This window comes from Manis javanica, chromosome 12 (genome assembly GCF_040802235.1).
Source record: "Manis javanica isolate MJ-LG chromosome 12, MJ_LKY, whole genome shotgun sequence".
NCBI classification, from domain to species: domain Eukaryota; kingdom Metazoa; phylum Chordata; class Mammalia; order Pholidota; family Manidae; genus Manis; species Manis javanica.
In genome coordinates this window covers 107,480,774-107,769,131 of record NC_133167.1, presented here as the reverse complement: position 1 = coordinate 107,769,131, position 288,358 = coordinate 107,480,774, and the positions used below count along the sequence as shown (strand labels likewise).

The 288,358-nt window shown below is 45.0% G+C and overlaps 2 protein-coding genes and 2 long non-coding RNA genes across 16 annotated transcripts; 1 reads left to right on the top strand and 3 right to left on the bottom strand.

The window, feature by feature from the left end:
* The first annotated feature begins 60,852 nt into the window (after window positions 1-60,852).
* Window positions 60,853-265,064, top strand: MCPH1 (microcephalin 1). Of its 8 annotated transcripts, none has more exons than XM_036995909.2 (15): window positions 60,858-61,217; window positions 61,966-62,057; window positions 64,642-64,760; window positions 78,802-78,889; window positions 80,153-80,267; window positions 84,703-84,846; window positions 86,873-86,962; window positions 89,200-90,363; window positions 92,543-92,653; window positions 99,996-100,105; window positions 118,277-118,314; window positions 120,508-120,670; window positions 142,292-142,369; window positions 238,959-239,193; window positions 247,768-265,064. In XM_036995909.2, the coding sequence occupies exons 1-15, from the start codon at window positions 61,178-61,180 to the stop codon at window positions 247,821-247,823; spliced, it is 2,643 nt and encodes an 880-aa protein (XP_036851804.2). In that variant the 5' UTR covers window positions 60,858-61,177; the 3' UTR covers window positions 247,824-265,064. The 8 variants fall into 8 exon arrangements, with proteins under 8 accessions (XP_073075325.1, XP_073075324.1, XP_036851804.2 ...); XM_073219222.1 differs by lacking the exon at window positions 60,858-61,217 and adding an exon at window positions 61,409-61,676; XM_073219223.1 differs by lacking the exon at window positions 238,959-239,193 and having other exon boundaries at window positions 60,855-61,217.
* On the bottom strand, window positions 92,662-116,158 carry LOC118967935 (uncharacterized). Of its 2 annotated transcripts, XR_012124072.1 has the most exons (5): window positions 115,123-116,158; window positions 113,816-113,990; window positions 98,011-98,033; window positions 97,446-97,648; window positions 92,662-97,183 (listed from the first exon to the last, which is right to left on the bottom strand). It is a non-coding gene; the product is annotated as an uncharacterized lncRNA (long non-coding RNA). The 2 variants fall into 2 exon arrangements; XR_005055264.2 differs by having other exon boundaries at window positions 92,662-97,648.
* ANGPT2 (angiopoietin 2) lies at window positions 144,593-195,320 on the bottom strand. 5 transcript variants are annotated; one of them, XM_017681098.3, is made up of 9 exons: window positions 194,163-195,181; window positions 168,368-168,523; window positions 164,923-165,044; window positions 160,399-160,631; window positions 158,357-158,487; window positions 152,765-152,866; window positions 152,066-152,232; window positions 148,143-148,273; window positions 144,593-145,327 (listed from the first exon to the last, which is right to left on the bottom strand). In XM_017681098.3, exons 1-9 carry the CDS (start codon window positions 194,448-194,450, stop codon window positions 145,167-145,169), a joined length of 1,491 nt encoding a protein of 496 aa, XP_017536587.1. In that variant the 5' UTR covers window positions 194,451-195,181; the 3' UTR covers window positions 144,593-145,166. The 5 variants fall into 5 exon arrangements, with proteins under 5 accessions (XP_017536587.1, XP_017536589.1, XP_036851861.1 ...); XM_017681100.3 differs by having other exon boundaries at window positions 158,357-158,484; window positions 194,163-195,174; XM_036995966.2 differs by lacking the exon at window positions 148,143-148,273 and having other exon boundaries at window positions 145,177-145,327; window positions 194,163-195,274.
* LOC140845261 (uncharacterized) lies at window positions 234,414-238,932 on the bottom strand. Its single transcript, XR_012124071.1, has 4 exons — window positions 237,659-238,932; window positions 236,671-236,763; window positions 235,563-235,663; window positions 234,414-234,531 (listed from the first exon to the last, which is right to left on the bottom strand). It is a non-coding gene; the product is annotated as an uncharacterized lncRNA (long non-coding RNA).
* Window positions 265,065-288,358: the final 23,294 nt, after the last annotated feature.

Here is a 288,358-nt window from a genome sequence, read left to right as displayed (position 1 = left end):
TGAGCAGGTGACTTGATCTCCTTAAGCCTCAATTTCTCCAGCTGTAACATGGGGGTAATAATATTTGCCTCATAAATTCGTTGTGCCCATTAAAGGAGCTGACATGTGTAAGCCACGAAGTCTTGGGAAGCCACTGGGAAGCCACTGGGAAGTCCCTCGTCTGCTAGAGACTTGGATCTAAGTTTCCACGATTCTGCATTCTCCTCTAATGCAGGTGCATCATGGATCTAAACAGGCTCCCACCCCTGGCGGTGGGAGACGGCCCACCGCTGACCGCCCACCAGAGGCTGTGAGGCGAGGCACCGAGTGGATGTCAGATCAGTCCATGGTCCCACACAAAGCCTGGAGCCCCTCCAAGTGGCACCCAGAGGTAGCTGGGAGGGACTGGGAGCCAGCCAGAAGGAGACGCCCAGGCAGCACTTAGCCAAGAAGCAAGAGTTGAGGGCCCTGGGGGTCACCCACGGTGACAAGGAAGAGCTCTAGGATGGTGGGCTGGTCTGTCAGGCAGCGTCTCTTTCCCTGGGGCACTGTCCTCATCGAGGGAGGGCCCCTTGTACAGGCACATCTCAAAGTGCGCCAGGCGAGACTCGCTGACGTACAGGCCACCCTACAGAACCCGGATTCACACACAGACACCCTAAGCCCCAAGCACCCAACCCACAAGCAACCTTTTAGCCCACTGCAAATGGAAGATGATGCCAATATAAAATCCAGTCCACTTAGCTAAGAAGCTAAAGTTGTTTTTTAGAGGTCGGAAACAAATTAAAAGCCGAAATTTTTATAGTCATTTTTCATGTGTAAAGAAGATAAGTGAAATTATTTTAGACAACTTGGCTGTATTCCCCACCAAGGGAAAAACTATGTTCTCTAATATAACAAATTTCTCAAGGTTAAAGAAAATACAAAGAATTGAAAGTAATCCAGGTGATTTCTAAAAATACAGCTTTTGTTTCTTAGCCTCCACCAGGATACAACCTCTGCTTTCTAATATATATTATAATTTAAATTAAATAATCTGGATTGAATGTAATATTACAAATTAATTTTTAATTCACAGCTATTGAATCCCTACTGAGTATAATGAGTTTCACTTCTAAACAGTAATGAAATCAAGATTTTCTTTTGGCTATTTAGCACATTAACTGTAGCTATCACATTTTTCTTTTACTTCACTGGTCCTATACTTGCAAGGCTATCCCAGATTACAGATGCGAAGACGAGCAAAGGTGACCCTCTTCGGGATTTTTCTGTTAAATAAAATTGAAACAGAAGTTGCTTTATGTTCTGAAGGTTGTATGCAGTCTCTGTCTCTCCTCTCAGGTGGTTCCCCATAAACTGTCCCCTGAATACCATGAGACTGTCAATGGGACAAATGTCAAATTTTCTAATATAACGTGTGTGCAGTATTGCTTAGCTCTCACTAGCTTCTGAGTGGGAAATGCTTATAAACAGATTATTAATGGCTGGTATCAAAGAGAGACATTTTAGTTAACTGTGTAACTAGTAAGGGGACCACGATCAATTTGCCTTATGGTACAGAGAAAAGATAGTCCTTCACTGCGTAGGAATGAATGGGACGGCCTGCCTGACATTCTCCTTTGACAACACCTACATGAAGGCAGAATTATCATTTCCTGGCAGGGGTCACATACCTGGCAGTATTACTCCAGGAAAGAACTGTATGTGGAAAAGAAAAACAGTGCTATCTGGATGCAGATTTATGTATGTGCCTTCGTCTGCTCAGGCTGGTGTAACAAAAATGCCATAGACTAGGTGCCTTAGTTATTTGTCAGCTCCAGTGATGCGGAAGTCAGAGAGAGAAGTACTGGCAGATGCTGTGTCTGGTGAGGACCTGCTTTCTGGTTCATAGACGGCGCCTTCTCTCTGCGTCCTCACCTGGGGGAAGGGGAGGGAGGTCTCTGGGGTCCCTTTATAAAGCACTAATCCCTTTCATGGCCTGATCACTCCCAAGGGCCCACCTCCTCCTAATGCTATCACCTTGGGGGAAGAGGTTTCAACACATGAATTTTGGGGAACAAAAGCATTCAGTCCACTGCAGAAAGACTTTCAAAACATTACCGTTTAAACACACCTCTCTATAGATGACTGTTTACTGCTTTTGCAAATAATATATTTACACATCTAGGCAAAAAAAAATGCTACAGGATCAAAGTATGATAACATTAAGAAAAAACAAGAATCTCTTTGTGCAAAATATATTTTTTAGATATTTTAGGACAAACTAGTCTAATAAGATACTCCATCATCTTGAAAAAATGAAATATTATAATTATGAATTATCCACCATCCCTCATTTCTCTCCCCAATATCCCTCCACCTCCATGTATGAAACCATCCCAGCTGATTTTTCAGGCTCATCATTCTGTTTTCCTGCTGCTCCAGGCTGTGGACAGGAAGTAGGTCCCCACATCAGGGATGTTGTCAATGGCAGAATGCTCGGTCAGGAAGATACACATCATAGGCATTAGCACCTGCTGTTCTGAATCAGAATTCCCACAGGCCTCAAGCTCTAACTAGTCCGTAACACGAACCACAGACACTGCTTCTGTCAGTCAGCTCCAACCCTGTTATGATAGACCAAACTGACCATATCCTCATGCCCAGAACTTGTGACTATATTACTTTACAGGGCAAAGGGGACTTTCAGATACGATTAAGTTTAGGACCTTGAGATGGAAGGACGTCCTGGGTTGTCTGGATGGGCCCCAGGTCAGCACACATGTCCTTGGAAGAGGAAAGGGGAGGGTCAGAGTCAGACACAGACATGTGACAGCAGAAGCAGGGCTTGGAGTGAGGTGAGTCCACGAGCTAAGGGGGGTGGTAGCGGCCAGAGGCTGGAGAAGGCAAGGGACAGATTCACCAGCAGAGCCACAGAGGGACCACAGCCGTCCTGACACCTTCGCTTCAGGCCCATTTTAGACTTCTGACTCCAGGAGAATAGTAATAAATCTGTGTTATTTTAAGCCACTAAGGTTATGGCAATCTGCTAGAGCAACCAGAGGAAAACAGTACAATAGCTAAGGGTCCGAGGAAACCAGACTGGACAGGAATCCTTAGGGAAATGCTCTCGGGACAATCAAATTCCACCGTCTACCCTCTATTCCTGAAATGCCACTGGGTAGGAAGAACCCCTGGGTGCCCTCTGCACTTGCTCCGGTGCTGGCCTGTCCCCAGGCCTCATAGGGAGAGACTCAACCCCATGTGTACCAAGGACACTGGTTTCTTTTGTCGAGTGGTCACTGCTGATGCCCACGTGAAGCAACACTCCTGAGGCCCAGCTTCCTTACTTGCTTCAAGAAGCATCTCTTAGTCATCAGGTTCGCACCCAGCCCTGTGCTTGGCAGTGCGGGGGAGACACAGATGATGGACACGGCTGGACACGGGCTGCAGGGACGGAAGTCCCGCAGGAGAGGAGGACCTCACACACCAATAACCAGAGTGCGAGGCAGGCACCGCTAGTTGGCAGCACGAGGGTTTTAAAAGCTTTAGACATTCAGGAAAAGCATGACTGCTGGCGGTTAGCTCACCACTTACTGCGGAATGAATGTTTCTGTCCCCCCCAAAAGTCATATGTTGAAATCCTAACCCCAAGGCGATGGCATCGGAAGGCAGGACGTTTGGGCAGGGTTCAGGCATGAGGTGGAGCCCTCGTGAAGGTGGTGAGGGACCTTACAAAGGAGACCCCGGACAGCTTTCCTTCCGACCCGTGAGCACGCTGGAAAAGACACCGTCTACGAGGAAACGGAGTTCTTACCAGACGCCACACCTGTGGTGCTGAGACCCCGGGCTTCACGGCCTCCAGGACCGTGGGAAACAAACGTCCGCTGTTCGTAAGCCACCCCGTCAATGGTATTGGGTTAAAGCAGCCTAAACAGACTAGACCCACTCTGCCCCAGAGACCCAGGGCAGTGCCTGGGGAAGTAAGGTCTCAAGAAACAGTTATGAAAGGCAGGCAGAGAGGGGAGAGATGGGGAAAGAAGAACCGTATGAGGACAAAAGATAGAAATTGCAAAACCACTCAAGTCTGGAAATACGACACCAGATGCCTGCCCTACGGGAGAGCTTGACGTCAAAGCCGCATGATCCACGAAGCACAACTGCGTGGACCGGCAGACCATGTTTACTGAGGGTTTTCCACGAGGTGGACATGATTCTAGGCCTTACGGATCCGCATCCAATGTGTCCGTCACTGGTCCCTCCCAAATCCTAGGAAGGAGCATTCTTATCCTCCCCCTTTTAGTGATAAACTGAGACGTAAGAAGTAACTTCACCAAGGTCAGTCACACAGGTGCCAGATGCAAAGCCGGGGTCCAGACGCAGCCTTCTGACCTCAGAGCCGGCAGCCAGGACCCCAAAGAAGGTGCCCCTGTCCCTGGCAGCCATCACTCTGTCAGGCACCCTCCAGGTGGCCTGTTTGCAGCTGAGGGCTCCCACTGACTTTATCTCCTCTGTGCTATTTCGCCTTCCCCCTACCACAAAACCTGGGAACCAAGCTCTCCAGGATGCCCGTGCCGCACCCCAATATCGGTCTGGGTCTCGGACTGCCCCCTGCAGTCAGCCCGGGCTGAGAATAACGTAGCACCCGGACAGATGACGTGACTCTCAGGTCACCAAACAAGGTGAACTGAGAGGAGTCCTCTTCATTCGCCTATTGATTAGGCAACTTTGAAGTAGCATTCAATACTGATAAACGTGTAGGACGTTCACTACGTCCTGCACCGCTAGTGGGGCTCTGAATCGGTGGACAATTCCTGACGAAGCACCGGGCAATGTTCAGGTCCTCTGACCCTATCAAATGTCTGAGAATTTGTCCTAAGGAAATAAGCAAAGATGCATATGCCAGAATAACAACATTTCTTATAAGAGCAAAATATTTAAATCCACCTAAATATTCAATAATAAGTAAACAACATGACTGCATATTAATGACATGGAGTCATATCCAGAGCCATACAAACAACTCCTCAGTTTTGAATAAAGAATGTATGTGTATGCACAGACATACTTTTAATAGTTTATATACACATACATATGAAAAGAGAGAGACCGTGGAACAGAGTACTGAGGTTCACCTGTATGGATCTTCAGGGAACACACGGAATGCATGCACCTGATTAGCAGTTATTCTCAGCACTGGCATGTGGTAAATACTCAGTTTTACCTATTGTTTAATATTGGGTGGGGTCCTTTTTCCTCTGTTATCTTCTGCTTCCTCTATAAGTTCTCCTAAGATTATGATGTTTTTATAGTCAGAAATGTACATGATTAATTTAAATGTATGTGGGTAATGCCCATCAATGCATTCACATCCATTTCCGTTTGCTTCTGTCCTGTGCAAAGGTAAGTGCACTGGACACAAGCCTCTGCTAAGGTTGACGTGAGCCTGTCTCCAAGGGCCCCCCAAGGGCTACCCCCACCGTACTGGAGAGCCTGCTCGCATAAAAGGAAAATGCCCGGGCTGGGGTCTGATCTTCCTCCACGCCCTGCCTCCCGGGACGCTGAACGCCCTTGATGGAGGCAGCGGGGCACCGGCCTGGGCGGCCAGGCAAGCAGGGGCCCTGGCCCTTTGTTCTCCCTCCCCCACGGCGGCGCTGGAGGCGGCCGCTCACAGCAGAAGACACAAGCACATTGGGGAGCAGAGAGCTGAGACTGCACAACAGGCGCCAGCAATATGCAAACAGCTTAAAGGTTACCTAGGTCAAGATAATAATCAAATTAGGCTTCCTGGGGTATGTGTTAGCTTCCTCAGTACTAATCATAAAAGCTTTTCTCTTTCCTCATATTGCTGTCCTTCATGTGGGGAAGGCCGACTGAAGGCAGGGAGAATCTTCCTGCCAGACTCTCTGCTTCAACAAAGAGGGGGTAGGATGTATGTGCCCCCTGAACCACACTCCAATTTTAATGTAGTCATTCCAGAAAGGGGGTCTGTGCCCGCACTGTTTCAGGAGAGCGATTCTCTCTCCACCTTCCTCAGTCATTTACCTTCCCAGTGCAATGCACACCAGGGAATGTCCGTGTCAGCAGGCACACTCACACTGCTCCCCCTCGAAAGCTGAAGGAGCCACTCAGGGATGACAGGCTCCATCCTTTGGAACTGTACTATCAAGACCTGTGTGATGGTTGATGCCATGTGTCAATTTGGATGGGGTACAGTGTCCAGTCTGTGCAACATTATTCCGGGTGTTTCTGTGAGGGTGTTTTAGGATGAGACTAATATTTAAATCAGTGGGATTTGAGTAAATCAACATGCCTTGCGTAATGTGAATGGACCTTATTCAGTTGAAGGTCCCACTGCCCCCCGAGTAAGAGAATTCTCCAGCAGACAATTTGGTCTTGAACTGTGAGCCCGGCTCCCCAAGTCTCCAGCCTGCTGGCCCACCCTGCATTTTGCACTTGTCAGCCGATTTCTTACAATGAACCTCTGTATACACATCCCCTATCAGTTCTGTGCCTTCGGAAATTCCTAATTCTCCCTACCACACACCTTCTAGATTCCTGGGCTTTATGATCTTGGCAGCCCCTACAGGCCACAGTCTTGGACTGTTACTCAGCCAACGTCTTTGCAGGCATCCCTGATCAGCTTTTGCTCTGACCCCTGCCCCCAGGTCAGGTGTCAAACCTCGACTGTGCCCTGTTTTCTGCTCAGATGTTTTCTGCCCTTTCATTCCTTGCAAGAAACAGGATGTTGTCATTAGAGATGCCAAAACAAAGACTAAATTCCAAAGAGCAAATTTACATGATGTTGTATATAATTGCCCTGTTGAGTTCACACTTTCCATCTACCATCAGATTATATTCAAATCTGTTACATATGGGATTCCACATACATGGCAGCAGAATCTAGCAGTGGATGGCTCGCTCAGCCCAGAGCCTGCCTGCCCTGCAGGCACAGTGCAGAAAAGCAGCATGTCCTGGAAAAGATGACCTGTTAGTCCTTCTGAGGATGGGCGGTCAGGGGAAAGGACCTCTGTCATAATGTAGAATCTGAGTGCCTCAAGGACCTTCCACTGCTGACATTTTTTTTGTTTTTAGTCTCCACAACAAGGAAAGAATTTTGTGTTTGGTTTGTTTTGTTTCTTGCAAATTGGTAGTTATACTAAGAATTGGATAGATTTTCATTAGGATGAGCGGTTCAATTGTCCTAAAAATTATCTATTGATTATAACAGTGATGGAACACAGCATGAATAACCACACACTCACAAAAAGGATCATTTTCCCAGGGCTTAACACTTAGGAGAAAATGCAGTGTAAATGAAAAATTGTATTTTAGAAGTCATATCTGTGATTTTTGCTCATTCAGTTAACAATTACATACTGGGTATCTTCTGTATGTGACCAAAAATAAACGTGCCTTTCCTAAGTCTGGCTGGATGCACATCCTACATAAAACCTAGTCTTAAATAATGTGATTAGAAAATCCTCATCATCACCTTAATCAATGAAGGGTTACCCAGGCAAAGAAAGGGGAGGGAGAGGGTTTATAAAAAGGACGCTTCACTAACATTCTAAACCTGAAGAATCCTTGCCTTTCACAGAATTGAGCCCCTATAAGAATTGCAATCCTTTATCCAAAGGTATACATCATAACTTGTCCTCAATGGGAACTCTCAGCCAAGTCTTGTAGATACTGCTCTATACTCCTTGGCTGGATCAAACCTAAAAGAAACACTCTCCAGAATCCAGTACCCACTATGGATCTGACGCTGCAGGCACACACACCACGACTGTACTCCTCACATCTCCCAGTCAGTTATCCAAAAGAGCCAGTACAATTCATGTAATAAACTACAGACCTAATGAGATCGTTCAGGTGTAAAATAAAGGATAATAAAAATTCATTATCTGATAGAATAGTTTTCCCTGAGGTGCCTGCAGGTCCGAAAGGGCAGGCTTATACATAATTAAACAGCGAGCAGTCCAGGTGCCTCTGAATGCCCTTCCTCTCTCTCTTCTCCAACTTACCAACACTGTTTGCATAAGACTGTGTCTCACAAACAACCATCCCCTCCACTGGAATTCTTTTCTCTACCGCACAGTGAACAAAGACTAATGTGGGAAGCCAGGGAGTCTGGATTATGCAGGAAGATTCACAGGCAGCAGGGTAACCTTTATGGCCACTGAGCTAGGTGGGCTCAGGGTTCCTGCCATCCACTGCACCTAGTCCTTCCACAGAGCTGCCTGCCCAGCACTGAGCCAGGGCATATTTTCCAGGCTCCTTGCAGTCCTGGCCATGGCTCACCTTTCTCCTTTCACTGGTCTCAGGCATTGCCTAGCTTATTATTAGGAATTGGCCTATGTGGTTACAGAGGCCAACAAGTCCAAAATCTGCAGGGCCAATGTGTCTCAAGATGGAGGAGAGCCAATGATACAGATGAAGTCTCAAGGTTGTCTGCTGGAGAATTACCTCTTGATAGAGGAGACAGATCTTGTTCTATTCAGGCCTTCAACTGATTGGATGAGGCCCACCCATGCAGTGGAGAGCAATCTGCTCTAAGTTCACTGATTTAACAGTTAATCTAACCCAAGAATAAATTAACCATCATGCATCATAATACTGAAGAGCTAAAGTTAAATGGTAAGACAATAGTATTAAAAAAAAAAACACAGAACATGTTCTCTTCTTGCCTTAGGGGCAGGGAAACATTAAACAAGACACACACAAAAAGTGCTGTGCAGAAAGAAGCAAAATGAAAAGCTGTGTCATACTCCTGCACATTCAAGTTAAGAACTTCTATTCCTCAAAGACACCGTTCAAAGAGTGAAAAGGCAAGCCATTCGGTGGCAGACTGTAACTGCGATAAATATCCAATGACATATTCACATCCCAAAGATCTGTTTAAAATGTCCATGAATCAGTAAGAAAAAGGCAGACAGCCCAGTAAGAAAAAAGTAGACAAATTCCTCGAACAGACATGACACAAAGTGGTTATGTAACTGGCAAATAAATACCACAATGTGATCCTACAAGCCTCTACCGGAATGGTTAAAATGAAAAAAAAGCTGACAATTCCAAGTTCAGACAGCATGTCGAACAAAGAAAACTCACTCACAATGGTGGAACTGTAAATTGATAGAACTGGTTTCCGAAAACTGTTTGGTATGTCCAAGAAAAGTAGGTATATTTGTCTATTTGCATACCCTGTAACATAGTAATTCAGCCTCTCTGTATGAATCCAACAGACAGGCAGGCACATCTGTATCCAAAGATTTGTATAAGGATGATGACAGCAGCACTTTTCATAGTAACCAAAAAACTGGAAATAACCCAAATGCACAACAGCAGAAAGGAGAAATAAATGGTGGTATATTTCCACGAGAATAAAATGATCTACAACCATAAGCTGCACATGGACGAATCTCACAAACATAAATCTGACTGAAAGAGGCCAACCCAGAGTAACTGCTGTGTGATTCCATTTACAAAAAGTTCAAAAGCAGGGAAATGGCCTCTGAGGCATTAAAAATGCAAGGCTACCCTCGGGGCAGGTGGTTAGTGACAGCAAGAAGCTCAGGGGGGGGCTTCTGAGGTTCTGGAAGCATTCTTTTCCTGGTCTGATTGCCAGTTCCCTTTTGGTATATTCCCTTGCAGAAAACAAATCTTTTAAAATAAAATGGTATATTGTTGATTTGGGCACTCTTGTGAATATACTTAAATTCTTCACAGAATTATCAATGCAAAAATTATGAAAGTATACAAGGCAATAAACTGTACGTCAGAAGGAGAAAAAAAACAAGGAAAAACCTAAATTCATGATAGAGTACTACTACTGTTACCCTTGAACCCAGGAGTCTGTCACTGTGACATGGAGCAAGGAAAACCTGACCTGATTCGCATCCATGTAGACAATATTGGTGAGGCATCTGTATTGATTCTGCTGATAGATACTGACAGGTGAGCTAAGGTTCTTCTTTGTCATTCTCTTCCTTGTTTTAATAAGACAACAAAACAACTAAATAATATAGGGACAAATTTTCCTGGGGATAATTAAGTCTTTAATGGCCTTCATTTTTAAATGACACTTGTAAATCACCTCCTCATTTCATCCCAGCTGGTGTCAACAGTGAAGATATCTGCGCTTCTACTTATTTCAGTGGGTCTAGTTCACCCTATAGCAGAAGGAGACGGAGTTGGAGACAAGAAGCCAGAGGGAGATAAGGAAACACTCACAGCCCTAGAGGAAATCATCGGGTCCCCTTAGTCCTTTGGAAAAAATCAGACATTAAGGGAGACGCAAAAACCCATTCAGAGACCTGACACAACTTGTTTAATATAATTTCCTTAATTGTACTTTTTGTGGTAAAATGCACATAAAATTTGCAGTGTCAACAACGTTTGGGTGAGCTGTTAAACAGCATTAAGTACATTCACATCGTTGTGTGGCCATCACCACCATCCATTTCTAGAACTTTTCATCCTCCCCAACTGAAACTATGTAATTACCTACCCACTCCCCATTCCCTCCCCTCAAATAAGCCGCTGGCTACAGCCATGCTGCCTTCTGCCTCTGGGAATGTGACCACTCCAGGAACCTCCTGTGAGAGGAATAACGCAGGATTTGTTCTTTTGTGATGGCCTTCTATCACTTTGCACCATGTCTTCAGGGTTCACCCATGTTATCACAGGTATCAGAATTTCCTCCCTATTTATGGATGAGGAATATCCCATTGTAGGGCAAGACCACATTTCGTGTATCCATTCCTTCATGGATGGGCACTTAGGTTGTTTCCACCTTTTTGGCTATTGTGACACATTTTTTCACCTGAGGTTCATTGTGGTGAAATCAAGACAGCCACAGATTCTCGGACACACCTCCTGTGGAAAGGTGGGGTTGATCCTCCCCTGCAATCTAAATGGGCTCTAGGACTTCTTGACCCATATACTAGAGCAGAAATAAAATGTGCCAGTATCCATGCCATTTTTAAATAATACCTAGCTATGTCTTTTTTTTTTCTTTATCTTACTTTAAAAAAATAGGCTAAGTCCCTTGCGGGGAAGAGATGTGATCAACTACACCCAAGTGGACGGGGAGCACCGCAGACTGTCCCTGCCTGCGCTGTCACACTGCGCCTTGAGCATGCCTGCTGGTACTAGACTAAGGAGCCTGCGCTGTCACACCGTGCCTTAAGCATGCCTGCTGGTACTAGAGTAAGGTGCCTGCGCTGTCACACCGCACCTTGAGCATGCCTGCTAGTTCTAGAATAAGGTGCCTGCGCTGTCACACTGCGCCTTGAGCATGCCTGCTGGTACTAGAGTAAGGAGCCTGCGCTGTCACACCGCGCCTTGAGCATACCTGCTGGTACTAGAGTAAGGTGCCTGCGCTGTCACACCGCGCCTTGAGCATGCCTGCTGGTACTAGAGTAAGGGGCCTGCGCTGTCACACCGTGCCTTGAGCATGCCTGCTGGTTCTAGAGTAAGGTGCCTGCGCTGTCACACCGCGCCTTGAGCATGCCTGCTGGTACTAGAGTAAGGGGCCTGCGCTGTCACACCATGCCTTGAGCATGCCTGCTAGTTCTAGAATAAGGAGCCTGCGCTGTCACACCGTGCCTTGAGCATGCCTGCTGGTTCTAGAGTAAGGTGCCTGCACTGTCATACCGCACCTTGAGCATGCCTGCTGGTACTAGAGTAAGGAGCCAGGTGTTGGAGTTTGGAAGGTGGTGAACCTGCAGAAAGAACAGCTGAGGTATGTGGTACTGGCCAGACGTGGAGACAATGATAGTCAGGGCACAGGCTTAAAAGACTGATGCCTTCCTCTCCCTCCTCATTCTGGGATGACCACGCTGCAGAGACCACATGCAGGGGTCCTGTCCACACTGCCGGATGAGCGCGGCTTTCCAGCCATCCCAGCCGAGGCACCCGCCATGAGGAAAGCATGCTGACCCTCCAGACCAGCCCTTCTGCCCGAGGTGAAAGGAGCCCATCAGAGCCACTGCAGTGCCAGAGTCCCAGGGCTGAGCCATGCCCGAATTCCTGCCTCATAAAATCCTCAGACCTAAGGAAATGGTTCTTTCAGGTCATGAGGTTTGGGGGCAGTTCCTTTTTCAGTAGTAACTAGAACAAGCTTGGCTCCAACACATCAGAAAACCCCACAGCCCTGCTCAGCAATCTCCCACTAAAGGAGGGATATCAGGTCTTTAATACCAGGACGGAGAGCAGGACAAAGCCCCCAACCCACCCAGGGCCAGGCCAGATGATGAGATGTCTGGTCAGTCCCAGGCAGGTTGGGGGCATGCGCATCACAAGAAATATTGTGGAATGTGAACTCCCTCATTGAATGCAGGTGTATCAAACACATGGTGTGGACCGACCATCGTACTAAGCACCGGATGATTAAAGGGAGTGAGTCACACATGTGCCCTGACTACCGTTGTCTCCACGTCTGGCCAGTACCACATACCTCAGCTGTTCTTTCTGCAGGTTCACCATCTTCCAAACTCCAACACCTGGCTCCTTACTCTAGTACCAGCAGGCATCCTCAAGGCGCGGTGTGACAGTGCAGGCACCTTACTCTAGTACCAGCAGGCATGCTCAAGGCGTGGTGTGACAGTGCAGGCACCTTACTCTAGTACCAGCAGGCATGCTCAAGGCACGGTGTGACAGTGCAGGCACCTTACTCTAGTACCAGCAGACATGCTCAAGGCGCAGTGTGACAGCGCAGGCACCTTACTCTAGTACCAGCAGGCATGCTGAAGGCACGGTGTGACAGTGCAGGCACCTTACTCTAGTACCAGCAGACATGCTCAAGGCGCGGTGTGACAGTGCAGGCACCTTACTCTAGTACCAGCAGGCATGCTCAAGGCATGGTGTGACAGCGCAGGCAGGGACAGTCTGTGGTGCTCCCCGTCGACTTGGGTGTAGTTGATCACATCTCTCCCCCGCAAGGGACTTAGCCTATTTTTTTAAAGTAAGATAAAGAAAAAAAAAAAGACATAGCTAGGTATTATTTAAAAATGGCATTTTCTATCAACTTTTGTTGGGTACATTTCTAGCAGTTGTACAGACCGCTAGAAGTTACCAATGTGCATTTTAGATTCATGAGAGACACAGAAACGTACTGTTGCTTCAGAGTCTAAGAGAACACAGGGAATTCAAAGGGAAAACTGAGCAGAATATAGATAGCTCTTAGGGAAAAATTTCTAAGTTTGCCCAAGAAGACATACCAAATCAATTTTTTCTAATAAGTTCTGAATGCTTCTCAAGCTTGGTGTGACCAGTTTACCATGTTTACATTTCTTTTCTTTCAGAGAGAAGGCCACTGAAGTCCTGGTAGGTGAGCTAGCTTACCGGACCAGCAGGCACGAGCTCATTATAAAGTCCTGAGTCCGCACCTCCTGGTTTCCTCTTGGGGCTGTCATTCTGCTGTGGGCAGTGATGTCCATGTATAAACCCAGCCCTTTCCTGTTCCAAGACCATGTGGATAAAAGCTGACACATGAGTGTGCCCTTCTCACTAAAGGGTGAGTGTCTATAGGATTAGCCTTGCTGATATTAGCAAGCAATGGGCTGGCAGGAGAAATCCGTGAGTGTTGACGTGCCTACGGACCTGCAGCTTTCTCTTCTCTCCCATCCTATTTGCTCAGCTCTGACATAGGAGTTCTCGATCCTTTCTCTTATTTACAGTGAGTTGGGGTAAGAGCCAGATCATGAATTTGGCTCATTTTAGTCCGCTGCACCACTGATGCATTGACAATACCCAGAATGAGCTAGAGACTCCTTGCCCCAAGCAGTCCAAATTCCAAAAGTGCAGCTAAGTCAGTCCTCTTCCCTGACAAAACTCACACAACTGTGGCAGTAAACCCTTCAGCATTTTATGCTACTGCACCAGGCCAGATCAGACTCCCTTAGACATGGTCGTAAACCCAAATTAAATATAACCCCCATGCCCTTGGAATATAGGTTTGCTCTACTGATTTTGAAGTCATATCACTAACCAAACTGACCGCCCCAGCTCCATTTACACCTGATTCCATCCTCCATCCCCTTACCAGCAGCCTCACACTGAGATCCCAGCATCCTTCCCAACAGAATCTTTGCAAGTTGTGACTGGTAGGTCTTTCCAAATATAGGTTTGTGATGAATGTGCATATTAATCAGAGAAAAATGATCATTGACAATCCCTGGCTTGATTACTACATGGTGATGGTAATAAAAATATTTTTTTAACTGTTTAGTAAGAGTCCCTAGCCAGGTCTCTAAACTTGAAGGTCTGAGGATAAGAAATGACTGGTCCCCACTGGTTAACAAGACTGATGAGAGTCAGGGGTGCCTGAATGTAAATTCTGGGCCCACTGATCACCAGCTACCCAGCCTGGCAGGGCAGCCTCCTGGACAACATCCCTTCCTGTGTGAAAAGCAGCGACATGCTCCCGTTAGAAGGTTGCTCTCAGGGTTACACAGTTAGTGCGAAGCACATGTACAGGATGGAATCACAAAATGTAAGTTCATTATTAGTAATTTTGCTATTATCATTGTCAGCCTGATTTTCCTTAGAGGATTGCTAGTTTATTAACTTCAGCAGTCTGCAACATAAACAGGAGGACCAAAGGGTGACGGGGGTCATTTAGGAAACATCAGGCATTATTTGATCGAATGGTATTGATATTATATGGAAGTCCCATTAGGGTTGCGGCAAAGGAAAGTGTTCTGCAACAAGAACCGAAGTTTTCTACCCAAGTTCTCCAGGCCTCCCCCTGAGTAAAGGTGATTACAGGACTCAAACTTGGCAGCTTTTACCAAATCAGAGGGAAGCACTGGGCTTTCTATCAACTAGACAGGGAGAGCAGAGTCCTGAAAGATCATCTTAAAATACTCTGGCGTAAATAAAAACTCTGTCGGTGGAATAACAGAATCCACAAAGAAAATCTTTGCTCATTTAAGGATATCCCACCTTCAGAAATATTGTCAGGTGATGGCAGAGAATGGGAAAGAAGGTTGGGGAGGGAAAAATCTCAAATTCTAGTATTTTCGTGTTTGCCTGCATATTTCTGCATGTTAACCTCGGTTTGGAAGGAGTCACAATTATCAATAAGCCTCTGAGGCTTCGATCTGGGTGCAACTCCCTTGAGGTATCCATTAGGGGGGTACGATGTGTCCTTTCTCCTTGCTCCCATTTGGTAAACGTCTCTTTTCTTTTTTTTTTTTAAGTCTCCACCCCACGTTTTAAGTAATGGATCCCTTTTATGGAAATGAAAGATACCTAAAAACCTTTTGATAAAGTTCTGTTAACAATCAAACCCGAAATTTCTGTTGCTGCCCAAGCTGCCTGGCACCCGGAGGCAGAGCGGCCAGGACCGAGGCACGCCAAGTGAGGGACTTACCAGGCTTGTCCTGGAGACCCGAGCGCCCTGCACCTGCCCGACTTTCGGTGCGCTCCACCCACTGCCGTCCAGATGTCCCGCGGGCCTCGGGTCCTCACGGGGCTCCACCCACTGCCGTCCGGGTGTCCCGCGGGCCTCGGGTCCTCACGGGGCTCCGCCCACTGCCGCCCGGGTGTTCCGCGGGCCTCGGGTCCTCACGGGGCTCCACCCACGCACCGTCCAGGTGTCCCACAAGCGTCAGGTTCCCACGGGGCTCCGCCCACTGCCGCCCAGGTGTCCCGCGGGCCTCGGGTCCTCAGGGGGCTCTGCCCACTGCCGCCCAGGCATCCCACAGGCGTCAGGTTCCCACAGGGCTCCGCCCACTGCCGCCCAAGTGTCCGGCAGGCGTCAGGTTCCCACGGGGCTACGCCCACTGCCGTCCAGGCGTCCCGCAGGCGTCAGGTCCCCACGGGGCTCCGCCCACTGCCGCCCAGGTGTCCCGCGGGCCTCGGGTTGTCAGGGGGCTCCGCCCACTGCTGTCCAGGTGTCCCGCGGGCCTCGGGTTCTCAGGGGGCTCCACCCACTGCCGTGCAGGTGTCCCGAGGGCCTCGGGTTCCCACGGGCTCCGCCCACGCACCGTCCAGGTGTCCCGCAGGCGTCAGGTTCCGACGGGGCTCCGCCCACTGCCGTCAGGTGACCCGCAGGCGTCAGGCTCCCACGGGGCTCCGCCCAAGTGTCCGGCAGGCGTCAGGTTCCACGGGGCTCCGCCCACTGCCGTCCAAGTGTCCCGCGGGCCTCGGGTCCTCACGGGGCTCCGCCCACTACCGCCCAGGCGTCCCGCAGGCGTCAGATTCCCACGGGGCTCCGCCCACTGCCGTCCAGATGTCCCGCGGGCCTCGGGTTCTCAGGGGGCTCCGCCCACTGCCGCCCAGGCGTCCCGCAGGCGTCAGATTCCCACGGGGCTCCGCCCACTGCCGTCCAAGTGTCCCGCGGGCCTCGGGTCCTCAGGGGGTTCCGCCCACTGCCGCCCAGGCGTCGGATTCCCACGGGGCTCCGCCCACTGCCGTCAGGTGTCCCGCAGGCGTCAGGCTCCCACGGGGCTCCGCCCAAGTGTCCGGCAGGCGTCAGGTTCCCACGGGGCTCCTCCCACTGCCGTCCAGGTGTCCCGCAGGCGTCAGGTACCCACGGGCTCCACCCACGCACCGTCCAGGTGTCCCGCGGGCCTCGGGTCCTCAGGGGGCTCCGCCCACTGCCGCCCAGGCGTCCCGCAGCCGTCAGATTCCCACGGGGCTCCGCCCACTGCCGTCCAGGTGTCCCGCGGGCCTCGGGTCCTCACGGGGCTCCGCCCACTGCCGTCCAGGTGTCCCGCGGGCCTCGGGTCCTCAGGGGTCTCCGCCCACTGCCGCCCAGGCGTCCCGCAGGCGTCAGATTCCCACGGGGCTCCGCCCACTGCCGTCCAGGTGTCCCGCGGGCCTCGGGTGTTCAAGGGCTGGGCCCGCGCGCCGTCCACGTGGGCCATGGGGCTGGGGGGGCGGAGCGCCGTGGGGTGGGACGGGGAGGAGCCTCCCACGGGAGATGCACGTGGACCGGAGGGTCCCTGCCTCCCGGTGACCCCAGCACAGGGCTGCGGCGCGCGATGCCTGGCGCTCTGTGATGAGCCTCGACTGAGGGGCTAAGCCTGTGGTCCTGCTGCTTGTTTCCCCCAGAAGGAGGAGCTCTCGGGGGTCCCCCAAAATTCTAGGGCAAGAAAAATGGAGAAGGGGCAGAAAAAGAGGCTGAGAGCAGGGGACACAACCCAGAGAGGGAGAGGAGACCGGGGTGAAGCCGCAGGCGCTGGCTGGCAGGGAGCCCCTGACCCCGCTTCCCCTGCAGCCCAGGCACCTTCTCGGGCAGGTGGGCCTCCGGCTCCGCAGCCCGACTCCGGCCGGCGCGCACATCCGTCCCTGGCACCGAGCTGGCTGTTGAATCCGCCTGGAAAGATGCAGACGAGGCTCGAAAATACTGACTGCGCTGGGGAAAACCAGGCCTAAGTGGTGTCCCAATGTCACTGTTCAAAAATTCACCGCTAAATGTTTACAAAGATTTCAGACTGCTGGTGACAGATATTCTTTAACAGAACACATTGTAATGAATACTTGAGAATGGTTCCTGTCTCTTTCCCCAAATAAATATTTACCTTGATTCATGCTCATATTAACGCAAAGATTTTTCTCCATCACCATCCAGAACACCCTGAGTTGCCTCAAACAAGAATTCTTGTTTTTATCAACTGAAGCCATTAGGGAAAATGTCTTTTTATTTAGCTTCTCAGGTGCTAATCAATTGCTAATTATCTTTAACCATATCGACCTTCTCCTACGGTTTTTGCCATATAGATTAATGAGTGACATTATAAGGAACACAATTTCATGCATTGAAAGGAATGGATTCATGCATTATTCACTCCACATAAATACATGCACTTTTATTTGGAGCTTTCAAAGATCTCAGAAATTCCAAGGAGAGATACAATCTGACAAAGGCAAGAGTTGGAACAGGGAAATTATATTCGATGGAAATTGAGAAAAATAGACCAATCTATGCAGAAACGAAGCTGCTAGAAAGGACACAAGAACATTAGGAAAGAGAAAACAAATAAATGCCCCAGAGTCTGCGTGAGACTCACGATGTGTGCTGGGTGGGCTCTTGAACCCCTGACTCTTGCCCAGAAGTGCGTCACACGTGCAGTGCCCCCTGCTGGATGGCAGCGGATGTGCACACGAAGACCAAGTCCAGACAAAGGGCACTCTGTCACCTCACACTGGCTTCCTGCCCTGGGAACTGAATCAGTCTATTTTAGGCATCAAAATACTTTTGCCTGAACTAAAGGAAGGGTAAATGGGAGGTACCTGGTCTCCGGTAGTTTTATGTCCCCTAAATTCCCCTGTTTTCTACTTGCCACCTGAGGAAGGCAGAGAAAGTTGATGGCAGCCCTCCACGTCCACAAGTCCTGGCCCCCTATTGTGTCATGCCGAGAGAGGATGAGAGGAAGTCCAAAATAAGAATCCAAAGAGAATACTCCCAAAGGGCTGTGGTATTCGAGAGAATCTGGTCTTGGTCCTGGCATCCTGGGACAGAGCTTCAAAACCCCTTGTAATATCCTGAGTGCATAGTCTTTGCTTTGCTATTGAAGTGACTCATTCTACCCCCTAGATAACCTCAAGATGGAGGCTGCTCCCCAGAGAGACGAACACCTGAGGAAAGCGTCAGAACTTTCAGCTGCTGCCTCTGAGAGGGATAAGGATCTGGAGATTGAGTTCAATCAGTGAAATGCCCATAAAATCTTTGGACAGCAAAGCTCAGTTAACATCCAGGTCTGTGACCACAGAGATGTGCCTAGAGGGTGATGCACTCTGACCCCACGAGGAGGGTCCAAGGGCAGCTGGTCTCTGCTGTAAGGGCAGTATTTTTGAGGACTGAGCCCTTGCAGCCTGGAGTCTGAGGTTCACTCTGGGTGGTTAGTGTTGGAAGTGGGTTGCAGTCCACCCACTTGGGGTGGAAAGAGAACAAGAGCACAATATTCTTTGATGTTCAGCTCTTCCCTCTGACACCAGGACCCCACAGTTTTCTTGACCTTGGCAGGAAATGCTTCAGCTCAGGAGTGCATTGAGATGGCAGGGAGCTCAAGTTCTCTCCAAAGTGGTGAGTACAAACCTTTTATTTAGCAGCAGACCCCTTTTCCAAATAAAGTCCTATAAAAAAAACCTAGCAAATAAAATAGACAGACGCATCTTTTTATTTATCTCATTTTAAAATAATTTCCAGTTTCACATTTTCACATTTATTATTCTAAAGTTAGTCTATCAGTGGTCTCCAATATGATAATACTTGGTACATGTAATGCATTTGACTGCAAGTATCAGAGGTGAAATAGGGTTTTTAAGTGATATTCAGAGTAGGCGTTCCCTGTCTCTAAAGTATACTGGCACATTCAAAATGTTGAACTCCTTTGTGACACACAAGAATGAATACTTTTTAGAATAAACACTAGAAGAAGTAAGCATTGACTTTTTTCAATGAAACTATTTTCAGATGCTTATAGAGCACCTAAAAATACCCTGCATAAATAGTTTGACTACCCAACCCCTGTCCTAATAGGCAATGAGGCCCCTGCATAAAACTGGAAAATCCCCAGGTGGCTGAACCCTCATTGAGGAAGTTACTCATACGAAATCCACTCTTGCCCCAAAAATACAACAATGAAGTTTATCTCTCCCTGAGCTCTGGTTAAGAACTGAGTTGATATCTAACTCCAGATATATAAAGCAAGGATCAGCCAGCTGTGGTCCTCATACCAAATCCAGCCAGCCACTGGTTTTTGTGGATAAAGTCTTATGGAAAAACTACTATGCTCTTTTGTTCACATGTTAACTATAACTGTTTTCACACTAGAAGTGAAAGGTTGAATAATTGCAACAGACACTGTATCACCCAGAAAACCCAAAGTATTTACTATCTAACCCTCCGAAGGTTAAGTTTGGCAACCCCTGAGCTAAACCATGCAGTCCCAATGTACTCTGCCTAGCTTATGCAGGAATACCCAAATAGAGAAATTAATATGACAAAATTGCCCTAAGGATTTTGATGTCACTGAGGTACCGGGCAGATGCAAGCACAAAATCAATCCGCATGGGAAATTCACAGCCCACTCCACATAGGACTTCCCCAGATCCAGCTCTGCAGTGAGCTAACAGCCAAAGCTTACAAAACAGATGAGCAGACAACCCCCAGGAGCAAGAAGAAGCCGCTAATAAAGGCTTAATGTCCCCAGGAACACCAGAAAACAGAATAAATCCTAAAAATACCATAAAATTAAGAGCTAAACATTCTTTAGGAGACTTGAAAAGCATACCAATGTCACCAAAAGAACCAATAGAATTTTTTTAAATATACGGTAAATGACCAAAAAATGAATGAGCTCAGTGGCAGATAGCTGAAGAGCAAAGCAGGGCACTGGAGGGTTGACTTTCTCAACGAGCTCCCCGTGCCCCCCACTTTGTGGTATCAGTGTCGTGGTGCAATAGTTTACTCTTGAGTGTGAGTTGGATATAATGACTTATTTCTAACAAAGAATAAAGCAAAGGTGATGGCATGCTGCTTCCAAGAAGAGACGTAAAGCGCGGGGCTTGCCACTCTATCTGCCTTTTCTTGGCCACCTGGCAAGGAGCTGGCTGTGGCCTTGGGCCACAGCCTGCAGGGAAAAGAGCTCCTCAGTCCAACCTCCCATGAGGGTCTTAGAAGCAGATCTTGTCCCCCACGTTGAGCCCTGGGATGACTGTGACCCCAGCCAGCACCTCAGTTGCAGTCTTAAAAGGGCCCATGAAGCAGAGCCCCTGACCAGACCATGCCTGGATTCCTGACCCCCAGCAACAGTAAGATAATAAATGTGCATTGTTTTAAGCCACTACAATTCGAGGCAGCTTGTTATACAGCAATAGATAAGAATGTGTACCCCACTAAATAAAAATAACCCTTCATTAACCCACTTCACTGTGAAATTTTGGTACAGCAAACCCAAAGAGAATATGTTTAAAAAAAAAAAAACCTGAAAAGGAAGATAGAGCATCTATGAAGAATAAAGATTAACATTTAGGTGCCAGATCAATAAATGCTGAGAAAGAACTTTCCACCTAAAAGTCTCCACCAGCTATGATCACCAAGAGTGAAGGAAAATAAAGAAGAGGGGGAAAAAAATTGCAGAGAAAGAACAAGACAATCTACAGCTCAGCAATGCCTGCTGAATGAACCCCTAAAGGATGTGCCCCAGAGGGAGGAAGGGGTGAGGCTCACGTCAGGGTGAGCTGGGAACCGTAAGCATGTAGGTAAATTTAAACAAACACTAATGATTTAAACTGGCAGTAATAAACCATTTGAGGAAATTTAAAACATGTTGGAACAGAAATAATTGAAGAAAATATATGAAAGAAAGGAAGTTATTAATCAAAGTTAAATGTTATGTTTTTACATGGTGCAGTAGGGTAAAAATATTGAATAACATTAGGCTATTGAAATATAATTGCTGAAAAAATAGAAACAGAATGAATTATAAATCAGTGAAAAGAGGTGAATAAAGAAAATGCAACCCAATAGAAAAGTAAACATAAGAATGATAAATAGGAAGTACAAATAAATCCAAACATATTCATCATAGTAATAGGACTGTATTTAAAAGTTCAATGACAGACATACTTGGAATTCTTAAAAAATCAGCTTTATGCCATTTAGAAGAGATTCACCTTAAATAAAATATAATGACAAAGGAAGTTGAGTAAAGCAACAGGTTGAAACAAAGTGATATCTATTATACTAAGCAGAAGAAATAACTTCTGATGGAAAAGCAATAGTATTGTTAAAGAGAATCATGTACAGAGGAAAGGATCCATTCACCAAAAGATTATCCCAACTTGTGCGCTTGTGTAAGTAAATGATACAGCCTCAAAGCCTATACAAATAAGAAAACCTATACAAAATCTATACTGAAAAAATTACAAAGAAAAATGGTCAAATGTGGAGATTTTAATACACCACTCTTAGCAAATGACAGAACCAGCAGGAAAAAAGAAATTAAAGGATAGAGAAAATATAAACGAAACAATAAACAAGCTTCAGCTCATGAGCAAATATTGAACTCTCCATCCAACCATTAGAAGACACATTTTCTTCTCAAGTACATGGGCAACATTTACAAAAATTGAATATGCACTAAGCTACACAGAAATTCTCAACCAATATAACTGAATCAATATCACCCTGGCCATGTTCTTTGACCAGAAAGCAGTAAAATCAGAAGTAGATATCCAAAAGCACAGCAGAGAGAAAGCCATGTATTTAGAGCTTAAAAGCTTCTGAGTATCAGTGCAAACAAAGCTTTGTGAGTCAGCATTTCTCACCTCCCCTCCTGGAAATCATAAAAAAGCAATAAGGAGAACAAAGCCATTCTGTAAGCTCCATTTTTTTTCCCCCCAGTGAAACTAGGAGACAGATATAACCCACAGACTACGAATTATGTATCAAGGCTGCAAAAGCCACTGATTTAGGGCAAAAGCCGCTCAAGAGGGATGAAGAGAAAAGGACGCAGCAGCAATGAATCCTGAAAAACACCAGCACGAATGCCCCTCCTGAGGCTGAAGGAAACCTAAAGCCACCGGCGTGCGCCTTTGCAAATGGGTGACGCAGAGCAGAGCAGGTGCCCGCAGGGGCTCTCTGTGGTTCCTGGGTGGTTCTGGTAACCACAGAGGCAGGGAGAGCACGGGTGGGACACATGTGGCAGCCAGAATTAGTCTCTCAAGTAGAAGATCTACAACATCCAGAACAACATACTAGAACTCCGGGTGCATGGTTCCCCTGAGACCTCCTGAAGGAATTAATAAAGGTTGCTTCTCAGCCAAACAAGTTAAGGAAATAACAGCAAAAAAAAAAAAAAGTCTCTTGCATTTAAGTATAGAACTAAGGCATAAGAACTAGGGTAGTAGACTGTAATATATACATTATGTGCCACCATAGGAAAAAGATGCAATCAGTAGAAATGTTGGAGAAAAAAGATTGGAAATTAGAGTAAGTTCATTGAAACTTAATCCTCAATAGCTGAGCATTTTAAAATATAGCTTAGAGCTAACAAAGTAATTAAAATCTAAGCATATATAACAGTAGTGAGACAAAACTATGAATAATAATACTAATAAATATAAAATAAGTGGTTGGAGACTGGGGAGAAAAAGGAAACAAGCTAATTTTATCACTGTTCTTGGAAGGGAACTAATAGCTGTTAATTAAGGAAATGGAGTTCTGAGGTAATTATATGCTGGTGTAAAAGGAATCTTCAAATAAAAATACTAACTTTACTAATTATCAAAATAACCAAGCAAAAAATAAAGCAATCAGATCACATAGCTAATAATGTATTTTAATAGACCGTATTTTTTAGAGTAGTTTTACATTCACAGCAAAAAAAAGATCAAAGTACAGAAAGTTCCCATATGACCCCCAGTGCCACACAGTGCCACCCCTTATTATCAAAACCAAATGGTACATTTGTTGCATCTTTGAACTTCTGTAATTCTGGGGTTCTCAGTCTACGTTAGGGTCACTCTTGGTGTTGCACATTTTATAGGTTTGGACAAAAGACATGTATCTAGCATTACAGTGTCATACAGAGCAGTCTCACTGCCCTAAAATCTTCTGGGCCCCCCTGTCCCTCCCTCCCTCCCCCAGCCCCTGCCAACCCCCAATCTTACTGTCCCCATAGTTGTGCCTTTTCCAGGATGTCATATAGTTGTCATCACACAGGCGTGGCCTTTCAGACTGGCTGCTGTCACTCAGTGGTGTGCATTTAAGGCTCCTCCACATCCTTCATGGCCTGACAGCTCATTTCTTTTCAGCTCTGAGTAATATTCCATTGTCTGGATGGGCCACAGTTTATTTATCCATTTATCTACTAAAGGACATCTTGGTTGCTTCTAAGTTTGGGCAACTATGAATAAAACATTAGAACTATAAATATTCATGTGCAAGTGTTTTTTTGTGGACATAAGTGTCAACTCATTTGGGTAAATACCAAGGAGCACAATTGCTAGATCATGTGGGAAGAGAATATTTAGTTTTGTAAGAAACGGTCAAACTCTCTTAATAGTATTTTTAAAACATAAAAACAGAAAGCAAAACATTAGCAATATAATATAACCAAAACCAATCATCACTTTAATATTAATAAATTGAAAAGGGCTTCTTAACTCGCTTATTATAAGAAACAGATTTTCAAAATTGGATCACAAAGAAAAACAAAGAAAAATGTAATACAAAAATTTGGGTAAACTTAGGTCCAGCAAATAAAGGGCAGGGCCTCAATCCAAATGTCCAACGAGGACATTCAAATAATGAGAAACTATTAAAAGAGCATTCAAAGGAGGCGCTTTATAATGGAACAGGGTAAAATGTGCAGTGAAGATGTAGCGGTCATGACTATTTATCAGTAATAAGGAGCAATAGTCCCAAAATACAATTAGAGACGCTAGAAAAAAAAACAAATCACAGTGCGGGATCCTTTATCAGTGATTGTCTATAATTTGGAAATTATCTTCCTGGGCGTAGTTTTTCTAGTATTTTCCTGCAGAGTGTTCTCTGAACTTCCCAGATCTGGAGTTTAGCAGCTGACATTGCTTTGGGGAAATTCTCAATCATTATTATTTCTTTATTCTTCTCACAGTGCCACTGCGCACATGCTACACCTCGTGCAGCTGTCCCATGCTCCTTGGATATTCTCTTCCAGTTGTTTTCCAGGCTTTTTTCTTTCCTGTTTGGAGGTTTCTACTGACATACCCTCAAGCACAGACGTTGTTTCTCAGCCGTGCAGAGGCCACTGAGGCTGTCTCCGTGTCTGTTTCTCTCTAGCAACAGGGAGTTTTGATCTCGGGCATTTCTCCTTGGTCCTTAGGATCTCCGTCTCCCTGCGTGCCTCGTCTGGCTGTTTTTGCATGCCGTCTGCTTTCTTCATTAGAGCTCTCGGCACATTGATTGTGGCTTTTTAAATTCCTGGTCTGATATTACCAAGATCACATGCCTGGAGTTGGGTATCTCTCTCCAGGCTCTGATTAAACAATTTCCCATGAGAGCAGACTTTGTTAGGAAAATAACCAAGAGGGTCTGCCCCACACCTGCAGACAACTACATACACAGTGTGTGTGTGGAGCGCAGGGAACCTGGTCTGCAACCAGTATCTTCTGAAGAGTGATTGGAGGTGGGCGAGGGGTGTCTACCAAGTGACATTCTAAGCTTCCATGTATAGCTGAGACAGTTGCATAAAATTCAGCTCTTTGATATATGAGCTTTGTGTTTCCTCCTGGAGAAATATGCAAAATCTTTTCTCCCTTAAGCCACAAGCGGGGAATCTCATTAATAATAATGTTAGTTGGCTTACTGCAAAATGCACATTAGTGATCTGGAAAGGGCACAGCCCTCACAGCACCGGCTTCCCTCTTGAAGGTGATGAGGCCCTCCTGCGGGTGGGGTTGGGGAGGGCGTGGAGCCAGTTTTCCTTGATGTTTCCGCAGAGGACGAAAGGAGGTTGAAAACGAGCCCAGAGTTCTTACTCCCCTCTTTGACTCAACATTAGCATCCCTGATATCACACGTAGTCCAGGAAGAGGACTATTTTTCTAGATTTTCACTCCAGTACCTTCTGCCACCTGTCACATCATAGAAAGACTTTGTGCTCCCTGCGCGCTGCATGAGCCCTGTGGGCAGAGTTACTGCTGGGACGGTGCTGGTGACCTTGGGGATTCCGAAAGGCCTCTGAATCTCCTTCTCTGGCAGCAGGAATGTCCTGTGTTCTGGGCAATACTCTTTTTTAACAAGTAGGGCCCGCCTTGTTATTTAAACCATTTCACTCAGATACGTCACATCTTCCCTTCCTGGCACCAACTCCCCAGTGCAGATAAGCATCAGAGAGTTGAGTGTTAAACACTTTATATTGCTATTTCCCTGCATGTTAAAATCCACATAAACCTGATAAATCATAGCATTGATAAGTGCTGTCTTTAGCCTGTGGTACCAAGCAGAGGCCTCCACGAAAGGTGCAGATAGCCACAGGGGTGGGGGAGATAAGTAAACTGCACAGTGCCTCATAAAATCTCAGGAGCATTGAAACAAACAGTGACATTTCCAAAAAGCAAAGAAAACCCAACTATCAACAATTGAGGGATGTCATAAATAACCTGGAAAGATTTTTAACCATATTTAAAGAGATGTTTTTCTCCTAAATTGACTAGTAATTTACGTTCAATGTAAAAAAGTAATAATAAACCCAGAAAAACATTCCCATTCAAAATTACTTATCTCAACCTGAAAGAAAATATGATCAGTCTCTCAGTGTATGTCTTTTCAATATTTTAAATATGTTTATAAATACATATGTGCATGTATTTTTATAGATATAGGACCATGTTTTTGCCAGTTGTTTTTTTTACTGAGCAATATATTTTTAACATGTTTCCATGTCAAGAAACAGTACCCTTTAAAATAATTTGAATGAATGCATAATATTCTCTTCCATATATTTGGAAAAACAATCTTATGATTTACTTAATCAAGCCCCTATTGCTAGACATTTACATTATGTAAAAGTGTTTCACTTTCATAAGCAAGGCTATGATAAATGTACTCACATCTTTATACAACTTTATAATTACTTCATTAGGGTAGAGTCATAAAAGTAGAATTACTGAAACTTTTCTCTTTTTCAATTTATTTAGCAAAATGATAAACCTTTAGAAAAGTTGTAAGAATAGCAGAAATATCCTTAGACCCTTCATCCCGCCTCTCTCTTGACATTTTACACCTACATACTTTAGTATCCTTTTCTTAAGAATAAGGATATTCTCCACAACCGCAATAAGTGATTAAACTCAGTAACTAAAATTAACATTAATACCACACTATTGTCTAATTTGTTCATCCAATGTTCAAATTTCCTCAACTGTTCCAAAAATACCCTTAATGTTTTTCTGTCCACAGCCAGTCAGAATTATGCATAATTCTGCATTCCACCTGTCATCTCCATTAACCTAGATCAGTTAGCTATGATTTCCTTTTTCACGAAATTGATCTTTTCCTGGCCAGTTGTTTTTCAGAAGTCTCCCCAATTTAGATTTGTTTGATCATTTGCTCATAATCTGAATCAGGTTAAACCTTTGTGCAGCAAGATTTAATAGGTAATGCTGGGTCCTCAAGACAGCCCATCAGGAACGACACCATGTCAGTTGGTCCCATTATGGTTGATGTTGAATTTGATCATTTAGGTGAGGTGTTGTCTGCCAGTTTTTTCCAATTATAAAGGTATCTTTTTCCCTTTACAACTAAAAGATAACCTACAGGGTGACATGCACTTGTTTCACACTTTGGTTACATATTGCCAACTACGCTGGAAGGGTTGCCCCCATTTCTGAAATAATCAGTAGGCACTAGAAAAGTTATTCATTGGGGAAAAATGTGGAACAATTGGTCAGAAGTCTTGGGTGTTTCTGAAAAGAAATTATTGCATCTGAGGAAATGTATGCACTTCTATTTTCTTACCAAGAAAACCAGGAGCTACAAACGGGCCACGCTTCCTATCTGTTTTGGATATGAGAGGTGAGTGCCAGAGGCAGTCCCCAACGGTGCCTTTCCTTCCTGTAATGCTGGGCATGCACAGGAATCCTGGGCAGCTGTGCTGAGTCCAGGGCTAGTGCCACGAGTGCCCATCTGACACAGCCTCTGCCAACCACATCTGCAATTGTGTCTCATTTTCCCTGGACCTCCTTCACAGCCATCACCCCTTTGAACCATGTCCTCCTCTCTTCTTCTGAATTAGCTTCTCCTCTGATCCCTGACCTTTCGTCTCCGAGTTCCACAGATCCCGTCTTCCAGATTGGCACCGTCTTGCTGGCCTATTGCTTGTTTACTAGGGTGAGAGGTCTCACCCTAGTAAACCTATTTCTCACAGTTGGGGAGCCTAGGAAGTCCAAGATCAAGGTGCCAGCTGATTCTGTGCCTGGTGAGGGATTTCTGGGTCCTAGATGGTGACCTCTCTCTGCGTCCTCACATGGCTGAAAGGACAAGGGAGCTTTCTAGGGCCAGTTTTATAAGGGGCACTAAACCCACACATGAGAGCACCACCCTGATGACTTAAGCACCCCCAAAGGTTCCACCTCCTAACCCATCACCTTGGGGGTTAGGTTTCAATATATGACTTTTGTGGGGTCCAAACATTTAGATCAAAGCATATCTCTTTCTCTAATCCCAGAATCTGACCTCCATGCAGTCTCCTCAAAAGACAGACCTAGGACATCAAGCCTGGGCCGAACTCAGCAAATATGGTCAAAAAGATAAACTCACTAGCTTATTAAATGAATGACACAGAATGGGGATATGGTAGAAAGACACCATATTTCCATATAATGTCTTTTTTTGTTTCTAATCCAAATCTACTATTAATAATTAAATCCTTTTTTGAAGAGCAGGTAACATTGCTCTAATTCCTAATTAGGAATTAAGGTTATTGTTCTCTGTCATCAAAGTCAATCACAAATGTTCATCTCTTAGCATTGATCTGTAGTGAGATTTCATGTAATTCATCTTTGAAAATCTCTTTTCAAGGAACATAAATAACAAGTGTTGCTGAGGAATGTGGAGGAAAGGAAACCTCATGCATTGTTGACCATAGATTGGTGCAGCCGCCATGGAAAACGGCAGGAAGTTCCTCAAAACATTAACAAAATAACTGCCGTGTGATCCAGCAATCCCATTTCTGGGTGTTTATCCAAGGGAAATCAAAACTCTAACTTAAAAAGATATCTGTACTCCTGTGTTAATTGCATCATTATTTACAATAACCAAGATACAGAAACAATATTACAGTGTCATACGGAGCATCTTCACTGCCCTGAACATTCCTCTGTGCTCTGCCCACTCATCTCTCTCTCCCGCCAACCCCTGGCAAACCCTGGTCTTTTTACTGTCTACATAGTTTTGCCTGTTTCGGGATGTCATATAGTCAGAATTATATATGTAGCCTTTTCAGACTGGCTTCTCACTTAGTGACATGCGTTTATGTTTCACCATGTCTTTTCATGACTTGAAAGCACATTTTTTTGTAGTGCTGAGTGATATTGCATTGCCTGGGCGGACCACAGTTTATTTATCCATCACCTACTGAAGGACATCTTGGCTGCTTCCAACTTGTGGCAACTCTGAATAAAGCTGCCGTTAATATCCATGTGCAGGTTTTGTGTGGACATACGTTTTCAACTCCTTCACTTAACGAGCATGATTGCTGGATCATATGGTAAGAGTATGTTTAGTTTTTATTAGATCTACTTTTGAGCCTAGAGATTCCATGCAAAAATTACTGAGACAATAAGGGGCCCAAGAATCAAACGTGTCTGGGGACCTCTGATCAAGATTATGCCTTAAGGACAGGCCAGCTCCTCCCGGAGAGGCAGGCCTCCTGGGGAAGCCCAGCACAGGACCCACAAGCAAGGAGAAGAAAGCACGATCATCCTGCCCGGGACTCTTCTTTCCCAACAACTTGGACGCTAACAGGGGAAACTGGGAAATAGAAATAGCCCAAAGAATACAAATGATAAGAACAGAAGGAAAAGCGAATGGGAAAGGAAGCCGGGTGAGCTGGTGTCCCCGGGCCCTGTGTCTCTCCTCCCTGTGTACCCCAATCACTTCTAATCTCAGGCTTGTTTCCTGATTTGTTTAGCCTCTTACAGCAGAATTTGGCTTTATTGGATTCTCAGCATGAAAATAGTCCTTGCTGAAAGCAAAATTGGGTGTGAAAGTGCCTCTTCCTTCTAGACCAGTGATCTGGGCAGCTTGCAGGAGTGAGCTGCATCCCTTTGCAGTAGGGGGGCTGCCGGGAGGACGGGAAGAAGGGGCACGCCCCTTGGAGCTGTGCATGGGGCCCAGACACTCCCACGGCCACAGAGCAGCAAAGACGGAAGCAGGAAGGGGACCAGTGACTCCTTCCTTCATGCCCCCGCCTGAGCTGGTGCTGGGTGCCTCCCGTCTGTACCAGTCACAGGGAGAGGCAGTGGTCTGCTTGTGATTAGGATTTGACCTTTTTGAAGACAAGCCTCTGTCTCTTCTCTTCGTCTCACTATTGCCCAGAACACTTACTGGCCCTCAAGAGACATTCGACGAATATCTGTTGATTGAATAAACAAAAAATTGAATGCTGTCAGGGGCTTTCAGCCCCCATTCGTACAAGGCGACCCTCTTGCCCACTCCCCAATGACAGGTGGCTGGGTCAGCAGTGGAGGGCCGACCGCACTCTTTCATACACAGGAATCCATTTAGTTTCTCTAACAAACAGGACACACAGTTGCTGATTGGCAGGTGTGGGTCTTGGCCCAGCCTCAGTGAGGCGGGGCCACAGCTCTCCCCTCAGTGATGACCTTTGACCTGTGCCTGGCGGGCATAACGCAGTGTTATGGTGAGGACTCCCTGGTTCTAAGCCATGGAAACTGACTTGGTCTAACTTAAACAAAGGGCATTTTCTATAAGCTTCATGAACCTTCCATCCTTCAGCCCCTCTCTCAAGAGGCACAGCTCTGGGCGGCGGTCCATCCGGTCGACAGGTGCTCTCTCCAGCTGCACCTGGTGTGGACGGAAAGGGCCTGACCCCTCCAGCTTCCGGAGTGGGAGAACGCCACCCAGACTTGCTGTCCCCCTGTGACCGTACGAACCGTGTGAGGATAATCACCCAAAAGGGAACTTCCGCATGCTTGGGAAGGGAGCTAATGCTGCACAGCAACAAATAAATAAATGCAACACTCAACGTTAATATTATTTGGAGCATTTTTCATAGAAAAGAAACAGAAAGGGCAGTATGTTTGCATTGATTGTTTTCCTGAATGGAACTATAATAGTCATAATAACCAACATAGTCATATACGCTTACAAGTCAAATAATGTTACTCCCAACCCACACATAAAAGAGCCAGATATGGAAGATCTGGGGCTGCTGGACCATGGGAGCTTAATGAAATACCTCTCTGCCTTTTCAGTGCGTCTCCTCCCCATTATATGGCACCGTCACCTTAATTAGAGAGCATGTTTCTCTAAAAATCTTTTCTCATTTGACAGTATCTTTTTTTAGAAGTGAAAGTTTCTGGGTTTTATTTGCTTGATGCTGGTATGTCTGCTTTCAGAATAGGGATCTTTTGGAGACTACATTTCTTCTCTGTCCCTTCCCAGAAATCATTGGGCAACCCTAGCTTTGCTACACCCACAATCGACTGCTGACATCACGATTAGGTCTGCAACTCTCATGCATCTGTAACCTGGTTGTGACCTTCCCTAATTTCTAACTTGAAATCATTTTTTCTTTGCTTGAAGCATTATTGGGAAGTCTGGTCAAATGCTCCTTGTCATTTGCTACAGCAAATGAGTCGACTTGGGTATTGCTCAAGTTTCCATTGGTCAGTGAACTTTGGGGGGCAGGAGGAAGAGCCAATAATTAGCACTTTCTTTTTCTTTCCAACATATTGAAGGAAAGAAAGACACAAGATCATTATTTCCTATTCCACTGAGTACATAAGCAGTTCAGAGTTTAACCAACAGTCACTGAATCTTTCTAGCTTTAATGAGGCCCTGGCAGTGGCTTCAGCATCTTGTGTGATGCTGACTGTGAGCTCTGGGACCTGCCAAGCCCTCGCCATAGCTGCTTAGCTACAGGAACTGGAAATGACTCTGCAAATAGCATTAGGACAAGACTGTTGTCTTCTAAATCTAACCCATTCCCAACCCCAGGCACTGCCCTCCTCTTTAAGAAATAGGAACTAGGGCTGGAAGCAGGTTGGCCTTAATTTTAAGAGTTGCTGCAGATACGTCAACATCCATAAAATATGCAGAAAGCACCTACCGTACACAGGAATTTGGTTGAACCATATGAAGTTGTCACTTTTGTAGGTTAGGCCTAGTCAATTAAAGGCAATGTCATATGTTGCAGCCCAAATAAAGCTGTCCAGAGGTTACAGCAAGAGAGCAAAGCAGATGAGGTGTTTGCAGGGATGGCAGGAAAGTAGACATGGGACATTGTTACAGGGTAAACCAAATGTGAAACATTGTTACAGGGTAAAACAGACATGAAACATTGTTACAGGATAAACCAGACACAGAACATTGTTACAAGTATACAGTCATGTCCTGGGCTCTGACATGAGAGCAGGTGACAGAGGAAACTCACCAGACATGGAACATTGTTACAAGTATACAGTCATGTCCTGGGCTCTGACATGAGAGCAGGTGACAGAGGAAACTCACCAGACATGGAACATTGTTACAAGTATACAGTCATGTCCTGGGCTCTGACATGAGAGCAGGTGACAGAGGAAACTCCCCAGACATGGAACATTCTTACAAGTATACAGTCATGTCCTGGGCTCTGACATGAGAGCAGGTGACAGAGGAAACTCCCCAGGACTGAGCAGAGGCAGGAGGTTGTGGGGCATTTCAGGAACCCACCCTGCTGAGGCTGCAGGAGGTGTGCCACAGCTAGAAAAGACATTAGGACAGAGAGAGTTGCATAAGATTAGCTGTGATATGGTAGCCTCCAAGCAAAACAGGTGAGATGTTACAGAATTTCAAATATTTTAATAATGGCATTCATCTCTAGAAGCAAGAAAAATGCCATGGTTGATGAAAAGACCACACAGAATTAGACACGATGTCAATAATTTTTCACGGCACTAAAGTGCCTTACAGAATTAATTTGGAGTTTAAAACCTGGAGATTGAGGTCTCATGTGATTCAGGAGTTTTACCATCTATAGATTAGATTGTGCTGATTATTCAGGTGTAATGAACAGAACAGGAGGAAGCCAAAATCAATCTTTCTAACGAGATTCACTGTGCTGCTTCCAAGCTTTTGTTTTTCGTCAAAGATATGTTTGGGGTTCTTTTTCCCCCAAGTGAATTAATTTGCCATTTTTCTGGTTTAAAATATTTCCTTTCCTGCTCAGCTTTCTGATCTCTAAAATTCTTTTTTTTTATTCTTCATCCACCATTACCAAGGATGTTTACCTAAATGGGCCCTCTAACACAAATTCACATACATGTCTTCCAAAACCCACATTCATTTGACTTTGTACAGATCACTTTACCTCCCTAAGCCATAATTTCTTCATTTATAAAAGGAAGATAATTTTTCAAAAACCTGAAGAATAGAGTATTTATGAACAGTGATTATGACAGCGCCCATATTCGCTTAACAAAAAGCTTGGTGTGTATTGTGGTTAGTAAACGGTGATCATATTTTCTTAAATAGTATATGTCTCTCCTCTTTGTGATTTTTCTGAATAATGTATTAATAATTACCTTTATGGAATATGTACTCTTGGGCTAGACACTACTTTGGAAATTGTACATGTATCATCTCATTTTATACCCCTTCAAAGTTAATCTTATTTTTATCAGTTTTGCAAATGAAGCCACAGAGTACAGTTTGAAGAGTCAAGTGTTTAGAATCAGACAGAGCTGGGTTCCATTATATATTCTAAAATTTACCAGTTATGAGACCTGAGTAACTTGTTTCATCCCTCTGGGTCTTAGTCTCCTTATCTGGAAAATGGGTTCTGCTAATCACAGGCTTCCCCGGACTTGGGGGGAACTGAATGTGACATTCTGTCAGGTACAAAGCACGGCTCCTAGAGCATACTAGGCATCAACAAATGCACCAAGCTTCTTTTCACAAGGAAATCGAGTCTTCAAGAGAGTAAGGCATTTGCTCAACCCAGCAGAGCCTGTGTCAAGGCTGAGATCATTCTAAACACTGAAAAGCTTCTCAACTCGCCTTTTCTGTTAGACACAGGGTGGCTAAGGGAGGGTGGTCAGTCAGCTCCCATATTCACTGAACTTACCAGCTGCCTTGTTTTCTCCTAAGGATGGTCACTCATACCTCACAAAGTCATTTTCTTAACTCCAAGTCTTTACAAGAAACCAGTAAGAGATCAGGGATACTCTAGCCATGAAGATCAATACACGACGACAAAAATTGGCTGACCTCACATGAAGCCCAGCAACTTCACAGGAATCATGCCAGTATGCCGTGAATTGTAAGAGCCCTTTTTCCTCTTAGGACAGATGTTAGCTTCCAAAATACGGCTTGGCTTCCTACTACTGTTTTTACACATTAATTGAAATAAAAGCAGCTCAATGTTAGACATGTTCATATTACCACTAGCTATTTATTTAAAATATGTGTATCTGTAGACAGGTTCCATGGTAAACAGCAAGGTTCCCGCAAATGTGAAGTTGAGGTTAAAAGCTATCTCCCCTAATAAAATTAGAGGGAAGGGCTTGTAATAACTCAGCCCAGTCATCTGTTGAAAGATTTACCTGTCCTGAGGGATCATTTGTAGTCACTGGAAGATGTTACTTATTATTAAAGAAAGCTTACAGCTCATTGTACCTAATTTAAAAAGTAGTGCTATATTATGAGATGAAAAGTTAGGCTGACCTGTGTTCCAGCCACCATGCTAGAATTTCCACATATCCTTTCTCACGAAATCTTCATGACAATTTGGGGAGAGCTCTACTCCACAGGCAAAAAAATTGGAAGTGCATGAAAGCTACATAATTTGTCCAAGAGCAAATGGCTGAAATTTTAATCAATGTCTGACTCTACATTCAATAATCTTTCAATAATAGAAAAATAAGAATTTGAACATCTCCAAAACTGTCCAGAGAAAAGCATGGTCTCAGTAGTGGATTAAGGTACCCCTAGAAGGCAATTCTCCATATCAAAACTGGAGTTTTCAACATAACATAGCTCGGAAGTCACTAGCCAATGGGGTCATCAACTGCCCAAATTCCCTGAGCAAATTTCTGCTAACATAGCTCCCCACATACTTTTCCAGAGGGTAAGATGGCAATCCCCTTAGCACTTTTGTTTTCATGGTTAATTAGTGAATGTCATTCTGATTTGCCAGCACCTTTTTGTCAGCTTAATCACCAAAAGTCATCTCCTGACTCTGTGAGTTTCCAAACTAATATAGTGTCTGGGCCTATGGCAGCCTCTCTTCAGGCGCTCTCACACTGCCCTGCAGACGATTTCTGTCCTTCTACTAAGCAATCCAGCCGAGTTGTCTAGGATGGTCTAGAAGGTCTGTCTAGTCACTGTAAAGTTAGATCCCCTGATGCCTCAGCAACATTCACACTTTCAATGGCTCCATAAAGAATTCAACTAATATTTATCAAGTACCTATGTACCCAGATGCTATACTAGGGCAAAGGGCTATTTAGAATCTGATTCAAAGATTCAAATCTCTGCCCTTACGGAGACCACAGTCTAGTATAGGAACTCACACTTCTTATCACAGGATCAAAACTCATCGGACGAAATCTGGACAGATCGGTTTTGCTGTAGAACACAATACAGAGACAGCAGTTCAATTGTCCTAACACAATCTACGGCTGTTACAGGGACAAATGAAGCCCCATGTCAAGGGGAGGACGATGCCCCTCTGTTACCACCTGGTGGAGGTAGAGGTCTGGGCTCCCCACTCAGTCTGTCGGCACCCCAGATGGGAGTGGGAGGTCCGGCTACCCTCCACCAGGCCTTTACTGATACCCTCTGGTGCCAAGAGGCCCCTGCATCCCCAGGTCCTAGCCAGTCAGCCTTCCTCCTCCCTCAGAGTCCTGTGTGTTTTATAGTTACTGTTCAGTGTTTTCAGCTCACCTAGCAGGAAGAACAGGGGAAACTGCTTCTATTCCCTCTTCCATACACCAGGTATCAATCCAAAAGATGGTCTGCCCCTGGGGACCCTGCTTGGCCAAGGCTGAAGGCCGAGTCAAGCTTCTCTCCCAGCTGCAGTTACGGCCAACCCATAGGTTCTTCCTTCCCTGACCCAGATCTTGGCCTTTAGTCTCACACTGAAGCCACCCAACCATAACCACCCCATTCCTGGAAAGGTTGAAGGGCTGGGAATTGGATGAAGAAACAGTTATTCATCTCAGCATTTATTTCTGTTTTCTCCAGCTACCAGAATAATAAGCCATATGCTCTGCCATATTCCTGGCAAATAACCAGCAAGGAGGAAATGGACATGTTTATGAATTATCCTGTTGAGGTTCTTCAAATTTGCAAATCCAAGTGTTACGTTAAGTAATATCTCTGCCAAGGCAATCATTTCCAACCACTGATAGTTCATTTTGAAAATAACCTAAGGAATTCTCTTCTTTTTATTACATGTACCTCTTTACAATTTTAAATCGTTCAATCTAGGAGTTTAATTTTGCAATGGCTACTGACCTACAAGAATCAATGTGGCGTCAGCAAGCTGAAAATGCATTTGCTTTGCTGTGTGCGGAGAGAACAGAAGGCCGGTTATCACCAAAGTCGACTTGGACAGTCAATGACGTTTTAAATACATCAAATAACAGCTGTGACATAAACTAAAGAACAACATTCGGATATAGTGCTGAAAAATCTGTTTTTGCAGAAGTCAGTGTTAAATCCTCACAAACATGGTAAAATAAAACAGCCTCGTGAATGAGAAATTGAAAACCAGAAGCTACACAGAAAATTTACATTTGCTCTTGACCATCAGCATCTTGAGGCTGTGATGTTTCCTACAACCACGGGTAACTGGCTATGGCAGCTCCTGGTCCATCAGCTCCTGAATTTTGCCATCTCTCTTCTTATATTTCGTTAACGTGCCTACGATAAGAACCTGCTTATTGCTGGTGAGACACCCAACGCTTATTCCTGCCTTTCCATAGAACCTAAAAGCATCCATGAGTAGACAGTAGGAAATGAACGCGAGCCACGGGGGTAGGCAGCCGCCAGCAGAAGAGGAGCAGATGCCCTTGAAGAGGTCCTTTTATCTCCTGTGAAATCTTAACAGGAGCAAGTGTCTAACTTTGAGTCTTATCTGTGGGAAGCAAGCCAAAAATAAAGACTCCGGTGCCCTGCCTCTCACTAAAAACAGCAAGTATACACAAAAAATCTGTAATTTGATTTGCTTGCAGATTAAATTCAAATGCCCTTTCTTATTATTCCTGGTCTTTTGTACAACCGCCGGGCTACCTACCCAGTGATCCACGCGTGGCCTGGTGAGGGGGCGAGCCAGCCGCTCCCCTGGCCCCTCCAACAAGCCACCTCATCCACCATCCGCTCACGAGAGTTCGCTTGGCACGAATACTATGAAGCATTCGCTCTCTGTCAGGTGCCACGCTAAGCGGGAGGGCAGCAGGGAGTGAACTCGGCCCTTGGCCCTGCAGGCCTTTCCCGGCGCCCCCTTCTGCTGGAACGCACCCTCCCTGCGGGCCCTGTGCCCCCCGGGGCTCTGTTGCATCCCTGCAGAACCAGCTGGACCCCCCGGATTACTTCCCGTGCAGGTTCCCACACTGCCCGCCCCGTCCCGCCCTGAGGACCCGAAGGGTGCTTGTGGGAAGAGGGTGCCTGTTTTACGGCGGGTCCTAGAGTTGTCTGAGGGTCAAGCCCCAAAACTCTAGGCCTGAACGTTTCTGAGGCACCTGCCAGGCCCTTTGAGGACACACCTCATTCATCATCCTTCCAGCACTCTTAAGAGTGGGTATTTTTGTCACCACTTTTTAAAAACGTTTTTTATTGTAAAACACATAGCACAAATTTCACCCCTCTAATCAGTTTTAAGAGTGCAGTGCCGTGGCATTAAGGACGTGCACGTGGTTGTGGGGCCCTCCCGCCAGCTGCGGGGCCTTCCACCTCCCCATCCCGCCGGTCCCCACCCGCCCCTGCACTGCTGCCCCTCCCTGCGTCCTGCCTCAGCTTTGTGAATGTGCGACCCTAGGCCCCTCGGGTGCTTATTGCACTTGGCATCATGTCCTGGAGGTTCACCCATGTCACACTGTCAGAACGCCCTTCCTTTCTAAGGCCACACAACTGTTTCTAGGGTGCCACAGCACGGCCCTGTCACTGACCACACACTTGTCACCAGTAGACAGTCACCACCTCTGAAGTGACAGGGTCAGAAGGCTCACTGAGCGCCATCCCCAGCCCCCACTCCCCCAGAGTCCCACAGAGGCGGCCCCTCTGCCCACAGGATGCCAGCCATCAGGCCCTGGGCTTCCTCGCACATGCCTTCCTCACCCAAGACGCTGTAGCTCATGACCTCACACCACGGGGTCGGCTTGCTTTTTTCTCCATGCAATGGAAGTGAGTTACCTTCTATTTTCATACAAAACATTGAAGAAATGGGAATCCTAGTTAGAAAAAGGCAGTGACTTTATGTATGAGATTGCTCCATCTACATAGATTCACAATGCAAGTAAATTACAACCAATTTTAGTTCCCTTTGCAAAGACTGGAATCTCAATCACTTAAGGTTAAGGTTGAAAGTCCACAGGAATCTTTCTAGTTTCACAAAGGTGACGAGCGAGCCGAGCAGACGTGAGACAGAACGACCCACCCTGCGTGTCCAGGAAGAAAGGTAGATTCTCCTCTGTCAACAACTGAGTAACAAGGAGAGATGTGTCCCCACGGCCCATCTTTACCCGCAAACCTCTGGCATGGAAACTGCAAAGCAAGTTTTATTATACAGTAGCCAGACGCTGGGCCAAGGCTCACTCTAACGCAGCTAGACATTTTACAAATATCTACACATTTACAAAAATTTTCACAAATTTTACATCAGCCCTGGCCTGGAACACCCAAGAAATGTTGTGCTTTACCCAGCAATCCTACCAGTCTGTTCTCTGGGAAGCCAAGTGACCCTGGAGCAGACACGGGAAACACAAAGAAATTAACTTTTGTGGAACCAAGAAATAAATCCTTCTCCCTTGATAGTACTATTCCCATTTGAAGGCTTCGGAGGCTCAGAAAAGTTGGGTACCTCGCCAAGACCAGCACAATCTCGCCACCAGTAAGCGACGGAAGGATGTGACCACGAGCAGCTGCTTTGCCCACTCACCAGCCCCCGCCATGAACGGGGGCATCGCGGGTGTGCCCTTCTCCACGAATCACGGAGCCGAAGGAAATTCCTGAGAAGTAAATTAGTCCAGAAACATCACCAAGGCCACTACCAGGGGACGGACGCTTCACACATCTCCTAATAAATGTGCGTACGGAAGTGGCAATGAACAAGCCTGATTTACCTTGTGTCTGTCACATGGGTCTCGCTTGACTTTGCACAGTGAATTTTAGCTTTTGACTTTGGGTACCTGAAATTGAGATGCACAAGTCAAAGCAGTGGAGTAAAGGGTGTGTTAAGAAAAGGGGGAAACCAACAGATAAGTGCCTGGCAGGCTCTCAGAAGGCTCAAAGAAAAGTCGGTGTTCTTTGGATCCTGGCAGAGAGAATGAGAACCAAGGATGAGCAGGTGGAGGCTGAAGCAGGTGACTGGCAGGTTTCTTCCCACTCAGCACCCGAGGCTGTCATAGGGGCAGAGCAGGTGAGCCGGGGCCCTTTGTAGGGGGGCTCCAGTGGGGCCCCGCTCGCAGCCCCTGCTTCCTGAGCCCAGAAGCCATGTGAAAAAAACCGATCCTTCCCGGGATCCTTCACTCTGGATAAGGAGCTATACTGGCTCTCAGACCAGTGAACTTCTGTCTTCTATCTAAGCCTATTTCCTGATACCTCATGAAAGATAAAGTCAATTGAGGTGATGCTCTGTCCAAAAAGAGAGAAAATATTAGCCCAGTTAGATTCAGAACCAACCATATTTATTGAGCATTTACTTTTAAAAGCCAGACTCTTACAGATGTTCTGACAGTAATTCTGAATGAAGAATACTCCCTGTGTTGTTACTTTTAAATCATCTATATTAAGGTATAACTTACATACAACAAAATGCACCCATTTTAAGTGTCCGGTTTGATGTGCTTTGACAAACATAACAGAATATTTCCATCAAGATTCAGAATTTTCCATCAACCTATAAAGTTGCCCCTATCCCAGCCCCAGGGGGACCACCGATGCTTGCAGTCACTATAAATTATTTTTACCTTTTCTAGACTTTGTACATGAAACCACAGAGTGTGTACACATTTGTGTCTGGTGTCTCTCACTCACCATAATGTTTTCAAGGTCCACCCACGTTGTTGAATGTATCAGGAGTTTTCTCCTTATTGCTGAGTGATATTCTACTGTGTGCTCTGTGTGGACGGGTATAGTTTACTTATATGTTCACCTGTTGATGGACATTAAAGTTATTTCCAGTTTGGGGTTTCTATGAACTAATATGCTATAAACATTCATGAATTCGGTTTGGAATAACCCAGGTTTTGATAATTCTTGAGTAAATACCCAGGAGTGAAATTTCTGAGTTGTATGGTATGTGCAGGTTTAATTTGGTAGGAGACTGTTTTCCAAAGTAATTGTGCCATTTTGCACCCCTTCCAGAGGCAGGTAAGAGCTCTAATTGCCCTCCATCCTCATCAACACTTCGTTCTGTTGGTGTTTCATTGTAGCCCTTGTTGCAAGCAGGAGACAGCATCTCACTGTGGTTCCAGTTTGCATGGCCCCGGTGACTAGTGATTTCAGCATCTTTTCATTGGCCAATCCTTTCTCTTGTATCCAAATCTTTTCCCCATTTCTCTTCATTGGGTTGTCTTCTTATTTAAAAAGGTTAAGTTATTTAAATATTTTTACACAAATCCTTTGTGAGATACACATATTGTGAATACTTCCACTCAGTCTGTGGCTCGCCTCTCTGTTTTCTCCATTGGTGTCTTTTGAAGAGCAGAAGTTTTAAATTTTGATGAAGTACAATTTTTTATTGTTTGCATCCTTCTAAGGAATCTTTTGCCTTCTCTAAGATTGCTAGGATTTTCCCCTGTGTTTCTTTTGAATGTTTTATGGTGTTAGTGTTCACATTTAGGTCTCTGACCTATTTGGACTTCATTTTTGTGTGTGATGTGAGGAAATAGTTCATTTTTCCAAATGGATATCCAAGGTTCCAGTACCTTTTGCTTTTAAGACCATCCTTTCCTTTTCCCTGTTGCATTATTTTGACCGTTTTGTTGAAATCCATTGATGATATGACTGTAGATTGGTGTTTTCTTGTTGAAAACAAAGAAACCAGCTGGAAAGAAAGTGACTTGCCTCACATCACAGTATATTTCTTTTACTTGTTTATTCATTTATGAATAAATTTGAAGTCCCCATCTTCTGGGAAGTTTGGAAGCAGCTTACAAAATGTTTACAGCATGAAAGCAAAGTAATTAAGTAGAACTAAGATTCAAACCAGGCTTTTAATTCAAATTCCATGCTTTTGTTTCCTTTTTCCTAGACTGAGCTCTATACCATATATGACACCCCATTCCCAGTCTGCGAAAACTTGTTAGGTCTCCGCCATGATCGGGCATTATTCCAGGGCCTGAGGATGCAGTAGCAGGGAAAGCAAAGAGATATTGTTTTTCCTTAAGGAACATATTTTCTAGTAGAAGTAGGCAGAAAATAAACACAGTAGGTGGATAGGTAGAAAAAATAGAGGTAGATAAAACTGTCAGGCACTCACAAATTCCATGAAAAAAAGGATTGAATGAGGTAACACGGTAAAAGAATGACTAAATAAGGATCATCACCTCCTTGTGAAAAGGTATCATTTCAACAGAGACCAAAATGAGAGGCAAGCGCAAGCAGAGGCCCAGGGAACCCAGCGCAGGCCCTGAGATGGGCTTGGAGCACGTGGCGAAGACACAGAAAGAAAGGCTGGGGTAACAGTAGCCAGGGGAAGGCAGAGGGGGCCAGAGAGGGCCGCCAGGCCTCCTAGTACAGGATTGGGCTTTGGCCTCGATCCTGGGAGCAGTGAGAAGCCAGTGGAGGATTTCAGGCAGGCTAAAGATGGGCGGATTTATGCCTTGGAAAGATCGCTCCTGGCTGCTCTGCGGGGTGTGAGGCGGGATGAGGAGGCCCCGTGGACCCAGGAGGACCTGCTGTCGGAGCAGGCAGGGGACACGCGACGGACGTGTGGACCGTGCTCCAGGGCTGGTGATGCTGGAAGCGTTCAGAGGCAATGCGTATTTAGGGGGCAGAGCCATCAGGGCGAGTTTGCAGAGGGGAAGGTTGGAAAAGGGCAGGAGAGAAGTCAGAGTGCCCCCCAAGTGTGAGCACAGGATTGCCACTGGCTGAGGAAAGCCTGTTAGGTGGACCTGGACTTAGGACAGGGAAGGGTAAACAAATCCATTTGGATTATATCAACTTTAAGATACTTAATAGATGTTTAAAAATAATATTAAAGATGCTTAATAGATGTTTAAAAATAGATTTGGAGTAGGCAGTTTGATGCATAACATGGGAAGTCAGCCGACAGGCCCAGCACACAGATATTAATTTGAGGGCATCAGCTAACAGACGGCATTCAAGGCCATGGGAGTGGATGAAATGACCAAAGATGAGAATCTTGATAGAGAACCTGTCTTCCCACATGAAGATCTGCGGAAAGGAAACAAGATTTTTATATTAGACAGCTATGAGTGTTATGGAGTTCAAAAATGGTCGGATAAATTATGGCTGCCGCCAGCCGTTTCTCATGATGTTCACATACCATATGGTTTAATAATCAATAAATTGTTAGCACGTACCGGTTGTACACGGTATGTCTGAAACAATGGTAAGTGAACGATATGTATCTCCTGAGGAGGTAGATACTATCATTACCCCATTTTACATGTTAGAAAATTGAAAATTAGATTAAGTAATGAGCCCAACCTAGTATCACCTCTGTATCTTACCACACTGAGGCTGGTGAAATTTAACCACTACACTGTGCTCCGTCAGTGTAAGACGTAGTTCATGTCACTACCTGTGTTCCATCTAACCCAAAATGGCACTGATCAGAAGATGTGCTATTGTTTCATGTTCCACTAAAAAAAATAATTCCTGCCAATTAAACTGTGACACAATTATCGCTTGGAATATATATATATATCGAGAGAACTCTCATTTGGGCTTAATTATGCCAAGATTTGTTTCATATATCAATTTTGCACGTACAAAAAGGAAAAATACAAGCAAAGTAAACTAAGATCTTTCTAAGCCTTTTTCATGTTTGAGTCCAATGCTCCTGTTAACACTTTGTCTCAAGAGATATCAGTGTCTACTCCTTTTTTTCACCCGAAGTTATCCTTTGTGCCATGTAAAATATAGGTAATGCAGCACTTAAAAGAATCCATAATTCAGCTAAAAGCTGTTATTTCTGGGCTTTTCCACCTGCTTTGCATTTATGCATACTGATCTTGTCTAGATCCTGCCTAGGAATGTCGGTAAATACACCTGATTCACCACCCTCTCCCACCTCTGCCCACTGCCCTGTGGCTTCCAGAAGTTACAAGTGGAGGCTGCGGTGCCCGGATTTCGTTGCCAGCCAGCGGGCTCATGAGTGATAGCCACAGCATGACTGCCACCTGGCCCTCAGATGCGGTAGCATCAGTGGTGGACTATAGCCCCATGTCAGAAGTGCAGGCTGTGAGCTGTGTGTCCATCGCAGGGTCGGTGAGATCCAGGGAGGGGAAAACTTAGGGAGACGAGTGCTAACCTCTGGGGAGTCCTGAGGTCTCCTAGGGTCTCCCAAACGTCCAGTATCACAAAAGCAGCCAGCTTTGCTTTTGTAAAAGCTGCGCTATTGTGATTAACTGCATTTTCTAGTTTCCCTAACTTGTACCCAGATTATTCGTGTAATTTGGGATTCAATATTTTCCTATTTCACCTCAGTTAATTTTACTAATTCTTTATACGTCGTAACACATACATACATTATTTGCATATAAAATATGCATTACGTATGCACCTGTGTACAGAGCTTCTGTGTACAGAACGTTGGAGTTTCAAGTGTGAGCTTGTGAGACGTTTTCCACAATGATCGCCTCAACTGTAACATGCACACTGTTGTCAAGTACCAGGTTCACAAGGAGAAGCCACCGGGTACGCGGTTGTTCGTTGATGAACCCTTACCGGATATTTTAGTGGTTTGCGGTCCTTAAATTTTCAAAGCCGAGATTGCCATCTAGTGGTAAAAATAAGAACCGCAAGCTGTTTTTCTTGCTCGGCGTTGGCCCCGCCGTAGGCGCCCGGGGTTTGTTTTGGTTGTTTAGAAGACAAATTACACAGTCAAATTCGCTGTTCTGTGATACGTCTTATAAATTATCACCGAAATATCAAGACCCCCAAAATCTCCCTAAGTAGTGGCACATACTTATTTCCTGTAAAAATTTACAGTAACTTTTCAAACCTTCCCGCAAATTATTGGATTCTGTTGGTAAAATCAGACGCATCTTGCCTAAAGATAGATGCACTGTAAGGATGGAAGGATTGTTTCTATTATAGAATTACATCACAGGTGACTCCGAGTCTATAATTCACTCGTCCATATTAGGTTATATTACAAATTACTGATAGATGCAAATTACTGTCACTGCATTAGCCCTTAATGACTTTTTCGAATTTCCTAACTGGATAGTTTTTATGAAGCAAATGTTCTACAATAGTCCTTTGTTGAGACAGACGTATTCTGGTGGTATAACAGGTGACATTTCTGGGATAGTTTTTAAATGCCACCGCTAACCTATTCTATGGGATGTCAGGCTGCTGTAGGTGAAGCTACACTGCTTGCCAGGAATACTGGCTTTATTTTGATCTTCGGTTCCCTGATTCTTTTGGATTCTTAGCCACACTTTAGTACTATATTATTTTGCTATCTTGTTTCCACAACAAAGCAGGAATATGATGGACTTCATTTAACCCTGTATTTGCTCGAAATCGCCTTGACTATCATTTCCCTGTTTCCAGAGTACAATGGCAACCGCTATTCACGGACACATCCTCCACTGACACGGCTGTGTGTCCCTGTCCACCTGCCGCACTGGACGACAATTACTTTTTTTCTCTGAATTTCCCTCTGCATTATGATTTGGAAGTCATAGATCAAGGACAGGGTGAAGAAAAAATATTCAAAACTGGGGTATAAGGCAGAAAGGGGAGTGGCGCATTCTTTCCTCTCATAGGGGAGTGAAAGCCACAGCACTGTTTTTACTGTTTACCATTGATTAATGTTCCCAGATTCAGTGAAGTTACATGTGAATGTACAGATTTTTTAATGAAAGAGATGAAAATAATTTCCATCCAGTAGAAAAGGTAACCCCCAACATTACAGTGTATTGCCCTGTCAGATGTCAACCAGTTTTGCGTCATAACCCGGTAATCTTATCCTAACATTCTTTTATTACTTGTCCATAGAGCTCCTCAAATGGCCTTTGAAAATTGGTCTGCATATCTTACTAAATCTCTTGTTAGTCAGTACATTGAATAAAATCTCTGACATGTGCTCAAATTTCATATTTCCATGATTTGACCTTTTGAAAACTATGTTTCAGCAGTTTGAATTGCGACTGTTTTGATCTTTGCATCCTGAGCTTATGACTGTATGTGGTGATGGATGGATGTTTAAATGGCTGCTTGTGAAGGAGGCTCCGGTGCTCAATACCACTGACAGGGCTTCAGATGTCAAGCAGGGGGAGTTGCAGTTTGACAACAAGATACTTGCCCAAGAAAAATCGGGCAAAAAAGCAATATCTGTAGCAGCATTACTCATAATAGCCAAAAACTGGAAACAACTTAAATGTCTATCAACTGGCAAAGGGACAGACGTAATGTATATCCATATAGTAGGATACCATTCAGTTTTAAAAAATGGGCTTTTGACACCTGCTGCACTACATGGGAAGCTCAAAAACATTCTGATGACATCAGCAGAAACAGTAAATCAAGGCCCTCCAAATTTCTGCTCCTCCAGAAAACCAACAAAAACACTGACAAAAAAATGATCAGAATCAACTTGTGTGGAACTCAGGAAATTAACCAGAGACTTGTAACAATCTGGGGAGTATTTATGCTTAGAAAACTACCTCAATTTCAGTATGAACAGTGAGCCTTGTGGAGCTGTAACCAGCCCCGTTCCCAGCCCTGCTTCCCAGCTGTGTAGTAGCCTTGAAAACCAACAGCCCCGTCGTGATAAAACAGGAGCATAGCAACCACTGAAGGATGAAAATGGGTTTGGAGCTCCCCAAAGGCCCCATTCCCAAAGAATTGTGGTGTTCTGACCCACATCGAAGTTCCCTGGAAACTCCTAGCCACAGGGTTTCTCTGAATCTGACCTCGCTGAGAAGACTGCCTTTCTCTGGAGCTTTGCTAAAGCCCACTAGAGGCAATTTTTATACCATATAGCTGCCTGAAGCACTATTACCAATTAGTGCTATCGAGAGGGTGACCAAGAAACAAAAGAAAATGCTGAAGAATGAGATGTCTGTAGGGCTCTGGAAAGCTCTGACAGTATCCCCAGGAGTCTAGCAGGCTGTCTGCAGGGCTGTGCACATGCCAAGGATGACCTGTCTCCCCTCTGACCTTGAGACTGAGCAACAGGAACTGCAGGTGAAGGCAGAATTGTCAGCTGTCTGGCTGAGGGTAAAGACAGACCCCAACTTGCACGCAGACCCTCCCAGCAAAGTCTAGGTGATGCGCTGCAGGAAACCTCTGTCCCATCATTAGCTCACCACTCAGCTAATGGGGTAGAAACTTCAGTGGCAAAAAAAACAAAAAGAAAACAAACCCCAAAGACTACGGATTTTACAGACTTAGTTCCAAAGAACTACAAACAACTACTTACTAAAATTAGCTGTAAAAACAGCAAACCCAGAGGACGGGCTGAATTTGATATTCAGAGTTATGATATTCTATTATTTTAAAGGTTCAATTTTCAACAACAACAAAAATGTAAGACACGCAAAGAAAAAAGAAACTATGGCCCATACACAGGGAAAAGGCCCTCGAAGAATGTGTCCTTGAGGAAGTCAGACGTTGGAATCAATCAACTATTTTAAATATGTTTAAAGAATTAAGGAAGCCCATGTCTAAAGAACTAACAAAGTATGAGAATGCTGTCTCACCAAACAGAGAATATGGTAACAGGGTAGATTGTATAAAAAGGAGCCCTGTGGAAATTCTGGAACAGAAAAATACAATAATGGGATGAAAAAATCTCAATTGAGATTCTCCAGCCTGAACAACAGAAATAAAAATAAATGAATAAAAATGAACAGAGCCTCAGAGATCTGTGGGAAATGATCAAGTACACCAACACATGTATAATGGGAGTCCCAGGAGGAGAGGAGAGAAAGAAGTTCAAAGGTTATCTGGAGAAATAATGGCTGGAAATTTGACAAAACACATTAATCTATACATGCAATAAACTCAGTAAATCCCAAGTAGTACAATCTCAAGGATCTATGCTTTGATACATGGTAATCAAACTGTCAAATGCCAGAAAGGGAATCTTGAAGGCAGCAAGAGAGAAATGACTCATCCTATACAAAGGATCCTCAGTAAGATGATCTGGTTTCTTATCGGAAGCCTTGGAGACCAGAAGGTAGTGGGATGACATATTCAAAGTCTTGAAAGAAAAGAACCTGTAGCCAAAAATTCTACATCTGGCAAAACTATCCTTCAAAAACGAGGGAGATATTAACAGCACATTTGCTGAGAACTTAAGCCTTTATCCATATGAAGCAATATGTATAAAACATTTAAAGGAGGGGGGTAACTTTTTGTAAAACATGAAGTTCTAATATGAACTAAATATACTTGATGGATTTTTATATTGGACAAAATATATCACCATATTCATAGTCTAATATAAACATTTCTTTCACAAACTATGAGATGCACTAAATATTTTTTTACTAAATGAGTAAATGTTCACCCACCAATGACTTTCATAAAAGCTCCAAGTAGAGAAGAATTATGGCCCTGTGCTAATCTGGGCCAAGTATTTTTGCGTAGAAACTAAACGTTTTTTGTTCATTGTGTTTCAGTACTATAATATCACCAAAGATTTTTTTTTTTGCCTATTTAATGTATGTTCTGACACAATTCTAGGAATTCCTTATGAGTTACACACACTAACACAGTTAGAATTGTTCTGAAAATACATGCACACATTGCCCATGTTGTTTTCTATCACATCTACCTAACAGATGAATAAACTGAGTTGACTGTCGCTTGACTTGATCATAATGTAGCTTCATTTGAACAACATTTAAAGAAACCTCAGCCTCTGCTGATTGAGTTAGATCTATTTCCACAGAGGAGTGAATGTAAATGCAGACGCTGAACTAGATTTTAATAACAGCTACCATTTTTCCTGGAGCCAGATCTGTGGTATTTGTTATTTCTAATTCTCCAACACCCAGCAGGCAGGGGGGGATCATTATTACTCCCGGGTCATAGATGAGTCACAGGGAGATGGAACCCAGCCCTGAAGCCATGCTCCGTGAAGGAGGTGCTGAGGTGTGAAGCTGAGCCCCAAGCTAAGAGGCATTTTCATTTACCACACTGCCAAAGAAAGAGGCTCTCACCCTGAAGCTTGCCTTTTGCACCTCTTCCTTCCCAGAAATGCTGTCAGTGGAGATAAAATGGACTATTTGGTCCAGCCTTAGCGGACCCTCCGCGTCTGACCTTGCTGACTGCCCGCCCGGGGAAGCAGCCCCCTGTCCTGCCTTCCTCGGTGCCGGCATCCTTCTGGTGGCTTCCCGCCTGTGCCCCACTCCCTCTCGGCCCCCTCCCCCACCTGCACCCCACTCCTTCACTTGTAAAGGTTGGAGCCCTTCCAAGCTTTGTTCTCAGCTGCTTTGTCTGATCTTTTCTTCATTCATCTATTCATTTAGTCCACGAATACTTGTGCAATTTCTACGACGTGCAAGCCCCTAGCAGGCTTGGGGAGCGGCAGCGAACAGGAGCAGCAAGTGTCCCCGGACCGTGAGGGGCTGCGGGCCGGGAAGCAGGGGAGGGGGACACAGGCAGCCCCTGCAGCCGCAGGAAGGAGAGGGAGGCACTGCAGGGCTCTAAGCCGGGGAGTGATATGATGGCATTTGTGATCTTACCAAACCGCTCTGGCTGCAGCACAAGAGCAGAGGTGGGTGAGGAAAACCACCGTCATTTTGGGTCTGGCTTACTTTACCGCCTTCACAGTATTTTCTTTGCTGTTCTGCTACGCAGCTGCCAACAGGAGCTTTTTATCACGACATTGTTATTGCATTTTTTTAAGTGCAAAAGTAATACATGTGTATATGCTCTTGGTAAAAATGATTTTAAGCCCTGAACACCTACCTACCTTGACTCTCTACTATAAAGCCATTGCTCTCCCCAGACGTGAGAAACGACCTAGGCCCTTAACTACACATTTCCTCTTGAAGATGCAAAAAACGAATACACCATCACCAAGATATTTCAGACCATCTATTTCCACATGAAGATGTTGTTTATAAGTATAAACTCATCATTACCTGGGTAGCTACACTGATGGAATCTCACTGAAACTACCATCATTATGTTTTATTTTGGGGTCCTGGGTATTTAAAGAACCTCCTACTGCAAATATATTGTGCATGTTGTGAAAGGAGACGGTGTTGGTTATGTTACTTGCTGTATTGGTCTCCTCGGGCTGGCATAACAAAACACCACAGACTGGGGACTTGAACAACAGGAATTTATTTCCTCACGGCCACAGGGACTGGGAGTCCAAGATCAAGGTGCCGGCGGATTCAGGCTCTGGTGAGATCCCTGCCTTGCTGAGGCTCATCTTCCACCGGCACCCTCATGAGGTCTTTTCTCTGTGCTGGCTCAGAGAGTGAGCTCTGCTGTCTGTCCTGGTAAGGACACTAGTCCCACAGGATCAGGTCCCCACCCTAAAGAGCTTATTTCACCTGAATGACCTCCTTAAAGGCCAAAGTCACACAAGGAATTAGGACTTCAACCTAGGAATTTTGAGGCGGGACTCTCCAGTCCACAACACCTGTCCATGACTAGTTTCTCCATGACCTTGGGGTACATCTCCTTCTGTATCACAAGACTAGGATATGAAATATCCAGTAGCTGCAAGCCTGCAATATACCTCCACACGGAGAGCTGACTTAGGGAGCAGTTTGTTTGAGCCAGCGGATATTAAAACCTTGACTCCCTTCTTCACTGTACACAGCCCTTAAGTCCCACCTGATCCCACAATCAATGTGTCAACACGCTTGCCGTGTGGCTTCGATGGCCAACAGAAGGATTCATCGTAACAAGGAGTTCTGGGATCCCCACGTCATGGTCTGATCCCAGATTGCAGGAACCTTGACTTTTACTTCCCGATAGGATTCAGCACAACTGTCAGTAGTTCTAATGAGATGACTTTAATCAGGACCCCAGTCACGCATTTTCTGCCTACCATCTAATCCCCCATCCTAGCAGGGCAGTCCTGTTGGACCACGTCTGATACTCTCAGAAGCCAATTAGCTAGAAGTTTCATAGTCTCCACTCTGATGCTGCCCTTATTCATTTTATAACCAGCAAACAATTTTTTAATTGATGCTATTCATTCAAACCAATGAAATTTTTGCTGCCCTGATTCTAATTCTTCAATCGGGATTTTTTAAAACAATTGATCTTGACATGCAAATCATCTAAGTAATTTCTCTTCTAGGAAATATAAATGAAAATGCTCACACATAAAAATGAAGTTAAAAGAAAAGGATTTTTTTTAAATCAATATAAAATATGAGTGAACCCCTTCAGCAGTTCTGCCCCACAAGAGAAAATGAAGGCTGTTACTGTTCCCACAGGCATTTTCAACAAGTGCTTCAGGGAAGCGCCCTCTCTAAGGTGTTTTCTAAGAGTACTTTTATGTAACTTTTTAATCCAGGTTTTATATGAAAAGTCACCTAAAACTTTAAATGGGCACATAGATAACACTTTCCTCCACAATTTAAAGACAGTCTTTTCATTTTCTCCCAATTTTTTTTCTCTCAAATCTTTCCATTTTCTACCCACTTTTTATGTAGTCGTTTTCAGTTCCTCAGGGCAGTGAAATTGAATAGTGGTCTCTGAGGTGTCATATTTATACTGCTCTTACGCGGCTGGCTTATTGTTTCTCCTCTTTACTGCATTGGCAAGGAGCAAAGAGGCTAAGTGAGAGTGGCTGGAAAAAGAAGAGAAACATGCCGGATTAGAACACTGGCATCTGTGTTTGCATGAACTAACAATGTCTGGGTTTCTTTGCTTTACCTAGTTGAGCCTTGATCAGCAATTGATATATGTAGAGACTGTATCCTTTTAAAAAATATTTTTGAAAGATCCACTGACAAATTGTCATATGATCCAACAGTTACACTTTGGGGTATATATATCCAAAAGAACTGAAAGCAGGATTTTGAAGAGATATGTGTTCATAAAGAAGTCAAAACAACACAAATATCCATCGATGGATGAATGAACAAATGAAATGTGAATGGATAAATATCCAATGGAATATTATTCAGCCTTAACAAGGAAGGACATTCTGACACATGTTACCACTATGTGGATGAACCCTGAAGATGCAGTGATAAGTGAAATAAGCCAGCCACAAAAAGACAAATCGTGTGTGATTCCTCTTATATGAGGTCCCTGGAGTGGTCAAATTCACAGAGACCAAGTAGAATGGTGGATGCCAGGGCCTGGGGAGAAAGAATGGGGAACTAACATTTAATGGATGTAATGTTTCAGTGTTGCAAGATGAAAAAATGTGAATATATTTAACACTGTATCTTGCACAAAGATGTGTTTGGTCACAAAATAATGTGAACATACTTACTACTACCAAACTGTAAACTTGTGTTTCTGTGATTTACAATAAGAAATATATATTTGGTCTTCGTCTGTTTCTGGCCCAGAGCTTCCAAAACCCTTGGAATTTCCTGTCATGAGAACCTATAATGGTGTTTTTGTCATGTTAATGAGGTGACTATGGGACCTCAGGATGGGGGCTGCTTGCCTGCAAACCAAACAGGATTAGAGAGCTGGAACTTTCACTACCCGCCCTGACCTCCCAGGTGAGGCAAAGACTTAAATCAGTTTGAATACTTTGTAGAAGCTGCACGTGCTTTTCTAGATAGAGCATTGTGTTTACCCTGGATGCTATGAGTATTCCTTAGTCCTGTCCTGTTCCCACTTGAATTACACACTTAGATGTGGTTTTTTCGCTGAAACAAAATATCTGGATACAGTTATAAACTAGAATAATCATTGTGTCATTAGTTACTTGTTTTTGTGACCAGTTGAATAGTTACAATCACTTACTCTGTTTGCAGTGACTATGATGGCCCAGGTACCCGGGCCATCCATCCTACTGAAAAGCAGATGCACTACAAAATATTAAAATGAACCCGTGAGGAACTGGACAGTGGTGAGAATCAGTCAGACAGAAATCTGTGTACCTGTCATCTGGAAGCTTCTGGCCTGATGTCATCTACCACCTCGGTCAGGTCACTGGGTATCAGTGTTCCTGGCCAGACCTAAGGTAAAGGGGTCATTATAATAAGGCGCTCTGTCCCATAAAATTGGGAGTGAAGGGGCAGGAAATCCTAGGGTGGTTCAAGACAACAGCTGTTTTTTGAATAATCTAGAAATATTCCAAAATTTTAGGAACCAGGGTTGCTGTATCAATGTGTCCTAGCTTGAGTAGAGCCCCTGAATAGAGAATTTTCAACAAATCTGAGGTTCTGAGGTCATACCGCAAATAATTTGATGCCCTACTTTTTTCAGTATGTTTTGAGCACTTTCCCATGGTGGACACTTTCTGAGTTGATCGTTTTGCTTCCAGGAAGGATTTGAGGCAATTTACTTTTGAATCAGAATTAGAGATTGAGGGACAATTGCTTCCAGCCACAGAAAATACTTCTGAACAACATGCTTCCTAATAGACCAAATAAGCCTATTTGGTTCACTGCTGGGTCTCTCCATCCTTCCACGGTGCCGGGATCACTGGACATGGGAGATAAACTGCTGAATAAAGGAAGGAAGAGAGAGGTAGAGGCTAAGAGCCGTCAAAACAGCAGGGGGTGGAGAAAGAGGCTAACTTAACGTTTTTTAATTACCATCACTCAAATAACTGAAAACAACATAAAAAAGCTAGCACAGGCATAGAGGCAATTCCCTGGCCATCTGTCTTACAATTTTTCATCTGTTCAGCACACAGAAGATCAGTAGTCCAGTTTTCGGACCGAGTTTTCCGTAGATCCTGGCAGAAATACAGATAATGGGCTATGTATTTCTTGACATGTAAATGAAATGGCTGGTCTAGCAAGGTAAAAACTTCCTCGTAAGAAATCTTTATCTTATTTGCGCTCATCTTTGCATCCCTTAGGATGAGAACAGTACTTCTTAAGTTAGCTATAAAGTTCTATTATTATCGCTCTAAAACATGACCAAGATACAAAACTAGAATAATTCACCACTGTTCTTGCAGGTCATCGCAGTCCTTGGGGCTTTCCTGCCCTCTGTTTTGTTTTTTTTTTCTTCCTTTCCACTCATTCACTTATTTCAGTTCATGTTCTTATGGGCTTTACCTTTTCTTCATGTTTGTGAATGCAACCATGTTAGTTATTCTATATCTCATTTTAAAACATATAAAACCTTCATTTTTAAAAATGTGAGCTTAAGAGAAGTGCATTTTGTTATTATACTTCAAAAAAAATGCCATCTGTGCTTCTAATACTAATAATTAAGAGTTATATTTTCACTAGAAAATTACAAAGTTTTCTATTAGGTTTAATGTATGCAGGTCAAGTTCTTCTCCACTGTCTTTTGTCAAAACACCATAAAGGAAAATGTAACTCAGGGAATATGTGCTTCACCTTTGAAAGTCATGAGCTCCTAGGAAACTCAGATCTACTTCTGCCCTAAATGTTGATGATGTGTGGTTGAGAAAGAAGATTCCAGAGGGACCTTCAGACCCTAGGGCACCAGGGTTTCCTTCTGAAGCACCGGGCCTTTTATCTGCCTCGCTGGCCCAGACTCCTCAAGAGCTGTGCCTGTCTTGACTCCTGTTGGCGTGTTGGCAGGTTGGCAGCAAGAAGTCTCTGAAAAGCTTGCCACCTACTGAGCTGAAGCGTGCGTCTCGCAGAAGTCAATATTTTCAGCGTTTCCTTTGTCCTGAGTGGGTATAAAAGGGCTTTCTAGTATAAATCCCTTTTATTGCGGGTGAGTTTGGCAGAGAAAAATGTCTTTCATCTTTTATACTTCTGCAGAGAGTAAAAATGAAGAGGCACAGATAACTTATTTTAGACTTTACTAGGTCCTTTCTTTAGATTAAATTATTTTATGGAAAACCCTGCATGGGAATGCCATGACAACAAGGAAAAGTAGGGCATATTAGTGGCAAGGCCAAGTTTTTTTGAACTTATCATTTTAATTAACCTTGTTCTTAGTAATGAGATGTACAGTCTCATATATATAACTTAGTCGATTCTCCTTTGATAGCAAGAGGCAGTGAATCAAATGAGAAGAGGGTCAAACCATATATTCAAAGCCTTGTGCAGTTCCGGATACATGAAGGAGCTCAGTAAATATCTATGGAAGGAATTTAGAATAAAAATCTTAGCAAATGGGGGCCTGACATCGAGACCTGAGCTGTGGGACTGATGCTTATTTAAGCATCTCTGTGGTAGGAACTGTCAGCCTGATTTCCGTAATCTGTTGAACACATATGTTGGACTGCGTGACAGCATCATTTAAATTCAGCATTTTCTTGTGTCACGGATGAGTCTTTTTCAATATGTTCTTGCTCAGTCAAGCCTTTTATTCTTTATTTTTTTTACAAAGCTGTTTGTTACAGCACTGAACTGCCCTTGAAACAGCATTAAATCAAAACACTTTTGCACCCGAGACTCAACTCTGGACACAGTTTATATGAGGAATATATTTTTTTTAATACAGAACTTTCTATCAGTATTTTCCTAGCCATTCAAATTCTATACTAAAATCATCCCATCCTTAACAGAAATGATTTTAACTTGAACAGCAGGCACTGCTTTTCTGTTGGTAGGGTAAGATCTATTAAAGAACCACATTAGCTTCTTGCACGCATTTTCTTGGACCCCTTATGTACTGTCACTATGTGCCTAAGTGAGAACGGTCCAGCTGGTTGGACCTGCACTGGGCATGGCTAGGCTGCCAGTGTAATCTGTCTACTATGCTGAGAGGTTAGGACCATCAGAACTACACACAGTCTAGCCCAGACAGCTATTTTCCTGCCATAATTTTTTGAAACCTTTTTATTTTGAGCCTTGTTGACTTTTTATTTATGTTTTGAGCATATGGTCCATTAACATGGTTCTAAACACCAGAACTATAGTTCTCAGCCTCTCGGCCTCGTCTCCACCCTACTCCTACCCACCCAGGCCTAAACTTTTGCTTTGTGCTCCCTAATTATGTTTTGCACATACTTGAAGATATTCCTTTCATTTTTTCCCTTTGTTTCTTACACGAAAGGTTGCATACTGTGTTCGTTTCCTGAGGGTGCTGCAACAGAAACCACAGATGACTGGCTTTGACAACAGAAATATACTGTCTCCCAGTTCTGGAGTTAGAAGTCCAAGGTCAAGGTGTGGGTGGGGCGTGTTCCCTTTGCAAGCTCTAGAGAAGGATCCGATACAAGTCTCTTTCCCAGCTTGCGGTAGTTCCTGGGCTTGTGGCTTGTGACTTGCCTTTACGTAGAGTTCTCTCTGTGTGCATGTCTGTCCAAATTTCCCTTATCTGAGGACACAGTGGATTTGGGGCCCACCCTAGGGCAGTAAGATTTCCCCTTAATTAAATAGATCTGCAGTGTCCCCATTTCCAAATAGGGCCATGTTCTGAAGTACTGGGATTAGGACTCCAATGTATGAATTTTGGGAGGACACAAGCCAACTCATAGAACATATACTGTGAATATGCTTTCATACTTTGCTTTTTTTCTTACAATCGTATGTCCTGCAAATCATTCCGTATCAGTTTCTAGGAATTTTCCTCATTCTTTTTTTTATCCACTGCTGCAAAGTGTTGCATTGCATAAATAGTTTATTCAATTACTCTTCCATATGGAGCATTTAAACTATTTCAGGTATTTTGTAGTTATATGCAATGCTGCAATTAAAATACTTGATTACATGTATTTTTTCATATTGCTAGAAGAACATCTTCTGGGTAAATTCCTATAAGTGGCATTGGTGGGGTCAGAAAATAAGGCACACATATTTGTGTTAGATATTAGCAAATTCCCTTCCAAAAGGTTGTAAATATTTTTTATTTCCACCAGCTATGTGTAACACTATTTACCGACAGGATTTCTGACAGAATATATTATCCAACTTTTCCATTGTTGATGATATGAAAGGAAAGTGATATCCCAGTGTACTTTAAGGTGGCATTTCTCTAATTATGAATAAGGTTTCATAAATTTAAGGAGAGTTTTTGTATCTTTTTAGTGACTAGTTTGTTCTTTTTGCCCATTTTTTATATATATTTTTGGTCTTTCCTGCAGTTTTTAAGAATTAAAAACAAATACAATAGAAATATTGTACATATTTTTCTAGTTCGTCATTTGCCTTTTAGTGTGTGTGTGTGTGCTTTAAAACAACACAAATTTACTATCTTGCAGTTCTGGACATCTGAAGTCAGCAATGAGTCTCCCAGGGCTAAAGGCAAGGGGTTGCAGGGCTGGGGTCCTGAGGGAGGCTCTGTCTCCTGGCCTTTTCCTGCTCCAAGCAGCTGCTGCAGTCCTTGGTCCCCTCCTCCATTCTCAAAGCCAGCAGCATCTTCAAATCTCTCTCTGATTCTGATCTCCTTCAGCTGTCTTTTGATTTTGCTCATGGTGTGTGATTTTTTTTTATCATTCTTTAATTGCATCTGATTTTCAGTTATAGTTATAAGCCTTGTCTGTATACAAGGTTATGGAGGAATTCACCTATATGTTCTTTTAGAACTTGTATGTTGATAAATTTTTACATTTAGATCTCCAATCTATTTTAGATTTATTCTTACGAATAGCATGAGATATTAATTTAATTCTACAGTTTTGTCCTATGACACCAATTTCCTAGTGCCATTTATTTAAAAGTCTATCTTTGACCCAGTGATTCGAGGCAATACCTCTATGCTATACTAAATGTCCACACATACTTGGGTTTATATCTGGGCCCTCACCACTAGCCTCCTGATGTTTGTGGAGTCAGGCACCAGGACCACAGTTTTAGTGATGGAGACTTTCTAGTATGTTGTATATCTGGTAGGTTTAGACCCCTTGTAGCTTTTCTTTTTCGGTGGCTTCCTAGCGTGCTTTAGCATCACCTTGTCTAGCTCTATCAAAAGATTGTTGGTATTTTTAAATTGGGATCACATTCAATTAAATTAGGAAGAACAGACATTATGATGCTAAGCACCCAACCCAAGAACCAGAGATGTCTTTCCATTTGCTCAGATCTACTTTTAGGAGTTGTTTTAAAGTTCTTCTCATTGTTTTGAGATTTTGCACACTTCTTGTTAGGTTTATTCTTTATTGTTATTGCAAGTGGAGTTTTCTCCATGGATGGTTAATTTTATTTCTGGATCCTTACTGAAATTGTTTTTTAAGTTAATTTTATCAATGATTCCCTAGGATTTTCCAGATGTGCTATCATGTCATCTAACATCGAAATAGTTTTACTTATTCTTAAGTTCTTATGTCACTGGTTGAATCTCTTATCTAGTGAAGTGCTTCACATCTCACTATATAGGGTTGACTGGTTCTGTAGACAGTGAGCATCATTGCTCTGGATCATAGGAGAAATGCCTCCATGTTTCCCCATTAAGATGAAGTGGCTTTATGTACATTTATTTATTTATGCTGAGATGTAACACCAAATTCCTATTCCCTTGAGTATTCCATCAAGAATGGGTGCTTTTATTTAATATAATTATTGATAAATTTGGATTTAAGTGTACCGTCTGTATGTATATTCTCCTGCTTGCTATATTTTTTTCTCCTTCCTTTTGTTTTTTTGGGAATGGATTATATTTTATTATTTCATTTCCACTTTCATTAGTTTGGTAGTTACACAATATTTAATTTCTTTTCTTGGTTTTCCTAAAGGTTACAAAATGCATCCTTGCTTTATCACACTCTAATAAAAATGAGTACTTTTCACCATTTTCTGTAAAATAAAAGGATCTAAGAGTATTTTTTACTACATAAACTCCTCTATCAATACATCATTACTATCATGCATTTTGCTACATATAAACTGTATTTTAACCTCATAAGACTAGTATTGTTGTTTTATACAAAAAATATTTGTTGTTTATATTTGTATGATCAATAGTCATGTAGATTAACCCACATCTTAGCACTTTTTATTGTTTTATTCCTTCTTGTACCTCCAAGTTTCCATTATAAGAACACTATAAACCCAAATCTGTCATGAAGTTAGATGCAAACATTCTAAGCAAATTTTAGACAAACAAATTTTTAGCAAAACAAATCTGACAATATAGAAAGGGGTACATCATGAGTAAGCCGATCTATCCTGGAAATGCAGGATTAACTCAACATTAAAAAATCAGCCAGTGTAACTCACTATTCACAAATAGAAGAAAAAAATTATATAATCATAATAGTAGATTCAAAGAAAGCATTTGACAAAATCAGACATTCTAATTTTTAGAATTCCTGATCTGAAAAATGGAAAAGCTCTCAGCAAAATGGGAAGAAAAAGGACCTTCCTCAACCTGATACAATGCATCTGTGAAAGACCCACAGCTAACATCATAGTTAATGTTGAAAGGCCAAAGGCTTTCTCCCCAAGATCAGGAAGAAAAGGATAACTGTTCCTACCTGTCTATCCAGCACTGTACACCCAGAGTTGGTATAAAGATTAAAGTGTAAACATTTGAGCTAAAGAAATACAGAAATAAATCTTATCTGAACTTCCCTTATGGGATGAAAGCAGAGCCTCCCAAAAATACAGCTACCATTAGAACCCCTCCCAGGGAGTTTCTTGTGAATTCAGTTGCCAAGGAAACAGACTACCCATTCCTGTGACCATCAAAAAGCCTAATAGAACCCTCTTCAATTTTCAACTGAAGTTCTAAATCTTCCCCTACTACTGGATTTGTTAAGTTTTATATATAAACCTTTTATCTCTGGCTATTAAGGGAGTTATTAAGGGAGGGAGGGGGGTACTCCCCCACCCTCAAGCGCATGTAAATAAACCTTAACTTTTCTCCTGTTAATCTGTCCACCATTAATTTGCAGGGTCCAGTCACAGACCCATGCTGGAAGAAGAAAAGTTTTCCTCCAAACACAGACAACATGACTGTCTTTAGAACATTATAGGGAACGAATGAGAAAAGCTATTACAACTATTAAGTAAATTAGGAAGGTTGTAGAATGTAAGATTAATTCACTACCAATTGTATTTCCATAAATTAACAACCAGAAATTGAAATTGTAAAAAACCACTTACAATATCATAAAAAAATAGAAATGGCTACGTATGACAAAAGTTGTTAGAGGCCCATCCTCTGAAAAATACCTACCATTGCTGAGAGATATTAAAGAAGATGTAAATAAATTTTAATGGATCATAAGGTTCAATATTGTTAAGATGTCGATTCTCCCTTAAAGAGACCTGAGATTCAACACAATCCCAAACAAAATCCCAGCAGGCTTTTTATTGTTTTGTTGTTGTTTTGTTTTTTTTTTCTTTTTCAAATACAACTAGCCCTAAAAGAGAGACCAGAAGACACAGGACTGTTGTTGTTTTTTAGTAGAAACTGACAATCTGATTTTAAGAACAAAGTGGTAGGAATTATATTACCTGATTTCACAACTTATTCATAAAGCTACACTAATCTATATGGTACTGGTGTAAAGATAAATAGCTCAATGGAACAGAGTAAGAAGTCTAAAATTAAACCATACATGTCTGAACAACTGATTTTTACTATGTGCAAAGCCAATGAATGCAGTGGAGGGGGAGGTACAGCTTTTCAACAAATGGTGTTGGAACAATTTGGATGTGGATACCGTATGTGCAAACAAATGAACTGTGGTCCTTACTTCTACCATATTCAAAAATTAACTCAAAGCAGCCTAGCCCTAAATATAAAACCCAAAACTGTGATATTTCTGGAAGAAACCCTAGGAGAAAATATTTTTTGACCCTGAAGGTGAAGAATCTATCAAATACTGAAGTTTTTTGTTAATATCCAGGCCAAAGGTGATTGATTTGCTCTACTTCGTGACTCACTATTTAATTCTAAATCTTCTTAAACTTTAAAAAACCCTGTCAGTTATTTTACCAGCAAACCGGATTTACTCAGGAATAGCAGAGAATCACAATTCTAGACAGGCAAGGTATAGCAGAACTATAGGCAAGTGCTATAAAGAAGCAGGTTATTTTTTGGAGAAGGAGGATGTTAGGAGGGGTTGTTTCGAATAAAGTCCACTGGAGAAAAGCAGGACTTCAGGGTGATAATGGTTTTTCAGCGACTGAGTTGCAGAGGCAGTTGACTTCTTACAGAAGATACAATGTACATCTTTCCCTGTTGGGGTTTATAATTGATGATCACTAGCCAGAAAACCGTTCCCGCTTCAGCGGCACCCAGCAAGGGGGGGCCCTGACTGTAGACGCTGGACTCACGGGCTCAGGCGCGCAGCCCCGCGGCCGAGGCGCAGGGGTGGACGGCGCGTAGGACGTAGGTGAGGAGGGGATGTGGGTGGAGCGCGGGGCGGGGCGAGGGGGCTTAGGTGAAGCGGGGATGTGGGTGGGGCGCGGGATGGGGGCGTAGGCGTAGGTGAAGCGGAGGTGTGGGCGTGGCGTGGGCGGGGCGCCTCCCGAACGCGGGAGGTTTGAAGCCCCAGGCGGCCGAGCGGTGCGCCGGGTGGGGGGCTCTCCTCCCCACGGGGCTGGTCCCGCTCCGGTCTGGACCTGTCCACTCCGGGACTTGTGGGCAGCAGAGTTCGAGGGGGCTGCCGGGCCAGCTGGACCCTGGCCGCGGATCTACGGTCTGGAGTCCCGTTAGTGTGTGAGGTTGGGGGGCCCGCTCCCGCACCTCCGTGGGCATCTGAGATACGGAGGCTCCCTGGCGGGGCCTGAGGTGGAGATGCGGAGGCGCCCCGGGGGTCTCGGCCTAGGGTCCGCCGGCGCGGCCGTGGGTGGGACCCTCCTAGCGGCAGTCCCGCGAGCCTCGGGGTCCGCGAGGCGGGGGTCGCGGGTGGGGGCCCCGAGCCCGCAGCGAGCGCGTTCGCGTAACTGCGAACGGGCAGAGGCGGGCGCCCTCGGGCAGCGCGGACGCAGCGCGCCTCCGCGCAGGAAGAGCACCAAGCACTTTCCGCGGGGTTAGGGTTTAGCTTTCTCCCGCCCCCTCGGGCTATTTAGAAAACGCGGAAGGCAGAGTTACGCGTAGCCGGAGGGGAGCGGCGCTGGAGCGCCCTGCGCATGCTCAGTGCCGCCCGCCTCTGTTCGCGGGACTCCGAGCGGTTCCGAGCTCGCAGCTCCTCATGGCGGCTCCCGGGACGCCAGGGAATCCGGTCCTGAAGGGTGAGGGTGCTTCCTGTTTCCTGGGGAGGGGACAGGCTTAAGGACCCTCATCTAGGCCGCTGCCTGCGCTGGGGACGGGGGATGGGGCTCGCGGGGAGGGGAGTCCGGCCCTCCCGGAAGTCATCCCGGCCCCCGGGGGGGGTTGCCCCCGAGTCCAGGGCCGCCCCCCGCCACCTGGCCCTGCCGAGGAGGAAGGTGCAGTACGTGGCGGGGCACCTGAGGGGTGGCTGAATTTTCAGCCTTCTCCCCGCCCCTCGTGCCTTTGCGTGGCCCGGTGAATTCAGGGGCGTGGAGCAATCATGAAATTAGGCAAAGAAATAGGAGCGCCTCTCCTGTCAGTGTCTATTGTTAGTACCAGGAGCGTCATTACACCGACAGCCGTGCTTATTAATGTATTATGTTTGGGTACTTTTGTGCTACACTCGAAGTTGAGGGGTTTTGTGGCCCTCAAAGCCTAAAGTATTTATTATCTAGTCCTTTACAGAAAACAGACTCTGGTTTGGGAATTTGGATGAGCATAGAGTGTTTAGAATGTAAACATGACGTGTGTGACATGTGTGGGTAAAGTTCTTTGCTTGAGATTTTAAGAACGTGCTCGCACTAGTACTATTTTGAATAGGCTTTTAATAGAATAAATTTAAAATTTACTTTTTAATGTAAGTAGAACAAGAGAAATCTGTTGAAATCCTTGGGCCACGGATGCTGGAATTTCAAATGCATTTCATGCTAACATCTTGTTTATTTTCAGATGTTGTGGCCTATGTTGAAGTGTGGTCAGCCAATGGGACAGAAAATTATTCAAAGACATTTACAAACCAACTTGTGGATATGGGGGCAAAGGTAAAAAATTTTACCATTGCTATACGTATGACAGTTCTCATACACAATGAGATAGATTTACATTTATTTAGGTAGTTAATACTTAAAACACGAAGGATAAGGAAGACAGTGGGTAAGTAAGTGGTGGGAGAAAAAAGGAGACTGTGAGAGGAAGGAATTTAGAACTGGATTATGGACGACCTGGTCTTGGTTGTGAAAGAGGAGATCTAGGAATAAAATACAGGTTCTGCCGCTGGGCACACGTATGGATGCTGTTGATCCAAGTGAGGAACTCAGGGAAAGGAGCAGCTTTTAAGGGAAAGCTTGTGAATCTGGGCATATTGGAAATATCTGATAGACATTGGGGTATACACATCTGGACCTTGAGATAGGAGCGAAGGCAGTGTTCTACGGGTTGAGACCCTAGGGGTCAGGGAAGGCCACCAGAGGGGTGACCACCCAGGCGGTTAGAATGAAATGCTGGAGGCGGAGACCGTTCAGTATTTCTGCAGCCCGTGAGGAGGGGGCCCAGGGGTGAGCTGACCCCAGAAGTGTGTGCCTTTCACTTCTGGGGTTTCAGAATTTCGTCAGGATGGGATTGATACCAATACTTCAGTGTACAGAGAACTGACATTTTTTACGAAATTGGTTCTTCCAACCCATGAACCCATGTGCCTATGGTGATTTGGTTTCTTTAATTTCTTTCAATAATGTTTCAAATTTTCCCTGTCACTTTGATGCTATTGTAAACTCTCTTTTATCCTTTTTCTAAGTGCTGCTGGCATCTAGAAATAATTGTTGTGTACCCACTTTGTGTCCTGAAAGCTTACCAAACTCACTTCGGAATTCTGTGGTGTTTTGGGGGTCTTAAAAAACTACACAGTTGAGTCATGTGCGAACAGTTTTATTTCTATTTCTTGTATTCCTAACACCTTCTGATTTATTTTTCTGCTCCAGCCAGGGCCAGTGTTGAATAAAAAACAGGTAATATCCCAGACATCTTTGGTTACTCTTCTCAAGGAAAAGCTTTGGTATTTCACCTGAAGCAATTTTTTTACCAATTGTCAGATGCTAATTTATAAGAATTTTCCTCATGAATACACTTTTTAATTTCATCAGATGTGTTTCTGCTTGCATTAAGATGGTCACATGATTTTTCTCTTTTTATTAATGTAGTAAATAACAATGTGTTTTTTTTTTTAATGTTAACCAGTTTTACAATCCTGGAATAAGTACAAGTGGTGGGGATGTATTATCCTTTTTAAATATTAATTGATAAGAGTTTGCTAATATTTTGTTGAGTTTTCCATCAAATTTCCAGGAGTGACACTGGCCCTTTTGTGCAGGACCTTTACGTGATTTAGTGCTAATGACGTGCTGACTCCAAAACACAAGTTGCAGCTTTCTCTTTTTTATTCTAAGTTTCTGTAAGATTCATATTTTTCTCTTAGATATTTGATGTAATTTGCTGATGAAGCCACTAGTCATGACAGCTTTAATTTGATAATTACAGGATTAATTATCTTATTTCTTCTAAGTGCTTGCAAAAAGTTGGTGTTTCTGTTTCTTTTCTTCTTAGAGGTTTATCCATTTCATCTAAATTCTCAAGTTTATTGGCTCAAAATTGTTCATAGTATACTGTTCGAATGTTTCAATGTTTTCGTGATCTGTATTGATTACTCCTTGCTAATACTGGTTATTTGTGCCATTTCTTTCAATTCCCTGATAATGTGGACCTGGGTTTTTATTGATTTCATTAGTTTTCTTGTAGAGCCAACTTCTGATGTTTGGGATTCTCCTTTCTGCATTTATTTTTTATTTTACTAATACAGGACTTATTTTTATTATCATCTCACTCGCTCTTTGGTCTTAGTAGCTGTCCTTTTTCCAGAGACCCAAGAGAAAGTTCCACACGGGGGTTTCAGTTCAGCAAAGCGAAAGGAGAGTGTGCCCCAAAGCCAGAGGAGCAGGCTGGCCCCGATGGTGGGCGGCCCCCCACCCAGGTTCCCCACTGTGTCTTTTCGTGGGGGCCCCTTTGGATTCCTTCCTCCGTGGGTCATTCTCACATTGTCCTTTGGATCCGCCTTGGCTCCTCCCCGTTATCCTCCGTGTGCGAGTTTGTGTTCGTCCTTTTCCCTGCAAGCATCTGAGTGACACCCACAGTGGGGCCAAGACTGCCCTGTAAATGACAGAGTAGGGGTTCTGTGAGGGCCTTGGGGTCATCAGCGACCGGGTCTTCCCTGTGCTCACACTCTTCAGAGTCGAGAAGGTTGCCCGTATCTTCTGCTCATCAGTTTGTGCTGAACCACAAAGGGAGTGGTCTAGGGGAGGCGGGGCGGCCTCTGGGCACAGACGGGTGGGCTGCTGTGCTTTCTCCCCAACTGCTCCTCTACCCATCCTGAGAGGCATTTAGAAGTGCTGCCTGGTGTTTGCCTAATTTGACAACGACCTCGGGAAAATGACAGATTCTGAAAAATGGAATTGCTGGGGGAGGCGTTTTGGACACTTTTGTTTTGATAAATAGTGAATGAAGTATCCTTTTTGATCATTTTTACTTAGGAAATTGCAAATGGTAATTTAGATTTGTTCTGCATTTTGTCTACAGGTTTCAAAAACTTTTAATAAACAAGTCACTCACGTTGTGTTCAAGGACGGATACCAGAGCACTTGGGACAAGGCTCAGAAGAGAGGCGTGAAGCTTGTTTCCGTGCTCTGGGTTGAAAAGTAAGGATTCTTTTATTTTGTTCTTTAAGTGTCTGGTGTTGGTGAAGTGTGGAAATAGTCTGTACGATCATAGGGCCAGATGAAATTTGATTTCCATCCTTCTCTACCTCATAACTTGGGCAAGCCACTTAACATCCCCAAGCCTTAGTTTCTGCAGCTGAAGAGCAGATAAAGCGTAATGTCCAGCGTGGCCTGGAGGGAATGCTCCCAGGCACTGCATTTGCCCACATGTCCAAGAAAAAATAAGAACATGAAGGTGACAGAGCAGACAGTATTAGTGTGCGCAGGCTGCCCTAACAAACAGCCCAGCACAGGCGGCTTAAACAATAAAAATTGATTGTTTCTCAGGTCTGTAGGCTGGAGTCCAAGATCAGGGCGTGGTGGCCGGGTTGGTCTCTTCCTAGGCCTCGCTCTGTAGCCTGCACGTGGCTGTCTTACCTGTGTCCTCGCCCGGTCTCTCTGGGTCTCTGTCCTAATTTCCTCCTCTTACAAGGACACCTTTCATATCAGATTAGGGCCCACACTAATGCCCTCATTTAACCTTCATTATCTTTTAAAGCCCTGTCTTCAAACTCAGTCACTTTCTGAGGTCAGGGAGGTAATGGGGTGTCAGGCGGTGCAGGGCCTGGTGGGTCGGACGCAGAGGTGTGTGGGAAGGGGGACAACGCCAGAAGCAGGAGCGTGGTTGGGAGGCTTCTGATGGATCCAGGCTGGAGCTCTTACTTGAACCAGGGTGGTGGTGATGTGCTCGTTAAGAACAGAGTCAGGGTGTGTTTTTGAAGGTAGTGCCGGCCTAGATTTCCCAAGGGTTTGGGTGCGAGTTTATGGAGAAGGCGAGATGTCGAGGGTAACTGAGGTTTTTAGTGTGAGGAACAGAAAGACTGTTTACTGAGCTTGGGCAGGCTTCCGAAGGAAAATCAGGGGTTCTGAATTTGAGCGCTCACTGGGCACCGTGTAGGGGTCTCAGGAGGGCAGGTAGATACATGAGTGCGGCGCTCCTGGGACAGATGGGACGTAAAGATGTGGGAGTCCTCAGTGCGTGGTGTCACTTTAGGCCACAGATCCAGATGTGATCACAGTGGGTATAGTGGGGAAGGGACGAGGTTCCACGGGCGAGCACCCCTGTGCTGGCGTGGGTGGAAACCAGCGAGGGTGGGGCTCTAGGAGTCAGGCTTCCCAGGAGGGGGCCGCCGGCAGCACGGCAGGTGGGATGAGGAAGGCAGGCCTCAGAGGTCACCACCTGGAAGAGCCTTGTGGGGCTTCTGGGGCCTTGATAAGCCGTTTTGGTGGGTTAATGGGAACAAGGGATTGCTGAGTGGAAGCGAGCCCTGGAACAGGGCACAGAGACAGCTCCGGTGGGGAGCAGAGGCTGCGGTGGTGCCTGGGGGAGAGGTGGCCTCGCGGGGGGGAAAGGGCAGCATCTCTGCTGATGGAACCGATTCAGTGGCGGGGAGGCATGATCAGAGGCAGGAGCGTGTGCTCGCGTCAGTGGGCGTATGGGACATTCAGGTCCCCCTGTGCCTTGCCAGCTCTCTCGGGCAGCTCGTGGGGGTTCAGGACAGGAGACGAGGCAGCGTGTACCAGACAGTGGTGCCAAGTGTCAGGCCTTGAGGAGATTCCTTTCTGGTTCCTTCTGCTTTCTCAGGGAGAGGAAGCAAGATTATCATGTGAGAAGGAGGAGGAGAAAGCTTTGGGGACTCGCAGAGAGCAGTGAAGTAGTTGTGGGAATATGGGGAGGTGGAGGGATCTGGGGAACACCTAGAGTTCCGGGCAAGACCCACGGCTGCTCTAGGACAGCACACTTGAACGTGAGGCCACAGGAACAGGCTGTTCATCCAGCTGCCTGCCGCACCATGGGATGGAAGCAGGGTTGGGCTTAACCAGGTGGCCACCGGTAGGGACCTGGAGGGACAGGCCAAGGGGAGACGATGGTAGGCTTGGCTCCAGGCCTCATCTGGGGGCAGGGAGGGAGGGAGGGGGTGGAGGGGTTGTTGGACTAACAGGCGCAGGTCTGGAGTTGGGATGTGGTTGAGGCACAGAGGCTGTTTGGAAGGAGGAGGGTGTGGCTGGAGAGTGTGGTGCTGAAGGGGAGGCTCTGTAGGTACATACGGTCCGATCTCCTACCGTGGGTGGTGAGATTAGGGGACAGGGACAAGACCAGCAGCTCCAGCTGTCAGAAGATACCTGGGCGTGTGTTCCCAGTGGAATGTGAGGGACGTAAGCCCTTTGTTGTTGTGTGGGTAGCAGGATGTCACCACCGTGGCTGTAGGCGTGGGCCATTGGTGGGAGGTCCATCTTGGGAAGGTGGCCACAAGAAGCTAAATTACAGCTAAAGTAAGAAAGAAAGAGAGCTTTCATATGAAGATTTTCATTTATTTTTTTGAAAATTTTCACCTGAAAATGCCTCTGGGAAATCTGTCTGGAATGTGTAGGTTTGTCCAGTGACCCCATCAGTGTCATCTAGCAGATTTTTCTCCCTTCAATACAGGGTCCAGGCAGGCCCCACATTGTACACAGCTGCCTGTCTCCTTAGGCTGGACCATCTCTTTATCTTTTATGTTGTAGGCAGTTGTGAAGACTCCAGCATCACTGGCTCACTATCCTTTGTTAAAACACTGAAAAACGTTTTTTATTTTATCTTTTTTTATGTTTCCCCTGATTAGACCCAAGTAATGGCTTTCCGCCCAGGGTACTCCTGAGCCATGTGTGTGCTCCCCAGAGACCCACAGTTCTATCTGCCTGTTACTGGACGTGCCGATCGCCATCACCTGGCAAGGTGTTCGCTGGTTTTCCCACCGTATAAGTGCTGTTCGTTTTCCTTGAAACCAGTGTCTTAGTTGCCAAGTCTGGCACTTCCTCCCATTTCCCAGGCCCAGTTGTTTTTTTAACCACTTAGAGATGTTTTCCCACAGTCTTCAGGCTCATAAGGAGCCTGTGGGCGTCCAGATGATTTCTCTGCTGTAAAGAGCACCTTTACAATGCTTTTCTCCTCTGGCTTCTTTCAAGTTTATCTCCCTATCTTTGGTTTTTAGAAGTTCAATGTTAAGTGTCTAGGTTTGGTGCTTTTAAGATTTAATCTGTGTAGATTCTGCTGAGCTTTTTGAATAAAGTTATATATTTTTTCTAAAAACATGATTAGTTCTTGGCCATTATTTCTGCAAATATCTTTTCTGCCCCATTTCTGGCAAAGCTTTTCTGTAAAGGGATAGATAATAAATATTTTTGGCCTAGGGGGCCATATGGTCTTTACTCAACAGCTCAGCTTTTGTGGTGTGGAAGAATCCTGGAAAGCGAGCGAATGAGTGTGGCTGTGTTGCAGTAAAACTTTATTATAAACTCTGTGCTGGGCCAGGTCGGCCTGTGACCATAGTTCTCCAGTCCCTTCTGTGCAGTACAGCTTTTACATTTTCCCACTTGGCCCTGATACCCTGGCTCTTGTTATTATTTTTCAGTCATTTTTTTACCTCTGCCAATTGATCTTAAAATTGCTGACTTTTCTCCATCAACTCCATCTGTTAAGTCCGTTTAGTAAATTTATTATAGGTATTTTTCAGTCCTAACATTTCTTATGTATGCGTGCTTTAGTTCTCAGCTGAGGGTTCCTGCGTTTCATTACTGGTATGTATGCCATCGCCTGGGGAGTGTGCTTCCCGGAGCGCTTTAACCACCTTGTCTCGTAAGTTCAGATTCTTTGGGTTGGTGTCTCCTGACTGTTTCTTTCCTTGCGAATATGTCACGTTTTCCTGGGTTTTACCTTAGCCATCATAAACGTTAGACCCTGGATTCTTTCATGTTTCTCTGAGGAACCGTTGACGACTTGGCTTCAGCAGGCAGGTACCTGTTCAGCTGTAAAATGTGGGTCATCATTTTCCTACCTGCTTCGGGCGTTCAGCTGTGTTCTTTCTGCCCTAGCTGTGGCCTGACTGCAGTTTCTCAGGTACCTGTAGGTGGGGGCGCAGCCGGGACTCGCACTCCCACAGTCAGGATCTGAGGCCCGGCATCTGCCCCTTCCCTCCCTGGGGTTCCTGTGGCAGGAAGACAGTGGATTCTGTTGGAGTTGAGCTGCCCATCACCACCGCCCGCAGAACTTGTCACTGCTGTACCTCAAAACTGTGGGAAAGCCACACATTTTTTGCTTCCTTTTAAAATTTGCCATTTGTTTGTTTGTTTGGTTGGTTTCCAAAGCCTTTCTGGTATTGGAGTTTTTGTATTTATAGTATGGATGGCTAATAGCTTACAGTGTATCTATTTGTGGGACACTTGGTTTGTTAGGACTAAACACAAGTGGAGCCTCATATGCTCTTTTGAAGCATCTGATGCCAGCATAATTCTAATTCTTTTGCCCTCATAAACTTATAAACTTTTTTTATTAAAGTATCATTGATATATTATCTTATGAAGGTTTCACATGAACAGCATGTGGTTTCAGCATTCACCTATATTATCAAGTCCTCACCCCTCCCACTGCAGTCACTGTCCGTCAGCATAATATGATCCCATAGAGTCATTACTTGTCTTCTCCGTGCTGTACTGCCATCCCTGTGGCCTACCTATATTGTGACTGCAAATTATATCCTTAATCCCCTTCTCCCTCCCTCCCTCCCCACCCAGCCTCCCCAGCCCCTCCCCCATGGTGACCACCTGTCCCTTCCCAGGGTCTGGGAGTCTGCTGCTGCTTTGTTCCTTCGGTTTTGCCTTGTTTTTAGACTTCACAAGTGAGTGAAGTTATTTGATATTTGTCTTTCTCTGCCTTTGACCTGATAAACTTTTGATCTGTTTGAGGATGCTAAGGATTTTTTCCCCTCTTTAAAGTCTAATGTTTTTTTTTTAAGTATGTGTTTTTAAATATTTTTTTATTTTAGTGTTTGTTTTTATTTTGGCTGGGCGAGGAGGGTAGGTTTCTATCAGCTGAAATGGTTTGATTTGCATTTTCTTTTTCAGTTTTTATTGAGTCTGCTTTGTTCTATTTCCATACATTTTATAGGCAGGGCTCCTGGTTTGGGGCACCCGCTTGGGTCATTTTGGCTCTTGTCATCATTGCTTTATGGATAATGTGGCGGGGGGCGCTGCCTTTTTTCTGTGGGATCCTTGCATGTTTTCCTCGTAGTTCCTTCTCCTTCACTGTTAGCCCCAGGGTCACCTCCTCCTTGATATGTTTGGTGCCCCCTGGAAGCAGTGTTTGTCGGACTGGCCTGCCCACATGCACGCCCTCCCCGTAAGGGCTGCTGTGAACTAACCGTGGTGTTCTGCCGTTTACTGCCGCCCTTCCTCTTTTTTCAGCTGCTTTACCCATGCTCCATCTGCGTCCGCCGTGCCCCTCCCTCCTTTCTGGGGACTTGTAAGCCTTTTCTCCTCTGCTTTGCACCCACAGACTTGCAGCTGTACTGGGATCTGGATTCGTTTTCTACTTATATGTCACTAGAAGTTTGGTGAAAGGTTGTTCACATGTGTCTTATGTGCCTGTTTTATTTTGGTTTTTATGGGAGGCTGTAGGGGCAGAGTCAGGGTGAAGCACTGCCATTCTCCCCTCTCCCTCACTCTTAGGCAGCCCGTTGAAACAGCTGTTGGTCTGTCTCCATCTCCTGGTCCTTCTGCCCCAGTCCAGGCATCTTGTCACTTGCCTCATTAACGCTCCAGCCTCCTGCCCACCTGCCTTTCCTTTTGCTTCGTGCTCATTAGCAGACGCAGCACTTTGAGCACCTAAATCCTTGCTGAGGTCAAGTGGCTTAGAATTAAGAGGTTCCCACAGGAAAGGGCACATTTTGGCCTGTGGGCCAATCCAGCCCGCCACACTGTCTGTCTGTTTTTTCATAGCCCATGAGCTAACAATGGGTTTTACAGTATTGAAAGGTTGGGGGGAAAGTCAGTTATTTCCTGATACATGAAAATTATGCAAAATCCAAATCTCAGTGTCCATAAATAAAGTTTTGCTGGAACACGGCATGCACATTTGATTATGAATTGTGAATGGCTGCTTGTTCATGACACCTGCTGAACTGAGTAGGTGCCTTGCTCAGCCTAAAATACTCACTGTTTTACAGGAAATCTTTGCTGATCCCCAGCTCAGAGCTCTGCATGATACATCTCGATAGTTCTCTGCCCGTGCCAGCCACAGCGGTACCACTGTCCTGTTCGCATCTTCCACATCTGGTCTTCTGTGTCCTCCGCAGGCCTCTAGTTCTTGTTAACAAGAGTCCTGTCTCCTCTGCCTGGTTCTTCCCCCATTTTGTTCTCAGCCCCTCAGGTTTGTCACATTTCAAGGGTCGTCTTCCCAGAAGTGCCCTCTCCATCCCGCTTCTGTAGTAGAGTCCTCTTTGACACTCCCCATCTCAACTACTTGTTTCCCTTTTGTGCTGGTAAGACTTATTTTTTTCATGTGTCTGTTTTCCCTGCCAAGGTCGTGTATCTGCCTCCCTAATCCTGCATCTTGGTCTTTCTGTTATAGTGTGAACCCTGCCCATGTAGCAGCCACGTTTGCCTTGTTTTACGGTTGTTTCCACTGAGTAGGTGTTTGTGACTCATCACAGGTGCTCAGTAAGCATTTGTCCCAACAACTAGTGAGCAGAGGAGCCTGTACTTAACACTGGCCTGGAGATACACATCAGAGAAAATTTCTTGGGGGAAGTGACATGACTTAGGTGTAGAAGGTGGCACAGGGAAGTGGAGGAGGGGGGTGCAGAAAAATAGATCTTTCCTGAGAGCTTGATGTGAACGGAGGCGCTTGGGCAAAGATGTAAACTGACCGAAGGAAGTACTGACTGAAATGAGGCCTCTTGGCGGCTTCCTGATGGATTCTCACACCGTTTTCCTGAGGGTCCTGCCCTCTGGCTCTCGTTTGTTGCTCTGTGCCCTGCTTCCCTTCCCTGTTTCTGTCCCCTCTCAAGGGCTTATGGAGACTCCAAAACAATTGTAACTGTCCAAAGGAGTCTCTGAAGGTCCTGAAAGTGAACTTAATCACATTTTTAATGCAAATTCTTACTGTCTGTTATAATGCAATCAGATTTTAATCATTATATACAATTAATTACTGATGTTTGGCTTTTTTTTGCTGTCTTGGAAACATAAACTTTATTTTGAATAACATGTATTTATATTTAATGTGTGTACATTTTTAAAGTGAAAAGTCTGCACTTACTCGACTTTTTGCCTTATCATCTCTCCTCTCAGAGACCTGCTGTTGAGAATTTGGAGTGTATAGTTTGAGACTTTTTACTAAGCATATAAAAAATGTGTACATAGACATTTACACATTCGTATTTTTATATACATGTATGCAAATAAGTAGGTGTTTTTTACTAGAATGCACATATACTTTTTTAGTTAACAATACATTAGAGAATATCTCTCCATGTTTGTATTTAGAGATCTATCTCATTTTTTAAAACATATATAATACTTTTATCATAGATGTCTAGTAATTTATGTAACTGGCCTCCTGTGAATGAGTATAAAGTTTTCCATTCTTTTTTTCCAAGTTGGACATAGTACAGCGTCGATGCCTCTGTGCACCTTACTTTCTTGCAGTTGTATGTCTTTCCTTAGGTTTAAATTCCAAAAGTGGACTTCTGAGTTCAGAGGGCTTGCATTACATTTATGATAGATGCCACCAAATTACCCTCTGGAAAGAGTGCCAAATTCCATTCTTTCTAGCAGTGTAAAAGCATACCTGTTTACCAAAACCATTATTCATACTGAGAATTAGCAGTCATTTTCATCGTTCCTTCTTTGCAGGTGGAAAAAATAAAATTGATTTCATGTGCCTTTCCTTGATTTTTAGTGAGCCTGAACTTTCTTGAACAGCACTTGGAGATAATAGTCAAATTGACCTTTATCTAATATTCTATTTCTTGTCTTTGTCAACTGCCTGTCAGGCCATTGCTTATGTTTTCCCCTGAAAATGTGAACATTAAATAGATAAGGTCACTAGGTGTCACTAGAACCCCATTTTGTTGGGCTATTTCTTGGCACATTCTAAGAACAGACAACTGTATAGAGGCAACCGATAAAATTCTGAGGTTTCCATCAGACACTAGACATGTTTACATTGAAGAAAGAAGAAATAAAGTCACAAGGGATAGGGGTCTGCTTGGCTGTTACCTTTAAGTTGTGTTGAAGAATGTTGGTCATAATGCTGCATTTTTTAAAGAATCGTTAACAGGTTAGTTGGAAATACAATTCACAGGTCCTTGCCTGTCTGAGAGTATATTTGCTGCCTGGATGCCCCATCACCCTTGCATTTAGGATTTCCTACAAACAAGCCCATTTTCTTGCTTGTGCATGGGCATGACCATCCACACTGAGGAATTAACCCTGGGACCTCCTCACTGTGTGTGTGTGTGTGTGTGTGTGTGTGTGTGTGTGTGTGTGTGTGTCCCTGCTTTACTCAGCAGGACCTCCTCACTGTGTGTGTGTGTGTGTGTGTGTGTGTCCATCCCTGCTTTACTCAGCAGATCGTAACCCACTGCCATCAGTGCTCCTTTTAAGGTTTAAATTCTCAGTGACTGGCCAGTGTGTGTGTGTGTGTGTGTGTGTGTGTGTGTGTGTGTGTGTGTGTGTGTGTCCCTGCTTTACTCAGCAGATCGTAACCCACTGCCATCAGTGCTCCTTTTAAGGTTTAAATTCTCAGTGACTGGCCAGTGGTGGCGTTTTCAGGTTGACGTCTGTTGTTCCACCTCTTCCATCCTTCTCTGAATGCCCTTTTCTCTGGCACAACTTAACCCAGACTCAGCTTGTACTTCCTCTTTCCCGGCCCTGGATTCAGGCACGTCTCCCAGGAACCCTGGTTCTTCTTGGTGGAAAATGGTATTTTGAACCCAAAATCTAGGAGTTCCACATGCTCCAGTGTGGGTGGGGCTGCTGCTCTCCCCTTGTGGTTAGTTGGTGGTGCATGTGTAGCTGCTCTTGCCTTTATTTTGGAAGGATCCATAGATAGGGAATCAGTTCATTCCCACTAAGCCCTGTAGTCTCTCTACCCCCACTGTTTGTAACTCCCTTGTCAGACGGTGAAGAACCTGATGCCCATTATCCTAACAAGGCAGTTCATCAAATAGTTAGGGGACAGGTCTCTGCAAGGCCATGCTGCTCCCTGCAGCCCCTTGTCCATCAGGCTCAAACCGCCACCACCAGCCCGCCCTGCACACTGGGCCTCCTCTGCACAGATGTCCCTCTTGCCCGTATCACCCCCACATGTAAGTACTCTCCCTACCTGCTAAAATTCTGACAGCTCTCACTGCCACCCCTGCATGGATGCCCTCCTCACCCTGCCTGGGCTCCACCTGGGCCTTCTCTGTGTGGACACACCTTGCAGGTGTCCATTCTCCGTCCCTGTGGCTCTAGGAGTAAGCTGTTGGCTGGGAAGTGCAGGCAGGAGGGGCAGATTTATTGCCTACTGGTACATGGAGGCACATGCAGAGGGCTTGCCAGAGTGGCAGGAATAGAGATCAAAAAGTTCAAAACTGTTCTTAAACATTTAAGTTTTTAAAGCCTATTTCAGTGATTGATAGCTGTATGTTGAAAGGACAGGTGTTTTTAAAACCTGCCAAATTAGATTTTTCTGCTTGTAGCCAACTTTGAGAGTTCCTATGTGGGTTAGAAACAAGCAGAGCAACACACAGAATAGCTGCTGTTGCCAGTTAGGGCATTACCCGTCCCCTGTCCCAGACACAGGTTTACTGAGAAGGCAGACCTGGGTCGTGAATCATGCTTAAGTGATACTGGGTCAGTGGGTCTCTAGCTTTAGAACCTCAGGTCTCAAATCATGGTCCAGGGACCTCTTGGTCTCCAAGGCCCTTTAAGGGGGTGAGCAGAGTTGAAACTTCATAGTAAGACATTTTTTGCCTTTTCCCCGTCGTTCTGTCAGGAGAGTGCAGTGCAATCAAGGAGCCATATGACACACGGAGAAAGCAGAATGCTGAAGCCGATGTGAGAATCCAGCTATGTGTTGTCATTTGCAGAAAAGTATAGCCATGCCACTTGCCTCCCTAATTTTTTTCTGTATTGGGAAAGACAGTTATTTTTCATAAAAGCTGTTCTTTATATTAACACATTTGGTTTATTATTTTTAAATGACATATTTTTAGAACTGCTCAGTTTTAATTTGTTACAATAAATATCTGTAAATATAACTCATGTAAAAAAGCATTTTGAGATCTCAGCATTTTTTAGAGTGGAAGGACTTTTGAGTCCAAAAAGTTTGAGAACATCTGCTGTACAGTTGGGGTGCGTCAACTTTCCTGGTCGCAGCAGCCGGCTCTAACCGGGTCTTGCTCTGTGCCAGGCGAGCCGCGCCCGTGCTGCCCTCACTGCCCTCCTGGGAGAGCTCCCCCAGTCTCTTGTTTTGTTGCTGGAGGGGTCCTTCTCCCACAGAAGGTCTGCACCTTCCCATTGCCCTGGCTTTTCAAGAGCGAGAGGCTGGCAGTGTCAGGATTGGCCAGGACTTCTTAGATGCATAACAACAGGACTGGTTTCAGGTAGCTGCCAGGGTACAAATGGCTTCCACTACTCAAAGGTGCATTTCCTGCCAGTTCATGACATGGCACATGAATAGGCATTGAGATTACCAAGCAATTTGCTATTTTAAGGATCATGGAAGTGCCACTGCAGCCCCAGATGTTTGCTTTGCTGTGGCGGGTCCCCCAGTCTATGCAGCACTTGGTAGGGAGACAAGGAAGTGGGCTTATCCCTACCCCACTGTGCAGCATAGCTGAACTTCAGCTCTGGCTGCGATCATGTGGGTCTAAAGCCTTCTTTCACTCTTCACACAAATATATGTTATAGCCCAACACGTGTATTAGGATTTGGTAAATATTTTTTTATTGGAATATAGTTGATGTACAATGTTATATTGGTATCAGATGTACAACATAGTGACTTGATAATTATATACGTTACTAAATGCTCACCGGTGTAGATACCCCATTATCATACCAAGATATTATAATGTCATTGGTAATAACTCTCTTGATAAATTATTAAGATAATCAAACCAGTAATATAAATTGCCCCTGTTTTATCGTCCCAGAGATTTTTTACTCCTCTAACATGTACCCTGACACAATTCAGGATGGAGTTGGTCCGATTTTTAACAGCAAGTCCATAGGCCCTGCAGTGAGGCTGGGGCCTCTGTCTGAGGAGCCACCGGGGGTCAGTGTGGCCTGGGCAGTGATCAGGGGGAGAATAGGGTCTGCAGGAGCCCATAGTCTCAGGTGAGTCTTCAGAAGGAACACAGAATGGAAGGTGGGGATCAGGAAATGTGTGGCCTTAGAGCTGTCCCTGTCTAGTTAGGGTTCGGGTATTTGTGTGTCTGTCCCGGCATATAGGTTCTCCAGCGGACGGGGTGGGCATACCACTGTGGTCCCTCCTGGGGAAGGATGGGAACTGGCCACTGGAGACGTGGCCTCGGCACCTTAGGCTCATGAAAAGTGAGAGCGGTTTGCTCCTTGTGCGGGAGGAAAGGGAAGGTGCGAGCCGCACATGCCCGGGTACCCCAATCCGCTCTGGCGTCCTGCACTTCCTTTGCTGTTTCTGGTGGCTCGGCATTTTCCTCAGACGCCCTTACCTGGCATCCAGTTCCCACACCTCTTTCCTGTCCTGGCCTTGTTCTCTGAACGCATCTTTGAGGAAGTGGTGCATTGAAAGGTGCAGCTCTGGAGTGCAAGGGATGAGCAGGGATCCAGGCTGGGGAGCGGGCGGCGTGGCTTCATCCTGCAGTGCGCACACCCTGCCTGCCAGCCCAAGAGGGGTTCACGCCCACCCGCGCTGCTTGCTGAGGGCTGTGACCTAACCTTCCGTGGTTTAGGCTCTTCCCTGGACCATTGGAGACGCGGGCTGTCCCGTGTTTGTGTGGACGCTGGAGCGGTCAGCCTCCACGAAGGCATCTCGGCTTGTCGGTCCTGTGTGGGAGGTTAAAATGCTTCTGGCGCCTGCCTTAGGGGATCAGGTGGTGGCGTGCAGTGGGTAAGGCATGAGCATAGTGGGCCCTGTTGCAGGCCCAGCTTGTCCAGAGAGGAGCGGGGGTGGGCGGCCCTGGCAGGCTGCTGGGAAGTGCCAGGGCTCCTTAGTGCGCAGGCGACAAGGCTCATTGGAGGGGGGACCAGGTGAGAACCCAGAGGGAAGGCTGACTCTTGCCGCTTCATTCCCAGTGGTTCCCAAGCAGCAGTTCCAGACTGAAGTCGGTTCTGCTTTCAGGGGACTCTGTTGGAACGCTTCTTAACCACTAGTAAAGGGATAATGTTATCATTTTACATTTCTGAGGAAAAGTGGAAATTCAACTCGTGAGCCTTTTTTGTTTGTTTATTCAGTGGATTTTGATTGTCTGATAACTGGGCTTTAATGTCAGGTCCTCAGTATTGTACTAGGCTTGCGGACCGACCCACACATTGTCGTGCGTGCAGTGACATTACCAGTGTTACAGGCCACCTGTTTCTTCCTCGTGAACGAGCATGTTTAAACCCCGGTAGATTCAGGGGGTGTCTCTCTGCAGCTTTGCTTCTTATCATGTGACAGATTGTTGGACCCTCACTCCCCACAGGGACAGAACATACCTTCAGCTACGTCACCTGGCCCAGGCACCCATTCTACCCAAGTGAACCAAGCTTTTCCCCAAACTGTTAACTAGTGGAGCATACTGATTGGTTTTTTAAACTTCAGCAAATGAGCCTCTGTGAGCCTGTTTCCTCAGCTAAAGTGGGAGAAAACAGTAGTACTGACCCACCAGGATGGCGTGAGGCTCCCTTGAGTTGCCTGAGTTTATGACGATGACTGTGATGTCAGTGTCATGGGTGTGATGGTGCATGATGCCAGCTCTTTTCATCCAAGTCTTCTATTTGGATGCTTTTGGTGGGGGGGCCTCTCATTTGCTAGTTTGTTGCTTATAAAAGTGGGAAATAGGCGACACTTTGCTCGAATGGGGAGGAGCTAGTAAGCCCTGCTCAAGGGAAGAATCGTCTTGAAAGAGCCACATTCCTAAAAGACAGGTCCTCATTCTCTTCATAGTGTGCGTACCAGTTTTTTAATTCAGATATAAATGTTGTGAATATTTTCTTAGTCTGTGACTTTTGTTTTCTTTATTGTCTTTCAATACACACAAGTATTTTATTTCCTTTTAATGTTTAATGTATTTTAGAGAGCTTTCTATATCAATATGGATATATTTGTCTCATTCTTTTTTTAAACTCACCCTGTTCTTCATCATATTTTCAACTACCCTTTGCATGCTAAATGCAGAACAGTGATAGTCTTATGAAATACAGTTTGAGATGTAGTTACATGCCATGTCTTAAAAAGAACTTAAACTTCAGTTTAAGATAGGTGGGCTTATTCTATAAACATGGGGGTGATCAAAGGTTTTTGATCTGGGTTGTGGAGTGATGAATAAAACATTTTAATGTTAATATTTCATTAATATATGAATGAATTAGAAGAAGAGAAACCACAGGCAAGGAGATTATTTAGAAAATCATTGTGACTGCTTAGATTGAATGGCTACGTGCGTAGAAGCAGGGAACGGTTGAGGGATTCCTAAGAGGCAAGAGGGTGAAGATCTTGGCAGGACAGGTGACGGGGTGTGGTGGGTGGCAATGGGTTGGGTGCAGGCAGGAGCAGCAGGCGGCACAGCCTGCTCTCTGTGGCCATGCACACCGGACAGAGCCCGGCTTTGGAGGAAAAGTGAGCATCTGGCCTTGGTTTCTTGAGGATGCTCCAGCTCCAGAGTAGGCCTCCTACGGCATGTGTACTCTTCACTTAATGGCATGTGCTCCTGCCTGTGAGTGCTGCGTGCTGGTCATTATTAAGTGTGTTGAAGTCTGAAACTGTTCCTAAAAATATCTCCTTCACCTACTTCTTGCTTCTCCACTTATACTTACAAAACAACATAGAAGGTTTTGGAAAGTGAGTTTATATTGTCCTTTGTGTTTAGTAATAAATGTACTTATTTTAAAAGACATGTTTGTGCACACATTCCTTATTTTGCTGACACGTACAGATTTAGTGCTTTGTGAATATGATACACACATGCTCATGCTGCTTCAATTTGCTCACACAGATGCAGGACAGCTGGGGCCCACATTGACGAGTCACTGTTCCCTGCAGCTCATACTAAGGACCACTTACCAAGCCTCATTAAAAGGAAAGTAAGTATGTAGTTCAGTAAGATAGTGGCAGCTATGAATTCATTTTTCTATTCCTAGAAAATCAAACTTCTAGAAATATGTTCAGGAGTCGTCTTAAATATTGCATCGATGATACTGTTCTTTTCACAGACCATTTTTTAGTCAATTATAGGGGTTATTTTAGCCCATAAATGTTTTGATGTAATTTGTAAGAAATGGAAGAGACGGTATTTCAAGGGAAAACTAAAAGTTGCCAAGAGACCAGTAAGCTCAGCTGTTTGGTAACTTCTTCAGAATTTTGTTTGTTGTATTTTTGCTTCAAGACCAGTACCTGATGTGTAATAACATTCCTGTTAAATGGTGAATGAATGAATAACTAAGGACAGAAAAGATGCTGAATCATGAAGCCAGGAGTGGGCTTTAGCCTTGAGTGGCTAGGAGAAGTTTTTTAAGACTGGAACAAAGCAGGTTAGACTACACATGGTGTAAGCATATTTAGGCTGGGAGCTTCAACCTGAAAACCCAGAGAGGCCTAGAAAGAAGACCTGTTTTTCCAGGGTTCTTAAGGGAGAGCTCAGGTGCCCAAGCCGTAGTAGGTAAAGTCAAAGTACAGACCAGCTATTATATCCGGGGTGTGGCCAGGCTACATGGGGAGTTCTAAAGAGAAAGTAGGGGTTGTGAATGTAGGTATGTTTGAAAGACTGAGGGTGGTGAGATGGAAAAGTTCACCCAAGCCTTCCTTTGGGTATTACATTAGCCTTGGGCCCTGTGTGTTTGAGGTTTTATTTGTCACACCTTGTACATGTATAGTTTTTTTTATTTTTACCAGCTGAATAGAGTTACTGTGATTTAAAGACTACAAGGCAAAACTAATGTTTCTTTTATTTGGTAGTTAAAAAGTACTTGCTTTGTGTTTTAGTACTATGTCATAACTTTTTTTGAGGGGAGAGGAGATAATGTGAGAGTAGCAGAAATAAGGAAAATGACTAATCTTGTTTGACAACCTTCCTGGAAACTAAAAATGCTGGGATCCTAAAAATGTCTCAGAAAACACACAGCTTCTTAGTGTACAGCCCTTTATTCAGTCTTAAAATTCTGTATGGATTTTTAACATTGCACAAAAGTAAATATTGCCATTTAACATGTAGTGCAAGAAATACCTTTTTAAGAAAGTTTTTAAAGTTATTTGTTATAGAAGGTATCAGAAATGTACATGAAAGGGTTCTCTTCCTGTCTTACACAATTGAATACAGTATTGTTCATTTTTATGTTCTTTTTGCACAGCGTAAGTGTATGCAGCCCAAAGATTTTATCCCTAAAACACCAGAAAATGATAAAAGACTTCAGAAGAAATTTGAGAAAATGGCTAAAGAGCTACAAAGGCAAAAAACAACTATGGGTAAGCCAAAATTAGAGCACGGTTCTTTGTGCTTGTGTCTGGGTAGCTAGGAAGTAGAGCATGGCCCTTTGCACCTGTGTCTGCACTTGCAGTTTAATTTGCCTGGCAGCCAGTGGCATCTGGGATGACATAGCTAAGAGGACTGCAGTAGTCCAGCCTAGGAAGGAGAGAACAAAATGTAAATTGCCCAGAGGACCTTGAGTACAGGTGTATATAGGGCCACCATATAGTTGAGCTAATAGACCAGAAAGGCTTAATCACTTACCAGATTGATGAAGCTTTTACTTTCAGGAATGATTCTAGAAAGAATAAAAAAAAGGCAAGCATTGACTAATAAGCCCTAGTAGAATAGATGCCTATTTATTTCTTCTTTGTTTTATATGTAACTTTGTATTTTTACCTAATATTCAGTCTTTTCGTTCTGTTACTCAAAATAAGCAAATGTTAGATGATAGTTTTTTTTTCAACCTTAAATATGTATAATTTTTGTCAGTTATACCTCAGGAAAGCTGAGGGGTGGGAGAAGACATTCCATCATCTTTGGAATTGGGGCCTTCATAATACCTATTGACAGATTGGCTCACAGTTTTAATTTTGCTGTGTTAAAGGTGTGTATGTTTTGGTTACCTTTGTGTGTGTGTGTGTTTGCCTGAAATTCAGTTTGAGCATGACGTTCCTTGGTGCAGTTCTCTTTTTCAGTAGCCTAGCTGGAGTTCACAGAGATGTTTGGATTCTGTTTTACTTCTGTGCATCAGTTTAAATAGTGTCTGTTGACCTTTCCTCAGTTCACTAATATGTTCTTCTGCTGTATTTAATCTGCTATAAAATCCATCTTTTGGGTTCATAATTTTAGTAATTTTATTTTACAGTTCTAGGATTCCCAATTATTTTTTATAGATTCTGTTATTCTGATTAAAACACCCACAGTTTTTCTTTGTCATCTTTCTTTGTCTTCCATCTGCAGTATGTACAGTCCACTGCTGTCTTTGTATGAGTTTTTCCCTTGCTTTTGGTCATATAGTCCTGTCTCTTAGTAGGACTAAGTTTTTTTTAAACTGAAGGCAAGTGATTAGTTATACTATATGTTTAAAGACCCAGGTGATACTCTGAGCCTAGCCACAAGGTTTCCAACTCCCTCTGTAAGCTAGTGGCATGGGGGCGTGTTCACAGTAATTGGAATAGGGGCTGATTTGAATAGGAGCTTCCTCGCGCTTTGGGGAAGGCTTGGTAGACTTTTGTCTGGACACTGATGCCAGCATATAACCATCTAGACCTTCCACTGAGAGCCTGTTCTGATACCCGGGACCCTTCCCTGCTTGCCCTGAACTGTGTCTTTCATTTCTCAGCAACAGTGAACTTTAGAAAACGTCACCACTTCACAGAAGACTTACATGTTTAATCACAAAGTCCTTTTGCTGTCCTGCCACTTGTAGCTTTAGAATTCGGCAGATTTCTTGAAGATAAAAATGTACATGCAAGTACCAGTTCTCTACTGTGCCCTTTCTATTGGGAATTTGTGCTCTGAAGCTTTGTTTTCTCCCCAGTTTGGTGAGACTGACAAGCACTTAGCTAGTATCTTGGTTTCTCAGCAGGAACTCTGCCTGCGTAAAGACAGGACTCAGCCTCTTACCGTGGGCTCTGTGCTCACAGTCCTGGTGGTAAAAGCATCCATAGCTTGTCAGTCACCTCCTGTTTCTCCTCTCCAGATTCCTGACCCCTCTGGTCCTTGTTTCTTCATTAGTTCCCTGATGCTTTGAAATAGACATTATTTATACAGCTTTTCTTTTTTCCTGTGTAGTAATTTGTTGGCTTCAAGATATTTTATTCTTTGTTTTGAATTATTTGTAAAACATTGAAACACTTAAACAGTGGCACACAGTTTTGTTTATGGTTGTGTCTTATACAAGGCTACAAATACTACATGATGAATTTAGAGGATAGATTAGCTACATTTTTTAATTCTAGGTAGCAACAGGCTGCTTTTACAGAATCAAAAATAGGGAAAATTGTGTCCTTATATGTTTAATCACAAAGTCCTTTCTTTCATTTTTTAAATTGAGGTATATTAGTTTCAGGTGTACAGTGTGGTGATTCAATATTTGTATGTGTTACAAAATAAGCTCCAGAGTAAGTCCACATAGCATCCATCACCATACATATTTACAAAAAATATTTTTTCTCAAGGTAAGAACTTTCAAGATGCACTCTCCCAGCTACTTTGAAATGTGCAATACAGAATTACTAACTGTAGTAAGTCCCCATGACTTACTCATTTTATAACAGGAAGTCTGTACCTTTTAACCTTTCACCTGCCCCCCAGCCTGCATCAGGCAACCACCAGTCTGTTCTCTATATCCGTGAACTCAGGCTTCTTTGCTTTTGTTGGTGGTGGTGTTTCAGATTCCACCTGTAGATGAAGTCATGGTATTTGTCTTTCTCTGTTAGCATAGTGCCCTCAAGGTCCATCCCTGTTGTTGCAATTGGCAAGATTTCGTTCTTTTTCATGGCTGAGTAATATTCCATAGTGTCTAAGTATCATGTCATCTTTACCCATTTCTCCATGATGGACGTTTAGGTTGCTTCCATGTCTTGGCTATTGTGAATAACACTACAGTGAACATGGGGCATACAGATATCTTTTTGAATTAGTGTTTTCATTTTCTTCAGATAAGTACCCAGAAGTGGAATTGCTGGATAGTGTTTCTAGTTTTAATTGTTTGAGGAATATCAATACTGTTTCCTATAGTGGCTGTATCATTTTACATTTCCATCAACAACTCACAAGGGTTCCCTTTTCTCCACATCCTCCCCAATACATTGTTTCTTGTCTTTTTGATAATAGCCATTCTGATGGGTGTGAGGTGATTTCACTATCCTTTTTCAGTACCCTATAAATTCAGTGTTTAAGATCAATCCCAGTGCATCACTGGTAAATATATAATGTATAGCATAGAAGTAGGAAGCATTAATTCCTTAGTGTTGTTTTTTAGTCTGTATTGCTATGTCACAAAGTCTTTGCTGTGTATTTTGAAATTATTCATGTAGAATTATTAGGCTTGTTGTGAATCTGTTATGGTAACACACCAGCCTGCCACAGCCCCTGTGATCTGGCCCCACCCCCACATAGCAGGGCCCCACTGGCTTATTGTCCTTCATACTTCTGCCATTTGTGCTTCCTTTCCCTCATCAGACATTGGGTATCTGAAAATAATTTGTCAAACAGATAATGACTGACACAAAATATTCTCATTTTAGACCAAATTTGTATCTTGATAAAAATTGCCTTTTAAAAACTACAAATGTAAGGTATTAAAGATACAACTAATGTATGTCTGCATTTGTTGGAAGTGCAGTAAAAGTTGTTCAGGCTTCTGAGATGCAAAGGAGAGGATATTGAATGATTCTTGCTCTTTTTATGGGAGTGGGGAGTGGTCGGAGTTCCAGAGTTCTCTGAGCACCTGGGAGCTGTGCACCCGTACACACTGTAGCCCATCGTTTCATGGCTCAAGGATCCCCTGACCCCAAAGTTCGTGTGTTTCTGTGAGTGGCTCTTGAGGGCAGGTGGCAAGGAGGTTAGTGGTGGCTGTTACTGAAACCATCATAGGAGGGACAGAACTTTCCCTCTGCCCTCCAAGCTGCTCAGCGGGGGCTCTGTTACAAAAGCCAGATGAGCAGGAGAAAGCACTCCCGTTCACATCAGTTGTTCATGACATGGGCGCCCTCACAAGGACATGATAGGAAGACTCAAAGACGTGGCAAAACCTAATGCCTATGAACTAGGCTGAACAAAGAGAGGCAACTGTGGAAAAGTAACTAAAACATAAGGGGACCAAAGGAAGATAAGAGTTCCTCTAATGAGGTCTGTTACACAGAATTCCCCTGGCCTCCACTCCCGTCTCTGGTGAAAAGAATGTTTCTTTCCTTCTGGTACAGGCAGGCTATCTCTCACCAGGAGGTTTATCTCCAGCCTGCAGGAAGAAAGAGGGGCTGAGTCAGACCTCTTGCACCTGCTGTAAAATGCCTTTAACTCAGAATAACCCTTATGCCAAAATGTCATGTTTCAGGGTGGCATAGTCTGCTGCCCTCATGTTTAGGAGCCCCGTTGCATTCTGGCTTTATGTCCTCACTAGCTGTGTGATCCCACGTACTCAAGTCACTTCCCTTCTGCATCTCGTTTCTTTCTCTTTAAATGGGCCTTGGGTTTGGGGGAAGGCCCAGTGAGCTCAGGCACATTGGACTTAGCCCCGGGCTGGCACGTGGATGTCTGTAGCAGGTGTCCTTACCTATCATGGAGGTGCTGGTGGTGGTTGGGTGTCTGTGGGTGGACATGGTAATGATGTTGAACCAGAAGAGGAAACCGGGGGTGGGGGGGTGTTACTTTTGAAGTAGGACAGCATTTTTTCAAGCTTAAACTTGGATTTTTGTTCATTTTCAGATAATGGTGTGCCTGTTCTCTTATTTGACCCTAGTGGTTCATTGGTGTATAGTCCCACAATTAAAATGTACAGCGGGCAGCAGAGTGCGATGGAGAAGAGATTACAGGAGATGAAGGAGAAAAGGGAAAACCTCTCCCCAACCTGTAAGTGCTCACACTTCATGACATGAAAAATATGCAAATTGGTGAATGAATTGTGGTTTAAAGTTTTTTTCCTTCTCATTATTTTAGTTAATGTTTCCCGATTCTAACAGGTTTTGACTTATTTCAGGGTAGACTTTGTTAATATTTTCCAGAAAATCTTACTGTAAGGCTCCTCCAGGGATTTTCTTTCTTTTTAGTTGGATGTTTCTTCTGAAGGAATTTGCTTTACATTAAAGATCTAAAGCATCAGTTTATATTCCCTTTATTTCTTTTATCTTTAAATCTTTTAATCAAGTAGTACTAAGCACAGTTTCTTAAAACATTTACCAGTATATGGTTCATAATATAAACCCATTTTGATTTCTCCCCGATTCTTCTTTCCCCATGGTGACCCACATTTTAAGTCGATATGCTTTTCCCTACCTTTTTCAGGGCACCACATAATCTGTGAATGTATGCAGAAGATGCGGGCTCCTTACCCTTCCTGTGTGGACATGTTGCTTTCCTTTACCAACATTAGCTTATGACAGCCTATGTCAGCTCTCTTTTTCTACTTAAAAGTGTTCTGGGGTTTTTTTCAGGTCAGTAGGTGTGAGCCCACCTCCTTTTCCTTTTCTTCTTTATTTCTTAAGGTGCTGCAAAGTAGTCTAGAAGTTTGATATTGAATCATCTGTTGGCAGGTATTTTTCCAGTTTTTCTTTATTGGCGAGAGTGCTGCAGTTTTTACTCATTTTAAACTACATGGTAGGGTTGTTCTTTAACCATTTTTATCTATGGACATAAAGCTTCTCCCCACTTTTTACTGTTAACATCCATATGCTAATGGGCATGCTTCATAAACCTGTACATTCGTGTTTTTCATGTATTTCAATAATGTTAATTTGTAAAGGCAGAAATAAAAATTTTTGATGGTATTCTCAGGTTGCCCTTAAAAAACTTGGTGCCATTTTTTGCCTCCCACCAGTCATCTTTAAGAACTCCACAGTTTCTCCACACTTGGAAAACTGTATAGCATTGTCTTTGTATCTTTTTCAATATGAGATTGAAAAACTGCTTTTTTTTCGGCCTAATTTCCTTTTGCAGTGGATAGTGAATTTGCTAATGAGGTTGAACATGTTTTCATGTTACTGTGACTCACTGATGAAACATGCTGTTATCTCTGGATATGTCTTTGTCCAGCTGCCTATTAAATTTTTCTTTTTATTTCTGATTCTTAGTGGTCTTTTGTATATCAATGACACTTAACTGCTTGTGCATTGCAAACGTAATCTAGCTGTCCAGGGTGGAGCAATATGTAGTGGGCACTCAGTAAATACACTGTTGAGTAAAATACACAAAATCTGTTGTTTGTCATTTAGTGTGCAGCAAGTTTTGCAAAACATACATTATGTAGACAAATCTGTCTTCTCCTTATAATGTCCCAGATTCCTGGTTTTAAAATGGCTCTGTATATTCTTCCATTGCTGTCATGGTTTGTTCTTGAAGGCTAGCTGTTTAATCTGTCTTGAATTTATATTTGTATGTAATATGCCATGGGCACCCATATCAGCTGAGGTGAGTTTTGGCTACGTAGAACAGATAAACACAAAACCAGTGGCTTAAATTCAATAGAAAGGCATTTCTCTGTAATGGCAAAGAAGTCAGGGTGCAACGTCTTCAGGGATCTAGGCTCCCATCCTTCTGCTTCGCCCTCCTGGGCCCTGACTTCTGTTTTAAAATGTGTGTGCCTCCCGGGTGAGCCAGACCCCCGCTGAGCAGCCTTTCCAGAGGCCCGCGCCGATGCTGCTGCCCAGGTCCAAGCGCCAGGAGTCAGTTTTGGCTAGCCCTGGTCGCAAGCTAAGAGCGGGCATTTATGGCTGAGGAGCTGCAAGGCAGGGCACCCTGGGCGAGCCAAGAAATAGGGACCGAGAGCCTGCGGCCCAAGCACATGCGGGTGTGAGACGGGACACCGTGGTAGCTGTCCTGTGGCCTTCGTCTACTAAAGAATGAAAGTCGTGTCTCATGAAAGTTGTGATCATGTTTTCAGCTTCCCAGGTGATTGGAAACTCTCCCGATCACTCGGTTGCCTCCTCCTGGGAAGCATCTTTGAACATTTCTCGGGATACTTTGTGTTCAGGTAAAATTATTTTGTCTTCTGTGATACAATGAAGCTTTGAAAATAGTATGATTTTCTTATTTGGAATTTTTCTGATGAGAAGAACTGTTAGTTGAAAACTAGAACTCATGAATTTCACCCTGAAATTAGGTATTGTAAGAAAAAAATGGGTATTGTAATAAAATTAAGACATGAAAAAATGGCATAGTTAAACTTGTTTTTAATTCCTATGGTTTTCTCCTGGGCATTTGCTTTTTTGGCACCAGATCAATTGCTGATTTTGTTTTCACTCTGTTGATATGTGAACTAATCTGCATGCAGTTTAAATTGTATGTTCCTGAGAACAGTAAGAATGCCAAGGAAAAATAGTTTCACATCAGGCATGATGAATATATGGGACATGTGTTTGCATGGGGTCAGTGAAGTATGTATAGATCATTTAAAGATTTAGGGAATACATGGAGGGTTTCTAATTAGAAGCTGAGTGTTGAAAAGAATTAACAAAATTAGAGTTAATATAAAAAATTTAAAAAATTAGAGTTAATATTAATACATACATTTTTTAAAGTGTGGGAGTCCTGTTTCTCTTTGAATGATCATTTTTCATGGCTGTAGCTTTCCTTTGGTTATATCACATTTCTTAGAATTTCCTCACCCAGCCCACAATAGGGCCCAAGTAAGTATCAATGACCCTCAAAGAATTGGGCTTCAGAGTGCTTGAAATGTTATGGAATCTTACTATGAAAACCACAACAGAGACAGATCACATCTGCTATCAAGATAGCAGGAGCTAAACTAAAGCTTCCTTTTCTATGTGTGGCCTATTCATGTGATGTCTTTGGTGTGTACTGAAGTTACTTAGCCATTTATCTCAAACAAGCCCATCTTTGTATTTCCTGCCTGGGACTTGGAGACAGGTGATGATCACAAGTAATGTGGGTCCCATTTCTCCTGGGCCAGGCCCTGTTCCCTGTCTTGTGATGGAGTCATTAAGTTCTCCCATCAGCCCTGTGACCTAGGTGCCATTGTCCCCACTTTGTCCCTGAAAAAAACGGGTTGGAGAGGTCAGACTGTATGTGGTCACACACAGCTTGTGAATTACCAGCCCAGGATTTGAACCTAGGAGGTATAACTTAAGAATTTACTATTAATGACATGTTACACTGCTTGTCAGCTTTTTGAAAAATGTGCTAAGTTTATTAGCCTCTGAAATCAAAAGTGACCTCTATTCCCAGCCCCTGACTTGGCGACACTGGGCCCCCTGGCATGGTATGGGCACCATGCCGCCACACCCCGTGGGCTGCCCCCTGCTCCCTGGCAGTCCCCTGTTCTCCCCTAAATGTACAGCTTTTGTAGTGTTGGTTATGCTTCCCAGCCTTGTGCAGCCTGAAGTGGAGGCCCTCCATCTGTTCAGCAAAGGCTGGGCCCTTGTTGGCGAGGCAACACCAGCTTGGGGGCTTCAGATTCCAGAAAGGAGTGTCTGTGCTCTGCAAGCCTCTGGTCTAGTGACAGAGACAGATACTGAGGATGACGGTGTGTTACATTCTTTCATAAATTCAGGCAGAAACCAGGGTAACGGAGTCCTGAAGACCTGGTGAAGTCAGTGTGAGGGCTCAGATGTTTTGGCACCCACAGTGGGTTTTGAAGGCAGATTAGGACTTAGATTAAGGTGTGGATCAAGGCAAGGCCTGGAGGTATAAACATGGGCATAGTTTCAGGAGATAGTGGCAGTTTAGCATTACTCTCAAGAAATGGATAAAATGTATGGGAAGTCAGAACATAAGACCCACCTGGTGGATTCCTTTTGACTGTAAATATAATGTGAGGACTTCAGTAGAGGGTAGGAGAGTCGGGCGGGCTGTGTCGATGGTGGACTGCTTCATGGAGGACTAGATCTTGGCTTTGACAGTAGTGGCGGTCCCTGACTTTCAGAATCTGACCTTGAGAATTTAATGACAAGGGGTGGACGCCCTTCCAGGGGAAGTGCAGGTGCATCTGGGCCTCCAGCAGGAGTGTGTGACAGTGTCAGAGGTTTACCTCTTCCTCCCTGCCCGTCCCATCTGAACACTGAAGCCCAGGCTCCCTCGTTAAAAATGCTGCCCTTAAAGGTGTCCTGAGTGGAAACGAGAAGGAGCAGGTATGGGCCATACTCTTAACTAATAACTATGTTTAAAAGTATTACTTTATCGGTCAACTGAAAAGTACCTTTATAACCATTAAACCACTGAAAAAGTTAATTCTTCATTAATATTTTCCAGATGAATCCTTTGCTGGTGGCCTGCATACATCTTTTCACGATCTTTGTGGGAATTCAGGATGTGGGAATCAGGAAAGGAAATTGGGAGGATTCACTGATGAAATGAAAAGCGATACATGTCTTTCTTCACCTGTATTGAAAACGAGTAGCATGCAGCCCTCAGGAGCTCCCCATTACCTCAGTCAGTTACCTCCTCAGAAATCCGTGGGTAACCTTGCAAAGGACGTGGTAAAGGGGCAGGGAGTTCCTACAGATGCAGCAGGTGCCCCTGCCGGGCAGTGTGAGGGAGGATCTAAGGAGATGTTGGATGAGAAGTATCATTTGTCTCCCACGTTATCTGCAACAAAAGGCCCCCCACTGGGACACGCATGGCTCAGGAGTCCCTCGGCCGAGAGAAGAACGTCAGAGAACTTACGTTCCCTCCGCAGAGAAAAGCTGGAGCAGAGAAGGTGCCGTGGGGAACCCCCTCTGCCAGGACCGCAGCCTCTCCAGCCGGAAAACAGCTGCCAGTTCACGACAGGGCCTGTCAGCAGGACTCCGGGCTGCGAGGACTCCACATATGATGACTATTTTTCACCTGATAATCTTAAGGAAAGGAATTCAGAGAATCTTCCTAGATTCCAGTCATTAACAAACCCTGCTCAGCTCCACAGCAGAATTCTTTCCAAGAGAGAGAGAACAAACATATTAGAAATGTCTGATTTTTCCTGTATTGGTAAAAAACCCAAATCAGTTGACGGTACTGATTTAGTAGCAAACTCCACATCCAGTTTTCACACACCCACTAATGAGGTAGCAAATACAACTCTGGGTTGCATGACCGCCCAGGAAGCATCTCCCGCTAAAGAAACTCCGGGGTGTGGTCACGAGGCTGACGCCCAGAAAAGACAAGACAGAAGCCCAGGTGGGAATGACTATGCTCACGTCACTGATGAGCCCGCTCGTCACAAGGAGCTTGTCGGGAAGGGACATCATAGTGGCTGCACTCCCCCGAGAGGACTCAGGGGAGCAACGAGAGAGCTGACGGGCGTGAAGAGTGTCCAGTGGGCTGCCCCCGCCGAGGGCGAGGTGCAGAGTGGGCGCGAGCCGCCTGCCCAGGGGGGCCGTGCAGCAGGAGTCTCTGCGGGAGAGAGGGAGAACTGCTCCGGGGGCTGTAGTGGCAAAAGTATGTGACTCCTTTTCCAAGTATTATTATGGGTACCCGTCTTTTAAATTCCTCACAGACCTTTTCATAATTAAACAGTTTCCCTTTTCCCATATTTTAATTTTAAAGAATGTGCGTTTGCTATTTTCCAGTGATAAATTCATTGTACGTTCTCCAGGTATCCCTTACCACCCTTGGGAGTTCCTGGGCCTGTTGGTGAAATCTGCCGGCACACATTTCCCCAGGCCTTTTCTTTCCTGTCTGTGGGAAGAGTGAGCGACGCCCCAGGGTGAATGAGCCCAGAGGGGCTGCTGCTTACGCCTCTCCGCAGCCTCCTGCTGTAAGTGGTTGCTGTGCGCAGGCAGACTAAGCGGTTTAAGAAGTCTTGGTGCATCACGGTGAGGCGGTTTATTTTAGAAGGGAAGTTAAGGTAGTATAAGCTGTTGTTTCTATGAAGAGAAGGCATGAATAAGTAAATGGGAATATCAGTATTTATTTTGAAGAAATTTTGGGCATTGTCAGCTGTAAAGAAAATTTTTTCTTAACGTTTTTGCTCAGTTAAGAAGTTCATTCAAGGAACAGCCCTAGTTTGACCCGTATTTTGCTTTAAGCATGTCATTTAAATAGATCGTTCCTATCTGTAATTTAATTGTAACATAGCAACAAAGTAGAACTGTGGTCGTAGTAATGGCAGCAGAAGCAGGTGCAGTCGGAAATACATTCTGCTCTCCAGTGACAAGCACAAGCAGGTCTTGGCTATCAGGAGGGAAGAGATCGTGGACGTCAGCCATCTTTACCTAAAGATTGGGCTGAAATTTCAGTAAGACAGTTTTTTTTTAGTTTCTCATCATTTCTCCATTCTTCAAATTTTTAACCACCCTTTGCAAGACGGAGAGGTTAGGGGTTAAAATGATCACATGTATTTTCATGTCTTTTCCTTGGGTATATAAATACCCCAAAATCACCTCACAGTCATATCACAATAAGAATTAATTCTGTGTATTTTTAACCTAATTTTAAAATTGTTATTAATTCTTAACTTTCTGAAAATATATTTTGACAAGGAACTCTATTTTCTGATCCATTAGGCTGAGTAGTGTGTTTTCAAAATATTTATTTAAAAATAATGTTACTCTAAAGTTAATATAAAACAGTAGATATGTAGAATTGTTCTGGTACTTAAGAATATAATGTTCTTAAAGCTTACATTCTCATTCTCAGTTTTTATCTTGTGTATTTTTTAAGCTTTTCAATAATATATAGTGAAATGGAAATATAAATTATGTGAAAAAATCTGGCTTCAGACTGTGGTGCACCGTATACCCCAGTGTTGTGGAGAAAGATGCAGTGATTCTGGGAAGCAGGCGTAGGTCCGCGCTGGGGCCTACCCAGGGTCCACCGCCCCTGGGGTCTCGGGCACTTAGAGGAGGAAGAGGGGCTGGCAGGCGTAGGCCTTCCAGAGTTCGGCGATCATGTGGCAATTCACTGTTAACCCAGCGGATGGAGTGCGGCAGGGCCCTCCTGCGACTCAGTTCGCCTCCAAGGCAGGGACAGACTTACTCTGGCTCTAACGTAAGGGTATCTTCTAGAGTCACCTTATTTTATGTCATTCCAAAGAGACAGAAGTCATTCCGTTTTAGGACAGAAGGGACTTACATTTTGTCTAGCCTAAATCTAATCCCTTAGTTTTATGATAAAGTCGAGACCCATTGATGTTTTAATTGCCCACTTTCGGCCCCGCCTGGTATCCCGGCTCTCTGGGAACCTAACACAGATGAAAGAAGCAGTCTGTGTATGCTGAGGTGGTGAAGCAGTCAAGACTCTTCTGTACATCAAGTTATAGCTCCAAATCTTTTATGTTGAAATAAAGGTCTTTTTTCAGTTTCTGTTTTCTGCTCACTTTCACCCACTGGCCCTGGCAAGATCTGACATACACAGCGTGCAGGAAAGGTTGCAAGAACAAGTTACAAAGGGGTTCCGTAGTCAACATTAACAGAGCCAGGATGGAGGGAGAAGCTTTTAATTTTGTTTTTTAAAAAAATCATCTTTGAAATTGTGTTAATGAGTAATTTTTTCCTTTTAAACTTCTATTCTCTAATTTTACAAACGGTACACAAAACATGCTCACTGCAACAAAAATCACTAAAAAGAATGAAATTTCCTATCCTGCTCTTTTCACTTACCTCCTTGCACAAACTAGGTCAGGTGACAGCTGTTCGTGTGTACCTTTCCTGTCCCAGGAGCTCTTCTGGTTTTCAGGGAGATGGCAGAGAAGGAGACAGCCTGTGCCCCTCTCAGAGGTCAAGTCCAGGTGAGGAGGCCAGACAGTGAGTGAGTGTTAGCAGGATGCCAGGTTGTGAGCGATGTGTGACGTGCAGAACCACGCAAGTGCGACAGATAAGGCAGCCAGGGAAGGCTTCTGAAGGAGGTGACCTTAGCTCACAGGCCTGGGCACAGGTGAGGAGGTAGCCCCATGACTGCCGGAGTCATGTTTCAGCCAGAGGAATCCAGTTCAAATGTCCTGGGAAGAAAACGCTGGCAGGACCTGCACAGAGCCAGCCCAGCAAGGATTCCTTGGACAAGGAAGACTGGACAGAAACGAGGTCAGAAGGGCAGCCAGGGGCAGCCTCCTCAGGGCCCCAGTGCCCACTAGAAAGTTAACCAGGGTTAGTGTCCACTAGAAACAGTCCCTGCCAACAGTTCAGTGTATTTCCTTCCAGGTGCTATGTGCGTGCGTGCGTGTGTGTACAAGTAAGTGCAAGTACATGTTTTAAGGGGCTTTTACTGCATGCATAGAATTACATTATCCTAGTAATGTAGGATAATGTAAAATTTGCTTTCTTAAAAAATGTCCTATTTCTATATTCGTATCAGTAAAGGACTAGATCAACTTATTTTCAATGTAGTTTATTTCATGGATCAATGAAGTTTTTCTGGAATGAATCAAATAGTAAATATTTTAGGCTTTGGGGCAGGAGGCAAAACGAAAGTATGTAGGTGTTCATGTAATGAGAAAATAGACATTTTCACAATGCTTATTGACAAAAAAAGAGTATAAATTTTTTGTAATACAAGTCTCATGAGAACAACAGAATTTTGTTTTGGGGGCTGGAATAAATCGAGATTCAAATTGAGGGTTCCCATTGTTTATTAAGGCTGACCTGTTAGATTTTTTACGTATTTTACCTTTGAAAATGCCTTTTCACGCAGATGGGTGCAGCCAAATGCTGATAGCTATCTATATGCAGATGGTTTTCATGGAGCACATCCATTGCCTAGAAGGCATTTGTGGAATCCTGCTAATTCTTCTTTTGATATGTGCCTTTTAGCGTGTCCTTACTTTGCAGATCAAGCACTTCCAGTGAAGGTTAGAGGGAAGACCCTCGGTTGTGCAATTAAGTGGGTGTTGAAATAAACTCCCTCCGCTCTTGCATCTTGCACGAGGTCTGAGTAATGTTGCTGGAGCTGTAGCCTGTGCGCAGGAAGTATGTCCACGTCAAATTTACATGGGGATGGAGATCTCACTTTCTGCTTTAATTTTGGACACCACAGGACAGGGCGTATGTAAAGTTGTTTGATGTTACTTAATCACTGAAGGGGCTTTCCACCCCCATGGCTCTGCTGATCACAGCTCTTCAGATCACCGCCTGAAGTCAGTTTTAATTGCCAAGCAGGTAAAGCCCAATGGACATTGTGAGCACACAGCTTGGCCTCCACTGGGTTCTCAGTAACCGAAGTGGTGGCCGTGGGTCCACTGGTACCATATGCCCACCCACAAAAACAGGGAAAAGCTTCCCACACCTTTGCTCTTGTCCACTGTTTAATAGAGGCCATCTTTGTGCAGGGTGAAATCTTACACGTCGACACAGGCACACGTGCCTTACTGAAACAGTTGGGCCATGCCCAACTGTTAGGTTTTTTTTCATAGCTACTAGTCACCAATTATTAGAATTTGATGAAGATTAGCACCTTCTACAAGTGTGTCTCCTGGATCTTACTGAAAGCAAGGCCCAGGCACACAGATATGTATTAGTCACTGATTGGCAAGCAGATGAGGACCTGTCCCCAAAACAACTATATGTGGAAATCCCAGGTCTTATCCTTCAGGTGAAGTGTCCCTGCCCTATCTGAAAGCTGAGCAGTTTTCTAGGAGCACATTTCTGAGAACTTGTCAGCATCAGGCCACCAGCTACCCTCTGATCTTGTAGTTTCCCACAGGGCCGGTTCACAGTTCAAGTCTTGATCACCTGCGGAGATACCAGCTCCTACTCCTGCTAGATCATTGTGTTCTCTGTGCATGGGCAGCAGCTGCTCCTGTAATATCTTAGCCAATCCAGTTTTCTTAAATCTGTGAATTTAACTACAAAACATTTCTTGACATCCATTATGCTGATTAACAAGCTGATGATGTCACCCAGTTATAGCTCATTTCTTCCATCCATTTTGCCAGTTTGCAGAGCATCTAATATTGGGCAGAAGGTTTTATAGTTGTCTCTGGATGTGATGTTTCTGTTACCTGGTAGCTGACCACTTGTGGAGGGAGTGTTTTTGATCTAGGTGAACTAACACACATTCTTCATATTATACAGTCTATGATGAAGTACATACTTTAAATTACACCTTCCTAACATGTAATTTTTGTCTTATTGCCTTAATCCCTATGGTAGAAATGACAGGTGGCATCTGTGCTGACATCCATTGGTTGGGAGTCACTGCCTGCAGCTCTGGGTTGGGAAGGATTGAAGCTTCATCTTGGGTTTGAAGGAAAAAGTCACGTGATAAATAGTAGTGTTTGCTTAGGGAAATTATTAATATTTAGATTCAGCAGGGGGTTTTATTTGGATTATAACTTTATTTAATTGATGAAGAATTAAAGGCAAAAATGCTATAGTAATTGTGTGAAAAAGATGCGTTTTTGTATATTCATAATCCCAAGGCAGAGAACTGCTTTTATAATTTCAGATTTGTTTGGCAGCTGTATGAGAAGGTTTGATAATCTTAGGGTTACATTTGGTACATCTCATTGAAATCCTGAGGAATACCATTTTTTAAATTGAATTAAAAATATTTGTATGTTTTATGAGAACTCAGTGCATCTAATCATAGGCACTTAGATATTCTTCCATATTTTACATCTTCTGAGTATTTCTTCCATCAAAAGAAAGTGTGAATTACTGTTGTACCAGATAAGTAGATTGACATGTACATGTATTCCTTAAATATTTTAAATTGGAGAGTAAGCAGGTACTTTCTGACAATTCAAGTCACACACAAGTGTATTCAGAAGTGTTTTTTTCAACCCACCTCCCCAGAACCTGCCAGTCCACTCCCTGGAAATGGGTGAATGTAGGTCCGTTGGCGCTGACAGGGAGGCTGGCCACAGGAAGGCTGTTGCAACCTACTGATTATCTGATAGTTTGGTTTGTTCATTCATGTTTGCTGTGCACCTGGGCATTGGGATAAACACGCGGAGATACAGTATCCCTTAAGGAGCTCAGGCAGGGAAGATGTAGTCAAGATAATCTAAATACGAGGATCAGTGCATGCAGAAGACAGATTTCTCCCAATGGGGAAGTTTATATAGTATTTAAACTAATTTACGTATTTAAAATCCATATTTCAGTTACCTCTACAATGGTTAAAAAGGAAAAGATTATACATCTTTTGAAGATCCTGATCAGTTTTTTTTGTTTCCTTCATTGTTAACAAAATGAATTTGATATTTTATCAGATATGTGTGTGTGTGTGTGTGTGTATTCCTATTGTTAGCTGCATTTTGCTTGTATAGAACCAGTGAGTAATTTGTATCCCAAACACCAGAAGTACGTATGGAAAGGATGTTTCCTAGGTCTGTCTTTTAAGGCTCTTTATATCTGTCATCTTGAAATTCTGTATTTTACATTGATCTCAAATAATTCATTAATCATATTTTAGGAGCTCAGAAGAAATTTCCCATTGGGACAATGCTAAAATTTTGCATATGCTTTTATATGTTAAAACTATGGGTTCTTAAATCAGCCTTCAGAAGCCTTAATTTTGTCTGATGTAGTTGACCTTGCAGAGTATCTTGTGCCAATAAATAATAATTGCTTAGATGTACTCTTAGTCTTAACTCTGTGTATTGGCAGTAGGAAAGTAGGAAAGTAGGATGTTCAGGAAGATGTTGGATGTTGGAAATAAGGATTTATTTCTTATGTTTCTGCCTGAGGCAGAACTTTGACATGGACTAAGTTTCTCTTAAGAAATTTGTTGGTTTTCTCTACATCTCTCCACCTTCCCTAAGTTATATATGTCCTTACGCTGCCTTAGCCTAGTACTGCCTCCAAAATGACCGGCCCTCAGTATCAAACACCCTCTTAACCCTGCTTATCCTTTGGGTGAGTAAAGGTAGCGATTTGAGTAATTCACACTAAGGTGGATGAATTCACTTTCTAAACTTTGGTGTATTTGGATTTTGATGATATTGTTAACTCAAATTTGTAATTGGTGAAACTTCTGACAGTATAACTTAATGATAAAAGTTCTGGGTCTGTGAAGTTCTTTTCTCTCTGTACTTGATCATTTTTTGAAAACCAAGACAATGAGTCACTTGTATAATGAAGTTAGAATGACAGCGAGGGGAGAGAAGGGAGTCGAGGATTTATGACCTTCGTAACATTCATCAGACGGGTGTGCTGCAGGAAGAGATGCTGCCAGGGACTATGGCCTGTCAGTCGCCTCGTCTCTGCGATGTCTCCTGGGGAGCTGTGTGTCAAGCGGCACCTCAGCTGGGGGGTCTTGGCAGGAGAGGTTGGATTAGGGCTCTTCACGGGATGACTTTATGGGACGGGATGAAGCCACCCTGGGGAGAAAGGAGAGAGCTGAGGACAAGGCTGTCAAACGGAGCGAACCGAGTCATCTGGGGGAAGGAGAGGTCCCTCCGCTGAGCTGCAGCAAGGCACGAAGCTGACTGCTCACTCCTGCATGCTTTCAGCTGCTTTTGGTTTACCGATAACATCTTTAAAAAATGCATATTAGTAAGTTACTGTAGCGGAGCTTGTGAGATGCTGCCTTAACCCCGTAAATAATTTACAGACAGTCCAGCTTAGGACGGTTTGACTTACGGTTTTTCGACTTTACAGTGGTGGTGCAAAAGTGATGCACATTCAGTAGAAACCATACTTTGAATTTGGATCTTTTCCTGGCTAGCGATACACAGTTCGATCTTCTTCGTGACGCTGGGCAGGCCAGCAACCACGCCATTCCGAGGGTCAACACCAGACGCACTGACCAGCACTCTGTCCCCATGCAGCCATTCTGTTCCTCACTGTCAGTACAGGAGTCAGTAAGTTACATGAGAAACTCAGCACTTCAGTATGAAACAGGATTTGTGGGAGGTGATTTCACCCAACTGTAGGCTAATGGAAATGTGTGAGCATGCTTAAGGTAGGCTAGGCTAAGCTCTGATCAGTAGGTTAGGTATATTAAGTGCATTTTTTACTTAACGATATTTTCAATTTAATGATGGGTTTATCTGAATGTAACCCCTCATAAGTCAATATTTTGATGATATTGTTAACTCAAATTCTAATTGGTGAAATTTCAGGCAGTATAACGATAAAAATTCTGGGGCTGTGACATTCTTTTCTCTGTATTTGATGATATTTTGAAAACTAAAAATCTACTTACATTGTTTTGTGATTGCAGGATTTCTGAAAATGAAAAAAATGACAATGTCAGTCTTAAGTTTTAAAAGATTATTACAGATTTTCTAGATCCTAGTATTACAAAATGCTTTACAACCTATTTCATAGTTTTCAACTAGAACTGAGGCAATGGCTGTTATGAAACCTTTTTGAACATAGATACACAACAGGCTGAAAACATACTCATGGTTCAAAAACGGAAGCATTTTAGATCCCAAATTATACCTTTAGTTCACTATTTTTAAACTTTCATACATTCATGCTGTATTTGTATTTAAAAAGTAAATCGTGGGTACAATTAATATTATTTCTAATAACCTGATAACATTTAATCTTAGATTTTAAAGGTGAGAAAATAGATTGCATCCATGCCTCCTAGGGATTAGGCATTCTCAGCATTTCCAATAAATGATTGTTGAACATAGTGGAAGGTAATGCATAGATAGAAAATAATCTTCAAGTAAGCATAAGTAACAAACTTAGCACAGCTGGATCTCAGAACAAGCTGTTGACTGCAAATCCCTTTATGTGGTCTGCTCACGCATCTGCTCCCAGTGAGGTGTGTCTCTAGCTGGCTGAGGCCGTCACTGGGGACAGGCAGTCATCGGGCTGAAGCAGCACTGGGCGAGATGTGAACTAAAGTCAGATATGAGAGGCCGCAGAGGAGCTCGTGGGACCCCATGTAGTTGGTGTGCCTCCAGAGGCGTCTGGTGTTAGGGTTACAGGTTGTTCAGAATGTGACCTTAAGACATTGTTAGGACCCAGGTTGCAAATAAAAGTTTGAATTCAAGCACACATTTAACTATCATTATGTATTTTGTTTTCACTTAGTAGAACTCTATTTTTGAAAGATGAACCAAAACTTTCAAACCTGATGTTCCAAATTTAATGGTATTTTTTTTATTAGAGCATCCTATTTATCTGAGACAGTGTGCAAAGCAGTCATGCTCACATTACATGACTTTTAATTCCTAATGGCACTTAAATTATTTTTTGCTTTCTATTATATTCATTTGTCTGCACTGCTTATTGGATTGTCAAAGCAGAAACAATATTTGTGCATCTTTGCATCTCTAGTGGGCAGTCCCTAATCATTAGAAATTGTTGATTAAGTGCATCAGTGACTCTGGGATGATGTTGAGGATGGATTGTACATGATGGGCAACCATCACTTGTCTGGCTGGGACTAAGTGTCCCCTAAGCAGCTATATGCCCCTCATGTCAAGGCACACGTTCTCCCATTGAGACTACAAAAGTGGTAGCTAGTACGTCATAGGCAAACTATTTTGGCAGAAAGAGTGAACACAAGCAGCGGTGTGTAAAGTTGCAGTAGTGGGCAAGTCAATTCAAACCCATGCCTTTTTGTGAGTTGCTTAGGATTTTACGTCACTTAGCTTCTAATGAAACCACATTCCATGTGATGAGTGTCTTCTTGGTTTATGTCTTTTCAAGGCAAGATGCTGGTCTACGATGGAAATATGTGGGGAGTAGAATCATCGGTCATTTGTAGATTGGCAGCTTAGTACTGAAGACTGTTCTCTGGAGTAACTCCAACCCCAACGCTAAGACTGCTTATTTCCTCTAGTAGAGAATTGCCTTCCCTGAGCAGCTGCTTTTGGATCATTATGTAAACATCTAAGAATTGGAGGTTGAATAGTGCATAATATAGGCCTGCATTTTCTTGCATTATCAAATGGACACGTGGGACCCTGTAGAATTAGTGCCGACAGAGGCACAATTGTTTCTGACCCTTGAGTTAAGTGAATTGCTTGGGGTATTGGAACAAACTGAAAGTTCTAAATAGATCTCAAAGAGCAAGAAGTAGGCAGGGTGTATTTGAAAGAACTATACTTTAATGTTGTCAATATGCATAAACAAATTAATTTTTTACTTTTTATTTTGCTTCAGTTGCATTAGTATTCAGTTCATATAAAGTTCTAACTAATCTTCAATCCACTTGGGTTTTAGGTGTTAAAAATGGACCAAAAAGACAAGATGTTTTAGATGGCTCATGGGAAGATTTTAAGGATCTCAACGGACCTCATGAGGAATCAAAGACAAGAGGGAAAGGCCAAAAGGTTGGTGTGTGAAAATATTATTTTAAACTTTCCAGGGCTGCTACATCACAGTGTTCTACCCTGGGTTAATGAAACATAAACTAGCCTGTCCAACTTGTATTTTATTTAAAAAATTAGTTATGGGTGGATGTTGGAAAACTCGGACAGTAAAACCAAGAGTGCTGGTTTCCTTTAGGACAGAGTTATTACTGATAGAAAAGGCTTTCTTACCACTTCACCAGTGCTTCGCCTGCTAGTAAAAATGCCGACAGCTTCTCTCCAGCGGAGAATGTGGTTGTGCCGGCACTGTGGATGTTGTGTGATCCGAATAAATGCTCACTAGGTGGGAGGTGAGGAACCCAAAGGTCTCACGCGTGTGAGCGGATCCTGGCGTGGCCACAGCCATAGGGTGAAGGGGGTGCCCATTACCTGTGCTTCGGCCTCAGAACCTGGCGCTCTTCCTGGCTCCCCACCTGTGGGCTCGCGTGGGGAATGTCAGCATCTGAGCTTCTTTGATTCTTCAACATCTGCTCTCATGGATTACATTGAAGATCGGCCGCTCATTATCTGGCGCCTCATTTCTGTGAGGCCAAGAAAGTATTGGAAAAACTTTCCAATGTATTGAAATGTAGTGAAGGCTGAATTCCAAACTGCTGATAAACAAGTAGCCAATGGGAAGGAAAGTCAGGACGGCAGGCGGGGGCCGCCCTGGGGAACCCCAGCCCCGGGGTGCAGGCCAGGCCACTGGGGGGCGATGCCTTCCTTACCTCGGCAGTGGCTACAAGAAGTTGGAAATGACCTAGAGTCCATGAAGGTCCCTTGTGAGTTGTAGAAACTTAGATTTCTCTCCTTTTAAGTTCTAGAAACTTAGATTTCTCTCCTATGCTTTCTGGTTTGTCTCAGGAAAAAAAAAAAAAGGGAGCAAAACAAAGGAAAGGAAGCACCTTTCAGGTAGAGCAGCAGGTGTGCCCAGAGGACTGGCCAAGGGCCCCTCTGGTGCGGCGCACATGGCACTGCCCCTGGCTTCCCGCACCACAACCATGGCGGCCCCCGGCTCTCCCCTGGTCGTGCCTCCCTGGACCGCTGGTGGCCCTGAGGCGGCATTCAAGTTTTGTTTCCCAGGGTCCTGGCTTCTTTCAGCGGCTGTGTGGCTGCCTCACCTTTTGCCCTTGGAAGAAATGAAGAAGAAACCTTGGCGTCCGTCTGGGGTATTTGTTAAGCAGGCACTACCTTTGTGCCGTGCCTCCCTAGGCGTCCCGTGGCAGCCTGGGCACGCCTCTCCTTGCCGGCGCACCAAGGCCTCTGTAGACCTGCTTCCTGCCCTCCCACAGAGCTCTTCTCAGGGCAGCCGCTGGCCTGCGCAGCTCTGTTGCTCCACGCCTTGGTCTTAGGCCAGCATGTTTTAAAAAAAAGCGCGCAGGAAATATTGTTGAGTTTTTACTTGTTACCATAAAGATGCTCTGCCCTGTCTAATCACAAAGCATGAGGTTTCACCTTTCTGCTTTGCCCACATGGAAGTTAATATTTCCAACAGTTGCTCTTGCCTGGCTTCCACCTGATGATAACCCTTGCCTGACGAACTGGTCTGTAGGAGAACACCGGGCTGGAGTCCCGTGTCCTGGGCGGGGATGTTGTCCCTTCTTAGGAAGCACCTCCCCTTAAGGGACGCATGACGTGGGAAGAGCGTGTGTCTGACTTCACCTCCCTGCGCTGTCCTGTGGTGCGCTGCACAGGTGTGTGGTCAAAGGTGGTACAGGTGTCAGGAATGTCAATTAAAATCAAGTGGTTGAAAAGGAAAACAAAATACGAAATAACACACACACATACATACACGTATGTGCCTTTAGCTGACATGCTTAGGGACAAAATTGGTTTACTAAATTTAATTAGGTAACTTGCTCAAGTTTAGCTGTCGCTCTGGAAGCCTTTAGATGCACTGATAAACTTTCTGCCCTGGTGAAGTGGAGCGGTAGCAGGCTGGTGCTCACGGGGCTGCTGGCTCTCTGTGGAAGAACCATCCGGAGAGCTCTGCGAAGACGCCCATCCTCTCGTCCTGCTCACCTACCAGCTCCTGAAAGCCACCTGTTCAGTGCAGTCCCCTTCTCTATAGGCAGGACACCGACACTCAGGGAGGGGAAGCCATTGGCCTTGGGTGTCCTGTCCTAACAGCAGGAGGGGCAAGAGCCTTTGGCAGGACAGTCTTCCTGCTCCGTTTCTTAGCCCAGCTGCCACACAGCCTTTTCTCTGACGGATCAAGGGTCCGCGGCTCCCACTGGGGACCTGCCTTCCAGAGGCGCCTGCCTGGCGCGCCCTCGCAGTCTGATGGTCATCCCTGGGGGTGCCCCTGGGCTTGAGGGCTTTCACAAACGCCGAGAAGCCCTAACGTGAGGCAAGGTCTGGAAACCACCTTTGGTACCTTAGGGGTTTTGTCTAATGTCATTTAAACAAATCATTTGCCTTGGGATAAGTTTTGTTTGATGCTGAACACTCCTCATATAAAGTAATGTCATTGTTTAGATTCTTAAACCAAAGACAAAAGCTTAAAATCCTGATGTGTTTGCTTATGAGTTAAGTGTTTTAGAAGTTCAGATTTAGATGGCAGTATGTAGAGAGGAATGGTCCTGGTTTATCATCATGCAGGTTCAAACAAAGAATGATCGGGGTTTCTTAAAATGCAACTTTAGATTTTAAAGATACTTTGAATGTGAGTGTGAGGAGAGCGGTTTATTTTGAAATCCTATGTTGTGTTGAGTCAACAAGAGCACTAAATGTAGCTGCCTGGTGTTCAACGTGTCCTGTGAGGTTGTGGAAGGATTCAGTTGACAAACTAAATAGAAGTTTCTGATCTGCCACTGACAAATATAATACTGGTCTTGAGGGCATGGTAAGATCTCCATCATTCCTTTTTTTCCCCACTGAAACTGAGGTCTTACCTGCTTGTTTTTGTTCCTTATAAGGTATCAAGACAACCCGTGTTAAACTGAAATTTGACATTTTTTAACGTAGTTGTGTTTTTAATGTATAAATATATATAGGGATTAGATTCCATCAGGCACAAACATTGTTGCTGCTTCCTAAAAAGTATCTTGTAATTGAATTTTAATGTTGAAAAAAAGCAAGTTTACAGGAAACCTCATCAGCTCATTATGAAAGCCCAGGCCCCTGCTGAAATGGAGAGTGCCGGTGTCTAGAGCACAGGATTGGCGTTTTTATGTTTCACATGAGAGCCAGCTTCCATGGTTTCCTGTAGTTACAAAAATGGCTTGAAACAGATGTGTCTCACGACCCTGATTTTTTTTTTATCCTAAACTTGGAGTAGTACCCGTAGGTCATGGCCTACCTGGGAAGCCCTGCGGAGCAGGCCTCACGAGAGCTGTTAAATCCTGAATTCCGTGTGATGTAACGGTGCAGGCGGAGCCTGTGGGCAGGAATCATTCTTGGTAGGTGTGGCCTGGGAATGGATCCTGGCACATCCAGAAAGAGGTTCTGAAATCGGCCCAGGCAGATTGTCAGTGGATTTTTCTCTTATTTGGTTTTCTGTAGTTTTTCTGTGATGGTTGCACCTGCGTGGTGTTTTTATTGATGACCTACCACAGGGTCTCGGGGCTTCGTGTTTTGATCTGCTTTGGAGAGTTCTTGTTTCTCTTTCCTCCACTTCTGGGAATTCACTGCATGTGTGTTCTTTGCCTTCTGTAGACCTTGCCTCACGACTTCGCTGTGGTTCTGTCCTTTTGTATCTCCTTATTTCATCATGAATATATTTTCTACTTCTTTTCCACTTCACCTTTCCCTCTTTATATGTTTGTTCTGATTAAGTTTTTAAATTTCATTTATTGTATTTTTCAGTTCTCATAAATCTATTTGGGTTTTCTTTTTAATCATTTCCAGTTCGCTGTCAAAATTGTTAATCTTTTCTCTATTTCTTTGAGCATGATAACCAATTTTTTTGAAGTCTATACCTACTAACTCCATTTTCTATCTTCCCTTAGTTTCTGTCTTCATTATCTGTTGTTTCTTCAGTTTTCAGTCATATGTTCCTCTGATATACCTGGTAATTTTGTATTTAACCTCCAACTGGGAATTGAGATGACTTGAAGTGGGCTTTAACTCTAGGAGGCCAGCTCTCCCCAGGGGAAACGGGCAGAGGCTGGCTCACCTCTGAGGATTTTCCTTCTTTCCATAATTCCCTGTTTTCAGCTCAGCAGGGTCTTCAAGTAGCTGGTGTTTGCTTGCTCGTTTGTATCTTGTCCAGCTTTTCTGATTACAAGTATCCCCCACTCTTTGTTTTGTTAAGTGTGTGTTAGGCCACTTCGCTTTTACGGAAGACCTGCATTAGTACCAGTTTTGCTTACTGAGAGAAGTCCGAAGAGGATTTGCAATTTCACAAAATGACGTGAAAAGTGAAAATAGCCATGAGCATTTGTTTTTCAGTGAACTGTTACAGAGGGAGCACATCCCCAAGACAAAAAGAGGGTCCCCGCCAGGCTTCTTCCCCAGGAGCCATCAACTTCTGAGTGTCCAGCCGTCAGAGCTCTGAACTGTCTGTGAACGTCTGTGCTTTATCTCCATTTATTTTGTGACTCTGTTAGCAAGATGTGTCTTGTGGTATCAGAAAAGCCTGAGAGAGGTTATTGTTTGGGTCTGGGAATGCTCAAAACTTTTTCCATAGGAATTAATGGTAATTGCTTCTTTGAATTACACCATTTCAGCTTAGAAAGGATTCGTAGGACTTCTGTATCTTCAGGTAGTGGAGGAAACCTGTACTCACAGGAGAGGGTGCTTCTGAGTGTGCTTCAGCACACCTGGAAATAATGGGCGAGTTTTCACAGTCATTTAAAAACAAAAAAACTTCCCTAGAAATGGGATAAATCCTTCTCCGAGAAACGACGACGAGAGACCAAGTCAGCAGAAAGGATTTTAAAGATGAACATTCAGGTCATTGGGTGCAAAAGGCACACTGAACATCTCTGAAGCTCTGCAAACAAATATAATTCAATTAAAAAAAGAGAGAATCTCAGAGCTTAAGTTCCATTAGAGATTTTTTTGGTTTAGAACCCCCTTTTAGGGGAAAAGTCACTTTGTACATTATTGAGAAACTATCTTTTTTAGACTTACTACTTTAAATATATGTTAATATATGTTTATAAATTTGTTGAACCTTCTTCAGTTTGAGGCTCCAGCTAAGCATTTCATTACCTCTGGAATCTTAGCTTATAATATATAGGTCATTGACAAGGAAAGATATTTCTCTCCGCAGAGGGAGAATTGGAAAATGTTAGGACAAATCTTAACCTATATTCCCTATTGCTGTTTAATGTCAGATATAGAGCTGAAGAAGTTAAATACAAGATTAGTGTTAGTACTGTGGTAAACATATATGAGAATAGTGTTTTCCTCCAAAATTCTCTTATTTATTCTACTACTTATGTTATTTTGTTGTTTACAAATCATCATCCTCAGCAGAATTTTTCTTTTAAGGTAAGTCATCAACAGGACAGCTTTTCATAAGCAGCTGTTCTTTAAATTTCCTTTTGGAGCCGTCTCCGCCAAGCAAGATTGTCGCATGAGAGGGCAAGCTGTGGGTCAGCGCACAGAATGTTTACAGCTGGCTTTTAGGCTCTTGGAGGCTTAGGGAGAAGGACCAAATACTCCCCATTATACAAGCACATGTACTTTGACAGTGGTTAAAGAAGAAAGACAAAGAAATACACTGCACGCCAGATCGAATGCTTAAATTCCTACAAAAGAATAGAAAGCAAGTGATGCATTAAATAGCTCACACATGTTCCAATAATTTCTTGTTCTGTCTTTACTAGGACATGAGCCATTGAGGACACAGTACATCCTCTTCACCTCTGAATACTTGGCACAGTACACATAATGCACAGGATGGGTGGTCAGTAAACATTTGTTGAGTCCATAGGGATGCATTAATTTCCCTTCTGCTTTTCAGGTGAGCCTGTTACACCATTTCTGATGCTTTTAACCATCACATGATACTGTCATACTCATCATCACAATGTATGTCAGTTCTTTTTGAATATTCTTCCTACCCTTGTGAAACGTTCTTGCATCCATGAGAGGAGGACATTCGGCCCTGCAGCATTGCTGCTGAGAGCACCGACTCCTGGGCAGACCTCCTGGGCTCCAATCCCAGCCCTGCCATCAGGTCAGACGAGTTCCTCAGTCTCCCTGTACCTCTGCGCCTCGTGTATAAATGGGGTAACCAAAGTGTGCCAGCCTCAAAGGGCTTGTGCTGCTTAAACATGGTGCCTGATAGAAAGAGGCACTCAATAAATGCTAGCTATTTTTTCCAGATCAACTGTGGGTGAAAACTATGTCCACATATTGATGGCGCTTGGTTTTGCCGCTCTGACTCGAAGTAACCTGAGTCTCTGTAACTCTGCCCACCCTCTTCTCGACCCCCAGAGAATGCCATGTGTCTTTAATGAAAATGGCCCAGATTATGTCTCTTACTGGACTTTGACTGCAGTCCTGCCTGGGCCAAAACAGGATCCTTGGGCGTGGGGGATGAGGAGAGTTGGGGCATACATCTGAAGGGCTCCACACGTGGTTCCGAAAGGATGTCATCCCCAGCCCCCACCCCGTCTTCGTCAGCGTCACATCTCTTTGGGCCCTGAGCGTGAAGCTGTCCTCATCCGGGGGTGGGAGGTGTGGCTCATGTAATCAGTGATCCCGGCTTTGGTGATTTGCTTCCTCAGAGCTCCCAACATACCCTTCCCTCTTCTCTAATACGGCTGGAACCATCTGAACATAACTGACACACATCGACTGACCTGTTTTGGCCGTACATGCCAGTTGTTCCTCCTCAGAGCTGCCATCCTTGAGCGCTGTGACCTCTTTTAGAGTATGTTTTCTGTTTTGTCATCACACAGAGGTGCTGAAAAGAAGTGTATCTCAGACAGCTCTGAGCTTGCCTTTATGGTGGAGGCAGTAGCTGTGGAATTAACAGCTTCTCCAAAGGAGAAGCGTGAGAAGATGTGAGGGGGTCAGCAGAGGAGAGAAGGCAGGTGCTGGGCTGTGAGGACTGGAGAGCTCTTGTGCCCGTGTGATCTGTGTGCCTGACGAGGGGCCGTGCGGGAGCAGGGAGGGCAGTGGAAGCCTTCTTGGATAAAGGAAATAGGGTATTTGCGCCACTTTTCATTTAAAGCAGATATCTCCTCTAATGTCTCCTCTCCTCTAAAAGGTGCCTGAGTGAGTCCCCGTCCCCGCTCTGCTGGGGACTCGAATACTTTATGAATGTGCTGTTACGATCTGCAGTCATTCCAGGACTTTGGCTGTTTGCCATTAGATAGTGTGCTTGGCTGGAAGCATATAATCTTGTGGGTTGTTTTGTTTTTAAGTGTGACTTTCAAGTTGAAAGAGCAGTGACTCATCCAAATGACAGGTGATATTTATTTTGTTTCTTGAAAATTCAGCATGAGTACGTTGTTATTACTTGCTTAGGGGAATTGCCACACTTCCTCGAGGATGACACCCTTTATAAATGTCCGTGTAAATAATTCCCCATTGTTCAGAACCGCTGTATGTGGTAAGATAGGGCCTGTCTCTTGTGTAGGGCCTTTGAGTGCAGATAAGATGATAAATGGGCTTACAAAAATGGAAGGTGCCCGCGGTTCTAACACAGGTGTTTGAATGATCTGTAATTACTTTGATAAATCACTTGGCAAAGTGTGCATCACGTTGGCCATGATAGGAATGTGCTCGTTATGACAGGTGTCCAGTCTTCCAGAAAGTGTCACGTTGTGGAGCTGTCCGAAAACCAGCTGCCTCTGGATGTTGTGACCATTGCCTTCGGCTCCACTAGCATGTTTTTTTTTCTTGTTATGTATGAGAAAAAAATATTTATATGGAAAACATTAAAAAAGAATCTTCAAAGGGCACCACCTTTTTGTCAACGTGTGCTCTGTGTTCGATAGAGAATGACTGATTTGTATGCATTATAAAAATATGTGCTTCAGAAACCATCAGGTGTGTTTTGCACTGGCGGTGGTCAGCGAGGGCCGGGGGTTGGCTCTGAGCCACATCCTCTTGAGCCCTCTAGGGTCATCTTGGGCCTTGTAAGGTGGATGCCAGAGTATAACAGTTGCCAGCTGGGAGAGTACCACCAGGCACAGAGAGGAAACAGGAAGAAATCTGCGTACAATCTTCTGGGGGGCATTCCATGCACTGGGCAAATGGAGGTGCACATTCCAACTGATATGCATGTTCCTTATAGTTTGGGCTGCTAGTGTCTAAGATCTTCTTGTTAAATAGACCATTGTGGGGGATGCAAACTGTGGTAACCTGGTTTAGAAATATAAAGTCAGTTTGTTTCAGATCTACAGAAGCTTGACAATACCTTGCTGAAGTGGCAAACCTGAAACTTTATGTTTAAAAAAAAAAAAAAGGGTTCTATGGGAGTAAAGGAACTGTTGAGAGTATAAGATGTGCAGTCCCGTGCCTCCCCAAGGTGGGTGCTGACTTCGCTGAGCAGCCACATGCCAGGAAGTGTCCTGAGTTGGTGTTCGTCCCCCACCCGCCCCATCCTCGGATGAGTGGTCTAAGCCAGTGGTGGTCCTGCTCCTCTTATCAGTAACTGGTTTGGGAATATGACTCACTTCTGCCCAATAAGATGCAAAGTGAAGTCTTGCCGGGAGGTTTCTGGAAAAAGTGTTCTCTCACTCAAGATAGCCCTGGGAAGAAACGCTCCCCTGCTCCTCAGAGCTTTGTTATGGCGGGATGTTCCTCCTGGAACCTCTGCCTCCGAGGATGGGGCCAGAGCACAGACCAAAGGGAGGAAGCGGGAGGGGGGCCTGGAAATCTTACCACTTGTTTCCACTGACATCAGAGGGACTTCTGAGCGAGGGCCCAGTTGTCTCCTTAGGTTCCTGGGCTGCGCTAGAGTGTGTGCGTGTAGAAGTGCGCAGCTGGGAGCGTCCGGCCCTTGCCGTGGCTGTGGGTGTGGTGGTTTCCATGCAGGGTTTTTGTGTCCCCTCCAGAGGAACAAGAATCCTCCTCAATCATGAGATCTTTATTGCTTTGCTTTGTGTGAAGTTATCAACTCTCCACTTGTTTTTAAAGTTACTGCTTTCCACACAGTATTTAGGAAACTAAATTATCTGATATTCTCTCAGATACTTCAGTGGCTTTAAAAAAAAATAAACAGAAAAGCAGTATGATTCTGGAGAAGAAGAAGGGTTAAATAGAAGAGTGGAGGTGAAACCACAGCTCAAGACCAACGAGACATTATTATAGACTGTGAGAAAATAAAATATGAGGCATCTCAAATAGATTTTGGCATCTGTTTTTGTGGCTTTTGGATATGAGTTGAGATTTAGTTAATATATCAATAGTGAGCCTATGTCAGAAAATAATATAATGTACAACGGCCGTCAGGCTGGGATAGGCGGGTCTGGAGCCGTTCTTGCTCTGGTCTTCGTTATCGGTGATTTTCAATTTTGAAAACGTTTTTTGAATTATGCCGTTTTATGTTTCTGCAGAAATGTACTGTTTCAGGTCAGCCCACTAGTTACAATCTAATTCTGTTCATTTTAAAAAGGCATGGAAATCTCTCTGCATTGATTAAGTTGTGGCACTTTTTACTGTGTCATTCCAGCTCCTTGAGTGAAATTTAACAAAAGGAGAGACAACAAGTAGGAAACAGGGAATCAGAATTGGCTGGGAACGGTGCAGTTGGCAGTGTGACCCCTGAGGGTTGGAGGGCAGCACTGTGTGTCTATCTCATAGTAAAAACAGCAGCAGCCTGCAGAGCCCGTGAATCCGCATATTTCCTCCCATATGTGGCCCATGTGTCTCCTGAGGCCCAGACTTGGTGAGTTGATGGCTGTATTTGGAGTGGCTCCTGAACGGAGCCCATTCCCCTCCCGGAATGTGGCAGCTGGAGCAGGTTTCTTTCAAAGGCCACGTGAAGGGTGGGAGGGTTCAAGCTCAGAAGCCAGTCTTGGCCCGACGGCCATCTTTGGGCCTCAGTGGTGGAAGTGCTGCTTGGGCACCTTTGTGCGCCGTGGACCCCTTCTCCCACCGTGTAGTGTGGACTCATCCAGTCTGTTGCTACTCAGTTTGTTCTAATCCACTGCTGGTGTTTGCCTGGGGTTGGGGACGCTCAGGTTTTCCCAGATTCAGCCAGCGGGAGCCCCCTCACGGCCCTTTTGACAAGTTACTCTTTCTACTTCAGCACCTCTGTGGAACGCTGAGCGGTCTTGGGCTCCTGCTGCCTTCCTCCAGGGAGCCCTGTATGCGCAGTGGAGAAGGGACTGTGCAGACACACGCTCCGCCGTTCTGTGTCTTGGTCTGCTTGGGCTGCTGTGACGCAGCACCACAGGCGGGGGCTCACCAATAACAGACAGCCTTTCCCTGGCTGTGGAGGCCGGACAACCAAGAGAAGGCCCGGCATATGTGGTGTACAGTGAGGGCCTCTTCCTGGTGCACAGACAGCGTCTTTTCACTGTGTCCTCAGGGCAGAGGCGCCGGAGCCCCCTGGGGGCGCCAATCCCACTCATCTGGGCTCCCCCCTCACGACCTGATCCCCTCCCAAAGGCCCCGCCTCCAAGTGCGGTCGCCGTGGGGTCAGGGTTTCATCATCTGCATGTCCAGGGACACAGACTTGAGTCCCTGACAGGGCCCTTGCAGCTGGTCGAGCTTCATTGCCTCTAGTCCCTCTCTGCTTGCAGAGCCAGAAGGTGGTGTGCGCATAGACCCACTGGGAGCTGGCCAGATAAAGCGTCTCAAGTGAGGTGGCGTGTGTGCGTGTTCTCTAACAAATTGGACGTTGACTTGGCTGCACATTTTCTCTGGGCTTATTTTTTTTTTACTATAAAAATTAATCTTTATCCAATATATGAATATTCAAAACTGATACTGATGCTCTACTGGTCACTATTATTATATTATTTGAGAGCATTAGAAAGGTGTTATATTTTTCTAGAAAAAGCAACCTGAATATTAAGAGTCTCTGAAATTGTTCAAAAGAAAACAGATTTCACCTAAGGAAAAGAGAGGAGGGACACTTAAGCTACAATGAGTCAAAGAAAGTAAGACATTTTCATCTTAGTTTTCTGCAGGGAATCCAGCTTTAGATCACAGACTTTTATCACCATATTAAAAGGGGGGTGTCAACAATCTGAAGGATCCATCTAGTGAGGGGCTTATTTTTAAAAGTCAGGGTCTCTTGGATCTGTAGATCTAGTCTTTCTGAAGACACTTTAGTGACGTAGCTGCCAGAGATCTAGACGACAGACTATCCATCCCCAGGAAGGGATTTGAAGATATTTTCCAGAGTTTATCCTTTGTCCTATTTGATTGGCTCTTTTTATTTTCCCAATAGCCGCAATTCATAGAATTCCGGCAGTGCCCATGTATCCGGTGAGCTTATCTTACTGATGCACAAAATCAGTAATCCTGGCACATGTGGGGGTTACCTCATTTGTTATCTCATTTCACTGCTCTTAGGAAAAGAAGTTGCTTAGTTATGAAATGGTACCGAAATGCAAAACATTTCAAATAATGTTTTATTTTTAAAGTGTTTCTTTTTATCACTAAAGAAGCAAGTACATTTGTTTAATTTGAACTACCTTTGATCTTACTAAAATAAAACCAATGAGACTGTTTCCCGAATACTCACCCCCGCCCCATCCTCACCGCTGCTCACTACTTCAGAACTTCCAGAAACTGCTTTTGTGTAAATTCACTTTGAGTTTGACATTTGTGAATCGTTTCTCACTGGCTAGTGGATTAGTTCACATGATTAATTTTCAGTGTTTGCTGTGATGACCCTTTGGGGCTGTGTAGCTACATTTGGACAAGTGCTCTTTCTTTTAAAGAACAGAGCCCTACATCTCTTTTCATTCAATAATGTTAAAAACATACAGGAGTTGGTTTTTTCTTTCTGTAATAAGAATTCTAAAATAGATACCATAAAATGCTTCAGTGTATGAGTAATGTGAGCAGAGTAAGAGTGGGAACGTTAAGTTACATATTCATATATTGCAAATAATAAGATAAAGTTTTCAGCTTCTTGAGGCTGCCCCGTGATACAATTTTATCATACTTTCATTTCTGAGATGTTCATACTTATCTATAAAATATTAAAATATGTGCTTTATGCTGTGTTTCCTCTAATGTCTGATGCATAAAGTAAAACCCATGAATGCAAGTGAACTGCCTGGACCTCCGAACCATGTCCCCAACTAGTGGCAGTGCTGGGTGACATCAATGGTTGTACCTTGGGCTAGGTGGTGGTTTTGTTGACTTAGCGTTAGAGGCCATACATAGTAGAAAATGAAAGGAGGCGTCTGTTACCTCAAACATAAGGAGAAAGTCAGTGGTTCTCATACGTGACATATGTAAACAATGGGTGCTATTTCTACTGTGCTGTTAGGAATTAGGGCAAGTCCCTCTTTTCTCAGGTCATTCCATTCCCAAGTGATGTCTTATTCTTTCTCCACAAGTCTTGACAGAGCAGCCCACTACAATACTGAGGCTCTTTTTAAACTGCCAGCAATTCCTAGACCTCTTGTCCTATGTTGAAGAGAAACAAAAGATATTCCCCGCTAATGACAGAGCCCTCCAACTCAAGCAGACCGTCCTTGGACCCTCAGCACGGGCGAAGCTGCGCCTCTGACCTTCCTGCTGATCTCTGCACGCACGCCCACACAGGCCCAGTCCCGTGTTCCCTCACGCGTCCAGGTAGAAGCCCGGGAGCCGCCTCTGTGCTGTCATCGCCCCGGGCTGCTGCTGACCTCCGTCCTCTCTTATCCGGGCTGTTACTCGCAGGAGTTTACTATTGCGTCTTTCACCTAACCTCCAGTCTTTTGCCACAATTCTTCACGAAATTTACCTTCTTCGCCGTCCTGAGGAAGCTTTTGCAATGTTGAGCTCGAAGGGGCAGCTTGTTGAGTCCACACAGGCCACTCGGAGAGTCCCAGAGGAGCCACTGCCTCTCACATGTGTTTCTTTGCCATTGTGCGTGTCCTGTTAAGGGCTCCCTCTCCTGCCCCACCTGCCAGACCCGCTTTGCTCCCCGGAGGCTTGGCTTGGTCACGTATTTCTTTAAAATTTCCCATTTCAGACAGATTGTGTTCTTCCCTTGTGCTCTCTGGTGATCCTTGCAATTTGAAAGGATTATAAATTTTTTTGATCAAATTGCTTGACTGAATAGTATCTGATGAAATTCTCTCTAGGTGATTGGATGATTCTGTTTCCATTAATTATTTGAAGATTTCCTCATCTTTTAATCACTTTTTACTCAAAACTGACCAAAGAGGGAAAACTTGAAATTTCAAATTAAAACATCTTATTAGGCAATCTGATGAGATAATTGCTTCTTGGGTATTCATAGCTTTTATCAAAATTCTTTTCCTAGGCACTTAAAACAAATGTGTAGTAGTTATGAAAGACAACATTTACAGGACAGTTAAGGAGATAATTTTATTCAGACCGCTGCACCGTGGAGATCAGTCCTGCTGTGAAATGCTCAGGGAAAAGGGGGGTTCATGGAGGTGGGGAGGCCAGAGTACCATCGGGAGTCTTCGGGAACCGGGAGTGAGGATGCATAGTCTTACCCAAACCCCGGAGGAAGGAAGGTGGGGGATCTCTTCTTGGAATACTGACAGCAGAGGAGTCCTTTGGCGTTAGCCTTCACACAAGGGGAGGGAATTTCTAGGCAGCACTGGTTCCCGGGAGGCATGTCAGGTTTGTTCCCAGACCTACCTGTTACTTGAGGCAAGTGTCATTCTCCCCAAGAACTCAGAGGCAACCATCCATCCTCTTTCGGGATGAGGCAAGGCAGAGTCTTCAAGGTCTTGCCAGCGATGGTTCATCTATTAAGGGGCTGGCAAAGCTCAGTTGTTTCAGGGTCCTGGAGATCAGGCATCTTGAGGGATTCCTAAAATGAAACAGTGCAGTAAATTAACACAGGAGATGGTATTACAGTGGAGTCAGGAGCTGAACCCAGAGGGCATTGGTCCAGTGGGCCCAGAGGCCGGTGGGCGAGCATCTCGGTGTGCAGGCCGGCTCGTCTCGGAGGCTCTGGGGCCAGGGTTTCTAGAAGGTGGTTTCCTCGCGTACCCCGCATGTATCACCTTTCATGTAGTTCTTCTTGGTCATGGGGTTGGAGGAGCAGGTTATCATTACTAAAGAGAATAAAGTGGCCAAACCTTCTCTCCGTTTTTATTGCCATCAGTGAAATGTGACAGGTAGCAAAGGTTACAGAGATAATGACTAAGTTACAAATGGCTATACTCTCTTGAAATTACACGTTGTGAAGGCTATGATTTACAACTGCTAGCTCAATATTTACTTTCTACAGAATTACTAATCGTGTAGCGCTCTGGGAGTAGTAATTCATTATCTCATTTCTTAGAAGAGACACATGCGATGAGGAAAGGCCAAGTGGCCTGTCAAATATGAAATCATAACACGGGAGCTGCAGAGAGATTTCCCGAGTTACATTCTTACTCTGGGTCCTTGAGCAGCTGATTGAACTTCTTGTGCTTCACGTATTGTTTTTGTGTAATTGATCGCTAGGAGGTACTTGTGGAATTTCCAGTAACGATGGCATAATCATAAGCAGAAAAATACATTGGCTTTTGTGTATAAAAATTTTATTCAGTGCCACAGAACCTGCTGTGTGCAGGCTGCATTGCTGTGCTGTATGGGATCAATGTACTGATCACTATAATAACTCAGCCCTTGAGGTGTTTTTGCATTAGTTGTCATATGCCTTGCCAATTAAAAAAAATATATGCACCTGAATAATATTTTTAAAATTTTATTATAAAAATTTTCAGGCTGTTCCTGACCTCTCAGGCCATCTGCTCTGTCTCCAAGAGTGTACTTTTTCCTTGCTAAATAAAACTGTCTTCTAGCCTTCTCCAACAAAATTTTTTTTCCAAACAGAGAAAAGATGAAATAATTGTTAACACATCCGCATACCCACCACTCCTGAAAGATACTTTTTTTAGAAGGTTACAATCATTGTTTTCTTACTAATATGAAGTGAGTGTTACTTAACTCACTAATTAATGGAGGAACCAGACAGCTGTTGTGTCCTGTTCAGAGGGGAGCCCAGTGACTCTGCACGCTGATGGGCTCCTGGAGCGCTGAAAGGCCTTCGCTTCGTATGTGCAGGAACAGCCTCTCCCAGCCTGGGAAGGAGGTCAGCTGAACTCCACTGGGCTTATGTGCTGTGTCTATAGACAAGAATTATTTGCATTATCAGCTTACTACAATCGACAGAGTAGTAAATAGCTCAAAGACAATTAAATCATAAAGCCCATGGACTCAGATAGCCCTAAAGAATGTGTCCTCAGACAATTCATAGTTTCCCCATAAAGTCACCCAGTAACCATTCATTCTATTCAAGTCTTTTTCACAGTGTTTTCTGTGTACAATTTCTGTCTTTTGTGATCAAAAGAACCTCAGACATATTCTTGACTACAAACTAAGGCTGGTTTTACTAGGTATTGCTTGAGTGTTTGTCCTTCCAAGGAGAATCCACAGAGCAGACTCAGGGACCTTTAGGAGTGCTGAAGTGGCTTTACTAATGGGTCCCACGCTGGCTTTTTCCCCAGTGGGAGAGGGAAGTCAACTGCCCCTCCACTGGGCAGATTTTGCATTTCTATAGACAAGAATCATTTTCATTACTATCAATTTTCTGCAACTAACAGTTGTAAAGTGGCTCAAAGAGAGTGGAAAGTATAAACACCATGTAAGCAGAAAGTCCTGAGGAGTATGTGTGCTGAATAATAACGTGGCTTTCCATTCAAGACAACCGGTAATTCCAGTTTTTCACCCCAGCCTTGACTACAACTAACTCTTTCTTATAGTTACTTTATCATATATCTACCCATTCCTCCGTCCATCAACCATCTTACTGTGTTGTTCATTGCTAAATAAATTGCAGATAACAATACGTGTCATTTTTTTAAGGAACTTCCTTGATTAATCAGGAGCATTTTACTGGATGTATTTTCCAATTCCTAATTTATAAGATAAGTAGATATGCTTACTCTTAATAAGACTGCTCTTTTCATTTCATCACTGTATTTCAGGCTGGGGGCTTGTGCTGTCCATCTTGGCATTCTTTAGCGTCATACTCTAGGGAGAGCTTGTCTCTTTCAGGTTCTGTGACTGGACCATGTAAATGAACATTCAGTCTTCTGGATTTCTTATCAGACATCTGCAAGTCAGAGGGATATAGAAGCACAATATTCTTTCTTGTTTGGACTGATTTTTTGCCTTCTGTATATTTTTTCTTACCATTCGGACTTCCATTCTGGGTTTTGAGTTTCCTTATAAAAACAGTTCCTCCCCTGCAGCCTCTGATGAGAGTTCCTATCAAGCCTCGGGCTGACTGAACTGTCCAAGCATTCTTTCCCTCAGACCTAATAGATGTCCTGTTCATGGTTTTCTTTTCCTGAGTGATACTAGTAGATAGTAATAAAATAGATCGTAGATTATATGCTGAATTCATTTATCAGTTATAATGTTTTCTGTGGATTCTTTAGGATTTTCTGCATTTAACATCATCTTATTTGTGAATAGAAACAATTTTACTTCCTTCCCAATTTGATGTTTTTTTTTTCTTTTTCTTGCCTAATTGCCTGGCTAGAACAGAACTTTAGTTCAGGACATGTCAAATTTGAGGTCCTTATTATGTTTCGAAATGGACGTGTCAAGTATGCAGTGGAGTATCTGAGTCTGGAGGTAGGAAGTGGGAGCCGTCAGCATGGAGCTGGCACGTGAAGCCACAGGTGTGTGCGAGGCTACCTAGGGAGGTGGCGTGGGTGAAGACATGGGCACAAAGTCACGCAGCAGGAACCTTGCATGGTGCAAGTCAGAGCATTTCCTCCCCACTCCGTATCCTGTGCTCCTTGAGCTGGGGTGCTTCCCACAGATGAAACCCCAGGGGCCTCCTCTGGATGGCTCCACGGAGAAAGCGGATGCCGTGGAGTGGGCTCTTGGATGTTATTTGGGGCTGGTCACATCACGAGCCAGGGTGGTCCTCATTCAAGGATGCGGTTTCAGCCAGACTGGCTAGGGGATGAGGAAGGAAGTCCTTCGTCAGGGTCTCGTCTCCAGACAGCCCACAGGCCGCGCCACGGTTGGCCCGGCGTCTGAAGCAGACGAGAGGGAGAGATAGCTAAGGAGATGGGTGGCCTTCATGGCCCCATTTGCTCTTCTGTCACTTCCCTGACCCCTTCCTTTGAACGTCTTCTGATGCTTGTTGTCTCGCCATTCTCCGCCCTTCGCTGTTCCCGTGATACCCAGACAGCACACACACCCTCAGGGCCATCATGGTGTCCGCCTGGGGCCCCGGAATGCCTTGCATTCCTCGTCTCACTGAACCACGCAGCCCAGTCAGGACATGGCTGAAGGTGCAGTGGCTCCTCCATGGTCACGCCGTGCGGTTGGTTGCATTTGGAGTATCTCATCTGAGTTACAAAAGCACACAAATAATGTGAGTCTGTTTTTGTTTTTGAAAAAAATTTTATATGCACAACTCCCATAGAACATTTGGGAGAATATACACCAGATGATTAAACAATAGTCATTTCTGAATGGTGGAATTACAGGGGAATTTATATTTCTAATGATATATTCCCAAAACATTTCATTTTGTTTTGCTGTCAGCGTGCTTTGAATGACAGTTAATAGCAGATGCCCAGCATGTAATCAAGCAGTTCCCTGAATCTGTGCTTGTGTGTGCAAGGGTTGAAAGATTTGACCCATGGAACAGAAGCACAAGGATCATTGCACGCGTGGGTATAAGGCGAGGGTATGGTTCCCAGGAAGCCATAGGGCACTGGACCTCAGCCTGCATGCAAAGGCCTCACCCTCTCCTTCCTTGGAAGCCCATAGACGGAATGGTACCTTGGAGCGCCACTGTGCTGACTGGTCGAACCTGCTGCTGCAGGGAAACACATTTTTTTCTCTCTCTTCTAACTCATGTCCTGAAATTTGGTTTGGTTTGGGAATAATATCTAAGTCTCTATCTCTTGGGCTGTTTTTTTTCCAGGAATATAAAGTTTTTTTCTTTGATATATGCTTAAATATTTATTTTTAAGTGATGTAACTTTTCAAAAAACGTACTCAAGTTTATTTCTGTGGGAAAAAAATATTTTTTATATTTTTGACTGTTTTTTGTTCCTTCTCTTTTGAAACGTCTAGCCAACAAGAACATTAGTCATGACGAGCATGCCATCTGAGTAAGTATCATTGTTTTGATAACTTCCTACTCAGGGTACAATGTTAGCCTTTTCTTTTACATACTGGGATGGTCATGCTTTCAGGCACTCCATCTGTACTGTATCCCTGTTAGTCTATATAGTTAACGTCTGAATCCAAAGATCACTGGAAGTAAAGGTGGTTTGAAAGACTGCAACCCGTGCACCATGGTAGACTTTCTGAGGGGTCCAGACTGCATTAAGAGGCGCTGCAGTCTATGCCCTTCCCTGCTTGCTTTGCGCCTGCTGGCTCTGTGTCTACCACCTCCACCCCTGGAAAGCTCAATACATGCAGCTTTCTTAGCTGGCTGCTTCCCCTAAAGGCCTTTGAGAAATGCTTCAGTGGGAAGCTTTCTGCAGCTGCATTCAAGCAGCTATCTGCACATTTTGTGAAGGAGTTAATAGCTTGCTGGCAGGCTCTTATCATCTTCCTTAAACATTTAACACAGTATAGCATGTCCAACAAAAATATAGCACCATATTCTTTGTAACAGATTTTTGAATTCCTGTTTAGGGGAAAACCATGTTTTTTGTATCAATCATATGTTTTCAGACATTTGTCAAAACTTTGGGACATTTCAGTGTAAAGTAGGCTGCACAGAGGGTTTGAACACTTCTGGTGCAGGATCCTCCTCCCACCAGCCTGAAGTTAAAAGGACGGGTCATCCTCACACTGTATATTAGCTAGTGAAAAGGAGCACACACACAATTCTTGTTAATCTCTTATGAAATATGCTGAACATGCTAAATAGTGTAATGCAGAAATGAATATTGAATATGGGTATAATATTTTTAAATGTCTGGATTGTTGCCACAAATGTAATTAGTTATCAAAGATTTGAAGATCAAATTTCCAGGTAGGCCATGTTCTCATTCTATTCTTTTTCTCCACCTACACTTCCGGTCTGAACTTAAGAACAAGACCTAGGCGTTCTGATGCTCCACTGATCAGCCTGTCTTGGAAAGACACTTGTTACCTATTAACACGTCCAGCAAATAGCCAGCAGCTGCCAGACTCGGAATGAGGGACATCACAGATACACAGAAATGAAGGGTTCTGAAGCATCTCGTTTAGAGATTTTTGCTTCTTGCTTTTTTTGTCTTTTACCCCAAATTTAATATTTTCCACAAGCCCAGTAAGCAGATTGTCTGGCTGAAGTGGAAATGGGGCCCACGTCGTGGCTCATTTATCTCCTCTACCCTAGGGAGCTCCAGGAATTTAAAATCATGATAGAGTTGAACCCTTTCATTTTGCAAAGAAACAGGTCCTGCGATTGACTGACATACCCAAGATCACTAGAGATAAAACTAAGAAACACATGAAGTAGACAGGGGGAGGTTGGTCTGTATCAGCGAGAGTGAAAACCACCCCTCTCCCTTGGTCGTGTAATTTTGGAGAGGAAAGAAGTTTGTTTCTTAACTCATTGTGTACTCGTGGTGTGGCCTAGGACGTCCTTGGTGTCCTTTGTATTCCATTGGGGATTTCCAAAACTTGCTGGGAGGGGAAAAAGCAGTGTGGCTCAACCAAAGGCACTAGGAAAGTGGTCATAAAAGGAAGAGAGGGAGAATGGAGTGTTATTTTGTAAGGAAGTCGGACAGGAAGAATAATTTTTTGAAAAAAGGTACTGAAGGCAGTAATGGAATAACAGACCAGAAAATAAACAGGTCCATTTGTGAAAGTAAGCTTTGTAATAATGAGCTATGTGAAAACAAGGGGCTTCTGTCAAATCTGCCCTAAGATTTGATCTGATGGTTTAATGGAAAGGGCCCTTTCCCAGCTATTAGCAGAAAAACTACGGGTTTGAACTCTGTAAATGTTGTATTTTCAAATAAGCAAGCGAGAAGCTCAGATAGTGTGAGAAGTACATGACACTGTGGTGAGTCCGTCCCGGGCTGTGCCGGGAGGTCTGGTGTCTGGCACCGGCTGGTTCCTGCCCACAGCCCCAGAGGAAGCCACGGACAGCCTTGGGCCTTGGTTTTCTCGGCCACTAAAACAGGCCATTGGAGTTGAGATGCAAAGTCTTTTTATTTCCCTAAATTTCATGTCATTGACGGTAAGGAAATTGAGAGATGGTCGCCATAGCTGAAGTCAGTGTGGGATTTTAGCTCTCTGGTTTGGTTTTCCCTGAGTGTAATGAACACATATTCATTTTGTCATTTCCTCCCATCTGATAGAAAGCAGAGCGTCGTCATCCAGGTTGTGAATAAACTGAAGGGCTTTTCCCTCGCCCCCGAAGTGTGTGAGACCACCACTCACGTGCTGGCCGGGAGGCCCCTGCGCACGCTGAACGTGCTGCTGGGCATTGCCCGCGGCTGCTGGGTCCTCGCCTATGAATGGGTAAGTGGTCTGTGCGCACGGCGCAGGTCTGAGCTGCGCATCTTAAAATGGGGCGTCTGGTGGGTCTGGGCACCCTGAGGTGGTGCAGCCACACATCCTGCTATCTCGCCCACTGTCCGGGACCCACCGCCACCCTCTCCTTGCTCTCTTCACCCTTGGCTCACCCCCTCCAGCCACTGCCGGGCCCTGTGGGCCGGGGGTGTGGTGAGCACTGAGCGCCGGAGAACAACCAGCCCCCAGATAAAGACCTCGGAGCCACGGGCAGACGAGGTTAGGGCAGACTTGGAATGAAGGCACGGAATGCATGTTCTCACAGTCAAGTGAACTTTCTTCTGCGTTTGACCAAGAAATAATGTGACCTATGCGAGTGACAGTTTAGAAAGCCAAAAGAATCCAGTGATTGTTTTTACAGATGGATTTACTTAGGATGGAACATGTTCATTTAATTCTGTTTGGATATGTTTTATCTTAAGGATATCTATCTGTAACATTGCTTGCCCTTATTTCTGAGCATTAAAGGTAGATTTTCTTTTTAATTATTGTTTTCATTATTCATGAAAGCTGAAATTGTTTGCTGCTCTTTCTATTTTTACTTTGCCCTGCAACCTGAGGTCTCCAGAGCATCGCCGTCTGATGGGGGAGTAGCATCGTTTGTCACTGTTCCGCATCTGCTGTCTGTCCTCCCTCCCCCTCCCCCTGAGAATGTATTATAGTGATACTGTGTTCATTTAAACCAGTGGAATTATAATATGCAAACAATCCACAGATGTGCTCTTAAGGCTGTGGCCTTATCCCCATGTCATGATTTAACCCTGCATCTCTCTAGTTCAAGAGGTTTGAGGCATTAGTGTTTAAAGTCATGAAGTAGGAAAGGTTGACATTCCCAAAGTACTATTTGCATCGGTAGCCATTGGGTGTTACTTTACCCGATTATATGTTAGCACCGATCCACATTTATTTGTATGAAATACCATTTATTACTCTAGCTTCTGTGAACACCCTGTGTTCTTTCTCTCCAGCTCCCATGTCTCTGTGTCTTATCAGTCAGCTCTTCCTTCCCTCATGTCTCAGAGGAAAAAATGTCCTATGTTTTATGAGGATATGCATCTGTACTTGATTCTGTACCCAGCTATTCTCGGGGGACTTTGGGCAGGCCAGGGAAGGCAGACACAGGTCAGCTCTGACCGTCACCGTGGGTAAGGGCTGACGCCCTGGGTGCCTCTTTTCCTGCTTTGTGCACTGCCGTTGTTCTCCCACTCACCATACATGGAAATAGAACCAGATGCAAGTTTAGTTTACAATAACTGCATGTGGGATTAACCGGTATGTGGGATACAGGCAGGATGGGAAACATGTTATTAAGTAAACTTTCAGTGCTCAGACAGGACTTCCCACCTGGACCTCTCTGCCAAGCCAGTGCAATAAGGCAAGAAAATGAAACAGAAGACATTTCGGTTAGAGAGGAGGAAACGAAACTGACCCTCTTTACAGACAACATGACTGTGTCAACAATTGCAAGAAATACACAAAACTCTCAGAACTAATGAGTTCAGCAAATTGTCAAGATACAAGGATATAGTAATGCAAAGTCAACATTGAGACATTCAAGTATAAATTTTATGTTAGTATTTCTAACATAAAACTCTGTGCAGGATGTATATGCTGAAAACTACAACTACAAAACACTGATATAAAAAATGCAAGTACTAAAGAAATGGAGACCCACTGGGTTCCTGGATTGGAAGACTCAATATAGCTAAAATGTCACTCCTCCCCATATCACTCTGTTGATTTAACAAATTCCCAGTTAGAATCTCAGAATTCTTTGAAGATAGGCAAGCTGATTCCAACCTATGTGGGTAGAGAAACGGGAGCTAGCTGCCTAGCCAAAAGTTTTGAGAGAAGAGCAGATTTGGACGACTAACACTACCTGACTGTAAGGCTTCAGTAATGAAGACAACGTGGTGTCTGAGGGAACAACCATCATGGAGCTTCTAGAAGGGGAGCCTAGAAATAGCCCCACACAAATGTGGCCCATTGGTTTTGACACAGGAGCAAAGGCAGTTCAGTGAAAAAGTCGGTCTTTTCAACAGATGTTGCTGGAGCACTTGGACATCCACCTGCCAGACCAGACCTGAGCCTCACGCTGTACACAAAGGCAACCCCAGAATGGATCAGCCTGAAACATAGAATGGTAAAACTCTTAGAAGCAAACACAGGATACAAATCTTCATGACTTTTTTTTAGGCAGAGAGTTCTTAGATGTAACACCAAAGGCACTATATGTAACAGAACTATTGATAAATTATACTCCATCAAATTAAAGAACTAACATTCTGTGAAGAATATTACAAAGAAACCCTGAGAAACTATTTGCAAATCTCATCTGATAAAGGACTTACACCCAGAATATATAAAGAACTCTCCAATTAAAAAAATAAGAAAATAAGCAACCCAAACAAAAATGGACAAAAAAAAATTTTGAACATTTTTATCAAAGGTGTACAGATGACACACAACACCTGAAAACATAGCATCATTAAACATTAGAGAAGTACAATTTAAACTCACAGGGAGATGCTACCGCATAGCTAGTAGAACGGCTAAATCATAAAATATATCGGTAAACCTCTAGCAAGAATGCAGAGCACCTGGCCCCTCCTCCCCCACTGGTGGGCCTGGAAACTGGTACAGCCATTCGAAGTTCAATGTACACTTACGGGTCTCCCAGCAACCCTGCCCCTGGGTTTGGCCCCAGAGAAACGAAAACTTACACTCACATAAAAATCTGCACACAAATGTGTGTAGTTGCTTACAATCACCAAAATCTGGAAGCAGCACACGTCCCTTGGAGGGTGAGGGGTGAACAACCAGTCCATCCATATGATGGAAGCCTGCTCGGTCATAAGGGGCAGTGCCAATACATGCCGGCACATGGGTGGACCTCTCTCAGGTGGGGACTGCCTACTGTAAAGCAGCTGGCCCCCAGGGAGCGTGGCCCATGCTCTACCCCCCCCCCCAGATGTGGGGCCCTGTCCCCCAGGATCTCAGGCCTCCAGGCACAGGCTGTCGGCATCCCAGAGAGTTCCCATAAAGTCAGCACTCCAGACACAGGCTTCGAGGAGCCAGACATGACAAGACCATGATCCCTGAGGCCTGGACGGTGTGTTTGAGCACCAGCAAGAAGGCTGACTGGGGACACGTGAGAGAAAGCTGTGGACGCTGAGATGAGGAAGCTGGATCCTAAAGGAATGGGGGTGAAGCAGGCGTGGGAAGTGGGAAGTGATGAGCCATAGGAAGGTGTCTGTCAGGGAAGCAGTGTGGTCTGACTTGTGTCTCTCAGAGCTCACTGTGGGGAAGCAGGAAGGACGTCAGGGCACCACTGTACCCTAGTGTTCCAGAGGGATAAAACAGCAGCTTGAATTGGGTGGCAAGATGCACTCTGATTTAGACAATGTTGTAGAGGTCGAGTTTGATGGCTGTCTCTTGGGTGGGTGGCATCTTGGGAGGCGAATAATTTGGGGGTGATTCTGGGGTATTGACTTGGACAGCTGTATACAAGCTGGTAAGAAGATGACTTAGCAAAGATTGAAAAGGATGTAAGAGGGATACATTTTGGTGGGGTTCCCTTTCCTCCCGTATGCTAAGACATCACAAAGCCTGGAGACACCAGGGCTGGGACAGGTGTGGCCAAGACGGTGCGCTGCATCCCAGGAGCAGGAGCCTCCTGGTGCACAAGCCCAGGGTGAGGGGCCGTGCCAGGTTGACACAGGGGCCTCTGAGCCCTCTGGCTCCCCCAGCTGAGCACTGAGGGGGAGGGTAGCACCAGGCACCCACATGTCACCCATCAGACATCCAGTGTGGCCAGAAGCACTTTTCTTCATAAGTAAGCACACGGTGGTGTCGCCCTAGATGGTTTCTAGAGGACCCGTGGTATTGTATCAATTTCCTGTGGCTGCTGTTACAAATTACTACAAATTCAGGGGCTTAAAGACAACCCAGATCTACTCCCTTGTGGTCTTGAAGGTCAGGTGTCCAAATAAGTTTCAGTGGCTTCCAGTCAAGGTGTTGTCAGGGCCACGTTCCTTCCCGAGGCCTAAGGGAGAGCCTGTTTCCTGCCTTTTCTGGCTGCTGAGGCCTCCCGCAGTCTTGGCTTGGTGGCCCCTTCCAGCAGTCAAGTCACTGACCTCTGCTCCGTCACCCGACCTCCCACCGAGCAGGACCTCGTGGCCCCATCGAGCCCATCTGGATGATCCAGGAGCTCCCCATCTCATGGTCCTTAACTTCATTGCATTTGCAAAGTCCCGTTCACCATGTCAGGGAACATTCATGCTGGGACTGTTTTCGGGGGCACCTGCTTACCCCACCATGGTTACAGATGCATTAATTCCAAAGTGCATTAATTACACAGCTCATTGTGTCCCAGGCTGATGACTTTCACCCAGGCTGAATTATGTAGGGATAAGTTTCCTAAAAGCTTATAAACACACAGAGGGAAGACAGCCACGCGAAGAGGCAGAGCTTGGGGAGGTGCATCTACAAGCCAAGGAACGTCCGGGATTTCCAGGAGCCCCCGGTAGCTGGGAGGGAGGCCTGGCCAGAGCCTCCCTCGGTGCGTGCCGAAGGAGCCAACCCTGCCAGCCCCCTGCGATAGAGCAGCTGATCTTCAGAACTGGCTTTGTTAGTGGTAAACAAGAAGAAAGACAGTTGAGAAACAGAACATTAAGAAAAAAATTAAAGAGGAGGAGCTTATAAGAAGAATAGAATGGATTGCCTTGGGTCCCCAACCATTCCGATGCGGCGCTCGCTGGGGAGCTGGGCTGACCCGCAGGGAAGGCCAGCCTGTGGGCCGCCGAGACGAGAATGGGGCCGGCCTGGGAGAGCCGCCGGGCGCTGGGGCCTGCCGGCCCTCCTCAGGGCTCCCTGCTAGCAGGATGGGGTGTGAAGGCATCCAAGTCATATCTTTAAATAACATGTCTCCTATACAAGTACAGGGATTTTAGGGAGTGATGAAACAGCAGACTCAACTTTAATATTATTTTTCCCTTACTAAGCCACTCAGTGAGCCACAAGTTCTATCAGCTATGACTCTGCAGGTTCATATATTTTATTTATCTTTTTACCTCGTATGTCCAATACCTTCTACTAGGAAGACAAACCGACAAGTGTTAGAGGAAGAACAGAATGAAAAGCTAATTGCTCTTTAAATGATAACACTGAAAACACACATCCGTACACATATATAAATGTGTGCTCTGTTTAGAGGTTCCCCACATATTTCCATTATAATATCATTATTTATAATGTCCCAATTGGCAGTGCACTTACATTAAAATTATTTTGAAATAGAAGAAGACCCACAAAACATAAGATCCAGGTCTCTGATGTATTAACAGTTAGTAGGATGATAGCATGAAAAAAAAATTCAGTGCAGGATAGTTAAATGCCATGCTGTGTGGCTGGTCCCAGATTTGGGGTTTCACAGGCTGAAAGTTAACCTCCTCCCCACGTTGGGTGGGAGCAGACTTGGTTGAACTGCTCAGGTGTGGGGAATGTTCTAGCAGGCAGCCTTAGGTAAGGGGCTCCGCCTCCCAGAGCTGCGGTTCCTTATTTGTGAAATGCAGCCAAGGACAGTAGGTCCTTCACGGGACTGTGTGAAGGCTAAGAGCTGAGCATGCACGGGCCTCATAACAGTGACCAGCAGAGAGCAAGGACGTAGTGAATGTTAGTCCTGCAGCAGAAATGACAGCTTGTTAACTTACTCCAAAGGGCTGTAAAATCAGTTTGCTACCTACTGTCACCATAGTGTTAAGTCCAGAAAGAATGCATTCACCCTAAAGTTAAAAGTGAAATACTTGTGCTCTGGGCCAGGTGCAACCTTGCCATGGGCCAGTCCATTCGCCCCAGTGCTGGGGAATCTGGCACCCATAGGGTGTCACCAGCAGAGCCGGGAAGCTTGGGCCCCTCAGTGAGGAAGGGGAGTGTGAGGTGGGCTGGAAACGGAGTGTGGCACAGGCGGACAGCAGGAAGTGGGCCTGCATGGGTTCCTTAAGGGCCCTAGGTAGGAAGTGCCCTCCTTCCTCAGCGGAGGTGTTCGGTGTTAGTGGAAACACCACTTCTCTCAAAGCCCCCAGTACCGACTGTCATGCACTTAAACCTCCTCCAAAATCATCAGAGCACAGTTGCCTTAAATGAGCACGCAGATTGTAGAGTCACAGTTTGGAGCTTGGATCTTTCTGCGAAAACAGCTGCAGATGGTGCCCTTCCAGTGATGCCCAAACACGTCACTGTTTGAGAAAATACCAACTCCCAGGAAATGAAAAAGACAGGATGTGCTGTGGCTCAAAGTCAAACATGTGCCCGCGTATTTGTGATGCGATCGTGCTGACTGTCAGATGCTTCCTCTGGCCGGTGACCATGCCCATTGATGTCAATCGCTGACTTGCACTCTGAAGGAAAAAAGAGTCTAGAAATGAGCTGAATCTTTCTCTGTTTATCTCAGTCTTAAGTAAGACAAAGATGACTGCTTGTCTTGCCTGGCCTCCCCTTCTGTAATTTCTAAAGAAATTCCACAGGACAAATGTGATGAACGGAGAGACTTGTTCCCACTGCCGTTCGTGAAGCCACTTCACATGACTTCCCTGTCCCCGCACACAACTTAACATTCATCTGCGACCTGTAGGCGACTTTAGAAACGAGCCTCCCAGGTTGCAGTTTCTTGTAGGGTCAAGATTCGACGTGTCCTTACTATATACTTTCAGGGTGACAGGGTCTGTGTGTGAAAGGAATGACTCTCGCTCTCTGTGGTCCTCCTCCTTTTTCCTCGTCCCCAGTGCAATTTGGGGGATTCTGAAAATATTCCTTTTGGCTAGCAGCACACACTTGCCTCCAAGAAAAACATGACTGAGAATGTTTTTATTTCAGGGTTTGTGTGGTATTCTCTGGAAATTTCTTGTAAAGGAGAGTTCTAGCCGTTCTTCAAAATTAGATGCTTGTATGTGGCCCCATTAGTCATATCCAAAAAAAATGATGGTGATTTTAAAACAAAATCCTATTTGAATTTCTATTTAGTTTTTTTTTAAACTGTGTTGGCAGTTCCTCCGTGTTTACAGCAGTCCCACTTCCATTGTCAGCTCTGCTGTTTTCAGCAAAGAGAATAGCTGGTGTTTTTCCTGCTTCATGACCCAATCGTCTGGCAGATACATAGAAATAGAAAACTGTGTCAGGAGGTGCTCTATTTCCTATTTGTGGGAGACAGGAAGGAACACAACAGAAAAATAAAGAAATTGATTTGGCCAAAGCTTTAGACCAAAGCATTTTTTGTTCCATTGTGTTCACGCATGGGGCCCTTTGAATTCCGAGATAGTCTGTCTTTTAACTCTGACCCACTTGTTTCCTGCCTTCTCCCTGACGTGTCCACAGTCTCACCTTGCCTTCGCACCACTTGGTGTCCCATGAAAGGTAGCGGTGTGCCCCGTGACCTGGGCTTCTCCCCTGAAGCCCCCATTGCATCCTGCTCTGTCCCCTGTCCCCGCAAGGACATGGTGTAGTAGGAAGGAGTGACTCAGCTGTATTTAGGTTTAAAAATGTTGATTCTGAAAAGCTTATGGATAAGGCTTGATATGGCATTTTAAAACTAAATCAGTTGTAAATGCAAACATAGAGTTCAGAACCTAACTCAGTTCTAAGCCAGATTTCAAGGTGCTTAACTATTAACAAAACACCACTTTATAATCAAGTGTTTCATAAATCAAAAAATGGTATCATGATGAGTCAATTTTCTTGAAATAATGTGATTCCGTTTTGGCCTCCTCACTCTGAATTCAGTAAGTGGTGGGTCTGATTTTATTGGCTTGAGCATAAAATAACACTTAGAACTAGGACGAAGCCCATTGTTCACGCAGTCCGAGCTGAGCCTCTACAGCGGAGAACGCTGCCGCTCCCCTAAAGCTGTGGCCAGCAGCAGAAGCAGCCCTGGAGTCTAGGTCCCCCACTGGTGTTCTGGCACATCACGCTGCCTTCCCAAGGCCATTCAGGAATCATCATCTTGAAAGCCGTTCTTTTTTTTAAACCTCAAATTGATGGGTTAACCTCTGAACACCTTCTAAGAACCATTTTTAGGCGGCCTGTCCTTGGTGGCTGCGTCTGTGACCAGGACCCCTGAGCCGTGAGGTTGTCTCTAGCAAGCTTCCTGGCCCTGTGCCAGGCGCTCCCCAGCTTGATTCCAGAGTCCTTCCTGCTCTGTCACAGCTGACGCCCCGACGAAGTCCTTACACCTCACCGAGCGCTCTCTCACCCGCCGCCTCACTGGATCCTTACCGTACACTCTGCAGGTGAGAAGGACCCTGTTTCTGCTTAGTGGTCGCGACACCGGATGAAGTACCTTGTCTGGCTGGCTTGTATGTGGAGCTTGGAAACAGTCTGGATCAAGGCATAGTCATCTCAGAGTACACCTAATCTGTAAACTTCCAGTGTTAAAAGAATGGGCTCTACTTGCGGACGGACACATAACCTGAGGGTCTTTGCTCCTTGAGTTTGAGGTAGTTACTGAAAAACGCCCCAGCTCTTCCCCTGTGAGCTGCGAGAACCCATGCGAGCTGCTCTTTGGAGTCTCTGTGCACTCCTGTCTTGGCCCAGGGGACGCGGGCAGTAGGTGGTCCTGTTTGCATCCTTGCCCTGGCTATACCTTCGTCCTGTTCATCCCGCAAATTCCCCCATCGGAGGCACTGCGCTTTCCCGGTTCCATTACCTCATGATCAAGAACAGATCCGAAAAAGTGACTGGCCAGAAAATCAAGACCCCTGTGGAGTTGCCCTTTGTGAGAACTTCAGGAACGATGTGTGAGCAGGACAGGACTGTGATCGCCATCCAGGTGCGAGCAGTGGTGGAGTCCAAGAAGTGGACGTTGTTTTTTTGAGTGAGAACTCTGTGAAGCTCTCTGGAACCAACCTTTGACTATTATGAATGAGGTTCCATCATTTTTGGAATTCTTATATTGCATAGTTGTATAGTTTTGTGAAGGTGCAAGATAGAATCTACTGGATCCACCCAGCACAGAAAAGCATAATCCTAAGGCTGCCATGTGGCCCTGAGGGTGGAGAGGCCCTGGGGCCAGAGCATGACTCTGCGGGTAACGGTCGGGACTTTGGGAAGCCACAGGAGCGGTTTGTTTTTAACTAGGCAGTGATGGGTTTTTATCTGTGAAGAATGGATTGCAGGAGACGAGCAGAAGCAGGGTGACTGGGAGGAGGCAGTTAGGGTCATCTGGGTAAGAGACTGTAATGGCCATGGCTCAGGTCAGGGGAGCTGGTGGAGAGAGATCAGATTGGCATACTTTTTAGGAAGATCTGAAAGGATTTGATAGCATGTGGTATGTGGAACAGAGAAGTTAAGATGGATCCTTCCTAAATATTTTCCTTGAGCTACTGAGGGTAGATAGTGGTGGCATTTATACTAAGGTGGGGAACCCTGGGGGATGTATAGTAAAAACATCAGCACATACTGAGTATGAGATTCCTAGTAGAGAAATCACCTGTGTATCTCGGTCTCAAGCCTTCAGGTGAAGACCATATACATACTCATTTGGGAGCCACTGGTGCATAGACGGTGTTAAAGCCGTGGTACCCAGGAGTGTGTGTGCAGTGGGGAGGAGTGAGTGTGGGGCTGAGCCCTGTGCTGAGCCAGCGATTAAACATTGGGAAGCAGGAGGAGAAGCGAGGGAGAGCAGCAAGGGCTGGGTAGTGATTGGGGGGGGGCTCCTGGAGAACGTGGGTAGGATGGTGGGTAGGATGGGTGGAGAAAGAGCATCGGCCACTGGCTTCGCCTGGGTGGGTGTTGTCAGAAACCTTGCCAAGAGCAGCTGCAGGGATGAGGAGGGTCATTCAGACTTACTGTTCACTAAGTAGAGGAGGGGTAACTGGGTGCTGAGGACTATCTCGAGCCCCTTGCCGAGACTGGGTCAGAGATCCGGGCCTTGGTAACTAGATGGGGCAACTGAAATAGGGCCCACACCTGTAATGGGCCCACTGAAAGATGGTATTCCCAGTGTTTGACAAAGCACCTGAGTCTATTGGCTTCGCAGGAAAGAAAGGAGATTATTTATGTATATTAAAACTGAAGTTGCTCTATTTGGCAAACAGTTTAATTGGATAAGGCTGCAATTCAGAAAATTGAGTGATTTAGCTTCGGTACTGGTTGCTGAACATCCTATTCAAAGTTATGACCTTCAGGGACCACACTGGTTTGGTTTGATTTGTTTAACTTGGGGTAACTGAGTAGTAATGCCAGTTCTTAAATTTTTTTTTATTTCAAATTATGTCTTCCTCGCCTTGTGATTGGAAACTCTAGGACCTTGGCTTCATCCATGCTGAATTGTACCACATACTCAAAGCCTGTTTTTAGAACAAACCTGAGCTGAACCTAAATGTACATCTTTATTAGCTAACCTTTGCAACTTTCTGTTGAGTTCCTGATTTTCCAACGGAGCAGTTCTTCCTTCAAGTAATTGCATAGGGCATCTTAACTTGAGGTTCTCATTGGAAAATTCGGCCGTGATTTGATTCTCTGGAGCTTTCTGAAAATTGTCTTCAGTTTTCCATCATTTAGGTATTTGGATATCTATCAGTGACATTGGGGACACTGTTAAGTACCCATTCCTTTAGGTTTCTAAGCGCTATTCCTGAGTTAAAATAGATTGCTGAAGAATATCATACTTGGACCCAAATAGTGTCTGCAAAGTACCCCCGTGAGTTAGGCTTTCGGGGTAATATTAGATATTATGGTTTATGTAAAAAATACTAGATTTTTGTAAACTTTTGTACCTTTTTCAAGACCATAATTGACAACATCGTACATTCTGCTACATGATACTTTTTACATGTGCGTCACGCAGTGCATTTCTTCTCAAATTCTTTGCCTTGGAAGGTTCTCTACAGGAAGTCTCTAGACTTTTCTTTACCAGAGAAATAGAACTATGTAACTAAGAGCGATGTTGTCAGCTGGCGTAACAGCTTGCCTTTGGTCATGATAGATCGATCTCATAGTTCTTTGGAATCAGATTTCTTCTTCTGAAAGGAAGTTCCTTTCCTTGAATGTCAGAGTTCTGTATAACCTCATGACTTACCAGACATTAGCGGTTCTCAGACTTACAGACTTCGGCCTTATGTACAGGCAGTGGCACAGTCGCCAGCTGTTGGCTCTCGCGAAGCCGGAGCCGAATCATGTGCTCTTGTCCATCACGTGGGCCTTGCCGCCTTCCTCAGCGGGCTACCCACTTTACCAGATCACACATCGCCACAGAGTGTCCTTTAGTGAGGAGAGCAATACTTCTGCCCGGGTTTTGCTTCATGTAATTCTTCCTGATTTTGGTTTTGTTGGATAACAACAAACAAGAAAGAGGACTATACAAATACTTGGTGTCCCTCACAGGTTTTTTGTTTTTGTTTTTTGAGGTATAGGTGACATAGAACATTATATTAGTTTCAGGTGTATAGCGTAATGATTCAGTATTTGTATATATTGTGAAATGGTCACCATGGCATGTTTAGTTAACATCCATCACCATATTTAGTTTTTCTTTCCCTTGGGGTGACAACTTTTAAGATCTACTCTCTTAGCAACTTTCAAATATGCAATACAGCATTATTATAGTCACCATGCTGTGCATTACATCCTCATGGCTTATTTTATAACCGCAAGTTTGTACCCTTCGACCTTTAAGTATCTCTTCTATTCCATGTGCACTTTATTAGAGTAGGACATTAACTTCAGTTGTTAAATTTTAAACAATGTTTTTACTTATAAGCAATTTAAGTAACTTTTGGTAGTAAAACTTTGAGATAGCAAGGGACTAGGGCAAAATAGCATTTGAAACATGCAGGCAGAATCTCTTTAACAGATACTGGTTATTTAGCAATTACAAGCGCTTGGTGGGGAGACTGTACCTGTCGTTCTTTACATGGCCCAAGACCCAGCACAGAACATGGAACACAGCACTTGTTGAATGAATAAGCGAGTGAGTGGATGACTGACCATACTTGTTATTTCTTTTAAACAATCTCAGAGTTTCTTCTTGCCTCCAATAAGCTAAAAATGTCATATGAAAACATCATATGTCATTATAAATTATAAAAAGTATCTGTGTAGTTCATGTATTTCTTGTTAAAATTGATGAAAATAAGATGACCTGATGTTCACTTAAGGAAAAAATCTTTATAATTCAAATTCACAGAAAAAAAGGTAAGAAAGAGTGGTTGCTCTTAGTAGCCATAATATTTGGTTTATTGTCTGTGATGGTAATAATAATATCTACTTTGTTTTCATACAGCAAAGTGATGTTTCTGCTATTTATTTTAGTTACATTGGAATGTGTTATATTTATTTCTTTGTTTTCATTCTGATAAGAAAAGTACGAGCTTGTGTTATTTATAAAGATGTTTGGATTCCACATGGAAGCACGCTGGCAAAATGCTGGGTCACCCTGATCTTTGCTTAGCAATATGTAAAAAGCAGCTAATAGTGGCAGCTAAGCTCTAAAATCCAAAAATAACCCATTTTCATTTTTTCAGGCTGGAAAAGATTGAGTAAAATGCAAGCATCATAAATCTAACTAATGCCTGTATACAATACAGCTAAACTTTTTCGTAAGAATATGCAGACGTGAATAAGCCTGCCGCTTCTTTTCCCTCTTGCTATCTGGTATTTAGTCTCTGTCTGTTAATATCTCTTAAAAAGGGGAAAGAATTCTTAACTTCTTATTTTTAGTCTTCTCTGTTTTGGTTAAATAGGTTGTACGAAGGTTTGGTTTCCTGCCACTTTTTCCAAGGCAGCGAGAGCGGTGCTTTTTAGGCCTGAAGTACATCGGAATGGGGCGGGGGGAGCACAGACTCTGATTCAGACGCAATTCTGATTCCGTGGGTCTGGGTCCCAGGCTGCGGCTTTTCTGCCAGAGGCAGTGTGCAGGTTGCTAACCCTGGGACCCCACCGACTAGGAAGGTGCTGGAGACCAGGTGGCCTTTGGGGTTGAGGTGGTGCTGCTTCCAGATGGTCAGTCGCACGGAGAATGTGAGGATGGGGCTGCCTTGTCTGGAGATTGACATTTGCTCCCAGCCCGTCAGGGCAGTCATTCTTTGTGGATACTGAGACTTAAATGGTTTTAGTTAATTAAATTGCTCATAGTTTCAGTGCTCAAAAATGGTGAGTCTGAATTTAAATTCAGCTTTTTCTCCATTCACAGCCCATATTCCTTCTGGTGATAACCTAGAAAATATTTTTATCTTCTGCTGCTTTAAACTTTGATGTATCCATTCTGTGACTGGACACCACCTTATGTTTTTTAAGAGAGTCATGAATCAGAGAGTGGATTTTAATGGTAATCATGTCACTTACTCACTAGGTGTATGACAGACAAGTAAGGAAACTCTCTAAGCCTCAGTTTCCCTACCTGTTAAAAGTTTGAAAGATCATCTAAATATAGTGCTCAGCACCCACTCAAGAAATGTTAATTGCGATCATTATTAAACAAGCATTTTTTGACATCTGTACCAGCCTTCATTCAAATCATAACTTGAGTGAACATTGACAACATTGTGCCAAGTGGAAGAGGCCAGACGCAGAAGGTCATGGTGTCTCTGCAGCAGGTAAAGCCACAGAGACAGAGAGCTGACTAGTAGTCACGGGGCATGGGGGGCAGGAGGGCGAGGGGGGATTACTTAGTGGCATGGGGTGTATTCCTGAGACAAAAAAGGAGTTTTGAAACTAGGACAAGGGGGTGGTTGCACAACACTGGGGATGTGCCAGATGCCACTGTGCCTTCTAATGTCCCTGAAAGCGTTCCTTAAAGTGTTGGATGGTGTAATTCTGGGAGTGTCACCTCCATTTTATTTCACCTCCACTTGAAAAATCATATATGGAAAATTGCCTCATTGAGGCAGGCATTTCATGTACTGAGTAGGTTTGTATTTATAAAATAACTTTATGGAATTATAGGAAGTACTTCTTGATGTTCTGAGATGTGTTGGGAATACAGCGGAATGGCTTATTTTGGAACAAATAGTATTGCCTTGAAACTTTGCCAGTTCAAGTTGGTCTTTTCAGAATACTAGACCTCCTCTGTTTTCTGGCTCCAAATGTTCAGGACATAAGCACCCTATTATTCTGTTATTAAAAATTATACCATTGATAGACCCAGTTTTTTCTCCTGATGTTTAACCTCAAAATAACTTCATTGCTACAACTATTTAATTAACATTATGTATACTTTTATAATTTATAATGACATATAATGTTTTTGTGTGACAGAAAGGTTAACTAGCCTGCCTGTTGTCACAAAGCTGTGAAGAGCTAGATATTGGTTAATCTAGTTGTCTGGATTCTGTGCTCTTAATCTGTCTAGCTGTGTATGGACACTATGTTGTCTGGCTATGGAAGAAACACAAATATTATTCTCCCTTTAGCAAAAGTCAGAACAATGTACAGAGCAGCGGATTCTCCTAAGGTGTTGAGAAAATCAGTTACCCTTGTAACTGAAACAAAGAATCTGTAAATTCTGATGAGGAAAAGATTGGTAATTCGATTTGTATTATTTTGCTGTTAGTTTAAGGTAGCAAGAAATTAGTAATTACTACTTTTATTACTCTTACATAGGAAAGAAGAGTTAGCAAATGCTAGATACAGGTTTCTATACTTCTGTAAACTTTTACAACCACATTTTTTACCACGATTGCCAGGGGGAAGGATGGGGGGGGCAAGGCATGATGAAGACAACCCCATCTATTTTCAATGACTAAAGTAGGGAATAAAGTATACTTTTGAACCATTTGAAATTAACTAAATTCCCATGAGTTAAATCTGTGGCACAAGTTTGTAACTGTCAGATTTGACTTAAAGCAGCTGGTGTTTGGTACAATATGAAGTTTGTTGTATGCAAAGAATATCACCAACATTTCCCTTCAGGCAGCCCCTTCTCCCTTCGCTGCTTTGTTCTGGCAAGTGTTCTAACCATCACAGCTGCCGTCAGATTCAGCAATTCTATGTGGTAGGTAGTACGCTCTGAGACGTGTCCAGAAACAATGAGTAATTAGGCTGGCTATTTAGAAATATGGAATATGCTTAATATTACAGTTACAACAAAAAATTGTGAACATTAATATTTTCAACACAATCAGAAATGCTCCCAAGTGAATTAATTAAGTCAGCTTCATATTAAAGCTGTCATTTTCATACTGGCAGTGAATCCTTATCATATGAGGTCATTAAATTTTCTCAAGCTCAACCTAAGATCCCTCTTACATGTCACTTTTTCCCTCATTCTAACCTTCTCTCATCACTCATACATTGAAATAATTCGGTATTGTCCCTCTCTTTAAAAAATTTTTTTGAGAAGTCAGGAATTACGGGGAACTTTTATAGCATTTTTTTCCTACTAAATGCTTTGTGAGTACATTTTTTCTTAGGCAGCTGAAGGCAATTTCTTAGGCAATTAAGAAAATATGAAGACATTACAGTTAATGTTAAAAACTAATTTGGTTCTGGTTTGGAAAGTGACATTCTTGAGCTTTGGTACTTTTGTTCATGTAGAATTTTCTAAGTATTCTTTGGAGAACAGGAGTTTGAAGTAGCGAAAACCTTGTACTTTTCACAGACACATTTACTTGTACACACAAACACTTCGGGTTTATGCTATCTGGTTACTGCAGTAAATCAAAATTACTCTGACTCACAAAATTGCTCTGCTTCACGAGCAATTGTAATGTTCCTGCTACTCCACTTCTGCATCGTATTGCAAGTCCTAGCCTGTGCAAAGGGAAGGACAAAAAAAATGCATATAGGTTGGGAAAGAAAGAAAGCTGTATTCATGGAAGACATGATTGTCTACATAGAGAACATCAACAGATCTACAAAGAGCTCCCACAACTAGTTGGTTGTGGTCAATATGGTTATAGAACATGAAGTTGATATAAAAAATTTAGTTGTATTTCTGTTAATGAGCCACTGGAATTCTTAGTTTTTTTTAATGCCATTTAGCTTCCTCAGAAATTGAAACATTTAAGTTTTAATCTGACAAAATATTTGCAGGATCTGCATGCTGAAAACTATAAAATGCTTATGAAAGAAATCAAAGAAGACCTTAAAAAAGAGAAATACTAGGTCCATGAATTGTGAAATTTCATATTTTTAAGCTGTCCCCCCTATCCTTTTTTCAGTTCAAGTGTAGTTGACATTGTATTAGTTTCAGGTGCACAACATAGTGATTCAACATTTATATGCTTTATGAAGTGATCGCCACTGATCACCATGACACCAGAGCAGACCTAGCTACCATGTGTCACTATACAAAGCTCTTATGTAGTATTAATTATATACCCTGTGCTCTACATTGTATCTCTGTCTTAATTATTTTATAATTGAAAGTTTGTACTTTTTTACTCTCCCTATTTTGCTCTTTCTTCCAATACACTCCCTTCTGGCATCTACCAGATTGTTCTCTGTATCTGTGCATCTATTTCTGGCTCGATTTTTTTGTTGTTGTTCTTTTGTTCTGCTTTTTAGATTCCACATATAAGTGAAATCATATGGTATTTGTCTGTCTGTCTCTCTTTTTCTCCTTCTCAGTTCTTCCCATTTTGATCTGTGGATTCAACTCAGTTCCACTTACAAGCCCAACAAGATCTTTTTGTAGATAACAACAAGCCAGCTCTGGTCGCAGAGCACTTTTGAAAAAGAAGAGCAAAGCTGGGGCTCACACAGCAGCAGGATCTAGGCGATGGGTGAATGAGAACTCTGTACTATTTTGGCAACCTCTGTGTAAGTCTAAAATCATCCAAAATAAAATGTTTTTTAAAAGTCAAGTATAACTTAAGAAGCCATAATAAAAATGGCACTGCCTAAGAAGTAAAAAGCTAACCTTTTCAAACAATATGGTTTCTCTCTCACTTACCAACTTTACATCTCCCTGTATGGCCCCGGAAGATGACTGGTTAGCCAGAGACGGGTAAGATTCCTCAAGGGAGGAACAATCTAAGACAGGCACAGTCGCAGGGGGGCCATCAGGTGAGAAATTGGGGATCAACAGAGGTGAGGCTCAGAACCTCACCCCCCCTATTTTGAGAGAAATCTTCTGCATCCATGGATGTTTTAATGCCCTTGTGTAGCTCGGATTAGCACATAGTCTACAGGCACACACCTGATCATCTACATTTGCCCTCTTACAACACTAAACTATGTTTTCTACCTTTATCTTGCATCTACCTACCACTTCAGCATTTTATTAAAAATAATAATAATAATAATAATAATAAAGGGAGAAATGTGGGATCCACATATAAATCAAGTATAAAAATCAAACAAATATTCATATTTGGCCTGATTGTTTATAGTTCATAATGCGTGATCAAAACCGAAAGTTTCTGTGATGAATGCCCTTGTACTGTTCACCATGTAAGAATTTATTCACTATGTAAGAATTCGTTCACCATGTAAGAACTTGTTCATTATGCTTCAGAAGATTGGAGACTGATGAGAATTAGGCTTGAGATGGATTAATGATTGTGCATTGAGCATTGACCCCCTATACAGAATTTTATTGTTGTTAACAACCATTTGATCAATAAATATGAGAGATTCCCTCTCAAAAAAAAAAAATGGCACTGCCTGCTCCATAGTTTCCTAGCCTGGATTCTCACTGCTAAAATAGCCTTCTGATATTTTACCTACGAAATTCTAAATAAAATGCTTTTCCTGCCATTTTTAAATTCTTTCACTTTTAGACCTTATCCATAGACCTCCTTTTATGGAAGATTAAAATGTGACTATATAGCTGTCTCTAGTACTATATTACACTTCCCCTCCCCAATCTACTGAATATGGTTATAATTTTTGTTGAGCATTTTATGTGTGTGTACTAACATGCACACACATATTCACACACATATACATGAATGAGTATGTGAATACTGTTTGAACCAAGCCATATAGTGATTCATTTCTGGTAATTTTTTGGTTGGTTTTCTAAGCTGATCACTGACAGTTATTTTGATTGCTTATATTTTTCTGTAAACCTATCACTAATTCACTGTAAAATTTTCTAAAAGCACTGTAATTCTTCTGTCAAGTCTGTCTACACGTCAGATGATCTTTCAGCCCCATTCATTTTTCCTGGAGGCACCCCAGTGAATCCCAGTGTCCTCCCCTGGAGACCGGGGTGCTCTAGGTCTACAGAGCAACTGTCGCCCTGGACTCAGGAGTCCTGTTCGTTTGGTTCTGTTGGTGTTTTCATGCTCACGGTTTTTATCAAGTGGGTGCAAAGTCATGTTTAATAATGAGGCAGTGAAAAGCCGTTTGAGACTCTGCCTGCCTGAGTGGCGGCTAGATAGTCCTATGGGAATGGAGGTGCTGACTGAGGGACGCCCAGGTGTTGGTGTCTGCATGTCTTGTTTCCCAGGATGGTCAAGGTCCCCAGGAAAGAATGGCCCTGTCCCACCCCGCCTTCTGTGCTGGGGGTTTCCCTCGTGCTTCTTACTGCTCTCAGGAAAGCCCATCTGATTTTCCTTCCACCTTGTTCCAGAGGAGGGCAGGCTGGGGGGTGAAGATGGCTCCATTCTACCCTGTTCCACACTCATTTTCAGACATACCTTGTGCCACCAGTTTCTCTGCCCTTCTGGGAATCTGCAGGGAATCGAGTGCTCTCCGTTGGCTTCCTTCTCCAGACACTTTCAAGCTTTCTTTGCCCTTGTAAGTCCATTTCCCCTGCTCCATCTGCTTTGCAACTTCCAAATTCCAGCATGTTTGATCTGCTGTGGACCCTTTCCCATTCTTTTTCATGCCATCATTTTCATTGCGTGCTGGGACATGGTGAGGATGAATGGGTGCTTATTTTGCTGTGTTTAACCGTAAGCTGACTTTGTTTTCTTCCTTGTAAATGATGCTATTCTTGACGTGCATTTAATATTAGTGCCCTTTTCTGGCTTGGGTTCACTGGAGCTACACCGCCTCACGTTGTTCAAGTAGAATGATGAAATGTATATAAACTGAGAGGACCATTTATATTTGTCCTGGCATGGAATTAACTGCGTAGTCTGTCCCACATTACGCAAAGTCATCTCATCAGTAGGTCTTAATCTAATAATAAGTCAAGAAAACAGTTCCTATTTAAATTCATCAACAAGACTCAAGTTTTATAAATGAAAATTTTAAAATGTCAAACATACTCATTTGCAGTGAGTGCTGAAATAGCTCAGCCCTCCTTTTAAGGACTGTAAACATGGGACTGATCCTCTATTCACAAAATCCCATTCCTCGCTTTATTTACCTTCTCAGTTACTTTTTATTCTATCACATATATTATGGGAAATATGTTGGGTTAACCTTCTATTTTTAAGTTCACTTACAACCTTGACTATGATCTTGCAGAGTACATTTTCCCAATTTTGAGCACTCTAGGAAAAGGTAAGTTTGTTTAATAAAAGAACTAAATCAGAAAGTTTTTCCTGTGTTTCTAATTTGATGATTTCATTACAGTCAAATTAGTGTTTTCTGCTCTCTCTGTTGAATATTAATTCCCAGCGTACTTACATACATTACATTTGTTAATTCACTTACCAAAATTATACTGTGGATGCTTTATGGCTTTATTTTTATGACATTTAGAAAGGATAAATTCAGAGAACATAAATTTCCTAAAGAGGAATTTTAATGTGGATTACATTTGAACTCAAATCCCACGTGCATTTTTAGGACTAGTTCCTGTGTTTTCTCACTGGTACATTCATTGTGTCTCACTTTGTTGCCTTGTTTCTGAACTGAGCCAGGGTCTGAAACTTTTTTACGTTGTATTTTCTGAGCCAATCATGACTTTGTAGGGAACCACACACATATTGTTGTTTGTGCCTCTGTAAATGGTAACATACACTGTTAATAGAAGTAAGATAAACACTGTGACTTAGGTGTTCTTAACCACCTAAAAGGAACAAAGTAGAGGATGATTTCAGTACACAGTTACCAATTTTCTAATACTTTCCTTCACTTGATATCTTTTTTTTTTTTTTAATGCTGCTTGGGCCCTTAAAATCAGAGAAAGCAAAGAGACTTAAATGGCAAAATGCTCATCTCACAGATAACTGGAAATTGAACAGGGTCCCTGAGAACACAGCTCATTCCTTTCTGTCTACGGAGTCAGATTTTCCCACGTCGCACTCCGTGCCCAGTGTATCCTCTTGGGCCCGGTGCCCTGTCTGCCTCCTGGCTTCTCGGCTTGTCTTCTGGTTCTCCCGTGAGACATTTCTTTTGCCATGTGCTAGTAATGCCACTGTGCACATGGGGATAGAAACAGCATATTATACTGTCCCCTGTGAAGCCGCCCAACCCTGTTTCTTGACATGTAAAATGTCGGCCCATCTGTGGACCTGCTCTTGATTCTCCTGGACTGTGCTGGTTGGCTTCCTCCCATAGGTTCCCACAGCCCTGTTTTGGAGAAACCACCATTGTGGTTTGCCTTCCTGCCTCCCTGCAGTGGGTGAACTCCACCAGGATTGGCTTTGTTTCCAGGACTTAGCACGGGCTCTTACTCACGGCAGGCACTGCCTAAGTTCACAGATGATCAGACAGTGAGCTGAAGGAAATAACTGTTGAATAAATATATGCATCTGTTTAAAGTAAGATTCAGGCCACTGCTGAAAATTGTAATTCTGATTCTGTATCTTGCTCTTATTTTACTACTGTGCTCACTTTTTATTAGGAACAAAAAATTGCTCTCGTGTTAGATAAGCACTAGCTTTGAAACCACTAAAACGATTTACTCATTCCCAGTAAATCAGTAAAATGAACCTGATGTTTGTAGCAACTCTAGAAAAGAGTGGATTCACTGAATATAAGAAGGGAATTTGCAGATAAAAAATAAACATGGGGTATGTAATCCAGTTTGGTTATTTTAGTTGTAATATTCTAATGCATAGAAACAGATTTTTTAGGAAGTTTGGTCATGGGGTAGAGATGACTGCAGAATCTCCAACTGTTGAATTAAAAATAAAAATGTGTTTTTGATCATAATCATTTAAAAATGTGTGGGTTCAAGTAATAATAATAATAAATATTAATAATAATGAAAACTTGCTTATGAGACATTTTATCCTTCCAATGTCTGGGAGGGATATGTTAGGCAAAGTCCTGAAAATATTAGCTGATAGGAAAAATGGTCACATGAAAGGGTTGTTTTTTAAATTCAGGCTTATGATCTATCTTCTCCTAATTTGTTTTCTTAGTTAATAAAATCCCAGGATATTTACTGAGGATTATCTATAACGACTCCTTAAATTGGAAACTTGGAATTTTTTTCTTAAATACAGTATTTTGTATGTCTAGAAGTTGGGTGGTATTTAGTATTTGGCCTCACTAGACTAATAACCCAGATTTCTAGTCATTGTGAGATTTTCTTAAGCATTTATTAATACTCATAACATTTATGGCACTTTGATGTTTAAAACACACGTGCTTCATTCAGATCCGCAGGGTGTAGTCACTGCTGGGCTTTTTGCCCGTTTTGTTTTTGCTACATCTACGAAGTGGTTATTGTCCACTAAGAGCCTGATAAATCTGTAGTAAATGTCCTGCTTATTGTGTCACTTACAGGTGCTGTGGTCTTTGGAACTGGGTCACTGGATTTCGGAGGAACCGTTTGAACTTTCTGACTACTTCCCCGCAGCTCCTGTAAGTCAGACCTTACTTTATTATGGTAAATACAACTTGGTATTTTAGGAAATCATTACTGGCATAAATACAGACTCACATTTTTTTTAAATTGAGAGTAATTATGCCCATTATCAAAAAGGTATGTTTATAGAACTTAACACTTTTTATCTATTTATGAAAACAAATGTGAGAAAGTGAAGATGCAATCTCAGAATATTTTAATTACAACAGTCCTCAGGATTAGGAAAAACGAAAATGGAAAAGGTAAGATTTTTTAAGATGTAATATCTTGCTTGCTGCTTTAAAAAAATGTTTTTACTACTCACAGAGATGGAACTGATAGGTGTAAAAGTTGTGACCTGCTCTGATGTGGTCTTGATGTTTCTCCTGAATTCAGCTTCAACTTTACTGACACATAAGTACTTAAATGTTTAATGGAAAAGTTCTAGGTTCTGATTTTTTTAAAGATTGATAATAACTAAGTAGATAATTTCTGGTTTCGTTGGAGGCAGCATTGTGCAGAAGTTGGCTTTCATTTTCAAAAATGTTAACTGGTTTGTGACACAATTCATTCTTTCAAAAGATTAATGTGGAAAGGTAAGTGGTGATTATGCTGATTTTTATCCACAACCAGTCTTCATGGTTTTTTTAGTTGTTGCGGTATGCCGTAGGACTATCACACAACAGGAAGTTGAACTCTGTCCTCTAACCACTGAAGGTACCCAGGTTGTTGGACTGTTTGTGTTTTTTCATTGTTAAGATAAGCGGGTTGATTGCTTCTCAACTTTATACATGCATTCTTAAGGAGAAATAATTCCTCTCAGCAAGACTCGTTCTTTGAAATACCTTGTGAAGAACTAAAGTGTAGATGTAACCCCCCCCTCCCCATTTTCTGCCACAAGAGAGTTATGTAACTGAATAACATTGAATGACATGGTGCAGTTTGTCTTTGGAATCTTTTTACCTGCATACGTGGGCAAGTGATATAAATTATGTTGTTGCCAGGTTTTCCTGTTGTTTTTGTCATATGGTCACTGAGAGATCATAGAACTGTTGTTTCTTTTGAAGTGGTGATATTTTCTTATCAGATAGATGTTTTTTAATTTGATACAAGTCTGTGATACCTCTGAATTTATGAAGCCTTCTTACGTGGAATAAGGGCAACTGTTCAGAGATGGGGCGTTCCTTTACTCAGTTAATATGTTTGCCTGGGAAAAGCAGGGCTCCTGACACTCCCAGAGTCCTTACACATAGCAACACGTGGGTTTTCTAAAACTAAATCAGTGTGGGAGCAAATAGGGGTAAAATTAATTAGATGAGAAAAACAGAATAAGGAAAAGTAGTGATGGAATAGTGGAAAGAGAAGACAGACATAAGGTGAGTGCTGGTTGCACATTTGACTCTTAAGCTTCCTAGCAGCTGACTCAAAAGTGAACATATGAGATATTGCTTCCAAATTACAAACCATTACACAATGTTTTTTAGCATTCACTGTACTATGAAAACCACAGAGGTAAAACTTTCGGAATTTGTTTTGCAGTCCTGAGTTCAGATCCACGCTCTCAAAATTTTCTGTAAACATTTGAATCTCTTATAAACATCATATTTTTGGTTTTGCACTCCAAAACAATTTCTTTTTTAATTTGGTGGTGGACATTAAAAAAAAAGAATCTTAACTAGTGCAAATTATTTTTTTCCTCAGATAATTTTAGGGGTTAATATAGCTTGAGAAGTACAGCTTTGTAAGTGTTATAAATAGAAGGGCTTTCTCGGCCACAGACTAAATTGTAGCCTACTTATCTAAAACACATTTTACTAAAATGGAAAAAAGACATCCCTAATGGAATAGTGAGTAAAAGATAGTAAAGTCTCTTTTTCATGGAATTAAATGTATAATTTTCTTCATCATTAAAACTCAAAATTTTTCTTGTCAAGAGGCACACTTGGTTGTTTCAGAATCAAATTACAAAACTGTAAGTATTACCCAAAAATGTAATCATCTCACCTAATAAGTTATATTTAATTAACTAAAAATACCTTCATATTTAATAACCAGGCAGAAAAAAATAGTACAATCTCTATAGAAACTAAAATAGCACACATTTCTATTAATAATTTCAGAGATCCTGGAATTTTTCACCATATAAACTTGAAATATATATTTGAGCATTAACTTAAAACTAAGCTATCAGCGCATATGTAAATATGGTTTGCAAAATGAAAAATTAAAGCACCTAGAAGAAGGGGTAAAAATGCATTTACTAGGTTTTTTCTTCTCCAAATATAAACTGCTAATAAGCACTTCTCAGGAAGTCCCTGAATATATAATACATTTTTATGGCTTAGAGAATCTGTTCTTCCTTTTAATTATGATAGTGATGCTGGATTCAGGCCATATGCATATTTACACAATCTATAAACAGTGCTTAGAAGAATATAGTTCCAAGATTATCTCTACTCTGTAGCATAAGTGTTCTGCTTTCCAGTTATTCATTGATGAACTTGCACACAACATTCTTGGCTGTGACAGCAGAGTCTGTAAACTGTCAGTCTCATTCGCAAGCTTCATTCATCTTCGGGAAGGCTTTCTGTCAGGTCCCAATACCAGCTGTTTCTTGGGGGCTGTGCTTTTGTTCAGTGACGAGGTCAAAGTGATGGAGTTTCCGGGGCTCTCCATCGGAGCCCACGCGTCCCTGGGGTGCCCGAGAGCGTGCTGGCTGCCTGGGGTGGAAGAGGAGACAGTGCAGCCGCGTCTCCTAAAGCTTTGGGAGGAAGTGGCACCGCCGGACACCACTCTTCAGGTGCGCGCAGGCACCTAGAAGTCCGCCGGCCGGATCATCATGGCTGTGGCCTTGAGCGAGTAGCCCGATCCTTTCCAGTAGTACCACTTAATCCCGTTGAACTTATTTGTGTTCTGCCTCTGTGGGTAGTACATTCCGTTCAGGTTGGAAGGACCGCATGCATCAAACCACCAGCCTGTGGAAGGCAAACACAGGAGTTAGGCACCGGGGAGCCCCCACCGCCTCACGTGGGGTGGAAACGGCCGCGCACCGCCAGCCGGCATTCACCAGCACTCCTGGGTGTGGGACGTACTGCTGTGACAGAGAGACTGCAGGCCAGTTGGATCCTGATCCCATCAGGGCGAATGCTTTCCCGAGTTTCCTTACTCCTTTCCCGTGCAGAGCAAGAGGGGACTGTCCTGCCCCATCCTGGCTGGGTGAGCGTGCGGTAGGTGCATCCCCAGTGTGGGTGTGCAGACGCCAAGAGCCACAGGAGGACTCTCACTGTGCCAGGGTTATTTTCCAGTTCCAGGGACATAGTGGAGGCTAGACTAATTAAGGCTTCCCTCCCCCAGCAAAGGAATCTCTTTGCTTAAAATAGAACCCTAAATTTTAAGTACTCAGTGGAGCTAGCTAAAAAAGAAATTTCTGAGTCCCAAAGAGAAAAGGGAAAGGCCAGGTTATCGTGGTGTGCTTACCAAGGTAAAGCCTGCCACCCTGCCTCTGTGGAACGGCAGCCCGTGAAGGCTGGGTCCACACCGACACCTGAGCGGCTGCCCCCGGGTTGTAAGCCCCTAGAGTCAGGAGCAGCTGGAGGCCTCGGTGGTGAAAAGGAATGACCCCAATCTACAGCCATTAATCTGAACAAATTCTTAAAACGTCAGAAGGATGCATACTGTATGATGCTCCTTACATAAAACTCCACGATACAGAAAACATAACTAGTATTAAGATCTCCATACATAGTAAAATAAACAAGCAGGATGAACTACTCAATTTGGTAGTTCCCCCAGGGGCAGGTACTAGTGGGGCAGCTTTAGTTGTAAGTGTGATATTGTATTTCTTTAGAAAATATTCTGTTGCTATTATTGTATTTTATTATATTTACACATTGGACTATGATCAGCAATTATTTTATTCAGGGGCCTCAGTTCTTTCCTGATGGTAACAGGTCCGTGACTTGAGTTGGTGTCTGTTTGATAGGACATTTGCGTGTGTACTCAGAATCCTCCAAAATATTCAGGGATATTGCAGGCTTCTAGATCTGTCCATTTCGGAGCCTGTTGTCTGACTTGACTATGTGTTTATCGTCCATGCAAAAATCTAGCTGATGGTGAGGCTACTTTGTGCCCTGTCCAGACCACGGGCTAGAATATGGCCCTTGTGCAGCCGTGACCTCTCCACGTTCTCTCTTGGCCTGCATTTCTTCTCCCCTGTCTGTTTTCTACTTCCACTCTCAGGCCTGAATCTGGAGTTGAGTAAATAAATACATTGTTTCCTTGGTTATTAATGCACTGCTCCTCTCAAGTAGCTCATGACACGTGGGTGGTCTGGAAGCCGCCACCCTCTTGAGTGGACAACTGGCTCAGTGTGGGAATGGTAGACAGACAGAAGGATTTGGTGTATTTGGTCCCCCACCCTTGTTCCCCTTTTGTTGGCTTTAGAAAGGATTATTATGGTGGGGCGAGGGAGACAAGCTGCTTTTACACGATCAATATAATAGCTTCCTTGCATTGGAACAATAGCCGGAATAATTTTGGCTCATAGGGAAGGCCTTTGCTACCGATATATATTATGTTGATACACATGCAGAGTATCTAAGGGACCAAGGGATTGATTTCTGAAGGGAGCCTGATTGTCCCCGTGTTATTTTAGTGACATGAAGATTACTGAATTTCAGGTTATTTTGATAGATAAATCCATCCTTTTTGCTGTAAACGATTCTTAAGTGAAGTGCAAACACATGCGAAGCTTCGACCTTCTACTTGTCCCTTCAGTGCCTTGCATCTGTAAATGGACCGGCCACAGCGCTCACCCTGGTATGCCCGGCTGAGTGACGAATGGGTTTTTGGTAGCACGGTTCACGGTCCCCACAAATCAAACCCTGCCTGTTTCCCATCTGCCTTTACGTTCAGTTTGTACTGTCAGCAGAACTTTTGCTGCTGGTTTGAATCTCTCAGTGCTTTTAAGAACTAACTTGACAGCTTACGTCAGAGTTTTTTCTTGTCTTAGGCATCATTAACTGGTTATTCAATTTTTAAACTTTTAGAACTCAGAATGAGTTTTCTAACAGTCGGTTCCTCTCACTGAACTCTTAAATGTTTCTGAGTTCTAATCCAGCCATTTTTAAGTGACTGATTACAGCAGTCATGCTTACGGGTACAAGTTCCACTTTTGTTAAAAAGTAGTGTGACCCGAAATCTCCAAGGGAAGAAGAGTCCGAAAATAGGCCTTGACCCCAACTGAACAGCCCTCATTTCAATGTGCTGCGCTAATGACGGAGGCTGCTTAAGGAGTGTCTTTGCGTGTGTAGGCAGGCATTCGCTACATATTAATGAAATCTGTAGAAAAAAGACCACTGAAAATTCCTTGTTTGAACAATAAATTACTAACTGGACACATTTCTATGGTGGTGAACCTATATCGCTGTTCTGGTTGCCATTTTGAGTTTTTTGACCTTTCAAATAAAGCAGGCTGGAATTAAACCACCTCCCAACACCTGAGCCCAAACCAAGGAAAGATTTTGCCAAATATCAGTCGTGCCCTCTCCTTTCTGGGATAGGTCCTGAGAAGACACAGCTGGCCTGTTGACAATTCTAGCTCAACATCACATTTTGCTAAAAATTGAACTGCCTGAAAAAGTGAGAAGCAAATCTCTCCACATGGAGTGAGGCAGTCTGTCCATGAGGTGTGGACATGGTCACCAGGACAGATTGCAGTCCAACTAGCCAGTCATTCCCTCTATGAAATTCTTGCTCGCCAAAACAATAGGAAGCGGGAGCGTCACCCACCTCCTGTGAGCATCTGTGAGCATTTGCAAATACATTTGTCGTTGTCCGCATCCTTTGTGCTGAAATCATTTCCTGGTTGGCTTATGCTGCTTATTTTGCCGGCTGTCCCCGCAAGTCCTTTAAGGTGAATCCTGTAAGCATGCAGAGAAAAAGGAAGAGAATGCGCTTGGCTTGGGCTGTTGATTCACTGTGGTGGAAAATTTTTCATAATGAAGAATTACATTCTACAGAAAGGCATTCTGTGCTGATTAGTGTACTAACGCACACCCCAGACAAAATATTTTTGCACTGGTATAAACAGGAACCCACTTATCATCAGATCTCTAGGCAAAGAGGGATGTTTTCATGAAAACCTCAGTGCATATCTCTTGCACAAGCGCCAGCGGGGGCTTTGGGGTGCTGGCATTTAGTCTGCTGCTTTCCCATAGACAGAAGGAGGGGGAAATGCATGGGGAGTCCTCCTTCCAGGTCTTCAGGCATCATTCACATAGAAACAAGAGTCCCGAGATGACAACTTCAAACATTATTTTTGGTGTGGTGGGGAGGGCAGCAGATACCACCGAATTGGCATTGAATTTGTAGTTTCTGGAACTGTGTAGAAAATAAATCCGTATGGCTGCCCGGCCTCATTGCTAAATAATACTGTAATGAACCTGCTAGACATTGAGAAAGGAATCAACACAACATTAAGTCAGGCACTAGATAACAAATAGCCTATGCTTTTGGAAGATTGCAAAAGTGTGGCCTGCACGGGGACCTGTGTGTGGAGGAGGAGATGGGAGGGAAGGAGAGGGGGTGTACACACCACTTCAAGGAGCCCCCGGCAAAATGGCACAGCAGCTCAGGGCACATGCTGGGCAGGATGCAGTGTTACTGGGTTGGTATGTGGTGTGTGGGCAGCTGGGGGTTGAGCGTTCCTGTCCTGGGGATCCTACAGACCAAAACCCCACACTGTCGGAAGGAGGGTGTGTTTTAAGCCTGCTAAGTAGTGCTCATCTTGAAACTTGCTCTCTTTGCTACTCAGTGCCTTGAAAGGAATTATGATTTCAAAGGATTCACATTGGAATAGAGGGTGGAAAAGAGAGGAAGGTTCTCCAGGGACCCTCTCTAACCAGGCTGGCTGGACACTTTCCAGAGCTTGGGCACTGAATGTCCAGGCCAGTCCTGAGAGGCAGCTGTTACCCCTGTTTTCACAAATAAAATCATTGAGGTTCATTGAGGTAGGGACTCGTCCAAAGCGACATCTTGTACGTGGTAGAACTAGTATTTGCACCAGATGCGTCCAGCTCCTCTGTTAGGGTTCCTCCGTGGTGCACGCCTGAATGGGGTGCTTGTTTATTGGAAGAAGTAGTTTTGAAAAGATGGGGTGGGGAGCAGAGCACGTGCAGTTCCATCAAGCTCTGGCCCTAAGCAACTTCTGGTTAACGACTTAGATTTGAAACTGTTTATATTATCATTGTAGCCCCAGAAACTCCATCAGGAGGCACTGGCTGGTTTCTGAATTTCACTGTGGTTCTCATGTCTCAGAAATGACCCTGGCCTCTGGTACAGCCTCTCAGTTCCTGTGGGGAGGGATCACACGGGTTCTGCTCATCACCAGGACTTTACACTTCCTGTCTTCCCAGCCCTTCCTGTTGATCATGATAGGACGGAGGAGACCACATCGCTTGCCCTGCCTCCTCCTTACCTCTCCTGTCTCCTTTGAACAATTCCAGTTCTCATGGAACTCATTAAGTTACCCCTAAGGTGAGCAAAATTAGGAAGAATACTATTTTTTGTTAGTCTCTGTATGATTTTAGATCCTTCTATTGTGCAGCCCATTGGTTTAAAGTTGCCTTTAAAATTTGGTTAAGAATAGCCACATTTTTGAAATTGCATTAAAATTGATCTCAGTTGCTTTTATACAACAGTAGAGTAGAGAAGGTCATTACAACATTTAATAATTAAATCTCTGTGTTTGTATAGAACTGCCAGAATGTTTGTAAAAAGAGGCCAGTTTTTAAGATTTACTGTACAAATAAGTTTTTAGTTTTACTAAAAAGAATCATATTCTTTTGATGCATTTATCCACTCTTTATAACATGTATTTTTCAGTTTTCCAACATTTGGGGAACATATGTTTAGCAAAAAAAGAACACATCAGCTGCTCCATACAGTCAGCATTCTGAGACATTTGTAGTTATTATTTAGTCACATGACAGCTCTTATCACCACAACATGTTTTATAAGGATAATTTATTCGATGTATATCTGTCTTAACACTGCCAAGTAAATTAAACTGAACTGTAAACAAATGTGTTTTTTATGAGACTAACACACCACCTACTATGTTAAGAAGGCTCTCAAATGTGTGCCTTTTAAAATGGCATATCCCAAAATTGGTTGCATTTCCAAAGGAAATGTCTGTTAAGAACCATCTCAGCTTACAATATTTTCATAATGTCAGCATACGAGGGTAATGACCCATTTTGTAAAATCTTCTTATGTAAACCGTCTAATCCTTAGTTTTTGTGTTTCTTTCTTCTTTTTTCTCTTTTTAATTCTTGTGTTGTAGAGTCCTAGCTATTGCCAGTTGAAAAAATATTTAGCTTGGAGGTAAAACAGTGACCAACCACTTGTATCTAAAAATTCATTGACATTTTGATCTGTTCGGAGTGATTTCGGAGCTGCCGTGAAGCCTGAGCACCTATCTTTCCATTCAACTGAGCCACTGCCTCTCCAAGAGGGCCCTGCTCTTTCTAGGACAGGTGGTAGACTGTGTTTCACTGACTTTTTGAAAGTCATGTCAGAGCTGCTTGTATGTTATCTATTTTCAGAACATGCTTCTGACTTTTGGCCCACTGTTGTTAAAGGAAAACACACAGGGCATTTCATGATTCTCAGGTAGTTGTCAGGCAAGCTGGCTCTCAGCCTGTTGTTCTGTGCTGTCATCGTGACCCACCCCCAAGAAGCCAGCTCAAGGACTTTGAAATCATGTTTATTTTCCAGACTATTTGAATCTTGGAATTTCTTTTGAGCAGAGGCTGAGTTTGGGGCATTAATGGGGTGTAGATGCAACCGTAGGCCAGGTGATGACTGTCTCTGTGCTGTCCCTGTGGACATTTCATAATGTGTGTTCCGTGAACACCAAACACCCTGGTCTGTGTTCCAGGACCGTGTTAGTGAGCGAGCCATTGTGTTGTGCCCCCTCCGGCCAGTTCCTGAGGCACCACCCGGCGCACCGCTGTCTCTCTCTACCGCACGTGGTGCCTTCCCATCATCACACCTATTTTATGGGACCAGAAGGTAAATTCTGAGTCAACATCACTCGTGCTTTTCTTAGAACATTCCAGATTAGCACCAAATAGGTGAGATGGGGAAAACCTACAGGAGCTGTGAATTGGCCATTCCTTCTAGGGCAGGGGGCAGAGTGGTTGACAGACTAGCCCTCCTTCCTGATTCTACCACTTTTACAGTTGGCAGCTCAGCCTGACTTTGGGATAGAACATAGCAATTGAATGTGTTTAAGCTGCAAAAAGATAGATTTAACTTTTAAACCTTTAGGAAGAAAACAAAGCCTTAGGTTTACACCTGTTATGATATGGCATGACGTTTTCCACCAGGGACACAACATTCACAAATAGTTGTCGAATGTCCATCATCTGTTAGGCGGGGCTCCTCTGTGCTTTGCGGATACCCAGCAAACACAACAGACAACACACTGTCCTCATGAAGGTTCCCTTACATTGTCAGAACCAAAGCCGGAATTTTAGAACTAGAGAAACTTACCTAAAGGCAGCCAAGAACTCTTAAGAAACAAAATGTTTTTCCATATAAGATAGTTGAAGAGTAATTTAGATCCTGGTTAGTACTATGGAATTTTCACTTTCTGAAATAATCACCCCAAAGCCTTTACATTTTTTCAGTTAATAAAATTGACTCACCTGTAATTGAGCTCTTCACTTGAGAGATAGAAGTGTTCGTACAGGGAGTAAGCCTCGTTCCCTTCCCAGTCTTTAAGGTGTATTTTAAGCACATAACGTTGTTTATTGGTCACTTGTGAAACAAATTCATTTCCCAGCCAGTATTCGCCTGAAGGGTTCCCAAAGCCCTGTGATCCGAGTTACAGAATTCAATTAACATCATTTATTTTTTCTTTGTGTATTTGAAATTAGCAGTCCATCAATTTAGCATGGAATAACTGTCCGATATTCAGCAGAAATGCCTTCCTGCCCAGTGAAAATTTGGGGTATCCTATATAAGAGAGTAAACTTCCAAGAGGTCAGTTTTAATAAACTGGAAGAAAATTAGGATAATTAGAACTACTCAGGAACCACCAATGGAAACCTGAGCATAAACAGCTAAGTTTGGAGGTGTGTGAAACACTATGAAACAGCTGGCTCACCAAAAAGTGTTGAGCCTGCCATTAAAAATAAGCCTGACACTCACATTACCTTGTTTTGATACTGATAGGATAGCTCTAGAATGGGGAGACCGAGACACCAGTTAAAGAAAGCCCTTTGGTTAAAAAAAATTGTCAAAAATTATCAGTTACTTTTGGATGCGTGGTGAAGGTTCTGCAGATCTCAAAATTAGTTCTCACAAAGAAAATGATTCTCACATGGCTTAAAGAATATTCATACCACTTTATATTCTTTCCAAGTCCTCTGGAAGTCAACACTGCCATCTTCTCGTCGTTGAATGATCGTCCACCCGCCTCCGCCAGTCTCCATGTCGCAGTAAGCCTGCCAATGGGACATGCCGTTAGCGGGGAGCGTCAGAGACTCTGGTCTCCGTCTGCACTAACAGAAACAGGAAGGCTCATGCTGACAGGGTCTCTGGGACCAATCTTTGTGGTCCTCCAAGAACAGATGGTTTTAAACTGGGAAACCACGAATTTTAAAATGATGGCAAAAAATAAACAGTAATAGAATATGGTATGTTGATGAAAATGGGACTTTCATCATCTGTTTTAGGCTGACCCAAAGATTGCTGTCCCTGAGAAAGTCATTGTGAGGGGGCTGCATTACACATAGGGCTTCCACGACTCCTGTTGTGTTATTCTGTGGGGCTGTTTGCTTCCTACTTGTGGGATAAGAGGTTTCTGGGTTCACCCCACGGGATGAGGGCTCTGAGGTGCCCGTGTGCCCTGCGCGATGTGCACGGCCTGAGCCTGGCCCTGCAGTCCTACCCCACAGATCATGACTTCAAGCTTCCCTGCCCTTTGCTCACTGCCCTTCTTCTCTTCCTGGCAATTTTGCTTTTAAATTTCTACTTTTAAACTGGCTTGGTGGGTTTAAACTTTGTTCAGAACACAGAATTCTTTCTTGGGCTAAGAGCATGAATGCTCAATTTCAACTCAGCTGGAGTTTTATTATGAAATTAAAAACCCCTGAAAATAAGACTACATAAATAGTTTTAAATAATGAGATTATAGTAGAATGAACAAGTTCTCCAGAAAGATCAATTTCCCAACAGCATGCAAGTCAGTAAATATGAAAGTCAAGGTTCAAAACCAATTAGAAATATTCTTCTGTTGTTGTTTTCCTTGGTCTTTTGGGGGAATAACGGAGATAATCTTGGCAGTGTAGGTGTAAATGTGACCTGTCAGCATCTGCAAGTCGAAGCCCTAGAGGACCAAGCACACACCTAGACCCGTCCTTTCATCGCAAACGGCCACCTGGCGTCTCTTGGCCAATGGGACAGAGGGCTGTTAGAGCCCATCTCTGTCTGGGTTCCTCTCCACCGATACCCAGTCTCTCCCCATGGGGTCACTCGGCCTGCGTTGCCTTCCCTGATAATCCTCAAGTTTGGAAACATATGTTCCACTAAAGAAAATTACATTTATTTTAGGAATAAAACGATATCCCTGTTTTAACTTGTGCAGACTCATAACACTGACCTGCTAAAGGCAACCCTTCATTAGCACCGTGCATCATCCCTAATAACCAATCATCATCGCAAATACCACTCTGTTCCTTGCGCTTCACACATACTACCTGTGGTCTCCCAGCAACTCGGCTGTGATATTATAATTCTGCATTTTTTAAGGAGAAAGGATTTAGTAAAGTTAGAGTAATTTGAGCAGAGTCATTCAGCTACTAGGCAGAATATAGGATTTGAGTAAGGTCTCTTTAATTCCTAATTCTGTAATGTTTCTTCTACTACACTGTGCTGCCAAAAACAGAGAAACTTGACCCTTTTGTTAATAGGCCAGAAGTGCCTCCACACAGCTCCAAGTTAAGTCAGTTCATGAATAATAATGCCTGTAGTCCACAAAAACAGTCATTACTGCTCGCTTATATTAGTATCTTGTAGAAAACCCATTTAGTAAACTAGCTGAATAAGCTGCATTGGCCTGAAGAGTCATATATGCACAGAAGTTATTTGCCTTGCACCCTAAGTACTAAACAGCATGCTAGTGGGTAGAAGGGATTGGAATGGTTCTCAGCGAACCTCTCCTTGTTCCAAGAATATTTGATTCTTTGGAGTCAAAGTCACTACTATGAAGCTAGTGAAATCAGAGAGCAAGTTCATCTTGCTACGGAAGCCCAGAGTCAGGGCACTCGGATGGCTAAGAGTCACTGCTAGTGTGTAAGTGGTTTGAGCCCCACTGTTCTCAAACTCCAATAGGGACAATGATAAGATACTGGAACACTTCCTTAGTATTACTTTGTCGGACGTGGACCACTATGTTTACCCCCGCACTATTTGCAATAGCCAAGATATGGAAGCAACCTAAGAGTCCATCAGTAGATGGAGGATAAAGAAGATGTGGTACATACACACGGTGGAATATTATTCGGCCATAAAAAGAAAATAACTCCTACCATTTACAACAACATGGATGGATCTAGATGGTATTGCGCTCAGTGCAATAAGCCAGGCAGAGAAAGACAAATACCATATGATTCCATCCATTTGTGGAATATAAAAACAAAGCAAAACAGAAGGAACAAAACATGAGTAGACTCATAGACTTTGAGACGTGACTAGTGGTTACCAAAGGGGAGACTTTTGGGTGGATGGGTGGAGAGGGTGAGGGGGATAAAGGGGTGTAACAATTCAGTCACAGTGTAAGTTGGTTACAAGGATGGTAGTACAGCATGGAGAATGATCAATGATTCTGTAACATCTTTCTACATTAATAGTAACTGCACTAGAGGCGGTGAGGATTTAATAACATGGGGAACTGTTGAACCACTGTGTCGCACATTTGAAACCAATGTAAAATTATGTATCATCAATACTTCAATTGACAAAAAGGAAATAAAAACAGAGCCTATAAAAACTGAAGTATTTTGGTTAATTAGGACATGAGACTTTCAGAGAAGGATGCTGTTTGTTCAAAGAGTCATCCACATGGTCAGAAGGTACTGAGTGAAAGTGATAAAGCAGATGAACTACGTGAGGATCAGAGAAGCAGGAGTCCTCAGGGAGTGCCCGGGCCTCGTGGCTCCGGTGTCACCACCCTGCAGGCAGGCGTACTTGGCATCTACATGCTAGTGCATCATGCAGGGCCTGATCTCTTGCTGTAAGTTGGCATCTTTCAGCAAATAATGCTCAATTTACGTGTTGTGCTTCAGCTCTGAAGTCCTGGTGAATGGCTGATTAAGCAGCAAACACATAAACATTAGGAGGCAGGTGCCTGTGAAATCTAGGCAAGGAAACTATTATGTCTCCCACTAGCAACAGAAATGCTAATGCTTCTGAAAAATGCCATCATGCAGTGTCTGTCTTATACAAAAACCAAAAAACATTCTTGAAAAAGAAAGTCAAAATATTTAGGCCCTTTCAGCAAAGATCTGCCCAAAGGGTGATGGAACATTCTTTTCGTGAATTAAATGAACCAGGGCGACATTGGGTATTGCCATGCTGAGGAGCTGTTTCATAGGCTTTGGGGGCAGAAAACAAGAACAGCTCCAATTTACCAAGTGGCTGGCAAGTACCAAGTCCTGCTCTGGGTGCCGCACCTCCACCATCACCTCAAAATTGCTCTTTAAGACAGGGGCCGGCATGTCATGTTGCCAATTAGGAAACCAAGGGCCCACACAAGTTAGGTGACTTGCTATGAGGCCCAGTTTGGCAGAACCAGAATTTATACCCCAGTCTGTCCAACTTTCTCTTCCTGGATCAGATAGTGAATTGTGCAGGCCTAGGTCTGAGGGAGAATCTCGAGTGACTTAATCTGGACCATTTATTTTGGAGATGAGGAAATTGAGGCTCTGAAAAGGGCGTTGCTCCCTGCTGTGTAAATGAGTTATTTTTACTGCAAATGTTTGAAAGGAATATAAATCCTAATGTTTCCAGCCATGACCATAGACTCATATCTTCCTGGGGTGTTACATGTTTTCATCTTGCGCAGGGAGTTTCAGTGAGCTCGTTGGGTTGATGGCATGCCCTGGGAACACCGCACCGAGTCAGAGCAACGTTTGCACAGCGGCGCTATGGCACCGCGCTGGGCAAGGGTCCCTCTGGGTTTACGTCGGCAGTGCTCACATTGTCCTCGCGTCCTCTACTGTCCTCGTCCTTGTCCCCTGTGCCCCTGTTGTTAACTCTCTAGGCCAAGAGAGGCCAACGTCAGATGACAGACAGCAGCAGACCCAGAACAGTCCTGAAAAGCAGGTTGCAGAGGGCCCTGAGAGCCTTGGCCCTGGGTCTGGCCATCGCTCCTTTCATCTGCAGACACCAGTCGGGGTTGTTTTCCTCCCTCTCAGGGACTGTCCCTGAGGCGCTAGGGGCATTAACTGATTTTCAGGGTTGATTTAAAGCAGCATGCATGAATTAGAAAGATTTCTTTGTACAGTATTATCTGGAATAGCACAATGTTTATGTTTTAAATTCGTAATGAAGGTATATGTTACTGTTTCAAATTCCATGTCTTTAAACCCTTAATGCTTGTATTTTTAAAGTGTTTTTCTTCATTACCATGTTAAATACCAAGGATAATACTGAGTTCAAAGAGATAATACTTACAGGAGCCTCTAAAATTTCTGTTTTGATACAGTATCAAATGCCTTTTCAATTTAAGTGTTTACTTTGGTTCAGTGTGTAGCTATTTTTACAGTTAGATGCAAGAATATTTATGGACATTTAATATATATATGGACTCATCTGATACTTATATAACACTTCATACTGGTTCTCATGTAATACTATTTTACTTTATCAACCTCTAAGAGAAGCCATATTGAAATGCTCCCTGAGGAAGTGAATTTTTGTTTCTCTAACATGTAAAACTCAGTGTGTCCCAAAGTGACTTAAGGGGCCACGCTCACTGAGAAATCCAGAATAACTTGAGTTAAGGGTACTTGAGTTAAGCTGCACACCAGCCTCTCCTGACGGTAGATTCCAGCTGTCGGTTGTTAGCTGAGCTCACACCTTGAGTTAAACCCCGTGTTCTTGGGAAGAGAATGAATGGCTCTCTTGGGTGGTGTTTTGAATCTTCCAGCCCACATTAGATTGTCACGGTGTGGACCTGCAGACTCCTGGGGGACCCTGAGGCCCTGCGGCAAGTCCACAGGGGGAAGCATGCCCATGATGACGCTAAAGCAGTCTCGGGCTTCTGCACTGTGGAACTCAGGGCTCCAGAATGAACCAAGGGGCCCGTCTGAGCCGACCCTGGAGTCACTACTCTTCTGTCACCCACTGGCATGTAGGGAGAAGCCAGTTTCACTTCAGGGTGTCTTCGACAAAGCAGTAAAAAGTACTGATTTTATTAAACCTCTCCTGCTCAGAGCATGACTTTTTACTTTCTGTGTGGTGAAATGGGCCGTGCATGAGTCACTTCTGCACACTAACAGGCCGTGGTCATCTTGAAGAAAAGCTCTGTGTGATTGGCTTAGTGTGAGCTGAATGAACCCTTTTCAAATTTTCAATGGAATAACACTGTTAATTGAAATAACAATTGAAAGACAAACTATAGTTACTTGAACTCTGGTACTTGGAAGATATCATCTTTAATATTAATGAAATGAGTGACACATACGCAGGAGAACAACTGGTATGCATGGTTAAGCCAAATGCAAGGAGAAGATAGATACGTACATAAGACAGGTGTCACATTATTTGTCCGCAATGTCCGTGTTCTGTGTGCAGGGATGGGACCTGGAGCCCTGGGCAAGTACTTGGTGTGAGGGAGACAGTGTTCGTCATCTCTGCCAGAGGGGGTTCCAGGTGGGGGAACTATGCTCCTGAAACAACCTATTTACAGCCGGGGGGGCCTGATACCTTACCTTTATCTCCTCTGTGGAATTGGGGAATGTTAGCGTGTAGATGCCATTGGTAGTTAGCCCGGATTTGAATGCTTCCGCGCAGTCTCTGAAAATGGTTTGTTCTTCCTTTGCGCCAAATGAGCTCTTAGCTGCTTTTAAAAAATAGGAAAATATTTAAATGAATTCCTGAAAAATTCAGATAAAAATTCATTATTTTGAGGTTCACTCATTTGGTAAATTTAATTACATTTGAATCCTTACAAGTAGAAAGGACATGCCAGTTTTTTAGCCTTTCCAAAGAAGTTACTCTTTTAACCCATTTCGTAGTAATTCTCAGACAATTACCAGTAATCCATGCCTCCTTTTTACTTGCCATCAACTACATGAAATGTAGGTACCTCACCAACAGCAGTAGTAAACTATTGCTTTTTAAAAATCTCCCACCTTGAGTTGAATCAGATAAAGTTGTTACAGAATAAAAAAATGACTCAGCCAATAATAGTGTTACCTCCACAGCGGCTGAACTGTGGAGCCCGGAAGCCCCCTTCCCTCCTAAGCCTTGGTATGTATTTCTTTCTTTCTTTTTGTAGCTCTGAGGCCAAGTCTTTATACATTTCTTTAGACGACTGGGTGAAGACATTAGGTACTCTTTGGGTTTTTAAAATGTCCCATAATAGTTTGTGTTAAAAAGGAACCTGGCATTTATTTATTTGTGATTATGAAATTTCCTCCTCTAAGGCTAAAATTTCTGGTACTATGAAATTCCTTCAAATTTTTATTCTGCTCTCAACATTTAGACTTCCCAATCCTTTTTATCCATATTAAGAAAAAAAGGTGCATGTGTATGTGTGTCTGTGTGTGTATTTTTGCAGGTGTGTGTAAACACATCATTCTACCAAAGCATAAGTGTCTGGACTAGAGGGTGTGGGTGCAGACAGACAGCACCCCCACCCCGTCAGCTGGAGCACTTGGGGGCCGTGGAAGCCTGTCCTTGCTAAGGTCCCCATCAGGATTTGAGCTATAGGATTTTCTCTTCTTTGGCTCATCAAAGCTAACACTTCATACTCTCTTAGTCCCACCAGACATCACATGATTCTCTTTCCCATTTCTATGACTGTAAAATATGTGATTTTTCTTAATTATAAGATTGTGTAACTTTAGTTGGAAGGCACATACCACAAACTGGCTGCCCATTGTGAAAACTGCCACAGAGCATCAAGATTGTATGTTTTTGTTTGTTTCCTTCTTCTAAGTAGAAACCTTGTTTAAGTGTTTCTATTAAAATTGGAATAACTACATGAATGAAGGAAAATGTGAGGACATGTTTCTTAGGAAAGTAAAGGATATCTACATGATTCCTCTGTAAAGTATATTTGTGTCAAACAAAGGCAAGTTGAAATGATATTATTAAATAAACCATAGTGAGAACTAGGTCCGATTTGTTTAAGAAAGGCACTTAAAATGTAAATGTCACTAATTGTATATCACGTCTCTCATCAATGATGGACAATGCCTCTCTTCTTCCCCCTAATATTTATGAGAAGCCAAAAGGTAGAACAGCAATAAAGATAGCAAAACAGATGTAAGGATGGGGCCGGGGAAGGGAGTCAGCATTTTTGAGTGCCAGTTTTAATGCCAGTTACTAGAGTATTACCTCATGTAATTCGCACAACAGTCCTATGGGTCTAGTATTGTTTTTCCCCCTTAAAAAATTAATTGAGGTCGAGTATGGTGCAGTCACTTGCCCAGATTATACATTTAGCTAATGATGGAACTAACTCAAAGTAGGCCTTTGAGCCCATGAATCTAAAGTATGTTTTTGGGGTGTGTTGCCTATTAATAATTAATTAGTTATAAATATATATTCCACTTCCCTCTCTTCATCCCCCTCCTCTTTAACTGGGTCTGTACTGAGATCCAATAAAGCTTTCACATGAAGTATGTAAGAGAAACTGTGCCTTTTCTGAAAGATGAGAGGTTTTTTTTTTTTAGAATTTTGAGAGTTTCACTGACTAACAGCAATTAAGATTGAAGAAAAAAATGTATGTATAAATTTTACTTACAGTCTGATGTTGATATCACAGTCAATAAATTGTGAACTGTCTCCATGAGATCGTGCTGCTGCTTTTGGAGAACCGAGTTATTCACTGTAGCCACGACTAACTGTTTCTCAAGTTCTTCAATGATGGAATTCTGCTTGGATACCAACACCTGGAGCTGGTCTTTCTCTTCCTTTATTGACCGGAGTTGAACTATATGCTTGTCTTCCATGTCTAGTACTTTCTTTTCTAGGAAACTTGTAAAGGGAAATAATTGTTAGCGAAGGGTTTTCTGATTGCCATCAAAGCCAAGTGCTTTATAAACCCCTAAAATATAATACATTGTATAATTCTCATGCAGTCTTTTTTATCTATTGAGTTTCTATTTCTTCAAGACACTCTGATAAAATGTTAAAGGATTTATAAATTAACAAGATGTTGCCACCGCTCTGAAGAAGCCCTCAAACTTGCTGAGAGTAGATAGGTAGGTAGAACACAGACAGGACATAGATACAAGGAGGAAGTATGCCAGTGAAAGTGGAAGGTCTGTAACCAGAAGCCACCGCAGAGTGTGTGGAAGACTGTGGTCTCACTGGAGAGAAGCATGGGCCATGGGAAGGTGCCCTCGCTTGGGGGGGCACATGTGGACAGCGCAAAGAGCCGGGGCTGAGAACTTCAGCTCTGCACGAGAGCAGCTGTGTTACCTGGGGCAGGCCATTCCCCTCTGGGTCTCAGGTGTATGTCTGTCTGAGTGAATATGCACCCATAGAAAGAAATCTCTACCTAAAATGAAGGCATTAGATTCAATGATTATCTCTGGGGCCCCTTCTAGTTCAAATAACCTGTAAGTCTATTACGTGTTTTTGGGGCAGTAACATTTTCTGAATCTTTAAACCCTGCAGACGTTACTCAGCCAAGGAACCCCCTTTTATAGGTCTTACCTACAAGCACTAACAGGCAGTATGAGTAATTACTTTTAGAAATTCAGTTGCAGCTCTTAAATTTACCCCAGCCTGGTGGTCCCTATAGGTCAGTGTATGGCAATCAGGTTGCTGTCAGGACCCCAGGACAGAAATCATCTGTCACTGTAGCACAGTTAGTTGCATGAGACTTTCATCAGTTTTACCATATCCACTTTCAACTGTTATTTCTTCATCTTGTTCCTGATATCAGCTTATTTTTTTTAAAGTTGCCATCTTCACTAATTTAAAAATCAAGATGACTTACCAGAAGCAGAAGACAACATAGAAATAAATGCATGAAGTTTTTGTTTTCTACCTAAAATTATTTCTGGTACATCAGCATATAGGCACCCACTTTGGAAACACTCCTACAATGCTTAACCTAACACAATCAACATGGAATACGTGGGGCATTTTTAAATCATTGATCTGTACTGCCTCCAAAGTGGTGCTGCTGAAATTTGTTAGCAGACTCTCTTTTGTTGCCTTTAACAGGAGGCATAAAAGAAAGACTGGGCCCTCACACAGTCCAGAGTGTGAGCACCCCAGGGAAGACGTCAAACAAGACAGAGCAACTTTAGTCTCTTTAGTCTCCCAGACCTGTACCAGTATAGCTCCAGAGGGCAGTCATCTCCTGATCTAAAAGACTTTATCTCAGAATTAAATACAAACACGAACTGAAGAGTTAAGCCCAGCATCCGGTTATCCCAGGCCAGACTGGTTCCAAGAGCAGCACCCTGGAATGAGTGCAAAAGCTCCGATCACTGCACTGAAAGCTACGCGGAGCCCCAGAAATCATATTCGGGAGCAACATTTTGCAAAATACAGATCAGGACCTGTTAACTGGCTTAGGAAATGAATTTAGGGAGTTGCAATCAGCATTGTTTTAGTGAAAGGAAATTAAACAAATGGGGTAAAACAGAAGAGAGTAGAGTGTAGATTCATAGCAAGAAGTCGGCACATTCCAACAAATACCAAGGTCACTAGTAATGGGGTGGAAGAGGGAAGCAGAGAGGCTTGGGGCTTCTCTGCGTGATTTGAAATGCTGCCCTTTGGCATCTCCTTTGGTTTTCTGACACAGAATTATCAATTTGATCATCACCATAAAAGTTGGACTTAGGAACTGTTTAATTTGATACTAACACAATTCATGGTCATTTGAAAAGTGTGGGGAAATATCCTGTGTGGGCAGAAATGTCAAGGCTGGATCCTGGTTCTTCGATGAGTTTTTATCACCTCTCTCCAGAGGGGAGATCTTCAATGGCAGCACTTTCCAGTAACAGCCATTTAACAAGAGTCACATATGAATTGAACTGGTACAGGTAGCCTCTAAATTAATCACTTATTTTGAGAAGAAAAAAAAGAATGATAAAATGAAAAGGCACATAATTGTCAACAAACTGTCCGCCATGGTAAGTCTTTGCCTTGATTTGCAACTATTCCACATAGGAAGCAGTTGCACTTTGGGGGAATTATTGAAGATAATTTGAAATAGAGTTTGTCAAATGTACAACACATTCACAAGTTTTTTTTGTGATGATGTTCTTGCAAGAGAAAACCTAGGCTAGTCAACATTTAAGGCACCTTAAAACACAGGATGCAGGCTCTCTGAGAGACGGAAAATCCTCAGCACAGTTTTCTTACTTTTACTTTTTCACAGTTATTCATGAAAAAAACCTTATTATTGTCCTTTCATATAACATTTTTGACAAATGAGAATATGGTTTTTGCAGCTACTAAAAAGATGACTCTTCCTGTAGGTACAGACTTGGTACATACAGTTTTTGTCATAAGTCAGCTGTTAAAAGGTGTGCCTTCGGTATCTGTACTAATGTGTGTCCTCTGGCAGGTCGTTCAGAAACAGTTCTGCCTGTTATGTGCAGCCGAGGGAAATACCCGCAGTCCAAGCCATGTGCCTTTGCCGTTGCAAGTCACATAAACTTCGAGTTTGTCAGATACAGGTGACAAGGTGATTTTATGGAGAAAATGTGATGTTTAAGTTTAATTTCATATGAAACTAGACACAAGTTATTGGAAAAGTACATTATTGCTCAATGTAGCTTAAACTGGGAGGAAATATGAAAGATTAAGTGAAAAAAATGTGAAGGATCATTTAAACAATAATCAGAAAATACAAGCTACCACATGGGTGGAATTCAGTGTTGTATACAATGTAAAGCTTTAACATACAAAAAAATGTCATCAAATTATGAATGATCGAAAAATGTAGAGAAAGTTGTGGATTGTATTTCAGAGCTGGCTTTGTGTAACAGTTTGCTTGTAGTAAGTGAAAAATATTAAGCAGTGTGTCAGAACGTGGGAAGAAGATTCATATTTTCCTAGGCAAAAGGAAGTATGATTTGATGGATATTTGTAAATATGTTGAATTTGGGGCAACATAACCAGCATATTTAACTGGTAAGTGTAGCAAGCATTGTAGCAGACTAAATTAGGAACCCAAGGTGTGAACAATGTTCAGGACTAGCGTGTGTTCAACAAACGACGTGTCCCAGGTCCCACAGACATGATTTTAGGGTGAGCAACAAAGGAGATCACCCAGCTGCCGTAGCTTCCAGCATTACTGCAGCGGAGGGAAGAGAGCACCATTCAGTGAGGCCATTTTAGTAAAATGAAATGAGAGAGATTGTGCTTTTATTACCTTGCAGAAGAGAAAACGTGAAACATTAAAGAAAAATATTTGGATTAAAAAGTCTCTGTGCTTTTCAGAATCTTAAATCAATAATGAGTTCAACTTGTTTCCCAAAAAGTAGAAAAAATTATTTCAACTTAATTCTAACAGAAAAGAATGACTATAAAACAATCAATTTGTCATCATTTTTGGTTAAAAATAAAGAATTATTTAATCGAAATTATTTAATTCTGAAAACAAGCATAATTGTCTGACTGTGCTCCATGTCATGCATACGTGTCTTGATTAGAAACAAGGAAATAACCACACCAGGTATGTGAATATAATTATCCTCCTATGTCCCCAATTAGAATAAATCTATGAAAACAATCTCCATCGATCACCCATAATTTTCTGTTTTTGTATTGGTTTCTTGGGATTTTTCTATGTTTAAGTATTAATTGGATTTCATATAAACTTTGTTTTACTTTATCATATGTTTTAAGAGTATCATGTAACGTGCTTTGGTTTGCAGTATGAGTGTAGCCTTCCTGCTGTATCATTTCACATCAGGAAAAACTAAGTCCCCAGAGGCCGAGACTTGGTAAAGTTAGTATTAAAATGCCCAGGCCGGTGTTCATTGTACTCCACAACCGTGGCGGTGTCTTTCCATAGATCAGCGGGCATTCTGTTGGCAGCAGAGTTTAGATGATGACCGCGAGAATCTTTAAGGGGCCAGAGAATGAATAACCAAATTGGGGGTGTCTGAGAAGCGCAGCTGCCAGCCTGCTCCTCCAGAGCTGCGCCCCACCTTCCCCTCTGAAGGTTTCTGGTCCTCACGCGCTATGTTTCAGCCCTTGGGAAGCCATGCTTATGATTAGTAGTCGCATGAACTAGGCTTTCATATCTAGGAAGTGTGCGATTATGGAGTATGCATTTTTTTTGCACTTTTATTACCTGTTCTTATCTTGCAGTTTGTTAATTTCACTGGTCTGATCCAAAATCTGTTTCTCCAGTTTGTTTGTGGAAAGGGAATGTTCCAGAAGCTGAAGCTCAAGTCTCGTTGTCTGATTTAATACCTAAACAGAACAAAATAAAATTCCTGTTGATCATTTTTTAAATACATGTAACTTCCTTTTAATTAACTTATCTAGATTCTAAGAAAACAGAACTAAAGCATCATTTATTTACCAAAGTATCTTATTCTGGCACAATTTTCATTCTCTACAAAGGCTTGATGTCCTGAATCGCACTGGAGTGTGTTACACTTTTCTCACCACGTCGTTATTTGAGAAAGCATTTAGTAGTTCTGGGCAATGGTGTTTCTGTCAAATCATATAATGTCATTTTTCTTGTTCTGCCATGTTCTGTCATTTCTTTTCACACAGTGAGACAAGTGGGAGTAAAAATTGGTCATACGTAATGTATCCGAATTTGTTCACAAGTGAAAAGTTTTGCCTCTGCTCAGAACAAAATGGTTTTTCTCGTACCTCCTTGCCAGCGGACCTCTGATTAAAAGTCACGTGCTTCCATGGTGTAACAATATAGCTCATTTTTAGCTCAGTATTTCCTAGTCGTATGCATTTATTGTGTGCAATAAAAATATTTGGTCGTATGCAATAAAAAATAGCCTTTTATTATTTTTCTATTTCTCTTTTTCCTATTTTAAAAATCCCATCACCCAATAGGAAGCAATAACACCTCTGTGTGAAGTGGGAACAGGTCTGCTTTGCGGTCCTTTCTGACATACACTATGCGCAGCCTTGCTGTTCCCATTGTGTTCAAACAGCTTTAAGGGTGAGTTCTGCCACATTTGGCTGCCTTTTAGCAGGAAGAATCCATTACTCACATCCTCTGTGTCATGGTTATTCAGGACGTGACGTCATGTGTGAGTGTTGCCCAGGAATAGGGGTCCTTGAAAGAATCATTGTTTGCTTGGGGTCTGTGTCATTCGCAGCAGGCTCTGCGTGGCCCCGCCGTGCAGGCCGAGGGTCGGTCTGGGCCATGGTCAGAGCTGGAAGAGGTCATGCCATGAGCCTTCTTCTGCGGGTGGATAAAAGGCCTTGGCCAACATGGGGGCTGAGTTTTAATATTAACACCTGGAATATAGATTAGGCCTAACTATTCTTTGGGCCCTAACATTCTATGTTGGTTATTGCTGAAAAGAACTGGAAACTCGTGGCTTTTATGTCACTCCTAAGGGCAAACAAAGTGAGTTCAGTGGGGGAAAGGTGGGGTGGCTGGGTACAGGCGCCGGCTGATCCAGGACCAGTTACCATGTTTCTCCATCACTTTTCAGAGGGCGTCCAGCCGCAGGTGGCTGACGTATCCAGGTCAGGTGGGGTCTCTTGGCTCTAGGATCTCAGGCTTCCAACCACCTCTCACTGCCTTGTGTAATAGTCTCTCACTCTGACAGGCTAGAAGAATCTTGCTTCTAATCAGAAATTGTCATGTTTGTATTTAAATCTGTTTCACATAGTAACTGCTCAGCAAATGCCTCAAATAGGTGGGGTGCATATTGGGTCCTTTGATGTCCTTGCTTAGGTTCAGCCATTTCAGTGTGTTTACTTAGACATTTGAGGCTGTTCTCTTTCCAGCCATTTTCCTATTTTCCTGTTATCCTGTATCACATTATACCTAGTTTCACAATAGATACATTGAAAAATCATGTGACCCAACAAAAGCTCATTAAATGTTAATAAATCTGACTTACATAAACCGTAGCAAAGGTTTACAGTATTGCTGTGTCTTACACTTTATTATCATCATCTGATAATAGAAGAAGTGTTGTAGTTCCAGGACATTTTTCAGAAGTGTTCGATTGCCCACCAGTTTCCACTACCAAGACGTGACTTGAGCATTACTAACTCATTTTAATAATTGACCAAGGATATATTGATACATTTCCTTTAAAACTGTATCTTATCGTTTTTAGCTTTTATTACCTTTTGGGATTACAGTTTTCAGTATCTTGTGATCCATGATGTAAAATATTTGTGTTTTCCCTAAACTGTTCTGATGTTGTGGAAAGATTTGATAAGCAAATAACTTCTTACTGTCTCCTCAGATAAAAAACCTTTTATCCAAAATAACAATGTGAAACATTAAAACTTACCAATAACCAAAAAAAACCCAACCTTTTATCCTTGTACCACTTCCCTGCCATTTTCTCTACCTTCCCCAGCGGTTCTTAGGAAGACAGCGGAAGAACACTGTGCCATCCTAGACGGGCTCTTCCTGCTGTCGGAGCCTCTGCTTTCTCCTGCCTCGCATCCCACCCTCCCAGGATGCCTGCCATTTCTTGGTCCTTTCCGCTGAGCTAGTTCATAGGAATAATATGTGGTGGGAATCGTTTACAGTTAACTCTCCTCTTTTTTTTGAGCATTACATACAGCTCAGAGTAGAAAGGGACAAACTTCCTAAGCCTGTAGAGAAAGCAGCACTAGGAGCCAGAAAGCCAATTCACCAGCAACGAGGGTTGAACTTGGAGCATCTCCATAAATTCCACCAAGAGCACTTTTTTTCCCCACATTGAATATTCTTACTAGGTCACATGTTGTATGTCATTTAACATGACTCTGGAATTTAGCGTGACCCTGGATGAATTTTGGTATAATGTTCACGCTTCTGCTGTTATGCTTACACTATTTCCATATTTCATACTGTCAGCCAGGACTCACGGACTCCCAGCAGCTGGTCATCTGACCCAGCTCTCCTTTGACGGTTCAAAGCGCTGTGGCCCAGGGAAGCTGAGTGTCCCGCCCAGGCACATCTGGTTAATGGGGGAACTAGAACCACCCAGAACTCGGGGTCTTGTAAGGGTTAAACGCGCTTTGTGCTATAACTGCCGCTGCTTATAAACTCTTTGCTGCTTCCGCTATAAACTCATACCGAAAGTTGTATAAGCTCATTATAGAAAATCATTTTTGAAAAGCATCTGTGAGAAATAATACATGTCTATGAGACTCTTTTCAAAATCATTTTGAAAAGAGTCTTCTTTCACTGAGAGTGAGGTTTAAGGACAAAGTTTCTAGCATTTGGCTTTTCATTTCTCAAATGCACAAAAGAGTTCAGGATTTAGACATGGAAAAAATATCTGGAGTCCAGAAAACACCAGGGAGGCGGAGCAGCCCTTATCGTGTAGTCGAGAAAGAGCAATACGGACATGATTTGAGGGCCCCTAGAGAATAATGTAATTTAACCTCAACATTGAAAATGAAGATGTATTTACTGATCGTAAATTCCCATCTAGCCACAAATTCTCAATTTCTTATCAAGTCATTCTTTTTTCTTCTCTATTTGAGATTTCTTTACTTTCCCTTTATTTCACTAAGTAACCAGGCAGCACGATTTTGTGCTAGGGTTTATGGGGCTGGACCGTGTTTTCCGCTGCATCACTCACTTGGGCTTCCACGTCTGTCAGCTTCCGGGTTTGCTCTGCTGTCTGGTTTAGCAGGCTCGTTCCGATCTCCAGCATCACCGCGGTCTGATTCTGCACCGCATTGTGCTGCATCTCTACCATTTCTTTCTTCATGTTGTCCTGGATATAATTCTCCAGCTAGGAATAGAACAGGCGACAGAAAGGCAGTCATGAGTCAGATGATCAGAAATCCCATTCCTAAATGTTTTCCCTTGCCTTTAAAACATCTACTGCAAGACCTGTGCCTTGCCCTAGGTTTGACATCTTGGGGCTTTTCTGACACTAATACAGTAGAATACAGTGTGATTTTGGGTTGACTCAACATCTGGCAGCTTAGTACATCATGGGCGGGAGAGAAGCTGCTCATTGTTCAGGATGTGTAGAAGTCCACACCGACGCAGGTGAGGGCGGCAGCGGGGCCTCCGCACAGAGCTGGGCAGACAGCCGAGCAGTCCGGGGGGAGGCCGTGGTGGCTCTGCTGCCTTGTGCCCATTCAGCCCCGCTGAAGCTCTGTCCGTGTTACACAGGAAATGAGAATTTGGTTCTAAGGAGCGTCACTGTTTCTGCCACAGCCAGACTTGCGGTTTCTTGAAATCCAGACTTTCAAAGACTCTCTGAGATAGTGTGAGCAAGGGCGCACCTTTGGACTCCCCGTAATAACAGAAGCCCTCAGGTCCACATTCAGAGTGCACCCCACTTCCCTCTCACTGAGTTCATCGCATACCTGACCTATGAAGTTTTTCTTAACATGTATTATTTCCACGATGTCATCACTTGGTCTGCCAGGCAATACTACCCTAGTCTAGTCAGCATCTCATGAGCCAGTCAGACCTGCGGCCCGGGGTTACTGCGGACAATGGGCGTGCTTACTGCCTCGCATAGTAGCTTAAGCAAAAGAGTGACGAGGCTGGTTTCACTGCAAGAGGCATAAACACGTATGTCTTTGGCAGTAAACTTATGTAAATAATCATAAATGCAGACAGCCAGGTGTGGGAAGGAGTATGTGGGCTTCAGGCCGGGGATACCCACCTCCGTGTTTTACTTTGACTCTTAAAGTCACTAAACTTTGGAGTGCCCCAGTGTCCTCATGTATAAAGTAGGGTTTCTGATCAATCAGAGAAGTGTTTCCAGGATTCATTACACTATGCTTTTAAAGTCATTGTGCATGCATTGATTTCGGGTACTTCAATCTTAATTCCCTTTCCTCATGATCCAGTGATGAGAAGAACCGTGATTCCATTCATTGGTCCAAGCCATAGGCTCACGAGGATACAAACCCTGTTTCTATTTCTCTTTCACATAGTTATAACTCAAATCTTTTATTAAACTGAATAATTGAAAGCTGGTTATAAAACTACCTGTAGTGCCATTCTTTAAAACTTGTAATTCTCTGAAGAGAAGCCATCATTGAGCTAGTCATCCAACATAATTTCTCCTAAAATGTTAGCCATTAAGTAAGTAATTCTGAAATTCTGCCTGTAAGAGTGAGAAAATGCAGTGGGATGGGCAGAGTTTTCCCTGGAGAGTTCAGGGGCTTCCTTCTTGGTACAGTTTATAAATTGTGTGTGGAGTGGTGTCACGAGGCCTTGGATCGGCGTTGGAACCGTAAGGTCACTGCTCGCATCGCTTGCTGACCGTCAGCTCTGCCCCTGCCCCACCTGTGCGCCCGGCCTCCTTCCAGGCTGTTGCTTTGATGGTTACCGTCACTCCCCCGTTCTTCAAATAGCAAGAAACCCAACAATTACTAGAGTTCTGATCATTTTTAAAATCTTGTACTTGAAGCCTTTACTTCTCAGTATGAGTCAAATAGATTAGACAACTATAAAAAATCAGGAACAATTACTTGCCTGTCCAACAAGCATTTCTAAAACAGACTTAAAAGCGGAAGAGCGATGCCCTGTTAACCCTTTATTAACTTGCTAGTGCTCACTAGCTCAGGCTTTCTATCAGCTACGCTCTTTCTTAGTTCATTCTTTTCTTCCCTTCCCCTGCTTTGTGAACTTGTGTGATTTAAATGTACAGTCCGAAAGAGCTTATGATGGAAGTCAGTAACGTCTCCTTGTTCTCTCACGCACACGCTCACTCCCTCGTCACCACGGGAGTAATGGAATTTTTGAGGTTAAAGTTAAAGCCGTGTAAGTCATCCAGAGGACTTATCTTAGTTACTCTTAACACCCAGCAAAGATAATATTTAGAAAGCCTTATTCTGGGAAGTTTGGAACTACGAAAGATACACTCAAGCTGGAGTTTGGTTTGAGTCCATACTCTGAAGTAATAATTTACAAAGTAGTATAAATAATAGTTTTAATCTTACTGATTTCAGTAAAAATGATTCCATCGTTTGTCACTCCAGGTCACATAATTAGAAGGGGGAAGTGAGTACTTTTAACTACTGGGTCAAATGTGGTTACAGCCATCAAGGGACATGAAACGGTTGTTTATTATTTGGCATTTTTAAAGCCAAGTTCCATGTTAAAATTAGACTTAGGAAGTTTAAAAGACATAAAAGACCTAATTTTTTTTTAAAGCAAAATTTCTTAACTTTATACCGTATTTTTTTTTCTAAGCTTGAAAACAATAGGATGCAAAATGCTGGCTATGTCACTGTTTTTCAGGATGACAGTAAATGTATGTGGTGGTATGTGTGTGTGGTTGATCTGACATTGAAGCAAATGACAGATGTATGTATACGTGTGATGTGTATGTATAGCTATTGTGTATATATGTGTATAGTGACTGTATACAATATATACACCACACCTAAATAACGTAAATACTCTATGTGATACCAACCCTGTTGCTCACTAAGTGAAGTCTTTGGGAGAAAAACAGAAGTATTAGACATCTTGTTTGTGTTGATTCTCAAAAAGATTTGGGCTCTCACACTTGAGGTTGGTGAAAACAAATGAAGACTTTACGAGAAATGGGTGATATGACCGTTGAGTGCTCTTCAAGGGCAAAGAAGACGGTATCTAGTCCCAGAAATAAGAGCGACAGTAACACGCACACAGGTGATGTGCGTTGGTGGCTCCCGAAGTCTCAGCCACTGCGTCCTGCCTTGCTGAGGGCTGCCGGGGCCCCGTGCTTCAGGCGCCTCTGAGCCCTCACCGCCTGTGAGCAGACCGGGGCTCCGCACAAGGCCGCAGCGCGTGCCTCTTCACGGCCCCACGATGGGCGCGAGTGTGCCCTCCCACTTCCGGGGTTCCCAGTGCCTCGAAACAGAGAGACAGACCACCTGCCGTGCAGTCAGGGAAGGGGAGGGGCTCATTTTTACTAACAGAAAAGCCTCGAGTTGAAGATTGCCAAAGCTGGTTTTATCCTGGGAGCAGGGTGGCACAATCTTTTTTTTTCCTCCAAAGATGAGTACTAATTTTTAGAGATAAAGTATTCAGACGTTCATAACATAAGAGTAAAAATGAGCATTTTCCAAATGAAGATCCCCCTTTCAGTGTCGCCTTTCCCTAAATCGCTGCGAATCAGGAGCATCAGACCGAGTCTAGCAATGAAGTCTGTTTGATCGACACAGAGGGAGGTAGACACGCTGACATTTCGCTGTCCCTTGACCTTGACGAATTAGTTCTTTGCAAGTTTACTGCCTTAGGATGTGTTTCTGTTCAGTATCCCTTATTTTTACTGTCAGCAACTGAAACCCAGAAATATAGAAATGTGCCCAACAGCATTCCATTCTAATGTAAGGAAGTCTTAGTACCAGAAAAAAATAGGAGGCAAATCGGGTCTCCCCTCCTCTTAGCAGCGCCCGGCTCTGCTCTCTTTCGGCAAATGTTTCCCGTCCTTGTCGTTTGCACTTAGCCACTCTTATCAAAACAGTTCCAAGATACTTGAACCTCCCAGGGGAAGGGACATGGTTTCTTTTTCGTTTGACATGTGTGGCTTCACATACTCATGTTTTGCAGGGATGTTTGACATTGCCTTCGTGTCTGAAAATGATTATGCAGTGGTGCAGATTTTGTGGGTCCAAGTGCCTCTGGAAAAGTCCTCACCACAATCTGAAGGCACTGTGTGCACACTCGTTTTGTCCTCTGCTTATTTAGTTAATGCCGTACGCACTCCGCAACGTGTGCGTCCTTGAGCTGTTTCTCTTTCCCTAGAATTCAAGTGAATGACCCGGTTATCTGAAGGCTGTCACTGTCATTGTAGTTGGATAAATTGTCGCTCAGTTTCATTTTGATTTGCTAAAAGCGTTGCACCCTAACCACAGCCCTTAAAGGTTGGCAATACACCAAAGCTCAAGCAAACAGAGTAAAATATTTTAACTTAAGACAGACATATTTGTTAAAATGTACAATATATCCTGAAGTTTTTTTATTATCCCCTAACACTTGGAATGATCACATTTGACAGAAAAAATAAGCCCTTTTATGAGGCAGCTATGGCAGATTGATCAGACATTAAAATGTTTCCCTCGCTATTTTCCTTCTCACCAAGATAATCATCATTTTTTTCTAAGAAATGGAAAGTAATTTTGAAATTGACTGGGAAAAGAAAGCATAGTGTACAAAAAACCGTCCCCAACTTGGAGATTCGGTGGTGGGCCCTCACCAGCTGTGTACATCCCAGTTAAGGGACGATGTTTCTGTTTCAGTAAACTCCGTGCCCTGAAGCCTTTAATTAATAAGTTTTTGTCCATGTTGATGATCTAATTTCCCTAGGAAATTAACAAGTAGCTGGAGGTTTCTTTGGAAATATTTTGTTCTCTAGCATTTCAGTGTAGACACAAGATACGAAATGTATTCCGTATGTCCTTTCTCCCACCACACACCCCCAAAACGATGTTTTTTTCCTACCTCAGCAGTCCCTCAACTTGATACAGTCTACCATCCCCTCTCTCTGGGATGGTCATGCGGCCCCTACCCCTGTGCCACCATCCCAGCCTGAGTTACGGTGCGCAGTGCAGACTCCATCCCTTTGCAGCTCATTAACTCCCTTGTGCCTTTGCCCAGAAGAGGAAGAGTAGGCTCCGCCGCTGGGCACCGTGCACCCCGTTTCCTGCGTGCACTTGCCCCCCCTGTGTCTGTCTCCCTTTGCCTCGAGCCATTTCCCCAGTTACACCCTCCTCAAAGTTCCCCATTGCACTGTGTGTTGCCTTTTAATACCAAAATACGTTTCGTATTTGTTGCCTTGATTTGCAGATCTCCTAACGCTGCAGGTCTGTGTTCTTGCTGGCTTGGGATATGGAAATTCTGCAGCTCTTCCCCAGCCATGCGCCCTAGGAACAGCAAGGAAAACATTCGCTCTTACAATGAGTCTGAAAACTTGAATACAAGATTATTAAGTGCAGGGATATTCTGTTTAGAAGGCTTTTGACCTAATGTTCTTCGTTCCCTGTCATGAGGAAACTGAAACATCTTTTGAGGTCTTCAGACAGAAAAGTGGCAAAACTGGGGGGCTTTCCTCCCTGTCCTTATAAAGCTTTTGTTTTGTTTTGTTAAATCTAGAGGTCTCACTGCCTAAGCATTTGTGTCCCCAGCAGTATTTAAGGAGAGAAACAGAGGTGGAAGGGGGAAAGGCCCGGAGAGGCGCTGTCTGCAGCAGGCCTGTGCCCTCTTGAGCACATGCGGGTGGCAGGGTCAAGGCACCGCCCAGCGCGGTCCTGACGTCCAAATGCCCGGGGGCCGCGGAGCCGCTCATCTCGTCGTCTTTGCGTCGATGCCGTGCTTGAGTCTGTATAGCCCAGAAAGCCCGCATCCAGGGCCACCCACCTCCATCCACTGTGCAGTGTTGGTCCTGGCTCTGCACGCCCAGTGGAAGGCCCTGTGGGAGTGCGGGGGCCTGGCCCTGCTCGTCTGTGTTTTCACGAGCTTCATAAGTGGACCTGCTTCCGTCTACCGTAGCTGTGTAGGCGCCCCCCACCCAAGTAGGGTCTCCTAGGCACTTCCTGTGACTGGTTTGTCCTGATTGTTTTTTCTGTGAACAACTGGTGAGTGGCTTTCTGTTTTCCAACACAGTGTCTACATAAGCCTTTGCTATTTTCATCAGTGCACATACGGACGACTGTAAAGACGAGGACGTGAAGAGGAATGGCGTTACGGGCACCAAGGTTGCCGCACCAAAGTACAGCTTGTCCCCCTGCTCCTGAGAGGGAGGAAATTTAAAATACTTGGAGCACACCAGTGTATCTGGGCGCTGTCCAGGCACAGCTCTTTGTGTGTATTTGTGGGAGCTCTGCACTCCCTTTAGTGGTTTAATTGGGGGTTTATCACACATACATCTCTCCTTCTGTGTGTGTTTCCCTTACCGTCACTCCAACATCTAAGGAGGAAATGTATTTTTCCCCCTCAAAGGTTTCAGTCATTTTGCAATGGCTCTTTATCATCAATAGCAGCCATTATAAATATATGCAAGCTGAATTAGGCAATATGGTAACATAAACTGGCTAGGGCATTTCTTATGGGAAAAGGCGCCACATTTCATGCACGTGTAGCTTCTAGAGGCTCCCAAGGCACCTGTGTATTTAGCCACGTATCTACTAGCGCTCTGGCTCTCAGCACCTGACAGATACACGCAAGTCAAGGAGCAAATACACATGCAGCAGATACTCTAAGGTCGTGTGTACGTTTATGTACAGCAAAAATAGTTGTGACGATTTACAGTTGCACATTGCCTAGATACACACGCAGATAGAGATGTATTTTGATCTCACTTGATTCTCACGCTGCTTTAGCTTGGGTTTCCCTCAAAGCAGAGCCTGAGACAAAGGTCTTGTGCAGGAAGTTTGTTTGGGAAGTGGTCCCAGGGAGCAGCGTGGGGAAAAGCGAGGGAAGCCGGGAGGAGGGGACGGGTGCAAACATGTGGATGCAGCCGGCCACCACTGTGGTGATAGGTGAAAAATCCCACCAGACCTCCTGGGAGCTGAAGGAAACTGCCCGCCAGGGGCCAGCAGGAGTGGCTCCCATCCCTCATGGGACAGGGTGGCCCCACGGGGAAGGACTCCCACACCTCTAGTTGTCCCTGCAGGAGCTGTGACAAGGTGACCCTGGCCTGCTGGGGTCGGGCAGGGAGCAGGGGCCGAGGACGGGCCATGCAAGGCCTGTGGTGGTCTGCCTGCTGCTGAAGCCTGCTGGGACCACTTCCTACAGAGGAGGCTGGAAGAGGTGGGGCCGAGAGGATCGAAGTTGTCCCAGGAGGGGCTCCCTGAGGTCGCAGGGAGGTGCCTTCAGGCCTGGCTTACAGAGCAGACCGGGGCCAGGGCGCCTCCCGCCTCACCCGCAGTGCGTGGTGCCGTCTGCTGGACAGGACACGGGCTGACCCGGCCAGCACATGGGACCCCAGGGGAAGCCCCGGCGTCAGGTTGGTGCGCGGGAGACCTGTCCTTGCTGGTGTATCGCAGGCGAGAGCTGTCGAAGAAGCAGCCACTCTGAAAAACGACAGGGTTTCCAGCAGACTGGAGACTAGGAACTAGAAAGCCGCACTGCAAGTGGGGGATGGGAGGGGAGCATGACAAGGGGGGCTGCCCTGCCCGACCCCCTGCAGACTCCGCTCTGGGCTGCTTCCCGGGCTGTTTGTCCACCTCTGAGATACACCTATGCGGCTTGCTTCTGCAGAGGTAGAAAGGGAAGATAAAACTATTCTCCCCTTTATGCAGTGAACCGAATCATCAGTTATATAGATGGGAGCAATTGAAGTGCAGCTCTGGAAATGACATTGATGAATTTAGTCTACAAAATACTGGGGATTTCTTTTTTAATGAAACTAAAGTGCTCTTGCCTCTCTGAAATTAAGGTACACTGAGATAAAAATGAAAGAGAAAAAATATTTCAGTGTCTTTGCTGTGGCAAACAGAATCTTTAAAACATATATATTCATAGTCATACACATATTTATAAATATACTCATGTCTTTGTGCATGGAGGTAGAGATATCCATCCATTTTCACTCCCCTGTGGGATGATAGACCTTTAAAGGCCATCAAAGGGAAAAAGGGCTTTAAAAGTCAGTAATATCAGTAATATTTAGCTCTCTCCTTTTATGAATTGAGAACACTGGGCCTGGATCACAGCACTAACCCGTAAGACAGTAAAAATTGAACCCTGGTCACCAGCGCCTCGTCCCACACTTGTACCAGTGTCATGCCTCTACTCTTCTAAGAAACTGTTACCAAGTGTTAGCGTTGATTTTCAGCTCAGACCCAGCATCTATTTATGTCTCTTTATCTGTCCTGTTTCTGCTGTCTCTCTGCATTGTGTGGGTTTGCTAAAATCCTAGGTATATTTCTAGTGAAAAACAGCATTATCATCTTTGGAGCAGGCCTTTTTGTTTTCTTTTTGACATGAGATAAATGGACAGTGTCACAATGACTACACAAGATGGTCAGGAAGGGGAAAAAGCTAAAGGAATTGAAATGCATTCTGTCTTGAAGATACTTGCAGAACAGGCCAGTGCTTCCTAAGGCCGGCAGGAAGCTTCTGCTGAGTCTTGGAAGGAAAGCGGGGAGGAGCCTGTGGGAACGCAGATGGGAATGCCGAGAAGTCCCGGCACTGGGCCGCGTGGGCCCTGCTGAGCTGCACATCAGAACAGCCTGGCCTGGCCCTTGTGCTCCTTCGTCTCCTCTGCCAACAGCCCGAAAGGCGGGAGGAATTCCAATGGAGAGCTCTGGGCATCATATTGGAAGAGGCGACAAATACATTGTGTTCATTTGCATGAAAACGTAGCCATAAAGTATTCCAGCCTGTGTATGTGGTGATGTACCACTGACCCACTGTCACTGCAGTGCATTTGTATCGTATATCCTCAGTGGGGCTGATGGCTGTCTTATGAACCGTTCATAATCTCTTACCTGAACACCATCCTGTCTCTCCTACCGTGGATTCGAATGAGTGGATACAACATAGATTTGTGTGGTCCCTCCACCGATTCGACATTCCTGTGAGCAAGGGGGCTGGTACCCAGGGCGTGGCAGGAGCGCCCTGGAACTGCAGCCTCACACGTCGTCAGTGGTCCAGTGCCATCCAGACCACAGGCGACAGCTGCTGTGGTGGTCATAGTGCTGGGAAACATTGAGGCAAGCGTGTTGTTTTCATTTTGATTTTCAAGTTCCTAAAGCTATAGCTGCAGCTTTTTTAATTTTATGAGTTTATAAAATGAAATATTTTATGCTTTTCTGAACCATTTAGAGGCAAAAGTCTCTCTCTCCTGCTGTACTCTATTTGACCTCTGGTTCAGTCCTCATTCTTGCCAGTGTTTAAAGCTACAAATTTTTCATATTTTTGTATTTATTAACATAATTCAGTGGCCCATGTGCACATACTTTAAGGAATTGTGTACTAGCCTGTGCTTTGCAGAAGCAAAGTGAACCAAAAGTGGTCAGTCCTTTTTTATTTTAATTCCCATTAGAAATACAAATTATTTAATTGGGCTTTGTTTTGCACATTAATTTTCAAAGCCATCATGCATTTTTAAGCATGTTAACAACTTATTTTAAACCTGATCAGTGGTAAAATCTTTTTCAAACCAGAAACAGTGCCACTAAAGCAAAACAATATTCAACACCCAAATTATGTGCCAAGACAGAACTGTGTGGCCTTTTTAAAAAAACTGATTCTTTCTTTATCTGAAGTTTGATTGATAGGAAGTGTATTAAGTACACATCAAGATATTTACTATTCACTGTTGAAACATTGCTAGTCAGGCTGTGGGGCTGCTGCTCACTTTGGAGGCCAGGGAAGAGCCTGAAGCGTGCTCCCCTAGTCTGCAGCTCGCGGTGCAGGGGACCCGTTGGGAAGCTCCGGCTTCGCTGAGTCCATGAGAAGAGAGCCTCAGCTGGGACCTGCAAAGGGTGATCACGACTTTGCACGAATCAGCGAGCTTCTAACTATGACTTCTAAGGCCTCCTGATCCAGCATAAGAGGGTATCTTGCTACAAAAATAATGTTGCGTCAAACTTTCTTTACAAAATACCAGTTCTAGGGATGATGTTTCTGCCTCGTTTTTAGAGGAAATTTATTTCAATCTTTTGTTTTGGGATGTATCATTCATATATTAGGGGAGTCACTTTCTCTCTGACCATTGAGTAATTGGTAAGCACAGTGTGGCCACAAAGTGGTGTCTCTGCTCCAGATGTTTCAATGCACATTATCTTATTTCTGTGGATTAGTTACTTATCCTAAAGTACTTTTGCGTAAAATTTCACTCTAAGAAGGAATTCATTTAAATAAAGACACAGATATAGCACGTAGTTACCCCTTGCCGTAAAAGAAACTGTCTTACATACTAACTGGCTATATATAAAATCTGTTGAAGTGTCCAAATCATGAGGGTTGGAAATAGTTTTGTGGCCAATTATGTGACACCAAATTGAAACTGCCAAATAACACTTTCAGTGGGCACTGGGCACTAGTTTCTTTGTCACAGTAGAATTATTAGCGTGATTTGTAAATGTTGCTCTTTGGAGACTAATTTGATCTGTTAATGCACTGCAGTTCATTTTTTTTCAATGGTACAACAGATTGCTGTTTAAGTGTTGTCCCAGGCATCATGTGAAGCAAAAGATGCCACACACAAAGGAGTCATTGCCATATGATCCCATTTATATCAGGTTCAAGAATAGACCCAACTTACTGACTGATGGTGGCAGAAGTGAACATACTGGCTCCTGGGTGGGAGTGTTGTGGGGGGTGGGGCTGTACAGGAGAGGTCATTCACCAGGAGTGGGGGGGCACACCGAAATCTTCTGGGTAAGGAAGTGTCTTATGACTTGATCTCGGTGCTAGTTATAGGAGTAAATAAATATTTTAAAAGTTCAGGAAACTATTAATTTAAGGTTAATGTTTACTTTATATACTTTCTATGTTTTAGACCTCAATGAAAAGATTTTTAAAAGAAAAGGATATTAAAAATGAAATGTCTCACAAATTTTAGTTTGGTATTACAACCCTAGTTACTATGCAATTTTATTACCTCTGTCTGCAGATGTCATCTGCCTGTACCTAAATACTGTCTAAAGAACTGAACTTTGAAAAAGTGATTTTTAAAATGACTGCAGAGAGCTATAGATTAAGCTATTCCAAGCTGCCCAAAGAGGGTTAAAAGTATTCACTTAGGTAAATTGGTAATTTAACATTCCGAAACTCGATTCTTTCCAGATCAAGCATAAAAGGCATTTGCTCTTGGAAGACTAAGAAAGAATTCATACAGTTCCCATTAGTCTAAAAATAAATAATAAATAAATAAATGTCTGAGTCATGGGTTGCATTTTGTTGGCATTTAGTGGCTTCAAGTGTAGGAAGAAAATGATTTATTCTCTGAATAGTTGTGCTACCCATTGCCTATTGGAATGAATACAAAATCACTCTGAGAAAAGTGAAATAAATGACCTTGTCTGTTGAATCCAACCATATTCTGAGTTACTCCAATTCAGGTAGCTCTTGCTTATGAGCAACATGATAGAATCTGCATGAAGTAGCTTTATTTGTTCTGGGTTAGGTGGGGAAGAAACTACATTTCTGATTTTTGAAGCTGTCGTGCAGTTGTCAGTATAGCACAAGTTTGGGGTGCGAACTGCATTTTAGCTACCACACCAACTTATTTTCATCTCAGATTTCTCATTGCCAAAAGAGGTATATAAATGCCTACTGTGCCATGTTAGTGTGAAAACTAAATGAAACAAATTAGCACAGTTCCCAAACTGCGGAGGCCCCCTGAGGGTCCTGCAGCGAACTTGTGGGAACACTGGGAGATTGTTTAAATGTCCAAAGGAAACCCCACAGTCAGCCTAACATCTGAAGAATTAGTAGCTCCTGTAGCTCACAGTTTCCAAGCTCCTGTGCAGCTGTGCCAAACGGCTTCCGTGGGTGTGGCTGTAAGAAGCAGGTGACATACAGAAGTCAGCGCAGACCTTGCCAAGAGAGTTGGCGAGGTCCAGTCCGATTGCGGAGTTTGAGAAGGTGCGCCATGCCTAGATAGCAGATGTATTCCATTCATAACTAACCGGGGATCCTTAAGTTTTAGAACATCTTGTCTAAAACCTTGTATTCCATAGGGCAGGATCTCAATCCACCCTCTTCCTTCCGGTCTTCCAATCCAGATATTGTCTTTAATTGTAGCCTCTGTAATCTGGTATGTTTGTCAGAATACCAGTAAATCAAGAAAACCTAGTAAATTCTATAAGAGCTTCATTAATATGTATACTTGAGTATTCTCCTGACTTCCGAAACCATTAAGAAAAACAGCCATGTTTCTTGAAATCCAGCTGCCTCGTCCCCGTTGGGGCGGCGCTTGTAAGCGCGGCGCTCTTCCAGGGGAGGCCCCTGGAGCGGCGCATCCGGCCTGCGGGACCGCGCCGGGGCCTCGGGCCCGTGTGCTCCTGGGGCCGAGCGGAGGCGCAGAAGTGATGCGGCCCATCTCTCCATGTAATTTATAGTTTGCCTGCTTGCCATCCTCCCTTGTTCCAAGTTGAAATCATCTTATAACATACAGAAAAGCCAGATTTACTTGAACACCAAAGCAGTTTGGGAAGTAAATTTTCAGTGTGATTCTCCAAATGCTTGTGGTAGAAGTACAAGGGACTGGAATCATTTTCCCATAATTAGCCTCCGTTCTGGAGGTCTGCCCCTCTCCCCAGCCTACCGCCTTGCATGCAATCTACTCCAATGGAAGCTAGTGGAAAATTCCTGTCGCCTTTCACTCCACTGCCGGGAGTTATAAAAAGCATGTCATTCAGAATCGACTTTTTCTTCTGCATGCTTGAATTTTTACTCACGACTTGAAGGAAAAAAATCATTTCAGGAGATACTTCTCTCTCAGTGGGGTGAGGGCCGTCACAGAGCGGCCAGCTCACTGTGCTTCGGCTTGAGTGATGGTGCATGACCGTGGTGCCTGCCCATCACCTCTTGTTCAGAGCCACAGGACCTCATTCACGGCAGTCACCTAGGACTCAAGACCAACACATCTAAACCGACTCATTCATTGGGGACAAGCTGGGACAGAGGGGTGGGGACGCAGACCAGAAGTGGGGAGGAGGGGCGGGGGGACCCAGGAAGGGAGCAGTAGCAGAGGCTTTCCAATTGTTATAGGGTTTGTTTCAATCAAAATAGGAGTCATCTGACCCCTGTTTTTAACCAAAAGTCACTGTGGTTCCTGCTTTTGGCCTTGAGTCCTCCAAGCCAGTTTAATTTTATCAGTGGTAGTGAATTCTTGAAAGCTTCCCTCTCGCAGGGCTCTGGTTTCCAATCAAAGCGGTCTAAATGCCAGCTTACACTTTGCGGCTCAGCGTTCTTGTCGAATCCCCTCAGCGGAAGGACCTATGCTGGGGTTTTGGCCGCTCTGTGGGGTTCAGATGATGACTGGTTGGTTCCCCTGGAATCTTGGCCCTCTTCCGGAGTGACTCGGGACATGCTTTGGTGTCAGGAGGCCAAAGTTAGAACAAAAGTGAAGGTTTTGTCCAAAATGCATGTCCTGTATCCCAGCACTTTCCAGGTGGCATGTGCAGACCTGACATGGCGCTCTTTGCATTGTTGTCAAACCCCTGAACCACTAGCCCCTAGAGCATGGGTGCCTCTGGGGGAAGGTGCATGCTAGCCTGGGAAATTTCCCGGAAATGACAGTGGTAAACCCAGACCTGGGGTGTAAGTCCTCAGGTCAGTCCCTTCCCGCTGGCCATGGGCTCCCCTCTCCGTCCTCAGAGAGGCAGCTCCCGGACTTGCCTGGCCCTTTGCAGGCATCTCTGATCCCCACAGCTACTCGGAGAGTAGGGACAGCCCGGCCCACACCGAGAGAGGAGCTCAGAGTACACCTGCTGGAGTTTCCTAGCGACAGTAATCTTGTGAGTCAAGGCACAATACTGTTCAGGACGATTTGAAAAAAGAGAAAAACTCTGGTGCTCCCAGAACAAGCCTTAATTTGGAAAACTGTGTAGAACCATCTCTCCTGATGATGCTGGAATGTTACGGTGTGGTCAGGGGAGAGGTGAGGACTGGAAAGGCCAGGAGTGGCCGGCAGGCAACTGCCAGGCCCTTAGTTTTACCCCCACCCTGTCTTGTGAACCTCCAGTTACAGCCTCAGGGGAGCCTCCTCCTTTGACCAGTACTAAGGCATTCCTCCTGTGTTCTCTCTGGGCACCTCAGGAATTTACACCAAGACCACTCTCCAGCGTGTTTCCTGAACAGTGGATTTCATTATAGGTAGGTTAGCCTTGAAAATCATTCAAGGCAGCTCTAAATCAATCCAACTGTATAGATTTCAAAGATAACAGTTCAAGAAAAGCAATACATGTTTGTCTCATTAAGAAGTGTTGACTTACATGAAAGACACACACATAAAAACCCTGCAAATATCCATCTATAGTAGCACAGTAGGAACACAGTGTCCTACAATGAAACCTACACAGTAATGGAAAAGAGCACATTTTAACACAACATGAATGTATCATAGAAATAATAAAACAGACTAAAGAATATATACTGTACTGTTCCAATTATCTGAAATAAGAAACTTGGCAAAATTAACATAGTGACAGGGGGCAGAATAGGCTGGCCCTGAAAGGAGGGGATACAGGGCAGGAGGGAGCCGGCTGGTGGCCATTACAAAGTATATACACACGTAATAAAAAATATTGTTATACACTTGAGGCTTGTTAATTTTATTCTAGTTATGCCTTTAAAAAAATAATAAAGGACAATCTTCAAAAGACTTACACTTCAGTTTTCACCTTCACTTGCTAATTCATGAATCCCTCCCTATGTCTGAGAGCCTAGCCAATTACGTGCCATTGTCCCCAAACTTCACTTGCTGCTGTCGTGCTGTTATGGTACATGTGTGTCTTGAGATGCCTAAGGATAGCACCTACCAAGGGCCAAGTCCTACAGAGGTTTAAATCATTCGGGTTTTCCTGGCCTGCTTATCAGTCCATGTCCCAGTCTTGAGGGTGGAAAAGGAAAGCTGGGAGGAGGTGGAATGCCGCCATTAATTGCAGGGCTTTGAAGCGAGATGCACCTGGGTTCAAATCCCTGCTCTGGAACCTAGCAAGGCACTCAGCGTCTCAATGCCTCTCGGCATTCCCCAGGGATAACCTGAGCACCATGGCATCCACCCCATTCGGTCTTCCGCTTCCCGTGTTCCTGTATCTGTTCCCCCTTGAGGGGGGTGTGCTCTGGGCATGACTGTTGTGTGCAATGTCAGAATGGCAGGGTAGGGGGACAACAGGGAAGCCAGTTAGCTCCCCTGATGCACACAAAAGGATGTGAGGGTTTTCATCTCAATCTTTTGAAAATCTGTGTTACTGTAAGAGCAGAAACAAAGAAACTTGATGGTAGTTTTGCCACCTGATACCACTCTGAGCTTGAGTTTCTTGTATAAAGGAAGAAGAGAGTATCTGCTTTAAGTGGGCCATCAGGATATTGAATGGGACGATGGCACCACGTCACAGGCACCTGATGAATGCCAGCTGCTATCATGATGGTGACCAGCAGCATCGTCACCTGTCATTCTACAGTAACAGCTACATAGCGCCACAGGGGAGAAAGTGCCTCTCTCTGTTTTGACCTCTAGTGACTGCTGTGATATGAACAGTGTCCTGTTGGCAAGAACCCTATAGACTTTTTAAACAAGAGCAAACTTCTGGCGTCATAGTCATGAGCTGCAAGCCCCCTTGGGTTTGAAGAGGCAATTGAGCGGTGCCAGGTCATCTCCGGGGCTGCTGGGCTGACCTGGGCTGACCTGTGCTGCCGGCTTAGGGGTCTGAATCACTTACAACTGAAATGGATAGAGAAAAGCGGGGGGGGGGTTGTTTATTCATCAAATATTCTCATTCTTTTTTCTTTCTCTTCCAGAGACCATTTATTTTAATGGTAGTGGTATTTTGGGATGAAGAAAGGGAAAGGAAAAGTGATATATATATCAGTTTAGTCTGTACGTTGCTGCATGGGGCAGGCTAATCATGTAACGGTAAATAAGTTACAGGCATTAAACATTGTCCGGTTAGAGGAAAAAGCACATACGGGTTTATGTGTTATAAGCCATTTGAAAATACCGACAATTAATTACACATCAGAAAATAACTAACTGTTACTTGAGGGGATAGTGTTGATTAATCTTGATTCTTTAACTCGTAACTTAACTATCCCAACCGTCACTGCATCCTAAGAGCACTTGCTTGCTGGTGAGGATCCTCTTACCTAGCACTTTATTAAGTTAAAACTGGGTAAGTTTTATAACTTTTCTTTCTTAGGAATGAAGAGCCTAGTCCTTAGAAGCTAAAGGAATCATGAGCTTCAGACACATCCACCAAATTGTAAGCATAGATAATTAGCTTGTGCTTAGAATTTTGGTTGTTTTGTATGGCTCAGCACAATATATTCTCTCCGGCAACATTTTTGCACCAGAGTTTCCCATTAAGAAGACCAGTTTGCTTTAGGAAAGTTTTAACCCACATCTGTATGTAATAATTTTTCAAGATTCCAAAGACTAGATGGTAGTTAATAAAGCTCAAAACTCTGATTATCTTCAGACTAGTGCTTATAATTATTCAACAAATAGCCAAGAATTGATGATATCTGTTGGTTCCACAAATCCAACGGCAGAGAAAATGCTTTCAGGAGCCCAGAGGAAGAAATGCCCCTTAGGAATTTTGGTCTTTTTTCTGAGATGTATGGGTTGACTGGTTAACCCCAGAATGCCTGCTCTGAAGGTAGTTTTGAGGCCCTTAATATTCATTTAGTTCCTGCCCTCTTCTATAAAAACAGGACATGTAGAAGAGTACCATCGCCCAAAACTTACCGAAAGCTGAAGCAATACAAAGCTTAACAGTGCAGCCTGACAGTTGTCATGGGCTCACAGCATAATCTGTGGGCACAGTGGAGTGCAGGTGGGGGGCTCACAAGAAGATGCCGTGGGCAATTTGGGAACAGGGGTTTCTACAGAGAGGCATTCAGCCATGTGATATAAGTAAAGACATTTTACATGCACACTTAAAATTGTCCTTTTCTGTGTCGAAAAGAAGTCCATTATCTTACAAAGTGAAGATGTGCTTTGGGGTATATTACTCAGAGGTATAAAGTGAGGTCGATTAACCTGATAAGAGTGGAATTATAATCTCTAATGTGAGGTGTAGTACAGCTCTTGGTAAGCATGTTTTCAGTGCTGCTATTAAAATTAATTATCATAGTCCCTGTGATGGTGTGACATGTTATGGTTTCCAACACACTTTTGCACTTACCATCTTGTTTGAAGCATATAATATTCTCCTGAGGTCCCCACTAGGTAAGAAAATCTTATGTTTCTAAAGTACACAGTGGGGGATTTTAGCCAGCTAACATAGTTGAATAAGGCAAAGGGCCACTAAGCAAATGTGCAGTTAATTGTGTTCACAAAAAAATAAAAGTCATTTACTAAGTGAAGAAGGCAATTTGCAAAGGCTACATACTGTATGATTCCAACTATGTGACACTCCGGAAAAGACAGAACTACAGGGACAGCACAAAGATCAGAGGTTCCGTGCAGGGAGAGATGAAGGGGCAAGGGGAGCCCAGAGGGTTTTTAGGGTGTCGGAAATACTCCGCATGATACTGTAGCAGTGAAAATAGGTCAAGCCCATAGCTTCTGCACCAGCAGGAGCGACCCTAATGTAAACCAGGCACTCTGGGTGATAGTAATGTGCCCACATAGGCTCATCAGTTGTTCCAAATGTACCATCTTCGGGGGATGTGGCTGGTGGGGGCAGGGAATATATGGGAAGTCTCCATAGCTTCTGCTCGATTTCTCTGTGAACATAAAACTGCTCTAAAAATGTTGTCTTCTTTAAAAAAGTCATGTACTATATATAAAGAGAAAGAAATGCAATGACAACCCAAGCCTTTTATTCTGTGGCTTTAGATCGCACCACTTACCCTCGCCAGCTCTCAACTGCTTATATAGTTCACTAAACCCCAGGAAAATAACTCGAAAGGTGTGCTCACCTAAGGATAACAGCTTCAACGTCATGTGCAAACATGGTTTACTTTTTTGAATCTGGTCAGTCATGTCCCAGACAACTCTCCTCTGGCCCAGAACGCCTTGGCTCCAGATCTGGGGGAACATGGACACATTTGACTAGTTTGCCTTACTCCCTGGGGCTGGCTTGGGCCGGAAATGACACCCCTGCAATGTGTCAGTGTTTTCACCTCTTCCTTTTGCACCTGGATTGTAGCCTTGAGGGCCTGTGAGGCTCCTCGGGCGGCCCCCCATTTCCTCTGTCCACGGCTTGGAATAGACAGAGCTTCAGACTCGCCGCCTCGTAAAGGCCCATGCAGCTCAGCAGGGCACGCTGAAGGGCGTGGCCTCCTCGCTAGGGATTCATGAAATTAGGCAGTTTCACCACATCTTTTCCCTTGTGCTGCTGAACCTACTACCAGCGTGTGCTTTTGGCTGCCAGATAGAAATCTCTGGTGTGGGACATGTTCAGCCCGATACTAAATGTTAATTCGTAACATAGAGAGGCTATCCACAGTTGAGGTTTAGCTCATCCCTGGTGTTGTGACCGTACAGCCATAGTGAAGGTGCTAATGCACATCTTGGAGTACTAATGGCGGAGACATGCAGATGGTAGGCTTTGTCCCCAGGCTAGTCACCAGACGAAGCCAGCCTGGTAGAGAAGCCCACGCATCAGGGGGACCGTGAGTGTGCGAGCAGGTGGTAATACGGTCTCGACTGCATGGAGCAGAGCAGAGAAATGGAGAGATTGAATGCTTGCCTTCTTTTTAAGACTTTTATTAATATTCTCTACATAAAAGACCAGTAGCTGTTATGCATATTCAGCACCTATAAAATGGTGCATCATGTCAACACAGCAAAATAATGTATTTCTCAAGACCTCTGTATCTTACTATCTCTTCCCTTACAAAATGATATCATTGTCCATGAAAAAATATAGATTATATATTAAAAAGTGACTGTTTATATTCTTAACATGTGTATTTAGTTTGTCTGGTTGTTGGGTTTTTAAAATATGAAATATTGGATGCCAGTACTTTGTAGTGTTAAGTTGTCGGGTTAATGTAAAGACTCATAAAGCCATTTATAGCCACATGAATTGCTGCTCACAGGGAGGACGGAATGGAGCAAAGTAATTACCAGCCCAGGGCCCCCAAAGGCAGGGCTCACAGAGGCTTTAACTGGGCTTTAAACCAGAACCTCCTAGTAGGATGGCAGAGGTCATGGTTTTCACTGGCCGAGCGAGCAGTGCTGTCAAAGTGAATAGGCCCCACTGCTCAGGGGAAGCTGAGTAGGTCTCAAATCTTCAGCCAGCTGGTGTGTGCCAAGGTTAGGATAAGAAAGAAAGGTGGTTTCATGAGGAAATATCTAGTTAAAATAGTAATTTATAGACAGGCAGCCAGCACACCTGACTCACAGTTCAGGTGGAGGAAGAGGGCGTCCCTTTTCAGACCATACATAAAGCAGTTGTTTTAATTCCAGTTAGTTGAAACTTTTATTCCAACACATTATTCATGAAACTTTTTTCCCCCACTGGTTTTGATTATATCAAAGTATTGCACTTTACATTGTTTTCTCTCTTGAGGTGTTAATGCCACATGGCCCCGAGTTATTCTTGGCTATACCTATGTGTAGCTTGTGGCGTCCTAGATGGGAGACTCACCCTCACAATAGCCATCATATCCCAGGACTGCTAAAGTGCCTGGAATGTACTGACCTGCCTTAGGACGGGACTCCTGCGGGGGGAGGAATCGCTCCCGTTACCAACTTGGAATGTCAGCCAAGTTACTTAACCTCTCAGACCCACTTCCTTGTTTATTTTTAATTAAAAAAGTACAAGTTATCAAAGAGGTATAAGGGTATATAATACAGTATGTACAGCATGTATTAAAAATAATCATACATATACAGGCTTATGTAGTTACTAAGTATTAAGGATGGATATTTCGGAATGATAAAATGGTATATAATATTTTTTGTGTGATCTTGGTATGCTGTTTCCTACAATAACCATATATTTGGTTACCAGGGAAAATGGCCATTCAGAAGTAGTTTACATGGGTTTGCATTAATAAAAGAAAGTTTTGATTTGATGTCATGGCCACAGTGCTTACCGCCACGCCCTGCACCCCTGCTCTCCTACGCTCCTGATTGCCTCCATGGGGTTTTTCTTTCCCCTTTCATCCGCCACTGTTTTGTGTTGCCCTTCCCACGTGACACCGGGCAGCAGCGTGGAACAGGAATGCAGCGGTACAATGGGCATGTGCCCCAGGGCGAGACCGTCAGCCATTGCCCTCGCCTCGCTGGTTGCCCCACGCACCTAGGGCACTGCCTGGACACACCTCGATAAATATTTGTTGAACAAATAAATGAATTGTGATGGCGCCTGCCCTGGACCGGAACACCCCCAAACGGGGTGGGAGCGGTAGAGCGGTGCCCACCCACCCACGTCAGCGCGCTGAGAAGGGGCCCTGTCCTCGTCTTCAGCCACACGTCTCTCGGCGGCCTTCCGCAGGCTCTGTCCGTGGGAACTCTGCTCTTCGTCAGGGAGGGGCCCTGCGCGCTTTCCCCGGGTCTGCTTTTCCTCTCCACGCAATCCATGCAAGACTTCTCAACTGCCAAAGCACACTGACCTTATCCTGACCTCTGCTTTTAGGTGATTAAGGTGTAGGTGGATTGTATCTACCCTGCCTGTGTTCTAGAGAGACTGTTGGGACAAAGCAAAGCAAGGTGTGGAAAGTGCCTCAGAGTTACCGTGCTGCCTGATGCCGTCCCGTTGCCTTAGTAACAAGTGTGACGCCAAGTTGAGTGCCTGTCTACGTCAGAACTCCAGAGCAGTGTAGGAGAAAAGCCTTATTGTCAGGTTCCTCAGGCCACAGAAGCACGTAGTGAAAGGTGTGTGTGTGTAATATATTTATTTATAACTATATATATATATATGAGACACTTCTTTTTTAATAAAAAATACAAATTATACTTTATAGGTATAGAAGTATATATACTTAATGTAATAAATATATGTATGTATAGTGTAAGAGAGAATAGTTTGCTAAGTTATCTTTATCATTAAATAACAGACAGTCTATAAATTATGAGGCCCTGATTTGGAAATAGTCTGTACCCATTCATGCATCATTGCATATACCTTCTTGATCTCAGTCAGGAGCCCACAGAGCTGTCCAGGCCCTGATGTTATTTGGTGGCCAATATATGGAACAATAATATAAACTGCCTCCTTTCTGTCAGAACAGTCCTGCCATACCCACCCTTTTTCCATCCCAGGTGGTCTCCCCTCTCCCATCTCCCCCCACCATCTCTCTCTCTTTCTTATACACACATGTGTGCACACATACACACACACACACACAGTTACCATATTCTTCTCCTTTACCTCAATCTTCCAAATTTTGTACTTTTCCCCTAAATAAAATCTTTCTTCCCGCCTCTTTTCATGTCATTTGTGAGCCAAAAAGATTCTGATCATATTATAATGGCACTGAGCATGTTAAGAAGGAAATTTGTTCATTTTGATACGAAATTTGTCCCAGTAAAGGGCTAGTGTGACCTCTAAGTGCTCCCGTCCAAGAGAGGAACTAAAGATTAGGAGGAAGGATGATTTACTTCTTATTTTCTACTGTTTTAATAGTTTGACATTATAATTTTGCATTGCCTGTATATTACTTCCATAGTATTTTTGTTATTTTTTTGAGTATCCATATGGTGGTAAGGTTGATTGGAACTGTTGTTCCATTAAAAGTATACAAAATCTCAGTTATTTTATGAATTAAAATAAGTACTATAGGCTAGCTTGAGCATCTGATCACCGTATAAGATCATTATCCTTTTCAAGTTCCATATATAGTAACTGGCTTAAAGATAGACTTCTAGATTGCAACCTATTTGCAAAGTGTAAAGAAAATCAGCTGATTTTCAAATTTCAGCGTGGAGACTGTATGGACTCTCTAGTGTCTAAACAGGAAGTAAGATATTATGGAAGCTGTATACACAAGTCCGTTTCCTCCTAGACAAATAATTATCTCCCCATAGTGTGGTACTTACATAGTTAATCCAATATGTCGTTTAGCCCTGTTTAATAAGCAGAGGCTACTTACCATGGAAAACAAATATGATATATATATATATATATATATATGTATGTGTGTGTATGTAAATACATATATATAATATATAATATATCTAGCATCTATGGTAAACATTTATTGTATTTTATATAACATATAGTAAGCACATATTGTACTATAAATCTTACATCACATGCAGTAAACATCACATTATACTTGCATTTCCCAGATTTAAATATATGTACTTCCCATACCACAGTGAAACTTTAATCATCTCTTCATCCCTTACTATAATGATGTTAATACATAATATAACAATAGTAATAATTTTCCTGCAAACTTAGAGGGTTTAACCAGTTCGTCTGAATGCACATTGGCTTCTTATACTGAGCAGAGTCATATTTCATGATACAAGGTTCATCAGGCAGTTACAGTACAGGAATAGGGGTTCTGCTCAAACACTGCAGGAGACCATTGGCTGTGGATGGGGTGGGGATTTTTTTCTTTCCTTTACTGAATGCAGCTCTGGTTGTTTGATTTGGATATAAAGCTAAGGAGTGTTGTGCATCCATACATGATAACACACACACACACACACACACACACACAATCCCTGACAGGGCTCACGGGGTTGGGGGACCTGACCCAGGATTGGGGCGAGGGGTACTCGCAGTCTGAGTTCATCTGAACCTCTCGCTATCAGCTTTTCCCATCGACAGCAATTTTGTTTTTAGGCGCAACACTGCATTGTTCCCCATACTTCAGCTGATGAATAGTAGTTCTCATACCCTATTTAAAGGATATACTAGTAGTTTTAAAGAAAGAAAAGGCTCTCCATTCAGCTGTACAGTTCCCAGCCTGTACTTCTGTCATTTAAAAAAAAAATGACAGAGGAAATGTTTACATGAATTTCATAGGCATTAGCTTTATTTTTCAAAACACTGTGTTTTAAAGCACAATAGACCGTGCAGTTGTTTATAAACTTCAGGTTTTCATCAGTGTGAAATAATTGTTTATTTCCTTTCCCTATTTCCTCTTATCGGAAAAAAAATACATTCAGTCTCTAGGCTAGATAAATTCCATTTTGCTAAGTTATGTGCCAGCTTTAATAAAGTGTGTTTCGTATCACTGGGGCATAGGCTTAGCGCTGTCGTCGCATTAGCGAGGGAATGTGACATCAGCCATTTGTTAGGTCACATGGTGTATCTGGTGCACTGACCATCATGGATCGATCTTATCTTTGTCTGACCACTAAGCAGAAAGCAGCCTGCCCTGAACTGTCCCATTCGCGTTCCTCTGCCCTCATTCAGAAGTCTGAGCTTCCTTTGCCTGGCAGATTAAAGGGGCAGGTGGCATCTTTTGATGATGTGCAAAACAGCCTTCTCAGTCTGAGCTCATAGGCCATGCTAGCCTCAGAGGCTGAAGCCCTATTCAGCCACCCTGAAATTAACCAGAACTTGGCCTTATTTTCTTCCCTGACAAGTTTTCTTAAAACCTTAAGGGTTTCTCTCTCCCTCCCTCCCTCCCTTTCATTTTTAGTGTTGACCAGGGAGAGATAGGAAATAAACAAAAGCAAAACCAAACCAAAAAATAGCCCTAAAGAAGAGGAAATCCACAAAACAATGAAAAACATAGGGCTGGGCCTTTTCTTTCTGTGATAATCTATCAATAGGTGTTACATTGTGATATTGATCCTCAATCCTGTGGTGTATCTATCACCCTATTATATATTATTTTCTCCCTCATGAAAAAGCAGTGTTTATTACCACAGGTGACAGAACACAGAAATAAAAAACAAGCAGAGAGGTTACGTTTAATCACTGAAAGTTGGTTTCATATTTGCTTCTCTGCTTTCATTCCTGAGCCAGAAGCCTGTAAACTGTGTGAAGCAGGGGGTGGGGAACAAACTGGCAGGCGACAGGACACCGAGAAAGGCCAGCACAGGTGCTGAGCCAATGAGAAGATAAACATCAAGTCCTTCTCGGTGATTGTTCGCTAGATGAGCCAAAGAAAGAATTTGGAAATACCACCGTGCTACTGTGCAAATATTTACTAACTAAACGTGGAAAGGAAAAAATGTTGGTCACCTCATGTAGAAGTCCTTGTCCTTTTCCTTCTTTGAACAGTGTCTCAAAGATCCAAGAAAAGGGGGTTGTTTATCTAAGAAAGAAATATGAGCTCTACTTATGGAGTTTCAGGTACACTGACCGTGGGCTTCATTAAGCAAATGCAATTTAGCCATCTTGGCATTTGGCAAAAGACGCTTTTATGTTTCTCGGCTGTTTACTTGGAGAGAGTATTTACCAGTCGGGCAGATTAGGATGTTTACTGCACACGGTGTGTGTGTGCTTCATCTCTCACCGTGGCTGTGAGCCCTGGCACGCAGGGTGTCGGTGAGACGGGGGAGGTTACTCGCTATGAGCATGACAATTTAAAGAGAAATGGGAAGTCAGAGTGAGCAGGTACTTAGCATACAGCTCGTCTTCCAGATATTGGAAGCTGTGTTGCTGCACACTTTATAAGCTTAACCTTACTTCCTGAGCAAATGCAGTGCGGGGTGCTTTCATTCATTTAGGCTCAGGACCCAAGGAATAGCTCAGTTGTTTCCTCTCTGCAAGCAGGAAAGCTAATGAGGAACACAGATTAGAAACCAAGGTCTGTTCTGAGATTAAGATAGTGTCTGGATAGAAGATTTATGGTGAATTGAAAGACCAAGAATGTAATTATGTCCTTCTGGGGCAAAGTCTTGAATAAGGCAAACCAGCTTTGCTGAAGTTCCTATATGGCTTTAAATAGCCACCTTCCTACTGTGTAAGTACTGAGATGTGACAGTCATTACAATACTTACTGATTAATCTGTTCACACAGTTTGTTTAAATGTTCTTTAGAATATATATGGTCCACATGGAGAAAATTTCAGGGTGACTTTGGGTTTTGCATGAGTAGCTCTCAGGTTTACATGTGAAAATGACCATTTGTGAAAGAAAAAGTGGGCTTTCAATATTCTATTTGGGTTCACTTCTCCATAAAAAGCCTGCCAAACTGGAATCATCGTAGCCCCGAGAACAGGACCACCTTGTCACAGCAAACTGCAGCAGCATGCCTCGTACCCATCCCACGGGGGTCCTCTTTTGCGCCAGTGCCGGGGCTGAGCTGCTGTGGCACCAAAGACCCCTGGGATATGTGGAAGCCATCCCCCCCCCCCCACTTAAAGACGCTTTCGGGTAAACCCCTGAGATTCTGAGAGACATAAGGTCTGCCTTACTTAACTTCCTCTCATTTACCAAGAATCATGATCTATTTTAGTAAATAAATTCAGGAAATTGGTAAAGCACTTTACTCCATCCGTTATGTATCAGTAATTAACGTGATTGTCTCGTTTTTCCTGGCTGGGCGCGCTGTTGCTGACCACTTCCCTCACATGCCTGCCACCAGTTTATAACATCCCTAGTAATGGGTGTTACTGAGTTTTAACTACTTAAACAAACAAAACAGCCTACAGCTTTTCAGAGAGGGTGCACTTCTCTGCTTCATTAAGTGAAGATCCCTAACTTCAGAGACGTTTCCCTATTGATTCTGGCATTCTTTTCACTTCTCACCCCCGGATCCTTTACACCCCGGGAAAGAATAAAAGAACGGCTACTCATTCAATCAAAGGCGTCAGCCAGCGTCTCTCTCCTGCCCTAACCACCCCCGCTTCCCGCTCCGCTGTTCAAACCGAGCTGCCCAGCTTACCGGCTCCAGCTGCTCAACCAGTAAACCTGGTTTTCTCCTACCTTCATGAGCCACTGAGTGTTGTTTTCCATGATGTTCTCCAGCACTTGCAGCCTCTGCACCGAGTCGTCGTAGTCGAGCGGCGCGTCCCTCTGCACAGCATTGGACACGTAGGAGCTGGAAGCCGAGCGGCAGTTGTCCGTCTCAGGCAGGAGGAAAGTGTAGCTGCAAGACCCGTGCTGAACCTGATACTGCCTTTTCCCCGTGCTGTCCATGCTTTTCCGAAAGTTGTTATAGGCTGCAGCTAAGACAAGATCACAGCCCAGAGTAAAGAAAACAATCTGCCACATTCTTTCTTTCTTTGGGAACAAACGCCGGATTAGCAGACTTAAGGCACGTGGGAGCCCAAGTCCTAAGCTGCCCTCTCAGGCGCAGGGCTCCGCAGCCTTGGCTTAAGGTCCATCAGTGGAAGTCTTTGCTAGCAGCAAACTTGGTTTTTAATGCTGTCTTCTCGCCGGTCCTGCAGTAAACTGCCAGAGCGCAGTGGGAAGAAGAGCCCGGCTCACTGGCGTGGGCTCCGCTCACTTTAAGCATCAGCGTTAAAGCGTCTTTGTCTCTCTGCCCCCAGATTCTGTGGTGTCGGGATCCGAATCAATCACTTTCCTTTCCTTATATGATAAGTTGATAAGAACAGCCAGACATGTGTAGCGAGCTGCTCCGCCCTCCTGGCTTGTCTGTTATCTTCCTGTAGGGGGGTCACTAGCCAGGCAACAGGAAAAATCCGAGCATGGTGCGTGCTGTCCAACCAGGACTGTGGGCTGCAGAAGCCCTCTGGGAAAAACTGATCAGTTACAGGACCCCTGGGTACTTCAGAGGCACCACCCTAATTGGGTATTTCCTAGAGAGGGCTGTGGGTCTCCTGTGTCTGAAACTGATTTCACAGTGCTAAGCTGGTAAAATATCTGGGGTAGTAACATTGACTTTAAAGTACAATGAAAGTTCCTGTTTTTTCCTTTAGGAATAGAAATACTACAAATATGTCAGGACTTTGGTTTATTTTTGTTATTACAAACGAAGAGGAAGAAGTCTTGCTCTTGTAAACTCTCTGCCTTTTCATAGGGAAAATAGTTCTGTTGGTATTACTTGATTTTTGAACTATTAGCCAAATATATACAATTTTCATTATAAAACAGTTGGATTAGGAAGATCTTGCTTTATTAAAAGGTGATTCAGTTTCCAATCACTGGCATTTATTCTTTTAAATAAAATATCCACTTCAATGTTCAAAGTAAACTTAAAACATACTGGAATGATTAATGGTTAAATTATAATACGTAGAGAAATCAATTTAAATAAGAAGATTGAGAGAGGAACATGAAAACTTCTTTAGTAGATGGGATTTCCTCAGAGTCCATTAATTTGTTACATATTATCCAGGATCAATTAAATCAGTTCCCCTCAGTGTTGGACTCAGGCAAATCACCTCCCTTTTAAGATTAAGCTCTGATGTCCTCATATGTGAAATTCAAGAGTAATATTACCTCCCAAGATTTTTCTGTTTCAATTTTATGGCTCTGTAAATCCTCTGGGTCATTTGACAACTAAAATTTAACACTTTGGGGATTAATAATATGCTAACTCACCAGCCAGAGTGTCCTTAGGGAGAAAACCTGGAGGCTTTGCTGGGTGTGGTCAGGTCGGAGTGCAGGCAGAACAGGCATGCCCTTTCCGGCAGCAGCAGCCTGGCCGGCACGTGCACCTGACGGGCCACAGCCACTCAGGAGAGCCAGTGTCGGCCAAGGTCAGGTTCAGAGCATCAAAAGCAACCCTCCTGTGCATGGGCTGGCTCCCAGCTACCACTCGAGCCAGGTTCTTAACCTGAGGTCCACGGGCAGACTCAATGGGGTCCATGAACCTCGACAGGAAAAAATACGTTAGTTCTCAAACTCTCACTGAAATGCAGCCTTTCCTTAACCTGTGAATAGGTCACAGGCACCAGTGGCCACTCCTGTGGCTTTCTCATCAGTAGGAATTGTCACTACCTTTGTTGTGAGAGCTGAAGCTGGCGCTGGTGCTTAGTCCTGCACAGGGGCCAGACTCATGCCTAGGTCTTGCTGCGTAATGTCTGAGTAAAGCGGCAGTGTCATGTTCTGAGAAGGGGTTTGTGGGCTTCCCGGACCACTGGAGGGATCTGCTGCGCAGGGAAGCTAGGACTCGGGCTCCGGCAGCGCCCCGTAGTAGAAGAGGTTGTGTGATGCCAGCATGACTCTGGCTCGTGGTTTCTAACAAAGGGACAAATTAATAAAAACGCACCATCCAGGCTGTGAACTGTGGATGGGAGCATGTAGGCCTTGAAGACAAGACCTGAAGCAAGGACCTAACTTCTCCATGCCTCAGTTTCCCTACTGGTAAAATGAAATGAGTCTTTCTCCTTAGCACCCTCAGGATTAAGGTGACATGGAATGGTGAGTGTTGTATAGGAGTGCTACTTTCTTTTCGTTATCAGTATTTTCCATTAAATGGAAATCGGTCCTTCTGCCAACAGATAATATTATTCTCTGACCAAATGTGAAGTAGAAACATAGGGTGCCAGTTTTTTCTTCTAAATGTGTCCCCCATTTGAAAAAGTGTATTATAAAGTATAAATATTGCGCTTGTGGTTTTATAAATCATTCATCTGCCTTCCGGGCAGGCTGAGTGCTGTAAGGAGAAGCTGCAGTACAGGAAGAGGCTGCTCCACAGGTGCTTCTTGGATCAGACCCTGTCCTGGGCACTGGGACAGATCAGCCCCGAGGAGCTTCAGACTTGAGGCTAATGGAGAGACGGAGGGAGGGAGCCCCGTAAATAGGAGGACGGCCTGGAGGCGTTGTCAGGGCACCAGGGGGAAGACAGCAGCTCCAGGCCCTGGTCCTGCAGGCAGGCCCCTCAAGGTCAGACGTGCACCAAGCAGCTCTTTGTAGGTCCTAAATGGAAACTATTGCCAGGGAGTTGGGGAAGCTCTAGTTACACCAGGGGCCAGCAGGTTTTTCTTGTGACGCATCGGATAGTAAGTATCGTAGGCCTTGTGGGCTGTCCCATCTCTCACAACTCACCAGCTCTGCTCTGGTGGCGTGAAAGCGGCATGGACAGTCCTCAAACGAAGGGTGTGGCTGCCTTCCAGCCGAGCTTGATTCGTGGGCGCTAAAATTTGAGTTTCTTATAATTCTCATATGTCATGAAGTATTCTTCTCTGGACTTTTATCAACCATTTAAAAATGTAAAAACTATTCTTAGCTCTCTGGCCATTCAAAACAGACTACGGGCTGTAGTCCGCTGACCCCTGAGTTAGAACCTAGAGGGTCTTCCAGGGCCCGTGGCATGGTCAGTGGGGCAAGGCTGGTGGAAATGGGGCTCTCCCAGGCCTCGGGACATGGCATGGCCTCCAGAAGGACCAAGAACCAGAGACAGGCCAGTAAAGAGGGACTCAGGAAGGGGACAGGAACACTGCACCACAGAAAGTAGCATGTTGACACCAGCTCTGAAATGCAGACAAGGAGGACACTAGGAAAACTGACCCCAGCGTAGAGCAGGCTTCACACGCACAGGGCTTCTGCAGGCGGCGAACCTCGTGGCAGAACAGGGGGTGTCCTCTGCAATCAAGGCTACAGCCTGGACTCCCACTCCTTCAGGGAGAGGGCGAGAGAACCGCAGGAGGCCCTGGAGGAGGCTGCTGGGGCTAGGATGGTGCCGTGGGTGGTGACCCTCCTGTCCCCGGGTTCCGGCTCACACGCCAGGCTGTGACTGCTGCCACCCCAGCTCGGCCTCACCACCCGGACCCCCTCCACGCTCTGCCGCTCTCTGACCTCTTCCTCTGCAAAGAGAGCCTCGAGTCTTGCTCAGTGCTTTGCTGGGAGGGCAGCTGACGGCAGGTGAGGCTATAAACCGGGAAGTGTTACTGCGGCCTTCCCGGAGGCTGCCTTCCTGCCCAACCGGTTTTTTTTCCCTAACAGTTCTGCTGAACAGCTGTGCGTGGTGCTATTTATTTTCTTAATAATGTTTACCCTCTCCCCGTACCGCATGTCATCAGCTGAAATGTCGGAGACTCACATTCATTCTCGGTAGGACTCTCAGGTTCTCCTTGCACTTTGCCGTAATGCTGGCACCAAAATTAGCACCTAATCACTTCCTGAAGGAAAGAGGTCAGTGTCCCCCGGGCTTTGCGAAGGCCCCTGTGCTTCCATGAGCACTGTTGAAGAGCCGTAATGTGTGGGAAAAGCCAAAGGGTCTCCTGATGGGTGTCCCACCCCCACCCACCAACCCTTCCCAAAGCATAGGTTCATGTAGGTGTGATTGTGGATCTGACTGGCTACAGCCTTCCGGAGACCCCCGGTCCCCCAGAGCAATCTGTGAGGCTCTCCCAGACGTTTGGCTCTGTTTGCATGGTGTCTCAGGAAGCCAGAAACCAAAAAGGGATACCAACTTTAAATCCTTGCAAAGTGGGGCAGCCCCCAAACCACAGGCTGCCAAGTAGAATTTGTGAGCAAGCCTGTATGACCTCCGCTACTGTCCAATGAACCAGTTTAATATTCAGTATTTAACTGGATAGTCACAAATCAAGGGACGGAAGTGGGTCCGGCTGGCCTGGGGAAGGGGGTGCATGGCTTTCGGAACTGTTAAATCCCAGTTAAGTGTGTGTGACAAATGTGTGCTTTGAAACCCATAGTGAAAGGAAGATAGTGTGAAGTCCTCAGACACACTTAGAGGCACGCTGGTGTCCTGCATTTCACTACACACTCCATGTTGGGGTCCTTGTCCGTCGCACCTTCGGAGTCACGTCACCTGCCTGCTCCCCTCGCCCACACAGTCTGCTGCCAGCCTGGAGATACTTCAGGGCAGGCTCTGTGCACCGGCAGGGACTTGATTTTTAGAAGGGGCTGGGTTGCTGTAGGAGGGGCTATCGGTTCTGAAGTACCCTAAGAAGTGAAGCTGGGGACACACTGTTTCAATTTTTGGCCATTTGCAGACAGTCGGGCACACTCAGGACTCTTGGGTGCCTGGCACGCTGGCACTGGGAGGGGCTCTGAGGACAACTCCCTCCCTACCCCAGCCTTTTAAAAACTGGCTAAATAAAATCAGTCAGCATGTTTATGTGTGACTGAATGCTCATTGTCTGGAGGAAACCATTAGAAAGTTCACAGAACATAAAACTGTTGGAGAAAAACTTATAAACTTATTTTTACTTTTTTTTTTTTTTTTTTTTTTTTTTGCAAATCATATGTAGTCATGAGAGCTAAAAAAAAAAAAAAAAGCATAACTAGCAAAAAAATAAAGAAGAGTACTTTGGCTTTTGGAAAGCATGATGATCCTCTCCTGAGCTTCACGGGAGGGCTGTGTTTCTGCTCCGTTTCACATGCTGACCTGGGTGGAAGAACCGCGAGCAGAGTCCAGAGCCATTCTGCACGGACGCTACTTGTCATGCTGAACTGATTAATATTAGGCCCTGAACCTGGCACGCCGGGAAGATAATTCCCAGCCATGGGGTTTGGAAAACGTACCAAAGGAAAAACCCCTTAAAGTTACCCTAAGGACAGAAGAAAAACAGAAATGTGAATCCGCATGTGTGTACCACGGAAGGCAAATTCTGCCTGTGATGGATGGAAATCAAGGGCCGGTGGAGCAGGATCGCAAGAATCCATGAGCCAAGCTCACGGTGGCACCTTTCTCCCACACTGTTGGCGATGCATTTAGGAGAATTTAAAGTATGTTTTTTTGCCCCAATTTTACCGCAGCAAAACTCAGCCTTCTTTGGAGAAGACTGAGTTGCCGTTTTCATACTGGCTGCCCACCGTGCAACACAGACACAGCCCCAGAGGCTTTTGGTGGCCACTGGTCATCTTGAGCTGGAGCAGCCGGGTCACGTATGGAGCCCCCCATGTGCCCGCTTTGGCAATGTGGACCTCAAGCCTCTGCGAGCTCGGAAAGGCCCCAGAAGGGCACAGATCAGTGCAGACTTAAAACCCAGCTGCAGGTGCCAGCTTAGGGTACAGTCTCTGGAAGCCCCACCTATTATCTAACTGCAACGGTTAAGCTTTATATACACGTCCTAGCTGCATGTTCAGTTTTCTGGCCTTAGTGACTTTTTTCTCATTTCCCTGCCTCTTGAATTTCCTCTGATGAAGATAGATGGAAGAGCGTGATGAACCTTGTGAATACAGTTTCTGAAGTGAGGTGTAATGCCTAAGTCGGCACAATTTATATATACATACACATACACACACACACACACACACACACACATATATACGTATGATGTATATAGTGTTCAACATAAAATAGTTGGCCCATTATATTTAGAGAAGAAATTAAACCTCATCCACTTAGAATGGGGCATTGGCTCCATAGAAGCCACCTTTGCAGAAGGTGAGGAGATGTATATTTTGTTAAATGTAAGTGTCTGCCTGCCAAAGGAGGAGAAAAAGCCCTTTGCCAGATGTGTTTTCAGGCAATTTCCTTTCCTGGGAAGCAGGCATTTCCCCTGCATTAATGGCTGCGTCGCACCCGCGTATTAGAGTCAATGCAGAGCGCCAGGGCCAAGGGTCGAGGCAGTGCCAGCCTTGTCTGTGACCATCGTCTTCCCTCCTGGCAGCTGTGTGACGTCTGTTTGACAGAGAACCCCACGAACTAGTGGTTTGAGGGTTAGCACTGGTGGGAGAATCAGGGTGAGTAGCAGGAGGCGATCTTCATGTTTCGTGGGATTTCCCAGGTGGTTGTCATTCTTGCTGGACTAGTTCAATTAAGAAGGTACCAAGTGTTCATTCATTGTGACTTATCTGAGTGGTTACTGTGAAATTATGTCTGAAAGACATGACAGATGACTTTTTTTTAAAGAAACTTGGAAGATTCCCACATCTTTTACAGTTTGTTCTGCCATGAACCAGCAGAGCATCTGCTGAGGAATGTTTGTTTTTTAAAGCCACGTTGTATGTAATATGTAACCTTACAGACTTTGAGAAGAAAAGCCTTTCTATTTACAAGAATCTTGGGAAATATCCAAGTGACTTCTTTTTTTAAAAATTTCATCATAAATTCCCTGAATTTTTAGGGATATTTTAGTTTGTATAGTTCTTCTGTTGTGTAAAGTTATCTCAAATGCTGTTTGATTTTTAAATATTTTCATCCTCTGATATTTTCATGGAATATTTTATCTTCCCATCAAAATAAATGCCTAAAACGTCAATATACAAGTCATAACTTTAAAGAGGCAGTGGATGACATGCTAAAACAATACATGAGTGCATTAGCCTGATAATATTTTTGCCAGTAATTCTGCGTCCTGTTTTCTCCCCATAGAAAAAAATGCTAAACATTTTCTCTCAGTGTCTTGATGTCTGTGATCACTGACTCACACATGACCAAAGTGAAATCAGGAAAATCTCCTGATTGTTGCAACACATTGTTTCCTTAGGGATTTTGAAGTGGGTTTATGAATTGAAAATTTATATTAAATGTTCCTAAACTCACTTCAATAAGGTTGTAGAGAATGCGGATTTTGTTGCTTGTGAAAATTATGTCCAGTCCTTGGCCATAACCATTCAGCTATCTAAATTCCTCTCAGAATGAACTTCCTTTTGAAAGTAGCTTAAGGCCATCTGGATTAATCTTTATTTAATCTAAATTTATAAAATTTTTATCTTAATTATTGAGAAACCTTTTAAAATAAGATAAAAATGTCATCTGTGCTATTTACAATAAGATATATTATCTCTCTTGGTTATAGGTTAACATAAATAAAATTGCTTATGTCAAAGAAGTAAAAAAATAAAAGTACATGACCTCCTTTTAATACTCCTGTCCATCTGACTGACTTGATATAAAAAAATCTTCCTGTGGGAAATTAGTCTTGATTGTGGAGTTCCATGTGTAAAAGTCATTTCTGAAGATTATATATGGTTTCTGAAGAATTAATATTAGAAGTATAATAAATAGTTATGCATAAAAGGAAGTAATGTTTGCATTCAAGTGTATAAAAATATTCTGTGCCAATCTTGCTCCTTCATGAACCTAAGTATGGTTGTCTACTGATGATTTAAGTCTTTCCTAATAATCTAATATGTATACAGTACACTTTTTTTCTTAAAACTCTCTCTCAAGCAGTGTCTTGGGTACTACATTAATAATAAACTGTACTTCCCAAAAATGTTTCCTTTGAAGGAACGGGCCTAAATTCAAAGACCAATACAAAAGACATACTGAAAGGAAGTAAACTGTACAAGGCCTGTGAAGAGAGGACATTTATAGTGGCATTCAGGTACCTAGTTCCTGGCATCTGTTTCCCACAAGGGAAAAAAAAAATTTCAACAATGGTTTTTGAAAGCCCTTAAACTATTCTAGTAGACTATTTACAGGAAAAATTTATTATTTACTTTTCCCCAAAATCCTGATGCAGGATTTAGTGACCTTTTTATTTATAGGTTAGAATGTCTTGCTTGACTACAATAAAAATTAAAGCAAAATAAAGCCTGCTAGAGATACCTGTGCTGCGGCGCAAACGTCAGACCCACTTGTAGTGCTCACCTGCTCCCTCTACTGGTCTCGTAGCAGCAGACAGGCCAGACTACCCAGGTCTGTATTAATGCCAATAATGGAAATGGTAGGCAATTTGGAACAGTCAGTAGAAACCAGCATACAACCCAGGCGTACGTTAGAGTTTTAATGCCGAGAACACCACTCTATATCCACTAAACACCGACTTAGGTGTGCAGGGTGTGTGCACACGCACAAAGGGTAAAAAGTAGTTTTAGGCATTTGGTTTGCACACAGAGCCAGAGGCCCTTCCTGTGTGCTCTGGTGATCAGGTTACTAAGCCGAACTACGGCAGCAGTAGGAGTCGGTCTGTGCTGGCTCCGTAAGGGGTGTTTAGAGACCTGCTGTATCTAACGCCGTAGAGCCGCGGCCGGCTCGCAGGTGCTGTGCTGTGTCACCGCCTGGCGGCCCTGGGGGACACGGAGCAGGTGCGCTGTGCCAGGAGGGCCCCCGAGGAGGAGGCGGGCTGTGTGAACCGCCAGAATACCTTCACGGACTGTCTAGGTCCAAATGTTTCACTTATTTAAAAAGAACCTTCTTGGCCCTGCCCCAAAATAAAGAGAGACTGAAAGTGAAGGGAATTATGTTCCAGGCATAGAAAAAACTTGTGCCATAAATACTAGACCGTGGAACTGAAGGAAGCTAACTCTGAGCAAGGAGTGAGGGGAGGCGCCAGCCCGGACACCAGCCCCACTCCAGCCCCTGCACAGCAGCCCGGCGCTCCGATGTGCCCGGGGGGAACAGAAGGCCAGGGCAGTGTTTTCTGAAGGGCGAGGACCCGGGAGTGCCATGTGGAGGAGGGCTAGAGGGAGACCAGAGGAGAAACTAGACAGAAAGGTGAAATGGTGCCCATGCTAGGAAGTCAGCGCGGGCCGCGGGGCACCTGAGAGGGTCAGGCAGAAGGACCTGTCGGTGCCCTGGACCTGGGGCCTCCGGGAATGGCGTTGCTATGCTATTAACTCTTCCACGCAACACAACTAAAGCATGTTGGGTAAAATAGTTCAAAAGTCATTTAAAGCATCAACTAAATAACAAGATAATAAAATAGCAGACCCACATTTGTGAGGCAGGAACCAGGTAGTCAGATAGAATATTGAACAGCTTTGCCCTTAGGAATTTCGCCAGTACGGCAAGCTGAGCCTCCCTTCTCTTTTTTTTTATTGAAGTGTAGTTGACATACAGCATTGCAGTGGTTTCAGGTGTACAACACGGTGATCGGACACTTGTATACTGCTCATCACAGTAACTGTAGTTACCATCTGTCACCATGCAAAATCTTTGCAATATTATTGACTATATTCCCTATACTGTACTTTCCAACCCCATAACTTACTTATTTTATAACTGGAAGTTCGTACCTCTTTATCCCTGTCATCTATTGCACCTGTTTCCCAAAACCCCCCACCCCTTATAGTAACCAGCAGTTCTCTGTATTTATGAGTTTATTTCTGGTTCATTTGTTCGCTGCTTTTGTTTTTGTAGATTCCACATATAAGTTGAAATCATATGGTATCTGTCTTTCTGGCTTAGTTCACTGAACATAATGCCTTCTAGGTCCATCCATGTTGTTGCAAATGGCATGATTTCATTCTTTTCTATGGCTGAGTAATATTCCATTATATATATGAGTGCCATAAACAGAGGGGTGCGTGTATCTTCAAATCAGCGAGTTTGTTTTCTTTGGGTAAATACCTGGAAGTACAGTTGGTGCATTGGATGGTATTTCTCTTTCAGTATTTTGAGGAACCTCTCTACTCTGCTCTCACCGTGGCTACACTAATTTGCATTCCCACAAGCAGTGTACGAGGGCTGCCTTTCTCCTCATACTCACCAGCATTTATTGCGTGGCTTGTTGGTCCTTGCCATTCTGACGGATGTGCAGTGATATCTCACTGTGGTTTTGATTTGCATTTCCATGGTGATTAGTGGTGTGGAGCATCTTTTGTAGTATCTGTTGGCTGTCTGACAGAAGTGTCTGCTCAGGGCTTCTGCTCATTTTTTAATAAATACAAAATTATTTGATTTTTGGTGTTGAGTTGTATGAGTTCTTTGGATATTAACCCTTTATTGGATAAATCAGTTGCAAATATTTTCTCCTGTAAGGTAGGTTGCCTTTTCATTTTGTGAATGGAGTCCTTTGCTGTGCAGAAGCGTTTTAGTTTGATGTAGCCCCACATGTTTATTTTTGCTTTTGTTTCCCTTTCATGGGAAGACCAGTCCAGAAAAAAAAAATTACAATGCTGATGTTCAAGAGTGTACTGCTGTGTTTTCTTTTAGGAGTTTTATGGTTTCAGGTCTTATATTTAGGTCTTTAATCCATTTTGGGTTTATTTTTGCGTATGGCATGTTAGAGATCTAGTTTCATTCTTTCGCATGTAGCTGTCCAGTTTTCCTGACACCATTTATTGAAGAGACTGCCTTTTCCCCTTTGTATTTTCTGGCCCCCTTTGTGATGGATTAATTGGCCATGTAAGTATGAGTTTATTTCTTGCCTGAGCCTCCCTTTCTCAAAGCCTGGGTGGGCAGGGAGAGGAGGCGAAGGCCCCCCAAGTGGAGAGTCTATGAGAAAGCCCCCCATGAGATGGGGCCCCAGAGCACTCCCCCCACCCCCACAGTGCTGGCGGCAGAAAACCTGTGCACGCGCCCCTCCGCAGAAGGAGGCGAGAGAATGTGCCTGGCGTTGAACAGCAGAAAGGGGGAAACCCAGCCCCTGAGAACTGTAGCCACAAAGTCACCATTTTTGGCTTTACAGTGCAGATTGGGTCATGAGGAAAAAAACCTCAAGCCATGGTGGATTTTCTGAGGTCCCAGGCTGGTGCCGTTAACCCCTCCCCACCCACCCATTTCATGCCAAATATACATTCTTTTGAAAGAAAGCACCTTCATCATAGGTCTCAAAAATTTATTACAGATAATTTCCCAAGGAAAATGAGCAATTCATAGACACATATAAATGAGCACATAAGAAAATAGTACTGCTGGCAAAATTCAGCAGAATGAAGAAAGCAAAAACAGACTGGTGAAAATGTTATTTATGGAAACGATCTGCCACATTTTATAAAATAATTTTCCTTCCTATATTAGTCTGCTTCCTCGGGCTGCCATAGAAGGCACCGCAAACCGGGCAGGCAAAAAACTAGACATTTATTTCTCACAGTACTGGAAGCCAGGAGTCTCAGATGAAGGTGTTGGCAGGGCTGCACTCACCGTGAGGCCGTGGGGGCTCCCTCCTCACCCCTTCCTGCTTCTGGTGGTTTGAGGGCGAGCGTGGGCATCCTGTGGCTTCAGCCGCCTCCCCACAGCACTCCCTGTGTGTGCCCCTGTGTCTTCACATGGCCCTCCTCCTGTAAGGACGCCGGTCCTGTCGGATCAGCAGCCGGTCCTGCACCATTAGGACCTCATCTTGGCGAGTCACCTCCGTAGCACTCCTGTTTCAGACTAGGTCACCTTCCAAGGTGCTAGGGGTCAGGACTTAGGTCACATCAACCCGTAACATTTTGCCACGCTTTAAGATATCAAAGTTTGAAAACACCTAAAGGAGGACAGAAAACTAAAGAAAAAAAATCTTGTAGGTTCAAACAGAAAACTTAAGGAAATAAAAAACTACAATAATTGAAATTTATGAATCAAAGATCAAAACGATTAGCCGCATCTGAAGCCCTGAAGACGGACATAGTGTGCTGAAGGAGAAGTGTCAGGAGAAGCCACCGGAGAGACCAGCCTGGGGACCCAGAGGGGGTGGGAGAGGCCGGGCGCTGAGCAACAGGTCTACCTGGAATGCCAAGAGGTGAGCGGGGGGCATGGCTTGCCAAGATCGCCACCGAGGATTTTCCCCCAAATGATGAAAGACACCCAGCCACAGATTCACACGGCCCAGCGAATGGCCAGTGGGATACTAGCGAGGCTGGATAGAGGAGTAGGAAGGCCCCTCAGGAGTTGAAGCCTGGCAGCTGGCTGGGTGGTCAGCCACAAGAGCCCACGAGGACAGGAAGGTGGGGAGGGAGGTGATGGGCACACCTCGGCCCTGTTCCAGCTTTTGAGCGGGTTGTGAAACACCCACATAGAGTTTTCCCGTTGAACATGGCATCTGCCTCTTGAGAGCGATGTGGGCTGGACCAGGAAGCACTGCTTGTGGTCAGGATCAGCGCTGGCTTTGTTAAATAGCCTCCACTACTGTAACAGCACAGGAAAATAATGAAAAGGACAGCTGCGTAAATTGCGTAGATGTAACAGTCCAGGTTTTTCTAAATAAAGTGCAATAGCTCGCACCTCCCCTGACCCTTGGCCACAGTTTCCCTAGTGCAGGGTCCGTGGATTCTGGCATATGGTCCTGTTCTCTAGATTTCTGCTCTAGAAGACAGACAATAGTAACCAAAGAGGATCCAGGCCGGTCAGTAGAAAGGTACTTCGTAGTGTCTGTGAGATGCTGCAAGTGCGTGAAGATAGAGTCTGCGAGATACAATTAGCAGCATGGTAATGTTTTATAAATTGATTATTTCTTCGAAGGCCTTTGCACTGGTTCAATTGCATCCCCTAAAAAAGAGTCCTAACTCCCAGTACCTTGGAATCTGGACTTTTTTGGAAACAGGTTCATGGGAAATGTACTAAGTTAAAATGAGTTCACACCCGAATAGGACAGCTGTAATCCAGTATGACTGGTGTCCTTGTAAAAAGGGGGTACAGATCAAAGTGGCAATCCGGGTGGTGCTTCTGCACACTAAGGACCACCAGGATTGCCAGAAACCACCAGAAGCTGGGAGAGGGCCCGGAACATTCTCCCTCACAGCCTCAGAAGGAACCAGCCCTGCAGACACCTTGACCTTAGACTTTCAGCTTCCACACTGTGATAGAATAAATTCTGGTGTGTAAGCCCCTCCGTTTGTGGAACTTTCTTACAGCTGCCCTAGCAAACTGATACAGTGTCCCCAAAGATAGGTTCTGAAAGGGAATTAAAACACTGCTGCCTGGCAGCCTCTGCCAGACACTAATCATCTGGTAGTGAGCTTGCTACTTAACCTGCGGGGAAGGTTGCAACCAGCTCAGGCCACCTTAATGGCATGGAAACCTGCACAGCTTCATTTTGCGACAGAAAACCCATCTTTTTGAATCCTAAGGCACCTTAATCACAGCTGTCCTTGTGTCCAACTGCCCTCCGTCATGAAGGCCCAGCTCAAAGGTCACCTCCCCTAGGAGGCCTTGCCGCGTCTCTGCAGGAAGAACCGAGGAGGCCACCCTCCAGCAAGGCCCCTGCCCGCCCATAGCTGGAGTGGCATAGCCGTGAGGCTCCTTGGTAACTCCCACCTTCTGCACTAACTGTGGGCTCACTAGCATCTGAGGCAGAGCCTTGGCCGATTGCAGCTGCGGTCCAGCTTGAAATGCTCTCCGTGCCTTCATCTCAGAGACTCAGACAGAATGGCTTGTGAGGATGAAGTCCGAGAGGCCCATGCATGGCTCCCATTCTGCAGATTCTTTCCTTCAGCCCCCTGCTGTGACAAGCCGCCCCCTGAACCTCCACCCCCGGCCCTGCCTTGTCACCGAGCCCAGAGTCCCACCTTGTACCACGCTCTAGATCGGGTGCGGGACGCTCCCTGCCGTCCCAGCATCTCGGACTCCTGCTGTGGAGGTGACCAAGACGCCTCTTAGGCCGTCTGGGGGGCATGGGCCATGGCCTTCTGAGGGCCTCACTCTTTTAAGCTGGAGTCTTGCTGAAAGTTTTTCATTGAGCTGCGTTTGCCCAGGAGCCTGTTGCATTTGATTGAAACAACTAAACATACGTAAACAGCTCCAGATTGCATTCAATTATAAAATGCACAGTAGCTGTATCGAAAGAGGGTGTCCCCAGGTAAACAGTCACAGCTTCTGAATGTACAAAGCATGGCTGGAATGTACATAACCTCTAGAACTTACCGTTCAAGGAAGTGGGGTCCTGGATGAGTTTCGGACTTAAACACTTCTGCTGCTGCTATTCAGAACATTGTTAGAACTTCTTTTGGACAATTGCAGTGAGCCAGAGGATTTGCGTTTTAATGTCTTCTATGATGATAAATGTTTACTCTTTAGGGGCCGCATCATTTTTAATATGCCCCAAAACTGCAGTGTTGGGGTTAAGTAGGTGACTAAACACAAAAATATTATAATCCCATTGGTTTTCGGAGTGTTTTCCTATTATTCATTTCAGAAAAAGTGAAAGAGACTGTGTTCATTCCAAAATAAATGCAAATTAAGGAAATCTCAATACTCTTGTAGTCTAGAAAGAGTTTAAGATGATTCTTACTAGTTTCCCCCACAGGATCTAAGTGGTCCAGAGCCAGATTAATCCAGAATATGTCTTCCAACTGCCTCCAGAGTAGCTCTAAAAAATTGTCAAACCAGCCCTAGACTGGGAGGCATGGACAGCCAGGGCCCCTCAGCGTGTGCATAGCAAAATGCCTCCCCTGTTTCTGCTGGAAATGGGGGTTTCCTGCCATGCTGGGCGAGCCCCACTCACCCCCTGGGTAGGTCAGAAGCGGTCTGTCCTTTTACCCACAGCCAGAAATACCACCTGGTATTGTTTCCCAGACACTCAGAGGCCGTGGTTAACATTTGGACCATGATCTTTGAGAAGAGTAAACTTGAGCCACTGTTGAGGCTCATGTGAGAAGGAAATGGGTGGAAATTCTTTCCCAAACTGGTATTTCTAGGAAAACACTCAGCCAGAACCTGCAGCTGTTCACTATCTAACATCAGTTCTAAACAACATTTTGGTTGGCAAAAGAAAAGTGATAAAAAATAAGGCACCAATCCCCAAACTTTGGGAAACCCCTTTCCATAGCGTGCTTATTTAGGGCTCAAAGACATGCCTCTTTTCAGAACGTAAGAGCTAATATCCAACTTTTTCAAGCCTGTTTTTTTAGGATGCCTTTCAAATGTTTTAATGATTAGGAGAGAAAGATGCCTCTTGACCATTTTCTAAACATAATCTAAGTCAGCTACGTAATTGGGTTTTCCCCATTCTTTTCCTGAATAGATTGTTTCATTTACTACAGGTCAGTCGCCTGGGGAAAATAGGAGGACTAGACCCAAATGCCGGTGTCAGAACCTCTTCATCTTGCATCAGTCTTCTGATCCCTCTTCCTAGACTCGTATTGTATACCTGGGGCGCGCCTGTACATTCGGTGGTACTGACTGTGACAGGGACGGGCGTGCCTGCTCTGTGTGTGCCTGGGAAGCAGAAGTGATCAAACTGACCAAGAAGAGCCCCAGATTGGGGGGAAAAGCAATCATTCTGATCCTTCTCTTGGTTTTCTCTCTGATCATTAGCGTTTAAACATCCAGATCTGTGCCAACAGAACGGTGTCATCTGATGGTCCTCACTAGACATTCTTACAAGAAAGGAAGTTACATGAAGAAAACCCCCCAAACACTATGTGGTTAGTGTTTAGTACCTGGTTTTCCATTGTTCTGAAGAAATTTTGAATTACACTGGAACCTTTCTAAACTGGGGGGCATTAGCTTCCATCTGCTTCGGCTTGCTTTGGGTGGCCCACTGCCCAGGGTCAGTGATTGCCGGGATGAGGAGGTTGGGGCTGGCGGGCGTCCCAGGGGGAGGGGAGTGAGGGTCTGGGTTCAGGCTCCTCAGCTGTTGCATCCAGTGTTAGCATGCTGGGAAATGGATGTGGCAACTGTAACTTGAGGGGTGTGCAAAGTGCTTAGAAAAATGCTTCACATGTAAGAACGTGCCCCAAAGATGTGCTTACAGGGGGTGGGTACCAGCCACTGCACTGCCATTATCTTTGGGTCCTTATATAACTCCAAGTAAAGCAGCCCATCCTTCAGTGAGGACGCTGAGGTCACTTAGTCAAGCCAAGTGACCTTGCAGGGCTGATGTTCAAACCCAAGTCTGACTCCAGCACAAATAGCCCATCTCTGCGTTCACTCCTTCAGCCTCAGCCACTGGGAACTGGATCACTCACTGTCCTCAGTTAGGACATGCTCTCTTCACTGCTCCGTGCGCAGCTGTCTTTTATCTTTGGATTTTATTATTGTTTGTTTTTAATAATGTGATGCATACTCTGAACCCCATCTCCACACGAAAAGCAGGGCACGGGGACCTCACTGTGCCGCCCCGTGTATGCGGCCCCACCCAGGACGCAGTGTGGGGACCCTTGCTGTCCAGGCTCCTCCACAGTGTGACCTTTCACTTCTCCCTCTTCTCATCAGAGGCTCTGTGCTTCCTTCTCTCTCTCTGGCATCTGCTCCTGCTGGTGTGACTTGGGGGACCTGCACCCTGAAGTTCTCTGCTGCTGATGAAGCCCTCCCGTGCCTTATGGCTCTACCCCTTCCACAAAGTCCTCTCCAAGACCACAGTCCTGGGTAGAAATCCTCCCCTAAAGGTCTGCATTTACTCTCTTGGCACCCAGTAGGCATTCCGGTTGTCATCAGGTTGAGATGGAGCTATGGGCCTGCGTGCGCTCACATTCATGAGTGAAAATGTCACCCTTCAGCACGCCCACCTTGTTAGCACAGCGCCTTGCTGACTATGAGGTGCCCAGAAGAGCTTTTAAGCTTGATGCATGGAGAAAGGACTGAGGCAAATAATTGGCAGAGGGTCCTGTGAAAGAGCCCTTAGATGTTACAAAGATGCACAAACACGCACGGATATTTCTTGAACACTGGGAGGTGCTGGCTCATAACAGAGAATAAAACACACAGAGTCACTGCTGTCATAGGCATGTGTGTCACACTGGTGCAGTGGAAGAGAGAAACAGATGCCCATTTCTACATGCGGTGTCAGAATGACAGGCCCCTGCGGTAAAATGGAGCTGGCTAAAGGAGTAGAAAGTGCTGGAGGTAGGCCCTGGTGTGCACGGTGTGGTCACGAGTCTCAGGTAAGACAGGAGGAGCTGTGTGTGTGCGGGGAGGTCAGGGAAGGACCTGTGAGTCCTGAGCGGGGAGCAGGAAGCCGGCTCGCAGGAAGCAGGGAGGGTGAGATGCAAGGAAGAAGGCCTTTGGGCACAGTGATCATCTGTTTTGTAAATCATCCCAGCGTAAGCCGAGGTGGGTGGTTCTGTGGAAAGGCCCACAGGCCACCTTGACCCAAACTGGCGATTGGATGCCACAGCCTTGTCTTGGGGTCCTTTTCTCTCTGTTGTTATTGGGCTGGTTGGTGGGTGCACAGCACCACCTTCTTTGGCACTTTGTCCCCTCTGTTGTCCTAAATTTTGATCTTTAATCGCTTTCAGGCAGGTGGGCTTTATTTTGGTGGCCACCTCAGGTTCCCCTGTGCAAACTTGATTCTGCCCTGAAATTCTCCCCAGTCCATGGGTGCAAGACCTGCTCTCTCTGTGGCACTGTCTCCTTCAAAGCCTCATAACACCTCTGCCATGGTCACTCCTTGGAAACGGCCGCTGTTTTCCAGGCTTGTCTGTCATTGAAACCTTCCGATTGGTACATGGAATTTGTCATCAGAAATGACAACTTAAATTTGGCATCAGTGGACACTTTAAAAATGATAGGGAAGAACTGGGACCTCAGAGACAAGGGGACTTCCAGGCTTCTCTGCAACGTGAATCCCTGCTCTTGTAAAGTGTGTGTGTTCATGTCACAGCCCTGGGTTTGGGCAGCCACAGAAAGAGCGAGTGCAAATGGGAGCCACCCGCGGGAAGTGCCACCGGACTGACCGGGGCCGCCGCAGAGGCAAGTCCTGTTTAAAGGACGCCCACCAGCCTCAGTCTTCTGTATTCCGGTCTCCTCACCCCAGTCCTGCCTGCGTGTGCCAACACACCCTGAGCCTGCGGTGCCCGTGTTACCGGAGTGCAGCCCACCGCAGCCGAACTCTCCCGGACCACTGCAAGCAGGGGAGGAAATTTTTGTAAAGTTCATCTTGTGAATCACTGAGTGCTGGCTACAACTTCACTTCATCTTTCCCAAAATTTGACAGTACACAAGGCAGTTTGTAGTGACTCTTTAAGGGAACTTGACCCCGAAATGGTCCTGTCCTGCCGGCATTTAACGCATACAATCCCGTTGTGACAAGGTGTAGCTGTCTGCGGGAAGCCTGGCATGCAAACAGTTCTGCTAACATGCAGGGTCAAACTCTGTGCCCCCCATGACCCAGCTGCCGTGTTGGGTTAACAAATGGCCAAGTGGAAGCAATCTCAGAAGGTCCCAGGAGTCTGAAAGCCCGGGTAAAATGTAAGGAACTTGCCGTTGAGTCTGACCAGCAGATTCGACTGAGAGCATCCCAGGAGCCAGGAGCTCTCCCCGCCCCGGGCCACCCCATTCCAGCGCTGGGCCGCAGGGTGAGCTTCATTTTTTACGAGGGCAAACTATTCTGCAGCCATTCAGGTGGGTATTGGGGGTGAAACTGTATTTTTCTAATATTTCCAGAGTAATTCCCTATGTGTCTGTGTTCTGAATTTTCCTTTGGCAAATAAATGACTTCTCAGGAGGGCAAAGATAGGTCTTCTCCCTGACGGGGGCTCCACAGGGCAAGGAGGCACGGCTTTGCCTCGCTCAGATCCGTGGGAAGAGGTGACGTGGGCGACACACAGACGGAAGGCTGCGTGCGCCCACGGCAGCTGGTTCTGCCATTGTCCTGTGCATTTCCTGTTTGAATGAGCCAGTTTGGGTGAACGCTTCAGGGAAGTTGAATCTCCCTGCAGTCACCCCAGCTGGAAGTGTGACCCTGCACAGCCACAGCTGTCCGAGAGGCCCTCCTCTAGACACAGGCTCAGCTGAACGGTGACGGGGCAGCTAGAGCCTCCTGCTGCCCTGTCCCCCATGCCCATGTTCCTGTCAGCAAATGAGACCCATCATTAGGATTCTGTGTGCACCCCCCCCCATTTGCCTTTATAAATGTCACAAAATAAGTAAATGCTGTAATTTTTTCTTTTGTTGAAATCTATTTGTGCCTCAGACCTCTCTGTCCCCTTGCTCATTTGGCTGGGTCCCCCACACACCCTCTTTCTGTAGCTCCCATAGAAAGAGGGAGACGTTACACTTAGCTGCTGTTTTCTCATCTATAAAATAAAGCCTGCCGCGGCTTTGGGCTGTGGTCTCTGCTCTCTGGCCCATTATGCGTGGGGGGCAGGGCGGTTTTTCTGGCCCATGGTGCCAAGTGGCTCCTGTTGTCCTGTTATCTTGAAGTGAACACAAGTTCACTAGGAGCTTTAACTATAAAAGTGTTTCTCAAAGCAAATGAAGGTGTCCTTTCTTTGAAATAGACATCTGGGCAATAATATATCTGGCTGTGGGAGCGGCGCTCCCAGAGGGGAGGTGGTCTTGCACACCAGCGCTTTTTGGAGCTGGGAACCTCGTTCGGGTTCTGGGTGTCGGTGACAGCCACGTGCTTCTGCTGTTGGTGATGGAGGCCTTGTTTGGCCTCTCTGGCATGGTCCGAACTACACAGGCTAGAAATCTGTGTGATGTCTTTCTTTTATAGAAATAATTTGAAAGGAATAATGGGTCATTTAAGTCTGGCAGACAGAGAGCCCCCCAAGCTGACTTCTAACCTGGCTGCACGGAATTCCAGCTGCACTTTCTATCACAAGATCTCCTTCTGGTTTAGATTTTGTATTTGTTGTTTGTTTCAGCTCATGATTTTTTCCCCCAGCCTTATTGCGGTAGGATTTCCATGCACTGCAAACCTCCACTTGCAGTGTTTGTTGGGTGACTTTTGGCAGCTGCATGTGGCTGTAGGGTCGCCAGGACACTCAAAAGGCAGAACATGATTTGTTTCTCGGTAGGTGGTTGGCGGCCATTTGCGTTGTTTCCAGTGGTTGATTGTTATGAACCTGGTCATGACTGTTGGCACACACCGTGTGTGGTTACATATCACTTGGTAGTTTTCCAGGAGAATAGCTGTCCTGCGGCCTGGATGGTTTATCGTGGTCTTACGAAGTTCATGATGATAAGGTTGCAGCCCAGAGCTTCTTTGTAAGACCACATTCTTACTTGCAAGAAGCTTTGGAAAATAAGGAAGCAAGCAAATACTCATGGAGACCCTGTGCAGGGAGCCCCGACGTAGGCTGAACCAAAGGGCAGGAATCAGCCGTCCACAGAAGCGCGGCGGGGCCCCCTGCCATTCCCCATCTCCGCCCATGCTGTAACTTGTGCCCCCTGAGGCAGCCCTCTGAGCAGGTGGGTGTCCTCCGTGATGTGTGATCAGAGCCCCCGGAGCAGGCACCCCTCAGTGGGGGCATCTTGAACCGCCCTGCCTCAGGCTATCCAGAGCGGGGTCATTCGGGAAGACAGGTGGCAGAGGGGAGGGTGCACGGGGACCGAGGCAAGGAGCCGTGCCGGGGAGGGGAAGGGGTGTGGGCTGCGGCCGCAGGCGGGTCCTGAGGACACCTGCGTGGGCTCAGCCTGGCGTGTGGCACCGCCAGCCCGTGTGTGTCCTCGAGGTGCTGCTAGTCACCCTGAGAGCCAGGGAGGGCCTGGGCCATCCACACAGCTGTCCGGCTGTAAACCCTCTTTGGAGCAAGAACTAAAATTCACTCCAAATATTTTTTAAAAAAGAAAGAAGAAAGATGTTTATAAAAAGAAAGCTCTGCGACAAAAACTGTCTGTGAGAGCTCTCCTGGGAAAGCAGACCTCGTGTTGGAAGGGAGAGGTGGGGAAGCCCTCTGGGTAGGTGAGAGCCCCCACCCTCGGGGCGTGCTGGACTGCAGGGGGACCAGGCACCTCCTGGGGGGTCACTGGGCTCTCTGAGCCCTGCAGCTCTCACGTGTCCTCCGACTAGGTCCCTGGCCCGTGGGAATCCCGTGTCATCAGCCGTGCAGGCCACCCCCTGGCAGTCAGGCCTCACGCTCACCTTCCCTTCCTGCCCATCTCCCCCAGCGGCCTTCATCCCAGCGCTGTGCCCTGCACCCCTGCTCACACCGCGACAGACGGATCGGGGTCGCTGGGAGCCTTTGCGGTTCATGACATTACTTATAGAGCATCAGAAAAAATCATCAAAGGGGAGGTGGCAGAAATCACATTAGAAGAGTGACATGGTGATCAGTGACAATATGCTTGTGCTTGTGCAGATAGACGTTTTTAAAATAACTGATGCATGAACATTTGAGTATAAAATCATCAAAACACCTAGATGATAAATTCACAACAATTTTCCCAGGACATCTTCCTCCTGTAGTTTTATAGAATTCAGGCTTTAATGATGTTTTCTTCACTTATTGAGGTTTTCTTTCCCCCTTCTTGAAGAACAATTGGTACCTCAATTTACGGGAATCTTTTTCAGTAGAAATTCAGTAGAAATTGATAGTGAGCAAGGAATATTTATTTATATGTTCTACTTCCTCTCTTTCCTCATATTTTATTACTGAGGATATTGACATGAAAACAGGATCTTAGTATCCAGTGAGTTCATGCTGATTTCCCACCAGAAATTCCAGGCTTTGTGACATCAGTGTGTGTTGCTCTGGATGTCATTTGAGGAGCAGGCATCTGGAAATGATGAAATGTTTTCAGGAAGACAAGTTAGCCGGGGGGTGGGGGGTGGGGAAGGAAATGAACCTTCGCGGAACACCTACTATGCGCCAGGCCTGTTGCTCTCCCCTCTCATTGCAGTACTGTTCTACGTCGTACAAAGGAACATAACCCATTAGTCAAAACGCACCCAGTTTTCCTGAGTGATTTTTCAAATGTTGCTATATGGTATTTGTTGCAACTAAATAAAGTATGTGTACAGTATCAAGAGCTTAATTTTTGAATCAGTGTCCAGCCATTTGAATGCTTTTATATCTTGTCATAAACCCCAGGTGTGAAGGCGTAGCACTATACATTGGATAATTATATATATGTGTGTATTTATATATATATATATATATGCTCATCCAAATAAAATCAAAACAGAAGCCTCAGTTCATAACTATTTTTCCTTCACTATACCTAAAGACATGTATAAAAAAGACATATATTGTTCCCACAAATCATCTTGTTCTGCATTTCGAATGCTACCCTCAGTTAAAAACTTTTTGCATTAGAAAGCTTGATAATAAGAAAAACCAGGCAAGTGAGGAACAAACACTCAGCACTAGGATGGTGCGGCAGGCTCCGTAGGGTACAGTCATCCTCACGGAGTGTCCTGTGGCATGGGAGTGTGCTATGATGGTCAGCGAAAGAAATTAAGCCTCCGACCGTAACAACTGCCCCTGGAAGTAAGGATGACAAGCGCGGCTGGAGGAGGGCGGAGGAAGGACGGAGAGCAGGGCCGCTGCCCCTCAAGTGGGCCTCAGCCTGAAGTCATGCCGTGCGTGAGGAGAGCAAAGACATTCCGTCTGTGTTTCCTGAAATGCGTCACGAGCCAGTGTGACCGAAGACCGAGCAATGAACGCAGAGAGCGGGACGTCCCGGCTGGGAAGAGATGAGGTCAGCTCTTCCTCAGACTCAAGTCCAGCTGGCCCCCCGCCACTGGGGAGTCTGCTGGTTCCCGGGTCCAGAGCGAGAAGGGGCTTGATCTGGAATGTGGCTCTGAAGTCAGTTTTCCTTGTGTGGCATGCCGATGCCAGCCGTGGCGAGACGCGGTCTCACGCAGTGACTTGGCACCGGAAGGTGACCGAGCAGACCAGGGCACGGAGCAGAGACAGGAGTCTGAGGGCAGGGACGGTCCCGCCGGCCCTGGAGTCCCTGACGGCAGAGGCGTCTGATCCGCGTATGCTCTGTGAAGGGCTGCCTGGTCATTCTTAGGTCAATCAATAGTTAACTTTTGAAGAATAAAAATATTTTAAATGTATATATTTTAAAAATGCAAACCTTGAAGAGCAGCTTAGTGCCTGTAAAGGCCACTCCCACGTGTCCACTGGCTCAGCTCCTGCCTGCTAGATGAGGAGGCGGGCTGCATGTGGCCGCTGTGGCCTCAGGGACCAGTGACAACGGGCTCCAGACTCGGGCCTAGGACCCCAGGGCCATGACTGATTAAAATTCCCTTTGTCTACACGCCTGCTTTTTTATAACTGTGCTTAACTGTTTTCCGGGCTACCTCACAGCTGAACTCGGGGGCTGTTGTTTATTAGGGTCTTGATCCTGCACAGTGTTGATGGGTGACCGGATGTTGGATGGTAGGTCCGGGTAGCAGTGATCCCTCCCTGCTGGCCATGAAGTCCATATATGCATAAATCATAGCCTCTTCCTGTGGAAATCACCCTGGGTGTGGGATGAGTGGTCAGCCGAACAGGTATTTGTCTCCGGCCCTCTAGATTTTGAAAAGCTGGAATATCGTTTAGGAACAACTTTGAGCCTTCTTTCCAGTGTGCTTGTAGATACCTACTAAAACACCTATGAGCTTTCAGGACACATGGCCCGTAGAGAGACACAGAATTTGATACCTCCTGTATCAGCATTATTGGAAGGTTGAATTTTATAGGGGCACCAAGAGACCTTAGCCTTGGTCTTGTGTTTGAATAGAAAAGTTTTCAGTTCTACTAGGGACAAGTTAGTCTACAGCACATAGAATCCCTCACTGGGATCCATGGCATTTATTGAAATGCAGAAGGAGAGAGGTGGTTTCTTGGGCACATCTAGGTAGCGGTGGGAATATTGTGTTCATTGTAAAATTCTATCAACTTTGCTATATGTTTAAATATTTCATCATAAAATGCCAGGGCAAACCTATGGGACAGAAGTGGAGGGAAAATTCTAAAGCCAAGTGAGAAAAGGGAATATGTGAAGGTCTTTGGAGTGTATCACCATTCATAAATTCTTTCCTCTTATATAGATTCGCTGAAGTATTTCAAGCATATGGAGAATAGAGAGTAGTGTAATATGAGTACACCTGCCACCGAGCTTTATCAAATCTTAGTCCTTCATTACTGTTGTTTTCTATTTTTTGTGGGCTTTTCGTAAATAGAGTATCGCAAATTTTATAAAATACTGCAGAGTTAAATGAAGCTCCCTTTATGTCCGTCCCTACCCGATTCCATTCTCCTTGCTCCCTTCCTGGAGGGAACAGTGGTCCTGAGTGAATCCACCTGTCGTCACGTAATTCTGATGGGAGTTTTCAAACAGGAAGGTGTCGTGCACAGTGTGAAGGGCCCCGGTTTGGAGTCCCACGCAGTGGGAGGCCTGCAGGCTTGAGGACTTCCCGAAAGGTGGCTAAGGCTCCTCTGACGCTCCGCTTCTCCACCTGTCAGGGCACAGCAGTCCTGCCTCACAGGGTGCGTGTGAAAGTGAATGGGACATTGGAGGTGCTGGCCCAGCACCTCATGGGTGCTCTGTACCTGGTAAGGTCGGGGATGCAAAAGCCATAGACATTTAGTCATTTCAAAAGACATAGTCAGGGACTGTGACACTTGACACTTATGAATCCCAAGGGACCCAACTCAGTGAAGGTCCTTGAGCAAAATGAACCTCGGTGTGTCCCTGGGCACGTCCCGGCCGTCTTGGTCTGGAGTTAGGGAAACCAAGTCCCAGGAGAGGTTGAGGTGCAGGCTCACTCAGGCCTCCATGGCCCCTATGTGATGGGCCGGGGACTGCTTTGCAGGGGCTTTTCCCAGCCCCTGCCCCGCGGTGGGAGAAGACGCCTGCCGAGAAGCCCCTCCCCACCTCGGCCCCGGCTCCCAGCAGCTCCAGCCTTGGGCGTGAGCACTGCTGATAAATCGCACTGAATTAAAATATATAGTGGTTTTCCTGCAAGAGTCAGTTTCTCTCTTTTCTCTCTTTACACTCTAATGTTTAGGTGGCACTTACTTATTTAAAAGTGATCCCGCCCTTGTTTTTCTCTTTTTTACCCCCAAATAAACAAAGAGCTGTGTACTTGTCTTCTGGGTCGAATTGCTGCTTGAAGGCTGAGGCTCAGGTACTTTTTCCTGAGGGATTCCTGTCTTTGCTTGGACTGTAAGTCCAGGTCTGGGGAATCCATCAGCACATCTCTGAGGAGCCCAGGGCTATGCGGACACTGCTGCACACACAGGGCTGAGCTGTGGCGTGTCACTCACGTGACTGTGGCAGTCATCTCAAGGCACCACACTGCACCATCTGAGGACATACAGTCCCCCCGTGTCAGGTGTGCCTGGGAACCATAGGGGAATGTGACCAGCTGTGTGGAGACAACATGGTGAGATTTAGCCCCAGGCACAGCACGCAGGGGCAGGGGCTGAGTCCGGCCAGGCTGGACTGCGTCCTTTTAGTCCCCAGTGTGGCTCTGTGCACCTTCTGTCACTTCCTGCATCTCAGCTGCTCTGGGGGCGAGGTGAACCCTGTCGGCATGAGTCCTGGCCGCTCCCAGCCCGCTAGGGCGCCAGGTGTTTCTCGGCCAGCATCATTGTCAATGAGGGAAGAGAGCACACAGGCGAGAGTGTCCGCCGCTGTCCCCAGGCCTCAGGCGGGCCGCAGGTGGCTAGGAGATTCCCGAAGCAAGTCTGGAATGCAGTCTCTAAAGGGAGGACTGGCTGCTCTGTCCCCAGGTGGCAAGCTGGTGGCAGGTGCCACTTGGCACTGGCGGCACCCAAGGTGAAGTGGCCAGCCCAGGGCTCTCAGCCTGCCCAGGAGTGGTGGCCGCAGCCGCCAGACCCCAGCAGGCCGGGGAAGTGGGGGGAGGTGTTGCTTTCTCTTTGCTAGTTTGTTCCCAGCGACATAGCCTTCAAGGTAGTCCTGCTTTTCTCAGCCTCTAATCTGCTCTCAGAATTCGCTGTGTTCTGCATGTGTTGTTTTCCCTTTGTGAACCCGAATAACCACCTCCCAAGGCGGGGCTCACCCTGCATTCATTCCTCCTTGGAAATGTGAGCCCCTTGAAGGCAAAGCCCAAGCCCTCTGTCTTCCTCCACTGGTGCTTTGCACCTGACATGTAGTAGATGGTGGCCGTGACGACAGAACGGTCACCATCCAGGAAAGTCCTCCTCGTCCAGCCAACATTAGCCTAGCACGTCTACAAGGGAATATATAGTTGTGCCTGAGACCCCATGAGGAGGCGAGGCCGTCCTGGGGCACAGAGCTTGGGGAGGGGCAGGAAGGGGCGGGTTTGCAGGCTACCAGCTGGGTGCCTCTGTGGAGCCTCGTGCGCGCCTTGGGAGGGTGGTGGGCCCCTGCGCTGACCCCGCGTCAGGTCAGGGGACAGGGCCCTGCGGGCCTAGGACACGGCACGTGAGCAGGCCTTTCCCATCCCAGTCGGGCATAGCAACCAAAGGCAGCGGGTGGGGTTCAGAAGTAGGAGGCCAAGGGGCAGCCCCAGAAACCATAGGCAGCTGGGTTCCCAGCCCCAAATACCAGAGAGAAGAAAGGAGGCCAGGCCAGTAACCTTGAGATGGCCCTGGGTCATTGCTGCGGGCAGGCCCCCCGGCACCCGCTCGTGGGGACGGGAGCCCGGGCCCCAAGGACGGCCCCCAAGGCCCAGCTCCCCAGCTGCTGTAAAGCAGGGCTTTCTGCCTCAGCGTCAGGAGGCTTTTCCTAGAGGCGTTCGGTGCCCTGCATCGGAAGCGGCCCGTCGGCTCGCTGGGGAAGAGGGCACACACTTCCGCGCCCGTGTCCGTGGTGAGCAGCTGCGGCCTCAGCACAGAAGGGAGGGCGCGCTCTCCTGTCCTGCTGCTGCGGGGCCTCCTTTCGAGCTCTGACCCTGGGCTTTCTCCTGCCTGTTGTAACTGGAAAGGGCCATCAGCACAGAAGGGAAAAGCCTGGACCTCACCAGAACTGGTCATTTCTCACTGTAGTTACACACCTGCAGTTCTCTTGGCGGGCGCACCTCACATTTTGAGTTTCCAGACTACACTGGTTTTAAATGAGAAGAAAAGGCGCTTTGGCTGTCACTTGCACTCTACTAAAACGCATGCGTGTGTGCGTGCAGGCGCATGTGTGTGTATGTCCCCCACCCAGGGAGCAGCGGGGAGGCAGATCGGACTACTTCTGATTCCACTGTGATTTTAAAAAGCACTAAACCTATTTAGATGGGACTTCTTAAAGCGAAGATACAGCTCTCCAAAGTTTTGATAAAAGCGAACATTACAAGAGCTCCTGGGAAGTGAGAATATTCCTTTCAACTCAGGCTGCCTGGTCACAAATAGGAAGTCCTGTTCTAATCTCAGCATCTTAAAAAGAAACCTTGATGTCGTTACGTGGTTACCTAAGCAATGCCTTCCGCCTGGGCCCGGAAGGGTATTTTTAAGAGCATGTTAAACTTGTGACAGGAATTATTGATACCTTTGGAATTTCTTCCTCCGGTGACTCAGGCTTGCTTTAAGTCATTACCTAGGAATTAGTCCGGGACTGCATGACGCCAGTGCCCAAGCTGTTTAAAGTAGAGCATAACTTAGTGAAAGAATGAAAAAACGAGGATGTTCTTTTGTGCATTATTCTTATCGTGATGAATGATGCTTGTTTTCCTCCCCACTTTAATTAGAATGTTTCTACATTTGCCAAAGAAAATGTTGGAATGGAGACAAAAACCTGAAATTATAGGAACAGGGCTTGATGTAATAGCTTATTTGTGAAGGAAACACAACTTGTTTGGTATCTTAACTGAGACAGGAAGTTCCAAACCTCGGTGCACGAGCACAGCGAATTCTCAGGTGCCCGCTGACTCATCCGCTGTTGGACATAGTCTCCTGGTAGTTTTCCCCTGGATTTACTTTTTATCTTTTTTCTTTTCTTTTCTTTTTAAAGCAGTGGGAGTAGATGGGGTTAGGAAGTTGGAGATTCAGTTAGAGATTGTGTACATTTTTTTTCAAAATATCAGCTATCAAGACCAAATAAATACAGTAGGGGGAAATTCTCTCCTTATGCGCTTTACATGTACATGCATTTTTGTTATCGCCTGTGTACAGAAGAAGGGAAACAGCGGATCACTCCCCTCCATGCAGTTCCTGTTTCAAAAGTAACCATTAGTCAGGGGAATGTATTTGTCCATGGAAATGGAAAGCTTTGTGGATTTATGCTCTATTTGCTATTAAGTATTTAATAAACATTAAACAGCAGAAGCTGGATAACAGTTTGATTGCTAGGATTAAAACCTAGCGGCAGTGACTGGAGCTGAGTTGGCACAGACACAGAAAACCTCAGGTCGGAATTTCCCGTCCTCTTCTGAACCGTCGGGCTAGGATGCTGCCTCATCACGTGCCCACCCGCAGTCGCCTGGCCGCTCAGCACCGAGAACTCCCCATGTGCTGGTGGCAACGCTGCTTCTCGTGGAACTTGGTATAGAGCGCAGGACAGGGCCCGGGGCCTTGCCAGAGATCCCCCCGTCCTTCCCTAGTGTCTAGACAGACAGAAGGTTTGAGAAGGGGGCAAGTGCTAACCAGGGGTGCTCCTGCCAGAAACCCCATGCCTTTCAACTTTTTTTTTTTACATTCACTTCTTTAGAGCTATTTATGGTTCAGAGAAAAACTGAGGGGAAGAGGTACAGAGAGTTCCCATATACCCTCTGTCCCACCCCTCATGCACAGCCTGCCCCGTTACTTACGTCCCACAGGACAGGACGTGCGTCATGATGATGAGCCTACACTGGCACATCCCTGTCGCCCAGAGCCCACTGCCTACATCAGGGTCACCCTAGTGGTTCATGTTCTGTGGGTGTGGGCAAATGTGTAATGACATGTGCCCCCCATCAGTGTCACACAGAGCAGTCTCAGTGCCCTGACACCCTTGGCTCCACAGTCTTACCTTCTCCAGAAGGTCATAGAGTTGGAATCACACAATATGTGGCCTTTACAGGCTGTTTCCTTCACTTAAGAATATGCATTCATATTTCCTTCATTTAAGAATATATTCTTCTGTGTCTTCTCATGGCTGGATAGCTGACATCTTTTTAGCCCTGAATAATATTCCATTGTCTGGTTGGGCCCCAGTTTATCCATCACCTACTGAAGGAAATGTTGGATGCCTCCAAATTTTTGGCAGTTATCATTAAAGCCACTATAAACATCTGTGCGGTAGACCTAAGTTTTCAAGTCCTTTGGGTCAATACCAAGGAGTGTGATTGCTGGGTCATATGTTTAGAGTATGTTTTGCTCTATAGGAAATGACCACACTGTCCTCCGGGCAGCCGCACCCTGCACGGCCCTGCAGTGAGTGGGGCTCCCACTGCCCCACGTCCTCCAGCGTCTGGTGCTATCGGTCTGGGTCTGTGCCACTCCCATGGGTGTGCAGCCGTGTCTCATCTCCCTGATCACACGGGACGTGGAGCACCTTTCCACGTGCTCATGCGCCACCTGTGTATCTTCTTTGTTGAGGTGTCTGCTGAGGTCTGCAGCGGCCCCTCCTGAAGTGCACGAGCCTGCCTGGAGGCCCGGGCATGACTGTCCAGCACTGTGGGCATGAGCTGGGACGTGCGGGCCCTGCTCCCCAGCTCAGCGGGCCCCCAGACCAAGCTGTGGGGAAGATCACGCTTTCTCCGGCAGGGTTTGGGGCCAGATGTGGACATGGTTTCCAGCTTTGGGAGGGTTTCCAGGCAACGAGGTGAAGGCAGATGAAGTTGGACCTAAGGGTCCTGGTGGGACCAAGCTGGCGTGGGGGGAGACGGAGACTGGGCAGGCGGTGGCGAGGTTGAGAGCCCAGGATGGGAGGCCCGCTTGCCCCTCCATATCCTTTCCTGGAGACGTGGCGAGTCCCCAGTCAGCCTCTGGTGGGTCTGGTTTGCCGTGTTGTTTACAGCCTCCAGGTATTCGTAGACAGATCTTATCTCCTTCCCTCTTAGTCACCTCTTGGCCCGACTCTGAATATTTTACTCTTTTAAACTCTGCTCCTGGATCTGACCTCTCACCACTCTCTGAAGGATATTTGTTTTGTGTTTTCAGATTTTATTCCTTTTTGATTATTTTAAGAGATGTGATAAACTAAAAATGGCCTGGCAACTATGACCTTGAAATAGAGAAATAAATGCTGTCTATGTAGCATATGTGGTGAACCCAGGGCTCCGTCCCCTGCGCCTTGTGCTCATGTCCTGCTTTCCCCTTCCCCCCATCAGTCTGCAGCCTGTTCTCTGCCTGTTTCTCGACAATGGATCCACTCTAAATGTTTTTTTAAGGATGAAAAACCAGAAGGCAGTAAGTGTGTACTCCCCGGCTCTCCCTGGTATCACAGCATCCCCGTGAAGTCTTGCGGTTGTAGGAATGCCCCGTTTCCGTGGCCCCGCTAATAGGTGCAGACACGGCACCCCGCGGCCTCGTCTTCAGTCTCTCCTCCCCACCCACCCCCACGTCTGTTCTCCTGGGAGCATTCCACACCATGCCCTTTGTCAAAAAACTGGTTAGTAACATTTCTAGAAGAAAACGTAGGAGACAATCTTGACCTTGGGGCGGGCAGAGATCCCTAAGGACACCAACGCAAGCACCGATCGTAAGGAGAACTGACGAGGTGGACTTGACAAAGAGGAGGAGAGGTCATGTTTTTAAAGGACTCCGCTAAGAAAATGAAAAGGCAAGCCCCAGACAGAAAATAGCCATACTCTGTATATCTCTGACAAGGAACTTCTATTCAGAACATGTAAATCATTACAAGCCGATTAGAGTTTCTTAAAAATGACCAAGACATACGAGCAGAACTTCACAGAAGTTCTGTGAATGGCACAGAAGCACAAGATGCTAAACTTCACTAGTTGTCAGGAAAATGCAAATTCCAGCCACCGTGTGGTGGGGCTGCCCACCCAGTGTGACCAAGTTAGTGTCAAAATCACAGTGCCGAGGGATGGCAGGACACAGAGCAGCTGGCCCTCACGTTGATGCTGGAATGGAAACTGGCACAGACACTTCAGAGAATTGTTTGGCCATTTCTTATTAGTGTAACATGTACTTACCGAATGTCCCGACAATTCCACTACTAGGGATTTACCCAAGAGAAAGGGGAAAAAAACTTACACACAATTCATAGTACCTAGTAGCTGGGAAACCCCAAATGTCCACGTGGGTCATTTGGGCTGCCAAATGGGTGAGATTCACACGATACAGCAATAAACACAACCAGGAAAGGAATGGTCTGCCCACCCACACAGCTAAACAGCAGAACCCCAAACCCATCACTGAGTAAAGGAAGACAGAGCCAAGAGTGTACGCCGTGTCCCCCAATCTCACTGACCTCCAAGGGCAGGCTGAGCGAGTCCACGGAAGGGACAGAACACAGAGTGGCCATCACCAGATGCACAGGGACAGAGGGGACCTCGGGGGGCCATGGGAATGTTCTAATCCTGATAGAGGCGTGATTACATGGACGTATGCATTTGTCAAAATCATTAGACCTTGTGGCACATTTTATTGTTTTTAAATCATACTCCAGTAAAGTCAATGTTAAGAGTTAAGTGCTAGGAAGAGCGAGGAACAGCACAGACCCATTGCTAGAAAGTGAGTGTGTTGTTTCCTGCACTTGTGTGAATGCAGACCCCCGTGTCCGCTCCCCCGGGGAACATTGCATTGTAAGATACAACTGTCTTAACAGCCTTGGCAGAGAGGTGGGGTGGGACCTCGGGCAGGAGCACCTTGCCCACCAGCAGTGCAGTACGTGAGCGCTGCTTATTCATAAGGCTGACCTGGGTTTCAAGCAAGTGGAATGGGCTGTGCACAGCTGTGAGGAGGGGTGGTGCTGAGATGCGGCCAGTACCTAACTCCGGGCCCGCCATGCTCACCCTCTCCCTGGCTTCATGTGGGTCCATGTGGGCTCACCTCGCTTTAGTGCCATTCACAGATACTGCATTTTTGCAAACTGAAGGTCTGTGGTAACCCTGTGTCAAGCATGCCTACTGGCTCCATTTTTCCAGTAACAGTTGCTCACTTCATGTTTCTGTGTCACATTTGGGTCATTCTCACAGTATTTCAAACTTTTTCATTACCAGAGATGGTGATCTGCCATCAGAGGCTTTGGTGGTACTGTTGTGATTGTTTTGGGGCACCCAGATAAGATGGAGAACTTAATCGATAAATGTTATATGTGTTCTGGCTGTTGCCCATCTCTCCCTCCCCTCAGGCCTCCCTCCCTGAGACACAGTACTGAAATTATGGCAATTAATAATCATACTGTGGCCACTAAGTGCTCAAGTGCAAGGAAGAGTCCCTGTCACATTCAGTCAGAAGCTAGAGATGATCAAGCGCAGTGAGGAAGGCAGGTAAAAGCTGAGACAGGCAAAAACCTGGGCTTCCTGTGCCAAACAGCCAGCCAGTTTGTGAAGGCGGAGGAACAGGTCTTGGAGGAAACTGAAAGTGCTCCAGGGAGCACACAGATGATAAGAAAGTGAGCAGCCTTATTGCTGATATGGAGAAGGCTTCAGTGGTCCGGATAGAAGGTCAAACCAGCCTGGACATTCCCACAAGCCAAAGCCTAGTCCAGAGCAAGGCCCCGACTCCTCGGTTCTGTGGAGGCTGAGAGAGGGGAGGAGGCTGCAGGAGCAAAGGTGGGGGCTCGCAGAGGTCGGCTCCTGAGGTTCAGGGAAAGAAGTCGTCTCCACCGAATGAACGAGCAGGTGCTGACGCCGAAGCCGCAGCAGGTCACCCGAAGGTCCGGCTCAGGTCACTCATGACGGTGCCCGCCCTCCGCAACAGACTGTCAGTGAGGGTGAAACAGCCTCGTGCTGAAGAAGACGCTGTCCGGGACGTCCACAGCTGCAGAGGAAGCCGCAGAGCACAGGCTGACTGTCCCGTGAGGGGCTCATGCCGCCTGGAAGCCGGTGCTCACTGACCATTCCCAACATCCTGGGGCCCTTAAGCATTATGCTGAAGTTTCCTAGAATGATAAAGTTAGTTACAGAGGAGCTTTGCAGTTAGCTGGGAGAAAACTTGAGTTGCTCGGTACAAAAGAGGAAAGCAGAGAGTCTCATCAGAAGGAGCCATCAGATCAGACACGTTCACACAGAAAGGAAATCGGGGACAGTATCGGTAAGGACGTGTCCCTTTATTTTATAGACTGGGGCTCTGGGCCGGAGACGTTACATTGCCCTGCAGCCGTGACTGCCGTTACCCCGCGGGCATCAGCCGGGCCTGTTCCGTCCTCATGTCCGTGGCCCCACAGCCAGCTGCGAGGGGGGGACTGAAGGAACCCAGGCTCCGGGTGCCAGCCCCCTTCTTCCCAGGCTCCTCGTGTCTAGGACAGTCACTCGTGTGGGGGCATTTTTATCCCTTTTTCCAAACGTTGATGCCCAGAGGATCTTGGCTCCCTAGGAGTTTGTCCATCGCCCCTTTCCTCCCACTCCCTGTGCCCTGCTGCTCTGGGGCTTCATAGTCCCCAAAGAAGAACTGGTGTCACCCGGGCCGGGCCAAGTATCTTGAAACTTAAGAGCAGGGAGTCCCACCCACCCCCGCCTTTTGCTGGGATGTGTCACAGAAGCCACACTGTCCGGCGGATCATCAGGAAAACGTCAGAGCCGGGGTTGCCTTTCCGACTGAAGACTCGGCAGCCAGTAAATCACCGGCGTGAGCAAGGGCATGTCCTTACACTGAGACGCAGCCCCACAAACCACTAGCGTCTTCCGCAGTTACCAAGGAGCGGCCAGAGCACACCGGGCTCTGAAGGACTCGTGTGCCAGCAGGGACAGGGCCGGAGCCACTGCCTGTGCCCTCCATTCTCAGGATGCAGAGTAATCGAATTTCATTTTTAAGCACTGGGAATTAAATTGTTTGTGTACAACAAGAAAATCTGAATTTGCTTTTTAAAAAAATAATAAATCCCAATTGGTAAGTTTTGTAAATAAGGTATTAAATGTTCGGTAAGTTGAGTGGCTCGTGTAGTTACCGTCAAATTGGCAAGTCCAGAAACATCAGGGGGTCCCAGAGGGCACCTGCTGTCCTCACACACCACAGAATATGCCTGATCGTAAATACCAGGAGAAACAAATCCTCAGTACCTTGAAACAGCGGAGTTACTGCATTTGCTTGTGTGTGGACTAAACTACATAAAACATCTAGTGACCCTCAAAGAAGGGGGTAAACTGAGAAATCAAATCTCTCCCCAACTCAGACCTGAGAATTCACAGTAGTGACCTAAAAGGAAAATTCACAATAGGTCACCTTATAAATCTTGATCCAAAGCATGGGTCTGGATGAAAGCTTCCTGAAAGAGCACATCTGTGTGACGTGCCACGGTCGCTCACTGTTAACCAAGGCCTGTGCCCTCAGAGGACCTCCTGGTCGCAGCCCGCGGCCAGAGCCAGAGCAGCAGCGGGGACTGAAGGGGCTTCGGAAGAAGGAAGGTGCTTGTGGCAAGATGCCGAGACCGGAGGAAAGCCGGGACCTGAGGACCAGCAAGAACGGGAAGCCGGGAGGCCCACGCTGTGGCGCTGGGCCCTGTCCCGGGTGCCCTTGGCAGACAGCAAGGAGGCCAGCAGGCTGAGCTGCGCAGAGCGCTCACCACCCCCACGCCGACCTGGAGCCCAAGCAGGAGTCGAGGCCCAGCAGGACTGGAGAGCCGCCAGGAAGGACAGACTGCAGGCCGCCACGCCAGGGCAGGGGCGCGGCTCGGGGCCGGCCCAGACCGAACCTGCTGCTGGCGGGGGTCCTGGGCCGGGTCGCAGGCACACGACCTGCAGACCAGGCAGCAGAGGCAGGTGGCAGCCTAGCGACAACACAGAGAGAACCAGAGCTGACGACCGGAAAGCCCATCACTTAGTGGGCTGGCCGATTTGTTTGGAGCTGAAATTGCATTTGCTGGACTGATTTATTTTCATGATTTTTCCTGCACATCTTTCAAGCTTTTTAAGATTGGGACCGTATCTTACTCTTTCGGGTAGAAGGCTAATGCAAGACGCGTAGTACCTACTTGTTAAGGAGAGATTGCTGCACTTGGCCTCCGAGCTGGCAGCTGTGAGCACCAGGGATGCGCTGTCTGCGGTGACCTGCCTGCTCTTCGGGGCCTCTGACAACAATCTGGTGGTGCTTGCTCGGTAGAATTACCTGGGGAGGCTTTTTAAACTCCTGCTACGTGGGCCATTCCCCCTTTAATTAAATCAGGCTTTTTGGAATTGCGGTCCCAGCACTGGTGCCTTTAAATGCCCTGGGGAGCTGCAGTGTGCTGGACGCGGCTGGAGAGCTTCAGAGATCGCTGCTGCCCGGGCACCTCCGCCCCAGGGTTTCTGACCCCGCTGGCGTGGGGAGGGGCCCCTGCAGCACCACTTTCCATGCTTCCTAGAGATTCTCATGTGCAGACATGAACTGCTCTGGCACAGGACGACCTACAGGACCCTGCCCAGCGGCTGCTTTGGGACCCAGAACACCCCCGTGGACATGCTTTATTATTTTTTGTAAGTTTACAGATATTTTTTCATCTATTCAGACAGTTTTAAAGATCAAATAAAAAATTCTATGAGCCCATGGAGTTACTTCCATGTGTATTGTATCACAACTTCGAAAAATGAGAGCTAAAGGCAACTCAAAGCAGGTTGGAACCGAGCGAGGCTGGATGGCTGGCGTCGTTGCCACTAACGCTTGTGGAAAAGGCCCAGGACCGCCCCCCCGGCCCTGCAGAGAGAAGGAGCCTACCGTGCTCGAGCTGACCTATTTCTTGCAGTTGTTGAAAACTATGAGGCATGAAATCCAGATTTATGACTTTTTAAAAAGCTATTTGTGGATTCCCAAGACGATTATGTTCCCATCACTTATGTAGCCTTTAAAACTCAAAATGACGCTTTAAAAAAATCCAGGCTTGGCACACACTGAGTTCTAATGTCAGTCGTCTGAAGAGGATTCAGCAACAGTCAGAGAAAACACGTCCTGCCTTCGCTTTGAGGGTAGGTTGCTGTGGACACCGGACAGAAAGCTCGTTATCTGGAACCCCCGGGAAAGCTAAGCCAGGAGGGACCCTCCTTACGTGCTTTATTCCAGCTTTCGAGTGAAACAAGAAATAGAAGGACACGTCTTAGGAGAGTGAAGCCCTCACACGGGGCCGGCCTTTCCTCTCATCCTCTCCAACAACCTCAGACTTCGTTTTCCTGGGAGTCGCACGGCACGAGGTCCCCGAGCTTTGCCGGACACGGCGCCGATGGTAGCCCTGCAGGCTCGCCTCACCACCATCCCCCTCACTTTTTTTTTTTTTTAATTCTTTGGAATATTTCTCAACTTTTATTTCCAAAACATTTGAAACATTGTGTGTTAAAGCCAATGCTGATTATATGTCAATTACATTTCAAAAAAGCTGGAAAAAAAATTAAAAATTCGAAAATTTTTAGAAAGCAATGCTGACTACAGAAACCACACTGCCATGCCTGACAACACATGTTTTTGCCTGAGACGCTTTTTTTTGCCAACAACCATAAGGATTCCTGAAATCATTTGTACCATTTTTACTGGTCTTCAGAGCCCCCTCACTTTGACAAGCTCTGGTCTCCCCATTGTCAGACTGTTAAAACGTCCTCTTCCCCTAAATCAATGCAGATGTGGGCTTGAGGTGCCCCTGGGTCTCCTCCCAGCCTGGAGCTGGGTGGGGACAGAGGCCTCCCTAAGGTCCCTGGGGCGTAGACCCAGGAAGCCAGCTAGGCTGGGGGTGGCGTGGGTCTCCTTTAAGGCATATGGTGCTGGGCGCTGCATGAGGTCCTCTAAGGATGTGTGTGTCCTTTTTAACTCCTCGAGGGCGCTGTCATTTTCAGTGCACGTGGCTCTGGGTGTGAGCACCCTTGCCTCCCGGCACCTCGTCCATCCCCCGGCTCCGCCTTCACGCTGTGCAGGAATCCCTGCTGCGGGGCCTCCTGTGCGCTCCCGTCGGACACGCCTTAGCTGGCAGGAGAGCAAGGTGAAGGACAACGGGACAAGATGGCTCTGGGACACTGTCGTCTGCATTTGGCCCCCAAGGAAACTGACACCAGCTCGGCTTTCACAGCGCAAGGTCCCATGGCTATGAGGGGCCAGGGCCCCACATGCAGTCCTCAGAAATTCAGATCCCACCTTAGCAAGGAAATTGAGCTGGACGTTGCACTGGGGAAACGTGATGAATTCAGACCTATTGCAAGAGCAGGGTGGTTCTAGAACCTGGACATCCTCTGATAGTTACCATACTTTGCAGTTCAAAGGTCGTTAGTCATTCCCGAGTTCTGCCGCTGTGATTTTTACAGCAGCATGTGGTGCAAGAGGCCCTCAGGTGCTATGTATTTAAGACAGGTCCAGTTTGAATGCCTGGTGCTCCACATACCAAAATGGCCCTTGGACAAATCACTCTGAACCTGTTTTATCAGCGATAAAACACAAATAATAATGGTTTCTGATTTGCAGGATTTTTGCAACAATTAAAATCGGGTATTTCATGGAAGGTACCTAGAATAGTTTAGTAAATGTGTTGTATGCAAATGCTCTCAGTAAATGTTAAAAATTATTACTTACTATCTTATTCATTTTAACAACTCCTGCCTTCCTGATGTCATGAATGGGCCCCCTAGCTGCTGGGTTACACAAGCCAGGATCCTAGGAGCCTTAGTCTCAGGGACTTCAAACACAGTCCCTCTGTCTGGAGTGCTGGCGGGTGGCTACACAGGTGTGTGCATGGCTGTAAGGGTAAGACTGGCGTACTTTGTTCACCCAACTGCCTGTACTTCATCCCTTAAACAAAGAAGAGAACAGGAGAGGTGACGCAGGAGTGGACACGGGCCCTCTGTGTGCTCCTCCAGTGGTGCAGACGAGAGCGCCTGCAGCCTGGCCAGGATGGCGACTTGGAACGATATTCCGGAGCTAAAACCACGAGACTGGGTGATGAATCAGGTGTAGAAGGGGAGGGGGCAGGGGGAAGTTCAGGGCAGTGCCTGGGTCTGGTCCCTTCGCTGGCATTCCCGTCTGAGGGCAGATCGGGTCATTAGGAGCACAGCTCACCACCTCAGAGTCCAGGGCCCTGCACTTGCCAGTTATGTGACCTCGTGCCGTGACCCTCTGCACCCGACATTCATCTGCAACCTGGAAATGCTGGCTCTGTGGTGAGGCCAGGTCAGGGGTTCAGGGAGCTGGCCCAGGCCACCCTGAGCTCTTACTGAATGAGACCGGGATTGGGGTGAGGGGCAGGAGGTAAACTTCCAACGTGCTGAATATGCGGTGCCTGTAAATCACCCAGAGAGGCAGGCACAGGTGGCCGTGTGCCCCAGGCTCAGAGGCTCACACCGGGGACACAGGACCCGAGGCGGTCGTGGTGGGCATGGTGGGCCGGCTCTGTCGGGGGCCAGCTGCCTGAGATGGGAGGCTCCCGCCGCCGGAGGGGGCGCGGCCCGGGGAGAGAGCCAGGGAGTGGCCCAGGGCCGAGGGGAGGTGACAGCACGAGGCTGCTGAGAACTATCAGGAGGCAGCGTCCCCTGCCAGCCCTGGTCTCCGCACCCTAACCATACGGCCGCATGGCTGTGCCCACAGCCTGGACAACCAGGCTTCAGCCCTGGCTGCTCAGGAGTGAACTAAAGCTCACGGGGGTGCAGGTGCCAGAGGCAGGATTCGCCCAGTGGGCTCCCCACCCCTCTGTGCTTGGGCTGCTTGTCAGTAAAGTGAGCAGTGCCCCTGGGTGCTGGAGGGTTTCTGTCACTCATTGGAAACTCTAAAACCTCAAATGCGTGCAATTCTGTGTTCCTGTCCCTGGTGCCCACCTGCCCTGTACCAGAGGCTGGCGCCAGGCCGAGCCCCTGATGCGGAAGGTCCCCACTTTTCCCACATCTCATCTCCCAGGGGCCATCCTCACGTGGACTCATGGCTCCTGTAGCCAGATACCCTACCACACATCGGGCTAGTCTGGCCCCTGCTTATTCATCCTCGTCGCCGTGGTATAAACACTTTTCATTAAAAGTTACCTTTGGCTGTTGTGATCACCCGCCGACCCCGCGTCCCTCATGCTACCCCGTTGCCCACGTGCCCCTGGGTTGTTTCCTCAGGCTGTGTGATCTGTCAGGCACTTTACCTGAAGTGCCTCCCACGGGCTTGAACCAAGGGCCTTGTCGTGGTGCACGCCCACCCTGAGCCACTGCGGCTCTCACTCCCCATCCAGGCAGATGGCGTCTTGCTCTACTGTGATTTCTAGAAAGTCCCAGGGAAGCAAACACTGCATTTACATTTTTTTATCTTCAGAACTTAGTCTGATACTCAGATGAATGAATAAATTAACTTGTGACCCAAAAAAGAGGAGAGGTGTGGGGACTGGGAGCTGTTTCTGTAGCGTAGCCCTGGGCTACACGGAGGCAGGTGATGGTGAGACAGTTTTGTATCTCACGATGGACGTGCAGGAAAGTCTGCCACAAACTGGGTCTCCCTGGGCCTCGGTTTCCTTGTCAGTAACATGTGATTGCAATGATCTCCGAGACCTTCCCCAGCGCGACAGGCTCTGCCTCCCCACGCGGCCCCCTGGCACGCTCTGCCTCCCCCTCTCTCCCCTCCCAGGCTCTGGGGGGCACACGTTTGAGGCCAGGGAGCACACGGGTGCAGTGTCTCCCCGGCCTGGCTGCCTGCACCTGCTGGGACATGAACCAGCCCTGTGTCCCGGCAGAGGACTGTAAGAGGGGCCTCGCGGGGAGTGCGGGCGTCGGGCTCAGAGCCCCCCACCAGCCCTGCGTCCCGGCAGAGGACTGTAAGAGGGGCCTCGCGGGGAGTGCGGGTGTCGGGCTCAGAGCCCCCCATGGCCCTGCCCCCTTATACCTGCGTCTCTCCCCCCTCCCTCTTGACTCAGGCGTATCGGTGAGGGTTCTCCAGAGAAGCAGAAGCACTAGGGTCCACACAGACGTACAAGAGATCTGTTAGAGGAGCTGCCTTACAGCAGGGAGACGGCCCGCCGTCCGCAGGCTGACACCAGGCGAGCGGCAGTGTCACTCAGCCCTGCTCCCCCAACTCAGAGAGCGCGGCCCCCAGGTCTCCCTCTAAAGCTTTGCGGCTACAACGCATGTGTCACCCGCCACCGCCATCCTGAACCCAGTGTCTCTGCACCGCGAGGGTGAGTCACAGCTCCCGGCGCGAGCCGTCAGCCGGGGGACGTGCTGTGTTCCAGGTAAGCAGCCAGTCTGGGGGTTGGCAGGAATTTGGAGGTGTGTCCTTTAGAAAAACTGGCCTTGAAAGAAGAAGGAGAGGTAGACAAATATAAGGCTAAAAAACTATACTTCTATCTTTTAAATTAACATACTTTGACTTTTTTTGGCGTGGAGTTCTGAGGTCTAACCACCTTACTGTCAGCACGGGGATTCAAACCAAGGCAGGAAGTGAGGATGTAGGTGGCATATTTGGGCCATTAAAACTACCAGCCACCGTGCAGTGTGAGCCCCCCCCTTTATGTTGTTGTTGCTCAGATGTGGAGTCTTCGTCCATCTGAGGCCTGCAGGGGCGTGGCTTTACCTCAGTAGGTGGTATTCATGGGGGGCCACAGAATGGCGGGACTGTGAGCCCCACACCCTCCACACGGAACCAGACTGCTGTTCACTAGTGCGTAATCTCAGACAGACCCACAGAAACCAGCCCCTCTGAGCTCCAGGTCCTTCCCGCAGGGAGGGCTCGGCTGTGGGGTCACCATGAAGGGCTGGTCCCCGTCTGCGTGCAGCTTGGAAGTGCCCATGGATCTCCTCGGCTGAAGAGGAGCCCAAGAGGGCTCCGCCCACAGGGAAAAGCACATTCACCCCCTGGAATCTCACCCCATGTCTGGAGTGAGTGACCCGCCAGCCCCTCCCTGTGGGGCCTGCATCCTGGTGGGAGAGACACCAGGAGTCCCCAGGGCAGGTGGGCTCCTGGACTTGTGAGCAGTGTGGTCCGCCGTGACTGACTGCTCTGAAAATAGATTGGAAGGCTCTTAGCTACTAAGTCAGTGTGGCTTTCTGGGGAAGACCGCTGCAAAGGCAGCACTTCATGAAGCTGAAGCTCTTGTCTCTCTGGCCTTGACTCAGAACCTTCAGTAACAGTGCTAAGCCTCTACAGCCAAGCATGCACATGAAGAGCTCGTGCAGAGGAAGTTTTCTGTCCTATGTCAGCTGCCTCCTTGTTGCTCATTCATACACACGTGTATGTGAGTGTACAGGTAATCATTTTGTTACCTTTCACAGAGAAAAGCAGGAACTCCTCTAAACTCCACCCAAAAGCTCCCCGACTACTGACCTGTCTGTTCGTTTTGGAAGCTCCTTATGCCGAGAGCAGTCAGTAAACTCCACTGAATCCCCTTTTCTTGCATGATTTCTTTTGAACAGACACTCTGGGCTCTGTAGGGGGAAATATGTGCTTCATTGGAAAACCATACTTTGCACACTCCCCTCACGTCCAGTTCTAGCTTTTGTTGCCTTTGGGCTATTTTATAACTGCAGGTTATACACATGGGGCAATGCCCATGAGTCTTGTTTATGGGCATGGAATAAGTTCTGTCTGGTGGAGGGAACACCCTCCTGCCCCCTGTAAAAGCCAGGTTTTGGCCCATTAGCAAATTCATGTCACTATTCCTAATCTATAAATGTGTTGATTCTTTGTACCCATTACAACATCTGAGTTAAATTATTTGTACAAAAGTTTAAAAAAAGTTATCTTTTGACCATTTTGAGCTTAGAAACTCAGATAAATGCAGATAAACCTGGTTATCTCTGAGGAAAGAACAGAAATCCATCACATGGTCACCCTGAAATCTGCTCCTGTGCCACCCCCACCCCCAGGCCCCTTTGTCTGGCAGTTGGCAGCATGCGTGCATGTGTGCGTGTGTGCGTGCGTGTGTGTGTGTGTGTGTGTGTGTGTGTGTGTGTGTGTCTCGGGCGGCTTCAGTAATTCCAGGTCTCCTATGCTGGCACATCAGAGTTCAGCACCCAGGAGCGGCGTTCCTGCCTGTGGGTCAGTTCACATCAGGAAGAGACACCGCCCGAGGCACGCATGCCCTCACATCCCATTGGCCACAAGCCTGTGCCTAGCTCATTCCTTTGCAACGGGTAGATTGTATGATTAGCTCAGAGCAACCCAGAGCCTTCCCCATGGACCGTGAAGGGGGCTCCTAACTTGACCACGTGCCCCTGCAGAGCTTAGCACCCAGCATGACTGCGCCCTGCCATTTTCAAGGAGGAAGAGACAGGAGTGGATCTGACAGCATCTAACATAGCAAACTTCACTTTCACTTTATATCCCTCTGTACTGTTTCAGCTGCCAACTACTTTTATAATTAGTTTTAGGATGTGTGATCCTGTCTACCTTCCTAAGAGCCTTTTTTTTTTTTTTTTTTGGCAATACTCACTTTATTGCAGTGGTCTGGAGCTAAACACACAGTATCTCTGAGGTATGCCAATATAAAAAAATCAGTTGCATTTCTATACACAAACACTCAGACCTATCAGAAAGAAAAGTTAAAAATGCAATCCATTAATAATAACATCAAAACAACGAAATATCTAGGAGCAAATCTAACCAGGGAGCTGAAATACCTCCACACTGGAAACTACAATGCACTGATGAAAAAAACTGAAAAAGAAACAAATGGAAACATATTTTGTGTTCAGGGTTTGGAAGAATTAAAATTGTTAAAATGCCCATTCAAAGTGGTCTACAATTCAATGCAATTGCTATCAAAATTCCAATGGCATTTTTTTTTTGAGAGGGCATCTCTCATATTTATTGATCAAATGGTTGTTAACAACAATAAAATTCTATATAGGGGGGTCAATGCTAAATGCACAATCATTAATCCACCCCAAGCCTAATTCTCGTCAGTCTCCAATCTTCTGAAGCATAATGAACAAGTTCTTACATGGTGAACGAATTCTTACATAGTGAATAAGTTCTTACATGGTGAACAGTACATGGGCAGTCATCACAGAAACTTTCGGTTTTGATCATGCATTATGAACTATAAACAATCAGGTCAAATATGAATATTTGTTTGATTTTTATACTTGATTTATATGTGGATCCCACATTTCTCCCTTTATTATTATTATTTTTATTTTTAATAAAATGCTGAAGTGGTAGGTAGATGCAAGATAAAGGTAGAAAACATAGTTTAGTGTTGTAAGAGAGCAATTGTAGATGATCAGGTGTGTGCCTGTAGACTATGTGTTAATCCGAGCTAGACAAGGGCAATAAAACATCCACGGATGCAGAAGATTTCTCCCAAAACAGGTGGGGTGAGGTTCTAAGCTTCAACACTGTTGATCCCCAATTCCTCACCTGATGGCCCCCCTGCGACTGTGCCTGTCTTAGGTTGTTCCTCCCTTGAGGAATCTTACCCGTCTCTCCTAAGAGCCTTTCTTGATCTCCGGTTTCAGCGTGACACGGTCCAGTGCCTCACTGGCTTCACAGATGGCAGGTTTGCCTTGCAGCCTGACCCACCATCCAGACAAGACCTCTTGGCAGGCCTCTGCTCGGCATCCTCATCTGCAAAATTAAATGAAACCCTGAGCACTCCAGCCTCTCAGGGGTACTTGGACGCACCTGAAACCCCTAAGTCACCGTCAAGTACAAGGTCACGGGCGGTGTCAGGGCTCTGCTGCCTCTCACCTAGTCTGATATTGTACATGGCAGAGCTCACGGGCCATGAGCAAACTGCTGGCAGATCCTTGAAAGCCCAAGCGGCACGTAAACCCAGTGGGAGCACAGTGCCCTCTGCCTCCGGCTTGTGGGAGCCGCAGCCCGAGGAAGGTGTCCTGTGCAGCCTCCTGCCTCCGCTGCCCCTCTGCCCCTGGGGGTCTCCCTCCACTGCCCCCTGCCCAGGTTTCAGCCCTCGGAGCTGCACCCATAATCTCCCTTCCCATCAGAATCCTTAATTTCTCTGAGCTCCTGATCTCAAAAGTTCAGGTGTGTCCTCAGGGAAGGAAGCAGGCAGCACCCCGGCGTGTGTCCGTTAGCCCTCCGCAGCTCCCAGGGGGCACCCGCACTGTTACTGATCCGTGATGGATGCAGCGCGTGTGCAGGTTCAAGGGCCTCCCCACTGGCCCCTGGGTCGGCCAGACAACCGCAGCTCCATCAGAAGAAGCCGTTTAACATCCCCGCTTCTGCAGTGTCCCCACTGTGCAGATGCACCTCATCACCGCCTCCATGGCGACCCAGCGAAACGGCCCAGGGCCCCCGCCCGCAGCCTGCGTCGGGACTGGCTGCGGGGGACCTGCGCTGCGCCGCCTGCATCCCGTGCTTGCTGCCCTGTGCTGGGTTTTCCCTGGGGACCGCCTGCTGGCGGGCATGGAGCCACACAGTGCCTCCAGCAGGATGGGCAGTGCCGCGCATCTCCCCACTCCAGTGTGCAGTCGATCGTTTCAGTATTCTGATTTAGAATTTGTCATAATTCAAAGGCCTAAACTTCTTTTTTACCTTTAAACTTTCTTAGAGTTCCGCTTGTGGGCTGCTTCAGAAAATGTCAACTTACTCTTAAACGTCGTCATGCCCCTGTATCCTCAGAGCTCAGAACTTATCTGAGCACGTGCAGCCTTCCATTCAGTCCATTTCCGAACACGGCAGGGAGCTCTACGGGCCTTGCTCTGCATGGGGAGGTAGCCCGCGCCCTGGTAACCCGCCTCCCGGTCTCACCCGCAGCTCTGCCGCCTGGAGCGCCACCGATCCCCGGGCCGGTACCAGGGAACCCTGTTTGCCGAGCAGCCGATGATGTTCATCTCTCCGGCCAGCAGCCCCCCCAGAAACAAGCTGGGGGAGCTGGTCCTCCTGTGCGGGGGACAGGTCACGCGTGTCCCTCGCCAGGCCGGCATCATCATCGGCCCCTCCCGAGGAAGGAAGACGACAGCCAAGCATCTGTCGGAAACATGGATCTTAGGTAGGAATCCGCACTCAGGCCGCCGCGGGTCCAGGGGGCTATGAGGGGGTGGGTGGAGCAGGCACCTTGGACTGCGGGGCCACTGGGCGGCCTCTGGATTGATAGCTCAGGCCCAGCGCCTCGGCGTCCGCACAGGCCTGTGAAGCATGGGTCACAGGGACAGGGGAATCCCGTTAGATTCCTGTCTCCCCAGAGCTGCGCACACCCGCAGGCTGGCCCAGGGAAGCAGAGGGCGCCTCACGTGGGGACCAGACACGGGCTCTGCCCCAGGAACTGTCTCTGCTTCCCCCACCGCCTCCTGACGGCTCTCTGCGACTATTGCGGCTGCCCTGATGAGGCCCTACAGATGGGCTTCCCCGCCCCGGCCCTACAGGCCGGGTCCAAGCACGGGGGTCCACAGGCCCCCTCGGCATGTGGACGGCTGCCTTCTCATGGTGTCTTCATGGGATTGTCCCCCTGGCTGGGTCTGGGTCCCCTCCACGTATAAGGACACCAGTCAGGCTGATTAGGACGCCCTAAGAACGTCATTGAATCTCCTCCCTAAAGGTCCCCCTCCCAAGCAGCCAGCTTCGGAGGTCCTGTGGGTCAGAGCTGCAGCACATGGACCTCGGGGGTGTCACACCGAGTCACCTGTCCCAGCCCCTTTGGCGACCACCCTCACCTGGCTGCTCGAGCCCTGGGAAGTGGATTTTCTCTCCCTCCCCGCTTCTGCGGCTCCCCAGTCCTCCTGGCCTCTCAGTCCCAAACGGGGGCTGCCCTCGCGCCTTCCTCAACACAATCCTTTAGCAGATGAGTAGAGGCTGTTCGCCCAGTGCAGTCGTGGAGAACTACAGTTTATATCTTTTAAATGATCTGATCGCCATGCTTTCCAAATACTATCAAAGGATGACCATCAAGTCTTTTTTTTACTATCTGATGCCAACCGATTTTTATTTTGCCTGGAAGCCAGTATTTTTTTTAAAGAACTCTGATTTTAGTTAGCTACAGTCCAAAAGCCAAGAGGCTGTTTGCTCTTTTCTAAGTGCCAAGAACACAACCTCCAAAGCATCCTCTATTCTCAAACAGGTTCTCGTTCATTTGTGAGAAAAGCACATGTATCCAAACGACACCGACTAGGGTCCAGAACCGTGCTTTAAAGTCTCATTCAGCTAACGGACTGTGCAGAGGATCGCTGTCCTGGGCCATCCCGGCAGCTTGTCTTTCAGAGTCCGTGAGCCGGGTACTGTGCTGAGGGCCGGCGCCTGGGGCTGCGCTCTTACTGTCCGGGTGGGGGCCTCGCTGGCCCCTTCCCATCCCCGGGCACGTGTGCACAAGCCACGCCTGCTTCAGCTGCCGCCTGTTCCTGCAGAGTGCTGCTCAGCTCTCCTGCCAGGGGGCCTCCGGAGGGGAAAGTCTGCCTGCTTGACTCCACGGTGTCACTCATGAGGGCCTCCGAAATTGAGTTTCAGAGCTGGACCTGTGGACCCAAGTTTCTGTTCCCTTCCTCTCCCGTAATGCATGTCCTGTTCCTGATTGGTCACTGATTACACCATCGGCGTGTGCCCTTGGCAGCATCCAGGTATTGTGTGTCCTGCAGGCCTTGGCCCTCTTTGCGGTGAAATCTTTACCCAGAGACGAGGCCCCCTTGAGTCTCGGCCAGTGCCTGTCTGCCCCAGGTCCTCTCCAGCCTGGCTGCCTGGGTGTCAGACATGTCATTTTCAAATATTGATTAGTTTTTATTCTCTTTCTGAACTGCATCACACTAGCTCCAGCCTAGTACCAGTAAAGGAGATTGCATTTTTATGCCCCTACACGTACGCACAGACTCCACAGCGCAGAGCCCAGGGCAGTGCATTTCCTGCCTGTCACAGCTCTGCCACCAGCTCATTCTCTGACCAGAGGGAAATGACCTCCTCTCTCTGTAAAGCAGTGATGACCTCAGCGCTGCTCGCTTCACCTGCTGAAGGGTCACTTCACAGCAGGGTCACAAGAGTGCAAAATATGCACCCACAGAGGGCACTGTTCTGGTGGGTGACTGTGTCCTGTCGTGACTGACACGCAGAACAGTCATCCTTCACCCTTTGACAAAGCAGTATTTTCTCTTTTGAAGACCTTTCTCCTTCCCGTCAGCTTCTATTATAAATACGTCTAGAGAATATTTTAACTCTACAACATCTGAGAATAAAGACTAAAACCACTTTAAAACTAAAACCATGTTAAACACCAATTTAAGAGAGTAAGTTATTTTGTGATATATTGTGAAAAGCAATACTCAAAATTTATAAATTAAATTTGCTCCAACTGAAATATAAGCTTCTCTGTGAGGTAGAGCCCCTGAGACTTATGAATAGTTGGAATAGTTAAAGGTCTTAAAAGTAGCTTGTGTCCACTTACAGTCACCTTCCAAAATAAGTATTCTAGGTTTTAGTACCTTCATATATATTCCTGAATTTTACGGGGTCTTTATTTCTGCAGGCACAATGAAGTTGCAGGGGATGGACAAGCATATTTTTTTAGCCATTGGAAACTTTGAGAATGCCCCTCTTTTTTGGCAAAGGGAAAAGTGGGCACCAGTGTACACAGACCCCAGTACCCCCAGCACCTAGCACTGTGTGTATTCATCAGATCAGATAGAATAGTCAAAGGCTTTTTTAAAACCCTTGAAATAAGCAGTCTAGTTATGAGAACTGCTTCTAGCCTCTGCCTCTCTCTTCGGGAGGGACACGGCTCTCAGCCGGCTTGCGCTCCAGCTCTGCCACGGAGCAGAGTGGAGTCATGAGCTCCCAGCCCAGCCACCCTGTGCTTCCCTGGATGCCGAGGCGCCTCAATGGTCATGGTCAGTTCCTGACTCGTTCCCCAGAGCCCATTTTCCCTGAAACAGCGGAGTGCGTTGGCCAACATCCTTGATGAATCATTCAACTAGAACGAGAAGTGAGGACTTTTTAGAGAGAAAATACTTGTGGGTATTTGAATATGAATGAAAATAAACAGGAAACAGCACTAGACAGCAAAATGTTAACTTTACCTGATACTGAAATGAAAACATCTTCCAGTAACTCTTTTTACCCCAGCTCCTCATCAAATGGAATTCCCATTGGGTGTGTAAGAAGCTGAGAGCTGGGCTCTCACGTCCCGGGGCTCATGGGCTCACGGGGTGCACACCATGGTCTGCCCTCTGCTGTAATCGTTTCTGCTCATGCTTTCCATCCCTCATCCACGTTATCACTTAAGGTTGGGTTGGCCTTTCCCACAAGACATATTTCCACTCTCAGGCCCCTTTTATTGTCTGGGCCGTGTTCAAGTGATAAGACATACGGTTTATGCTATTGTGGGAACATAATGTAATATTCTCAGCAGCATTGCCAAAAACTAAAAAGTTCAGCCTCAGCATGATTTCCTTATAACTTGTAAGACACATTTGATTTGAATGTCTCCCCATGTCCATGTTTTCAGGAAAAAGATCCCTGATAGCACATGGGCTTTTACATACCAGCACAGATCAGTTTCCCCTGACGGACAGCCACAGAGCGATGCCCAGAAAAACGCAAGCTCATAGTGTGGCATTTTGTGAAAGCGAAAGAAGTCTCAGACCTTAGGGTTCCACAGAGAATGTCAGGGTTCTTCAAGAGCATCTCAGGGCACATTTCCATTGGATGGATAAGGAAGCGGTCACCCAGAGGCGGCCATTCACTGAGGACAGAGAGCAAAGGAGAACAGGCATGGAATCTACCAGGATAGAAATGACTGAAAACTAAGACTGATTCATGGAATTTCTTAATCTCAGTATCTCATGTGCTTAATTTTTTTTTAACGTATCATTATTTGTTTCTTTTTAAAAATTAACTGCTAGCTCCTAGAACAGTATTTCAGCATTAGCCTTGTAAAGATGGAAGTCGGTTTCTAAGCTTCCCCTTTCACCATACCCACTGGCCAGCCGCTGGCCCCCCAAGCACTGGCTGGGAGTGGTACAGGTGATATAAAGGCCAAGAAGCACGTCACAGGCAAGGAAAATAAAAGACACTTCTCTGCCCCTCATCAGCCAAGGCCTGGTCCTCAAACCTCATTCAAAAAGAAAATCAGCTGCAAATTGGACTCAGAATGGGAAAAACTTTGCAGCAACATTTTATATCCATCTCTAGAAATGTAGTCGTCCCTTTGGGGAATCAAACTAGTCACTGTATGTCATCACTGAGCACTTTGGTTGGGACAGGCTGATGAGACCCCCCCATGTACCACTTCTCAGAGCGCTTGCACACATGCCCCAGTGCGGGGGCACAGCCCCGTCCCGGCCAGGGTCTGTGGTTCACGGGCATGAAATGAACTTCAGAGCTCCGTCTCCTGGGAGGAGTTGGGCTGTCTTTGCTCACAGACCTGGTTAGATCCGGGTCACAACTGAGAGAGACCTTGCTTCTTCTGGAGCACAGTGAGCGTCAGTTCTTTTTTGCTGCAGCATATTAGAGCTCGTGTAAGGGACTGGATTGCGTCCCCCCAGTTAATATGTGGAAGTTCTCACCCCTGTGCCTAGAATGGGGCTGTATTTGGAGGTGGGCCTTTAAAGAGGTGGTCACGGTGAAACGAAGCACGGACCCAACAGGACCACTGCCCACAGAAGCAGAGGCACTCAGAGCAGACACCACCTGAGGCAGAGCACACCAGTCCCAGGCCCAGGAGAGCGGCCCCAGAGAGCCCACCCTGCTGACTTCCTGCTCTCGGACACACAGCCTCCAGGGCTGAGAGGATGGTGCCTGCCGGGGACGCCCCGTCTGGGCCCAGCAGGCAGATGCTGTTCCAAGCACTTGTCTCCCCCACAGACACACCAAAAAGGCCACAAGCAGCTGTCTGAACCAGCACTGTAGGTACCCAGGGAACAGTCAGAGGCTTACAGCAGCCTGGCAGATGCCCTGTCAGCAAAGCCGTGTCTGTGGCAGGAGGCAGTCTTACAGCTGTTGACTCAGGCCTGACAGCCTCAATTTCCCATTTGCCCTCCTTGGACGCAGACATATTTGTTCTATTCTGCCTGGGAGTCGCCGGCAGGGCTGACCTGCTCATCTCTGGCTCAAATAACTGAAACACCTGCAGGGAAGACAGTGCACACTGCCCTCAAAGCTACAGGCAGGCATCAAAAGTAAAGACCAGTCAGACTACTACAAATGTAAAGCTTCCTGGCATCAACCAAGTGAAAAAAGGTAACCTATGGGATGGGAGAAAAGAGTTGCAAATAACAGGGATTAACTGAAAAAATATAAAGAACTCCTACATTACAACAACAAAAATCTGGTTAAAAATGGACAAAGAACTTCATTAGACATTTCTGCAAAGAATTTGTACAAATGGCCAGAAAACACATGAGCAATGTTCATCGCTACTAATCATTAGGGAAATTCTTATCAAAACCACAATGAGGTACACTGTAGCCTTAGTACAGTGGCTGCTGTCAAAACACAGAAAATGACGAATGTTGGCAAGGATGTGGAGAAACTGGACCTCATGCACTGGTGGCGGGAACATAAATTGGTGCGGCCACTGTGGAGAGCAGTATGCCAGGTCTTTGAAAGATGCGACAGAACTCCCACACGATCTGGCAGTGCCAATTCTGGATATTTTTTAATTCAAAGCAGGGGCTCAAACATGTGTACACCCATGTTCACAGCAGCCTTATTCACAACAGCTGAAAGGTGGGCAGCAACCCAGGTGCCCACAGACAGATGAATGGACACACAAAATGTGGCACATACAGCAGAATGTTAGTCGGCTTTGAAAAGAAAGGATATTGCGACACATGCAACATCATGAATGAAACTTGAAGACCCTATATTGTGTTAAGTGAAATAAGCCCATCACAAAAGGTTATTACATGATTCCACATCCTTGAATTACCTAGGATAGACACATTCATAGAAACAGAAGTTAGAGAAACCAGGAGAAGGAGAAGATGAAGTTACTGTTTAACAGGCACGGAGATTCTGTTTGGGATTCCGGAAGTGGCTGGTGGTAATGGTCACACAGCATCGTGAATGTACTTAATGGCAGCAGATTAAAGACTTAAAAATGGTAAATTTTATGTCATGTCTGTTTTACCACTCAAAAAAATTGTTTTTAAGACACCTTCCCTAAGTAGTAAGTTTTACCAAATATTACAAGTTATTGAAAAACAGATAAAGAGGGAGGCTGTTCACCTCATTTTACAAGGTTAGCATGATTTTGACCTAATGTTAGTATAAATAAATAAATATACAGCTTAAACTCACTTGTAAATATAGATATAAAAATCCAAAGTATTTGAAAATTAAATTTAGCATTGTATTAAGAAACGTATAAATCAAGTAGGGCTTAACCTAAGAACATAAATATTAAATCCTTTTTTCTAATCCATTCATTTTCAGTACTGTTAAAAAGCATTAGACAAAATCCAATACCCAGTTATGATAAAAACTCTTCATAAACAAGGAATAAAGGAACTTTCTTAATTTGATGAATGGTATCTATAAAAAGCCTACAGCATGTAATTAATGTTTATCATTGAAAACCTCAGTTTAGGGTTTAAGTCAGGTACAAAATATGTCTGCTCTCACCCTTACATTTCAACAGTGTTTTAAATATTTTTAAAGAGAAGCAGAGAGAGTGATTTTGGGTTGTGGTGGTTCAGGTGGTCAGTGATGGTGGTTAGGACTAGGTTAATATCGATGGAGGTGGTGTGAGAATATCAGATTCTAATGAAAATTCTAGAGCCATTTGGACCTGCTAATGGACTGTCCACGGTGTGTTAGGGATGACAGGTGGCCCGTGGCACAGCAGGAGGAAAGAGTCAGAGATGCCCCCCAGCCCTGAGTTCTGAACGTCTCAAGAACCATGAGGTTTCTAGGGATTGGGATCTGTGAGGAGGTACTGACGGATTGTGGTTTACTGCACGGACGGAACCCACGAGCCCTCCAGGCCAAGGGGGGCAAAGGTGCTTGCTCAGCATGGGCCAGGGGGCAGGGAGGTCCACAGTGCACAGCAACAGGCCGCGGGAGCACGGGGATCCGCCGGAACCTCCTGCTCAGGGCCGTCAGTGCCAGCCCTGCCCTGCGGGACCCCCATTCCAGAGGGAGAGGGGCAAGTCCTTCACTGAAGGGCTCTCTGGCTACAGAGCCACTCACGTTTCTCCCAGCCCTGAACTTCTTAGCCTATTTTGATGAGGCAAAGCGCCCAGTAGGGTCCTGAATGTTCTTGGACTCTCTACGCACAGTTACAATGAGCCACATTTGGTTGAGGCCTATTTCCCCTCCTTAAAATCCTGAAGTGAAAACCACATTTCTTAGCCTCGTCCACAAGGACCTGGTGACTTCGCCAACTTAACCAGTAAGGGGCACGAGTGATAGGAAATTTTCAGCCCCTCTGGACACACAGCGTCTCCTCTCTTCTCTGCCTGGGCCTGAAACGCCAGTCCTGTGCGCCTCCTCGAGCCCATCCACCAGTTCGCCATTTGGGTCTGAACTCACACACAGCTCCTCAGCAAAGAGCCCGGCTCAGCCCCTCTGCAGACCCCTGCCCTTTCACCCATGGCCTTTATCACCACCAGGATTTTAAAAATCGTATTGTCATCTTCAGAATGTAAGTCCCCCAGTGGCAGGGACTGTATCTCCCTTGCCAGCTGCTGTCCTGGGAACGCCTAGATATGCTGAACACATGGTAGGTGAGGGAAAGAGCTCAATCTAAAATAATGTAACAGTTGTCAGCATTTGTCCTGCTCTGATTTTGGGCTGCAGACATTCATTTATCTGATACATTCACAAAGAATTTGGGCTGTCACAGACAAGACAGTCCGTGGTTTATTGCCAGCACGGCAGCTCTTGCTTCCCACCCAAGAAATCCAAGTAAATGACGTTACAAGGCTAGCCTTGAACTCACTATTTTTATCTATTACAGTTTATATTTATTTATTACTGGGTATAGGAAAGCGAATGATTTTAGTAAACGTATCTTATAAAGACCAATCTTGCTGAATTAGTTAAAACAATTTCTTGAACCTGTTGGTTTTTTCTATATAGACAGTTGTATCACATCATACCTTATACAAATAAGACAGTTTGTCCCTTCCTTTATATTTTTACTTTTGTCATTTTTTTTTTATCCCCTTGACTAGGAATCTTAGAACACTACTGATGACATGGCCTAGGATGCATAGTCAGTGCCATTACTAAAACTTACTTACATGTTTGTTTATACTGTGCCTTGTACCAGAGAGTAATTGCTGTAGTTGAGATTACAATGCAGGTCTCCCACATCAAGAACCGGCAAACTTTGCACACTCACCCCGTTCACACTGTCTATCCGACTGTCCTGCTATGGCGGAAGTGCCCTGATGGGCCATAGCTATTGGACTGTGTGCCTGTTGAGCACCTGAAATGGAACTAGAGTGACTGAGGAATCCTTTATTTCATGTTGATTTATGTTGTTTTAAATAGCCACCTATATGGACATGTGGATGTATGGACAGTATACCGCTAGACCATTTAAGATTTTAAAATAAGACTTTGCATATATATAAAAAAGTTATTGTTTTCCTGTGTGACTGGCCAGTATAAATGCTAAACTGCTTTTCTCTTTCTCTAGATTCCATCACTCAGCACAAGGTGTGTGCCTCTGAAAACTACGTGTTGCTGCAATGACGGAGACGTGGCGCAGTCCCTGGCCCCTGCAGACAGCTCGCAGAGTGGACTGCAGACACATCAGCAGCGAGGAGCAGAACCGTGAAGAGAAGGCCCCGCCGTAGAAAGGATGCCTCTCCGTCATCACGTTTGCCGTGTGTGTGTGCGTGTGATGGTTTTTATATAATGAAGCCCCTTTGTATGACTTTCTGGTGGCTGTGTGGTCCAGAGACGCACTGACCGGCCCTATCTGGCCTTTCCTCTGTGATGCTGGTCTTTGTAACTAAAAGGTCACAGAACCTTTGTCATTGAAGACTATACTGTTAATAAAGCGTGGGGATTGATTCAAATGATCTTTATTACAAGATCAAAGAACCCCCTGAGTCTCTTAGCGAGACTCTAAGGTCTTATGACCCCATTGTGTCCTGGCTGTGAAGGATACTCATCAGTTATTAGCATTGCTTTCATGTGCCTGAGATTCTTCCCGAAGTAATGGATGAGGGCAGGTGTGGGGGCCACAGTTAGTGGTCCTCAGGGCCACTGTGGGCTTGCCGCCCCCAGAGGAAACTGGCAGTGGACTGGACCGTGCACACGCTGACTGGTCACTTTCCCAGGGAAGAAGGGCTAAACCCCTACAAGGCTGCAGGTGCCCCTGAGACTCCCCGACACCTCCCTCTGCTTGTCTGTCACTCAGATCAGCTGTTATTCCTGCTGTAAATTTCAAGTCCCTCAACAACTATAATGGATGAACTTCTGGAATAAACCTTCAAGAAAGGAAGTAGCCATGCACACAGGAAATAAAGAAGGGCTTTCATTTGGATTTAGTATAACGTAACCAGCAATCCCTCAAAACACTCATGCCCGTGTAGCTGGACCTCAGTACAGCCCCGTGGTCTAGGCTGCGCCCATGCTAAAAACCTGGTATCATGTGCCCCTAAGCACCCTAGGCTGCCCAGAAGCTCAGGTACTTTGGCAGAGCTCCCCCTAAACCAAGAGGACGCTGACAAAAATAGTGCTGGCTCCTGCTGGGGACAAACCACAGAGGATTTTCCATCCCCTGCCACAGCGACCATCGAGTGCCCCCCCAGCCATCTGTGCACCCGGGCCTGCACCCCCAGTGCTGAGTTCTGGTTCCGGACGGCAAGTCAAGATCCTCCTCTGAAAAGCTACCCACAAAGAGACACTGGTCTGTGCTGGCCATTACGCCAAGCATTTTACATGTGGTTCCTCAGCTCATCCACCCAACAATCCAGAAGTTAGTTATTATAGGTCTGAATCCCTTACCCAAAACGCCCAGGGCTAAAAGTACCTTTAATTCTGTTTTTCCTTTAATTCTGAAAGGTTTGTGGCTCTCAGCATTTCTGTTTAACACTGTATTGGAGATTCTACTCAGCGAGGAAGGAATGAAAGGCATGCAGATTGGAAATGAAGGAAAACTGTTCTCAGGTCACATGATGCTGTATGTCGAAAATTACAAGGAATCAAAAAACAATAAGCAAGATTACAGGACACAATATGTAAAACTAACTGAATTGTATTTCATCTACTATCAATGAACAATTCAAAAATGGAATTAACAGTGACATCTAATAATAAATAGTAAATTTTACGAAAGAAGTAAAAGACCTGGATGCTGAAACCTATAAAACATTGCTGAGAGAAATTAAACATCTAAATGAATGGAGAGTACACCAAGTTCATGGCTCAGAAGACTCAATATTGGTAAGATGGCAGTTCTCCGCAAATTGATCTATACGTTCAATGTTATCAAAAATCCCAGGTGGCTTTTTTATAGCATTTGAAAGGCTGATGCTAACTTTCATACAAAAATGCAAAGAATCCCAAACAGACAAAACAGTTAATAGAAAAAGAGTAAAGTTGGAGGATTCACACTGCTTGATCTCAAAACTTACTACATTAAACTACAGATATCAAGTAGTGCGGTACTGGCATAAAGACACAATGGAGATCAAGGAAAAAGAATAGAGAATCTAGGTACAAATCCTCATGTTGTGGTCACATGATTTACAACAAAGGTGCCAAAGGTAGCTCGATGCAATAGGACATTCTTTGAAACACATGGTCGTAGAAAAAGGGGGGAAAAATAAGACAAACAATGCACTTATGTCCTTACCTCACATGCAAAAAGAGAAAATGTGTACCGATCCTTACCTCACACCATACACAAAAATTAACTCCAAATGGAGCAGAATCCTTACCTCCAGGCCTCTCCACCTCAGCAGCACTAACTACGGACCAGATGATTCTGTGCAGGGTGGGTGGTGAGGGGGCTGCCCTGAGCACCACCGGATGTGCACAGCCTTCACGGGCCGCGGCCTGTCAGACGCCAGGGGCACAACCCACCCAGTGGCACAATCCAGATGTGTCCAGAAACCCACAGTGTCCCCTGGACAACAAAAGTGCTCCTAGCTGAGAACCAGTCACTTAATGTCAAAACCAAAATTAGGTTAGGCAAAAATTTCTTAAATAGACACTAAAGGCACAATTCACAAAGTAAATAAACCAGAGCTCATTAAAGTCAAAAAGGTTTTTGCTGTTCAAAAAAAACCATTAAAGAAATGAAAAGACAAGCCACAGACTAGGAGAAAATATTTACCTTATCTATAGTAGCAAACCATTTATCTAATAAAGGAATTACATCCAGATTATGTAAACAACTATTCATTAATAAGGTAAAGAATAGGCAAAAACATGTCACCCAAGAACACAGAGAAATGATAAATAAGTACATGGAAAGACGCTCACATCCGTCATTAAGAGAAATGCAAACTGAAACAAAGGGAGATGCCGCTACACACGCGGGAGTGCCTATAACCAGCAATTCTGAGAATGCCAACAAGTGCCCGGCCTGTGGAGAAACTAGAGCCCTCACACATTGCTGGTCTGAGTGCAAAATGATACAGCCACTTTGAAACCCATTTGGCAGTTTAAAAAATAAGAATAAACATACACTTGCAACTTTACTCCTAGACATGTACCCAAGAGGGATGGAAACATGGCTCTACAAGGACTTGCGCACAAGTGTTCATAGCAGCGCCATTCACAACAGCCAAAAGCTGTAAGCAATCCATCAACTGATACAGGGACCAGCAAAGCGGGTTGTGTCCATGCCATGGGCTGCCGCTCAGCAAAACAGAGCGAAGCGCCGATACATGCAACAGCATGGATTATCCCAGCCCCGAGTGAAGGAAGCCAGACGAAGACCACTTGTCATACGAGTCCACTGAGATACAATTTCTAGAGAGGGCAGAACCCACAGAGGCAGATAACCCGTCACTGGGAAGCGGGGTGGATGGCATGTGTGTTCGAGTGAGGGAAATCTTCTGAAACTGTACAATTCTAATATCTGCTTAGTGAAATCATTGGCCTGCACACATCCAGTGGGTGATTTTTATGGTGCAGAAATTATACATCTATAAAGCTGTTTTTAAAAAGCTATGTGGCAACCACAGAGCTACAGCTCTTAGACCTCACTTCATGACAGAGCCTCTGCCCAGCGTAATGGGCACAGGGAGCCTCCAGCTCAGCCTTCCAGCCCAGGCCACACTCCTCCCGGGCAGTCAGGTGTGGGGGCAGGCGAAGTGGCAGGCGTGGGGACCCGGCTAATTCCACTAATCCGAGGCCCCTGTACCAGGCTTCAGCTTCAGAACCCGAGTCCCACCTGCACTTGGCGGGCGGCTCTCCCTGCCCACCGGCCTCCCCTCTCCTTAGCGGACCCTGCCTCCACCCCTTCACTGACCACAGACATCATTCCCATGAGCCTCTTGCTCTGAGCTCCTGTCGGCATCAGCCACCGCCCAGCAGCACCGCACACACCCCCGCACAGGGCCTGAGGCGCAGGCGGCACCTGATGCTTCTTCAGTGACACAACTCATGTTAATAGGACGCATAAAACTATTAGTGGTCTCATCTGTACCCCGTCAGATTTTGCCTTTAATTCATTTAAAGAGACCTGTTTTTCAGAGTTTTGGGATTTTGGAATTGTGGATAAGGGACTGTAGGACTCGAATTACTACCTATGGATACTCCACTTTTCAGAGATTCCATGACGCGCAGTCGCATCAACGAGTCAGCTCTGGAACACAGCGATCACCGCACCGTGCTGCGAGCTTGCCCAGGGCTCACAGTGCGGCTCCGAGTGTCTGTGGACTGGTCGGCATCAATTTTAAAATGGTTACCGAGGACGCACCGCATGCGGGTCCCCATCCTAAGCATTGTGTCCAGTAGACCTCATACAACCACATCATCTTTAAACTTAGAATCAAAGTATTTCCCAGAAACCTTCATGAAGAGTTGTCTTCAGCCTTCCTTACAGAGCAAGGCCCTTTGTTCAAATGGCGTTGCATTACATTTCACACAAGAAACAGATCACTTCAGAACTGCTCTGATTAAAAACCAGGAAGGCGAAAGGGGAGGGCTCCAGGTCTTCACTCAACAGGTGCCTCCCCTGGCCCACAAGGAGGGCTCCCCGTGCCTCTGCTGGACTTCGGAGGGAGCGTCCCCACCACCTGTCAGTCCAGTCCACCGACAGAGTAGCTGACACCTCCTCATCCAGCTGATGAGCAGTGATTCCACGAAAAGAACCTCTCCCACAGTGTGTTTTCTCTTTGCACATTCAAGACGGTCCAAACTGAAGTTGTCAGTGCATAAGGGATACTTTTGATCAAACTCAGCAAACTGCTCTGAAAGTCAAACATCACACACTGGAAAGATGATCACAAAGGAAATCACTTGATGTCGTCAATTAAAGTTGGGGCATTGTGCTGTTGTTTTCATTTGTCTCCGTATATCGCTCGATCTCTGTTTTGATTTGGTTATTGATCCATTGATTATTTAGGAGTATGTTGTTAAGCCTCCATGTGTTTGTGACCCTTTTTGTTTTCTTTGTACAATTCATTTCTAGTTTTATACTGTTGTGATCTGAGAAGTTGGTTGGTAGAATTTCAATCTTTCTGAATTTACTGAGGCTCTTTTTGTGGCCTAATATGTGGTCTATTCTGGAAACTGTTCCATGTGCACTTGAGAAGAATGTGTATCCTGCTGCTTTTGGGTATAGAGTTGCACAGATGTCTGTTCAGTCCATCTGTTCTAATGTGTTGTTCAGGGCCTCTGTGTCCTTACTTATTTTCTGTCTGGTTGATCTGTCCTTTGGAGTGACTAGTGTGTTGAAGTCTTCTAAAATGAATGCATTGCATTCTATTCACCCCTTTAATTCTGTTAGTATTTGTTTCACATATGTAGGTGATCCTGTGTTGGGTGCACAGATATATATATAGTGGTTATATCCTCTTGTTGGACTGACCCCTTTATCATTATGTAATGTCATTCTTGTCTCATGTTATTTTCTTTGTTTTGAGGTCTGTTTTGTCTGATACAAATACTGCAACACCTGCTTTTTTCTCCCTATTGTTTGCATGAAATATCTTTTTCCATCCCTTCACTTTTAGTCTGTGTATGTCTTTGAGTTTAAGGTGAATCTCTTGTAAGCAGCATATAGATGGGTCTTACTTTTTTATCCATTCTGTTACTCTGTGCCTTTTGATTGGTGCATTCAGTCCATTTACATTTAGGGTGATTATCGATAGATATGTACTTATTGTTATTGCAGGTTTTGGATTCGTGGTTACCAAAGGTCCAAGGGTGGCTTCTTTACTATATTTCTAACTTAACTCACTTACTACACTATTATAAACACAGTCTGATGATTCTTTATTTCTCTCCCTTCTTTTTCTTCCTCCTCCACTCTTTATGTTTCCCTTGACTGATTTCATGTGTAGCTGATTTTGTTTTGCATTTAGTTAGTATTTGGTTGGCCTGCTTTCTTTGCTGTGGTTTTATTTTCTCTGGTGACATGTATTTAGCCTTAGGAGCAGTCCCTTTAAAATACACTGTACAGACGGTTTGTGGGAGGTAAATTCCCTCAATTCTTGCTTATCTGGGAATTGTTTAATTCCTCCAAATTTAAATGATAATCTTGCTGGATACAGTATTCTTGATTCAAGAACCTCTGTTTCATTGCATTGAATATATCATGCCACTCCCTTCTGGCCTGTAAAATTTCTGCTGAGAAGTCTAATGATAGCCTATTAGGTTTTTCTTTGTAGGTGATCTTTTCTCTCTCTCTGGCTGCTTTTAATACTCTGTCCTTGTCTTTGATCTTTGCCATTTTAATTATTATATGTCTTGGTGTTGTCCTCCTTGGGTCACTTGTGTTGGGAGATCTGTGGATTTCCATGGTCTGAGAGACTATTTCCTTCCCCAGATTGGGGGAAGTTTTCAGCCATTATTTCTTCAAAGACACTTTCTATCCCTTTTTCTCTCTCTTCTACTTCTGGTACCCCTATAATGCAAATATTGTTCCATTTGGATTGGTCACACAGTTCTCTTAATATGCTTTCATCCCTAGAGGTCCTTTTATCTCTCTCTGCCTCAGCTTCTCTGTGTTCCTGTTCTCTGATTTCTATTCCATTAACAGTCTCTTGCACCTCATCCAGTCTGCTCTTAAATCTATCCATTGTTTGTTTAATTTCTGTTATCTCCCTCAGGAATTCATCCCTTAGCTCTTGCATATTTCTCTGTAGCTCTTAAATCCTTCCATTGTTTGTTTCATTTCTGTTATCTCCCTCAGGAATTCATCCCTTAGCTCTTGCATATTTCTCTGTAGCTCCATCAGCATGCTTATGACTTTTATTTTGAATTCTTTTTCAGAAAGATTGGTGATCTCAGTCTCACCAGGCTCTCTCTCTGGTGTTTGAGTGATTTTGGACTGAGCAAAGTTCTTCTGCCTTTTCATGGCAATGGGAGTGGTTGCTGGTGAGTGGCGCGTGTGTCAGCTGGGAGAACAAAGTCTCTTCCTGCTTGCTGGTCGCCTTGCCCATCCCTGCTGCCTGTGCCAGTCAACCGCACACAGGGAGCAGCCTCTGGGTTAATCCCCTGAGCTGCCGTGGGATGGCCTAGGGCACTGGTGGGGTTTGCAGGCAAGCAGCACATGTTCACCATGAGAACAAAGCCCCTTTGTGCCTTCTGGACTCTGCACGGGTCTCCACTGTCTGTGTCTGTCAGCTACATACATGGGGCAGCCTCTGGGTCGGTCAGCCGTGCGCAGGGAGAAGCCTCTGTGTGGTTGCTGTGGATGGGGCTGCTCTCTGGCTGCTCCGCAGCAATGGCAGGTCATCTGGTTTTCTTGCAGTGCCGGTGGGGGAGACTGGACAGCAGGCTGCTTATCACTGTGAGGGGCTTCGGAGCTGCATTGCCACCTAGGGTATTAGGGCGGCTGAAGTTCCTTAAAGTTCCCAGCCTGCTGGGCTGAGTGTGCCAGAACGATTTTATCCACCTGTTAAATCCTTGTCCCTTTAAGACCTTTAGAGCGCCCACTTTTCTTTTGTCCCAGGGCAGCCGACTGTGGGAACCTGTTCGCAGTCTTAGTCTCGGGTTTTACTTTTCCGTTCCTCCAGTATCCAGCACACCATGCGATGTGTGTGTGCGCTGCCGGTGCAGGTTACTAGGGCTGGTTACTCAGCAGTCCTGTGCTTCCACTCCCTCCCCGCTCGGATTCTTTTTCTCCCGCCGGTGAGCTGGGGTCGGGGGAGTGCTCGGGTCCCGCCGGGTCATGGCTTTGTATCTGACCCTTTTCCGTGAGATGTTGAGTTCCCGCAGATGTAGATGTAGCCTGGCTGGTGTACTGTATCTTCGCGTCACTCTTTTAGGAATAGTTGTATTTGCTGTATTTTCAAAATATATATGGTTTTGGGAGATTTCTGCTACCCTACTCATGTCACTATCTTGAGAATCACTCTTTAATGTGAATTTGAATCATCTGGAGATATTGTTAAAAAGTAGATCCTTATTCAGAAGATCTGGGGGGTAGTCAGAAATGCTGCATTTCTAAAAAGGACCCAGGACAATGTCCTGAAAGCTGTTTGAGTAGCAAGGATTTTAAATACTCAGAGGGATATTATACATTTACACACCATTTACCTCTAAACAGGAATTAGTGATTTGAGGATGTTAATGTCTTGTTAAGCCAAATCACTGTTCCTAGCAGTGTGTCGCAAATATGTGGTAAAATTCTTATCAAGATATTTTTTTGAACATGCCTGGGCAATGAATCAACTCCGATAGAACATTAGAATCACCTGAGAAGTTTAAAACTATGAGTACACCAGACTACCCCAGGGATTCTGGTGTAACTTCTCTGGGCATCCATACATCTGGGTGTGTGTTTGCCTATTTACTTCTGGGCAAATTTATTATGTGTGAGGTTAGTGCACCCGCTACCACAAGATAGAGCATGTGCATCTCGATGACGCCATGCGCCACCCTCGGAAACCAAACCAGCTTCCCAGACTCTCCTCCAGGCAACCACAGATCTGTTTTCCATTTCTGTAATTTTGTCACATCAGGAATGTTATGTAAATAGAAATGTACAGTATGTCACCTTTCGGCACTGGCTTTCATCACCCCGCATAATTCCCAAGGGGCTCACCCGTGCTGTCTGCCAGTAGCTGGCCCCTTTGGATGGCTGAGCAGTATTCCACCACAGTTTAGCCATTCACCCCTTGAACAGGGTGAAGATATCTGTAAAATGCCCTAGCCCAGGGAGATGTCATGTCAGCTTCACTGGGTCATGTGTTGCTCAGGTATTTGGTGAAACATTATTCTTGGCGTGTCTGCAAGGATGTTTCTGGCTGAGATAATATTTGAGTCAGTAGACCGAGTGAAGCAGATGCCTTCCCCAATGTGGGGGGCCAATCATATAAAGGCCTGACTAGAAGAAAAAGGCTGAACCTCCTCAAATAAGGGGGAACCCCTCCTGCTGGACAGCCTTGACCTAAGACATCTGTCTTTGGGCTCAAACAGAAACACTATCTCTTCTTGCATCCCCAGCCTGCCAGCTGTCAGACTGGAGCTCACATCACTGGCTCTCCTGGGTTGACAGCTTGCCAGTGGTACGTTTGAAACTTCACAGCTTCCATCATAACAAGAGCCAATTCCTTATAATAAATACATCCTATCGATTCTGTTCCTCTAGAGACTGTGACTAATGCATTCACCCTGTGGCATCAGTAGGTATTTCAGTGTTTGCTGCATCTGGATTGGAATCCATGGGGAATTGACAGTTATGCCCTTTGAATCTTTCAAGGAAGGACGTGTGGTGCAGTATTGTGATGGGTGACTGAGGAGTCCAAGTGACCCACCAGGGTGGATCAGATGCTGACGGAGCGCGGAGCCCAGTCTAGCATTCGCATCCGCAGGGGGTCATTCCTGGAGCAGGGTGAACACCAGCACCCAAGCTGTAACGTGGCTGAAGCCAGCAGGCAGAGTTCATCGGACCAGACAGAAGCCATGGAGTGCTGCAAAGCCTGTCAGGAGAGCTTGTTCCAGCCTTTACCCACCACTTGGTAGACCCAGGGCAGGCTGACGCAACTTCCCCTGCTCCCAGGATTCTTAGGTGTAACAAGGAGAACGTCGCCGCACTGCATCTCATACTAACACAAGGATTCTTGTGAGGATCGAAAATACAAGGTGTGAAAAATCTTTGTAAGCCATCCGACACCCCAAAAGCATGAACCCTGACTATCCTTCCTGTTCCAGCAGAAACGCAGGGGCTGGTTTGTGTTGATCATCAGGACACAAACAATCAGAAGAGATTGATGAGGCGCCGGAGAATGAGGCACTGGCAGCTCCCAGAGCACCGAATGGGCCTCCCGGGCAGGATGCCGGCCATGCCAAGTCTGAGCCCACTCACACTCAGGCGCCCTGGGAGGACTTTGAAATCCTTCGGCTCTGCTCTTTCTAGGGAATGTGATAAACCTGAAAGGCTGCCTATGATGTTAGCCCGCAGCCAGCATCGTCCTCAGCGGTGAAGGCTGAAAGCTTTCTCTCTAAGATCAGCAACAAGCCAAGCACACCCGCTCTCACCATTCCTGTTCTACAGGGTTCTGGAGGTCCTGGCTGCCAGGCCGTCAAGAATCAGTAGTGTTTCTATATACTGACTATGAATTTTCTCAAAGAGAAATACAGAAAATGATTTCATTTACAATAGCCTCAAAACAATAAAATTCTTACACATAAGTTAACCGAGGAGGTGAAAGATTGCTACTCTGGAACCACAAGGCACTGATAAAAGAAACTGGAGAACATGCACATAAATGGAAAGCCATTCCGTGTTCAAAGGTGGAAAGACTTAATCATTAAAATGTCAGTACTACCCAAAGCCATCTATAGGTTCAATGTACTCCCTTGTCAAAAATCCAATGGACGTTTTTACAGAAGTAGAAAAACAGTCCTAAAATGTATATGGAACCACAAAGACCTCAAATAGCCAAAGTAATCCTGTTAAAGATGAAAAAAAGCAGGAGACATTGTACTTCCCGGTTTCCGGCTATACTATAAAGCTACAGTCATCAAGATGATATGGTTCTGGCATTAAAAACAGACAGATTGATGGAACAGACCTGAGGACTAAGGAACCAGCCCAAGTATGGGTACAACTGCACTATTTCCAGAACCTCTCGCCTGCCTTAGTGCATTTCCGTATCAATGGGTGTTTCCAAGGGGTGGAGAGAAGCAGTTCATCGGGAGATGAACCAATTATCAGTAGCTAGGGAGCACGTCTGGACCAGAGAGGTTGGGTGGGGGCCCCTTTTTGCAGCCGGGTTGCAAAAGACAGGGGAGAGCAGAAGTGGGCGACTGTTCGTAAGCAATTAATGAGTCTCTCACTTCATTTCTTCCTTTGACTGATTTCAGTTCAAAGGTATTTTGACCCAGGCTGGGAAAATATTTTCCCCGCAGAGTCGCACCAAGTATATATAGTCAGCTAGTATTAGACAGAGGAGCTAAGGATATTCAAGGAAGACAAGATGGTCTTTCCAGTAAATAGTGCTGAGGAAATTGGATATTCACATGTAAAGGAATCAAACTAGACCCCCATCTTACATCACGCTCAAAAATTAACTTGTGGGTGATGGAGCTCAGGTGCACATTTTTGGTGCTGTTCCTCTATATTGCTGGCATCGGAGGGCATGCTCTGCCCACCCCAGGCTGGAACCGAGCTGGGCAACTGCACCGGGCCCCACCCTCCCTGTGCAGTGGCTGAGCCATAGACGGACTGGGCAGGGGCTCTAGGCCCTGACCTTAGAAAGCAGAGCAGCCACAGCCTTATCATAGCAGGTGGGCACACACAGCCTGCACAACAGAGGCCCACATAGTGCCCGGCTCCTGTGGCCAGGGTAGACTATGCTCCTGGGGCATGCAGAACAGCTCCTGTACAGACAGCTCCTTCAAGACAGAGGGACATGGTGCTGCAACCAATCCACGTGGACAGACAGGGGCAAAATGAGACAGAGAGACACGTTCCAAGCCAAGAGCACCACACAACACCCCAGAAAATATCTTCATGCAATGGAGAGAGGTTACCTACCTGATAGGGAGTTTAAAGTAATGGTCATAAATAGGTGGAGGGGGCGGAATTAGTGTGAATGTTTTTTAACTCCATCTGGGTGATGGATACATGGGTGTTTACACATGTCAAAATTCATCAAGCTATACACTAAGATTTGTGCAACTTATTTTATGTACCTCAATATAAATATTTTAAATAAAGAAAAAGAAATCCATATTGTGAAAGTACACGTCCAACAACATTACAGTTGTGACCTCAGTCAGTTTTGCGTAACACTGCGCATCACTGAGGTTCTGTTCTGAGCTGATCATGAGCGTAAGCCCAGGAGCCACGTCGGCCCCAGCACTGAAGCGTGCTCGGTTACCCTTGTGCTGTATTCTTGGCCTTTAGGAAGGGGAAGCATAAAAAAAGACGGCTTCAAGTGTTAAGATTTTTTTTTTCCTTCAGTCCTTAAAGATATGTGAATCAGGTGTAAAAAAAATAATGGCCATCACGGTGCTCACCAATCTCAGAAGAATGGGTGACACAGGGAGAACTTCAGCAAATAAACAGTGTAAGAAAGTGCCAAGCAGAAGTTCCAGCTGAACCGGAAGACACCCCAGGGCAGTTCAGTCACAGAACGAGTGACACAGAAGCACGGGTCAGGGAGCCGGAAGACGCGGCGATGGAAAACAGTCAGACAGAGCAGCACATGCTTGAAAAAGGATTAAAAGGAGTGAAGCCATCTCGGGGCCTCTGGAACATCCAGTGGGATAACATTTGCATTTTAGGTGTCCTAGAAGTAGGAGAGAAATAGAGTCAGAAAAATTATTTGTAGAAATAATGGCTGAAAACTCCCTAATCTGGGGAAGAAAACAGAATTTCAGTTCCAGGATGCCCAGATAGTTCCAAATATAAGATCAAAGAGGAACACACTGAGACACATTATAGTTAAAATGGTAGAAGTTAAAAATAAAGAATCTTAAAAGCATCAAGAGAAAAGCAACATGTTATGTGAAAGACTGAGCAGGTTTTTCAGCAGAAACATTACAGGACAAAAGGGAGTGGCAGAATATATTCAAAGTGCTGATGGGGAAAAACTGCCAACCAAGAATTCTCTACCTGGCAAGGTTTCAACTCAGAATGAAGGAAAGACTGAGAGCTTTCCAGATAAGCAAAGGCGAGAGGACTTCATCACCACTAACCTGGCCTTACAAGAAATGGAAAAGGGACTTTTCTAAACTAAAAAAAAAGTCATTAATTAATAATAAGAAAATATACAAAAGTAAAAATCTCACTGGAAAAGGTCAATAAAAAAGTAGTGGATCAACCACTTAACATGCAAGTATGAAGGGTAAAGGACAAGTGGTAAAATTAATTTAAATCAGTTAAGTGATACATGAAATTAAAAGCTGTAAAATATCATCAAAAATATAAAATTATTCACCATGATCAGGTGGGATTTGTTTCAGGGATGCTAGGATGATTTAAGATCTATAAATCAATCAATGTGATATTCCACAGCAAAAGCGAAGGATAAAATTCATATGATCATCTCAACAGATGCAGAAGAAGCATTTGACAACATTCAACATTCATTTATGATAAAAACTCTCAACAAATAGGGTAGAGAGGGAACATATGTCAACAAAAGAAAGGCCACATATGACAAACCCACAGCTGACATCATACTCGACAATGACAAGCTGGCAGCTTCCCACCACGATCGGGAATAAGACAAAGATGCCCACTCTCACCGCTTCTGTTCAACAAAGCACTGGAGGTCCCAGACACAGCAATTAGGCAAGACAAAAGAAACAAAAGGGATCCAAATTCAGAAGGAAAAAGTAAAACAGGCATTATTGCAGGTGACACAGTGTTATATATAGAAAACCCTAAAGTCTCCACCAAAAATCACCATTATAACAAATAAATGACTTCAGTAACATTTCAGGATGCAAAATCAGCACACATAACTCTGATGCATTTCTGTACACTAATAATGAAACAAGAAGTCGGTAGCAAACGCAGCTTGGCGTGTGCACTGCTCCAGGAGGCGTACGTACCCAAAGCCGCATCCAGCAGGCAACTGATGGGAATTCCCAGCACAGAGTCCAATTTGCAGAACAAACCGGCCTCACTCCAAGCAATCAAAACAATGAGGAGAGAGTAGAAAACTTGACATACAATTATTGTATGTGTTTAGCAATTATTTGCCTTAATTGGCCATACTGTAAAGCAGAAATTATGTATTTTAAAGTCATCTGTGGTTGTAATGAAATTCTGTTCCCTGTTCTCAATTTTGCTTCATCTTTGATTTAAAATGATAAAGTGTTTTCTGTGTGCAGGAAAACCGAATCTGCTTTTATACCCCTAACAACTGTAGGATTAACTGAGTCAGTCGTGACGATGATGTAACTGAGGGTAAATGAGCACATGCAGAGAGTCCACAGGCTAACCCAGCTCTCCACTGGGCTGTGTTCACAGCTTAGGAGTCAGTATCTGCCCCAGGCCGTGGGACTGCCCCAGGCCTGGGCTTCACCTAGAACTCCAAGTTACTGGCCCAGTCATCCTTCACTAATCTAGTTTCAGTTTTTTAAATGTTGGAATTCACAGCTTATCTTTGGGAACAGTAGTTTTCCATCTTTAATATTCCAGAGAGACGTGCAGAAAAGGCTGGCTCAGCACTCCCTCCTGCCATCCAGCGGAGGAAACCTCAGCCAAGGCCCCGGACAGCGGCACTGCAACAAGGACATTGTCCTGGGCTCGGCCCGCCACCCACGAGGCCGTCCTGGGGACGCAGGAGTAAGGCCCCTCGGCAGCACGTCTGCCGCTTGCAGCTGCCACAGGGGCCACAGAGGGTGGGAGGGAGACACGCCCAGACCTCAAGCTTGGCACAGAGAGCAGGCTGTCAGCCAGTCACATGAAACCCAGTTGTTGAGTTATTGGGGATCAGCTGGAGAAAAGAGAGAGACTTTGTCCCAAGTGTACAAAGCTGCTGATAGCAGAGGGCAGAAGGGCTGTGACTGATGATGCCACAAGTTTTGTCCCAAAAATAGAAGTGGGGGCATGATGTGGGGATCTGCCAACAGCACAGGAGGAGGTGGAAGGCTCAGAGCAGACCTCGTTTCGGATGGCGGACAGACTGCCGTCTCGCCGCGGCTGCAGGGCCCAGAAGAGACAGGGAGGCAGCCCTTCCCACGGCCGGAGACTGACAGGGGAACTGGGCTATTTTGAACTCTTTAGCATTTTTGCATTTCTTGAGCAATCCTCTTTTATAATTTATTGGCTTCAGGGGCCACCTCTATTATCCATTGAGCCCAAATTAGACTTTAAGGCCCAGCCAATCTGTGCTCCAGGGGTTAAGGGCTCACTTTCTGCCCTCAAGGAGTAGAGAGATTCGGTACCGTGATGCCTGAGATCCTTACTTCTGATGGACCCAAGTGGACCGGACCTGTCACCAGAGGCAAAGGGGTATTTTGAAGACGTGGGGTCGTTTCCACACTGTTGTTCAAAGGGAGAATTGAGCTTCCTTCTCCTCTCATAGGCTGTCCACACCTGCTCTTCCCCACCCCTCCTTGGATTCAGAATGCTTGCTGTCCTTTCTGGGCCACCATCCACCTTCCAGCACATACCCAAGGTTACTCCACGAGGCCCAAACAGCCCAAACTCAAAAGACATTTACTGAGCCCTGTTTTCCGTCAGGTGCAGATGTGCATACGGTTCCAGGGACCAGAGGTAACCAAGTGCAGCTGTAATCGGAACCCACAGCCTTGAAGGCAGGCAGACTGGAAAACAAATGACAAAAGCAGCATCAACAGCTCCCCAAAGTGGGGGAAGAGACAACGCTGAGAAGGGGTGCTTACTTCTTTAGGGAAAGGGAAGGGGCCAAGGAAATGCCTCCAGGAGAAAATGACATCTGAGGTAGGTTCCAAAGGGGGCTGAGGTGTTCTCCAGGGACTAAACACTGCGAGGAAGGGACCCTACAGGTGGAGGGAGGCAGGAGGGGCTTCAGGAGCTCCGGAGCTCTGCCGGGGAGGGGAGAGCAGGGGGACACGCAGCCCGCAGAGGAGCCCAGGCCAGGGGTGAGTGTCAGCGAGGTGCAGAGGCTCCTGTGACTTCCCAGGCAGGAAGTGTGGGACGCCGACTAAATGCTGGTGGATATGAGCAGTAGGAGACGGACTTGAGGGCTCTTTAGGAAATGCTGTTGATATGCTGATGTGTAGCCGTGCAGAGAAAGCAAGGGGACAGCTGAGCAGTTCCAAGTCTCTGGATTCAGGCATGCGGTGCTGCAACTCTCAGGAGGGCTGTATTTTAATAGGAATCAGACCCATAAGCTAAAGGGGAAACTGTATCTGGTTGTTTGGCCATCGAAGGACCACACAGTTCAGCGGATACAGGGAAGCCACGCTCTTGGTGCTGAAGACATGTCAGAAAAATGGGGGTGGTGGCTAAAGGCAAAGCGCTGTTTCATGACTCTGTCTTAGGCACTTTAGATAGTCTACAAAGCAGTTGTTAGATTTCTAAACACACACATTTGTGTTATTCAAGAAAGTAAGTGACTTCCATTTTCAGCAAGATAATGGGTAACTATGGAGAATGAAATGTAGAGAATTTTCTTTTGAGTAATGATAAACCTGCAAACCCTTGGGCTGGAAATAAAGTGGAGAGGTGGGTCAAAATTGAGGCTGGGAGGGTCCTACTGACCTAGAACCGTGTGTGTGTGTGTGTGTGTGTGTGTGTGTGTCTGTCTGGTGTCTGCCTGCCTGCCTGTCTGTAGGAGTCCAAGGGAATGGGAATGGAGGGCACCTGCGTAGACCTGGGCCTCAGGAAGAGTCACACTCCTAGGAAGCGAGCTAAGAGGGCGACAGAGGACTTCTCCACAGAGGCAAACAACGAGGAAGCCTGCCGTTACTGGTGACTTCTTCGGCACCTGCAAGAAGCGACACAAATCTCCCAGGAAGACTACCCCTTACCCTGGGCCTCTGATAATGCAGACGCAGTGACCGGAATTTGGATGCGAGCACATGTACTTGCGATTAAACCATCACGACCGTCTTTAGGAAAAGCAAACCAGACCAGACCAGCCGAGACTGCAGAGACAGAATCATCAAACATGGACGGGAGAAGAAGAATGCTCAACATGTTAAAGAAGAGGAGAACAGCAAAGCATGAGAAAGAAGCAAGAAATGTCCCCAGAAAAAGATAAAGTTGAAAAAGAACAAAATAGAACTTACAGGAATTTTTTTTATTTTAAAATTTTAACACTGTTTAGATCTTTCTGATTCCCACATGAAAACAGATGTCCTGGATCTCAAAACCAAGCCCAGGTATTCTCATCAACTCCCAAACACGCGGAGGCGAATCACCGTCAGCTGCCGGGTCCGTGTGGCGTGAACATCTGTGCAGGAGGAAGGAGGCAGCGCTGCGGCAGCTGAGTCCCCAACTTCCCGCTCGGAAGCACAGCAGGGCGACCTGCTGCGTTCTGCCCGACCCAAGAGCGTGGGTGCAAGAGGCACACAGGACTGAAGGGTCCCGGGACAGCTACACCCTAGAACTCCCAAAACTGACTGGCCTGGGAGCCTTTCTAGGCTGGGGTCCTGCACTGAGGAGAAACTGCTGGGAGTGGAATTAAAATCGACCAAGATAGGCCTGACAGAGACAAAAGAGAGGTCCAAGCTAGGGGCGGCCTAACTTCTTCTGTGAAGCGCCACGTGGTCAAGCATGTGGGCTCGAGAACCTTAGTCTCTGCTGCGACTACGCAGCACTGTGAGAGGGCGAGGGCAGCCAGAGAGGGGGTGGGAGTGAAGGATGTGGCTGCATTCCAATAAAACTTTATTTAGACACTGAAATATGAACTTCATATAATTTCCACGTGTCACAAAATATTCTTGTTCTGTTTTTGTTCTGTTGCTTTGACCGTTTCAGAATGTGAAAACCATTCTTAACTCACAAGACATACACAACCTGATGGTGAATCAGATTTAGTTTTCTAAGACCTTGTATCAGTCAAAGGTAAGGAAAAGGCACAGAAAGTTCCGAAGCTCAACACCGCTCATCAGCGGGGACGGGTAAATCAGAACCACAGTGAGGTGTCGCCTCACCCCTGTTCGGAGGCTTGTATCAAAGACAAAAGACGACAACATTTTGGTGAGGATGTGAAGAAAGGAAGCCTTGTGCACTGTTGGAGGGAATGTAACCCAGTGCAGCCGCTGTGGAAAACAGTACGGAGGTTTCTCAGAAAATTAAAAATTGAACTACCTTATGATCCAGCAATTCCACTCCTGGGTGTGTATCCCAAGGAGCTGAAATCAGCACCTCGAATGGACATCTGCACCCCACATTCACCCCAGCATTACTCGCAATAGCCAGGACACAAACAACCTAAGGGTGTGTCAACGGATGAATGGATAAAGAAGTGTATATACACAATGGGATATTGTTCGGCCATGAGAAAGGAGGAAATCCTTGAGGTCGTTCTGCTAAGTGAGGTCAGTTCAGAAAGACAATATTGTGTGATGTCACTTATATGTGGAATCTAAAAAAGCCAAACTTGTAAACACAGAAAGTGGAATTACGGTTCCCAGGGCTTAGGGGCAGGGAACTGGGGAGGTGTTGTTTAACAGTCTTGCAACTAGCAGGTAAGTTCTGGAAGCCTGAGGCACAGCATAGTGACCACAGTCAACGATGCTGTATTATAAACTTGAGAGTCGTCGGCTCTTCTCCCCACTACTCTCCCTAGAACTCATCACCTTCTTTATCTCTTCATCCACCAATGGACGCTTAGGTTGTTTCCATATCTTGGCTATTGTAAATAAAGCTGAAATAAACATAGGGGTGCATCATCTTTTTAAATCACTGTTTTCATTTTCTTTAGCTAAATACCCAGAAGTGAAATTGCTGGATCATATGGTAGTTCTATTTTAATTTCTTGAGGAACCTCGATACCATTTTCCACAGTGGCTGCACCGATCTATATTCCCAGCAGCGTCCTCACCGACACCTGGCATTTCTCGTCTTGCCTTTGTAACAGGTGTGAGGTGGCATCTCATTTGGTTTTGATTTGCATTCCCCTGATGATCAGTAATGTCGAGAATCTTTTCATGTACCTGTTGGCCATCAAAATGCATCACAGTAGGACAACAGAAAATCTGAAAGGGAATAAAAAATAAAATGAGAAATCCAGCATATGCCAAATTTCACAATAAAATGGTAAAATGATGGGAGGACAGAGCTATTTAAAGAATATTTAACAGATTACAGACCCTCCTTGACTTATAATGAGGTTACGTCCCAATATTGTAGGTAGAAAATGCACTTAATACACCTAACCTACCAGACATTATAGCTCAACCTAGCCTACCTTAAACATGTTCAGAACACTTACATTAGCCTACAACTGGGCAAAAATTGCCTAACATAAAGCCCATTTTATTTATTTATTTACTTTTATTTTGGTATCATTAATATACAATCACATACGCAATATTGTGGTTACTAGATTCCCCCCATCATCAAGTCCCCACCACATACCCCATTACAGTCACGGTCCATCAGCATAGTACATAAAGCCCATTTTATAATGAAGTATTGAATATCTCGTGTGATTAATTGAATACTGTACTGAAAACTAAAAACAGAATGGCTGTGTGGGTGCACTGCTGACCGGGAGCTGCAGCTCACTGCCCTGCCCCGTGGCACAGGAGGGCCCACCTTTCACTAGCATGGCAAAAGATCCCAATTCAAAATCTGTATTGTTTCCACTAAATGCATATCACTTTTGTATCATCATAAAGTTGAAAAAATTGTAAGCTACTTAATAGCCAAGAATTTTCCCCAATCAAGGAAGCACTATAACATACAAAGCAAAATAAATAAAAGTCATGCATAAATACTGCTTAGTCATGCTTATTATATAAGCCAAAAACAAAGGGAAGATTATAAAAGCAACCAGATGATCTACAAAATATCAATTAGATTGACAACAGTCCTCTTAACGGGAACAGTGGAGGCTAGAAGAAAGTCACATATAATCATCATGCTAGAAAATGCTTCTAGATCTCGAAGGGAAAAACCCCGTGAAATTAGCTTCCACAAATGAAGTGAAAGACACTTACAGATAGAAAACAAGAATGTTTACCACTAAAAAACTCAACAAAGGCACACTTAGAGGCTGTACTTCAGGAAGAATGAAATGATCCCAGAAAGTCAGAAATGAAAGATCTGTTAAGTAAACAAAATGGTAAAAATATAGATAGACTTAAATACATATTAAGTGAATAACAACAGTAGTACAAGGTGTGAGGTCAAAAATAGAAAAAATACAAAAACATTGAAAATATGGTATTCCAGGAGTATGTAAACTGGTAGCAATGGTCAATGGGGCAAAGGCACCCTAAAATCCTTATACTATTCAGGATGGCAAAATAGTCATTAGCTTTAGAATATGCGGAGTATATAAAACATTTCAAAGATATCCACTAAAGAACAGAAAGATGCATGTTGTCTTCTAAATCCATGAAGAGAAATAAACGGAATGCAAAAGCATAAAAAGCGAAAGGTGGAATCCACTGTGAGCAGAAAGTTTAGAATCAGTAAATCAACAAGCCGCTTGAGATTCCAATGGGAGCTTAGGTTAGATAGCATCGGACTCTTCAGAAAAGCCAAGTGGCCTCCGTTTTAATATGCAAAGATGAAAATGAAGCGAAAGGAATGATTCCTTATTCTTTGCTACTTGGAGATGTAATTTATGAACACTTGATACATCCCCTAATTCTTAAAATACTGTCGATTTCTAGGTCTGCACCCTGGGATGGCTACAGAGGGGAAATGAATTTTAGAAGGTTACATCCCTCTCTCGCTGCAGTGTCCTCAGATGAGCCGCTGATTGTCCCTCCCGGCTGCTGCCTGAGCAATCCCAGGGGGCGGGGGCGCCCTGCCTGGCCACCCCTGAGGACAGCACCCCCGTGCTGGGAAGCACCTGCTGCTGGTGTGGCCTGGCCCCATCACTCACTTCAGATACTGCAGGGCGCCGACTACAATCTGTTAAGAATGAGCAGAGAGATTCTGTGGCTGGAGTTCAGTGGAGATGAGGCCAGCGCAGCACCCCGTCCCTGGACTGACAGCGCAGGCCCCCCCTTCGGCCCCCCACAATCAGCTATTCCAATGGGAAACCTTCCCTGTTTTTCCTCCGTCAAGCTGATCCCTTCAAATCTTTTTTAATTTCAACTGAATTATCTATCGTTCTCTTCAGTTCACATTGTAATTTTGGCAATTTTTTTTTTAGCTCCTGTACTGGTGGGTTTTACCAAGAGGTTCTTATTTCTCTGGTTGTAGAGAGCAACCATGACACATCATTAGAAATCTTCAACTCTTTCTGACCCACCAGATGCTATGCTTGTTAACAGACAGTACTCTGGACAGCTTCTCGAAGCAAAAGGAATTCGGAAGAAATAAGCCGTATCTGTATCTCAGCAGTTACAAGCATCATCACTCGCCAAATTACAGTGCGTTAGGTAAGTCTGTGAGCCGGGCGCTCAGAATTTTACAGAAACACTATCTCAGCTGAACTTACTTCCTGGTCTGACCATTATACAACGATCATCCGTAGCATACTTGAGATATTTTATATTTGAAATAAATAGAAAATAATGCCATGGATTATCCGTTTTTCTTAAACACCTTTCAGTCCTGACCCATCCCACAGGGCCCTGGACAGGTGACTTGGTTCTGAGCTCGACCTCCTCCATTTCTCTGCCAGGCCATTTGGACTTTGTCCTGAACTAACTGACCACTGAGGGGTGTGGGAATGGCAGGACCTACTCAAAAGGGGGGGGACGCTGTCCACAGTAGGGAGGTCTGTGGTCTCCACCCGAGGAAGGGGCGCTTATCGTGGGAGCGCCACCCCACCCTTTAAAAGGAGTGGGAAAAGGAAGAAGACAAGGCGGGGGGGCCCACTGGCCTGCTGGGCAGCCAGCCAGCGGGCAGACAAAGGCGGCCGAAGTGGGCCGGAGTGGGAAGGAGGGGAGGCAGTTCCCACAGGACAACTCGGAGAACCTGCGTGGGTCTGCAGTCGGGAGCCACCAGACATCTCAGCCACCCCGTTGCGCTTGCGTGCCTGTCCCGGGTTCAGACTTCTTGTCCAGCGTACTCAGCCTTAGCTGAACCATTCCACAGGCCAGGGGGCCTCCGACCTGGAGCGACACAGCTTGAGGGCATTAAGAACGGGGTCAGGCCACAGTGGCTGCAGGAGGAGGGGAGGGGTCAGGAGGTGCAGCCACAGTGGTAGGAAAGCATTCTTGGGGTTGGGGGGACGGGCAGGCCGCAGACCCTGAGGGCGTCAGATCCCAGGCCCGCTCTCTGCCCCCAGAATGCCTTCACGGGGTCTCTTGGGCTGGAGTTTGGGGGCCCCGGAATCTCTCGACACCCCTCCATCGCCTTCCCAGAGGGACAACAAAGCCAAAGAGGCAGTGGGATGGATTGTGGGCCGGGGTCCCAGGGATCACTGCAGCTGTGACGGGGTGGGAGGGGGTCGGCTGAGGCACAGCTGCTGTAGGAGCATCACCAGGACACCCCTCCCACCCTCCACAGCTGGCACGTGAGGGCAGGAAGGCTCCGAGTGTCCAAGTGCCTCGGGCCGGCGGCGAGAGGTGTGGGGCTGCTGGTGCAGAGCCTCCAAGTGCCCGGGGCTGGGCCAACTGTGGTACACGGGGAGCCCCCTGACTTGGCCTTGAGCCCCTCATCGCAACTATGAGATGCCTCCTCGAAGAGCTGCAGGACTTCTGGGGTGCCCTGGGTGGGCGAGGTAGTCAGAGGAGGAAAATGAGTGCCTGCTTCTGGTAAGACCCAGAGGGTAGTGTGGGGTCCTGGGATCAGAGCTGGGAGGGGACCTAGGTCTGAACATCTTCTTTGGGCCCTGATCCCGTTCTCTGCACACGTATTTGAGCGCGCACGCGAGGGGTTAAACTGCATCTGTTTAGCTACTTCCATACAGTTTGCCAATGCCTGAGATCCAAAGTAGTAGCTCCGTATTAGCTCAGAGGTTCACTGCCTGTTTGATTTTCAAGGCTCACGCTCATGACTGAAGTTGCCGCACAGGCATCTCAGTGCGCTCTGTGCTGAGACCTAGCTTTGTGCCGGCGTTTGTCAAGGAAACGGGGAACCCCTCTGTGCCCAGTGTGCCGAAAGGCACAGAGCAGATGTGTGTGGAGGAGAAGGAAGAGGATCAAACATGCAAGAAAAGCCTGGGTGGTTCTCTTTGCTCATCTTCTCCCTCCACCGGGAAGGTAAGGCTCGGCCCAGAAGCCTGGAGCACCCCGGGGAGGGCCAGTGGGCTGAGTGGAGATGGCTGGCCCTCCCACCGCCCCGCTGGCAGCCGTCGGCACTCCTTCCCGGCGGCGCTGCCTGCCCAGAAGCGCCCAGTCAGATGCCTGAGGTCAGCATGGTTCTCCCGGACACCCCGCGTCGCTCCGTGGACCTGTCTGCCACCGTCCCCAGGCAGCCCTTGACCATCTCTTCCAAAGTCTGAGTAAAGTAATTCACAACAAGTTTGCAAAGTCAACTGCTTTTTAAGACACTGTTAACACAGGTGGTTACAGGACATTATAGAAGAAGCATCTGCTGCAGAGGGTTAAGTCACTTGCCAAAGTCGCCCAGTTCTAAGTGGCAGAAGGGAGACTGAGCACCATCAGTATGATCCCCAAACCTATGTTCTTTCCAAATAAATTCCCCAAAGACCAAATATGTGAGAGACCTCTCGCCTTAAGGGGACGGGATTTTGTATACCAGCTGCTTGGGGTTCATTCTGCCCCCTCCCTGGTAAAATAAACACAGGGGATTCTACTGCGGCCACATTCCACTCCCCCGCGCCCCAGGGAAATCTCTAGAACAGGAATTACTGGAGGAGGGAACATGGGTTGGCACAAGGAGAAAAAAGCATAATTACAGAATCACTGATGTGCCAGCCCCAAGCAGCGGGCGGGCCTGAGGGGTCCTTTCTGGATGGCTGGCCAGCAAGCAAGCACCAATTAAGCCATAACAGCTAATAACAGCTTCTGAAGGAAAAGAGAAAATGGAGAATTTAAATCGATTCAATACAATGAGTTGTTACTATGTGAATGTTCTCTGACCAAAATGCTAATTTTGAGATGATTTAGAATTAACTAATAATATAATGCTACTTCTGGCAAACAAGATAAACTATCCCTTGGGGGTAAAAATAACAAACGAGTTAAGAATGAATGGCTGCATGCTTCTCATAAAATGGGTAAGATTCTCAAAGTCATGAGTATAGGCAAAAGACAAATCCCCAAAACAGACAGTGAAAGTTAAAATCATGTAAAGAATTAAACATCCCATCTAAATTGATTTATGTTAATACAGAAAAACAAAGCTGTGGGGATTTTGTGAGGGAAGCAGTTTTGAATCTTACAAGGCTCCCAACTGGAATTCTATAGCCTACTAAGAAACCTCACATTATTTAGTGATTTCAAATTTAATAAATCTTCAGTTAACCATAACATTCAGAGACAGGAATGTCATAGTTCTCTGAATTCCCTGGTTAATATGGTTAACCAGAAACCCTTTCGGAGTTCAATCTTTTAAAAAATCTTTTAAAAATCTTTCTGTTTTCTTGTCCTAGTAAGTACAATGTCCTCGCCAGAGACTCTTTCTTCCAGAACCTCAGAATTAGTGTACCTCAAACATACTATGTTTGTAGAAAGTCTGAGAGATTGGGCTGAATTTGCAACAATCCAGGAAGACAGCCAGTTGCTTTTTCGGTGTCTGATAGGAATTCACTGAGTTGTGAATAGACTCTGCCAAGTTAAAAAGTGGGACGTAAAGCCAGAGGATCGATTTGAAGCCTCACTAAGTTCTGCCTCAATAAATGAAGATCAAGCACACACTGAGCTGACATGGAGGGCTTCAGGAATTAGATAGAAGTCTTCCGTTTGGGAAGCTCACAGACTAGGATAAACAAATGGCTCTCACCGAGTCTATCACAGAGGTGTATTTAACGTTCAGCGAGGATAGGAATTAAGTTGGCTGAAGAGGGGAGAGTGATCTGGAAGACAGCACTTGAATTAGCCTTGAAAAGTGTACACAAGACGTCTGGACAGGGGGGCTGGGTGGGGGCCGCTCCAGAGGACGGGCGCAGCGTGGACAAAGGCGTGCAGATCTAACCTGATGGCTCTCAGCGTTAGTAGTAATGCATCCTCTGTATAGACTAGGATGTACGGTTCTGGATGCAAAGAGGATGGTTAGGACGCTAGAGAGAGACTGCGGCACGTTGGTGAAAAGCTGGCAATTTCATGCTAACACAGTTTGTCTTAGTTAGAAAGAACTGGAAAGCTGCCAGATGTTTCACGCAGGAAAACAGTGTGACCACATTTGTGTCTGGGGAAAGTCATCCCGCTGGGTGTGTTGTGGGTGGCTTTGGTGCACCAAGACTGGAGAAGAAAGGACGTGCAGGGTTACCTAGGGTGCCGTCCAGATTGGGGGCGGCTGGGCCGGCACAGTGACAGCATGGGTGACGAGGAAGGGAGAGATTGTGAATCTTTTTGAAGTAGGATCAGTAGGACGTGCTGATTGCCTGACTGAGATGACAGGGACTCTAAGTGGACAGAGGGATAGTTTACTTCCTTAAAACGGGGAGGACAGAAGGATAAAGAGGCTTAGAAGAAAGAATGTGAATTTGCATACATACTGGGCCCATCCGAGGAGACTGCAGGACGTCCGAATGAACGTCTCTAAGATCCCACCGGGTGGATCCTTGCAGGTCCGAATCCCAGAAAGAGCACCTTAACGCGTGTGAAGTTTAATGGCAGGGCAGTACTCAGTGACCCAGTACTAAAGTGTAGTCTGCAGACACACCCATCTGCCACGCCCAAATGAAGTCCCGAGGTGTGTGCTGTTTGTTACTCAGGTCTCAGTTTCCCTACTATGTCAGGGTTCCCTGGACCTCAGTTTTTCCCAGGAGAACCCCGTGAACCACCAGCACTGCTGGTTCCGACAGACTCGCAGCAGAGGCTCAGGCCTGTTGATCCCGAACAGGGAAACCGATCTGAGTCTATGAAACACATGATGACCTCATTACCTCGTTCTGTTCAGTGGATGCCACCTTTCCCTTCTCATGTGCTGACCACAGGCAGTTCCCTAAGCAGTTCTCCCGGGTTCCAGCTGCCCGGCCCCCTGCCGCGTTCCTGTCTGAGCTACGTGCAGGTCCCAGTGCCATGCAAATCATCCCACCCGATGAGCTAGGAGCTCCCCCCAGGCTCTGTCCCAGGCCTCTGCCTCACCGCCGATGACCGCGGAGCTGTGCTGGGTGGCTTCTTGGCCCAAAAGGAGAAAAGGCGCTTTCTTATCTGAGTGCACAAAACAGTTCTATCAGAAATAGTTAAGCGCCATGTATAATCAAATTTCCCATGTACAATTGGGAGGATAGTTTTATGATTGCTTTGGTTGTACTATTAAATCGCTTTGATCTGAAGCACAGTGAGCAACGTGATGCCTTCAAACACTGCCAAAGCGGCCGCCAGGGTGAAATACATGAAAAACCCATCCACCGTGAAACAAGATTTGTTGAGAGATTGAACGCGAATGAGGCCAAGGACACAGGGTTCAATCATTTGTTTTCTTGTCATGATTCTAAAGTGGATTTCAACCCTGGCTGTGGACTGGCGTCACCTGAGGAAATTATTTCCCCCCCAAAAAAATACTGTGCCTGGGCCCCAAAGCCAGGCTCAGCAGGGCCCCCAAGTACACTCACAGACAACTCACTCTCCCAGGGTCTTTTATTCAGGACACATGAAAGCCAATGACCTTTCAGAGCAAGTGGCTGGTGGCCAGGTGTGCGTCCGTCTAGCTGACACGATACCCAGAGAGGACCAGGACTGGAGGGCATGGAAGGGGGGCCTGTGAGCATGACATGCCCTCTGGAAAATCTGCCGGCACATTTCTGGGACAACTCAGTGGCCTCAAGGGCCCCCAGGGCTTCTGAAGCTGTAGGTGGGGTCAGGCCTTAGCATGTATCACTCACCGTCACCCTCTCCCCACCGGAAACGCCTTCCCAAACCTGTCAGTGATACTCATCGGCCTCTGCAGAGGCGGGAGGTGCGCGTCCTCACCCCGGGTGAGGGCCAAGGGGCCACTGTAGTCTGGGGATGGCGCAACAGTGCCAGGGGGGCCTCGCGGTAACGGGGAGGGATCTGCCTGGTCCCCAGGGCTCCGTCCCTCCTCACCCGAGGTTCTGTCATGGCAGATAGACCATGGCGACCATGACGACGTGAGGGCCTCGGCTGGCAGGCCACTGCCGCTGCGGCTCTGACCCCCAGGCCATCCCAGGGAGTGACTGGGGCCCAGGAGCAAGGGAAGCTCCTGGTCCCCAGCTGCGAGGACCCGGGCCCCGGCCACACCCACACCCACCCCGTTCGCAGTCCCTGCCCCTCGGCGCCCTGCACGGCCCCACTGGTCCGGGAGCTGCCCCTCGGCCGGTCCTGCAGCGCGCCCTGTGAGCCCCGACAGCACCAGGGACAGCCGCGCGGATGTGGACGGCCCACGGCTGGGGACAAGGCCCAGGAGCAGCCGGTTCCACGCCGTGGTCGCCAAAGCTGCGTCCACGGAGGACCTGCTCGGGGCACCTCTGGGCTGAGCACCTCCGTGGGTGCGGTTTCTCCCCCGACTTAGAGGCAGCCTTAGGGCCACAGCACAGGAAGGCCAGGCCCTCTGGGGGCAGCCACTTGAGAGGCCCCGGGCGCTAAGGCAGCTGTGGCTCCGGAGTGGGTGCCACGCCGTGGCCGCAGCTTGGAAAACTCCCTCACGAATCCCTTAAGTTTGGGGGGCAGGGAGTCTAGGGGACAGGCTGTGAGCGATTGGTGGCCCTCGGAGCCCACCCAGCCCAGGAGGGGCTGGAAGAGGGGATGAAGCCATTCATAGCCCAAGGCCCCAAGAGAGTATCTGGCCCCATCCTCCATTAAAGGAGAGACCTGAGGAAAGAGACTTGGAGAGGTTTCGTGGTTGCCCAGAATTACCCGAAACGCTGATGGCAGAGACAGAGTGAGGACCCAGACCCCCTCTGGGGAGCGCAGGACACGTGGCCCCCAGGAAGTCAGCCAGGTCCTCAAGGGAACACCCAGGCGGGGAGGAGAGGGTCCGGTGCGCACACGGACAGCCCACAGCGCAGGGAGGTTAGGTGGCGCTCTTCGGGGACACCAGGACAGGCCACCCAGGTAGCAGAATGCAGTTTAGTAGTAAATGGGACAGTAGAATGTATGCATTCTGCATACATGATGCATTTGGGAGGCCAGATTCTTAGATCTAAGTTGATGAACAGAAAAGCATATTGGCTTCCACAAGTTCTGCTTATAGATTTGCACGTGATGATTAGTAATATCTAGTTAGGTGGAATTTGTGTGAGGCTTATGCAAAGAACTCTGAGGCACCATGAGTCTGTTGTTTTTCTACCACTGTATTTAATCCATCCTTAATTATCTATATCTTTTTATATATAACCAAAGGTCACATTATGATTGAAGTAAAATTTTCCCTTCAGTTGGAAGAAGTTCATTCTTAACACTTTAACTTCTCAAGAAAGCCAATTCATTTTACTTCTAAGGACTCAGCTGGCTCCCTTTCCTCCAGGCTCAGGGCCACGGGCGAAGGCCAAACTCTCTTGAGCTCTGGACATTCTACTGCAATAACCTCCTAATTAGTCTTTTTCCTCCAGAATAACATTAAGAAAATGACACAGATTCCTAAGGGTTGACAAATTATATAGTCCATGCTGCGTTTAGTGCAAATCCTGTGTCACATAGTAAAGGCCGAAGAAGAATTTGCTGAGACAGTCTGGTGAAGTTTTCTGAATTTAGTGTTGCTCAGAGGGAAGTATAAAGCCTGCTATTTAGAGACTGGAGATTTTATCTGGCCTTCTTTTTATTCAGATAAGTCAACCGGTATTGATAATTCAGTCTTTAGCCTATCTGCAAATTTTTGCAAACCCCCTCTCTTTTCCACTTTTTATTAGGCAGCTCACAAGCTACAAAGAAAATCCAACTTGCAGTTAACTTGAAAACATAAGAAAACCAACAATCAAGCAGGAAAAACACTACTCTTTTGGATTTAAGCAGATTTTTTTTCCTTTAGCCAACATGTATTTATTGTCATTTCCAGAATTACTCTTATAAGTATCTGGTTATCATAACCACAAAAAGACAGCTTATTAGTTTCAACTGCTGGGTAAAAGCATGCAGCATTTTCAAGATTTCTGGTTTCACCCTTTTAACCCAAAGAATAACTATAAATAGATGGTAAAGTCTGGGATTTCCACAGCTAAGTACTGCTATAAATAGTTTTAAACATTTTCCCACTTCATGCTTTCTAAAAGAACATTCTCCACTTCCCTTCTTGGATAACCTCTGGGAATAAAGTGAAATCACATTCAGAATTTTACTGAGGGAGTTTAATGAACTTATTAGCAACTCTAAACATTCCTCAGATACTGAAAAACTGAAAATAAAATGACTTAACAAATTAAGTAGATATTTCTGAGAGATATATTTTTAAATTAAGCTTTTAATATCTTTTCTCTCATTATTGGAAATTTTCTTTTAAAAACCAAAATTAAGCCAAAACCTGATCACCCACTTCACAGTTGTTACTTAAGTGCAATGTATTCTAATTTTCTTGAGAACTTAGGTAGTTTTGGAATTCTGATGGCTACAACATCAAAGAATCAAAGAAATACATTTCTTTCAACTTTCCTTACACATTAACATTCAGAAAGAGATGCAAGTTCATTCAGTGGTCAGGTGTCCAGCCTATTTGTCTTCTTTCTTCAAGAGTATTTGTAAGATACCCTGTAGAATACACAGATTCTAAAATTCTGTGAAAAAAATCACTGCCATTAAATGCATTTCCCATGGCGCATGCCTGCAGCAGTTGGGGCAAAGGGAGAGAGCAGTGCAGAACTGCCTCCCCTCTCTAGACAGGATGCCTGCATTCTAGCAACCTCTGCTGGTGGTTATTTTTGACTGGGAAAAGAGTAAAATTAGCCAGGCTTCTAAACAGCAGGGAAATCAAGCAAAGAAAGAACAGCAAGGAAAACAGGTAATATGATTAGAACTTACGTCCCTGTTTTACATTTTGGTTAAAAAAAAAGGGGGGTGTGATGTGAGCCTTATATGAACAAGTAAGACAAAGAAGCCAAGAATATACAATGAGGAAGACCGGACAGCTACCTGCAAAAGAATGAAACTGGACTATAGACAAAAGTAAGTGCAAAATGAATTAAAGACTCGAATGGAAGACCTGAAACCATAAAATTCCTAGAAGAACACATAGGTGGCACATTCTTTGACGTCAGTCCTGCCTCTGTTTCCTTAAAGCCGTCTCCTCAGGCAAGGACAAGAAAAGCTTCAAGTAAACAAGTGGGATTACATCAGATGAAAAATCTTTGTACAGCAAAAAAAACCGTCAACAAAAGGAAAAGGCAACCAACTGAATGGGAGCAGTTATTTGCAAATATACCTCTGGTAAAGGGTTAACATCTAAAATATATAAAAACCGAATACAACTTAATGTCAAAACACCAAATAACCCAATTAAAAAGTGGGCAGAGGACTTGAATAGACTTTTTTTCCTAAAGATGACACACAGTTGGCCTAACAGACACATGAAAAGCTGCTTAATATTGCTAATCATCCTGGGAAATGCAAATCGATTACAATGAGATGTCACCTTACACATCTCAGGTTGGCTATTATCAAGAAGGACACATAACAACAAATGTTGGTGAGGACGTGGAGAACAGGGAATCCTCACGCCCTGCCCGGGGGAATTAAGCTGGGGCAGCCACTGGGGAAAATAGCATGGAGTTTCCTCAAAAAATAAAAATAGAATTACCATGTGACCCAGCAATTCCACTTGTGAGTATTTATCCAAAGAAAATGAGAACACCAATTTGAAGAGAGAGATACACCCGTGTTCACTGCACCATAATTTACAATACGTAAGATATGGAAGCAACCTAAGCGTCCATGGATTAGTGACGGGTAAAGAAGCTGCAGTACATATATACAAGGAAGTACTACTCAGCCATAAAAAAAGAATGAAATCTTGCCATGTGCGACAACATGGATGGACCTTGAGAGCTTATGCTAAGTGAAATAAGTCAGAGAGAGAAAAATACCATAGGATTTCACTTATATGTAGAATTTTAAAAAAGAAAACAGACTCATAGATACAGGAAACAAACTGTTAGTTATCAGAGAGGGGAGGAGGTTGAGGCAGTGAAGGAAGTTAAGGGGCTTAAGTAGTACAAACTTCCATTTATAAAATAAAGAAGTCGTGAGGATATGATGCATGGCATAGGGAATAGAGTTGATAAAATTGCAATACCTTTGCATGGTGACGGATGGTAACTAGACTTTCTGTGATCATTTCTTAATGTACAAAAATACTGAACACTAGGACATATACCTGAAACTACTAAGATATTGTATGTCAATTATACTTCCATAAAGAAAGTTTTGAATTTTGATGAAGCCCAATTTAGCTTCTTTTATCGCCATTGCTTTTGGTGTGATATCCAAGAAATCACTGCCCAATCCAATGTCATAAAGAATTTCCCCTGTGTTTTCTTGTCAGCTTTATACTTTTAGCTTTTACACTTAGGTCTTTGACCCATTTTGTATATAGTGTGAGAGAAGGGTCCGGCTTCACGCTTCTGCTTGTGAATATCCTGTTTCCCTGGCACCGTTAATGAAAAGACTGCTCTTTCTGGCACCCTTCTCAACAATCAACTGACCACTTATCTATTTCTAGGGTCTCTCGTCTATTCCATTGGTCTGTATGTCTGTCCTTACGCCAATACCACACTATTTTAATTACTATAGCTTTGAAATCAGGAAATTTGAAAGACTTCATGCTTCCTTTTCAAGGTTGTTTTGACTATTCAAGGTCCCTTGAGATTCCACATGAATTTTAGGATGGGCTCTTCTATTTCTGTTTTTCAAAATACCATTGAATTTTGAGAGAGATTACAGAGAATATCCATCCAACTTTGGGTAGTATTAAGTTTTAGCAATATTAAGTTCTCCAATCCATGAACCTGGGCTCTCCATACATTTGTCTTTATTTTCTTTCAGAATTGTTTTGTACTTACAGCATACAAATCCTTTGACTTCTTGCTTAAATTTATTCTTAAGTATTTTATTCTTTTTGATTCTATCATAAATTGCATTCTTAGTTTTCTTTTGGGGTTGCTGTTGTTAGTATATAGAAGTGCAACCAATTTTTACATGTTGATTTGTATCCAGCATCTTTGTGGACTCATTTATTAGCTCCAAGAGTTTTCTGTTGAATGTTTGTAATTCCACCAGATTTTGCTCCATATATTTTGATATTCTGTTATGTCTTCTTGGTGAATTGACCCTTTTATTATTATTTAATTAGCTTTAACTTGTGTTAATTTTCTCTCCTTTCAAATCTACTTTTTTGATATTAATAAGGCAGGCCCCTCCAGTTTTCATTGGATTAGTTTTTTCACATTACATTTTCCATACTTGTACTTTTAACCTATCACTACCACTATATTTAAAGTGGGTTTTCTGCACACAGGATATATTAAAATCTTGTTCTTAAATCCAATCTGAAAAGCTCTGTTTTTTACTGACTTGATTAAACATTTAACGCTGTTGATGTGGTTGAATTCAGACCTACCGATTTTTTGTTTTCTATTTGTCCTGGGATTTGGTTTGTGTTTTTTTTTATTTTTTTTACTTTTTACCTTTTCCTTTTCCTGCCTTTTCAAACTGTATTATTTGAATATTCATTACTATTTAAATTAACTCCCATACCCCACCTTTCTTTTTTACTGTCTTTCATTGCATTTTTTAATTGGTAGCCCTAAGTATTAAAATATACATTCATTTATAGTCTGCTTACGGTAAATTTCTCATTTTAAGCACAATGTAGAACACATACAACCATTCAGTCCCTTTACCCTCCTCCCTTGTGTTATAAAGCATACATATCAAAACTTCATACATTGAAAGCAAGCAATATAACACTGTATAATGAGGTTTACAATCATCACTTACATTTTAAACAGCTAAAAGGAGAAAAGTACTTTATCCACATATTTATAATTTCTTTTGCTCTTCCTTCATTCCCAAATTTCCAAATTTTCCATAGCATGGACAATTCCTTCAGCCTGTTGTTTAAGCACGTGTGCTGTTGTCAGCTTCTGCTAGGCTTAGTTTGTCTTAATCACATACATAAAATGGTGAGGAAGGAGAATAGAAAATGTAGTGCTGTTAGAATGCATTCGAACTTAAGCGAACACCAGCACAGACTACTGTATTTGTGAGCTATCCTACATAAACCCGATGACAGCCATTAACTAAAAAGCCAATAAAAAAGGACCTGCAGGCCAGCACTGCACACCAGTACCCCTGCAGTGACCGCAGCCAGTCACTGCTGACAGCAAGGCTGATGGTCAGCCCTGTCCACTAGCATGCCTGCAGCAGTCGTGGATGCCACTAGCATCCACACAGCAGACACCCCTAGAGCGCCTAGTTCTGGGCACCTCAGGATGTCTTCCACACAGGGCCACTACTTTAAAGACCAGGAGACATAGCTGACCTACATAATACATAGACACAAACACAAAACCAAGTCAGACACAATGAGGAAACAGAGGAATGCTTTCCAAACAGAAGACCAAGACAAAACCTCAGAAAAAGAGTGTATCAGGCATATAGGTTATCTCCGTTTCTTTTGGAAATCCATGCCCATTTCTGTTGTATTATAGTGTACATTTCAGTCTGAAAATATTTTGTCCTTTTGAAAAATAGTTTCTAGCTCTTTGTTGACAACTATCTTTTTATTTCAAGTATGGTTATAATAGATGCTTAAAGACTTTGTTTGCCATTTCCAATAACTGGGTCATCTCACCACTGGCATTTGTTGATTGTCTTTCCTTTGAGAAATGGTCATTTTTTTCTGTTTTGTATTTTAATATCAATTAACTGCATTATATTGGGCATATTAAGTATTGTGATGTGAGGCTTTGCGTCCTGTTTAAGTCTTTCAGGATGCTGATTTTTGTTGCGTTGTAGCAGGTAATTAGCCTGTTTAGATTCCAACTGCAGTTCCTTTCTGCCTTCGGTGGACAGTTAGCTCTCCCAGCATTTCCTACCCTTCTTTGGGTCAGTTCTGTGCACCCACAGCTCTGGATGAGGTTGGGACCTGTGCGGATTCATACGCAGAGGTAGGGGAGATACATATATAAATATATATATATTTACAATGGTTTACACTTCCTCATTTATTTCTTGAAACTGACTGTACCTCAGGTTTCTCATGGATGGAATATGGAACTCCCCTCTTTCTGGGATTCCCCTGTGGTTGTCTGACTGCCTGGGGCCTGTTCCCCGTTCCTCCTTCCATAAAGAGAGCATGCGGCGCCTCGGGTGCCCATGACACTACTGCGGTGTTTCTCCGCAAGCTGCGCTGCCCTCAGTGGCTGGGCCAAGAGTTAAAAACGTATTTAGAAGGAAAACAGACTTCCATCCCCTGCACTCGTCAGCTCAAGGGGCCCCCTTTTCTTGGTTCTCTTGTCAGAGAAACAGGCTTTCCGTTGGGGACTTTTGCTCTCTGCACCCACTGTGTAGCTCTGCAACTCAAGTTGCCGGGACACCCTTGGGTGAAAGTCAGGAGAAAAAATTCCTATACTGTCCTTCTGTCTCCTCCCCGAGGTGCCAGGGCCTGTCCCAGTGAAGCTATCAGAAAGACACTGAGAAGCCGGATAATTAAATGGTCACAGGTCAAGGCAAGCGACACATTTCCAGGGTCATCAGCCCAGAGGGAGCAGCATTATGTAGGATGGTCATTGACATCTCCCCGCAGATGGCGGGGGAAGGGCCACGGGTGTCTCCCGGAGCGGAGGGGTGAGTGAGGTTCAGCCGCACAGCTGCAGCTCATTGGAATGAGTCTTCTCTGATGGCACTGCTTTCTCTGCAGAAATGAAAGGAATGGGGGAAAGGACATTTCCAAAATACGTATCTTTCAACAGAGAAAGAACAGTGTGTTTAAATGACAGAAATTATTGGAACAGTACAGATTACAGAAATGGTATGGTTGCAGCTTAGTCTTACTTGAGAACTTTTAAAGTCATTTATAAGGAAAATCTTTTGAAAAGTAGTAATTTTCAACATTTGTTTTAAAGCACGAAAGGCCTTAAGTATGAATATAATAATACTGACACCATTTCTAGCAAATATGAGTATTACTGGTTATAAATACAAAGAAAAACAAAATGGGAGTGAGAGGGGTGGGGAGACACAGCAGTGGTGACACCATCAATCAACTGTGGAAGATTCCAGGTCATAAAGGACGCTGGAAAAACCCCGCTCCAGTGACCTAGCTGACTGACTGAATAGGCTTTAGACCTTTATCTTTTGTTTGAAAATTAACAACTTGACTTATAATCAAGTCTTTAAATTTAATATTTGTCCTACTGTAATGACTTTATATGACAGCTATAATAATGCTATAATAAAATTGAAGATGCAGAATAAATCTGAGTGTCCACCATAAGCTCCACTTTACCTGCCAAGATAAACAGAAGCACATGAAGCTAAATTTAAATCTACATGAAAAATATTATTGATTGAGCGCATATGTAAACGAGAGGCCAAATGCAGACAGAATATAAGAGCTGAAGAAATGGGGCAAGCGGGCAGGAACCAGACGCTGAGTAGCTTAGTCCCAGCATCACCATTTCCCGGCAGAGGGAGAGGGGCAGACCCGGGATTTCTTGGGCTACAATTGCTCATCTTTCTTTGTTTTTTAATATACAATATTATGAAGGTTTCACATGATCAACATCATGCTTTGCACATGCACCCATATCATCAATTCCCCCCCACGCATCCCATTGCAGCCACTGTCTGTCAGCGTAGTAAGCATCTTACAGGTAGGTCGCTCCCAACTTCCATCTGGTTTGTAGGTAATACTCGCATAGAGCAAGTCAGCCTAATCTGTTATTCAAGCATGAACAAATAGCTTATTCTGGAAAGTATCATTAGTTACTTTGTTCTAAGATGAACATTCAAAAAAAGTTATTACACTCTAAACTAAAAGTGAACAGAGGAGAAAAAGATGGAAAAATTGGTTAACTCAAAACCAAACGTAAGAAGGGCCGACAGAACGTACTGTGGCACTCTAGACTGGATCCTGGGACAGAGAAAGAACCTGAGTGGGAAAAGCAGCAACATCCAAGTAAAGCCGAGAGTTACTAGTAATGCACTCATGTTACATTTTTCGTTTTGACAAATGAGTCACGGTTATGGAAGGTGAAACCTGGTCAAGTGTCTACAGGCGCCACCTGGATTATCTTTGCAACTTTATAAATCAAAAATTATTCCAAAATAAAAGCACTTAATTTTGAAAAGTTTCTGTTTTTAATTTTTTTAAAGATATTTTTATGTTTAAATCCCGTCTGGCTTTTATTTTGGCTTAGATTGTTGTGTTTTTTCCCCAAAATATATATACAGTTGTACTAACACTTTATTTTTACTAATTCATTCTGTTCCCTCTGGTTTTAAATGCCACTTTCACAAAACACAATACAAAACGCATATACACAGTTACATGCTGAACACTTCATTTTGCTCCAGTGAGCCATCTATTTCTGCATTAGCAAAATACTATTGCTGGAGTTTTACAGTATGTTTTGATACCTGCTGGAAAAAACTCCATTCAGTGTGTTTCTACTGATGCCATGACAAGTTACCACATTTAGTAACTTGAATATATTTGTTTGTTGTCTTACAGTTCCGGGGATCAGAAGTCCAAAACAGGTCTCCCTGGACTAAGGTCATGGGTCCGCAGGGCTGGCCCCTTCTGGGTCTCTAGGGGAGAACGCGGAGACCTGTCTTTTCCAGGTTCCAGAGCCCGGCCCCCTTCCTTCATCTTCAAAGCTACCAAACACGAGCAGCACCCTTCTTGCATTGCACCCTCTGAGCTGCCTTTCTGTCTCCCTCTCCCACTTTTCAGGACCCTGGTGACTACTTTGGGCCCACCTGGCTAACCCAGGATTATTGCCTTGAGGTGAGCTGATGAGCAATTCTAATTCCATCTGTGCCCTGAATTCTCCTTTGCCGTGTAAATTAATGTATTCACAGGTTCCAGAAATTACATGGACATCCTTGGACGGCCATCATGTTTTCTGCCACACTCAATATTTCTCCTTTTAGAAAATATCTTATTTTCCTCCATGAATTCTAGAGTGCCTTTGCTGAGGTCCAGCTATACTCTGCTATCCTCCTTTGTACCTCCCCCTGCAAAAAAATCTAGTTAGATTTTTATTGAATTGTATTAAAGTCATGGTGTGAAGTTAATACTTTAATATCCTAATAATGATAAAAAACAAATTTCCATTTATCATGCTAGAGGAAAGACCATTACATTTCTCTCTATATGTAGAAAATATAAAATGGTTTCCATAATCAAGAGAAAAGTATGCTGTATTACAGATACATAACATATAAGACACATGTTATTTTTCTAGTTTTGTGACATGTCAGCTATTAAAATTTGATTTTTCATGTGAATTTTTTTCAATCTAAATATTCATGTTCAAATCTAATTTTGTATTTATCAACTTGTGCTTTTTCTTAAAGGGCTCCCCACTCCCCAGCAATTTCACTTCTGAGAATTTACCCAAAGAAAACAAAATCACTAATTCAAAAAGATACACATACCCTATATTTATTGCAGCCTTGTTTACAATAGCCAAAATATGGGAGCAACCTGTGTCCATTGACAGATGAATGGATAAAAAAATATGTGGAATGGAATATTACTCTGCCATTAAAAAAACAAATCCTGATTTTCAACAACATCGATGGATCTAGAGGGTATTATGCTCAGTGAAATGAGTCAAACAGAGAAAGACAAATACCGTATGATTTCACTTATATGTGGAATCTAAAAAATGAAACAAACAAGCAAAAGAGAAACAGACCCAAATGCAGAGAATAGACTGGTGGTTGCAGTGAGAGGTGGTGGGAGGATGAGTGAAATAATAGGTGAAGGGGAAAAAAATTAGAATATTTGATAACCTAATTAGGTGATGGTTACATTAGTGTATACATGTGTCAAAATGCAAGCTGTACCCTATGATTTGTGCGTTTTATTGTAAGCACCTCAATAAAAATTTTTTTAGTTAAAGAAAAAAGTAAAATTAGTTGTAATATCAGGAAAGGTTAGGTTATACTGCAGTAACAATCTGAAAACCTCAGTGGCTTACAGTAACTAGTACAAAATAATCACATTTCATCATGTCGCTTCCCTCTTTAAAACCTTTAAGTGGCTTTGCAGGGCCTTTATGATAAAGTCTGAAATTCTCTCATGTCTCCTAAGACCCGCTGTCATGTAGTCCTTCCTAGCTTTCCTTTCCTGACTCAGCTCCCATCACGTTCATCTCCTTCCTCTGCCCCACTTACTTTCTCTACCAATAAACTTCAGACTGGGCCAGGCCATGAGTGTCCTTGAGAATATATAAGGATGTGGTCATGAGTAGCTTTCAGGGGCCCGACTTCCAGATGCTCAGCTTTCCTAAAACCGATCTGCCGATGGAGACTCCTTGGAGCTCCATCCCAGCTTACACCTCACCACGGCCTCCACCCACTTGGCCCACCCAATCTTACCCATTTCCACACTATGCAGGAAAGCAGTAATACGCTTGAGGGTACCAGTGGATAATCGGGCAATTTCTTTTAATTAAGGTACCATTAAGACAGTCATTTCTAATAAAACTTTACTTTTATTTACAATAATTATCAGATTTTGCAATGTACATTGATTACATTGCATATTGCATATTGCTAACAATAGTAATAGCTCAATCTGGATTAAATTTTAACTCTTAGAACCTTGATGACATAATCTGATCAATAAAAGACTTTGAAGCAAAAAAGAATATTCCATTAAGACAAATTGTGGTTGAACTGACATGAAAGTATGTTTTCAAGAAGAAAAAAAAAGGGTCAGTGTAAAATTCTAATTGGTAAAAATCCTAAATATTTTTTAAATGGATGGTGCTGGGTATTGATCACTATAGTACTCATAACCTATAAGGTAAGTTTAAAAGATTTCAGTAAGCACTTTATTATTTATTTATTTATTAAGGTATCATTGATATACACTCATGATGGTTTCACAAGAAAAACAATGTGGTCACTACATTCACCCTTCTTATCGAGTCCCCCCCACATACCCCATTGCAGTCACTGTCCATCAGTGTAGTGAGACGCCACAGTGTCTACTTGTATTCTCTCCATAAGCACTTTATTTTAAATGTCATTTACAACTCATCATAACTTACTTCTTTTATAATTAATTAAACTTATGATAAAAATAATTTTAGATAACTTAAAATGAGGGAAATACATAGTATTCTTTTAAGGGGCATCTTAAAAAAAAAAACGTGTGGCCTGTTACAGTGCTCCACACAGGTCTTTTCAGCCCCTCGAGGACACCATGGACTCTTAGCTGCCACCCTTCACATATGCTGTTCCCACTTGTAAGGCTCTTCCTCTTTCCTCTCACTTTTGGGTCTAGCCTAGTAACTCCACCCTCAAGCTTCATTTTATAACACTACTTGAGAAGCCTTACTCTTCCCCAGACTAAACGAGAGCTCCTTAATACATGTTCCTATAGAACTATGAGCTTTCCCTTGGCATCAAACTTATCCCCAGTGTGATGCCTTGCTAAACGTAAGCACCAGAAAGGCCTCAGCGGGATCACGGTTTTTGCGGTCACATCCCAGAGCCAGTGCATGCAGGCTAGGCTAGCTGTTCTCCTCAGAAGGAACCCTTTCGGGAGAGTGGTGGAAAAGAAAGTCAGATTGCAAGACATTAAAAAATGTACAAGGTGAGAAAGTAGAGGCAGACAGTGTGGGCTGATTATAGCTTAAGAAGCGGGTAGTGGCCGAAAGGGAGCGGAAATCTGTGTGTTGGTACAAAGACAGGAGTGAAGGCCACAGGGAACAACCCAGGAGGTAGGGGCTGGGCTTGGATATAAACAGGGTACAAGAGAGACAAGTTCTGAGTGTCTCCATGCCACGCATTGCACGATGCGCTGACAGCGATGTGGGCATGACTCACGGGAACGACGTCTTTGCACGAAGCACACACATACTGACTTCACGCATACCAGTCAGATGGGAACACTGAACCTTCGGGCTTCACCTCTTGGCACTTTTTCCTAACTGTGGGGTGTCTGGTCTCAATTAAGGAAGCTGAGCAGCCCTGGTTGTGCACATCATCCGCACCCCTTTTTGCCTCCCAAACAAAATCTGGGCCTTACAGTCCAGGGCATTACATTCCACAGGGAGTGCAGGGGAAGCTCTGTCCAAAGACTTTACGTTGTGAGACGCCTCCCATTGGCAACATACTTGTCCAAACACTTGTTCTTTGAGACATCTCTAGTCGCCTGACTGTCCCCCAAGGTCACCACCTGTGAATCATGTTACTACGTACAAAGTAGCCACCATGCTGGCTCTGATTAAATTTGTCCCCTGAAACGCCTTCCTGCCTAAAGTTACCCCACAGCCTTCCTTCCACTAAGAAAAAGTTTTCTCAAAGCACCTGGCATTCTTTTGGAGTACAACTATCCCTGCAAAGGTTGCACATTAACTCACATTTACTGTAGCCAAAGGGCAATAGAAGGATCCAGAAGGCCCCTGGATCTGTTTTTACATCAATAGAACAACTGCCCTGCCTTCCTAGATTTTGTGAAGGTCCCAAACGTACGTCGGTCCTTTTAGTTATTCTACCTGCACACGCACAGGACTCTTGACAACTACAAGAAACACGAGGCTCCTGATAAAAAAACAGAAATCAGCCAAGGGGCAGGCCTGGGGAGGTGAAGCACAGGGACCCTGAACAGTGTCGGGAGCCCTGTAAGCAGGCCGTCCGGCAGGCAGACGTGTGACGATCGCCGTTACGGGCCCGCGACAGGCCGCCGGCCGGAGCCGAGAGCACCCCAGTGACAGCCCCAGGTGCGTCCCGTCGGCCGTCCCGCGGTCAGCCCGACAAGCCCCGCCGGACGCGGGAGCCCTTTGCGGCGGGGCCGGCCAGGTCCCAGG

Bases quoted from the DNA above. Each gene is read 5' to 3' on its own strand.
- MCPH1 (XM_036995909.2), top strand. From the start codon at position 61,178: ATGGCGGCTCCCGGGACGCCAGGGAATCCGGTCCTGAAGG. The intron at 64,761-78,801 runs GTAAGGATTCTT...TTGCTCACACAG, and splicing joins TCCGTGCTCTGGGTTGAAAA to ATGCAGGACAGCTGGGGCCC. The intron at 239,194-247,767 runs GTAGGAATCCGC...CTCTTTCTCTAG, and splicing joins GTCGGAAACATGGATCTTAG to ATTCCATCACTCAGCACAAG.
- ANGPT2 (XM_073219226.1), bottom strand. From the start codon at position 194,450: ATGTGGCAGATTGTTTTCTTTACTCTGGGCTGTGATCTTGTCTTAGCT. The intron at 152,233-152,764 runs GTATGAATATTC...CTCGGATCACAG, and splicing joins CTTGGAAAGAATATAAAGTG to GGCTTTGGGAACCCTTCAGG. The intron at 151,408-152,065 runs GTGAGTCAATTT...CCCATAAAATAG, and splicing joins AGTGAAGAGCTCAATTACAG to GTGTGATGATGGGAAGGCAC.